This window comes from Crinia signifera, chromosome 7 (genome assembly GCF_055691185.1).
Source record: "Crinia signifera chromosome 7, ASM5569118v1, whole genome shotgun sequence".
Classification (NCBI taxonomy): domain Eukaryota; kingdom Metazoa; phylum Chordata; class Amphibia; order Anura; family Myobatrachidae; genus Crinia; species Crinia signifera.
In genome coordinates, this window is record NC_139223.1 from 127,909,327 (window position 1) to 128,197,684 (window position 288,358).

At 44.8% G+C, this 288,358-nt stretch overlaps 2 protein-coding genes across 3 annotated transcripts; one reads left to right on the plus strand and one right to left on the minus strand.

Moving 5' to 3' along the window:
* Nucleotides 1–236: 236 nt before the first annotated feature.
* SPEG (striated muscle enriched protein kinase) lies at nucleotides 237–187,341 on the minus strand. 2 transcript variants are annotated; one of them, XM_083153761.1, is made up of 43 exons: nucleotides 186,945–187,341; nucleotides 157,926–157,968; nucleotides 151,167–151,196; nucleotides 146,834–146,923; nucleotides 141,896–142,031; nucleotides 134,710–136,145; nucleotides 132,061–132,204; nucleotides 121,220–121,402; nucleotides 111,034–111,218; nucleotides 110,098–110,186; nucleotides 109,624–109,799; nucleotides 84,218–84,478; nucleotides 81,931–82,089; nucleotides 80,336–80,525; nucleotides 75,239–75,468; nucleotides 71,805–71,924; nucleotides 71,357–71,461; nucleotides 68,972–69,178; nucleotides 67,660–67,783; nucleotides 65,214–65,386; nucleotides 64,928–65,040; nucleotides 64,664–64,832; nucleotides 63,477–63,570; nucleotides 61,750–61,950; nucleotides 61,217–61,277; nucleotides 56,724–56,801; nucleotides 54,069–54,241; nucleotides 53,924–53,950; nucleotides 51,009–51,161; nucleotides 47,735–47,777; nucleotides 46,405–46,473; nucleotides 41,952–44,925; nucleotides 38,804–38,944; nucleotides 24,194–24,310; nucleotides 21,766–21,933; nucleotides 19,240–19,362; nucleotides 16,319–16,480; nucleotides 11,928–13,035; nucleotides 9,683–9,922; nucleotides 7,245–7,468; nucleotides 7,064–7,139; nucleotides 3,228–3,377; nucleotides 237–2,383 (listed from the first exon to the last, which is right to left on the minus strand). In XM_083153761.1, exons 1-43 carry the CDS (start codon nucleotides 186,975–186,977, stop codon nucleotides 2,170–2,172), a joined length of 10,992 nt encoding a protein of 3,663 aa, XP_083009887.1. In that variant the 5' UTR covers nucleotides 186,978–187,341; the 3' UTR covers nucleotides 237–2,169. The 2 variants fall into 2 exon arrangements, with proteins under 2 accessions (XP_083009887.1, XP_083009886.1); XM_083153760.1 differs by having other exon boundaries at nucleotides 141,719–142,031.
* Nucleotides 29,377–32,881, plus strand: LOC146020556 (tubulin alpha-1A chain-like). The gene is made up of 4 exons (XM_083153767.1): nucleotides 29,377–29,532; nucleotides 30,361–30,583; nucleotides 30,685–30,833; nucleotides 31,746–32,881. The coding sequence occupies exons 1-4, from the start codon at nucleotides 29,530–29,532 to the stop codon at nucleotides 32,724–32,726; spliced, it is 1,356 nt and encodes a 451-aa protein (XP_083009893.1). The 5' UTR covers nucleotides 29,377–29,529; the 3' UTR covers nucleotides 32,727–32,881.
* Nucleotides 187,342–288,358: the final 101,017 nt, after the last annotated feature.

A 288,358-nucleotide genomic window follows, 5' to 3' on the forward strand; every position in this document is an offset into this window, starting at 1 on the left:
TATCAACTCTTTTGCGTACATTTGTAATGCATGTCTGTATCCGCATTGTGACTCTGTGTGCTTACACATGCATGGTGTGACTAAGAAGCATGCACTGCAGACAAACATTGGCCCACTGAGTCCTTCATCCAACATCAGCAGTGGGGGCCGTTCATAATCAGCCTCTTTGATTCTATAAGTGTGACAAATATATAGTGTAATATAAGTACAGTAGTAAAAGAAGTAGGCACAGAAAATGACTTTATCAATAAGGATTACACGTGAGGGTCCGTGCCATCCATACATTTTATTTTCTCAACTTCTCCACACATAAAAGGGGGAACCTTACAAACTCAAGGAAAGCAACACAAATTCTATTAAATTAAAGGTAAATATATTTATATTTAGTGAATAAATAAGAAGCTCAAGAGCAGCTTGGGGGGCATCTCATGCCCCATCAACAAATGTACAAACTGAAGTGAGTGGCATCATTAAGATAACTGGAGACCCATTAGCCCCATACTCCTGGATCAGCAGAATCAATTCCTCCTTCGGGCGGAGCCCCTCCTCTCTCTTCACCTCTTTGTCTTTCACTCTTTAGCAGCCAAGGTTTGTAGGACCCAGATCATGGGATGGATAGCAACCAGGACTTGCATGACTAAGAATATCACAGTTTAACATTCTCTTTCCAGCTGAAACAAAAGCAGTGTCCAACATGCAGGTTTCCCTTCACAGTTTAGACATTTCTTCCTTTTTGCTAGGTACCGCCAGTAATCCCACTCGGGAAATATTAAAATGGCAGTAATACTTTCTTGAGTGAGTGACACAGATCTTCTGGAGCAGAACACTATTTGTTGAGTACATACAGAGAGAGCTGAACAAACACATGGTCTAACAGGTGTCACAATGGGTAAAAGGAGCAGGACAGAGAACCAGAGAGCAGGCACAGAGTGAGAATGGAAAAAAATCTAATAAATAAGAGCAGAAACAAAACAATGTGTATATACTGTAGAATGAAAAAACAGCAAAAGTGCAACAATATTCCTGGATTCCAAGAATAAATGATTCCAGAATAACATAAAGCAGGAGAGTACAGAGAGATCGTTATCAACAGGGTACTAGAAAATAGAGGAATGGTAAGCATCCTCACAAAAAGATCCTGCAGGTCATACAGTGCTACACATTCTATGACTACATTGCCTAGTTCATATAAATGATGTCTAAAGACATCCAATCCAAGGCTAGATCAGTTCTCTTAGCTACCTGCTCTGTTGTACCAGTATTGCAGTGCAAACGTATTAGCTCTGAATTCTCCGGCCCTCTCCCAATAGACCTCTGCATCCTTTCTACCCCCCCCCCCCCCCCCATCACTGTGTGCCCCTCATGGTAATCCTTACTGCTTGTCCAGGTGTCACATGACCATGTATTGCAGCTTCTCTTCCTTCAGGAAATGAGAACATTCTGTCCACGGATGTTCGGAGATTCTTTAAAAGTGTTCTGAAGAATATATAGTTTTGTAAACAAACACCTTAGATTTCATGACTTCCATTAAGGACACATCTACAGCCAAGTAATAAATAATTGCCTATATTCCCCCGTTAATAGAAACTTATGGCAGCCCATATAATAATGTTCTTCTTGTTAGCAAACTAGGGAAAATGAATTACTCTAAATTAATAAAATTAAATAACACTTAAATTCAACCCAGTTTGAATTGTTAAGACCACTCGTCAGGAAGCAATGCTAACCAGTTCCTGGAAATACATATGTAAACCAAGGGCATTATAAAACGATCCAGGTTTTTTAGCCCTAAAGCATTTTCCAGCAGAAAGATTTTTGCCAATTGTCTCTTTGGACTGAGGTCAAGAGTGGAGGATACAAGCCAGCTGGTGATGGAAATGGGGGTTTTGTTACATGCATCATGCACCCACTTCTCTTGTGTTTCCTCTTCCTCAGTCTCACTGGATTCTTCTATTCCTGTTATCGACTTATGTTGCCCACCAGTGTGCCCAGGACTCCCTTGTCCCATGGGGCAGGGATGTGGGGTCCACTATATTTACACTCAGAGTATAAACTTTTGTCTCCGCTGAGTACAACTTCTCTGGGACTGCTGGTGTTCCACATCGTCCAGTGGAAAGCACCTTCGGCTTCATGGCCACCTTATTTATTGTCAAAGTCCTTTCACCATGGTCACTGTGTGACAGGAGCTGATGGCTGTGTACCGTGGTAAGAGCGGAGAAGGACTTTGTGCTTGGTAGCGCTGTCTGAGCGTCTTCTTTGCTGCTCGACCAGGAACTCCTTGAGGCGGTTAGTGGTGAAGGTGAGGGTCTGTCGTCGAAGCTTCATTAGATAAGCATCCTGAACCCATGGGTTTGAGAAACATTCTTGTAAGGAGGGGCGGCTCCTGTGAATAAATAGTAAATGTATAAACATGCTGTTTACTTTCAATAAGGCTGGAAAGAGCATAAGTAAGTAATAGAGCTTAAATTGAACCTCTCTATAAGTCCAATTTATATACTGTAGGAGCCAATCACCTTGCCAGGGGCTGGGAGTGTGACAAATGCATTGTGCCAACCATTAATCCTGCCTCTACCAACTAGTCTCTGGTGGGTATATTAGTGGCATTGTATTAGGGATAATTACAGTATATTAAAATCATTACTATTCTGAATAATGTGTCACTGTCCATTAATACTCTAGTATTAATGGGCATATTGGTGGCATACCACCACTAATAGAGATATAGGGGTTGATGTATCAAGCAATAATAGACCAGGAAGCATTTATTAAATACTTTACTGTACATTATATACAGTGTGGGGGGGGGGGGGTTACTATGGGAAACTTCTCCACTCTTTTCACAGCTTGATGCATCAGCCCCACAGTGTAAGTACATTAATACTTCTGTTATTTTCAAATCATTTTGGGCCAGATGCACGAAGCTTCAAAACTGGGGAGTGATAAACAGCGAGCCAATCAGCTCCTACCTGCCATGTCACAGTGTTTGGAAAATGTCAGACAGGAGCTGATTGGTTGTTTGTTTATCACTCTCCACTCACAGTGCAGTACCTGGCTCCTGCCATGCCACAGTAGAAACCGATGTTTTGGTGTCACTGCTCAGCAGGTGACAACCATGTGTAGTATGCAACCCCCCTCACACCCCCCTTTGCGATGTCAATGATACAACATGATATAACTGAATAGCCTGTGCTGAATCCTTGTTGTACTGAGTATGTGCAGCCACTCACCAGGGATAAATGGACAGCAGCTTTCGGATGAATAGAGAAGCACTTTGAGATGCATTGGAATACAGCTTAAAAATGTCAAAACGTCCTGCTATGATCTTATTTTCTGTTTCCATAGGGTCCAATTCAAAGAAAGGAGATCGTCCACTGAGCCTGTGCAAGTGGTACAAATACATGAGTTACATTGGAGGAAATTTCTTTACACTTTTATCATCGACTTACAACATACACATAGGACACAGTACAGAAGCATCCTGGGTATAGTATTTAAGATACAGATGGAGCAAGCTCCATCTTTGCAGGTGCTGGCAATAGAATCGCCAGCACCGCCAGTGGCTGGCTACCACCAGGGGCGCGCGCGCACGAGACGCTCGTGCGCCCCTTTGCAAACGGAGCCTGCCGCCGGTCCCTACCGCCTCCCCCGCTGGTCCCCCTCGCTTCACCGACCCCCCCCCCCCCCCCCAAACTGGGCAGCATCTCCCTGAAGCAGGGACGGCCAGGGAGACGCTGCCCAGCCGCCGTGATACTGGGACGCACGTGCTTGTGAGACGCACGCGCGTCTCAGTCTCTATCGCCGGCGCTCGCCAGTGCAAGGGATCTGGCGAGCGCCGGCCAAGGATGATGCCCGCTCCATCTGTACATCAAATATATTTTTTATGGCAATACGAATAGAAAATGTAAAAGGCCTTTCAAACCGCTTGAGGTCTTATCTAAATCAAGCTACTCCAGTAAAGTTACCCCCCCTCCCCCACCCATCCAGGTAATAAAGGTATCGTCAAGGTTTAATAATGAACAGGACACAAACCTAACACACCGGTTAAATGCAGGTGGTACAGATGATAGAGCCAAAGCGTCTATAAAGAATTGGCAGCTGGGATATAACACTGTATGTGTATGCGCTGGAGAACTCAGACAGCAGGCAGATTGTACACATCATGGATTATTTTTACTAAAGTGAGGGTTTTTAGAAGTGGAGATGTTGCCCATAGCAACCAAACATATTGCAGCTATTTTCTTCTAGAAGGTGCTAGATAACTAATTCTGAGAATCGAGTTGCTACAGGCAACATCTCCACTTCTAAAAACCTGCACTTAAGTAAATCTATCCCCAGTCCCAATATGCCATGCATCGCAAGAGTGAGTCGACAGGTCCCATGCAACTCCGCTAGCACTGGTGGGCCTCCCCCCCCCCCCCCCAAAAAAAAATATGCCTTAGTAGCAACGCAATGTCTCTAGAGCCCACTGGAAGACTGTGCTGATTAAATTGATATTTGCCACTTGTATATATAAGCGTATGAAGAACAACTGATCTTGAACAGAAGCTGTGTCCACTGCATCGTATTACTTCATATACAGATTCACAGTCACACACAGATATACAAGTATCATATATCTACATATAAATGCATGCTAGCTGTTGTCCCTGACATTGACACACTCATGTATGGATATCTATACCAGGTTGAACTAGATGGACGCAAGTCTTTTTTCAGCCTTACCTACTATGTAACTATGTATGTCCCTACGATGCCCTGAGCCGGTGCCAGGGGGTCTGCGCATGTGCATTTATTGTTGCCCCCCTGCTGTCTGTCGGTCTGTAGCTGATAGGCTACCATGGGCTTCTGCCAACTCAGAATGGCGTTAGCCCAGGGACCCGATGTATTGCTACCTGTCATTGATACATCGGGCAGCATCCATCCCCCATAGAAACCTATGGGTGATGCAGCTTCGGGTGGAGCAGGAGGGACCGCAGCAGAAATGATAAATGGGGCCCCTATATCTCCTCCTGTGTATCTGTTTTCTCCTCTTTTCAGCCCTTCCCCTTTTTTGTCCTGCAACTTTTCATTTAAATTCCCAGGGATAATCCTGGAAAAGAAATGTACTATTTCCCCTTTTCGGCTAATATTTTTATTCACCCTTTTCTTTCTCTTCTACTACTGTGTTGCTATATACTGTACTCTGTGTCTCCCTTTTCTCTCTATCTTATCTTGTTAAGTTAGCTGTCAATCATTTGTGTTACTACCTGTAGCTCACAGGACTAGTATAAAAGCAATTGGATGATATCTTAATCTCCTGAAAGACTTAAGGTGCGTACACACAGATAGATTTGGCCAACGGTTCTATCTAGTTAACAATTTCCTCTGAACTCCTGCACAAACAATTTGGTGTCAAATGATGAACGATTGTACAAACCATTGCACATGAACAATTGATCTTTAACGATGGTGGAGGGAGAGGGAGCCAGTCAATAAGCCTTACCAAATCGTTCATCGTGCATACACATGAAACGATTGGTACACATTGCTAACGATTGGGCTATGATCTTTCTGCATGCAGGAAAGATCATCGACCTCTACCAACGACCGGCGGGTATTCGCATTGTCCGTTATATCGCTCATACACGGAACAATTTGAGCGATTGGTCGTTTCAATGGGTCGGGAACACCCAGATCTTTTGCCAAATCTATCCATGTGTACGCACCTTTAACCCCTTCCCGACATATGACGTACATTTACGTCATATGTCGGGTGCGGGGGAATCAAGCCAGCTCACGGAGTTCGCCGATCGTGGCCGTTTAACCCTTTAAGCACCGCGGGCAAAGCGACCGCAGTGCTTAAATAGCTGATCGGAGGGGGGGCGCCCCCCTCCGGCGCCGATCGGGGCCCCCCGCAGCGAGATCGGAGGGTGCCGATCGGTTGCCATGGTAGCCAGGGGTCTAATGTAGACCCCTGTGCTGGCCGTGTATGCATACCTATTACATCCTGCCTCAGGCAGGATGTAATAGGAAGTGCATAAAATCACTACGTTCAGCCATAGAGCTCTATGGCTGAACCTAGTACAGGCGATCGCGCCCCCTAGTGGTCAAGTACACTAGGGGGTCTTGTAGTAAAAGTAAAAAAAAAAAAAAAATAAAGTTTAAAAATAAAAAAAAAATAAAAAAATATTAAAAGTTCAAATCACCCCCCTTTCCCCATTTCACAAATAAAAATAAATAAAAAAAAAAAAAAAAAAACATATTTGGTATCGCCGCGTTCCTAAAAGTCCGATCTATTAAAATATAACATTAGTTATCCCGCACGGTTAAAGGCGTAAACGGAAAATAATTCCAAACGCCAAAACTACGTTTTTTGGTCGCATCGCGTACCCAAAAAAAAATAACTAAAAGAGATCAGAAAGTCGCCCATATCCCATAATTAAATTAATTAAAAAGTACACTTCAGCCCGCAAAAAATGAGCCCTCACCCAGGTCCGTAGGTGGAAAAATAAAAAAGTTATAAGCCGCAGAACATGGCGACGCAACGCAAATTAGAAAAACCGTAAAAGTTGCGATTTTTTTTTTTAGTGGTAAAACATAACGAAAACTATATAAGTTTGGTATCACCAGAATCGTAACGACCCATAGAATAAAGATAACCCATCATTTTAAACGAACTATGAACTCCAAAAAAACCGTAACCAGCGCAAAATTGTGGAATGGCGGTTTTTTTTTTTTTTTACCCCACATTGAATTATTTCCTGATTCCCCAGAATATTATACGGTATAGTAAATGGTACCATTACAAAGTACAACTTGTCCCGCAAAAAAAAAGCCCTCATGTGTCTATATAGCCGGAAAATTAAAAAAGTTACGCTTATTTGAACGCAAGGAGGAAAAAAAAAAAAAAAATTAGCATAAAAGGCAATGTCGGGAAGGGGTTAAGAGAAGAGATCGACTGCATCAGTGAATGTATAAACTAGTGTATGTGTGTACATAATAGTTATCTCCCTGCCTTTGCCTATGAAACTGAGAATGCTGCAGTTGAATGCATAGCTCCCGCTCAATCACACACATTACTTACATGATATATGACAATACTCCTAATCCCCATACATCAGCAGCTGGTCCAACAGGATCTCCTTTTATCACCTCTGGAGCTACAGGAAAGCATAAGGCCATCACATAAATGAAATACTACAATATAACAGCAGGCATAAGTAATGCAGAGTAAGTGGTTACAATATTTACAGAATCCTACATACACATGTATTCCAGGCTCCCCACGCGTTTCCCCAGCTGACGTGGGATGAGAGGATTGAATGTCTGAGCACTCCCAAAGTCAATGATCTTGACAGTGTTCATGTAGGACACCATAATGTTCTCTGGTTTAATGTCAAGATGCAGGATCTTCTGTTCATGGAGATATTCCAAACCCTGCAGGATCTGTAGAATGTAAGTAACCACATCATCCTCAGAGTAACGGAACCTGCAGATACAGAGAAAATGTATCAAACCTAGAACCATAGTAAAAAGTGGTAAATATACTTAATAAGGGGAGAAAAGTCATGTAGAAATCTATAAAAAGAGGTGTAAATATTCATATTCTATGTTCTATGTCTTGTGGTACGTCTTCTGCTCATTAATCTCAAGAGCAAATGATTAGGTATGTGTTACATTAAATGTGTGCTATAGTGTGCGTGTGTGCTTGTATAAATATACATATTATCTATAAGGTTAGAACCATCGTCTTGAAAGGAATGATCAGATGTGTATCCTGAGATTTTAACAAAGAATTTTTAATAAAAATACAATTTGTACTGTTATCAGTTGTGCATATTTCTCTGTATTTGTCCAAACCACTGGTGAAAAATCATGTGGTGTATAGCATTAGCGCTCACTATATATTCTATTTCTACCCTTTTCTTATCTCACACTAACAGGGGGTATCTATAGAGTAGCTGCTTAACCATTTGCGGCACACTTGGGGTCATTCTTTGTTATATATATATATATATATATATATATATACACATACATACACTTCGTGTGGCTGGCACTCCCTGGCCTATACAGTTTAACTTGCCCGGTGCCCTCCAATACCTTTCCCCGTCAGTCTGGCAGGTACAAACAAATATTTCCAAGACAGGCAGCACTCTCGGACGATAATAAAGGCAATAGACAATGCTCTGGTGTTCAACGTTTCAGTGCCCTGTGCACTTTTATCAAGAACAGTGGAACTGTTACACTGTTCTTGATAAAAGTGCACAGGGCAAGAACATCAGAGCATTGTCTATTGCCTTTATTATCGTCCGAGAGTGCCGCCTCTCTTGGATATATATATATATTTCCACTTCTGCGGCACTCACGGATATAAAGTACAGATCACTCAGCTGTAGTTACCAACGTTTCGAAATTTTATTCATTTCGTCATCAGGGTATATGCCCTGATGACGAAATGAATAAAATTTCGAAACGTTGGTAACTACAGCTGAGTGATCTGTACTTTATATCTGTGAGTGCCGCAGAAGTGGAAATATATTGTGTGACCCCATGCTGGAGGTTACTTTGAGGGCACCGGAGCCAACTTCTTCTCTACATACGTGAGTGCCGATTGGACTGAGTTAATATATATATATATATATATATATATATATATATATATATATATATATATATATATATAATTTGTTTCTATATTCTGCTTTTCACATGTTACCAGTCGTCTTCTGGAACTCTATGAATATGCATGAGAAATAATGAGAGTGTGGAAATCCCATGTACTGATAGGAGCATGAGAAATGGCCTGCGACAATGGGCAGTATTCAATGAGAAAAATTCACTGTGTTTTATGGCGAGTTTGTGCTTTTCTCGCGTTGGATGGAGAATTTTGGTCTCAAAAAGCGAGCAACCCTATTCAACGTGCACTTCTCGCCGTCTTTCTGAGTGATTTTCGCCGTGTCTCTCCGTGTACCAATTCTCCATCTTTTCATGGAGAAGTGGAATGTGAACTTTTAAAATAAAAGTTTTTTTTGTTTTCATTTTGGTGTAAAAAAATCAGGAATTTTATTCTGTGAAAGGGCATGCTATTTTTATTCATGTGCTTATAGCACATGAATATATATTTAATTTAAAAAAAATTTTTTTTTTTTACACAGAGCAGCCAGCAGGGGGCCGAGAGCCGCTCATTAGATATTCATATATTCACTGCACCCGATCATTACATATGCACGATCGGGTACAGTGAATACCCGGTCCCCTGTTGGCTCTCCCGGGGGGCAGCCTGTGCTGCCTGGCTCCCGGGGAGGCCACCTCCCCCCCACATACGTTCTGGGGCAGGCAGGGAGACTTCCATCTCCCTGCCTGCCACCGTCCCACGGCTCCCTGCAGCGGACGCTCGTCAGCTGCAGGGGTTAAGATTCGCCGCGAGGGGCAATGAGCCCCTCCGACATTGAATACTGGGAGAGCGAGTGGCAGCCAGCCCTCCGGAACACAGCGAGCGTGCAGCGAATCCTAAACAGGATTCGCTGCACATGGCGATATTTCACATTGAACACTGCCCACTACATTGGCTCTTAATGATCATATGACCTTCTTCCTACAACAGCCACGCTACCACTTAGAATACATTTTTCAGATCTAATTATTGTAATGCCACCTTTAATATGTAAATGTGCACTGACACTTCATCCATGTACCCTACCTTTCTACCAGGCAGTAAAGGATTTCCCTCCCAGTGCACTGCTCTGAGATCAATACGAGATAGCGCGGTGTGATGTACGCCTCGTGCAGGCTCAGGATACGCTGGTGGTGTAGGCACTTCAGGACCTCATACTCTTGCAGGACACTCTGCTTATTTTCTTGCTCATAGGGGACGATTTTTGCCATGAAGTGCTTTCCTGTTGCATTCTCCTTACACTCCCGAATCACCCCAAAGCGACCCCTGCAGAGAGTGTTATACTATGTTATATACAATATTTCTATAATAGAGACACAAATCTAATAATAGCACAATCATATAAATACACATATAAAAAGTAGCAAGAATTTACCACTAAACTTTTTATATGAGAATAGATTCACAAATCCTACTGTATATAAGCTAAGGAGGCCTCGAGTTATCAATTTGTAAAAAAATCTGTTTTAAAATATATATTAATACTAACTGAATACCCCTGATTCGTGAAAATGTGCAGAATAAGTTTCAGCTACGCGTTTCAGGGAATCAAGCTCCTTCCTCAGGCAGCCTATTTTGCAAATTTTCATCAAGCACTTTGGATGCACTTGGACACTTTATTTATTTGGAACAGATGCACCAGCACTTTGTCCAAGACTTCGCCCTAAGCAATCTGTGGTGGTGCCGCGGACTTTGCCTAAAGTATAGCCCACCGAAGCATCAGGATGGTGTGCTTGGCAGAGAAGGAGCTGAGCGCACCATTACAAACATGGCAGCGCACAGTGCTGAAGCTAGTGGCGGTGAGCTGCCCTGTGGGTGATGCTGGACAGTTCCGCGCCCTTAGAGCATATGCATTGCATATATGCAAGGCACTGCTGGCCCTACCCTATTTATGACCCTGCTTTGGATACAGGCTTGCTGGCCCAAGCAGTGTGATTTCTATTGCCACACATCCTGTAGGTTACTCAGCTGTGTTTGGTCACAGAAGCCTGCAGTAAACATGTCGGTACTAAAGACGGCTTCTGCTGCTTTTGCATATATCTTGCTGTCCCGTTACCAAGGAGAACTCAGTAAAAATGCTGATTAGACCTGTAGAGCAGAAACCTAGTTTTGTTGTTATGTAGGTGCAACACAAGTGCATCAGTGAGGACCTCCCTGATCAGCTCAGCCCGTTCACAAGGCACACAGCCCAATCAGATAGTTTGGCTATTAATGACAAATGACAACAGGTAGGTAAATTAGAAAACTAAGGGCCTGATTCAGGCCTGTTCGCTAGGCTGCATATACCCGCTTACCACGCCACCCGCATCCCCTTGCTAGCATGCCAGGGGATATGTACGAGGAAACATCCCCTTGCACGTGACCTAAGGGGAGAAAAATCATTCAATGTTCGCCGACCATCAAATGATTTTTCTCCCCTTCTGAAATAAAAGTCAGTCTGAACTGACCTTTATTTCCTCTAGAGATGTCAGAAAAGGGGGCTGGCCCTGACTTCATGTGACGTCAGCCCTCCACCCCGAGCAGGCACTGACCCACCTGCATACCCAGGGAAATGCCCAGAGTTTTCATGGGGATGCCCATAAAATGATGGCCGTTCCCCTGCACCAGCCCCCTCTGCGCCCTGGACCTTCCCTTACTGTGCGGCAACTTGGGAGTGTGAAACCTCACAGGAGGTTTGCGCATGCGCATATTCAAGCATGCGTATATCCCCCTCCATCCAAAATGGGGCCGAATTCATACTCCTATGAATGGATGTCTAAATTGGCCCCTAAATCTGGTGCACACATTGCAGGTTACAGAGCTGTTTACATACAATAAATATATCAAGTTCAATTAAACTAGATAATTATATGAATATATTACTAACAATCAATTTATAACTGAAGAAAAAAAGTTGTTCTATTGGCCAAGTAGAGCTGGGACAATGACATCCAACAATTATCATATCAAAATATTGTTTAGCCTGAGGGCCAGATGTACTAAGCTTCAAAAATGATAAAATGGAGAGTGATAAACCACCAACCAATCAGCTCCTGTCTGACATTTCTCAAACCCAGCCTGTGACATGGCAGGTAGGAGCTGATTGGCTGGCTGTTTTTCACTCTCCATTTTATCACTTTTGAAGCTTAGTGCATCTGGCCCTGAATCACTAACATACTTATTTATTCCTGCTTTACCACTGATTTTTGGGGGGGCCTTTCGCAACTGTTTATTTAATGTTCTGCACATAAAAATAATATAAAATAATAAATTACAGGCTGTGAACACTCACCTTGCTTTCTCATCCAGAAATGTGTAAGGTTTCTGAGGTACCCCTTGACGCAGAGTGGTGCTTTCTCTTCCTGAGGGAGTTACTCTTCCCCCTGGTGTATACCTGGCATCTTTGGAAGGGGTTACACTCCTTACCAGAACTCGCGTAGGAACTGTCTGTGCAACTGGTGCTGGAGGAGGCGACTTTGGAGTCTCTTTGGTTGGTGAGGATGGTGGCATTGATATAAACGAGGTGACCATGTAAGTTGGGTATGTAGGGGTGGACGGCTTAGATACTGGACTGGTGGGAGGGGATGGGAAAGAAGGTATAGAATTGGAAGTTGGACTTACAGGTGTAGCAAGAGATGAGGATTTAAAGGGGGGAATGTGTAACATGATTGGAACAGAGGGCATAGCAGCAGTTGGTTTAGGAGCAACTGGTGGTGGAACCCGTTGCTCTGTGGATATTGGATGTGGTAGGCTAGATGGTCCTTCAGATACAGTAGATTTAGCAAAATGTGGGGTGGGGAGAATTTTCACTGGGGGCACAAAAGTTACTGAGGGAGTATACTGTAACTCAGTAGGTGATTTTGCTTGCTGCACAGATGTGACTGGTGTAATTTTTGCAGCAGGTTCAGGGGCAGGTTTCACTTGTTGTACTGGTGCAGCAGGGGGAACTCTTAATCGGGAGACAGAATTTCCAGTAGTCACCGCCACTGTTACTGTAGAAACATGGGTATTGACACCTCCACCTAGTGGAGGTTCCGGTGACTGCAGCCTATTAACTAAAGGACCTTGACTTGGTGTCTCAACCCTAGCAGTGGTTTGTGGTAAGGGCCTGTGTACGGTGGGTGGAGTTGGAACAAGTCCTCTTTGACGTCTTGGAGGAGTTGGAGGAGGAGGTCCTTTCCAAACTGACTGTATAGTAGAAGTAGGAGCAGCATTTGTAGCAGGAGCCATAATAGCAGGAGGAGATCCGGCTGATGACACCTTGGAAGTGGTGACAACTGCAGGAGACACTGATGCTGCAGAAGTGACACGAGGAGAAAGTGGTCCAAAAGCAGATATTGTTGGCGCTACTGGTCGTGTTTTGTGGGCAGCATGAGTCAAAGAAGGTGATGGTTTGTGGTCTGCAAACAGAAGAAAAACCATGAGAGGGATACTGTACATATCAGAGCACACAGAGCTGAACCAAAATAGTGCCTAAGCTATGGTATAACACATATGTGAAAACAACTGATTGTGTCAGACCAGCCTTCAAAGATCACAAGAAATATGGTGTCCCAAAGAAACACACAAAAAGATCATGAGACAGTAGTGCAGCTCTACCGTGTTTTATGAAATTTTTGGATTATTCTTACTTTTATTCATATATAATATGCAATTTTTTATTTTTTTTTACAAATGCCACTAATTTGTGCTACATTTTTGGATTTCTTACTTTGGATCAGAAAAGCATGTCCCATTTTTAACACTCTGTAAATGACTGCTTTACTATTTTCCTACTTAATTCATGCTTATTAGTCTCCTTTGTGTATTTCATAACTCATGAAGGTAAGTATGGGTGCTCTGAAATTGCATTTATTGAAACTGACACAGGAAGGAACCCCCTTCTGCTGTGATACATTGTTACATTACACAAAGGTTGTCCATTTGAAAAATAAAGATCATGATGCCTCCAAAGTAGTGCAACTATACAAATGCTCCTGAAGAAGCCAGAATACCACATCCGGGGAAATGCGTTGAGCCTTTCTAACCACCCCCAACTGGCATTAGCACCCACTGGCTGTGTAGTTGAGAACCCACCATCTGAATACTGGATATTGCATTTGGGATATTTGCTTTGACCCTAATTAACCAGTGAACCTAACCAGTGAACCAAGCTGCAGTTCTCTCAAGGACCCTGCAATTGCTCACAACCTCAAGTGCACTTTTCAGGAGGATAAAGGGGACACGTCTGAGGACGTAGAACAATCCAATTTCGCCTCTCCAACCTCTCACAATCCATTCATCATCATGGAATGAGCCTATCAGCCTATACTTATCATCTTGGAGTGGTAATATAACATTTTAATAACATTTCCAGTTGGAATTGTGTGATTCCTTCACATTTTTACAGACAATACAGCTCTAGAGATACTGTGGCATCTCTTTCTTAATCCTTTTATTTTTCATAATATGTTTTGTGATGTTCATTGTGATATACTGTATTATTAACAAAGTCTTTTTATTAGAAATTAAAATATTTTGTTTTTAAACAAACCATATTGTTTATTATTCAGCCAGCGCTGGCACACCTTTTCCTTTTCCAAATTAACATTGTGGGGGAGTGACTACCCCCGTGCCAGCTGCTGCTAATTGCGCAACAGACTATTCTTTTGTTGTTTCAACTACAAATGTTGTTTGGACAAGCAAAATGGCAAAGTCTCTATATTTAAAAGTTCTCCATTCCGTCAAGCCCTACCCTGCTACTTTACTGTGTGTGTATGTTTGGTTCCGGTGGATAGACCTACAGTGTCTACTCTAGATAAACAGTCGATACATCAACACCAGAAACTCAACTTGCACTAGGTTGTCATTGACAAAAGGTCAACATGCAAATAGGTCAACATGGCCAAAAGATCGACACAAGCAAACTGTCGACATGACCAAAGATCAACACAAGCAAAAGGTTGACATGAAAAATGGCGACACAAGAAAAAAGGTCAACAAGAGTTATTCACAACAACGTTAAATTGTTCTGACATTATTGGAGCCTGTTTATAATGTAATATTTGTGGCTAGTTCCCTGAAAATGGGTTAGCTGCAATTATTAAGTACCACCGGCATGTAACTAGAAGGGACCGCAGCAGGAATCTCCAATACCTGCTGTAATCCTTCTTGTCCCAACCACAGCCACATCCCCATAGGTTTCTATGGGGGATATGATGCTGCCCGATTTACCAATATCCAGAATGCTGTGAATATCCTGCAGCTGCCGCCATTTAGAGATGGTGGTAGCCCATTGTCGCCTATGGGTCAGCTCGGGGTCAGATCCCCCCCAGCTGAGCGAATCACAGGGATGGGCTCCTTTCGAAGCCCCTGTCCCTGCATGTGCAGGAGGAAACACCCTGTTGATAGGATGGCATAATGCAATGCTATCCTGGTTGGTAAGGATTTTCCGAGATCGCATTGTACTGTATATCAGAGTTGCCTACCCTCCTGGAATGGCCACGAGGCTCCTGAAAATCGGAGGGGGGAAAGTCCCCAGCATTGCTGCCAGTCTCCAGCGACCCCTCCTCGGTGGGACCAAATGACACAGATGGTGTCATTGTAGCCTCGCCCACCGCTGTGCAATGCCATAGCTCTGCTGGGAGGGGAAGGGGGGGTGGGGGGCAGAAAGTAGGCATCCCTATTGTATATGCAAAGACTGTGGGATTGTGCATATTTAGCACACACACTGAGCATTGTAGGCCTGAATTGTGTGTACCCAGTTTAAGGGGTTTGTTTACTATTTAATTATGTCATTACTCTTTATGGATTAATATATTGGTATATTGTATAATTCTGATTGGTTGTTATTGGCAAACTAACTGCAACACTTCTAGCGCTGTCTAAATATGTGTTTCAGTTCTTACTTTGGCCCATTGGGATTGAGTAATCCCATTTATACTGCAGCTGTAGTGATTGTCCTTTTAGCACTTAGAAAAATATTTCTCTTTGTTTTTATTTACTAAATGTCTGGTTCTAAAATACAGCATTTCCCATCAAGTTTATGCTGAAAACTTAAAAGGGCAAAGCTTTTCTTAGCAATACAGAGCTAGCAAAAGCAATGCAGTTTAACATTTTAGGAATAAAATACTATTGGAACTAGTACCGGGTTTTAAGGTGCATACACATGGGCTATAATCGCTGCCAATATGGTCGCTGAGCGACCATATTGCCAGCGATTGGAGTGTGCACCTGGCGATGGGTGCGCGCTCCCGTTTTTAGCCCCCTTATGATCGCTGGTCGCAGGAGCTTGCTGATTCCCTCTGCGGACCCGCCCGGCAGAGGTTCCCTTTCATCAGCGACTATCTCTGGTCGCTGATGAAAAGGAGACACTGAGCAATATATTGCCCCCGTGTGTACACAGCTTATGCATCAGGCACTTAGTAAATAAACCCCTAAGACTGAACGAGCACAAATAATAAACTATTCTTGCTCTGCATTTACTATATGCATTTGTTTCAGATTTGTAAATGTGCACATAAAAGACCACAAAAGAGAATGTATCCCTATAGTCAGATACTACACAAGACAGATATGGAGGAGGGAGCAGATAGTGACTGGGGGTCGGGTGGAGAGAGTTTGTTATCTAAAAACTGTCACAGCACAAAGTAAAAGTACACTGCAGAAGCCGTCACTCGCCCCCTCCTTCCTGGTTTGGCTTACCACTGCCATCTATAACAACAGTCTTGGACAAATTGCTGTAGGGACCTTGACCCGCCTTGTTCGCACATGCCACACGGAACCTCACCGAGCTGGCAGGCAACTCGGTGACATTGAAATAGCAGTCTTTAATATTGGGGCTGACCACCTTCCACTCTTGTTTCCCTACAGAAGTATAGAAGATGAACAAAGATTAGTAATATACTATAGAATGTAGTACAAAATCAAGCTGGTTCATTTACAAACTGCAATAAACAAATGCGGATTTTACTAAGTGTATCACGATCTCTCAGATCTTTGCTAAGAAAATTGCTTTGTGCCCTCTTGGGAAACTGCGAATGCCTTCCCTAAATTGCATCAGCCACCCTGCCAGATCATTTAGCCATTTATTTGTAAACCTTTATGGGCTGTGCCGAAACTATACTTAGCGAGACACACCCTCATCCACCCTTCTGCAGAATCAAAGTACAGTATGATCTTTTGCACCATCTATAATGGCCCCTTTTTTCACACAATTCCAAATTAATATTTGTAAAATCTACCACAAAAGTAGATCAGGGTTGCCGACCCTCCCGGAATTTGCGGCAGTCTCCCGAAAATCGGGTCCCCCTCCCGACCCCCACTGAGCCCCCCCCGATCGCGGCATTTAAATGCCGCAATCCGCGGGATTTCAGAGGAGTGTCATGGCACAATCGTCTCATTTTAGCCCCGTCCCCTCCATGGAGATTAGTTATTTCGGCTACTTGTCGTAATGGGGGCGGGGCTTAATGATGTCACCATTAAGCCACGCCCCCAAACTCGTAATGAAAGCTTCCTCTCCGGGCTTCTCCCGGAGAGGATTTTTTGCAAGTCGGCAACCCTGAAGTAGATGTGTGACTAAAGCAATGCAGAGATCCATTTTTGCCACAACCTCCTATATTAACTGCTGTGGATCAAAGGGATGCGTTCATTTGGTCTACAGCATTATGGTCGACAGTCATTAGGTTGACACCATAAGGATGACATGGGAAAAGGTCGACATGGGTCTAGGTCGACATGTAATATCTGCCCCACCTGCAGCGCACATGGTTTTGCCCATTTTCCAAACAAATTTGTACTGCAATCAGATCTGAATAGGGGCCTATGTGTGGGCATAGTTTGGTACCTGGCACTGTCCTCAGTGCCCCACCCTTGGTGCAAAAGATACACCTGACAACATTTAAATTTCCAGCCAACCTTCATGTGCTTAGTTCCAGAGCATGCACAGGTGAAAACTTGCTACTGTACATATGCTTGAAAAAGTGCACAATGCACCAGCCCCTAAATATTTAAACAGTGTTCCCAGTTTGCAGAGGATTGAATAATACTATAAGTAGGAATCACTAGAAAAATATAGTGAATATATTTAAAAATCCTCCTTGCTGGTATATTCTTCTTTAGCCACATTTCCAAGTCAGATGCATGATAATAGCTTTGAAATTAAAACCTCAGGCTTTGTTACATTGCAATAGATTTATAAAATCAAATGTAGCCCAGTGTAATAACAGCAACTAAGAAATAAGGTGATGCCCAGTGCCAGATTAAGCCTTCGGGGGGCCCGGGGCACTTTAGACAGGGGGGCCCCCTTGCACTTGTCATTACTGGCCGCAAACTGCATGGGGGAATATTACACTGTCAAAACACAGAGTAAAGGCAGTATAAACTTGGTCAATGGGTAACTTCAGGGAATATATATATATATATAAATATATAGAAAGCAGGGAATAGAGAGCGCTTTAGCCACCAACTAGAATTTCCACCAATTACAGTCAAATATAATACAGTACAATATGTAATCATAAAACCAGAGTGCTTTTATTAAAGTTTCAACGCATGCATTGGAGCGTAATTTCTTCAATGGTAAGGAGGGCTGGGATAACCTTCCCCTCAAATGTGGAACACTCCTTGTATCAGATTGTCCCTATATAGGGTCTAAGGGTACGATGTGTATCAGTGACCGGTACTCTTTACCTAGAAGGGCGCCAGCGATTGAAATCGCGGTCGTCGTGGGTAAAAATCGCGGTCATCGCGGTCATCGCGGTCATCGCGGGTAAATCGGGATGGCCGCGATGCCCGCGATGACCGCGATTTTTCCATAGGGAACAATGTTAAAAAGGCTGATTGACCGCGATTTTACTGTTAAATGGCTCAATGGACCCGATTTGGCCATAGGAATCAATGTTAAATGGGCCACAGAGCCCATTAACCCTTAAATGTCCCCCCCAATTTTTAACGCCACCCCACGATCCACGTGAACCCGAAGCGTGGCGAGCGCAGCGAGCCCGCGAGGGGCGGCGGTACGCGTCCTCCGACCTTTTCATGCCCTACTATCCACTAGGGCGTGGAGTGAGAATATAATAGTGTGGCGAGCGCAGCGAGCCACCGAGCCCGAAGCGTGGCGAGCGCAGCGAGCCCCGCGAGGGGACGCGGATACCTTCACAGGTAGACGCGTCCCCTCGCGGGCTTCACAGGTGTCGGCGTCGCCACGGACACCTGTGAAGCCCGCGAGGGGACGCGTATAACTGTGAAGGTATCCGATGGACCCGATATCCCATGCATAAAACCTTTAGCTAAAAAAAACAATATTTTTAAAAATACATGCCAACCAAAGGGGGCCCCTAGCTAGAGGGGGGCCCAGGGGCACTGACCCCTTGTGCCCCCATTATAATCCGGCCCTTGTGATGCCCATAGCAACCAATCACATTCTGTCATTTTTCTGGTGAAGGTTAGCAAAAAGAGATAGACATCTGATTGGTTGCTAAGGGCCACACCTTCTTTCCTGCACCCTTGCCTGTATAGCAGCTTTCCTCATTGTCTGCCAGTGTTCTATACTCTGTCTGTTTTAGTAACAGTGACTCCAAGGAGATGTTAAGACACTACACCACAAGTTCTAGACCCCATCTTACCATTCATTTGACACTCCAGGATATAGGTGCAGGGGCAACTGTGCTCCAAAGATTTCCACAGAACCAGCACTGTGTCCTTATACTTCTGTGGGATCTCCGGTGTGCCAGGAGCTTGGGGAATCCCTGTCCATATAAAAGGGATAATCAAAATATATTTCATACATGATCAAGAGATGTAAAAAAAAAATCTTTTTTGATATATGATGGCAACAAATGTACCATTTTCCAGTACAGTGATTACCAGCAGAAACACATGGGGTCATATGTAACGGCTTGAATTGCAAGAGCAGACTTCAGCAATTAAGCCCATAGATATAAAATGGCAATGATTTACAAGGTATTACCAGGAAAATCACCGGAGTCATGGCAGATTCTGCAGCCCGCATATGGGCCAAGTACTTTTAAAAGACTAGTTAACAAAAGTAATTTTAAGTAAATATGCAGTTATGACACTTCATACATTATTATTATAGAAATGGGTGTGGTTATGTTGATAAAAACAATTAAGCAGTGTTCTGATTGAGGCGTTTAAAGCTGTGTACACACACGGGGGCGATAGGGGCTGAAATAGCTGGAAATACGGTCGCTGGCGACCATATTGCCAGTTTGCCAGTGATGGGAGTGTTCCCCGGCGATAAATCGCTGAGTGCGTGCTCCCATTTTCAGCCCCATTCTAATCGCTGGCACCAGCTGATTACCACTGCCCGGCTCCCCCCGGCAGAGGTTCCCTTTCATCAGCGACCATCTCTGGTCGCTGATGAAAAGGAGACACTGAGCAATATATTGCTCAGCATTGAATTGCTAGCAATATATTGCTGAGCAATATACTGTATCTCCCCCCGTGTGTACGCACCTTAAGACCCTTGTTCATATCTCATTTTCTCAATAATTTGTGAAGTTTGGTGAAGTCAGAAGTGTATGTCATTTTACAGCTCCATTATATTATACAGTATATCATTATTGAGCGGATTCTGAGTTGGGAGCAAAACGAAACAAGCAAGTAACTTTTATCTGGACAAAAAATATTATAATGCAAGGGGAGGAAATACATTATTTATTATGATTCGCATGCAGGGTAAATACTGGCTGCTTTTTCATGTAGCCCACAAATGAGGTACAGCTTTATATCACAATAATTTAGTTTTGTGTTTGGGCACGCCCCTTCCATAGCTAAATCTCTGCACATACTGACTGGGACACAAAGTAGCTGTAATTGCAGGAGAGCGCAATAGCTAAACTTACTAGCTTAAGTTAAAGCAAGTACCCATATGACTAATGCAAGTATCCGTAGTCCTAATGCAATTATCTGTATGGCTAATGCCAGTATCCAAAGGGTAATGCAAGTATCTCTATGGTTAATACAAAGATCCATAAAGCTTATGTGAGAATCTGTGCGGATAATGCGAGTATCCATGTGACTAATGCTAGTACTGTATATGTAGGGCTAATGTGATTATTCACTGGGCTAATGCTAGTATCTGTAGGGATAATGCCAGACAGTATCCTTATTGCTATTATAAATATATCCATACGGCTAATGCAAGTATCCATTGGGGAAATGTGAGTATCAATATGGGTAATGTGATTATCTGTATGGCTAATACAAGTATATGTGCAACGTATGTGAATATCTATACAGCTAATGCTAGTATCCGTAAGGCTAATGCAAGTGTCTGTATGGCTAATGTATCCATATGACTACTGAGAGTATCTGTACGGCAAAAGTGAGTATCCATAAGTTTACTATTACAAGTATCCATCAGGCCGATGCAAATATCCATATACTGTAGGTTATGTGAATATCCACAGCCTAATGTGATTATCCAGTGGCGTAGTAGTAAGAATGGGAGGTGGCATAGCAGAGGTGGCATAGTAGTGAGAGTAAGAGGTGGCATAGTAATGAGAGTGAGAGTAGTACAGAGAATAAGAGGTGGTGTAGTAGAGGTGGCATAGTAGTGAGAGCAAGAGGTGGCCAGGCCTAGTAGTGAAAATACATGGTGGCATAGTAGAGCTGGGATAGTAGTGAGAGTGAGAAGTGGCACAGTAGAGATGGCATAATAGGGAGAATAAGAGGTGGCATAGTAGAGGTGGCATAGTAGCGAGAGTCAGAGGTGGCATAGTAGTGAGATTGTGAGTAGTAGTGAGAGTAACAGGTAGAGATGGCATAGTAGTGGGATCAAGAGGTGGCGTAGTAGTGAGAGCAAGAGGTGGCGTAGTAGTGAGAGCAAGAGGTGGCATAGTAGAGGTGGCATAGAAGTGAGAGCAAGAGGTGGCGTAGTAGTGAAAAGAAGAGGTGGCATAGTAGGAGAGGAGCGCATCTAGTAGCAGAGGCAATGACACTGCAGATGCTGTTCAAAACATCCTCATATGCCATCTTGTAGTACAAGTGCCAAGGGTTGCTGATCCCTGATGCCTTTTATTATACATATTATAGTAACTGACATATCACTTAGTACTTAATGTAACTGAGGAATAAGACTGCTGGTAATATGCAGTAAGCTGTACAGTGATATATAGGATACATACGGGCAACAGACAATGAACAGGAACTAGTTGCATTGCCCAGGGCATTCGCTGCCACACATTCATACAGTCCGGCCTCCCTCTGTCCAGCATTCACGATAGTGAGGAGCTGTCGCCCATCCGGACTGGATTTTATATTCAGCTGTCCTTCTGACCCTATGACCATCTTATCTGGAAAAAAAAAGTATATTGCTGAATTATATCATTACAACACTATAGTCTTACATATATGTATGTGATCATGGAACCAGCACATCCCTGTGATTGGTGAACACAATGTTAATCATAGGCGCATTAGATACTAGAAGCTCTATACAGCCATAAGCACCAGAACACAGCTGCAGTATGTACTGCTTATATACACTAGGCCTAAATGTGCATGGGAAGAAGTCCTGAAAGCAGCCTAGCGGGGTTACAGTATGTAATATTTCTAGAGATCATGGAACTAATATATATATATATATATATATATATATATATATATATATATTTGATGAAGTCTCAATAGACAAACCGTGTTGGGTATTGCTCCATCACCTCCCTCCAAAACAGTTAGCTACTGTACCTCCTGACTGTCTTTTTATACCATACCTTATTAAATATACCTTGTGAAATGTTAACTGATGTCACCGACTATAGCATGATGTGGAACCTGCACGCAGATCTAAGGTTGTTCAGAGCAACATTAGATCTGTGTGCACATTCTGAGGGAAGTGTGCAGGCAGCTGACATCCTGTGATGTCAGCTGGCCGCCCCCCAAACCCGTGTCATCTTTACATTAGCATAGAACTCCCATGAAACGCTGGGTGTTTCCATATGCTAATGGCTGCCCCGCCGCCCAAAGCCCTCCCCCCGACCTCCGCTCAGAAGGATGAGTGCGTGCACTCAACGAACAGCAGAAATGCGCATGAACAAAGCTAAAACATCGGCCAGGTTCAAACGCACACGGCTGTGCGAATGGACCTGAATAAGGGCTCTAGGGGGTTATTCAGGTTGATTCGCAAGGCTGCGAATTCGCAGCCTTGCGACTCCACCAAACCCCGCCCGGCGAATGCACGCCCCTCCAGCAAAGTGCGGCTTCGCCCGCACAGCAGCGAATGGATGTTTTGCATAAATATCCATTCGCTTTGCTGGGGTGTCCGCCCACATCATTCGATGGTCACCGACCATCGAATGATGTTTAGCGTGCACGCATATATAAGTGACTTTTCAGTTGCGTATATATGCGTTCACGCTGGCGTGGATACGGCCGGGCAGCTGACATCCGGTGATGTCAGCCACCCGCCCCCCACACCCGTGTCACTGCCTCATTTCCATGAGAACGCCCAGCGTTCTCATGGGAACGCCCATGGAATGCTGGGCGTTCCCATATGGTGATGGGGCAGCCCGGCGCTCCCCGCCCATCTCCGCCCCCCCCCCCCCTCGCTGCCATGGGTGCGTGCACCCGGGGACCCGAAAGGTCCCTGTGGGTGCACGCACCATATGCCCGCACATGCGCAGATACCCGTCTGCGCATGCGCAGATGGGCAACATCGGAACTGCGTGCGAATGCACGCAAATCTGAATAAGGCCCCTAGTGTGTTCAATCATGACTGATTTCTGACATTGTAACACACCATTTTATACATGAATAAATAAATACTTTTTTTTATTACAAAATGGAATGTGGTCTTCTTATGACATTTTGCATATTTCTAATAATTCGAATTGTTTCCTAGGTGTGTGATCACATTGAGCAGTTAGATCTCTTAGCTGCCCAAAAAACTGAATTAACATATTAATGGTGAATACCTATTGTTTAACAGTGGATGAGAGTAATGCAGGCCAGACAATCTTTCAGCTGATCTTGGACAGTGGCTATATCTGGCTGGAACTACAAATTCCAGCATGCTGTAGAGCACATAGCTATACTGTAATTGTACTATTGCTGTTTATTGAAAACTTAGGAGAACATTTAGTAAAGCTTCTATAACAGACAAGTGGTGATGTTTCCCACAGCAACCAGATTCTACCATTATTTTAGACTGCAATACAGAAATTAAGAAACGATAGCTAGGGGTTAATTTACGAAGATGGGAGTTCTATTGAAGATGGGATGTTGCCCATAGCAACCAATCAGAATCTCCTTTATATATATATATATATATATATATATATATATATATATAACCCTCTAGAAGAGAATTGAAAGAATCTGATGGTTGTCCATAGCGACATCCTATCTTCAGTAGAACTCCCCATCTTAGTAAATATAAACCCCATAAACTCCCATTGATTTCTATGAACAACACCAGCAATTGTCTGTTGCATAAGCTTTAGTAAATCTGCCCCCCCTCCATCCCCCCCCCCAATCATTTACATGATGGCAGCAGTATAATGTGCTTTGTAAGAATGGACGCTCTACTCTGCTTCAGTGTCAGATCAAAGTTACCTTTCTTCCATAAGATTCGTGGTGCCGGGCTGCCAGCAGGTAGACAGGAAAGGGACACCGACTCCCCCTCTAGTATAACAATGTCCTTCAGTTTGATGTGGAAAACTGGGGGGAAATCTGAGGAAACAGAACAAAACTGTATTTTTTAACATAGTTTGGTAAAAGTCAGTTGATAATTGAAATGAAACTGGCAACATAGGACATATTCCTGGACTTCACAGCAAAGTGACTAAGTAGGTCATGATGAGGGACGTCACAGCAAACTGTCATCATAAGGGGGGTTATTATGGTCTATTTGCATCCCATCCCCTGTGCGTTCACACAGGGGAGCGATGTTGTGCACATGTGCAGACGCAGGGTGCGCGTGGCCATAGAGAACAGGGTGTTCGCCAGGTGCACGCACCCAACACGGGTGGGGCGGTGGTGGGTAGTCCATAGGATTGCCCAGTGTTTTATGGGCGTTCCCATGAAAATGCTGGGCGTTCCCATGGAAGTCACTTTGTGACGTGGGTGCTGGGGGCAAGCAGCTGACACCACCGAATGTCAGCTGCCCATCCACTTCCTATTACCTGAGAGTAATCTTAGATATGTGTGCACCTTCCACATCATTCCATGGTCGTTGACCATCAAATTATGTGGGTGTTCCCCATAGCCTGTGAATGGAAGATTATGGTAAACCTCCTCCTCACACGACTTGTGAGGGGGGGTGGGCGTACTGGCATTCGGCGGCCGGTGTCTGGGGGACTCGTAAGGCTGCATGCAAATCCACCAGAATATCCCCCCAGGGACTTTACAGCTTGCACAACCTTTGCTAGGAGGACACAGCGAGCAGCTCACCATCAAATGATTTCTGATTTCTCCTGCCTTCGCTAAAAAAAGTCGGTACTTGTGTATTATCACGGCGCCCATCACATCGCATACCACTAATCAAGGTATGCGATGGCATGCGATGGGACCCGATTTCAGCCTTTCCCCGGGCTGAGTATACAATTTATATAGTGTGGCGAGCGCAGCAAGCCACCGAGCCCGAAGCGTGTCGAGCGCAGCGAGCCCCGCGAGGGGACGCGTAATATATGTGAAGTCATCCGCGTCCCCTCGCTGCGCTCGCCACGCTTCGGGCTCGGTGGCTCGATACGCTCGCCACACTATATAATATCAACTCCACGCCGACGTGGATAGTGGTGGTATGAAAATGTCGGAGGACGCATACCGCTGCCCCTCGTGGGCTCGCTGCGCTCGCCACACTTCGGATTGGCGTTGATAGTGGGGTGGCGTTAACAATGGGGGGGCATTTAACATAGTCATTACCCATCAGGGTGGGTGTACAATCAAAAATCGGATAAACAAATAGAATATATATAAATATATATATATATATATATATATATATATATATATATATATATATATATATATAATAATGTCCAAGGGTCTGGCACTCTCAATGTTACTGTACAACTTGTTCTGGTGCCCATCCAATGTAAAGATGTATACGTGTAGAAAGGGATGTCACTCAGAAACTTTCAATGCAACAAAAGCAATACGCTGACTGCAATGGGTTAAAGATCAACGTTTCAGGGTTGTACCCCTTCAGGTCTTGATAAAAGGGGTACAACCCTGAAACGTTGATCTTTAACCCATTGCAGTCAGCGTATTGCTTTTGTTGCATTGAAAGTTTCTGAGTGACATCCCTTTCTACACGTGTATATATATATATATATATATATATATATAAAGAGAGTGCAAGGGACACTGAAAAATATGACTGTATAAAAATACTATTTTATTTAAGCTTCCTTAAACACAGACATTATATTTAATAAAAGAAGATCTTCTGAGGAAACCGTCAGATTAGTACGACGGAGAAACACGTCAAGAGCTCTCCCTGCCCGTGGTGCCCTTGTCCTTGCCTGCCTGTGTCTCACTGCGCCAAAGGAACCCTCTCTAAAGTGACAGAGACTGCAGAGACTGCAAGCCGCACATACGCTACAAAGCGGAGCACGGCACAAGCCGCCAATCACCTGCTTGAAGCTGAGGTAGCTATACCCTCTAACTGCCGCATCATCCATTCCCCTGCAGCGTCCGTCATCCGGGGGTCAGCTCCCTGACACAGTGAGCAGGTCTCTATGCTGTGGTCAGGTTGAGGAACTATACGGCATACCAAATCCAGGAAGGTAACTGTGAAAGTGCGTGTTTGCCTGTCTCTACACTACCTGTACTGACAGTGTAAAAACCAAAGGCTAAAAGTGAGAATAATACATGTTCCTCCTTATTTCAACCACAATACTGACTACTGACATTATCTATGTGTATGCCAGAATTACGGTCCAATTGACCCTCAAAACATCTGGTTATATCTGGACTTGCTCCATCTCCAGCTATTCAAACAGTATCATTTGGAAACATTTGAACTCTGTGGATATGATCATCTGAAATAACACGATTAATCTGGCTATTGAAATCCACATTGTCAGTTTTCCTTGGAAAATAAATATTGGCAGAAATTGGCAAAGGGACACAGTCATTTTATATATTTTTATTAATTTATTTGTGGGTTTAATGTGCAATGTATTTTTTTATTAAATATAATATCTGTGTTTAAGGAATACAGTCATATTTTTCAGTGTCTCTTGCGCTCTCTTTATATATATATATATATATATATATATATATATATATATATATATATTCTATTTGTTTATTTGGTTTAACTTTATTAAGGATTACAGAGAGCCTTAATTGAGAGCAGCAAGTCACACTTCTTTGCAAACCACACCAGTTGATTGCTAAATTCAAACTAGCTGTGCGCCCGATTATTTGGCCTCCTTTTCTACCCCCCTCAAGTTTGTTCCTGGGACCGTGTGTCTAAACTTATCACAGGTGCCCCAGAGACTACTGGGGAGGGTGATTAGAGGACCAGAGTTTTGTTGTGATTGAATCAAAAAGGTCTGGGGGGGCCATTTAACCAAGGAATAAGGCATCTGGGTGCCTACACAATTAAAAATCAAGTCCAATCACATGCGATGCCATTTTTGGTCGTACAATGCCCTGCGATGTAAATCGAGGGGGCGCCGTGATAATACACAAGTACCGAAAATTCAGTCTGGACTGATTTTTTTTAGCGCAGCTGTTCTCCAAATTTGGGGTGGGCTTTGATGTCATGTGACCTCAGCCACCTGCCCCAAGCAGGCATCGCCGCACCTGCGTCTGCTGGGAAGTGCCCTGCTCCAGCCCCCTTCCCTCCCACTATGGAGTAAATGGCTCGGTGAGTGTGAAACTCGCAGATGCCGTTCGCTCCCAGGGTTTTGGGCATGCACTAACCCTGACCATCGAGGTTGGGGACGAATTTGGCCCATAACAACAGGTCTGAGTCGGCACCAAAGTTGGAATAAGGCAATAAATTCTGTCTCCACTATTGGAGGCCCTGCCCCCTCTCAGTGGCTGCTAGATTTATATATGATCCTGGCCAAGCAGGGAAGACCCATACACTGCTGCAAATTACTCCATTAACTGCTCGGGAGCTTCTCGGGCATCAGGATGCATGCGAAATATCGCATGTGATAAATCCCATGTGATCGCATTCCTCACTGTTGGGAGACTGTCCGAGTTGGAGGTCTGACCTGCAAGCAGGCACGATCTCCGATGCCGATCTGATGCGCACAGGACCGCACATCGGATCAGATGTCAAACAACTGTGATTTGGCCACTTTTCACCCGATTTCTCTGCCCAATCCGTCATACTCAGAAAAAAAAAGTGTCCAAATCGGACAAGTGTATGGCCAGCTTTTGACTTCATCATAACATAGTTGGGATACGGTCATTAGGTCGACAAGCATTAGGTCGACATGCAGAAAGGTTGACATGGGTCTAGGTCGACAGGCCTATTAGGTCGACATGAACAATGTCGACCGTCAAAATGTCGACATGGGGTTTTTCATAGTTTTTTGAGTCGACGTGTGCGGACACGCAGTATTTCATACCCTACCATCCACTAGGGTGTGGTGGGAGAATAAAATAGTGTGCCGAGCGTAGTGAGGCACCGTGCCCGAAGCATGATGAGCAAAGCGAGCCATGCAAGGGGGTGCAGTGCTACGCCTCGGTGTCCATGTCGACTGTGTCGACATTTGGGTTAAAAAACAATGAAAAACCCTATTTCGACCTTGCCCATGTCAACCTAATTCTTGTGTCAACCTAATGACCTGTCGACCTGGACCCATGTCGAAATTTTTACATGTCGACCTAATGGTGTCAACCCAATGCTTGTTGACCAACTTCTTGTAGACCTAATGATCCATACCCCCCACAGTTATAGAGCTAAGATTATACAGCCACCTCCATTGACTAAGACTTCATCATTATACAGTATATTCGTTATAATTTTTTGTTTATTTACTCCATGTAGATTTTTTTTACTACCATATTAAGGGTACAGTATATAACTTTGTAATATTAAAATTCATATAAAATTATATGCCAGCTTTATATAATAAGAGTGTGTGCGATTACATTTTGTTTATCTGTATATACAGTATTTCCAACTTTTTATTAGATAAATACATCTATTATATGAATAGTAAATATAGAGTCATTTTATATTTACAGTTGTTGTGTTGTTTCTACATACCCATTTCTATGAAGCGCAGAATAATAATAATAATTTTATTTATATAGCGCTCTTTCTTCAGTAGGATTCAAGGCGCTTTACAGATATATATAATATATAAAATTATTTTTGTATTTTTATTTTTATAATAGATGTATTTATCTGCAGCTCATATTATTGTTAACCACTATTATGTGTGTATGTGTGTGTGTATACACACACACACACACACACACACACACACTGTATTTTAGCACCTAGTAATTTCTTACTTATTTTTATTTACAACTGGTAAACTCTTTATATAACTCTTAAATAGTTAAATAATCTTTATAGTCTCCTCTCTAGGCCTTTACACATTTCCCTCTATTTCTCAACTTTCCCTCACTTTTCTCCTCATTATTCCCCTCCCTGTCTCCCTCCATTCTGTGAATGTTTTGACTCCCAGCCCTGGGGTTACATTGATCCCATTGTCCTAGCAACACCTTCTGTTGTGTTTTGTGAAGCTATGCACAGGTTGACTTGTGGTTACATACAGGACAGGGGTTGCTAGCGCTGAGTCCTGGAGACAGGGGGGGTGTCACCTGCCCAGGGCTCCCTCCTACCTCCCTCCTGTTACTAAGGACTCTTTGAAACTGGCTCTTATATATTGTGGAGAAAACAGATAGGAGGCATTAACAACTCCACATTCGCTTACTTTACTAACGAACCCAGGAGTTCTACATCCAACAACATGGTGAGTGTGTCACTGTACTATCCTTTCATTTATATACTCTATGATGATATATACTCTGCAACTGCATGTAATGTACTACTGTATGTACCCAGTGTGTGTCTTCATACTCTGCTTTTTCTGTATATGACAGTATATTTTCTGCTGTCTACTGTACATTGCAGTTTGTAAGTCTGCGGTCCTATGTGCTTTGTCTAGACAGAACATTGGACTTAAGCTGGGTCCAATCAGTATCTACTTCTTATTTATTTAGCACCTTCTAGAACATAATAGATAGTAGATAGTATCTGTTTGGTTACCCATAGCAACATCCCATGTGAAATAGAACTCCCATCTTAGTAAATTTCTCCAATTGTGTTTCACTACAGTATATCCCGTCTTTTGTGTTTTGCTGGTAACTGTGTGTCATTTTATCCAGTACCATTTAGTCTGTCTTTGAGGGCGAGATGTACTAAGCATACAAAGTGATAAAATGGAGCCAATCAGCTCCTACCTGCCATGTCACAGACTGGGTTTAAAAAATGACAGGTAGGAGCTGATTGGTTGGTGGTTTATAACTCTCCATTTTATCACTTTTCAAGATTTAGTACAGTACATTTCGCCATTAGAATGGGAAATGTTGCTCATATCTATTACATTTACAAAAGTGTTATAAGTGAGAGATGTTGCCCGTAGCAACCAAACAAATTCTACTTACCATTTATCTACCACCTTCTAAAGGATAATAGCTAGAATCTCATTGGTTGCTATGGGAAACATCTCTCACTTTTACAAACTCACACTTTAGTGAATTTGCTCCTAATTCTTTATCTCACTATCTACCCCACACAGAGGGAATGCATATCAGTCCACGTTGGCCAGGCCGGAGTACAGATTGGCAATGCATGCTGGGAGCTATACTGCCTGGAACATGGGATTCAGCCAGATGGACAGATGCCCAGTGACAAAACCATCGGTGGTGGAGATGATTCCTTCAACACCTTCTTTAGTGAGACTGGGGCTGGCAAACATGTTCCCCGCGCCGTCTTTGTGGACCTGGAACCCACTGTGATCGGTGAGTACATCCGCTCATACTTAATGTGACCACTAGTCATAGGTGATTCATCGAGGGTAAAGTTCTGGATCTCAGATCATAACCATTATTCACTCCTACAGATGAGGTGAGGACAGGAACCTACAGACAGCTTTTCCACCCTGAACAACTCATCACTGGCAAGGAAGATGCTGCCAATAACTATGCCCGTGGTCATTACACCATTGGAAAGGAGGTCATTGACCTAGTGCTTGACAGAATCCGTAAGCTGGTGAGTTTGCGATCTTATTTTTTGCACAATAGTCCCAATACCAGTTTCCTGTACCAAAAGAAGATATATAGGAACATAAGATACTAAAAGGAGTGGTGATTGTGAGCTGCTGCTTTTTCTGGCGGTGGCCTGTCTGACACAAAGGGGGAAATTTACTAAAGGAAATTTGTAAAAAATAGGTGTATTTGTATCCAGAAATACACTTATTTTTGACATTTACTATCCCGAAAAAACGGTAATTCGTATTCGTATTGATAGCACATCAATACGAATACGAATTGCCATATTTTCGGGATAGTAAATGTCAAAAATAAGTGTATTTCTGAATACAAATACACCTATTTTTACACCTATTTTTTACAAATTTCCTTTAGTAAATGTCCCCCTTTATGTATTCATATACCCCTACAAAGTCCTTCCCGTGTACACGTGTGCCTCTGAAAGCATCAGTACATGCTGTTATACTGATTTGTGCATATTAGATGCACCATTGCTACTGTGGAACTACACATCCCAGATTGCCCTGCCTCAGTTGTTAGAGGGCATGCTGGAATGTACTAAAATGTGGCTGGCATGCTGGGATGTGTAGTTCAACAGCAACTGGAGGAGAGATTATTGCCCATCCATAACCTAAGGGGACAAGGATTAATACAAGAAAGTATGGCCATTATTGATATGTGACAGAATGATTGGGAGTCTCTTTCAAACACCCAAATGTACAAATAGAATGTCTCCATTAAACTAGTACACAAGAAATTATTTTATGGTGTTTGTTTGTAGAAAGTAGCCAGTAAGATCCACAGGTCTCAGATATTTATAATTTATACAGTATTAAGCCAAACATCTAATGCACAGTTTTATAAGGACCTCTGTGACTATATATTTTCTGACCCCCTCCTCATATCTTTTCAGGCTGATCAGTGCACAGGTCTCCAGGGCTTCCTCATCTTCCACAGTTTTGGTGGTGGCACTGGATCCGGTTTTACTTCCCTCTTGATGGAACGGCTCTCTGTTGACTATGGCAAGAAGTCCAAACTGGAATTCGCCATCTACCCAGCTCCTCAGATTTCCACAGCTGTTGTTGAACCATACAATGCCATCCTCACCACACATACAACACTAGAGCACTCAGATTGTGCCTTCATGGTGGACAATGAAGCCATTTATGACATCTGCCGGAGAAACCTGGACATTGAACGGCCAACCTACACTAATCTAAATCGTCTGATTGGTCAGATCGTGTCTTCAATCACAGCCTCCCTCAGGTTTGATGGAGCTCTGAATGTAGACTTGACAGAATTCCAGACCAACCTGGTGCCCTACCCCCGTATTCACTTCCCCCTGGCCACCTATGCCCCTGTTATCTCTGCAGAGAAAGCTTACCATGAGCAGCTCTCTGTGTCAGAGATCACCAATGCTTGCTTTGAGCCAGCTAACCAGATGGTGAAATGTGACCCCAGACATGGTAAATACATGGCTTGCTGCCTGCTGTACCGTGGGGATGTGGTGCCCAAGGATGTCAATGCTGCCATTGCCACTATTAAAACCAAGCGTACCATTCAGTTTGTAGACTGGTGCCCAACAGGTTTTAAAGTTGGTATCAATTACCAACCACCAACTGTGGTTCCTGGTGGAGACCTGGCCAAAGTGCAGCGCGCGGTGTGCATGTTGAGTAATACCACCGCCATTGCCGAGGCCTGGGCTCGTCTGGACCACAAGTTTGACCTGATGTATGCCAAGCGTGCCTTTGTGCACTGGTATGTGGGGGAGGGCATGGAGGAGGGAGAGTTCTCTGAGGCTCGGGAGGACATGGCTGCCCTGGAAAAGGATTATGAAGAGGTTGGCACAGACAGCGTGGAAGGGGAGGGAGAAGAAGAGGGAGAAGAGTATTAAAGAACTCATATACTAGCTCCTATGCATCTTAATAAAAATGTAAGTTATTCCTAAAACATGTACAGTATGTATGGATAAAACTCATCTATTTTGGTTTACAAAACCAAAATGTGAAAATGATTAATCTTCTTTTCTAAAGAAGGCGTTATGCTGATATGTGATAATTGGCAATTTTCAAATTAAAATTACAATGCCCACTATATTGTCAGTTCATTTTTCTTTCATTGTACAGTATATATATATATACACAAGTAAAGGGACAATTATCAGAGTACAATAGACTTCACTAGTATCCATTCTACACACATTTTACTTCTTATAAATGTTTCACATCCTTTGTTGCCTTTGTCAGTGCTAAATACTATATGTACTCGCTGTCAGCTATTCAGTTTTACCTGACCTACTCTTATATATATATTCTAACCATGGATTAAATATATGATGTTAAAATACTTTTTACATTAACAAACCCAGGGCCGATTCAGAGTCAGATGTAAATTATCGGAAATGCGACCACAGTTTAAGGGCTGGCAGAGGACGGTGAAGCAATGTTGTGGGGTGTCGATGCGGTGTTGCTGGGGCACAGTCCAGACAACGAAGGCCTGTCCGGACTTGCTGTGGGGTGGGGCAGGCGGGATGCTACCCTTGAGAAGCGTGCACTGCGCAGTATAGCAAAGCTCTTGTATCTGTGCGATGCAATAGCAAAATTTAGCAATTCCATCCCGGGGAGGAACCCGGCATATGGGGCAGCCTTGCCCTGTACTGGGAACCCCTGTCCACATACTAGTGTTAACAATGGTTTACGAACTTTCACAAAACTACAATTGCTGCTGAATTAGGCCCCCAGTCATACAGGATAAACCAGTTAGAAAATGACAATGGATAATGGTGGTAGAGCACTGAGCATACGCTGAAACAGCCTCTACATATTCAGACAACAAACAGGAGCGCTGCTATCTTCTTATATTTATGGTAATCATTGTTTCTGGTTCGCCAAGTGGTCATAAAATAAAAGTGCAGGCTGGCACTGCTGGTAATTGTAGTCACTAATGGTGACTTTTACCAGCTCAATGAAATCAGTATCTGTATACAAAGGCATTAACCTTTAAAATGTCATACACTGGTATGGGTCATTACGTTGACCCACATTATGTCGACATGCATTGGGTCGACCATTAAAGCTCAACATGGCTTATTTCACACATGAAATAGGTTGACATGGCTGGAAGGTCGACACATGCATTAGGTCAACAATGGCAAGGTCAACAATCAAAAAGTTGATATGAGTTTTTCACGCCCCCCCCCCCCCCCCCCAATGTCAACATGGACGCCATCAAAGTGTACTGCGTCCCCTTGCATGGCTTGCCATGCTTCAGGCACGGTGCCTTGCTTCCCTCAGCACACTTCTCTATTCTCCCTTCACGCTCTAGTGGATGGTAGGGCATGAAATACCACCTGCGGCACATGTAAGCTTAAAAAAACATTTAGACCGTTGACCTTGCCATTGTCGACCTAATCCTTGTATTGGCCTTCCAACCCTGTCGACCTTAGCCATGTTGACATATTTCATGTGTCGATCTAAGCCATTCAGTGGCCAACACAATGCATATCGACCTAATATGGGTTGATGTAATGACCGTATACCATCTACAACAGTGGTCGAAGTGGGCCGGGATACAACGGTATAGCATACCGGCACTTTTTTTGAGCACTGCTTTTTTTTTTTACAGTGGTACAGAACTCCCCTACTCACTGGGGGTGTGGTACGGGACTCCGACAGTCGGGATCCCGACAGTCATGATCCCGACTGCCCGGAGTCAGACAGCATGGCGAGTGCAAAAAAGCCCCTTGCGGGCTCGCTGTGCTCGCCACGCTGCAAGCCACCTATTCTATTCTCCCTCTATGGGGGTCGTGGACCCCCACGAGGGAAAATAGCGAGTGGCCGTCGGGCACCCGGCTGTCTGCGTTTTGACAGTCGGGATCCCGACGTTGGGTAAACGACTGTCGGGATCCCGACTGTCGGGAACCCGTCCGGCACCCCTCACTGGCTCCCGGCTCTGTTATATAGTACTATGCCCCGCTTCACAGGGAGCTCTTCCTCCACCGTATCTTCCTTAAGTTTATTTATTAATTCTTTTTTTACCCCAATCAGCGGGTGTGTGCTCCTGTCCACATGACCTTTCCTGCTGCTGCCGACAGTGACACACAGAGGATCAGGAGACATGGCCGCCCGCGCAGGGATGCAGGAGAAGTTGAACTGCCCACGCTGGGGAGCAGGAGACAGGGCCGCGCCGGGGAGCAGGAGACAGGGCCGCGCCGGGGAGCAGGAGACAGGGCCGTGCCGGGGAGCAGGAGACAGGGCCGCGCCGGGGAGCAGGAGACAGGACCGCGCCGGGGAGCAGGAGACAGGGCCGCGTCGGGGAGCAGGAGACAGGGCCGCGCCGGGGAGCAGGAGACAGGGCCGCGCCGGGGAGCAGGAGACAGGACCGCGCCGGGGAGCAGGAGACAGGGCCGCGTCGGGGAGCAGGAGACAGGGCCGCGCCGGGGAGCAGGAGACAGGACCGCGCCGGGGAGCAGGAGACAGGGCCGCGTCGGGGAGCAGGAGATAGGGCCGCGCCGGGGAGCAGGAGACAGGGCGCGTCGGGGAGCAGGCGACAGGGCCGCGCAGGGCACCAGCAAACCACATTGCCGGGGAGCAGGAGACTGCAGACTGGGCATTGCAGATTAGAAGGAGACCTGGTCGCGACGGGGATCAGGAGACTGGGTGGTGGTGGAGACCTGAGGAGTTGGAGTCCCAGTGGCAGCGTTGAACAGGGGAGCAGGAATCCAGCTGGTGACAATGACGGTACACAACATTTACTGTTACGCAGAGTGGAGGGGACAGACTGAGGGGGGAGAGGGGGCTGGATTGCACGTAGGGGGTTAATTAGATGCCTGTCACATGCCGGCTCTCTTTCTCTCCTCTTTTTCTCTCTCCCTCTCCTGGCCTGTATCCCCCATCTCTCTCTCCCTAACAGCCCCCCTCTTTTTCTCTCTCTCCCCTTGCCTTTTTTTTCTCCCTTCCTCCACCCCAATCTCTTGCTTCCTCCTCTTCCCTCCCCTCCCCTAATCTATCATTCTCTTGCTCTTCCTCTTTCCCTGACACCCTCTCTTACTCCGTTTCACCTCCTTTCTCTAGCAGACACCCTCATACCCCCTGTCTATACCCCTTTCTCTCCCTGTCACCCTGTGGGCTGTTTCACATGCTCCGGCTGATGCCGGGCAGCAAAACTCTGCCCGGCCAAAAGCCGTATACAGTAGTTAACTACGGGCAGCATTGTGTCCTTTCACATGGGACGGTCACGACCCAGTCGGAGCTGGATGTCACCACTGGAATGGACGACTGCCGGGCATCCTGTCCATTGTAAACTTTTGTGTATGGCACGGCTTTTGGCCGGAGCATGTGAAATAGCCCTGTCTCTTCCCCTTTCTCTTCCCTGACACCCTTTCTCTTCCCTGACACCCCCTCTCTACTTTTTGCCTGTCTCTCTCCCTTTCTCTCAATGGTACCCTCATCCACGTGGGGTGTGCCCGGCTCTGATCCTCACCACTGCTGGACCCATGGTAGGCTTGCAAACAAAAATCCTTCTATAGTGCTTCATCCCAAAACCGGTCTCTGCCCTGCATCCCTGCTGTCACATAATGTGAATTTTGGCTCATTCCATGTGAATTTTGACGCATTCCATGTGGCATCATGTGTAAGGTGCACTAGTACTAGATAGTATAAGGGGTTATACTACTGGATTGTGTAATGTGTATAAATGGTAAATGGTGTGGTACACTACACTTAAGGACATGCCCCTTTTGCGTGACCACACCCCTTTTGCCCAGAGCACGCGTGCCTTCGGGACACACAGAACCACAGCCTACATTTTCCATACCCCCACTTCAAAATTTCCACTTCGACCACTGATCTACACTAATCTGGTCCATATATAACTCATTTGAGTTCAGTCCTAAACTTCCTCAGATCATCCTCCTTAATAATAACATCAACCAGATGCAGATCAGTCGGGATGCCAACATCGGTATAGTAAACGCTGGCATCCAGACCACTGCGATGATGATTTGACCATTACACTATTAATTTATATATAAGTTTTCTCCTTATACGCAGTGTCACAGCAAGAGACGTTTTGTATTCAGCACCCCATGGTATTCCAGTGTCCCCACAGTGGATTCCCGAGAAACCTGGAATCCAGCTGTAAAGTACATCCACAGAATGGCATCAATCTAGTGCATTTTTATAATAGCAAAATACTTAATAGTAATGAGTCATAATTGTTTAATTATTATTTACGTGTTATGGTTCATCACTGCAAGCCACATATATGAATTGATTAGATATGCCTTACACATTTTTGCACTTCCTATCTCACTGCTCTTCTTAAGTAGATACTTGTTGTTTCCTTCAATTTCCTCCTAAGTTGTACCTGCTGCGCTTAGTTGATGAATTCTAAATGTCAAAAGCCGGTAAACACTTCTTAAAAAGTGTTGAAAGAAATGATTAATGATTAATGATGAGCCAGGCCTTATAACAAAGAGTAGGGTGTGGGACGCTGCTGAAGGTTTTACTTAGTAGCTGTAGAATACTTGGATCAAATGTCCAATTGAGAAGTAGGCAGTTCTTGGCATACAGTAGCGAAGCAAAGTGTGAATGTGTGTAAAAGCTTGGCCTGGGGAAGTTGTCTATTAATATTTTACAACACAAAAATAAAAACATAAAATATATACACATAACAGATAAATTATACCCCTTTCACATTGCACCTAATTACTGGGTTCATGCCGGTTTCTTGCCAGTTGAACCCGGTAATTGGTGCGATGTGAAAGGGGTTACTGGTTACAGCTAACCAGTAGCAACACGGCAATATGAACCGGATAAACAGAAGAGTTCTTACTGGTTTGTTGCCATGTTGCTGTGCAGTGTGAATTGGTTAATTGGATCGAGCTATGGAGGAGGCAGCGCTTGGAGCAGCACCAGTTCTCTGATGCGATCTGAACAGAGCGCACACAGGGCAGCCGAGAGGAATGCCGGGCCCCGGTAAAATTGTGGTGGCGTGGCCTAAGTGTGTGTTGTGGGAACCGCCCACACTTAGGCCACGCCCCCAAAATGTTTAGAGGGGGTGAAAGAAAACTCTAAAAACTGTAATCTCAGAAGCAGCACACACCTACAGCATGTGCTGTGCTGACTGCAGGCTCAGCATGACCTCTCACGCTGTCAGTGAGACCCTGCTGTCAGCACAGCACATGCTGTAGAAGTGTGTGCTACTGTTGCTACCCGGGAGGGATGGAGGGGGAAGGGAGGGGTCAGACCTGCGGGGCCCCTTCAGCAAGTGTGGGCCCGGGTAATTAGTACCCGCTCCCCCCCTCTCTCGGCTCCCCTGAGCGCACATACAGGGTCGCTGATGCGTTCTGAACAGAGCGCACATGCAGGATCGCACCGGGACTGAATCGTTTAAGGGGAGTATTCAATCACCCGCAGCCATCTCCCAACGGGGCAGATGGCTGCGGGGCCCTATTCAATGCTGTCTTCCCTGACAGCATTGAACAGGGTATCTCGGCAGAACGAGCAGTCAGGCTTGTTCTGCCGAGAACGGCCGGGAAGTGATGAGCTCGCGGCCATGACCCCTTCTCGTCCCGCTGCAGACAGGTCATTGAATCCCGTCTGCTTGTTCTAGGTCAAGCAGACCGAGAATGGGACAGGGTCATGGCTGTCGGGCCAGCTCAACAGCCGTGATCCCAGATCAAATATCCCCTCAAAGTCCCGGTGCGACCCTGCATTTGCGGTCTGGAAGCAGTATTAAAACATTTAACCATTTGATACGGGCCCCTTAACTCAGCCACGCTGGGGGGGGGGGTTGGTAATCCTCAATTAGCAATGTGCTTTGCAAATGCCGAGATTTATATAACAATGGATTTATTTGTTTATAAAGAATGGTATAGCTTCATAAATGTTACAGTTTCGATATTCTACAACTACAGTATTGATCAGACTCAAAGCATTTACAGTATATCCTGGAATATGTCTCTCCTACCTGACTCATTGCGGATATATTGCCTTCCCACTATGATTCCATCTTCGTTCATCAGGCTGGCTGGAATACTTGGCTGGGAGACCATTTTGTCCTTCTTACTGCGTGACAGACCCCAGCGGTCCCACCTGGACCGCCTGTCATCTATACAGATAAAAAAAAAGATTAGGATTCTTTGAAAAAGCTCAATAGTTTTGTAAACGAGGTGTGAACAGGATTTTATTCTGTTATTTAAAGAAATTCCACATAACCAGATTATACTGGGCAGATGAGATGATATTGCATGATACGCTGTCAGTGCACCATAATGTCCTTTCAGAAGTTTGCCCAGATAAATATATTACTTAAAACTCTTCAGAATAATGAGACCTAGAGAATTGGCTTACACAGTGGTAACAGGGGATACATTGTGAAATATAGCTGGTAATAAATAAATAAAATATATGGGAACGTTACTATTATGCTACTTGGGCAGAATGTTTTTCTGTCACAAGGAATATTTATCATTTGTAAATCAATTCTATACAATACCAAAGAATACTTATAAACACATTTGTGGAATTGTTAAAACAAATTCAATTTTTATTTTGTAATGTGTTTTAAACCAAACAATTATCTGTAGCAATTGTACTGTTAGAATGACAGTAGGATGTTGTCCTACTGTATATAAAATACTGTGTAGAATATTTAGGCATGCATTTAACCTTTTCAGTGCCAACATCTGTAAGAGATGTTCAAAATATCAGTTAAAAATGCCAGCGTCGCTCATATTTTTATTATAAATCATATAAATATTTTGTGTGATCACTCTTTGCTTTTAAAACAGCATCAATTTTTCTAGGTACACTAATGGTGTTTACACACGGTACAATTCAGCATACAATTTTGACTATATAGTCAAAATCGCATTGGGATCTCATGCAGATCGCACAGGTTTTTTTTACCTTTGCAATCCTGATGCACAGCACAAATCGAAGCCAGATAGACAGGGTTGCATTGACTATATAGTACAGATCTGTGCTATATAGTCAAAAGTGCATGCATGTCTCATGGCTTGCTGTGCGATTCGATCCCGATACACACCATTACACAAAGTCAAGGATTTTGTAGCAATATAGTCAGGTGTATGATTAACCAATCTTACCAAACATGACGTCTGAATGGCTCCAAATTTATTTTGCAGCAGGACAACAACCCCAAACAAAGCGTCATCAAGTCTGTTTGGGGTTACTGTTCATGAAGAGACAGAAGATTGGAGAAAGCCTACAGTACATCCACAGAAGATCTGGTTAGTTCTCCAAAATGTTTGGAGCGACCTCCCTGCTGAGGTCCTTCAAAAACTGTGTGCAAGCATACCTAGAAGAATTGATGCTGTTCTGAATGCATAAGGGGGTATTCTATACCGGCAAATATTTCCAATCCTCAGAAATATCTGCCATTTTCGAGTTAAATAAATTGAATTTGCATTTGATCTATTCAATGCTAATTTTTTCTGACTTTTGGAAACATTCAGAAGGTCAGAAAACATATGAATAGGTGTATACACGTCTTTTTCCGTGGAAATGGCTGCTAATTTGCAAATTAAGAGTCCTTATCCACAAATACAGAATCAGATTTTCAAAGAGTCTAATCTGCAGCTGCGGGTTGAAAATGGCTGGGATTGAATAGGCCCTGGACACATATGCCAGCGTTGAGAACCCCCCATACTGTAGGGTAATCACACCAAATAATGATTTCAATTTAGATTTCTGATCTGTTTATTCACTCTGTATTTATAAATAATTGTTAAAAAATAAACTCATAACACTTCCATTTTTAAAGCATTCTTACTTTGCAGTATTTTTCTACACCTATCTAAAATGTTTGCAAAACACTGATTGGCCCTCATTCTGATCGCTTCTCTCGGACCCGTGCATGGGCCGAAACAAATGTACCAAATCCCGCATAGCCCATTCACACGCCAAATTCGGCATGCGAACAGATATTTTATGTGAACATCCATTCGAATGCATGTGGGAACCCCCCCATCTTTTGATGGTCAGCGACCATTGAATGATGTGGAAAGCACTCGCCTATGCAGAGTGGCATAACTTGAAATATTGTGCCCCCCCGCCAAAAGTTTCTGGTGCCCCCTCCCCCCCTGCCACATATATACTTACATACTTGCAGGAGCTGGGCTGTCAGCGCTTCGAGTAGGAGCCGGGCAGGATGTCCGTGCGCTGCGGGCAGGAGCCAGGCTGCCTGTCAGCGATGCGGGTGGGAGCCGCGTGGGATGTCAGTGCTGCGAGCGGGAGGCAGGATGTCAGTGCTGCGGGTGGGAGCTGGGATGTATGTCAGCGCTGCGGGTGAGATGTCAGTGCTGCCGCCGGGTTCCGGGATGTCCCATGCCCCCCTCCCCATCCCCCGCAGCTTTACCTGTATTCGCTGCGGTGGTCCCGGCTCCCCTCCTGGCTTCATTCTGATGCTATGAAGAACGGACCATCACAAAATGTCCACCCTCATACAGCAGACAGTTTAAGAGAACTGTTTGCTATATGGGGGTGGACATTTTATGATGGTCCATCTCCATAGCATCAGAATGAAGCAGGAGGGGAGCCGGGACCACTGCAGTGAATACAGGTAAAGCTGCGGGGGATGGGGGGGCATTACAATTGCCTTGAAACACCCCTCCCTCCCCGGCGCCTGCACCTACATAGCGCCTCCCCGTGACCCGCGGGGGCTGTGGTGCTATTGTTACATCACTGCCTATGCACGAGTGAAAAGTGAAGAAGAGCAGGGATATGGGCGGGCAGCTGACATCCGGTTAAATCAGCTCTCCATCCCCCACGCGCACATAACAACTGCATTTTCATACGCACGTCCTGCGTTTTCATGGGAACTCCCATGAAACTAAGGGCATGCGGATATGGTAATGACCCTGATCAAGCCACAACACCCCTCTCCACCCGCTGCTCGGAAGGCCAGGAGCGAGCACACGGCGACCGGACTTCTCGCTGAGTTCGCTTGCTCCCCGCACAAATGGTTCTGCACATGCGTATACGCCCAGCAACGGTACACTGGCCGAATTTGGATCCTTACGAAGTGATCAGAATAAGGGCCTATGTGTATGTGATCCATCAATGTGATAGCACCTTAGAAAGACATACAGTACCTTTTTCCACCATTTCGGATTTGATGCTAAGTCCAGAGTTTACAGACTCCTTAGAAGGTGCGGATTCAGACTGAGATGCAAGTTGGTTCTGGGGAATTCCCAATTTGCGTAAATTCTCCCCTTCAGAGTTAGACCTCCTAAGCAGCGACATCATTGGCGTTCTTCTCTCTGGTCTGTCCTCTTTCCTCTCATTACTCTCTATCTCCTTCCTTTCTTCTGATTGACTTCTCAATTTCAGGGAAAGGCGATCCATGGTGTTACCAATCTTTTTTCTCATTGCAAGCACTGGTGAATCACTGGACTTCTTCTGGTCTTTGGATATGCTCTCTGAGATTGTTTCAATTGACCCTGTCTCTGATTTCAAACTTTCATTGTCTTTTCTTTCTTTGGACACTCCCCTGCCTAAGGTCCAGGAAAGACGTCTTGTCAGTGAACTGGAACCTTCACCATCTTCTACTGTCTTCTGTTTAGGGTCAGTCTGCACTTTCTTAAAACGTTGGGATAGCCTTCTCATGAAGCTTGGATCTCTTTCTGCATCTGGTAGGTCCTGTACAGATCTAGACCTATCATCCAGTCCTAGTGCTGCAGGGACTAAGAACTCAAGTGGGACACCTACAGGACTAGGTCGATACATTTCCTCTTCCTGTGATGCATGAGCAGCTGCTAAATTCTTCTCTTCTGACCAAGACCTTGTCAGCATCTTCAGACCCCGAGTCAGAGAAGACTCACGGTTTCTCTTGAACTTAGCTTCAAACACTTCTTCTGAATCTAAGTTGCTGATGAAATTAACATTTTCTGTGCTTGCAGCTCTGGATGACTTTTTCAACTTTGAAAATGCTGGTGGCTCTGCTAGTTCCTCTTCCTTAGTCGATTTTTTATCCACATTGGAAGGTAAGGATGATCTGGGTTTTTCTTCTCGAGGTCTTTCCTGAAGAGTGGATTGACCAGTTAAAGTGTTCCTTGAGCTTTCATTTAGTTCATCTGATATTTGGGACCCTTCCTGTGAACCTGTCTTCTTAAGAGTGTGCATCATTTCTGCATAGGGCGATTGTTTAGGTGTCGCAATATTTCCAGACTGAAGTTTTGGATCAGATATTGGCTCTTTCACTGATGTCAACTGAGGCACAGGAAGCCTTTTGGGCATCTGAGAGGTTTCTTTTCCATGCACAGGTAGAGATGAAGACACAGTGGTAGGTATAATTGGTTGTTGCTTTACATATGTTGGCATAGGAGATGGGACAACAGCTTTCTTTGGTGGGGTTGATGGACTTATCAAATCAGATTGGGCAGAAGCTGGTCTTTGTAAAGTAGATGGGGCAGCATTGGAACTTGCCAAGGTAGCATCAACAATGTCTGGCCTTTTCAATGTTGATGAAACAATTCCTGTACCTTGCAAAGGGGAGTGGTGTGGTGATTGAACAGTGGTTAAAGATGGTAAATGCTCACTTTTCTGGACATCAGAAGTAGATAAACCTTTCCCTGGTGTGAGACTTTTGCTTGGCATTTGTCTTAGTGGTAGTTTTGCATCTGATTTGGTAAACTCCTTTGGAAAATTATTTGGAGGTGGAGAATCCTCTTTACGCTTTGAGTTGGGATCTTCAGCAGACAAATGTGTTGGTACTATTTGTTCTGAAGAAACATTATTTTTAATAGTCTCCAATACATCCATTTCAGATGGCATTGTAGGTGGCCTCCCTGACTGAATACTTGTTATTTCCTTTTTGAATGTTACATCCTCCACAAATGAAACCACTTTTGGCAGTATGATTTCCGAATTTTCCACTGTTTGTGGCTGACTAGGTTCCGGAGTAAGAGATTTAGGGGTAATTTCACGAGGAGTTTGAGGACGGGATTCAAATCGTGACTGATCTGTCAAAGCAGATAGTGATGGAGACTCTTTTAGACGTTGTGCCTCTACTTGAGCAAGAGGAATTTCAAGTGGTGCTCCAGATCTACGATGTAAGACCATTGGCTCTGTGTCTCCATGTGAGAATGAGCTGGTTTTTCTTAAGACTCTTTCTTCTGTTGCTTCACGCCCTGGAGCAGCCTCACTGGAAGCAGCACGAGTAAGTTTAATTGTAGGGACGGGTGAAGGGGGCATGTTCTCTGATCTCTGGGAGCGAGTAGATAACTGTTCAGCTCGTTTTTTATCAATCGTAAGAGTTTCCATCAGAGGCCCTCTAAGACCACTAAGCTTATTATCTGCAGAGCCACCCCTTAGAAGCCTCTGTCGCATTAACTCTAAACGTTGAGCATACTCTTCATCAGCTGATCCCAGTTTTCGACGTCTAATTGGGCTATAGTTACGAGTTGGTAGTTCCATGGAGGCAGCTTTAGTCATTCCTTTGTCAAATTGATCTCTTTCTTCAGCATCTACAGTTGATACATTGAGGAGAAGAGCACTATCGGCAGAGCTTCCCCTCCTCAGTTCTCCTCTCCGTATTATTAGTTCTTCATCAGGAATCTCTGAAGATTCAAGGCTGGATCCTTTTTTAAGAGTCTTCTTTGGGCGTTCTGTCTTTCTCTGGGTTTCTGAGATCTCCTCATCAGAAGAATAGGCACCTTCAGATTCATTCGATTTCTTCCTTGTAAGTGAACCCTTGGGGCGCTTGTTCATTGACTCTGCTGTATCTCTATATTGCAATTCTAGTTCTGTGATTTTGTTGGCAGTGTCTGTTATATCTTTTTCATTAACCGGATCTCCTGAAGTGCTGGTTTCTTCAGGGCATTGAGAAGGCTGATCCTCATCTGTTGGGATTTCATTAAGAGACATTCGAGAACCTGAGAACTGTACTTGAAGGGGCATGGGAACATATGGAAGCTCTTCGAGGTCATCAGAATCCGAAGAGGATGACAAGCTGGATGACTCCTTGGGATGTCTGGGGACTGCAATCGACAAGTGGCTGCTTGTTTCCTGCAGGAGCTCCGGAATAGATCTCATCACCATATTCGATTTAAAGCTGATTAAGGAGCGCTGTGTAAATAAATTCAAAACAATATAAAATTACTACAACTCGCTGCTTCTTTACATTACTTTACTTACTTTTTTTTTAACTAAAATTCTAACATAACAGGAACAGAAAAGGGTTTGTTTAAATAGAAAGTAATCCCTATACAGTATTCCAAGATCAACCATCACTAATATTTCTTCCTAGCAAGTATTAATTTAGTATGCAATGACACTACTAATAATTACTATATACTTATATGCATTATTGACCTAAAAAAACTGATATCAATGTATGTTCAAAGTTAAAGCTATTCAGTTATAAAATAATTAAAAATATATCAGTCTAATTTTTTTAAAGAGGTTTGTCATTTTCATAGGGTCTCTACTTTGTCTGTCTATTGGGAATTAAATCTGGGAGAACAAATCATAGGACATCTGTAGTAGGTCACATGTATTTTTCACCTCCCACAATGGATCCTGCCAGATGCTGAGACACAGCTTAATGAAGTAGGGTATTACAGGTCTTTTATATATTAATATATGTAGCCAAATGTTATAGACAGGGCTGCCACTAGGGGCCCGGGGCTGATTTCCAGTCTGGCGTCGCCCCCCCCCCCCCCCCCCCCTTTTTTTTTTTGCGCCTGCGCAGTAGTCTGACCTTCTCGGGACAGAAGCAGCCATGCCAGGCACCGTGGAGTTGCCCATGGCAGATGAGCTGTCAGTGCGCTCCCATCTTCCCCGATCTCCCCCCTCCCTTCACCTACCGCCCGACTCAGCAGGTCCTGAAACACATGTTTCTTCAATGCCAATTAAAATGCAGCACCGACTGGTGAGCCAATCAGAGCTTGTGTACCGGAAGCAGCTCTGACTGGCTAACGGTCCACGAGCTCTGATTGGCTCAAAAGCCGGTGCATCATTTTAATTGACTGCCGGCATCCTGCATTGAAGAAGCCTGTGCTCCGGGACCTGCTGAGGACCGAGCACAGTGCAGGCAGCACAGCGGAGGGTTGCTGTGGGAAAAATTAGCTGCCCGGGCCCTTTCAGAGGCTGGGCCCGGGACAGCTGTACCCACAGCACCCCCCTGTCGGCGGCCCTGTTAACAGGGTGTGAGAATCAGAAAGATTTTGGGAGAGTTTTCCCATTTTATTTAAAGCAGAAATCAATTGCATGACCAAATCAACCTGAATTTGCAGTGTAAATGATTGCCGCTTTAAAAAAATGAGAAAACTCTCCCAAAAGCTCTCACTTTCTGATTCTCGCACCCTATTACATTTGGCCCATAGTATCTATCAGTAAGTGTCATTTAAATATTCTACATACAGTAGAAAATAAATCTACAGTGAAATAAAGAATAGCTGTCTGTAAAAAGTACTTTACTGAATGACCATATAATGAACCAAAATACTTAATGAATCAGTGTAATCTTACTTTGTACCTATTGTGGTTGATGAATACAGGTTGCTAACAATCCCCACAGTTATAATAATAGTCTTGATAACCTACCTGCCATTTGCGTCGAGACTGAAACAGTTTAATGTGATCTGTGCTGATATTTTTTCCTTTTGCTAAAGTCTGAAAATAGATAAATGGATTCAAATATATTAATCCTGTAAACAGATAAATTAACTACTAGTAGTTACAACAAGCTTCACATGTAAGAGACAATTATATGTATTTACTTATTATGTAAGATAAGCTAGCTTTTCTGTCTGTGTGTATTTACTCATATGAATTAGTGTGTAGGTTAACTGGAACACTAGCTAGATACTCCACGGTAAAGGTGCCAAGATGTCTTTCCCTCTGTCTCCCATATGTGGTTCTTCCCACCCCTCTCCACTTTGTATGTGTGTAAGTATGTTCACATCACTTTTCCCTTTGTGTGCCTGTCTCTATGGGGGAAATGTACTAAGATGGGAGTTCTATTTCACATGGGATGTTGCTATGGGCAACCAATCAGAGCTACTTTTTATTTATTTAGCACCTTCTATAAGGTAATAGGTTGTATCTGATGCCCATAGAAACATACCAGGTGAAATAGAACTTCCATCTTAGTAAATTTCCCCCTATGACTCCCCATATGTGTTTCCTCTTAACCTCTTGTGATTATGTATTTCTGTACCATTCTTACACCCCCTTATGTGTATGTCAGCCTCCTTTTCTCTTCTTAGCCCATCTGTATTCCAGATACACACTTGAAGGAGCTTCCAGATGCCTAGAATCAACCTGCACTCGAATAACGCCGTATTTTTATTGAAAGCAATTGAATTACCTTCATTCATTTGCATACTCTAAAACATCAATGAGCAAATATTTAAGGATTGAGACTAATTGAGTCCTGAGTCCTAATTTTGTTAAAAATATTTTTTTTACATACAGATGGAGCCGGCCTGGTCTTTGCAGGAGATGGCGGCAGAATCGCCAGCCGCCATCCCCCGCCAGCCACAATATGATATGCGAAAGGGGACGCGCGCACACGAGATGCGCGCGCGTCCCCTTCCGACGGTGCTTCCCCCGGGTCCCCGCATCTTCCCCCGGGGTCCCCACCGCCTCCCCGCACCCCCCCCTAACCCTGTCCGTCTCCCTGAAGCGGAGACGGACAGGGTTCCCATAGCCCCACCACCCGGAAACTGAGACGCGTGTGCGACGAACGCGCGTCTCAGTCAGATGGAGCGCCTCGCTGCTGGTGGATCTCCAGCGGAGACAGTCTGGCGATTCACCAGCAAGAGGGAGCCCGGCTCCATCTGTAAGTGCTCCACTATTATGCTACCCATATAACAGAACAGGAACATGCAGAGCAGTAAAATAACTGCAGTTCTTGAGGAAAGCTACTCACCTTAAACCATGGATGGTCCAGACTCTCTTCAGCATTGGGCCGCCTATCCCAAAGGAAACATAAACGGTTAATGACATATTACAGAACATTGACAATTTCCACTATCTATATTCTGCAAGCTTCTCTTTGGACCATAACATCTAGTGGGTATGCAGTCCCTGGGTCAACAAAGTCTAGGTTGACCAATAATGGTCGACGGTGACTAGGTCAACATTTAAGAATGGTCGACATACCCTAGGAATATGGTTGGCAAAAGTTTTTTTAAAGGCGGTTTTTCATACTTTACTATCCAAGTGAGCATAGAGTGAGACTATAAAAGCATGCCCGAAGCATGGCGAGTGTAGAGAGCCATGCCAGGAGACACATTACACTTATACGGTGTCCATGTGGACATATGTCGACATAGACACCAACACCTGAAAAAACTCATGTTGACCTTACTCCTGTCAGCTATGTTCATGTCAACCTTAAGCTTGTGTTGGCCTTCTGTCAATGTCGACCTAGGTTATGTCAGCCATTCTTAGGTGTCAACCTAGTAACTGTCGACCTAGACATTGTCTATCATCTATACCGTAACCGTCTAGTTTGTGACATGCAGTTTTACTTGTGTTTGGGAGGTCACTTCACTGGCCTCAATGCATTCCCAGTGTATTATCTGCATTGACTGGAGCAGGGAACATTTAAAAAAAAAAAAAAAAACAGCATGATGTCCCAATGTGAATTACAGCGGGGTCATTGGAAACAATGTCTTACTGTAATTGAGGCACAAGGTCTAAGGGGCAAATTTACTAAAATGGGAGTTCTATTGAAGATGGGATGTTGTCCATAGCAACCAATCAGAATCTATCTATTATCTTCTAGAAGGTGCTAAATAAATAAGAAGTAAAATATGATTGATCGCTATGCCCCCCCCCCCCCCCGCCGCCGTCCTCCGACAGTACAGGGCACACGCGCGCCCTGTTCTGTCAGAGCCCTCCGTCCGTCTCCCCGCATCTTGCTGCTTTGCCCCCAGCCTGCCCCTTCTCATCTCCCTGAAGCGGAAATGGGCAGGGAAACCTTTTATATCTGCTTCCCACCATTTTGCTGATGGGGATGCACGAGCGAGTAAGGCGCTCACACGTCCCAGTCAGCCAGTCTGTTATATGCCAGCCTGCTCCAGCACATGAAATCTGGCGATCGGGCAGGCTGGCTCCATCTGTATTTGCGGCATTTGCCATCATGCCCGGGAATCCATAGTCCAACTGTAGAAAACAATATTATTCATAATTTTACATTTTAACACCGTACCCAAAGCTAAGTGGGTGCGGAGAAGAGCTCTAGTGCTACATCCCAAGGATAGCTATGCTTCACATACATGGATGGTGCTGATACTGGGCCTTCCTATCTGTTGGGTCTATCTGACTGGCACCTTGCTAATATGTACTAAAAGCTCACATTTGTATTTTGCCTTGACTTTTGTACTTTCTTCTGTCAGTATGTGACACTGTCTTTTCTTTGTATGCAAACTTGTTGGTACTTGTTTCCTAGAACGGCCACAATCGTGAGTGATCGTGGCTCTTAATTAAGGGACACGATCCTCACGATGTGGCCGATTTTTTACAATTTTTTCCCTTTGAATGACAGAAATCGGGTCAATCGGTCGGTCGCGACCAATTAAAATCGGCCGCGATGCGACCGACCGATTCACCCGATTTTTCCATAGACTTCAATGTTAAAAAATCGTTTAACATTGAAATCGGGAGGATTGCGTCGGTCTTGTGCCATTATAATGGCACAAGATTAGATGGACTTGATTAAGTCCATCTCACATAGTGAAAAATGATAAAAAAGGTGAAATGGGCCAATATGACCCATTTCACATTTTTTATGTGCCCGCCATGACCCCACGATAGACGTCAACCCGAAGCGTGGCGAGCGCAGCGAGCCCGCGAGGGGCGGCGGTACGCGTCCTCCGACCTTTTCATTCCCCTACTATCCACGTCGGCGTGGAGTTGAGAATATATAGTGTGGCGAGCGCAGCGAGCCACCGAGCCCGAAGCGTGGCGAGCGCAGCGCGCCCCGCGAGGGGACGCGTATACCTGTGAAGTTATACGCGTCCCCTCGCGGGGCTCGCTGCGCTCGCCACGCTTCGGGCTCGGTGGCTCGCTGCGCTCGCCACACTGTATATTCTCAACTCCACGCCGACGTGGATAGTAGGGGAATGAAAAGGTCGGAGGACGCGCACCGACGCCCCTCGCGGGCTCGCTGCGCTCGCCACGCTTCGGGTTGACGTCTATCGTGGGGTCTAGCCCACTTAGTAACATTTGGGGGGGCAATTGAAAAAAATCGGGTGAAAAAAAAAAAAAATCGGGTGAAAAATCGGTCGGTCGGATCGGTCGCATCGCATGCGACCAAATCGCATGCGATGCGATCGATCCGATTTTTTATCTTCCGACCACAACGATCTAAATCGTTGTGGCCGTGCTAGGAAACAAGTACCAACTTGTTTAGTAAATTATAAAAAGTACTTTAATTGGGCCTAATTTATCTTGACAGTCTCGGAAAAAAAAATTGATGTGGGCAGCATGGCCTGTGTAATGGTTAGTGTTACTGCCTCACAGCACTGATGCCATGGGTTCTATTCCCACCATGGCTCTAACTGTGCAGAGTTTGTATATTCTCCCCGTGCTTGTGTGGGTTTCCTCCAGGTACTCCGGTTTCCACCCACAATCCAAAAATATATTGATATGTTAATTGGCTCCCGTGTATATGTGGTAGGGAATATAGATTGGAAGCTCCACTGGGGCAGGGACTGATGTGAACATTCAAATAGTCTCTGTAAAGTGTTGAGGAATATGTGTGCTCTATTTAAATAACTGTTATTGTTATTATTATTATTATTATTATTATTATTATTATTAATAGTAGTAATAATAATAATAATACTATTAATAATAATATGGCTTTGTTCAGAAAGGCCAAAATAAGCAATATTGGTTATTATATTGTCCAGTGTGTGCGCATCTTAAAAGAGATTTCTATCCATTTAATATAACATTGTGTAAATGGAGTAAATTAATTACTTATTGCATGGGTAAAATCTATTTGGAGTGTGCATTCACCAAAAACCAAGGTAAGGCCTTTTGTTCTTCTAGATAAAGAGAGACAAGGTAGAATGACATTCACTAAATAATGTATAAAGTATATTTCAGAGCACTGGATATTCTTTTACACTTTATCTGCTGGAATCTATGTGATTACTCCTATGTTTGGCATTTACACTGGTATTACTCACAGTGTCTCATTACCCAAGACCTTAATTAGGAATCCTCTGGCCTCCCGTGTGAGATCCGCAAACATCTTTTCTTCAAATGCTACCGTGTAACCTCGGATATTCATCAGGGTGGTATAATCATTTTCTCCCACAAAAGGGGACACTCCGGTGAGGCTGTAAGAGTGCAAAACACATGACACTATTAATGTGCACAAATACCATCCTAGTACTTGCATCATGGCTACTTCTTTCCAGGTTAAAATACAGTTCACACATTAATCGAATATTAAACTTATTTTTGTAATAATAATTAGATCATTATGGTAAATTCCATACAAATTAATTCAATTTAATTGGTACTTATATGTTAGCTGGGCGCCCACTAAGCTATTTGCTTAGTTTTCTGCGTACGCTCGCCACGCTTCGGGCTCGGTGGCTCGCTGCGCTCTATGCCGACATGGATAGTGGGGGTATGAGCGTACTAACTATAGTGGACGCCCAACTAACATATAAGTACCACTTAATTTTGTTTGAAAAATATATAAAAAGAACATGAGTGCAGTGCCACCTTTTGATAAACCAAGGTTATTGCAGGCACTACCAACAGAAGACAGATACTGCTGGCACGCTTACAGAGGTGAAAGCAGAGGATCATGAAGTCGACAGTGTCTAGCTCAGGCATGACTGTGGCCCTCCAGCTGTTGTGAAACTACACATCCCAGATGCCTTGCCATAGTTTTAGCATTCGCTAATAGCAAAACTGTGGCAAGGCATGATGGGACTTGTAGTTTCAAAACAGCTGGAAGGCCATAGTTTGGACATCCCAGGTCTAGGTCAACCCTAAAATGTTGTAGGCACAAGTCTGACATGGAAAAGGTCCACAGGAACAAGGTAGACACATGAAAATGTCAACATGAGCTTTTCAAGGTTTTTTTTTATGTAGATGTCAAAAACACCTGTCGACATGGACCCCCAAGTATTGTGGCGCGTAGGTCGTCGCTTTGCTTGCCATGCTTTGGGCATTTACTGCTCTCAGTTGTTTCTAAGTGGCGAATATGACAGAAGTAAGCGCAGATCAGTGAGATATGTGCATGCTTATGCCTGTGAAAGTAACGAAAGAGCATAGCTGCCTACCCTCCTGCATTCTGCAGGAGACTCCCTGAAATAAAAGCAATCTCCCTCTCTCCCTCATTAGTCTAGAAATCTCCCTCATTTCACCTAGCCCACATTACACTGTTACATGTTTGGGGAAAAAAGGAATGAGTGATAGATACATTTATATTGAATCATCAGCACCATTTCCCAGAACTTTACTAAGTATAGTAAGCCTTACTAACTGCTTTGGGGCTCATTTACATTTGGATATAAGTCATATTAAAAGATACCTCTCAGATGTAGCAATACACACCCCACGCTTCTAGGTGCCACATTCACAATCTCTTTTCAGAATCTCTCCATAAATGGAACTAGACACAACCATTGGTTTGAGCATGACACACCCCCTCAATTGGGTTCTGCACAAATTTCCATTACCATCTATAATCTCCCTGAAACTGGTTTTCAAAAGTAGGCAAGTATGCAAAAGAGTTTAATATAAATGTACAAAAAGTATGTGGGGCCCCCCTCCCCCAACCTAGCCCAGGCTCATTACGTTTTTCCTGGTTGTAGAAATACAGGGGTGGTAGGGTATCCCTACCGCCAGCATGGGCTCTTTGATCGGTTCCAACTTTTTTTTTTTCTGAAAAAGATGTAATGGTCCCCCTATATTTTTGAAAATAACCCTGTAGCCATAACAATACCCCCAACTGGCTGGGGTATCATGGGGGAGTGTGGCTCCTTGTTTGCACATGGATTCCATGGCGGGCCTCTACATGACATTGGTCACTGGTGGACCCACAAGCCAATCAGGGAGATCCACATATTAGCTCTCTCCTGATTCCTATAGTGCTGCTGAGCTGTCACTTAAGAGCAGCCTGTACGCTTCTATGGGGAAAATCCACAAGGTTAATTGAAAGCAACCACAAGATTGATGAGCGGTTATGGTAACGCAGGGAACAGAGTAAACGTGTCCCCCATCTGTGGTATTACCTACCTGGCTAGTGGAGCCCAGTGCTAGTTTTAAAATTACAGGGGGATCCTACAAAATCCCCCCCCTGTGTTTTTACAACCAGGATCATCTTTCTTAACTTTTCCCAACAGATGCACTGCTTTGTGCATGCTTCTGTCACATTACAATGTGGACGTTTCCATTCTAGAAAACAGAATCACAATCGCACACTATAGTAGCCTTAAACTTATTAACTTGCAGGCTACGACATTGGCCGAGTTTTGGAACAAACTTGCACCTTTTAATGTATAAAAAGGTGGGATTCTCTCCTGCACAAAAACAGAGGGCGGCTGGAGGGGAACGTACAGCGTTTTATGGGTGCCCCCATGAAAACGCTAGGCCATGGGAATGCAGGTGCGGCGTTCCCTGTTCGGATTGGGAGGCTGACATCACGTGACATCAGTGCCTGCCCTGCCTTTGGCGGATAGTGGCGTAAATTAAAGTCAGTTTTCACTGACTTTTATTTCCAAAGGGGGAGAAATCATTTAATGGTCGGACAAGTACCTTCGCATGTTACCGTGGGGATGCGGGCGTCGCTGGTGGCGTGTGTTTATGTAGGTGGTGTTTAACCGCTTGCTAAGCATTGAACGAACACTGCTGAGCGAGCAATCCTGAATCAGGCCCTTTGTCCAGATCATCATTTTCCAGAATGTCGACATCATAAACAAATCGCTCCATGGAAAACATACAGACTACACACAGATATGACTTGTAGCTACAGCACTACAAGACAATAATGCTAAGCAATGGAATAAAGGACATACAGTATATTTAATAATAAACTACAATCACTCTAATTATCTAAAATATAGAAAGAGTGACTTCTCACCATAGATATGCAAGAACACCAACCGGCCTGTTAAAAAAGGACAAACAAAAAATTAGATAAAAGATAGGCTATGTAAGAGTATATTTCCCTCAGTGGCCACACATCTTATTAATGTTTCCCATTTTGTTATTTGCCTCCGAAGTACCATATATCGGTAACAGCAGAAACTGGCATCTGGTTCACAATTTCTGGAGCCACAAATTCTGGGGTTCCATATCTGCAGTATTGTGGTTCCCCGGATGTGAGCGTCTGGGCATTACCAAAGTCACATATCCGTATCTGATCACTGATGGTGTCTGCCATGAGAACATTCTCTGGCTGCAAAAAGAAGAAAAAGTAACAGTTTAACATTATCGTTAAACATTTCCCTTTAAAAATTCCATACTGTACAGCATATCATAACCCAGGGTTGCCGACTTTCAGAAAATCCTCTCCGGGAGAAGCCCGGAGAGGAATCTTTCATTTCGATTTTTTTGGGGGCGGGGCTTAACCGTGATGTAATGACCCGCCCCATTCCGGGAAATAGACTAAATAACTGATATCCATGGAGGGGGCGGGGCTAAAACGTCACGATTGTGCCGTTTTAGCTCTGCCCCCTCCCCTGAGACCCGCGGATTGCGGCATATAAATGCCGCGATCGGGGGCTCAGTGGGGGTTCCCCTGATTCCGGGAGGGTTGCCCACCCTTCCGGGGGCCGGGAGGAAGGACCCGATTTTCAGGAGACTCCCGCAAATTCCGGGAGGGTCGGCAACCCTGTCATAACCCAGGGAGGGCAGTACGGATGGTGTAATGGTTAGCATTGCTGCCTGACAGCACTGAGGTCATGGGTTCTATTCCCACCATGGCCCTAATGGAGTTTGTATATTCTCCCCGTTTTTGCGTGGGTTTCCCCCGGGTACTTTGGCTTCCTCCCACAATCCAAGAATATACTGGTAGGTTAATTGGCTCCCAACAAATTAACCCTAGAATGTCTGAGTGTGTGTACATATGGTAGGGAATATAGATTGTAAGCTCCACTGGGGCAGGGACTGATGTGAATGCTCAAATACTCTCTGTAAAGCGCTGCAGAATATGTGTGCGCTATATAAGGAACTGTTAATAAATAAATGATAAACTTAATTAAAATGAGCTTTTGTCCTTGCGCTCTCCTGTCACTTACTGACCCTGATTCCGACATATGTCAGTAAATGCTCTGCAGAAAGTAAGTGGTGACTGCAAATGCTGCACACACATATGGAGATTAAGGGGGGAATTCTATCCCTGCTGCTTTATTCGATGGGGGACATAGCAGTGGGCAGTGGGCACGTTTTCCGATAGCGGACGTTTCTTTATCTATTACTATTTTCTGTATATATCTTTACTACCATCTTTTTATCCCTTTTTTCGTTCTTGTTTTTCTTTTTCTCATGCCCCTCTCTAACCATTTGGGTGCCCTGGGAATTTTTCAAAATAGGTGGGAAAATTGCCAAGCAAACCCTCTTTATTAACCTTTTGAGTGCCAATGTTGCTGTGAGAGATCCTCAACATATCCATTAAATAGTGACAGTGCCGCTCACAGCGGCCGTTCCTTTATTAGGTGCAGTATTTATGAAATTATGAAACTTCAGGTCACTGACGGCTGTACGGTGTTTGCATTTATTTATACTAAAAGCAGGGCCGAAACTAGGTGTTTCGGCGCCCGGGTCGGCAGTCATTTGGTCGCCCCCACCCCCCACAAAAAAAAATAAAAAAAAAATCACTGCCTTGGGGTCAGGCAGCGGGGGTCCGGGGGACTGGAGAAGGTTAACTCCGGCTCTTAACGCTGCCGGGCGGTGGGCGCTATCTGCCTGGCGGCGGGAAGCGCTGATGACTTTGAAAAGACTTGCCGGACGCTGATTGGCTGAATTCAGCCAATCAGCGTCCGGCAAGTCTTTTCAAAACCTGCCTCCCGCCCACCGTCCGGCAGCGCTAGGAGCTGGAGTTAACCCACCAGTCCCCGGGACCCCGCTAGGACCTGGCGTTAACCCACCAGTCCCCGGACCCCCGCTGCTCATCCCAGGGACCACGCTGCCGGGACACCAAACTAGCACCCCCACCCTCCAGCGCCCGGTGCGCGTGACCCCCTAGCCCCCCCCCCTAGTTACGGCCCTGCTAAAAGAACAGCGGTGCCGGCATTTTTAGCAGATATTTTGAGGATCACTCACAGCAACTTTGGCACTCAAAGGGTTAATATACTGCTTCTCTCTTCCCTGCTGAGCCTTGCTGTATTTTCCTGCCTCCCTCCTGCTCCTCTGTGTGCCACAAACCCTTACCCTGTTTCTTATTTGCCCCTGTGACCCTTTATCTCTTGTCCCCTTTGTTGAGCTATGGGGGTGGGGGGTTACCGGTTGGTATCCAGTGCACACGCAAGACAGCAGTGATTGGTAAGTAGCAGTGGCTACTGTATTCCTCATGTGTGCATGCTGTGTTAAATTATATGCTTTAGATATAGAAACTGATGCCTCTAAACATGTTGCTATTCCTATAGTGCACTCCCTCGGGACTATGTAAAATCCGGACCCGGACTAGACCCTGGACCGCCAGACCGGACATCAAAATCTGCAGTCCGGAGCTTGTAGTGTCTTGTCCGAGGGGGGGAGGTGGGGGGGGGGGACGACACGCTACAAGTTTTAAAATGCAGAGTTTGATGTCTGGTCCGGCGGTCCGGGGTCTTGTCCTGGTCCGGTTTTTACCCATACCCCACTCCCTCCAAGATCAGAATTATAATCAAAAGGTCAGTAGTTAGTAGTCAGTAGTAAGTAAAAAGAAATGACTACTTCACCTTAATGTCCAGATGCAGAATGCTCTTATGGTGCAAATAATCTAAGCCTTCCAGGATCTGGCGCACAAAAGATCGGATCTGGAAAAAAACAGATTATGAAACTTGCATAGGAATAGACATTTAATAAAAATGTAAACCCCAGCGTGCACTGTCAACAATATCAATATTTTAAAAATATAATATATAGCTGTCACAAATATCCAATGCTAGAACCTGTTTAAAGGTTAACCTATGCGGATTATGTACAATTTAGAAATATTGGGCCTTATTCAGCACATTTTTTCTCAAATGGACGAAATCATGTGCACTGTGGGTGGGGCAAATTTACAGAGATTGATTGGTGTGGGTGAGTTCAATTTATTTTTTCTGTGCAGGGTAAATTCTGTCTGCTTAAACTTTTACTGCAACACCACACCCAAAACTAACTCTGCACATGTTACAGTGACACACCTGTAGTGCACATGGTTTTGTCCATTTGAGAAAAAAATGTGCTTTGCAATTAAGTTGGTGTAAAGGTGCATACACATGGGGGTTACTCAGATTCAATTGTTCCCCCGCACATTTGCACAGGGGACCAACTGTTTGCAACTGCGCATGCGCATAGGTTTTTATGCGCATGTGGAAGCAGCGCTGTATTACAATTATGTATACATATGCGGGACTTGTCTGTGAATTAATAATTATTTATTTAATAAAAATAAAAAACACATTAAACACAATTAATATGTCTGACAAGGAATTGGTATTGCAATTAAGTCTGATTCAATTGCAATACCAATTCCTTCTCAGACATATTAATTGATTTTAATGTGTTTTTTAAATGTGTTTTTTCTTTTTTAAATAAATAATTATTAATTCACAGTCCTGCATATCTCTTATATATTTAGCCAGATCTGTCACTCATCCCCTGTGTGTATAACGTTCCTGTCCAGCGTTCTACACAAACCCGCCCCCCTAGGGAAAAGACACTCATCCCCTGTGTGTTTAACGTTCCCGCCCAGCGTTCTACACAAACCCGCCCCCCCTAGGGAAAAGACACTCAGGGGTAGATTTATTATTGGACGATAAGGGGCATATGCGCTATCCCCATGCGCTAAAGCAGGGGATAGCGCTTCCCCTTATCTATGACACCCGCTGAGCAGGTGTTTTTCGTGCGGCGGTGCGGGGCAGGAGGCGTAGCGCAGCTATGATATTTCGTGCTGCGCGCCTGCCTCCTGCCTAATTTATGAACGGTCAGCATCGCTGACCGTTCCGCCGCCTGCAGCTGTCGAGTTCGACAGCTGCAAACGGCGATGCCCTATACCTACAGCAGGGACAGCGCTGTCCCTGCTGCTGGCTCTGAGCTGCGCTGGGATCTCGCGTGAGTAGCGAGATCCCGCGCATGCGCAGTGAGCCAGCCGGGGGAGAAGCAGGCAGCGCGTCAGTGTTAACTGATGCACTGTCAGCTGGAGGGGACATCACCGGAGGGGGGAGTTAGCGCTCCCCTGCTTTGGCCGGCAAGATGTTGATACATCTTGTCGGTGTCTCCTCCTGCTTCGCCTCGCTAATGAGGCGAAGCAGGAACTGTTATAGCGGCGCTCTTAGCGCCGCTATAATAAATCTACCCCTCATCCCCTGTGTGTTTAACGTTCCCGCCCAGCGTTCTACACAAACCCGCCCCCCTAGGGAAAAGACACTCATCCCCTGTGTGTTTAACGTTCCCACCCAGCGTTCTACACAAACCCGCCCCCCCTAGGGAAAAGACCAGTGTGATACACACCACCACCCCCTTGACATCACCTCCCCCCGCCCAGCCAGGGCTACAGTACACGCCCACCATCCACCATTACTCCACAGCCACCAGGTGACACACACACACACCCCCCGTGACCCTCCCTCCTGCGATTCGCAGGTTTCCCCACTGGCAGAAGCCAGAAGTATCCCCACGGTCCTCTGCACCTGCACCAGCAACTTTTATCAATGTCTTGCCCACATACCACTATTATACAGCCTCCTGCTCTCATGCACCCTCACTCCCTCCCAGTGGGAGGAGACGCTCACCCACTGCCGGGAGCTGCATACTGTCCCCCACCCTTCTCCAATTCTAGGGATGCCCATCAACCATCAATGATTTCAAATCATCGATGGTTTATGGCCGATGTTGAATACTTTTGCCATTGATGTGGGAGGACCAGATAGTTTCCCTACATTGATGGCAAAGGAGAACCGATCAGGTTTCAATTTTTTTTAAGGTGCCGGGACACGCCCCCCCCCCCCCCACACCCGGAAGACCCGCCACCGAGTTCTGATTGACCCACAGCCTATTCAGTCAGATATATTGGATGACAATCGATAGCTACAACAATCGATGGTTATCCAAGTAATATTTTACTACTATCGATGGCAGGGTGCAAAATCGCCATCAATGCCAACCATCGATGGCGCCTGCAGCAATGGCCATCCCTACTCTGCAACAGCCAAAAACCTTTACTACTCCTCATGCCCACACAAACCTATCACTGCCTTGCCTCCTGTTCTCCTGCCCCGTAACTTCCGCTAGTGGGGACCCGCTCACCCTGTGTTGCCCACATTCCCCTATCATGCTTTACCACCCAGCCACCTGCTCTCATGCACCGTAACTCCCACCCAGTAAGAGGAGACACTGACTCACTGCCACTCTGGACCCTCACCCACTGGCAGAAGCTGCACAGTGTCTCCTACCCTCCTCTTTAGTCCCCCTTATGCCCACACACCCCTATCACTACCCAGCCTCCTGTTTTCCTGTGTCGTGACCTCCGCCAGTGGGGAGCCGCTGACTCAAAAACACCCTACTATACTATTGCGCTGCTTCCACATCCCAATTTTTCTGTACATTCCCTGAGGTGTTTGACTATACAGCTCAACAAAGCAGCAGCTTATTAGAAAAAACACTCTTAAAGGCGCCTGGACACCTTTTTGTAAACTGTATTGCTTTTATGCGCATGTGCAGCCTCTGTGTGCGAGTGCCCACAGCTCTCACACACAGAAGTCCGGGCATGGAGGGGTGTGGGGGGGCGGCCTGATGAATTAGCAGGTGAGGGGCATATAGTCCATGGCAGGTCCAACTAGATCACCAACGCTTTCACTGTTACTAAAGGACAGCTTGGAAAAAGCTGTCCTTTAGTAACAGTGAAACGCGTTGGTGATCTAGTTGGACCTGCCATGGACTATATGCCCCTCACCTGCTAATTCATCTGGACTTTATTGCCTCCTTCCAGCACTTGGAGCACTTTCAACAGGATCCCCCACAACAACACAAGTCCACACTGGACTGGGATACCTATAGTGAGACCACCCGGGATTACAAATTAGAGCAACTTTCCCACAAGCATAACGCACTTTAGAGAGGATCCCCACAAGCTGCTAAGTCCATAATAGGACTGGGACACCTCCAGCGATAAGTGGAATAATTGGACTCCAGCTATCCCCCAACTTCACTTCTCCAAATGTGCTGAGAATGACCAGAGCAGGTTATATTCCTTATAGACAGGTCCTTATTTTTCCATTTACTGTTTTCTATATTTCATGTATTTTTTAAATATGCTTTAATAATTGGTTTAATCATTAAAATATATGAGCACTGCAAAATCTCTTTCTTTCCATTTTGCACTACCCAGGGGTCTGACTACCCACTCTTTGCAGCTGCTCTACCTGAGTAACCAACTCTGACAAGCTCTTTAAAAAGTTTCTGTTTTCTCCTTTTTTGCCAGTTACAGATGTCCCCAGTTGTGCTTTTCACTTTCTGAAATGTATGGTTTTCGGAATAATTTGGATAATGGATATTTGGATAAGAGATACTCAAGCTGTATCAATATTATATCTCATTTCAACCAATTCCATTTATTATATTCAGTGATTTAATCTATTACATGACTATTTATCGCTTTTACACTGTATACTTTATTGCTTTTCTTTTTACTATATTGAATAACACACACACTCATTTAGGGGAGTATGCAATCCCGGATCACAACTGTCGGTCGGTCCGACAGCTGTGATCCTTTGCATTTTATCCGACAGCAAATCAGCAGGCGGGAAGGGGGCGTGTCCGCGGCGTAAACGGCCATGGATTGTCAAAATACGTCCGGGATCACAACAATCCACGGCTTTTATCGACAGAACAGGCCTGACAGCTTTTAAAGTCGGGCTCATTCTGCCGTGATGCCTCTTCAATGCTGTCGGTAATGACAACATTGAATAGGCATCCGCCTCTATTTCACCTGTCCGAAATAGCGACGGAGGATTGCATAACCCCATAGGATTTTAAGTGGTGATATCATTATTTTAATTTGTTATTCATTATATTAGTAATTATGACTATATCTAGCATGCTGACCCTGAATTCATATAATTCACCCTCACAGTTTTCTGCAACACCGCTCTCTGAGTCTTGACATACGGTTTGAGGAAACCCAATCCTGCTTTTACATTACCCCTCCTCTCATACATCAGTACCCTGCATATACTGTACTCACCTCTGACTCACTGACTGTAGGTTTACGGACCACTCTGTCCAACAGCTCCTCTTTGGAACAGCTGCAGTCAGTTAAGGATAACAAGAGGCTGCTGTATACAGTGATACCCCAAGCAATGTTATGTCTCCTATCATTTCTTTGTACTCACACACCCACCACTTATAGGGCAAGTATCTAACCTCACTGGTGCTATTCTATTAGCCTCAAAAGTTAGCACTTATCAGAGGCAGGTGAAACTAAATCCCCGATAAGAGTACTTAAAAGCCATGATACGTGCCTCAAAAAATACATAGTTTTGCGTAAAAACAAACAAACATTAAAACATTTTTTTTAGGAGGAGCATCATCAGGACTAATAGGATACCTACTTTTAAGACCAGGAACCTAGTGTATTGCCCTAGTAACATAGTAATTAAGGTTGAAAAAAGATGTTAGTCCATCGAGTTCAACCTCGACGAGAAACACAAAAACACATCTTTAACACAGTCTGCCCAATAACTGTTTAGATTTTTGGCCCAAGTGGATAATGGATACAGCTCCATGATGATTATCAGTGCACTCCGCTTCTCAAATGCCTCCTGGAAGTATACGATCCTCTCATGACTAATCTGGGACAGGATACTCAGCTCCCTCTGTGCACTCTCCCTCGAAGCTCCTCGAGAAGATATAAACTTTGCAGCAAAGTCAAGCCCGCTGTTTTTCTCCACTACGTGTCGGACATAGGAAAACGTACCTCTGAGAATACAAAAAGCTGCTTAAGTCCCTGTGCTGTTTAAGACAATATTTTATGTATAACCAAAACTAAAAGTGATAATGATCAATAACATCCGTGTTCAGTGGCGGAACTTTAGAGGGAGCAGGGGGTGCAACTGCTATAGTGCCCAGACCTTTGGGGGGCCCAAGAGTTAAGCAGGCATCCCCTGCACCCTGTAGATTTTTTTTACATTTATTAGTGCCTAGGCAGCACCGCCATACCATCCCTCCTTTCTTCCCCTGCCCCTGCCGCCCCGTGCCTCCTACTCCTTTCCCTCTATGGTTTGGCCAACGAATGTCACTAAAATGGAACATCATTTGATTATTTTCCAAATAGTTTCAAACTGAGCCCCCCCCCCCCGACACATCTCTGTTCTCTCTCCTCTCTTTTGTCTTGCACTCTGTCCCTCCCCAGCCCCCTCTCTTTCCTGTTTTCTCTCTCCTCTTTAAGGGGCCCATTTATTAAGGATCGCATATACAGTACCATGCGATCTGGGCAGAATATTACCACCCAGGAGAGCATTGTAATATGCAATCCTATCTTGGGGGTATATCATCCTGCACATGCAGGGATAAGGCCAAACCACATGCTCTCGGCCTCTGTGGCAGCTGGTCATACCACCTTTGAAAACTGGCCACACTCCTAAACAAGGGTGCCTATCTCTGCATTTCCCGGCGGGGCCTTCATACCCCTGTCTGAAATTGTCCATGTTTGATTTCGATCAGACACAGGTGTAATAGAAATCTTAGTGAATTTCCCTAAAAATGGTGGGCTTAGATAGTATTTACCTAACAGTACTGTTGTACAGCATAATGGTTGACAGTCATTAGGTCGACATGGGAAAATGTCGACATGGGTCTAGGTCGACATGGGTCTAGGTTGACATGGTTCTAGGTCAAAAGGTCATTAGTTTGACAGGTCATTAGTTCAACAGTGTCTAGGTCAACAGTCAAAAGGTCGACATGGGTTTTTTCACTGTTTTTTGAGCCGACATGTGCCGACAGGCGGTATTTCATGCCCTACCATCCTCTAGGGCGTGGTGGGAGAATAAAATAGTGTTCCGAGCATAGCGAGGCACTGTGCCCGAAGCATTGCGAGCGCAGCAAGCGATGCGAGGGGTTGCAATGCACTTTAAACTGTGTCCATGTCGACTGTGTTGACATTCAGGTAAAAAAACAGTGAAAAACCCTAAGTCGACCTTTTGACCGTCGACCTAGACGTGGTCAAACTAATGACCTGTCAAACGAATGACTTTTCCACCTTTTCCCATGTCGACCTTTTACCATGTCGACATAATGACTGTCGACCATCATGCTGTAGACGAAATGATCCCAACCCGTACCATGTCTTCCTTGTTAGTATTATGTGTTTATGTGAGCTTGTTTTGCGATTCGGTGGTACATGTTGCCCTTACAAATGCTATGGGCTCCACAAATGACTAGTCACTTGTACATGCAGCTCTTAAAACTTTAATAATACATGGACATTTACACAGAAACAAGTTTACCTTCCAATCTCCTTGTGAATGGTGTAGTAATCGGTAAGTCTGCGAGATTTTACCCCATCTGATTCCTCCAATGCTGCCCTGGCCCCTGGCTCATCTGTTAAAAAACATGATATAAAATTTGCAGTCACTGTATGATGGTGCCTCATAATCTCAAAGTGTAGAGTCCTCTGTGCCTTTATGACGGTCCCTCAGAATCCCAGTATGAAGCTACATATGTCCCTGTATGATGGTGCCTCATAATCTTAGTGTATAAAGTCCTCTGTGCAGAGGCCTAACTCTGGGAGGCAATGGAGTCATCTGTCACCAGGCTCCTGCTCCCAAGGGGGCACCACTACTCCCCTGCTTGATATTGCTCCTGTGGCTAACTCCCCATCCTAGGAAGGCAACAGACATTACACTCACTTTTCTTGACAGAAGAGCGATATCCAAAATGTCGAATAGACGTTCTGGGATCATACATACATATAAGGTGGTGTGTGTGTGTGTGTGTGTGTGTGTGTGTGGGGGGGGGGGGGGGCACCAATATTTATCTTGCCTCCAGGCAACTGGGGCAAATTTACGCTACTGCCTCTGTCCCTGTGTGATGGTGCCTCATTATCTCAGTGTGTAGAGTCATCTGTGCCTGGATGACGATGCCTCAGAATCCCAGTATGTAGCATCATATGTCCTGTTTGATGGTGCCTCATAATCTTAGTAGAACAGTTATTGCTCTGTCCTTCCTTAACATTGTGCCAGTGTGTACTGGCAATCCACACTGACGGGGATTTATACCAATGTCTGAATGAGCACCGTCGCACCAGTGTGTTCCCAGCTGAACACTCAGCTAAGTAAGGTGGGTGTGAGTGCGGGCCGGTTGGATACACTGGTAGCGAGGGAGGAGGCAATAAGTGCTGGGAATAAAGGAATACTGTAGGTTCATTCTTGTTTATTTTATTAAACTAGAGCTTTTCCAGGTCTGCTGTAGAATATGGATTTGCTGCATGTCATTTTTGAATGGAGTCAATGGTAATTACTGAGATTATTTGATGGCACGTGCATGTTAGAGGTTTGGCATGAACTTGCTTTGTGGTGTTTTAGATCAGGGAATATTTTATTATTTATAATATTATTTATTTTTATGGATGTGTTATAAAACTGTGCTCCCTCATTTTTAATACATGAGAATGCTACATTGCAGTCTATCTTACCTGTGCACACCTGTAGTTCAGCCTTGCAAGAAAGCTCGCCTGCCACATTGCGGGCAGTGCAGGTATAGACCCCTGAGTCCTCTGGGGAGGTGTTCAGAATAACCAGAGAGCACTCAGCATCATCATACACAAAGTTAAAGTGGCCACTTTCAACCAACAGTCGACCATCCTGTAGAAATGATAGAATGAGGAATTACAAGGAGGAAACCTAGAACATGGAAAATGATGATGATAATGGCGGAGACCGGGGAACTGGTAACACACCTTGTACCACATGATGTCTGGCACAGGTTTTCCTTCCACCACCACTACAAAGCGGGCAGTATCTCCAGCCCCAATCTCTATGTCTTCCATGATAGACTCAAACCGAGGACTCTCTACGAAAACACATGACAACTGTAATTGGATAGACCGTATTGGCACCACCCTATGTACCCCATTCATTGGTCATCATAGCAGTGTATAAGGCTGTTCTGTCACACATATTTCCTACCAGAGACAGCTGACTATAAGTATAATGCTGTAGACATCCTAGCTCTGCCATTGGTACCTGCCATCTCTATGCTGATGGTGCAGCGGTCGGCTCCATACTGGTTTCTGGCTTCAAATACAAGCTTTCCGAGATCAGACTTCTTGGGACTGACGATTGTGAGTGAGTGCTGGTCATCGTCTGGCATACTCATCTCACACACACCTTCCATGTGGCGCAGAATCGTGCCTGCTCTAGGGAGAAGTACTTGTGTTTATAATTATGCACAGGCTTTACTTGGGGAATGTTTATTTGTAAAACAAAGAACTCGGTACTTGTTTCCTAGCACGGCCACCACGATTTCTATCGTGGTGGTCGTGTCGGAAAAAATCGTGTCGGTTGCGTCGGGTGCATACCAAAACGCACACGACGCGACCGACGCGATGTACCCGATTTCTCCATAGGCTTCAATGTTAAAATAATTTAACATTGAAGTCTATGGAGAAATTGGGTCCATCGTGTCCATAGGCTTCAATGTTAAATTATTTTAACATTGAAGCCTATGGAGAAATCGGGTCCATCATGTCCATAGGCTTCAATGTTAAATTATTTTAACATTGAAACTGAGTCCATTTAACATAGGAAAAAATGGTAAAAGGGCCAATATGGGCCATTTCCCATTGGGTATGGCCCCGTCATGTGTGTAAAAAATAATGGCCCCCCATTGTGGGCGCCACCCCCACGATCGACGCGAACCCGAAGCGTGGCGAGCGCAGCGAGCCCGCGAGGGGCGGCGGTGCGCGTCCTCCGACCTTTTCATTCCCCTACTATCCACGTCGGCGTGGAGTTGAGAATAGATTAGTGTGGCGAGCAGACGCTGATACCATCACAGATCCCTGCGTCCCCTCGCGTGCTTCACAGGTATCAGCGTCCCCTCGCGGGGCACGCTGCGCTCGCCACGCTTCGGGCTCGGTGGCTCGCTGCGCTCGCCACACTAATCTATTCTCAACTCCACGCCAACGTGGATAGTAGGGGAATGAAAAGGTCGGAGGACGCGCACCGGTTCGCGGCGATTGTGGGGGTGGCGGCCACAATGGGGGACCATTATTTTTTACACACATTACGGGGCCATACCCAATGAGAAATGGCCCTTATTTGGCCTTTTCCCATTTTTTCCTATGTTAAATGGACTCAGTTTCAATGTTAAAATAATTTAACATTGAAGCCTATGGACAAATCGGGTCCATCGCATAGGCTTCAATGTTAAATATTTTAACATTGAAGCCTATGGAGAAATTGGGGGCATCGCGTCGGGTGCGCATAGGCTTCAATGTTAAAATATTTTAACATTGAAGCCTATGGGGAAATCGTGGGCATCGCGTCGGTCGCGTCGTGTGCCTTCTTAAGGCACACGACCAACGCGATGTACCCGAGTACTGCTTTTTTCAAAGGAAATCGCGGGCATCGTGTGCCTTAAAGTTAAGGCACACGATGCCCGCGATTGTGGCCGTGATAGGAAACAAGTACCAAAAACTCAAATGCTGCCATTATATATACAGTAAAGTGCCCAAATGAAAAGGAGACTTGTGCTGTAGCGGTGTTGTATGTAATTGCAGTGGGTTAATGTGTTTGCCGATAGATGGCGTGGTGTTGCACATGTGTTATCTCATCATACATCCGACCGCATACATCTTTCCAGGAATGAAGAAACTGAGGCGAAGCCGTTCTTACACATGCGCAACTGGGAAAAATGCTACGCCATCTATCGGCAAACACAATGACCCACTCCGATCTTCATGCCTGAGAACACCTTATTACTCCCTTAAGTGTAGCTCTGACTGACATGATTGTGATTTTGAACTGTCTGTATTTATATGTGCTCACTTTCAGAAACTAGCACTGTGTAAAAAGAAATGGTCACCGATGGGAGCCACAGGCCTGGGTACTGAGGGATCATGGGAAAATCAAGGGAAAATGACCCCCTTACAAAAACTCCCTCCAAAAATATGAAATGCCAGCCAGCACACAGCACAGGAGGTAGGGAAGTGGGGTCCGGTGGATACACACCGGAACATTTGGTGTACCCACTATCGCACTCTCCTGCAGGTCTTAAGCCGGATCATCGACAGCATGCATTGTCATTGGACAGTGAAAGATATATTGGAGGTTATTCAGATTTGATCGCTTCCCCGCACGTTCGCACAGGGGAGCGATGTTTAGCAGCTGCGCAGGTGCATAAACTTTTATGCGCATGTGCAGCCACTTTGTGCAAGCAGGCACAGCTAATTGCTTGTTCGCCAGCCCGTTCGCACCTAGCAGTGCGCGTGGGGGGGGGGCGCTCGCGAGTTTATGCTAAACATCCATTTGCATGTGTGCAGGGAAATCGGCATGTAAGGGGCCATTCATGGGGGCAGCGAGTGGCTTTTAGATGACTCGCAGCTTTGCTGGTCAACCAGTATGGTGTGTAAGGCTACATGGTTGGTGTCATGTCACTAACAACTGGGCCAGTGGGAAATTTGGTTGTTACCTCTGCCAGGTGCCCCTGGCCTCAACATGGTTCAGCATCACTGTGATGCACAAGAGTTGATTCTCTACCATATAGAGGAGCTCAGGGCGATCTTGGATGACTGGTGCCACTCTCTGGTAAGGACCTATAATAACAGCATTGAAAATGTATCGCTTTATGAAACACGACTGAAATATCACTATAGACATGCAGTTATTATATATATATATAATGTCATATTATTTTTATTTATACGGTGCAACAAGGGTTCAGTAGCGCTGTACAAGGATATAAAACTCAGCAAGAAATGTCAGTGCATGCAGTATATGCATTTACATAGATCAATACAGTAAGCATATAGCATAATTGTACAAAGGCGCTTACCAACCCTTCAGTACGATGTGAGGGGATGTGTTCGCTAACGCATCTCCTCGCATGCATCTGCTAGCAGGAGAGATCATTGGACGGTCACCGACCATTGAATGATTTCTCCTGCCTTTGCAAATAAAAGTCAGTCTTAACTGACTTTTATTTCCTTTGGTGTCCGCCGAAGAGGGGGCGGGCTCTGGCATCCTGGGATGTCAGCCGTCCTTCCCGGAAGGCATTGATCTGCCAGCATTCCCAGAGGAATGCCCAACGTTTTCATGGTGATGCCCATAAAACGCTGGGTGTTCCCCTGCTCCAGCGCCGTTTCCGTCCCCGTCAGCCGCCAGCCCTCCCTCCCCGCAACAAACGGCCCGGTCAGTGTGTACCTCACTGAAGCCGTCCAGTCCCAGGGTTTGCACATGCACAGAAATGCGCGTGCGCAAACCCCGACCATCGGGGCTTGGGCCAGATTCGGATCACACCAAGTGATCCTGAATTGGTCCCTTAGTACATTCTGTCCCTTAGTAGCAAGTTAGAATTACATTCTAAATGTCTTTTAAATTATTTTTAAAGGCTCCGCGTGAAAGTTGGGATGCTGGTAGATAGTCTAATAGAGATAGGTTGGGTATTCCAGGGGTATGAGCAACCCAGGAAATATCCTGAATATGAGAGTTAAATGGTGAATAAACACCCACAAATGGTTAATTCGCAAAGCAAATTCTCTCTCTAATGGACAAAACCATGCTGCACTGCAGATGGGGCAGATGTAACATGTGCTTATTTTCACTTTTAGGGGCCTATTTATAATTAAGTATTTGCAGCTTTTCCCATGATTTTGTGTGGGATACCATGAAATGGTGTATGACTAGGTGGAATTGTGTGGAACTCCTGACCCTTCATTTCCTATTCCTTTTAGAGTTTTGTTTTGCATACATGTAGTCTTTTCAGCCTTCACACTGGCACTCACCTCGGTCTAGAAGTCTGATGCACTCACTGGCTGGAGAAGGTTTACTGTGTGAGGTTGCAGTGTATGTGACCACGCGGAACTGGTACTGGTGCTCTTTGGTCACACCTCGGACACAGAAGTTGGTGTCCCTCAGGTTGCTAGCAATGATGGTCCATTGGGGAGAGCCCACCGCCTGCTGCTGCACTGAGTATGTCAGCTGAGTCGGATCTTTGGAATGAAAGTGCATAAAGAATTATTATTAGACCCTGTGAAGTATTCAGAACTAATTTAATTTTAGTATTACTAATTAAACTCTGCTCTTTTCCAAAGGATGCCCCCCCATGCGACAGTCCTGAAGCTAAATCCAGGAGCTTATTATTTCATTTGGTCACACATATGGGTGGAGGAAATTGACAGTGTTTGGCAAATCAGATCTGAGTCCAAAAATCTCTATCACATGTGGTGTAACCAGTGTACTGTACATACAAACTGATAGCATCATCTAAAACCATGTTAATAATGATATTCATTTTCTGATGGCATTCATTGGTATTGCATCTTCATATTGGACTAAATGCTGCATTACAGAGTCAATTTCAGACTGATATTTCAGTGTATGTGAATAGATTTATATATTTCTCATACTTACCTCTTCTATAGAGTGAAACTCACTCTGACTGTCCCCTTCCCCTCCCTATTATTCACCTCGCCTATAATGCAACTCTCTGGCCTTCATTTATCCCTTATACCCCTTTCTGATCTTGGTTCCAGGTCTGACCCGGTACAAACCTGGGTCCAATGTTTTCATATCGTAACTCGAGTTATAAGAAGGGTAAAACCCAGGTCACCCTCTGTATAACGGGCAATCCGGGTTTGCGACCCTTCTTATAACCTGGGTTGAATTGCCAGGTTGATCAACCCGGGTTAGAGGTTTAAGTGCATTCTCACCGCACCTCGACCTGGGTCGAGCTTTTGTCTGCCTAGGAGCAGCATGCGCGGTCAGCACGGACCCCCCCCCCCCCCCCATCTTTTTTGGCGATTTAGACACAAAAGATAAATGGGCCCTAAGCATGGGAAATGCAATCTGCTTACTAAAAAATGCGAATTGAAGAGTTTGGAGCACTTTTTTATGAAAACTGCTCCAAAAGCCCTTTAGCTCGACCCAGGTCGAGGTGCGGTGAGAATGCACTTAAACCTCTAACCCGGGTTGATCAACCTGGCAATTCAACCCAGGTTACTAGATTGTAAGCTCCTCCGAGTAGGGCCCTCTTCCCTCCTGTTGTCAAAGCCCACTTCTCTTCACATTTCACTCACAGCTCTCCTTTAATCCAACACTCAGTGACCATCTTCATACTCATCTCCATCTTGGCCTCAAGCCTCTAGTTGTATGTTGATTGGGTCCTCACTACTTACATTTAAGCTGTAATGTGTATTGAAACTGTGGTGCTCTTTATTTGTACTGTATTTTTGTTATTTATTCAATGTTATGCCAAGTTTTGTCTCCCTGTATTGTTCCTTTGTACGGCGCTGCGAAACACTTGTGGCGCCTTATAAATAAAATTATAATAAATTATAATAATAGTACATTCTGCTGAAATTAAAATGACATGAAAAGGGTGGGAAAACATTTTTGTAAAAATAATGTAATTAAATGGGCCCCTAAGGGTGGAATATATGTAACAATATAATGCAGGCAAGAATCAGGAAATGCCGTTTTGGCCGCATCCCCATATTTTCCAAGCAACGGAATGCAATACATTTAACAGCTTGGATAGTTATATGGTTTTGAGTCAAATATTATTGACCAATAAAAGCCTACAGTATGGTCTTCTCACATTCCATCTGAGAGGGATCCAACAGAATAACCTTCTGCATGCACCGAAGGACTGCCGGGTTATAGATGTGGATGTCATATCGCAAAGGAGTGTTCTTATTGGGAGAGTGTTCTTATTGGGAGAGTTGTGTTTTTATTGCATGTTATTAATATAGGTATGTACCTGAGAAGTGGCGGGATACAGTATAACGCATCCACAATGTGATGCATACAGTAGAGTATTTAATATAGGTGCAGTGTGCACAGTGCACCCTGTCCCCTGAGTCCCAGGGGGGCCCACACTGCAAACACTTCACCCATTTTTGTAATACTTACCCTCCGAAGTCCAGTGGAGGCAGCAGAAACGTTACCTACATAGCTGGAAAAATGGCTCATAGGCCATTTTTCTAGGGATTTGTGCATGTGCAGTAGGGTCCGAGCTCTCTAGTGCTCAGACCCTACTACACACTGCGCTGCTCCCGGTGGAGAGGAGGGGGAGTGGTCAGAGAAGCTGCACACGGGCCTCCTCCTCTCTTAAAACACACCTGGGTGACTAGTACATCCCACCCTATCTTACAGACAAACATTTATACCTATAGCCGGATCCAGCCATTTGGGGGGATTCCATCTAAGCTTGATTATTTTTCCGGTTACAGCAGTAACAACAGGGGGACCATCTGGAGGGGTAGGTACCATATCTGGAAAAATAATACACGCGTAAAATGTAGATTAAAGGAGATGAAACAATGAAAGAATCCACAAAGCAGTAGTACCCAAATGTGACAGGGTTAATATTAGCATAGAGAAAACTATTGCAGCCATAATTATCCCAGACAGGTGGGAGGCTCAGGCTACCAGATTGATGGATCACATGTGCACAAGAGCTGTTCTCTTCTCAGTAACACACACCAAAGGACATGAGCTACTGTAACCCTACTTTCACAGATGTTATTGCTAGAAGAAAATCATGGAAAATGGAACAAACTGGAAAGGAAGATTTTTGTAGGGGCAGGTTCTCTAACCAAAGCATACACTCCTTACCTGTAACATACAGATGAGCATAGCAAGCGGCTTTTCCCACCTTGTTGGAAATCACGCTCTTGTAAACTCCAGCATGACAATGGCTTACAGATGGGAACACTAGACGATGGATGTCTCTGTCTGTTAAAAAGATAAATAAGAGTCAGAATAGTTCTGTGTTGTTATCTCTCATTAGATAATCAGGGAGCTGTGTGGGTTTGTCAACATGGAATAAAGGGGCAGATGTATTAAGCCTGGTAAAGTGATAAAGTGGAGATAAATTGGAAGGTTATAATGCACCACCAGCCAATCAAATCCTGGCATTTTGCAAACATTGATTGGCTGGCATATCTACATATGACCCCATATATTTAGAGTCTTCTCTCTATTACCCTATGATCCCGTCGAGACGATAACAATTATTACATTACTTTAGCCAGATACATTTAGAGGTGGATTCAGAATCTAATGACAGACTTACACAATCACACACTGTGATTGGGGGGAGTGTGGTTGTTGAGTGTGGTAAAGGAAGATGGAAGAGGGTGATGGGGATGGAATGGGGAGGCAGTGGGTATTAACTTAACATGTTTTCCCCTGTCCTCCTCTCCACAGACACATACCATAGGGTCTATGTTCAGTGCTCCCCTCTCATGCTCCCCTGCTGCTGCTTTACGGAACCGTCCATCCTGGTGCCCATGGAATACACCCCCCCACCACCACCACTCCTCTCATGCTGCATGTACTTACGAGTCTGTCTCCTGCTTATTGAGAGCTGGCTCTTCTGAGTCTGACTCTGCCTGTTTTACCTATAAGTTTCCAACAGCTCAGATGCCCAGGAGTATTGTCACTGCCAAGCATGTGCCCCCTGTGGATATCTGAATGTAAATTAGTTTCCAGGGGTGCAGCCTGCTTGTGTCAACAGCAGCTTCTGGGCATAACAGGAGAGCAGAGCGCTGGAGTTGGGGCAGAGCTGCCATCTGGAAGCCAGTGATTCAAGGGGCGAAATGTAATAGGGTGTGATTTTTGGACGAGTTCCAAACTCGCCAGAAATCGCACCTTTAAAAATGCGATTTGCCGCGATTTCGGGCGATTTTTAGTCATGAAAATGTGCGCATTTTCAGTCATGAAAATGTGCGCATTTTCATAAATGCGATTTTGTGCAAAAAAAAAAGTTTAAAAAAAAACGGCGTGGGGTCCCCCCTCCTAAGCATAACCAGCCCCGGGCTCATTGAGCCGGACCTGGTTCCAAAAATACGGGGGGACAAAAAGCATAGGGGTCCCCCGTATTTCTGAAACCAGCCCCGGACTCTTGGACCGGTCCTGGTTCCAAAAATACGGGGGACAAAAAATCTGGGGGTCCCCCGTATTTTGAAACCAGCACCGGGCTCCAACAGCCCGCGGTGTCATGCCACAGCCGGGGGACACTTTTTATACAAGGTCCCCCGGCCAAAACATGAGCACCGTGGCTGGTCAGCCTTGGACGGGGTACTTGGAGGAGTGGGGACCCCCCCAATAAAGGGGTCCCCCCCCCCCCAGGCTTCACCCGTCCAGGGCTGAAGCCCGGGGCTGTCACCGGCGTCCGTGGCCAGTGGACGCCGGCCTTATAGGGTTAAATCGATCATACGTTACATTGCTTTATACCGGAGAACTACAAGTGCCAGCAGACCTCCCCCGCATGCTGGGACTTGGAGAACCACAAGTCCCAGCATGCGGGGCATTAATGGGCCCGCTGGGACTTGTAGTCCACCTGTAAAAAGAATGTTTATAAAAAACACACACAGAGAGAAGTAAAAGTTTATTACACACACACACCTCACTTTTACACCAGCGTTACTTACCATTCCTGGATCCAGCGCTGGTCTGGCTGCTTCACAGCCGGCTCCCCCCGCACTGACAGGCAGCGGGGAGAACCGGCTTTCTCCGTTGCCTCTAACAGCTTCTGTAGCGCTGTTCCAGCGCTACAGAGGCTGAGAGCGCGATTGGCCGATACGTCTCCATGGAGACGCATAGCTCAGTCCTGATTGGCTGAGCTATGCGTCTCCATGGAGACGCATAGCTCAGCCAATCGCGCTCTCAGCCTCTGTAGCACTGGGACAGCGCTACAGAAGCTGTTAGAGGCAACGGAGAAAGCCGGTTCTCCCCGCTGCCTGTCAGTGCGGGGGGAGCCGGCTGTGAAGCAGCCAGACCAGCGCTGGATCCAGGAATGGTAAGTAACGCTGGTGTAAAAGTGAGGTGTGTGTGTGTAATAAACTTTTACTTCTCTCTGTGTGTGTTTTTTATAAATATTCTTTTTACAGGTGGACTACAAGTCCCAGCGGGCCCATTAATGCCCCGCATGCTGGGACTTGTGGTTCTCAAAGTCCCAGCATGCGGGGGAGGTCTGCTGGCACTTGTAGTTCTCCGGTATAAAGCAATGTAACGTATGATCGATTTAACCCTATCAGGCCGGCGTCCACTGGCCACGGACGCCGGTGACAGCCCCGGGCTTCAGCCCTGGACGGGTGAAGCCTGGGGGGGGACCCCTTTATTGGGGGGGTCCCCACTCCTCCAGGTACCCCGTCCAAGGCTGACCAGCCACGGTGCTCATGTTTTGGCCGGGGGACCTTGTATAAAAAGTGTCCCCCGGCTGTGGCATGACACCGTGGGCTGTTGGAGCCCGGTGCTGGTTTCAAAATACGGGGGACCCCCAGATTTTTTGTCCCCCGTATTTTTGGAACCAGGACCGGTCCAAGAGTCCGGGGCTGGTTTCAGAAATACGGGGGACCCCTATGCTTTTTGTCCCCCCGTATTTTTGGAACCAGGTCCGGCTCAATGAGCCCGGGGCTGGTTATGCTTAGGAGGGGGGACCCTACGCCGTTTTTTTTTTTATAAAAACACTTTTACACATTTTTATTAACAGGACCATGCACAGATCTCAATGATCTGTGCATGGTTCTGTCAAATTCGCCTGTCAGAACCTGGTCTATTTTTTTTGCTTTTTTCGGTAACATTTACCAAAAATCACACCCTATTACATTTGCGAGTTGTATACTTTATAATGGGAAAACATCTGGCTGCAAATTGAAATGTGACTAAAAATCGCACTTCTAAAAGTGCGATTTTCAACCTATTAAATGTGCGATTTTCGGAAAATGTGCGATTTCGGCCGTTTTTGACCCAAAATCGCACATGTCCAAAAATCACACCCTATTACATTTCGCCCAAGGAGTCTAAACTAAGTAACATACAATTCAGCTGATGTCTCAGACTCCTTGGATCACTGGCTAAGAGATTAGAGGAGTCATTAGCCTTACAGTCAGCAACATGGAGTCGCGACTCCATGCTGAGGTGGTTGGGGCATTAGGGTCGGGATCCACAGTTTGAGAACTGCTGCTTTAGAAAAGCTGTTCATTTATTACCTCATTCTACATTTATGTTCCTTTATAAGGCATTTTTATAAGACTATTGCTCACATTGGGTCATCCTGCGGTCCTCCGTGCTCTGGATCTTCTGCCCATTGTGGTACCAGGTGATAGTGGGATATGGCAAACCAGTGACTTGGCACTCTAGTTGAACCTCGCGAGAATCCACTACATCTAGGTCCTGTAGTGGGCGCAAGAAATCTGGCATGAGTACCCCCTCTACCTCGCTATCCTGTACCTCAGGCTCTTCTGGTATGGAGGGCATCTTTTCAAGCTTGGATCTAAAAGAAGCACATAATTCAGATATTAATGTTATTAGTGAGACATAGGACTGGTTTTTGCAAACTTAAAAGGTAAAATGACAATAATATTAAATCAAAGTCGAAGTGTTGACCCGCAAGGTGCTCTTTTAACTTTTGGAAGAGGGTTGCGTTGCAGTGCCTGCAGTTCAAGGAGGTTCTGCCACACCAGTCATACAGCTCCGACCTTGCACCCTGTGACTTTTACCTCTTCCCAAAGATGAAAGAGCACCTTAAGGTTCAACACTTCAACTCTGAGGTTAAAGCTGCCATTCTGTCCTGGTGTCAACAACAACCATCAGCTTTCTTCTCTGATGGGTTTGCCTGACTCATCAAGCATTGAATAGTGCATTACATTATAATTTATGAAATAGGGTTTTATATGTGTATACTTGCTGATGAGCACACATGCACCTAGACTAAGGAGCAACCCTAAAAATACTTCCTCTTTTTGAAAAACTTGTTAGAGGACAAGCTTACCATTGAGAATTTGAGGATACACAGGATACTCAGGTTTCATATTTAATCGTGATTTGATGGCTGAACCTTATGTGGGATATCGCCTAACTGAATAGGGGGCGCCACTAACCACTTCATAAAGGGTCCCCTACTAGATGTCAGTAGCATGAAGGATATGCACACAGAAACATTACCCTGATTTTAGATCAACTACAGGCATTCACCAAAACTGGTGACCCGCATAATACAGAGGGAACTATATCTTCACAATTGGAAGAATTTAAGTTAAAACCTTTTGAAGATTCGTTTAAATCATTTTGTACCCCTGATGAAGTCTCACAACGAGACGAAACGCGTTGGGTCTTTGTTTCATCCATAATCTTAAAAAAAATACCTCTGACAAGAATCTGACACGGAAAAATTGTTTTAATAAATGTTTTATGTATAGAGACATATTTTGTGTATGAATTATAAAGTGAATAGAGACAGGAATCCCCATTTAACTACATAGGGCGCCGAGTAACACTATTGTGGGTATATATATATATATACACACACATGTATACATATATAGTATTTGTGGAGGATATCAGGCTGACCACAGCCTGGCTGACCATTGAAAGCTATCTAATGATATTTGTCAGATTTTAAAGTAGGAAGATTTTTAAGTAGGGAGAAAGCAGTTACATAGCTCAAGCCTGGACTTAGCCTGGACCAACTGTGATGTAACGCCTGTCTTCTTATTCATCTCATTACAGGTATTTAAACTTTACATGCCATTGCCAGTACCGAGTCTGCATCATTCTGCCTTGCATACTAAATTATCATAGGTATTTAAACTTTACATGCCATTGCCAGTATTGAATCTGCATCATTCTGCCTTGCATACTACATTATCATAGGTATTTAATCTTTACATGCCATTGGCAGTATTGAATCTGCATCATTCTGCCTTGCATACTGCATTATCATAGCGACACAGAAAGAAAACAACAGCAACTCAGAAAACAAAGGGACTGTTTTGAGTGAGCTTACTTCATACTCACAACATACTACTCCTGGCTGCTTTATCTGGCTATTCATCCGTGATATCACCATCTCTACAACTGCTAAAACTTTGAATATCACTCTTTATACTTGTATTTGCACTGTCTTTTTGAAAATGCACAGCTCTAATGCTAATGACTTCACCTCACCTGCTCTTCCATTTCTAGTAGGTGTCCCCCAAAATTTTATTCTTGGCCCTCTTCTTTTCTATCTTTATACGTCCTCTCTGGGTGAGCTTATTTGCTCACTCGACTTCCACTATCACGTCTATGCTGATAATACTAAAATCTACCGATCCTTTCCTGATCTCTCTCCCTCTATCCTCACTCATATCTCCAACTTTCTCTCTGCTGTCTACTCTTGGATGACCCAGCGCTTTTTTAGACTTAACATTTCAAAGACTAAGCTGACCTCTTCCCACCCTCAAGCATAAAACCTGACCATCTCTCATCCTAACCTGTTTATGCTCACTTCTTCCCCTTCTGTGTCACCCCAGTCTGTCTAACCCTACCCTTTAGAATGTAAGCTCTCATGAGCAGGGCCCTCTCTCCTTATGTGCCATTCTTAGAATATATAAACCTCTGCCACCCTGATAATTGCTTCAGTGTCCTGTCCTCTGTTGCAACTATCAATATTTACCATGTACTTGTCATAAACTGTCTTGTACTGTAATTCGGTATGTGTTTTTGCGCATAACTATGCTCTGTAAAGCTCTGCGGAATTTGTGTGCGCTATATAAAAACCTGTTAATAAACAAGGTTATTATTTATTTCACTGTAGGAACCTGCTGTTTGGCCCATGCTGTGCTCTGTTTGGTCAGATGTAAGTGATGCTAATCTCCTGATGAAGGTCCATAACGGACAGAAACGTTGAGTATATCTTTATCCGTGATGTTTTTGAAGTACTAAATATACAGCTTTTTAATTGTATTTGCAAAAAACTGGAGAGTGCGTCCTTTTGTTCTATATACATGGACTCTTTTGTGTTCTGGATGTCACCCTAGGAGATGATCTTGAGTTGGATGGAGTGCGATCCTATGCTATACATATATATATATATATATATATGCACTGTAGTAAATACTGCTAATGCATGCACTGTAGAAAATACACCTTAGTCTTGTGCACTGTAAGGTAATACAGAATATTTATAATGTATATGCACAGTCTGGATCCTAATTCAGGCTTGCCTACCCTCCCGGAATGGCCGCGAGCCTCCCGGAAATCGGTCCTTCTCCCGGCCCCCCGGGAAGGTGGGCAAGTCTCCCGCATTCTGCTAATTACCCCTGATCCCCCCTTGCCCCCTGGTTTAATTACCAGCAATCGCGGGTCCGTGGAGAGGGGGCGGGGCTAAAATGCCGCGATCGCTGCATTTCGCGGCATTTAAGCCCCACCCCTCTCCGCGGCCAAATCACTGTGTTTTCTGACTAGCTGAAAATGATCAAGGGCCTTTTATGAACAAAAATAGGGGTTGTAGCCAGCACCTAATAATGTGTGGGGCGTGACCAGTGTTCTGGTTGGGTGGTCTGCTCATGGGTGTGTCTCTATTTGTGTAAACACTTTCAACTAATTATATATTACAAATCCAACACTCACAGGATGCAGGGAGATATATTACCGGGTGCCTTCCAAAGGTACACCCACAGGACGCCAATGTCCTAAGATACTTACGGGGTGAGATGGCATTCCAGTCATAAAAAAAATACTGAAAGCCAAAACTTGGTAGACAACATTTCAGCACCTTTTATGTGGTCACCTAAGTTTACCACACCATATATAAATCAGGCAACACAAGAGTAACCCCCTTATACTGTACTTGCCTCTTACACATTATGCCACATGGATTGAGCCAAAATACACACTATACCAAACGGACTGAGCCAAGCAGGGACATTGTGCGCCAAAAGCGCGCATTAAGAATTTACACCATAATGCCCATTACATGTTAAACCACATACCATAATTTCCGTTATGTATTATGCCAAACACCACAATGTCTATTCAAAATTATGCTACATAAGTGCTGCTTACCTACGTGTGCATTGCCAGGTGTTCCATGCTCATTGCCAGGGGTTCCATGCTCGTTGCCATGTGGGATTACATGCTCATTGCCAAGGGGGAATACGTGCTTGCGGTAACTGGGGGACAACCGCCGCCAAGCAGAAATTACAGCCATTGACAGCCGGGCAGAAAGCGGGAGGCTGCCCGGCTGTATTGAGAGCACTGCAGGTCCCACACCGGAAAATGCAGCTTTTTACACCAGCCTAGTCCCTGCATTTTCTGGTGCAGAAAAAGCCCCCTTAACCGGCTATATTGTTTTACCAGCTATACTGTATCTGAACCAACGGACCCATTTATATGAGACCGGTATCAAATTGGAGAACTTTTAAGTGGGCTTCAAATGATTTTGATCCCATCAAACTGGGCCATTTGGTTCCTGAGAAATCTGCCCTCAAAGAACATGAACAGCCATTAAATTACATTTAAAATATCGGTTTACCTGCAATATCTCTAGAACCAATTAACCCATATGAACCACCCTGGTATCAGATTGAAGGCCCAGCGATTTGGGTTCGAGCTTCTGTGATGCCAGGGAGGGAACTGGCAGCCGTTGGAACTGGGTGGGGGTCGTAATTAGCGGGTCCCATGTTATCCTATGGGGAAAACGTTCCCGCTTTGCCCGGCAGTATCTCCGGTTCCCGGGGGGCTAGTGACATGGGCTAGGCTCGTTGGAAAGCCCCAGTCCTCATCTACAAAGTGGGCCTGGAGCTGTAGCTCCATCAGGCCCATTGCTAATCCGGCCCTGCCCACACTGCCCATTGTACTCTATATAAACCACAGGGTGCATTGTATATAAACCACACTGCGCACTGTATATAAACCACACTGCACATATATGTAAACCCATGTTTCCTGCCCTCCTGGAAGGGCTGGGAGGCTCCTGAAAATCAGATCCCCCTCCCGGCCCCCCGGAAAGGTAGGCAACCCTCCCAGATATAGCTTCTCCCCCTTCCCCGCATCTCCCGCACGGCATCGTTAATTTCCTACAATTTGTGGCTTTTCGTGGGGAGGAGCAGGGCTAAAGATGCAAATCGCGTCATTTAGCCCTGCCCACTCCTCGAAGACCTGCAAATTGTAGGATTTGCAGTACTGGGGGGGCAGGGCTTGATGACATCTACATGTGCCCCGATGTGCTGCAGACAGTCTCCTCTCTGGGCTTCTCCAGTGGGTGTCTCAATACAAATCCTGGCTGTGACATATGCGTATTTTTACACAGCCTCTGCATACAGAATGGCAGATTCAACAGCATATATGTCAGTGCATCTCCAAATCAGAGTCCTTACATGTGTGATGAGGCAGCAAGCCTTGGCTCCTCTACATAGAGTTCTGCAGAACATTCGGCTTCCCCATGTTGGTTGCGAGCCGTGACAGTGTACTGGCCCTCATCTTCACTTGCCACGTGGGTGATCAGCAGAGTGTAGTGCCCCCGCTCCCGCTCAATATAAACCATCTCACTTTCTTCCACTTGGTTGCCTGTTAGCATTGCAAAACACAAACACAAAAATAAATTAGCTATGATCTTCTAATGACCATTAACAAGAAAAACAACAAAGTTTGCACAAGGCAACATTGGGATTTCGCATAGAGTTGGACTACTGTACTGAAAATACTTTAAACTTGAGTTAGAAAAATATATAAAAATTTGCCACACTCTACACAGGTCATGTATGGGGGAAATTTTACTAAGAAGGCCAATTACAGTCAAAAGGTTGAGTTTTTCACGTTTTTTATACCCAAATTGTGCCGGTATATTTCCTACTCTACCATCCACTAGGGCGTGGAGGGAGAATATAATAGTGTGCCGAGCGCAGCAAGGCACAGTGCCTGAAGCATGGCGAGTGCAGCACTGAAACATGAAAAACTCATGTCGACCTTTGACTGTTGACCTTCCCATTGTTGACCCAATGCTTGGGTCGACAACAACAAAAATCTGGAATTGACGTGATCTGGTGGCGCAGTAAAAATGCAATATAAATTGTGAAAGTCAACTGTTCCCACTAAAGAATTATTTGTGAAAACTGGTATTAGAACAATCAAATACGTCCCTTCAAGTCCAAAGTGAATGATTCCTCTGTTGTGAGGTGAAGAGTGTGTGAGTGTCCCACAGTGTGGTGAAGAGGAGGTAGACAATAGGAAGGTCAACATTAAAGAGGCCAATATGCGGTTTTCACTTTTTTTGTCCCGAATTTTGACCAAAGTTTTGAGAGGTCTACAGGCAGCATTGCAACCAAATTTTTTATCACTATGGCCCCGATGTACTAAGCTTGAAAAGTGATAAAATGGAGAGTGATAAACCACAAGCCAATCAGCTCCTACCTGCCATGTCACAAGCTGTGTTTGAAAAATGATAGGTAGGAGCTGATTGGTTGGTGGTTGATCACTCTCCATTTTATCACTTTTCAAGACCTATTTCAGGTGTCCTGTCGACCTTTAGTGGTTGACCTAATGTATGTCGACCTTCATAATGTGGACCCTATGACCCATACCCAATAATAATATAGTTTATTCTAGAAACTTTCTTCTGAAATAAAAGATCTGCAGCCCATCACTGGGCATCATCACAGAATAGTTCTATAACTAATAAGAAGATGTAGATATACTGGTAAAACAATATTGGTACTGCTTTAGTTTAATGTTGCACCAAGGGCCAGATGCACTAAGCTTCAAAAGTGATAATATGGAGAGTGATAAACAACCAACCAATCAGCTCCTGCCTGACATTTTTCAAACACAGCCTGTGACATGGCAGGTAGGAGCTGATTGGCTGGCTTTTTATCACTCTCCATTTTATCACTTTTGAAGCTCAGTGCATCTGGCCCCAAGTCACCAAGTTAACATTATGAACAATGATGGGCAAGTTGTAGATGACAGCACTAACCAAAATGAGTCCATGTGACAACAGGAGGTGGTGTGCCACTGATCTTACAATCCAGGCGGGCTGTGCGGCCTTCTACCACATCCCGATCCGACATCTTCCTGGTGAAGAGAGGAGCCAGTGAGGGGTGCACTGTCAGCACGGCACTGCATGTCAGCTCATCTGGCAAGAGAACATGAAGGATAGAGGGAAAATGTGAATTCAATATAGAAAGAAGTAAAACTAACGTACAACCGTGACAACCATGCTGGCAGGCCAGGAGCTAAAGAGACTAAAATCCGCTATTACAGTACCTTGTAATATACAGACATGTCACTGCCAATAACAGATCATTTACTGCTAGTGACTGATGGTCTGTATGGTTATTCCTGCACAGAGCACAATAAACAGATATGAAGGGGTACATTTACTAAGGGAGGTTTATTGAATATGGGATGTTGCCGATAGCAACCAATCTGATTCTACCTCTTTTAGAAGGTGCTAAATAATTATGTAGAATCTGATTGGTTTCTATGTGCCACATTCTATCTTTAATAGAACTCCCATCTTAGTAAATTTAACTTGAAGTGTAGGGAATGTAGGGCCAGAAGCACTGCATGAGGATCTGATGACTCCTCAGTTGTTCTTAGTGGTCCTTACACAAATGGGACTCAATGTTTCATATAGTTATACATGACCTCTAAAGGCCCATACACAATGGGAGACGACCATTGAATTATTGTGATTGGTGTGCGAGGGGGGGGGGGGGGCAGCCAGTTGTGCGGGCGGTGATTAATCCACACGCAAAGCTGCGAAATTCCCAGCTTTGAGTTGCCAGAAGAGTTCCATGGAAATCAGGTCCTACTTGTGCCTCAGACACGTCCGACTAGTGCATGGAGGCTTTTACATGTATATTGGAGATCGGCACATTCACATGGTGGCTTCCGGCACTGCACGAGCCTGGACACAATAATATAACATGTATAGTGCAGTACTGCATCCCAACAGGAGATGTCAGCCTTGTAAATTTGGGGACATTTCTATGTATGGCTTTAACATACAGTTCCCATCTGACCCCGAACCATCAGATGGACTATAATTATATTTCCTAATAAAGTGTGATACCGCCACTAATTGGATTCATACACTTTACAAATTGGCTATATTTGTCCCCTCTTGACATCTAAAAGGCTTTATGGACTTTATGTTATTATTAATATTTTTTTGCATATGTTAAAAAGGATTCCATTTATATTGCATAGTATACTGTATGCTTTGCAGTTTGATAATGAATATTGAATCATCGTTTCTGCATATTGGGGGTTGTTCTGGTTGATTTGCAATGGGGCTGCATTCATACTGTTTTTTGTATGCGCATTTCTGCACATGTGCATATGCAGGGTGTGTGCTTCCATGGCGAACAGACTGTTTGCCGGCTGCATGCAACCAGGACAGCGGGCAGGAGGAAGAGACACGCTTGGGGCAGCGTTTGGCCCCATTAGCATATGGGAATGCCCAGCGTTTCATGTGTGCTTCCATGAGAATGCTGGGCTTTGTCATGCTAATGAGGCCATGACACAAGGGCGGGGGGCGGGCAGCTGCCATCACAGGAGCCTGCCAACTCTGCCAACTAGATGCATCTCTAAATGTGGCTTGGAGTTATACCTGGATGGCAACTGGATACGTGCGCCATGGGAGTGTCATGCCAGCATTAGTATAGACCTATAGGCAGACTGTCCGTATGCAATGACCCATCTGATTTCAGGATGAGCAGGGCGGTGCAAGTCCAACTGAGTGTTGATGACTAGTTTTGCAAGAGGATGTATGGGAGTGACACAGCTGTAGAGATGGGTCCACCTCTGTATACATGCAGATTTGCATTCATATTCAAGATTCATGCAGGCTTCTCCCATCCACAGCAGTACGGCTCTGTGCAGCTTGATGAGGTCAGAGGTCACGCTGCGCAGTCCACACAGCCGCACAGCCTACCTCGTCCTGGGCATCTCCATAAGCCCTCCCACCCTCCCAGCCACTCAACATAGCTCCCGGCCACACCGCACCGCACATGTAAGTAAATATGCAGGGCGGCCTGGGTGGGTTTTTTTTATTAGGGAAGCCAATTGTGCATTTTTCAATCCCTAATTCCAGAATTGAAAAAATGCCCCTGGATTGGCATCCCTAGTTATCACAAGGTCAAAGCAAGTAGATACAGTACAAAGTAAAAGAAAGGATTCAGGGTAGCAGTTAAGAATATTTAGAAGAATAAAAAACAGAAGGGTGCAAAAGAATAATAATTTAATAAGAAAATTACCTCTTGCTGTGCTCAGTTTACAGGTGTAGACCCCGCTGTCATCTTCATGCACAGAGTTGAGGAGCAGCAGGCACTGCTTGCCATTGAAACGCATCTTACAATCCAACAGGGCCGGCTGCAGCAACTTCCCCTGGAACATCCAGTCCACATCCAGATCCGGGGGTCCCGACACCACACACTCAAACACAGCTGCCTCTCCAGCGCATACACTCACATCCTGCAAGGGGGTCACCACCTCCAAGCTGGCACTGCCAGAAGAAGCTTTGTTTGCACACGCAAAGACACAACACCAAGACACCACAACATGACACGACACGATGACCAACAAAAGGACAACACAAAGAGAGGGAAGATAAATGTTACACCCGGAAATGTTCGGAAGAAGGGGAGATGGAAGGATGAAAGGGGATGAAGGAGGAGCAGAAAGAAAACATTGAGGTTTTTACTTTAACAAGTAAAATAACTTCAAGAACATTACAATTCTCAATGCTCCAAGAATCAGTTAAACACACAGCTGGGGTAAAAATCAAATGATAAAGCAGAACATACAGACATTAAACAAATGAGGATCATGGATAACAGGACATCGCAATACTTAATTTCCAATCATTGTAACAATGGACTTTATACAGAGTGATCGCAAAACAGCAGATTCTCACTGCTAGCTGCCTGTATTTTCATGTGATTGCTTTATAATTCTACATTAAAATGAATGACAGGGAGTTTGTCAACTCTGATCCTCAGGGATAAATATACAAGTATACTTGGGCTAGATTAATCATGCTTAGCATGTAAGTGTTAAACTGCGGCTTGGGCTACGGTAAATTAGTCACATATGCTGCAATGTGCAGATGTGTGACACTTGGAATATGCATGGAAGTATGCTATTTTTCTGTGCATTTGCATTTTGAGTCATTTTAACAACTTAACTAACAACCCTGCCCCTAAGTATGTTTGAATGTGGTGAAATACACAGTGGAAACTTTATCCTAATTATTAAATCCAGAATGGCAGATGCTTATATCCTAACTTTATTAAGATAGTATAAGTAACATTTTATTTATATGTGCATAACATGTATGGCTGAACGTTTATACAGTATATCCTAGCATACAGGTTCTCAAACTCAGTCCTCAGTACCCCCCACAGTGCGTGTTTTGCAGGTCTCCTCACAGAATCACAAGTGAAATAATTAGCTCCACCTGTGGATCTTTTCAAATGTGTCAATGAGTAATAAATGCACCTGTGCACCTGCTGGGTGACCTGGGAAATGTGAGCTGTGCGGGGTCCTGAGGACCAGGTTTGAGAATCCCTACCCTTCCATATGCAATTATTTTAATATAAATATTGCATAGTTTTTTTTTTTTTTATTTCTGCATACAGCATACATTAGAATTCTGGATGCCAATTCCCAACTTTCGTAATTATTTATGTAAAAGCACCTAGAAGTTAAGGTGCCCATACACGTTACAATAATTGCATGCGTTTTGGACTACATCGCACCGCATGTAATTTGCATGGGATTTGCGTGCAATTTTGCATGCGATGCGGTGCTAGTTCAAAAAGTATGTGGGATTTGCGTGGGAGCACCCATTGCATCACACCAACAAAACTCACTGTGTATATCACCTTTATTGTGATATTAAGGTATTTAGGAAAAGGGATTACGATGTAACAATGGATTTTTTTTTTCCTATGCTCAATAGATATCTGATCGTTATGGGGTAGATGTATGAAGCAGTGATAAGGGTGGAGAAGTGATAAAGTGCTTGGCATAGGTGCCGAGTCGCGCTGCTGGGCCGCTATATTAACTTGCTAATTTGCAGCTGCAGCACCCGCATCGCCAGCCCTGCCGACTGGCAAACAGTATGCCGGGAAGAGTGTATTCCATCCGCTCTTTAGTGACCCAGTGGCTGCCACATAAAAGATGCTGCCCAGCGCCATTAACAGAGCTGACAGAAGCATCTGTGCATGGGAGTACGTACGGTTATCATAGAGAAACAGCTGCAGGTCCACAAGTTATGTGTAAAAAGGGGAACACTGTTGCCGTAATTTGAATATTGGGGACAACTGTGCTGCGTACTGGTATTATTTTGTGGCCACGCCCCTTCCCCTTGAAGCCACTCCCCTATATTTTTGGCTTGAGCACCCACCAGCAAAAACATAAATCGGCACCTATGGTGCTTGGTACTTTATCACCGGCCAATCAGCTTCTGACTTTTAAGTTACATGCTGGGTTTAAAAAGGGACAGTTAGAAGCTGATTGGCCGGTGATAAAGTACCAGGCACTGTATCACTTCTCCTCCCTTATTACTGCTTCATACATCTACCCCCACAGTCTATTGATAGATAAAGCAAGTGGACATCTCCAAGTCCCATTCAGGTGATAAATATACCAGTCTTTTGACTTTACAGCATACTATTAGGAGGGGATTCTGTTTAGTTTGCAAATGCAAACTCCTTCTTTAATAGACAAATCCATGCTGCATTGCAGGTGGGGCAGAAGTAACCTGTGCAGAGAGAGTTACACTGCAATGCTTTGGTCAGGGGCCCATAATGATGCTAAGGCGGCCCTGAAGGTATGGAAACTACTACATGTTGCATATACTGTATTTGTGCATGTTATCAATAGCATTTTATATAACACTACTTCTATTTTAGATTTAAAGAACTTTTTTTTTTTTAGTCTCCTGTGTTGTCTGAGTGACAGAGTTGACAAATACAGACACTGGTAACTTTCAGTGAACTGGTTGTACGGTAAATGGATACAATCTAACACCGGAATGACACAATGGGGACATATGGAGATAGCTTAAAAAGCAGAAGAGCTACCATATCACTTTATGTAAGACTAAATGGAATGACCAACTAATGACTGAGTATGTTAGCTACAATAGGCAATGGCCACTCAAATAAAAATATATTTTAAAATACTCTATAGCCGGATCGTTCTGAATGTGAATCTATCTGCGGTTTATACATACAGTATATCCATCATTATACATTGCTAGAAAGCCAGTCCTCCCTCCCAAGCAATATTTGATAATAATGCATCATTACAACATTATTTTACACTGTACGTATATCTTTGAGAGTTAAATATTTAATAATAATAATCCACATCAAATGTCCTGCAAATTAGGATCTGTTGAATAAGTAGAATAAATGAAGACTAACTTTTTAAGAAAAAATAAACGGTACTTGTATAATATTACGGTTTATATTTCTTTATCACAAGTGGTGTTAACTAGCTTCCCCACTTTTGGTGTTAATTAGCCAAAGACGTTGCCCCATCTATACAGCTATCGGGGAGGCCCCAGCATCCACAACCCTCCCACACATGTAACACTGCTAGCAATAACTGCATGGAAAAGGATCTCATTGCCCGTACTGCAATATGAAGGAGCTACAGTATGGATCGGCCAAGGGAAAGGGAAACCAACCAGACATACTTTATCTATAGAGTTGCATCAGTTGCTATATAAGCAACACTTAGTTCGCCCCCATTTAGAAGATTTGCTAAATCTCCCTCTTAAGCTGTGTACATACGGTACACTTATCGCTGGCAATATGGTCGCTGAGCAACCATATTGCCAGCAATTGGAGTGTACACCAGCGATAAATCGCCGGGTGCGCGCTCCCGTTTCCCGTTTTCGGAAGGGCATGCTTCTCCGACCAGCGACTTCCACTGCCTCTTCTCCCGGCAGTGTGACATTTTCATGTGCGACCATCTCTGGTTGCAGATGAAAACGGGACACTGAACAATATATTGCCAGCGATCATATTGCCCCGTGTGTACGCACCTTTAGGCACAAACAGTATTCAGGTGGCATATAGCGAGACCAGCAATGTTGCACGTGCTGCTGGCATAGCTCTAGTCACTGAGAAACATCTAAAATAGTGGGACCCTCTGTGGCGCCTTCTAAATAAAAGCTAATAGTAATATATTATTTCCGTCCTGTGCAGGTAACTTGTCCATTTTAAGGACTGTTTATAAAAAAATCCAGAAACGTGAATCCCAGAATGCAATACATAATAGGACCGGTGTTCTCTGCTAATGATGACATTTAATTGGACAACTGGGAAAAAGCCATAATGATTAATGACCACATTACAAAGGGCTGTAAAGCAGGGGTCAGGGACCTTTTATACCTTTTACCCTAAAATATATTTAGATATGCAGATGTTACCCCCTTGATTTGAAAGGAAGGAAATCATATACTGTAATTGCAATACACACTGTACCCCCACAAATTGATGATATATCCTGCTAGTACTGTACACAGCCTGGCAGCCATTGATGATGATGATTACCATGTATGTATGTACAAAATTTGTACCACACACAGCCATACATGGCAATCCTCATCATCATCATCATCATCAATGGCTGCCAGGCTGTGTGTGGTATAGCCACTGATATTGTGATGTCCAGGGAACTATTAGGGGGAAATTTACTAAAGGAAATTTGTAAAAAATAGGTGTATTTGTATCCAGAAATACACTTATTTTTGACATTTACTATCCCAAAAAGACGGCAATTCGTATTCGTATTGATAGCACATCAATACGTATACGAATTGCCGTATTTTCGGGATAGTAAATGTCAAAAATGAGTGCATTTCTGAATACAAATACACCTATTTTTTTACAAATTTCCTTTAGTAAATTTCCCCCTTAGTGTCAGTATTACAAGATGATATAGTGACAGTCTGTGTAATGTTTTTCCCTAGACTAGAGATGGGTATACCTTAACAGGAGCCTATAACCAGCAAAGAAACTTAGTGGTGCAGCGGCAGTACCGAGGTGCAGCAACTAGTCGACTCTACTGAAGATGTGGAGGTACTGGGAGGCAGGGCCTGGGGCATCACGCAGGGAGGCATGTTATACACAGGGGCCTGATGCACTGTGTCAGATCCTTGTACACTACAGTACTGTAACACACACAGCCGGGCATGCATATAGACTCTATGTATAGATTCTATATGAAATTAAATTCCTTGGGGTAATGGACGGTCGCACTGTGCGACTGTTCATTACCCACAGGAGTTTAATTTTTACCCCATTTAGGGTAATTTACCCCTGTTCCCTGGCCACTGCTCTAAAGTATAAGGTAACCTATTGTTAAATTAACAATGTCTAATACCATCATAAAAAATTACATCTGTCAGTGAAATCCAGAAATCCATAATGATATCACAATGGTTGTGTGACAAGAGACAAAAAGGGACAAGTCACAAAATCACAAGGATAATGAGACACGATCTCGTAACACTGACCAGAGACAAATACCTTGTAGGTTATAGAGGAGTAATGACTGCAAACACATAGCTGTTCCAAAACAACATTTTATTGGGCTACAAATAAAAATAAAGTATTGAGTTTAAACAAAGTCTGTTTTCTTCTTATCTGAAAAGAAATCGTAGTTTGTGAGGTACAGAATACAGCCGCTAAATTACCCTACTTCCTGTCTAGTGATTTATTCAAAATGGGTTCCTGCCTTTATTGTGGATACCTGTCAGTAACATCATTTATTTGAAGATCGGAAACAGGAAGAAAATACGTTTTTGTATGACACCCTGTATTTAGATTTAGTGACGTGGAAACACACAATGGAATCAAACTATTCAATTATTTACTACCAGTGTGTTGTGTTGGAAACAAGTACAGGTCTCCAAAATCCTATGAGATAGTAACACTAAGGATAACCTCATAGAGAGTTCCTATGCAATTACTGTACCTCCTACTATTAGGATTCTCTCAGTCCTGGTGAAGCCCAATGGAACTGTAAAATCAGCACTTTCAAAGCTAATTAGGCACCCGGACACCCTCACATCCCAACAACCCCAAATACAGTAAGTAGATTGTCTAGATTACCAAATATAGGCAGAAAACATAGCGACTACTATTATACTGTACAAATATGATGGGAATCCTGCAATGACCTGCACTGCAGTTAGACTTCGTCTCTGCCTAGTTTTAAAGGAGATTTTCACCCCAAAAATGTCACAGATGAACTGCCCTTACTTCCCCCTATTGTGCAGAATTGTGGGGCCCCATGTCTGAACTAGTCACATCAATTAGAATGTATATACAGCTCAGTGCAATATGTCAATGAAGACAACTGGATGACTGCTATGGTTCTAGTTGGGGGTACATTTGAATGAATATTTTTAATGTGACTTCTGCCGTCCTTCCTAACTTGTACACCCCAAGGCACAACTACCCGACAGACACAAGTATTGCATTTTGAAGCTATGTAGCTGACTACCTACTAACGTAATGGGCAGGGGCGTCATAAGGGCCCCTTATTTTGCAACTGACGGTGTTAAATGTGTGTAAAACATTACTTAAACAGTAGAGATGGGCCCCCTTCAGCTCTGGGCCCCATAGCAGCTGCCCCCTTGCACCTTTGGTAGTTAGGCCCTTGTAATGGAGTTTCCACAAGATGGATATAGCCATATAATGTATGTAAATGATGCAAACCTGCAATGTTTCTTATTTATGTGAATAAATGTGCACCATCTATGTTTGCCTTGTGTTTTCCAAGTGGCATGCTAACTCTTTGGTAGGATTTCCTGCCCCATGTTTTTTACAGGATGGCAGGTAGCCAGAATAAATAAGATTAAAACACTAATAATGTGGCATCATAGCCAAACCTATAACAACAGCAGAACCACTGACTGCTCTTTACTAAATTACATATTTTTCCTCCTAAACTACCACTCAATTTAGCATAATTTACAGTACACCTTAAACCAGCCATGAGAATGGTGGAACTGTCTTTATTACATGTGGTCTCATAGGAAGTACATTAGCACAACCCTTAGTTTGCTGCCTTGCAGCATTGAGGTCTTGGATTTGATTCCTACCAAGTCCAAATGGTGGAGTGTGTATGTTCTCCCGTGGGTTTTCTTTGGAGGCTTCAGTTTCCTTCTACTGTACAATCCAAAAACATACTGCACTGATAGGACCTAATGTATATGTGTGTGCGTGTGTATAAATGTGAAAGGTAATATACTGTAGATTGTAAGCTCCACTAGGGCAGGGACAGATATGAATGGGATACAGTTATAATCCCTATGGTTGTGATGCTGATGGAATCCCAGCACTGGAATTCCTATTGCCACGAGAACACCAGCGCTAGAACTCCCGGGGACGAAGAACAGGGTTGCATGCCATGATACATTGCATGTGAAAGGACTGCATGCGATGTATTGCGATCCTGCCGCCCGGAAAGGTCCTGGGTGACTCAAAGGGGGTCCGATGCAGGGCCGTCTTTCCCATTGGGCTGAATGGGCAGTTGCCCAGGGGCCCTTTGACCTAAGGGCCCACCCCAATGGGGAAGACAGCACTGCACGAACACCCACACCAGCTGGAGGTGGCAGCTAGGGGCAGTCCTGTCAGTCATCCGCCTGCTCTCCATCAAGCCCGGTGCAGCCTCCAGCAGTGCCCACCCGCACACCCCCTCTCCGCTGGATAGGCTGCATCAGCTGACGGATGCGCGCTCCGGCCAATCACAGCATTGCAGCCTCCCGGGTACCTGGGGGAAGTGGTGCTCCGGCTAGCTGGGATATGGGGGGGGCATCCTGTGCGCAGGCTGCCTGACAAACGGGCGTAGCGGAGTGGTGTACTGTGCTCCATCTGCCTGCCTGACAGCAGCTGGACAGTGTCCCGCTATTTGCCAGGTCGGTGGGACACTGAAACTGGCCGGATGCAGTGTCCAGTGGACACTGATTGGATAAATTCTCTCACCCAATCAGCATCCGGGCCAGTCTTTTCAAAATCAGCAGCGCTTCCCACCGACCCAGCAAATAGCGCTACAACTCCCAGACGCCGCTGCTCAGACCCTACTGCCCATAGGTATGTGGGGGGTTGTATGTGAGGGGTGCCGTATGTGAGGGGGGCCCACACTACTGTTCTGCCCAGGGGCCCCTGACAATGTTAAGACGGCCCTGGTCCGATGGCCATACACTGATGTGATACATCGCAGTAGTGTATGGCCAACCTAAGTATGCCGGTACGGGTTAAGGTTAGACGAGGGAGGGGAGTGTTTACTGTTTAGGCACAAGGTGGGATTTAGGATTAACCGGCTGCAGGGAGGGGGGTTAGGTTTAGGCTGCAGAGCAGGGGTGGTAAGGTTTAGGCAGGGGGGTATGAGGTTCCAAGTTACGGCACTGGGGGTGGGGGGGGGATTAGGGTTACGCTGCAGGGAGAGGAGGGTTAAGGTTAGACTGTAAGCAGGGAGGGTGAGGGTAAGGTGCCTAGGGCTAAAGGGCTAGGGCACTGATGGAGCCCCTGTCAGGATACTTTGTATCAGGATGCTGGTGTCACTGTTTTTACTGCTGGCATCCCCACCCCTGGGATCGCGTATGTATCCCATGTGAATGACTAGTCTCTACAGAGTGCTGTGGAATGTGTGTGAGCTACATAAATAACTGTAAGATAATAATCAGCAGCACTGTGTCACCGTGTGGCCGTACAAACCCAGCTTACCATAACAGTCAGTTACAATAAGTGAAAGCATGTGTGGTGCACCTGCAGGGAAGGGAACACTGCAGTAAATGACCGCCTCTAACCCTAAATATTCTATCCCATAATAACGTCATTGTGAAACTAACTGCAAAGCACGCTTAGCAGGGAGTTTACGTTTTGCCCAGTTCTGCCCATCCACAGATATAAGTGTTTGTACCCCCACAGATAACTCTATCTTGGCCAGCTAATGTAAAGCTAGTTGGCCTTGTACAGAACTAGACACCACTAAAGCGCATCCCCCCCCCCCCTTAATTTCAACTGTTGCAATACATTACTTACAATATTGACCATATAGACAATATTGTAGCTTGGGTATAATGTGCTAGTGTTGTGTAGTAGTTAGTGCCAATTATTAAAGACAAATTAAATAAAATAAAAAAAAAACCATAAAATATTCTGGGACTGTGTATATGGAAATCTACAGAAAATGTAAAGAAAACATGTTGGAGGACTTTATAGAAATGAGACAGACACTGCAGTGTAAATTTACTAAGATGGGAGGTCTATTGAAGATGAGATGGTGCTATGGGCAACCAATATTGTATCTAATATATTCTAGAAGCTGCAAAATAAATAAGAATATGCTGACTGGTTGCTATGGGTAACAGCTCATCTGCAATAGAACTCCCATCTTAGTAAATTTACCCTGGCATGTCTGCAATAGTTCCTACACTGACTAGAAATGTGATATTTGTATTTAATAAAGCACAAGGATGTGTGGCAGCTAGACAAACATTATAAATACCGTGTATGTTTTAGTAATCTGGCCACTGGGTGGCACTATACCAACACTGTCTGGATACTACAGGATTTAGACCCCGATTCGTAGTTGTACACTAAGGGCGGGATGTATCAACATACATCTCCGCCCTTCGCACGGCAGCCGCCGCGATGCTACCGCATATGTACTAACATATGCGGCCAGCATCGGGCTGCGGTAACGGAGACCCCCGCGATACCTGTGATGTTGGCTGCGGGGGTCTCCGTCACCTACCGGCGGCTGCCAGCGTCCCCCTGTGTCTCCTCCTCCCCCCTGAAGCCGGATGTCCTGCCGGCTGTCACACCAGGGGGAGGAGATGATCACAGGAGGACGGGAGGGGGTGGGCGCGCGGACGGCGTACGGCGGGCGGCGAAAGAAGCCCATAGGCTTCTATAGGGTATCGCCACCCAGAGGGTGGCGATACCCTGCAAAGCGAAAACGCTGCGGACGTATATTGATACATAGGAAAATGCCGTAAAACGGGGGTTTTACGGCATTTTCCCTTTAGTAAATCTCGCCCTAATGCTGCCATGTTCTATTTTTGATGATGGGCGAAGATGTGCTAATTGAGCAGCCACCGTAATTTGTATAGAGACGCCCACCAGAGGCTTCCCCAGAGGCTGCCACAACTACATACACATTTGCAGCACTGGCTTAGATCTTAAAAGCATTGTTTCCCTGAGTGACTCTATGGTCACTCAGAATTACTGCCACAAATGAGACGACACTAACGTGATACCTGCGTACAGGATTGCAGTTGGCGGCTGATACACGACCCAAAAATGGTCCCAACGTGCCAGAATGTTTGACACCGCTCTGCGTTACCTCTTGCAATGTGACCACTTCCTGTAAAATACTGGCAAATTAACCCTCACTGCAAGTGTAGTAGCTAACCAATGCACAAGAAGTGACGCATGCGCAGTTTACCGATAATGGCTCAACTGCAAAATCATCGGTATAGCGTTGGTCTAGGAAAAGATGATTGAGATCGGCCACTCATACTGGAAAATGCAGACATGCAGAAAAACATCTTCATATCTTACATAGCAATAGAAAAAAAGATATTATATATTGTACCTCATTATACCTCAACAGAGGCGCAAAAAGTGCAAATATGTCATTAAGGGCTCAATCTGCTGTGCACACAATCCAGGAATGGGCTGCAGAAAAATGATATTTCATAGGGCTATATGCAATATGTTGGTATGATGATGGTATGATAAACTTATCTAGAAATGAGGCGTGCTCTGTGCTGAAGGGTTGTCCACAGAATTTGCTGTTCAGTAAAACCCTATGAGCCAGGTTTTTTTCTGTAATGTTTGTGCACTTTCTTCATGTGAAACCACAATCTCTGCTTTTGACAGGAATAGCATAAGGAGATTTCAGTGATGGAGTGGTTGGCATTTGAAAGGTTCCGAGGTACAGCCACAAGTCACTTGCCTCTACAGCAGTGGTTCTCAAACTGTGGGTCCTGACCCCAAAGTGGGTCGCGACCTATTCAGCATAGGGTCGCGACTCCATGTTGCTGACTATCAGGATGACGACTTTTGTAATCTCATTCAGTGATTTAAGATGTCTGAAAAGTCTATTTAGTTGTCGGTTATGTTAGACTCCTCCCATCACTTTGTGCCCCTACAATGCTGCCATGTATGTGCTATCTGCTGACCACACATGTGATGTGATGACATTCTGCAGTAACTTGCTGGGGTCCTGTAACTATTTTTTTTGTCTGATGGGGTCCCAGGGCAAAATAGTTTGAGGACCCCTGCTCTACAGTATATACTTCTCAGCACGTCAAATGCCACCCACTCTGGTACTGAACTCCACGATTATAAATATTTCTGTCCAAAGTAGAAATCTAAATAATACAAATGTTTCGAATAAATGCTAATTTAAACTTGTTTTGGTACTTGTGTATTTGCAGGGCACCCAATTTACATACGTATGGCACCGTAGGAAAATCGCATTGTATCGCACTTTAAAAGCACCCATGCACACCCCCACTATCCACTTCACCCCGAAGCGTGGCGAGCGGACGCGGTTACGCTTCCTCCCGACCTTTTCATACCCCCACTATCCATGTCGGTGTGGAGTTGATTTTATAAAGTGTGGCGAGCGGACGCGGAATACATGTAAAGTAATCCGCGTGCGGTCGCCACACTTTGGGCTCACCACACTTTATAACATCAACTCCACGCCGACATGGATAGTGGGGTATGAAAAGGTCAGGAGGACACGTAACCGCTTCGGAGTGACTTGGATAGTGCGGGTGGGCATGGGTGCTTTTAAAATGAAGTACCATCACATCTCATCACATGGGTGCTTATACAATGAAAAATCGCTCCGCAAATAGAATGCGATGCGATCCGCGGGCAGGGGTGCACTAAAAATTAACTAAGGAAAATTGCATCGCATAGCACCGCAAAATTGCACGCGATGCGATTTCACTACGCAGAATAGCCCACTAAGCAAATAGCTTAGTGGACGCCCTGCAAATACACCTTTTTTATCACAGTTATAATAATTCTGTTTATGTGGTAAGGCAGACATTTCTGATCTTAAGGCCTATTTTCATCCAGACCAGGAAGTTGCAGAAAGTCAAGTAGCACCTGCCAGAGTAGTGGCAAGCTGTAGACTCCGTTCCTATACTGTAATGTGACACAGACCAAAACAAAAACCCAAATCCCTGATTTATTTTACTGCTTTCTGCTAGGGAGTGTCTTTAGCCCCACTATCCATTGCAAGCTGGGGATTGTAGTTATACAATAATTTGAAGTGACTGTAATGGAACTTAAATGTAAATTTTGAAGCAACTGTAATGGAACATTATCCAAGTACAAAAAGCCAGAGGTGTCGGAGCAGAGAAAGACATGTGTCATTAGTGGCTGGAGATATGGCATATAGTGCAGTCTGTCAGTCAGTAGCCTCCCAGGGTGAGTATCAGTGATACATGGAGACCTCCATTGTTTTCCTGTTCCGTCATATCTGTAAGAGGAGGTCTATCTTGCTCCTCTGCCTCCCCCTGGTGCTGATGGGCCTCTCCTCTCAGTACAGTCCGATTTTCTGGGCCAGCAGCTTGGCTCCTGTGTTAGTTTGTTAGTGACAGGAGATTATCTGACTCGCCCTGTATACAGACAGAAACTGCAGTCAGCGTGCGGGCAAGCGAGCCATTCACAGCAAAGGGAAAACAGCGAGCAATGCGGGGGGGAAAGCCAGGGAGCAGCATGAGGCATGTCAACTTTTAAATGGTAAATTAGAAAAGAGATATACTAGTGGGGCAGATGTATGAAGCAGTGATAAGGGAGGAGAGGTGAGCCAGTAAAGAAGCTTTCTATTATCAGCACTGAAGGAACATCTATAATTTGCATACTATAACATTATACAGAGCAGCTGATTGGTTGCCATGGGCAACCTCCAATGGCTCATTTCTCATCCATTATCACTGCTTCACACATCTGCCCACTGTTCCTCAATGTGACAATACTTTGTAATACAGTTTTTTATACAAAAAGACAAGTACTAAATGTATCAAAAGTTACAAAACAAAATAGAATTCAAAATAGAATTTTAAAGGAATGTATGACATGATGTCAGATAATAATTGTATGGACTGAAACATGGCTTAGTAAGGCAATGTCTCCCAATTTCCATTTTCTTTTACACTTTATTGAATATTGTCACAGGGAACCAAGTAAAATAATAGTAAAAGTTGACACATCTTTTGTGCATACATACAGTATAACACAAGCCAATATGAAAGAAAACAGAAGTCAAAACTCAGTAAATATTATGCACACTCACAAAGTTAGGCATACAACACAGCAAAGCCAAAAAGCAAGGCATGCCCACTTCATCAGCAAGAGGCCAACATTGCATTGGAATTAGGAAATGATAGGCAATACATTGATAGGCAAATAATCATAAATACAGCACATATTAGTTCTCACAGCCAATACAGTTTAATTCTTTAAAAACATTCATTACAGCGGCATCAACCGAATTATGCACAATGTTATAGATAGCTGGTGTCTATGTTAAACAATGTGTCAGCATGTTATATACAGTAGGTAGGTATGAAGGAAGTTTGAGGTGTATTATTATATTTATAGGGACATATTATTATATTTATAGGGACATATACACTTGTTTTTTTTTAAACCAGCAATCATTTACAATGCAAAACCAGTTTGATTTTGCAGTGTAAATGATTGCTGCTTTTAAAAAAAAAATTGGAGATTTCTTACCAAATCTCTCACTTTCTGAATCTCTCATCCTATTAAATGTCCCCCTTTAAGTCTTGGAAATACGAAATAAGTACCTTAGGGGTGTATCCAATTAGCTGCAGCCGGCACCATCAATACCCAGCAATTGTCTCCCACTGATGGTGCTTATCGCGGATTGGTTACTCCCAAATCCGCAATAATTTTTTTCAGCGATAAGTCCCGCAAAAGCACATAGGTCTGCAGGTTTTCACTGTATTTTGGACGGTATAAAAGGATAGGGTTGTTTCTTGAAAAAAAACAAAAAAACCAGGAAGCCGCAGCATGATCCCAGCTAATTGGATACCTCTGTAATCCATAAAAAAATACTACTGGTGTAAAAACGACTTCTACTTTATACCATCTCCATTTATAACAGTAGCTTCAACTGACAATAATGCAACTCTCACTAAAACATCAGCTCTGGGTTGTGTTTTAAGCTTTTGGTATAAAGATTATATTATGGTTTATCCTGAAATAAGCAGGTGCCTGCACTGACTTGCTATTGTGGTGGTAGTAGTTAAGTAACTAGGAGGCCTATTCATTGTAAAGAAAGCTTGCCCTGTAAACACTACATTCAAACTCAACACAATATTCAGAAGTTGACAGTAATGAACTGGAACATCTCAGTATTACTCCTGTGTCATTACAGTCAGCTGCCCCATTATCTGTAACAAGGGCCCTTATTCTGGTCGGTGCGGATATATCCGCGTGCGTTCGGCCCGCCAATGTTTTGTGTCTGCGCATGTGCAGAGGCGTCTCTGCGCATGTGCGAGCGGGGCGTACGGCCAAATCCCGCATGATATGTGAACACTCCGAACAGGGGGTGGAGAGGGGCGTGAAGGGCTATTTGGGCTCATTACCATATGCATACGCCCCGCGTTTCATGGGCTTCCCATGCAAACGCTGGGCGTACGTATGGTAATGCGGCCGTGACGCACGTGTAGGGGGCGGACATATGACATCGCCGGATGTCAGCTGCCCGCCCAGATCCCTGCCTTTGCACAGAGAAATGTCCGTGTGGTCTGAGGTTGCGGGAGCTGGTGGAGCACTCGGTCCTGCATTCGATGGTCTGCGACCATCGAATGATGGGGGAGGTTCCCTTAGATGGAGGAGGCGTATTCCGTGTAAAATACACGTGCGGTCCGTTCGACCAGCTTCTTACCGCGTACGGACGGAGTTGGCGATCCATATGGAAGGCGGGGTTTCGCACGCACAGTCCTGGCCGCATAATCGGATCCGGCCGCACCGACCAGAATAAGGCCCAATGTCACTTGCAGTAATGAATAGTAGCAAGTAAAGTATTGGGGATACGGTCACTAGGTCTCCAGTAACTAGGTCGACAAGCATTAGGTTGACACCACTAGGTCAACATGCATGAAGGTCAACATGACTGAAGGTTGAAATGCATGAAGGTCGACATGACTGAAGGTCAACAGGTCATTGGGTCGATACAAGCATTAGGTCCACATGGGGAAGGTCGACGACAGTCAAAGGGTCGACATGGGGTTTTTCACTTTCTTTTTGAGCCGACACGTGCCGACAGGCGGTATTTCATGCCCTACCATCCACTAGGGCGTGGTGGGAGAATAAAATAGTGTGCCGAGCGCAGTGACTCCGGTTTCTTCTCACAACCCAAAAATATACTGGTAGGTTAATAGGCTCCCAACAAGTTAACCCTAGAATGTCTGTGTATGCGTGTACATGTGGTAGGGAATATAGATTGTAAGCTCCACTGTGGCAGAAACTGATGTGAATGTTCACATATACTCTGTAAAGCGAAGGGGGTAGTCAGGTAGGGTCTCATACATTGTTATTTGGACTGGAAAGATCTGCTCACTGGCGCATACCTTTGCCTGAAATTATTTGAGTTCACGCACCATCACTATGTATGCTTAGCCCAAGAATCAGACTTGAGTTATGGGCCAAAGTGGAACCTAGTTGTAAAAAACAGTCCCTGAAGTATTGTATATAGGATCATTATTGACTGACCATCAATTTTACTCCTGATGAAGTCCTAAGGATAAAACGCATAGGGTTTTTGTTCATCCACTTAACTGTATATTCGATTTTATCTCATGGAAGAACATATATTGTGAAAGAATATCTGTGAAATATATGGAAATTATGTTTTAACGGTACTTATATGTTAGTTGGGCGCCCACTATAGTTAGTACGCTCATACCCCCAATATCCATGTTGGCATAGGGTTGATTTTATATAGTGTGGTGAGCGCAGCGAGCCACCGAGCCCCACGAGGGGATGCGGAAAACTAAGCAAATAGCTTAGTGGGCGCCCAACTAACATATAAGTACCGTTTTAACTGCATTTTTTTTTTACATTTTAATGTAAAAATATATTTTAAGAAACAGTTTTATTTATATATATATATATATATATATATATTCCAAATCCCCAGGTGTAGGGACAATGACGGCACTCAGGAGACTTTTTAAACAGCACAATGTGTATTCACATAGGCAGGTAACAGGTGAGTCTCCTAAGTGCCGTCACTTGTACCTACACCTGGGGATTTGGATTCTACAAATTGTTGTTCTGGCACCTGAGCATATTGTAACATTGGAACCTGAGTGCCGGCAGTTCTGGATCACTATATATATATATATATATACTGTATACTGTATATAGTTAGCTGGAGTACCCGCCATTGCTCGGGATTTTAAGAATTTTGGTTTACAAAAATCAATTTAAATATTAAACACACAGTATAAACAACATTAGTTGTTTTTGATTTATGTTGGTGTGCAGCACATTATGCATCTCCTGATATACACTGTGCTGCTGGGGAACCCTGCTACTGCCACTATATAACTCTCAGTGTGTGGGTTCCTGCTATCTCCGTTCCCCTCCTCACATCATGTCACTGTCCCTGTCACATGCAGCCCTGTCATCACTGACATATCAGGCATGTCCTGGTATAGTCAGGGATATATATAGGGAATGAAATTTGTGCGTCTGCCCTTGGCAACATATTAAGAGCTGGAGAGAGATAAAGTTAAGGGGAGGGATTCTCTAAAATGCGCAGCCGCACATCACCGGCTACCACAGACATAATTATCGCATATGCATTAACATATGCGATAATTATAGCAAAGGACAGCTCTTGCGTTAAGAGCTGTCCTTTGCAATCTGGCTGGCGATGTGCAGCAGTTCCCGGCGGCTCCTCCCTCCCTTACCTGGCCGGGTGCTGCTGTGGGTGGGCGGGCTCTCCTCCTGCCGTCCCGCACACACCCCTGCCGATCCCCCTCACTCGGACCAGTGACCTCCTCCTCCCCGCACTGTAAATCCTCTTTGGGGTGCAGGATGGAGGAGGTCATTGATCCGGGGGAGGGGGGTCTGCATGGGGTGCATGCGGGATGGCAGGGGTCTGTTCGGGGCAGTGGTGGATTGTGATAGAAGCCCATAGGCTTTTGCTGGTGATGCCCCCCACTGCGATAACCCGGCAGGGGGTCCTTAGTGCATCTCGATAACGGAGTTTTCACCGCATTTTTCGTTTAGAGAATCCCGCCCAAGTACTGTAGTTACCCTGAAACATCAACCAAATTCTAAAGTCCCCCCATACAATATACGACTTCTCTGAGGGCAGAAGTCACATATGATCCCCCTTGAACCTACCCAGATGGCAGGATTGCATACAATATATTGTATGTGGTCCTTTCGCATACAATGTATCGTATGCGATCTCAGCAAGGCCTACAAGATCCAACATATCTATAGTGCAAAGAGAAGGGGGTTATAGGAACTGGCTACCTGTTGGCGCTATTGCGGCCTTGAGTCTGTACTAACCCACGGCTATCACCTAATAGCAATTTACAAGATCATACAATACAAAAATTTGGGATTCCAGGCTTCTAAGGCGCAAAGATCGGTGGTGAGGTTATCAGACGGCGATGTTTCTCTTGGACTTATCACTCTCTTCAATATTCACACTCGATGAGATATGGAAAAAGAACCAAAATGGAGAGAAAGCCAACTGTTATGTACTGTTCCTCATTTAAACTAAAGGCAGTTATGAGAGAGAAAAGTTGATGGGCGTACCCCACTCACGGTATTGGCGGAGGGGTACAGGCACGTAGCGTTATCTTTAGGGACCCTCTGGTTCTTTATGTCAATCTTTCGTTCTCCCCGTGTACGTGTATACAAGTGAACAAAATAAACGAGATATTCGTATTAGTGTATATCCTTTGTCTAGTTCCTAGAACAAAAGTTTCCAAGGGACAGGACAAAGTTTTTTCCTTTTTTGTGGGCGTACCTCACTCACCAAATGCACGGTGGGGGTACACCTATAAAGGTTTCTTTGTGAGAAAAAATCAAAGTGTTAAGACAGGATGGGCGTACCCCACTCACGGTGTTTCAGGTGGTAAGCAGGCCCGTAGCAGGTTCTTTGTTCGACGTCCTCTGTCTACTCAGTAGATCGTGGGGATTTCCATCCAGTCGACATAAATAAAAGTGAAATACATATACAATGTGTAAAATATCATTCAGTATTATGGGTATAAGTGATGATCTCTGAAAGGGGAATGTGTACAGAGAGCGTACCCAGACTCACACTATAAAGTGCTGTTTTAAGTGTATAAAGGTATCTTTATCCACAGGAACCATAAACCTTCACCATGTGAGACAGAAAAGGCAGTGTATACCAGGGGATTTCTTCTCATAAAGAAGGAGATGAGGGGGTATTTTGCGTACCCGACTTACGATTTAGTAAGCCTTGAAACTCTCATAACGGTTTCTTTGATCTTGTGTTTCTTATACTAGTTTCACCATTGGGTCCAATGAGGGGACGTGTGCCCAGAGAAAAATGATGAATATAATTAGCCGTGAAAAGTCCACTTCAAATATTGAAAAATACTCCTAGCCAGGTGTTTTTTATAAAAGTAGAAAAATTCTCTTTATTCCAAAAACCACATCCTCTGTCCCCATGACAATCGGATGGATCGTAAAAACAGGGGGGTACAACAAGAAGACCACACACGGTCACAATACAAGCAAAAAGAAGGACTTCCAAGGAAATCCAAAAAACATCCGGATAAAAAATTCTTAAAAACAATAAAAATACTTGAAAAATACGTACATCCAATGTTGGGTTTCTTTGGTATAAAAGGTGATGGCTGCTCACACTCCACACTGGCAGTCGACGCGTTTCGGTGTGTCAACACCATTTTCAAGACATGCCTGTGGAGAGTGTGAGGCCGTCCATTTATACCCTGAGCAGCCTGTTAACCTTGACAGGAAGTGATGTCACTACTGTTGTGTGTCCATCACCTCCCGTTTACCAAAACATATATTTATTAGTAACCACAATATACCAGATGATTGCAGGCTTTTCAACAATACAAAACAATTAAAGAACGATTTCTAAATCAGCATAAAGTCCAGTGCAATAATAATGTCCTCTTAGAATGAGTTCCGAGGCAGACGGTTGCCATGACAACCTTCTTGGCATCGTCCACCTAGCAGCCCATTCTGAGTATTTTTCAATATTTGAAGTGGACTTTTCACGGCTAATTATATTCATCATTTTTCTCTGGGCACACGTCCCCTCATTGGACCCAATGGTGAAACTAGTATAAGAAACACAAGATCAAAGAAACCGTTATGAGAGTTTCAAGGCTTACTAAATCGTAAGTTGGGTACGCAAAATACCCCCTCATCTCCTTCTTTATGAGAAGAAATCCCCTGGTATACACTGCCTTTTCTGTCTCACATGGTGAAGGTTTATGGTTCCTGTGGATAAAGATACCTTTATACACTTAAAACAGCACTTTATAGTGTGAGTTTGGGTACGCTCTCTGTACACATTCCCCTTTCAGAGATCATCACTTATACCCATAATACTGAATGATATTTTACACATTGTATATGTATTTCACTTTTATTTATGTCGACTGGATGGAAATCCCCACGATCTACTGAGTAGACAGAGGACGTCGAACAAAGAACCTGCTACGGGCCTGCTTACCACCTGAAACACCGTGAGTGGGGTACGCCCATCCTGTCTTAACACTTTGATTTTTTCTCACAAAGAAACCTTTATAGGTGTACCCCCACCGTGCATTTGGTGAGTGAGGTACGCCCACAAAAAAGGAAAAACTTTGTCCTGTCCCTTGGAAACTTTTGTTCTAGGAACTAGACAAAGGATATACACTAATACGAATATCTCGTTTATTTTTATCACTTGTATACACGTACACGGGGAGAACGAAAGATTGACATAAAGAACCAGAGGGTCCCTAAAGATAACGCTACGTGCCTGTACCCCTCCGCCAATACCGTGAGTGGGGTACGCCCATCAACTTTTCTCTCTCATAACTGCCTTTAGTTTAAATGAGGAACAGTACATAACAGTTGGATATCTATAGTGCAGCCCTTGTGATCTCCAGCTCCAATCCGATGCTCACAGGACCGCACATCGATTGGAATCGGATATGACATACATGCGATTTGGCACCTTTCATTTAATTTGTCGGACCAGTCCATTGAAATTGGATGAAAAGTGCCCAAATCGCACGAGTGTATGGGCACCTTTACTGACATTTCAAAGAATGTGTTACATGACAAAAGCAGATCAGGTAACTTCTCCACTTTATATCTCTCCGTGGCTTGATACAGATCACCCTATGGCCCTTATTCAGATATGATCGCAGTACAAATTTGTTTGAAAAACCATGGGCGGAGCAGGTGTAACATGTATAGAGAAAGAGTTAGATTTGTGTGCGACGTGCGTTATTTTGTTTCTGTGCAGGGTAAATACTGGCTGCATTATTTTTACACTGCAATTAAGATTTCAGTTTCAACACACCTCATCCAAATTTAACTCTCTCTGCCCCACCTGCAGTGCACATGGTATTTTCCCATTTTCCAAACAAATTTGTGCTGCGATCAGATCTGAATAAGGGCCTATGTGTTACAATAATCCAAAAAGTTTTACGCAAAGATATTTGTTTCCTGGAATTGCAGCCCTTCTTTTTGCCTGAAAATGGCTCATAACATAAAACTATAGCTAGGTCAACATTTATAGTTTATAAGGCAGCTTGTGTTTATTACTGTATGTAGTGGACCTTTAAGTTCAATTTTATTTTTCTTTACAGTCTTTAAACTTTTAATTTCTGGTTCCAAAGTGTAAGAGCAATCAGTTACTTATGCCTGGTACTACATCTGCGATATAAAAAAAACAAAAAACAGTCATGCGTATCATTTCACAGCGGTTACCAAGGCTAGTGATAAATTGTTCTGCTAGTCAGGTTTCAGCACAAATTACAATGAACTCAGCTAAGGCCTCTGCCTTCCCTAAAGAATGTCAAACCTAGAGTTGGAAGTTACTCATGCAGCCGGTTGCTCTCAGTAGGTGGTGCCATGCAGAGATCAGGCTGGGACTCAGCTTAGGGAAACATGCAGTAATTTTATATGCAGAGGAGAGTGTGACAGAATGTGACCGTCACCAGAACACTCAAGAGCCTTGCGATGTACAAAATATGAAACCAGGCAATGCTAGAAAAGCTGCATCTTGGGACAGAATAAATATATATATAACTCATGGTTCACCCCGCACCCCCTTGTTTATATATAACTGGACCGTAGCATAGTATTCCAATCAGCAGTACTCCTGGTAAACTTCACAGCACAACCAGGATATCATCTAACATGTGGCCATGCAGTTTGTTACCAGGAGTGCTGCTATAATCGGTATAACATATACATATATATATATATATATATATATATATATATAATACCGATTATAGCAGCACTCCTGTATATAGCTCACCAATACCCGCACTGGGTATGGATGCAATAGTCACTAAAAGTCCACAGGTAGGACTGCTGCTCCTTTGCACAAGTAACCTCAAATCCAAAAGGGTGAAGAATTATCTGTTAAAATTAGAGATGTGCAGGTTCGGATTTACTCGGATTTACTCAGATTTACCTGGAACTCAAAACGGGATCTTATTGGCTATCGGTTGTCACATGATTTGGAGTCAAAACATGCGACAGCCGATAGCCAATAAGATCCCATTTTGAGTTCTGGGTAAATCCGAACATGCACATCTCTAGTTAAAATATAAGATGCAAAAGGCGATCCATAGTGCAGATAAAACAAAGTTTATTTAACAAACATATATACACCACAATTGTGACAAAAATGCTTGTACCAAACTTATACATGCTGTGGACTGGGAACCACAAGGTTTTTTAAACAGAAATACCCAGCAAACTCCTTCACAGGTCCGGAGCATAAATACTGGGCAAACTCCTCCACAGGTCTGAAGCACCACCTGGAATCTCAAACCCCCACCGCCGCACCTGGACCAATGCTTGCGGCGTGACAGATAGCAGAAGCGGGAGCAGACCGAGCAGGGAGCTGCCAGGCAGACACAAGCGAACGTCACCAAGGGATTGATGAAGTAATAACACGTATAGTCAAGGACTTCGTCACCCTCTCTGAAGAACCTGTGGAGGAGTTTGTCTGGAATTTGTGTTTATAAAACCTTGAGGTCCCCAGCCCACAGCATGTATAATTTTGGTACGAGCACGTACGTGGTGTACATATGTGTGTTAAATATATGTTGTTTTATCTGCCCTATGGAGTGCCTTTGAATTTAGATTTTAACACACACACATATATATATATTACTGTATATTATCTTAATGTTCACCAATTGTGGTAAATTATATTCCAACATTTCGACGGTCTTTACCGAGGGGAAGCCAGGAACGCTAGGGTCCGGAGGTTGAAAACTCCCCCTGCTGTTTCCTGCTAGACCCCCCCCCCCCCCCACAGCGTATTTACCTAATGCTGATGCGCTGTGCCCCATTACACTATACTACATTGACTGTCAGTGGGGCAATGACACCTGTGCTGTTAAAATCAACAGTTGCAGATGTCAGAGGGGTCAGTGTAACTAACAATTCTTACACTGTCCTGCACATTGGCATACTATCTTAAAGATAGCATTGCTGATAATAACAGGGGTACACATCTACCCCAGGCTTTCCTACCCTCCCAGAATTGCCAAAATTTGTTGATGCTGGGGAATTTCCAAATTTCGAGTCCCCCTCCCGGCCGCCTGGGACGGTGAGCAAGTCTCCCGCATGAGCCATGCAGCTCCTCACCCCCACACCCCTCTCCTCCACTGCAATGAATCCAGTTTTTTCCTGGGTCCGCAGCGAGGGGCAGGGCTAAATGATGCAAATCGCGTCATTTTGCACCATTTTTGCACCTTCCTCAATCCGCGGACCCATGTCTTGCCTTGTTTGACTGCGATGGGGGGTGGGGCTTGGTGACGTCCGCCTCATCCCGCCCCCCCCCCCCTGTCTGTCAGGTCTGTCAAAGCCTGTTAGGGGAGAGTGTGTGACATCAGCTTCAGCCTCAATCAGGCTGATTTCATTGCAGTCTCTGGCTACTCCGAGGCTGAGTGGTGACCAGTGAAAAAAATCATTTGATAGTGAGTGTCTTACAAATGGATTTAGTCATTTTTTCACAGATGCAAAGTCTTTGCTAGCCATACACATCCATTCGCATGGCGTACACATTAATTCACAAGGCAAGATTTCACAATGGGGGGGTGACGTCTATCTAATTGCAGGCCACTGCACATTCGTGGCCATGCGATCAGGTGGAAAATTGGCTACAGTATCCCGGGTTGTTGCGCATCAAATAAAATAACATGGGATATTGATGGCAGTGTGAAAGGAGTATTAGATCAACAGTTCACTAGTAGATTAAATTTCCTGCAAATGTCAGAAACCGGCCCAAACATAAGAAAGCACTATATATATATATATATATATATATACTGCAATCTGTGTCCCCGGCTTCTGGTGGGGCCCAGGGGAAAGAAGGTGGCATCAGGATGTGCTTAAAGTGCAAATAGTGCCAGTGCACTCACTCACTGGCACTATTTGCACTTTAAGCGCATCCTGATGAGAAGGCTGTCGAGCCTTGAAATGTCGATGACGATGCTTACACTTTGAAATCATAAACTATTTTTTTCTAAAAAATCTGTGAGTGCCGCCTTCTTTCCCCTGGGCCCCACCAGAAGCCGGGGGACACAGAATGCAGTATCTTTATTGGGGAAGGCACCACAGTTACAAAAGAATCGTCCGGAGTGCCGAACAACCAAGACGGTATATATATATATATATATATATATATATATATAAATATATATATATATATGTGTGTGTGTGTGTGTGTGTGTGTGTGTGTATATAATAATGTAATCTGCATGTACAGTATGACTGTGCATGTATATATTGTTGACAATATCACCTAGTGTGTACACGTGCATCTTTGACAACCACCTGCCTCATCTTGTGTGTGAATCAGGGAGGTCCTCTTTAACAATGGCCATCGCTCCACACCCCCCCTCCCCCTCAGCCATCGCTCCCATCCGAGCCAGCAAGTGTATATGCAATTTCAGCATTGGTGGGGATCGGCCAGTGTGTAGGGAGCTTATGGCTACAAACACTGATATAACTAAACCTAACACTCAGAAATTTTGGGTCTCACCACAAAATAACAAGATACTTATTTAGTTCTGTAATTTATCAAAATTGTTACCATTTCCAAAACACTTAACCCTATAAGTATTTTTCTCCTTCTGCTCTCATATCGCATATTTGAGTCATTTCGTACTTCGCATATGTCTATGTCTTTTGCTGACCATACATTAGAGTGATTTCAGGGACAATTGGACGATTTCGATGGCTAGTGCAATGTACGATTACGATCCAATGCGTGGGCGTGAGATGGATCCTATGATCTTACATGCTCCACATATGATCTGTGAAGAGTGTGTGCGGATCATAAGTCCATCTTTCGTACATCGTTTGTCAAAATGCACCAAATGCGGAGTCTGGGACTGCCAGGGAAATTGTGGGACAATTCGGATCAGATGCTGGTCATCCCAATGTATGGCCAGCGTTAGGTATATTGTCATGAGATCTGGTTTAAGGCTCTGATGTCACCTTCAAAACGTTTGGCCTACATAGAAATCGAATCCTCTAAGTTAAAGAAATCAGTGTGGTCTAGTGCCCGTGGTCGCTGTTCAGGAGTCCAGACGTTATACTGACACTTCCAACTAATCTTAATTCCCAGGCTACTGGTGTTTATTCCTTTCCTAGCCTGCTATGATGCTGCCCAGCCCCTTGGCACAGATACGGTCTTCCCATCCTTTACTTCCCTTCATTGCCATTTCTTGTCTTATAGATTATCTTTGGCTTTGACTACATGTGGTCTGATGGACTTTACCTGCGGCCTATTGTTGCCCTTCCTGCCTTTTTTTTTATTTTATATCTGACACTATGAAAAGACATACATTTGGCTCTTTGTCATCCTGTATATCCCATGGTCCTTTTGCAATAAACACATATTCCACAAAATAAATAAATAAAACCAATGCTCAGTTAGAAAATGGGCAATGTAACTATTAAAGTTTAAAAGCAAAGCTCTGGCATAAAATAAATGATCATTTGTAATTTTGAGGATATATAAGACACAATATAAAAAGATAGTCCAATAAGACATCTTACACTCACTGCATTGTATTCCACCAAAATAGCCGGCTGATGGACCCATCTTTATTGATATCCTAGCAGTTGATATCCTAGCAGGGGTGTTATTATTTGCCAGGATGATACTATACACACATCAGAATCAGGTTTGTTGGCCATGTATACTCATGCTGTTTAACAAGACACTGGCTACTCTGTAACTTCTCTCCCTGTCAATCATACGATACACTGATTTACTTGTTCTAGTCTATAATCTTTACTCCAGTCAATTAGCGCTATAAGACCTGAATACTTATCAGTGTATCAGCACTCACCTCGGACGTCTACCTTGGCTTCACACTGTTTAGTCCCATACTCATTTATTGCTTTGCAGGTGTAGAATCCGGAATCTCGTTTTTCAACGCCCACAATATGAAGTGAAAAAATGCTCCCTTCCTCCTCTGTCATGCGGTATTTTCCACCAGGCTTCACCTGTTGCTTGTTTTTGAGCCTGTGCAGTGTGAGTAAGCAGATTATTTCTCAAAAGAAAGACAACAATGAAAAGCCATAGGGGGCAGTGAATGAAACCAATATGTACCAGTCAGCTGCAGTGGAGGCAGCCAAACATTTAATTAGGAGCAACTGACATGACATAACATTAGTTCCTTGTGGCCTTCTGTTTGTGACAGTTTACATTCTCCTCTTGCTGGAAATGCCAACAAGGTTTTGAAGCCTCTTTATGGTTGACAGATGAGTCACCAAAAGCATTAACTAGATTGAACTTATTTTACCATCTATCTGAAACTCACCAGTTGATCATAGGCTTGGGTTCTCCTTGCACATGTACATTGAGAACAACCTCCTGGCCTTCAAATACCATCTGGTCCGACAGAGCCACCTATGAAGTTAGAGTAGGCAGAGAAGCAATAAAATATAAGAAGCATTTAGAGGTTTATTTACTAAGGTGGTAGTTCTATTGAAGATGGGATGTTCCTATGGGCAACAAATTAGATTCGATCTATTATCTTCTAGGACAGTGGTTCCCAAACTTTCTTGACCAGGGCACCCTAGAATATCAGCATGTATTCAAGGCACGGCTAGTCAAAAAGTTCTTGTGGATAAATAAAAAATAAAGTAAATTGTGCTTAACTGTCACCCTCAGGTTCAGTTATGTGGTGGGGAACATACAGTAGCTGTGGTTCTAATTGTCCATACATTTTATGATTGGCAGCTACCCACATTGGTTTTGCCTATCACTTTGATCAGAAATAATTTGTTTTGGTAGTAGACTCCCAACCTGGGGCCCCCTTGGAAACATCCAGAGGCACCCACAGGGTGCCTAGGCACACAGTTTGGGAACCACTGTTCTAGGAGATGATAAATAAATAAGAAGTTGATTCTGATTGGTTGCAATGTGCAACATCCCATCTTCAATAGAACTCCAATCTCAGGGGCAGATTTATTAAACTCGGTTAATTGAAAAAGTGCCTGGTTTTTATCACCGGCCAATCAGCTCCTAACTGTGAAGTTACACGCTTGGTTTGAAACATGACAGGTAGGAACGGATTGGCCGGTGATAAAAACTTTATCACTTCATTGAGCTTAATAAATCTACCCCTTAGTAACTTGTTGACAGAGGTTACGGAGCGCACACACTCATATTACCAGAACTACTGTTTGACAACCACAGCCCACAAAGACATTATCCACCATGTCAAATTCATAAAATTCCTTTTGGATCTCACCTTGAATGAGGGAGGGGCTTTGAAGGACACGCTGTGTTGGATGGTGGCTTTGCTAGACATCCCGTGCTGGGGTGTGGTAGGCTCACTTAAATCTTCCTGAGGGCTCAGATACTCATCATCAGATGTAATAGGGCTGAGAAGATCTCGTGGGGTGCCACGATGGGCAGGAGATTCTGTCACAGGTGCTGAAGAGATAGAGAGTGAACAGAAGCCTTGAGCTGGGTATACACTATACAATGTAACAAACAATCTGATGGTTGGTACAATTTCACTGAATCCCAGAACACAGGATATAGAGCTTAAACAAAATCTTCCAGAGGATGGCACGATATATGTGAGGTATGTGCGGTTGTGTATACGCAATGGGCCTGATTCTGGTTTACTTGCAAAAGCAAACACATTCTTTAATGTACAAAACCCTGTGCACTGCAGGTGGGGCTGATGTCACATATGCAGAGAGAGTTAGATTTGGGTGAGTTATTTTGTTTCAGTGCAGGGTAAATACTAACTGCTTTATTTTTACACTGCAATATAGATATCAGTTTGAACTAGAGATGTGCAGGTTCGGATTTACTCGGATTTACCCGGAAGTCAAAACAGGATCTTATTGGCTATGGCTGTCACATGATTTGGAGTCAAATCATGTGACAGCCGATAGCCAATAAGAGAATCCAGGTAAATCCGAATCTGCACATCTCTAGTTTGAACATACCCCACCCAAATCTAACTCTCTCTGCACATGTTACATCTGCCCCACCTGCAGTGCACATGGTTTTGTATATTAAAGAATGAGTTTGCTTTTGCGAGTGAACCAGAATCAATCCAAATATAAAACATGTTCATTCCATCATTTTATCTGACGTTCAGCACATCAGGTGTGAAGATGTGATAAACAACTGTCGATTCACCCATTGTTTCACACACAATATAAGGAGGTTTTCTTAATCTACCTTAGGACCATATATTGGATGAGAGATCTTATAGATTTCTGAAAAGCGCTGCGGAATATGAATGCGCTATTTGAATAACTGTTAATAAATAAATAAATGAGTGTGTACCCAGCTTTAGAGATTTCTCTTTGAGTTTCATTATATATTATAACTTTTTTCTCCATATACAAAAGTAAAATAATAATATAGAAATAATCCTTTTAATACTTTTTTTTTATTTAAGCATGTGTCTAGAGAGCACAGAAACCTTAAATGTACAAAACATTACACTATGCACATACTGTATTTGCAAAAAGAAAAAATACATTCGACACCATTATATACAGTAGACATTAGTGTATAGCATTCCGATGGTGAGGAATCTGGACTGGTTAGAAACATCTAACTATGACGTTATAGAGGTTATTGCTTTATTTAGTCATAATGTTCTTGGAATAGACACTTTGTTACCGTTAGTGACACAGTATTGTCTCCTGTCAGTTTATTAATAAACCTTTTATACCGTTGTCATCTTTTTTGCAAGATTAGAAGAAGTTGCAGTTGAAGATTCATTAATACCTAAAATGGCCCCCTACAATAGCCCCCACCTCCCACCCTCTCCACACGCAAAGCACTGGCATCTTTCCTAAGTGCCAAAAAAAGACTAAGCAGAGCCTCTGCTCCATACACAGTGGCTGAGACATGCAATGACACAGACAGACACATAAGGACTCACCAGTTTAGAACTACAGACCCCCAGAAGCACCCTTACTATCCTAGAACATCAGGTACAGAAATGGACTGAAACTTCCAATGGGGTGAAGCAGGGGTGCACAAGAGAATGGGGGAGAGCACAGCAAGGGTGTGTGTGAAGAGGGCAAGTAAGTTAGCAACAGACACAGGAGGTTGAAAGAAAAAGAGTGAAAGAAGAAGAGCGCAGAGGAAGAAATAAGATGCACATAAAAAGGGAAAAGCAGAGAGGGGAGAGAAGGAAGGGAGAAGGGTGGAGAGACTGAACATGACGAGGTCACCTCCAGTACAATCTGTTGCTGTATTTAGACTCTCACCCTCCTCGCTCCCTCCCACATACAAACTCACCAGCACACAGGGAGAAGGAAAGACAGTAAGCAGGACAGAGAGGTACAGATGATGGGGCAGTGAGGGAAAGCAGCCAGGACAGGAGAGGATAACAGTCCGGAAAATGGTCAGGAGCACCGAGCGGCCTCTGCACTGCTGCCTGCATACCGTAAGCCAACACTGCCCTTTACCAACGTACAGCTGATCACAATAAATACTAGTCCCAAAGACACAAGGTGCTCATGTTTCTGAGCTGCTGTGCCACCAAAGCAGCAAGTGATATATTACCGTCTGGCAATGACGGGGAACTTGACGTGCAATGATTCCTCTGAGAGTTAAATTCCAGCATAGAGCATATGCTGCGCTAATAAGAATATACTTATCACACTCGCCAAAAATAACCGCCTTTCTCATTCATCAGCTTTGCATAGCAGGAATGATTGATGATTATTCCATGAGTAAAAGCACAATCATGGTTTATAGAGATCACATGTAAAGCTAGCATTAGTGAAATGTGGACTGATGGAGAATGGAGAACACAATACTATGGGGGAAATGTAATAGGATAAAGGTGCGTACAAACGGAGCAATGTGATCGCTGGCAATATATTGCTCAGTGTCCCGTTTTCATCAGCGACCAGAGATGGTCACTCATGAAATGACACACTGCCGGGAGAAGACGCAGGGGAAGTCGCTGGTCAGAGGAGCATGGTCCTCCGACCAGCGACCATTAGGGGGCTGAAAACGGGAGCGCGCACCTGGTGATTTATTGCCGGTGAACACACATCAACCATATTGCCAGCAATTTTTGACCGTGTGTACACAGCTTAAGAGATTCAGAAAGTTAAAGATTTGGTAAGAAACCTCCAGTTTTTTAAAGCAGCAATCATTTACACTGCAAAACCATTTAAATTTTGCAGTGTAAATGATTGCCGCTTTAAAAAAACTGGAGGTTTCTTACCAAATCTCTCACTTTCTGAATCTCTTTCACCCCAAATTTTAGACCTATTTTTAGATTATATACAAATAATGTAAGAATTGGGAAGAAAGAATATAAGGATGTGGGCATGATTACATGGGCTAATCAGTTCAATCCAATGGCTAATATCCCATACATACTAGGCGATCCTAAGCCAACCTGGCCGTGGCTGATATAATTAACAATATAAGCTGCAGGCAGCCAATATTGTACATACACACTGAATGATATCAGACACCGATATCATCCAGTGACATCACCGGGACACGCTGAACACGCAGGTCATTTGGCTATACAGCCAAATCGACACGCAAGTTCAGTAGACATCAGGGGCTGGCTGGCAAATTTTAGCCTGGGGGCCAAGGTCAGAGCACTGGCCCATAATAATAGTCAGATCTTTTAATTAATAGCAGACAGTCCAGCATGGCCGCTGCCACTGCACAGTAAACATAGTGGCAGGTGAGCCTACCGATATGCGAAACATGATAAGACAAAAAAGTGCGCTTATTGTTTTTAAAGAAACATCTGCATTATTTCCTTAACCATATAATATGCTTGTAAAATCACTAGATGTTTGCAAATATCATAAAATGATCTTCTATATGTTATCTGCTATTACGCACAGATATTCAATGTAAGTGTAAAATAGTGCTTGTTATGGTGCCTTTGACACTTAGGGCAAGATGTACTAAGTATAGGAAAGTGATAAAATGGAGAGTGATAAATCCCCAACCAATCAGCAACTAACTTATTTTTCAAACACAGCCTGTAGCATGGCAGTTAGGAGCTGATTGGCTGGTGGTTTATCGCTTTCAATTTTTCTCAGGGGCGAAAGCGGACCAGCAGGTGCGGCTATTAAATAGTAAAATAGTATTAAATAGTAAAACAAAAGCAAGTAGTATACCTTTCTGAGCAGTACAGTAGCTTTCCCTATATCCTCTGATGTGTAATGGGCTTAAGTTTGGCAATGATGTGTGCTTAATGGCCAGCATGATAAGTACTTGATACACTCTGTTTAGAGAAGGTATCTTAAAAAACGTGGGTCTGATTCAGTTGTATACAATGTCAGGGGGAAATTTACAAAGATGTTTTTCGCAGTGAAGCTTTTGCCATTGCGCAGTAGTCACACTGTGCCAAAAAGGATTTATGTGCTAAGTGAATGACAGCGCATGCGCGGTAGTGTCTAGTCGCCGGAACATGGAGGATGCCATGTTTCTGGAGACTTGCGCATGCATATAAAGCCAATATTTATGGCACCGTAGAGAGGAGGGGGCTCATTAAGGGCGAGATTTACTAAAGGGAAAATGCTGTAAAACCCCCGTTTTACGGCATTTTCCTATGTATCAATCCCCGTCCGCCCCGTTTTCGCAAGGCTGGGTATCGCCACCCCCTGGGTGGCGATACCCTATAGAAGCCTATGGGCTTCTTTCGCCTCCCGCCGTACGACGTCCGCGCCCCCCCCCCCCCCCTCCCGTCCTCCAAAATCTCCTCCTCCCCTGTTGTGACAGCCGGGAGGACATCCGGCTTCAGGGGGGAGGAGGAGACGCAGGGGGACGCTGCCAGCCGCCGGGAGGTGACGGAGACCCCCGCAGACCACATCACAGGTATCGCGGGGGTCTCCGTTACCGCAACCTGATGCTGGCCGCATATGTTAGTACATATGCGGCAGCATCGCGGCGGCTGCAGTGCGAAGGGCGGCGATGTATGTTAATATATCCCGCCCTAAGGGAATCTAAGTGCTATCAAAATGAGTCTGCACATGGGCCCCCTCCTCTGTTATTCCACCTGCTCAGAAGGTCAATATTTGTCTGATGTGCCTCAGATGGTTTGAAGCCATGGTCCAGAGACACATGCCTTTAGTGGGTAACTCATTACGGATCCCAGTCGCAGCATCATTAGTATATGTTTGCACTGCCGATGCCACCAAATAACAGCTGCAAGGGCATTTACGCATTTCTCTGAATTAGTCCCTAGTGAGCAATAGGATAGCAGCTACATTTGTTAAAGGAGATCCATTAGGATTTGAAGGAAGGAGACGAAGGATGACACTATGGTCACTCATAATTATCATTAGCATCAGTAAAGAATGATTTTGATTTATTACATTGGGATTCATTAAGGGTCAGTAGCATGGGTAGATATGATCATAAGATCACAAGAAGGGGAAGCAGAGATTACGAGAACCAAACAAATTTAAATCCATCTTCAGTTCCAGCGGGTTTCGGAAATTCTGAAAATGCACCATGAGCCATCTTTTGTAAGGAAATGTCATTTGTAACTCGGAACATATCAAAGATGTATCCAGAAAAAGTGAGTTTCTGAATTTATATAGAGCCAATCACATGTCAAGGTTTGTTTGGCTCTAAAACAGTAATATTTCCACTAGTCTGAATACTTAAGTCCTCCTATAAAGATACTTATATAGTATAGTATAGTATATAGTATAAAATATGCAATGTGCAATGATCGCAGCTGATTTTGTACACACCATACTGTGCACTTTACCATTTTTGTTGCGTATGCGTAGTACATAAGTTTATATTTACAACAGTGGTGTGCGGTGGGGTGAGGCAGGTGAAACCTTGGGCTCATATAATGTCCATCACAAAATGGCCGCCTCCTTAGAGCAGACCGTTTTTTAAGATGCTAGAGGAGGCAGCTACGGCCTCCTCTAGCATCCTTACAAACGGTCTGCTGTAAGGAGGCGGCCATTTTGTAATGGACATTTGACTCAAGAAGCCAGGCGCCGGGACGCAGATTAGTAGATATGCGGTCCCGACTCCCAGCGGAATACAGACACGGCGGGGGAGGCATGGTAAGAACGGGGGGCAGCGCTAAATTTAGGGAGGGGGGTGCCGAAATAATCCACCGGGGGGCACAAATATTGGCGCTACACCCCTGATATTGAGTAAAGGTCGGGAGCAAGAATATATATTAGAGGTGGATACAGATCTGCCAGGAGACCGACATAGGGTCCAGTCCATCCTACAGTTTTTATCATTTTCCGTTTTAAACGAGACAATATAGTTTGGATATAACTACATGCTTGTAAATTGGGAAATACCGCGAGTCATTCGCCATGCAAGTGTGATGTAATAATACATTGTCAATGACTGTTTGGGGTAGTGACCTTTGGGGGGTATGCAATAATGCAACCAAATTCTGATCATTTTTCAATGAGTAGGCATTGGAGCCTGAAATCCAATCTAGTGCAATTCTGTAATTAGCAGATTGAGAGTAAGTACGTAGACATGGGAGGTTAACCCTACATATATATCTCTAGTCTGTTGCAGTTTAAACAGGGACATGCGTGGTTGCTTACCTGCCCAAATAAATAGTTAAAGCTTTGTTAAGTCTGCTTACCGTCTGTTTTGAAGGAATTATGGGAAGCATTTGCAGTACACAAAGAAATCGTGGAAAGCATATAATCTTATATAGATAGCACCTACCCATGTAAGTTAATGGGAGATGTGACCATTTTGTCAGTTCTGCTAGGGTTCTGGTCGTTAAAGGACCATAATTCAAATCATATAATTGGGACTGATGAGAGGGGATCCTGATGCCTAAATAAGTGAAGCAGTTATGATTGGCCCAATTAAAGGGGAACGAAGTACCCCATTCCATCTTTGCTTGTGGAAAAAAGGTCAGAGCCTCAGTTTTTGTATAATTAATTTTAAAACCCGCCACTTGTGCAAATTTGTACGAAAGCTGAGAGCTTAACCTATGCAGAGGCCAATCTAATACGTGCCCAATCCTCCTCCTCAAAAAATCGTCGGAGAAGAGGATCCAATGCCAGGTTGAACAATAGTGGGGATAGAGGGCAGCCCTGACTTGTACCTCTATATAGACTAAATGGACGTGTATTTAATGAATTGAAAGTCATGAAAGCTTTTGGGTGGTATGGTTTGCATAAACGCCATCTTTCTGTCAATCAACCTGCGTACTGCCAGCGATCCAAAAGTTTCCAAATTTCTTCTCAGGAAGGCCTCGCATATACGTACTGTGAGCCGGACGCATGCACAGTTTATCGATAATTGCCTGACCTGCAAATTTGCTGCTGTGCGATCAGGTCTGAATAACCCCTATACTGTTTACGATGCATGCTCCTGCAGGTCGTTATTAACCCCCATTGTTGTCTGTGCATGCAGTAACATCCACACTATATCATCAATGACAGCTATGCTCCTGGATGTGATTTTAGTAGCTTCCCTGTGTAACTGTTTAGCTCTCTGAACATACACAGAAAGGGTTGTTTATTGTTCTCACCAGAAAGATCTGCTCTGCTATTTATATTATTGTATACAGAGAAATTTCTGTCATACTGTATCTCAGGACAGTGAACCTTAACAACTCCGTCTCATTGTGCGGATACTGCACATGGCCAAGGGGCCTACACTTTATCGGCGGCAGACAGTGGCGCAAAGAGGGAGGGGGAGCAGAACGCTTTACCCGGGCCTGCTGGACAGTTTCCCACAGTTGCCCCTCCACCTCTCCATTACAGACCGTTGGAGTTTGGGTAAGAAAGAAGACTGACTGCAGCTGCAGCGACCTCTCTCTTCAGCCCGACACATGCTACTGTGTGCTGACCGTGAAAAGAGGGAGGGGGGTTTAGATGGGACAGTCATTTCGAGGGGGGGGGGGGGGTTTAGATGGGACAGTTATTTCAAGCCCCCAAATTACTGCAAATATTACCCTGAACTTGCTGTCTCCCAGAAGTGTATTAAATTACAGTAGCCAGTTCCAATTCCCAGCAGCATTACAGATATCATGTAATATGCTGCTGCTCTGACAGCCAGTGCAGGTGGCATGGGACATATCAATAATGACCAGCAGCAGACTCTGGATGTAATGCCATCTGAATATGGTGGGATTTCTTATTACAAGCAAACATTGAAAACTCTCAATTATCTGTGTTTGCCAAATACTAGGTGCCCTTATCGGATGCCTAATAATGATTGGCATCATTGCATAAAACATGCAGAAGCTAGTGTTCCACATGTGTAACGGCCCCCTAAGTGAACATAAATATGCCCCTTTTAAACTATATCAGGCAGCTGTCATGGCCATTCCCATTATGCTGATGCCTGGGACAGGAGGGTAAAATGTTGGATAACCTCAATATGCTGATTCAAACCACAAAATGATCAGGATAGGCAAACTGGGGATTATTTAACTGCTGTACATAAATGTGCACTAATCTGCAGATCAGCAACAGCAGAATGGGGTATCACGGCTCAGATGTATAATAATGGGGCCCACATAATGGGGCCCATACATCTATGGACTGATTCCCCATTCTGCCCGATCTAATAATCACCAATAACAAAACAATGATCTGTGGACATTAGCAGTCGGTCTGGGAATCAGTCAAATTTGCATTGTAAAAATCCCTGACTCAATGATCGTCTGACATGTTGGAATTTCATGATCATCTAATTTACAGTAGGAATCAGCAGAATGGGGAATTGCACAGATGAAGATGCCCTATAAATCAGAAGATTATTGCCTATTCCAATTGAGTTGAAGCCTACCATCTTATTCTGTTCCTCAAAGGTAGAGAGTAAAATGCTGTAGTAACCCTTTCTGTTCAGGATGCCAGTCACTCTGCAAGTCCAACTTGGGCTTCCACAAAAGAGCTCTATACCATCATGTTTCCTCCTCCATGTTTGATGTTGGTGTCACAGGAGTAGCAACCATTTTGAGCCCACAATTTAAAAGGCCAATGATTTTATAGCAAAACACTGCCCTTTACATGTTAAACACACTGGTAAGTAGAGTATATTACAAGACACCATTTTGCAAATAGACCATGCTTGGTGAGGAATTATTATTTTGCCTGCTCATTGGCGTATAAAAACAAACTTTAACATTTTGAATAATCATCATCTTATTAATCCATAAGAGATAGCATTTCCCTCCCCAGGTCAGCATAATTTATTATAAACTACTTGTCCCTTCGTCACTCTCTCAATATACTCTTCACACACCTACAGATAGAGCCATCCTCATCTAGCCCTTTAACAGGATTAAAGTGAGGCAGAGCTGTTGGACTTAATCCTCTGCTAATTCCCTACTGCAGGCATTCCCAACCACGGTCCTCAAGGCACACCAACAGTGCAGGTTTTAGTGATATCCAGGCTTGAGCACAGGTGACTTAATTAGTACCTGAGGGATTCTGATTAAACCATCTGTGCTGAAGCCTGGATATCACTAAAACCTGCACTGTTGGTGTGCCTTGAGGACCGTGGTTGGGAATGCCTGCCCTACTGTATTGTTCTATGTATTGTGTATTGTATTGCAGCTGAGAACAATAGGCCTTGGTGAGCCATGGATAACCAGAGAAAGCTAGTTGAAAAAGGCTCCATCTGTTGCTACTGCAGAATTACTGTGAGTTCCAGAGACATACACTGCCTCTCCAGACTGCTCTATATCAAAGCCATATGTACTACCTCAGAGGAGCTGAGCGATGCTGCTGCAGCCCCCCCTGCTGTACATGCAGCCAGGAGCCAGCTTCTCCCTGCCATTGTAAGGAGCCATTTACAGGTACCTCAGCCATTTACAGATGGCCATTTACAGAATACCCTGCCATTTACAGATACCTCAGCTCCTCATTGTAAAATTAAAAAAAGTCAGCTGGGGCGATAGATCAGCAGCCAAGGGGGGGGGGGGACACCTCCTAGGTACGCAGACCCCTCTGTATGCACATATGGGGTGCCCCCCATGCTACCTCCACGGACGCACAAGGCCTTATTCAGCTTGGGTTGTAATTTTGCAAGGTTTTACAAAACTACATTCCAAGCTGAATTAGGCCGTTATGTGCAGTTTCCTGTTAGCCACAATATTTTATAATGGCTAATGGATTTGCCCAGTTATTGCATTAGCTTACTCTGGCGCGAGGGATTTTTTTTCACTTGCCTCGGACAGGCAAAATAAAATCCCGGAAACAACCCCATTTTCATGCAAACATGGATCTGCAACCATTCAACCTGTGTGGTATATGTGAGTTTTTTTTTTTTCAGGACTACCTGGAAAAAAAAATATTGTCGAAAAAGTCTTCAAAAAATTGCAAAAAAGGCTTCCATTTATCGCTCCCAGTAACTATCAGCTCCTAATTGGATACCCCACTAATTGGATACCCCCTATATGTGCTACATTTATTAACATTTATTAACGTAATAATCACTATTTAATTTGAAATTACCTGGCTTGACAGTCAGAGCTCCACAACTGCTGGCTTCACCCACTTCATTGCGCGCCGTCACTGTATAAATACCAGAATCCGCTGGCAATGCCCAGCGCAGCAGAAGCGTGTGTCTCTCACCCTCAGTACGGATCTGGTGGGTGGGGCTGTTCTTGAGTATAATGCGGTCCTTTCTCCATATAACTGCCGGGACACAGAGTAGCATATTTACAGCTGTACATTTACTGTAAGTCTCTGCTGTGTAAAGTGCACACAGGTCTAGATTAACTCTTAGATCGTGACCTTATATGAGCAGGAATCTTAGTACATTTCAGTGTCTGCTCAATGCGTGTAGAATTTTACAGCCTCTCCTCCTATGCAGTGCTGCAGAATTTGTTGCCGTTTTACAAGTAATCGGAGGGAAATATGCAGTTAAACAATAGTGTGATGCTGTTCGTCAAATCAAAGCTACAGTACATTTAATATTGTAATCAAAAAGATATGTTGTTATACAGACAGTAAGCAATATGCAGTATTGAATGCTCCAATAAATATAATTTATGGAATTGTTCAGATGCTTTTTTTTAAAAAAAATTTCATATAGGTCAACCTGGTGAAATGAGATTTTGGTAACTCTATTAAAAACTGCTGTGGACAGGTTTATTACCAAAAAGCAAAACCCCTAACATTTGTGGTGAAATGTAATAGCCTGCAATTAAGCTACAAGTGACAAGACTTCATCAATTCAGAAACACGGTTTAAAGCAGCGATTTGTGTAAACGAAAAAGCAACCTGATTACAAGAGGTGCTGCTTGGGGGGGGGGGGGGGAGGGGGGTTTAGAGGGTGTGGAGTTAGTTATATGTGTATTTATTGAGAGACAGGCATGAGGGACTACAATTTAATTTTAATTTACTATAATATTAGAGGAAGTATATCAGCATGAGGGGCCATAATATGATAGGTAAAATATAAACACGAGGGACTATAATATGAGAGAAAGGATATCAGCACAAGGGGCCATAATATTATAGGTAAGATATAAACATGAGGGACTGTAATATGAGTGGAAGGATATCAGCATGAGGGGCCATAATATGATAGGTAAGATATAAACATGAGGGACTATAATATGAGTGGAAGGATATCAGCATGAGGGGCCATAATATTATAGGTAGGATATAAACATGAGGGACTATAATATGAGAGGAAGTATATCAGCATGAGGGGCCATAATATGATAGGTAAGATATAAACATGAGGGACTGTAATATGAGAGGAAGTATATCAGCATGAGGGGCATAGGTGTGCGCACATTGAGTGTTAGGGGTGCACAGGCACCCCCTAATGCTGTGCCCACCCTTATGAACACCTCCCTGCCGCTAGCAATACCTTTTACCAAATACTTTTGCTTTTTAGAACTGTATTCCAGAAGCGCCCATAAATCAATCATTTGTGTTTTGCAATGTTACTTGTACTAGACCATTGTCATATCACTACATACCTTCATCATCCATATATGTTTTTGAGTTTTTTTGCATGTATCGTTACACAGAATAATTAGATGTCTAAAACTGAAATAGGCAGGAGATTATGGTGTGGCTGAGAGACGTTTTATATTGTAGCGAGTGCCAATAGATAATGGTAGACACGCCTAATTGGTGGTGTTAGACACACCTTAGGGGTGGTGTTAGACATGCCCAATAAGTTGTACTTGACACCCCCCTTTGATGGTGCACCCCCTAATAAAATGTGCTGCGCACGCCTATGATGAGGGGCCATAATATGATAGGTAAGATATAAACATGAGGGACTATAATATGAGAGGAAGGCTATCAGCATGAGGGGCCATAATATTATAGGTAAGATATAAACATGAGGGACTATAATTGAGAGGATGGATATTAGCATGAGGGGCCTTAATGTGGTAGGAAGATAGCAGCATAAGGACCATAATATGAGAGGAAGGATGTAGTCCAATGTGAGAATAGAACAAAACACAGATGAATATGCATTTCTTTGCTATGAACACCACCAGCTGAATTGATGTGTTATGTAGTCACAGTCACTAAAAGAACTACTAGTAATTCAACTATTCATATATATAGCATTGTACTATGCCGGCTGCTTGTGAATGGCTAGCAGCCAATGTCAATTGAGATCACAGTTACTGAGTCAGTGGTTGGCATTCTGAGAAGTCAACTTTTCTACTCACACTGAAATAACCAGAATAGAAAAACCTCACCTTTAGTTACAAAGAATGTATAATTATATTATGATGGGCATTGCCAATATAAATAAACCTATTCACTGAAATACTAAAAATAACTTGAGTTGAATTCCAGTACTTAAAAGCTGTGCCTATATATTGCTGCTAAAGCTTCTGCTATCAAACAAGGTATACTATTCTTTTAGGGTGAAATGTAATAGGATGAGAGATTCAGAAAGTGAGAGATTTGGTAAGAAATCTCCAATTTTTTTAAATGCAAAACCAGTTTGATTTTGCAGTGTAGATGATTCCCACTCTCTCACTTTCTGAATCTCTCATCATATTCAACTTCATCCCCACTAATACCCTTTTCACCCTGCCAAAATAACCAGGGTCAAGGTCTGGGGTTATGGTATGCTAATACGACCATGTCTAGGTCGACATTCATTAGGTTGACAATGGGTGTAATGGTCGACACAAGCTTTAGGTTGACAATGGGAAGGTCGAGTCAAAAGGTCAACATGAGTCAAAAGGTCAACAGGGTGTAACGGTCGACACAAGCTTTAGGTTTGCAATGGGAAGGTGGAGTCAAATGGTCGACATGAGTTTTTCACATTTATTTGTTCCAAATGTCAACACAGTCGACATGGACACTAAAAAAGTGCACCACACCCCATCGTATGGCTCGCTATGCTCGCCATGCTTCAGGCACGGTGCCTTGCTACACTCGGCACACTTTTATACTCCTGCCACACCGTAGTAGATGGTAGGGCATGAATACCGCTTGTCGGCACATGTCGGACCAAAAAAACGTGAAAAACATTTTTGGACTGTTGACCATCCCATTGTCGACCTAACGCTTGTGTCGACCTTTAGATCCTGTCGACCATGAGTTTGTCAACCATTCATTGCTGTCCACCTACTGTCTGTTAACCATAGTGTGTCGACCTAATGATTGTCGACCTAGACATGGTGGACCTAGGGTCTGGATACCAAGATGCAGAGGGTAAGCACCTTATAACCAGGGTCAAGCAACCCAGCATTTCAACCCTCTGTATAATGGATGACCCAGGTTTAATGTGAAGGTGCCGGACCAGGGTCTGACCCGTGTTTGCAATGAGAAAGGAGTATGAGTGTAATTTTATTGTAAAATGCAAGCAGCGTGGCTTATTGTTATTGTTGTAGAAGATTAATCTCACATGGGGGCAGATGTATCATAGCAGCGCTTATCGCGCCGCTATGATACTTCCTGCTTCGCCTCAATAGCGAGGCGAGGCAGGAAGGGACATCGACAAGATGTATTAACATCTTGTCTGCCGAAGCGGGGGAGCGTTAACTCCCCCCTTCGGCGATGTCCCTTTCTGGAGATAGCGCATCAGTTAATACTGATGCGCTATCTCCTGTCCCCCGGCCGGCCGCACTGGGCATGCGCGGGATCTCGCAAAAACCGCGAGATCTCCAGCGCAGCCCAAGCCAGATGCAGGGCTAGCGTTGTCCCCATAGTGGGGGATAGGACAACGCTAGCCCTGAGCTGGCGAAGCGGCCGGGGTGAATTAACGCCTTGAAGGCTGTTAATACATCACCCCGGCCGTTAATCCCTGGGGGGGATTGCAGGGACAGCCCTGCCGAGCGTAACTCGGCGGGCTGTCACTAGCGCATGTTAGGTGCGCTAGTAATACATTAAGGACAGACGTAATCCCCCCCAGTTAACCAGCGTTAAGTGCATTTTTGCACTTAACGCTGGTTAATACATCTGCCCCAATGTGAGTTAAAGATATGCTCTTATCTATCGTTGACCGCGATTCACCTGCGGTGGCACAAAGTGAGCTAGTGGGAAGCGAGCATACACATGCTAACACTACCCATAGATTTAGATGGGGGTGTCAGTGGCAGCAGGAGGCTGCACTGTGTCACAGCAGAAACATATAAGGACGCACATAGTGTTGGTTCATGCTTAAATGTTTAACGCTGGCTATACATGTATGATTATCATTTCAACTGGTCAGCTGGTATATAAGAAGAAATCAGGTTTAGACAGCAATTAGGGTTAGGTCAAATTGATGCTGCTTTCCCACTGCAGACCAGTTTAAAGTACTGGTAATCTTAAATGGTATTTAAAACGGTATTAGCATTCCCACTGCAGCAGATTACCGTTTTAAATACAATTTAAGTACCATTCCCATTGCCGTGAACCGTGTAAAATGTAGAGTGCCTAACCCCCCCCCAGTGTAAAGAGTGCCTAATCCCTCCCCCCCCCAAGTGTAAAGAGTGCCTAACCCCCCGTACCTGCCCTGTGCCCCCACCTCCCCTCCCCTTGTAGTAGTAGTAGTAGTACGTTTATTTATAAGGCGCCGCAAAGTGTCCGCAGCGCCGTACATAGCAAACAAAAAACAAATGACAAGGTAACGTACAGGGTGTGTTGAAAAATACAGTATAAATAGGGGTATAGCTGGTAGAAATAAAATCAGCATCAGTTCTGAAGTAGGTGTCAAAATTGTCGAGGAGACTGAAGATGAAGTAGAGGAAGGGAAGAACAGGACAGGAGCACAGGTGAGGTAAAGAGGTAGGGTGAGTACGTGAGGAAGGAGGACCCTACTCATAAGAGTTAACATACTAAAAATAGGTGGGTGGACGAACGAAAAACAACAGGATAAGTAGGAACGGAGGGGAATGGAGGCAGGATAGGAGGATCAAAAGAGGTTAGGAGGAGGGATAGGCTAGTCGAAAAAAGTGGGTTTTGAGGGAGCGCTTGAAGGAGGTAAGGGAATCAGAAAGCCTGATGGGTGGCGGGAGGTTGTTCCAGTGCAGGGGGGCAGCGCGAGAGAAGTCTTGGACACGGGAGTGGGAGGAGGTGATTAGGTGAGAGGTCAGTCGGCGGTCAGCGATGGAGCGAAGAGGATGGGAGGGAGTGTGGATAGAGATCAGTGAAGAGAAGTAAAGAGCGGTGGAGGAGGAGAGAGCCTTGTAGGTGGTGGTGAGTAGTTTAAAGAGAACTCGTAAAGGAATGGGGAGCCAGTGAAGAGATAGACAGAGGGGGGAGGCGGAGGTAGAGCGGCGGGAGAGGAAGATGAGCCTAGCAGCAGCGTTAAGAATGGTTTGGAGAGGTGCGAGGCGGGTGAGAGGTAGCCCAGAGAGAAGGATGTTGCAGTAGTCAAGGCGGGAGATGACAAGAGAGTGAATGAGAATTTTGGTCGCGTCAGTGGAGAGGAATGGTCTGATGCGTGAGATGTTGCGTAGGTGAAAGCGGCAAGACTGTGAGAGAGCACAAATGTGGGAGGTGAAAGAGAGGGAGGAGTCAATGATGACACCGAGGCAGCGCGTTTGGTCGGTGGAGGTGATCTCGGTTTCACCAATGCTGATGGAGATAGTGGGAGAAGAGGGGATGTTCGGGGGATGGAAGATTAGAAGTTCAGTTTTAGCCATGTTTAGTTTCAGGAAGCGTTGGGTCATCCAGGCTGAGATGGCCGTGAGGCATTCGGAGACCTTGGACAGGAGTGATGGGGATAGGTCGGGGGAGGAGAGATAGATTAGGGTATCATCAGCATAAAGGTGGTAATGAAAACCATAGGAGCTGATGAGGGTGCCCAGAGAGGTGGTGTAGAGGGAGAAGAGGAGAGGGCCAAGGACTGACCCTTGGGGAAAACCGACTGGCTGCGGGGTAGTAGGAGAGGAGGAGCTCAGAGTGGAGACGGAGAAGGAGCGATCGGAGAGGTATGAGGTGAACCAGGAGAAGACCGTGCCAGTGATGCCAAAGGAGCGGAGGGTGTTGAGCAGGAGAGGGTGGTCAACAGTGTCAAAGGCTGCCGACAGATCAAGCTGGATGAGGATAGAGAAGAGGCCTTTGGATTTAGCCGATAGTAAATCATTAGTTAATTTGGTCAGGGCAGTTTCAGTGGAATGTAAAGGGCGGAACCCGGATTGGAGGGGGTCTAGAATGGAGTTAGCAGTACTTACCTGCATGGGGATGCAGGGCAGTGGGGAGGCAGTGGGGGTCCCTGCAGGGTACAGGCAGTCCCAGTGCCTGTTGAGAACTAGTAGTTCTCACTTTGCGCATATGTAGTGAGTGCACGTGCATAATAATGAGCCGCTCATTACATATGTGCATATGTAATGAGCGGCTCTTTATTATGCACGTGCACTCATTACACATGCTCAAAGTGAGAACTACTAGGTCTCATCAGGCACTGGGACTGCCTGGAGGCTAAATAACGTTTAAGAGGCATTCCCACTGCCTCTTAAACGTTATTTTAACGTGTAGGACTCTGCTTTAAAAACGGGTTGAAATACCATTTAGCTTTAAACGGTATTTCAACTCTGGCACTTTCCCACTGCAGCCTTAAAACGGTAAATTGCGCTGAAAATCTGCAATTTACAGTTTTTTAGCTGCAGTGGGAAAGGGGCATTACATTCAAAATAACATTGTTGACATACTTATTGTCGCCATTATGTCAGTATCAACATTATGAATCTCAACATTATGAACATGTCTACATTATGCTGTCAACCCTGTATACTGCACCCTCCAAGCTAGACCACAAATACAACAATAATCACGCAGTGTATGGTACTACACAATTATCAGCTGTTAGCATGAAAACACTAGACAACATCATCTGAAAAGTAGGCAGACACAAGTAGGCAGACCATGAGCCTGATTCAGAGATGTACACAAAGAAGATGGTTTGTGTTCATCTCTGATGTTTGCAAATCTGCGCATGCACAGAGCCTGTACTACACTGACACCAATGCCCCGTAAGATGCAGCACGATTGACATACTGCAGCAATTTGGGGGCAGGGAAGGGGCCCCCATAGTCAGTGTACTAAAAATCATGGTGTGTAAACCAAGAACAAATGAAACAATACGAAAATAGAATCACAAATGCTAAGAAAACCAGACAAATCAAGAGGGGATCACAGCGTCCCCCAGATGGACTCTGAGGAAGGGATCTTATGGTAAGTAAAAGGTACAGTTTCCTCATTCATCCATCTGGGGCATGCGGCGTCATTACTTCTGGAAATTAGACACTGACTAACTACCTTCATTCTACCTTTGGTTAAAAGCTAGAAAATAAAAACAAATCTTCCTTTTCAAGGCACAAAAACTAGATTGAAGTACAGCTGGTAAGGGGAGTTGTTAGAGGGGGAGAAGTTCGATTTTTATCTGAATCTAGTGCCAAGCTTCAGCCCACACTCTAACAATATGTTAATGATTCAACATCCCCCAGATCTATGAAAGAGGAATGTTGGTAGTCTGATGAAAAAGTTGCACAGTCTAGGCAGTTAGAGTTCATGATCATTTAGTTGGTAAGATAATTGTCCAATTGGTTAGTTGTATGAAAAGTTGGATAGTGTATCCAGGAGGTGTGGTAGGTATATTGCTGTCCCAATCCTTCACATACTCAGTTCTACCACCAGTTCCTTCACTCATATTCACATAATTTGAAGTACACTCTATTAGGATTTTTCCCCCTTTCTCTCGGCGTGTTGCTGCTATCTATCGCCCACCTGGGCTTCCAAAATCTCAATTTCTGAAAGATTTCTCTGCCTTGCTCCCCCACTTCTTATCATCTGACATCTCCACCATCATCCTGGGTGACTTCAATATTGCTATTGACAGTCCACAATCTCTGCAGGCTTCCAAACTCCTCTCTCTAACCTCCGCTCTCGGCCTTTCCCAGTGGTCCGACTCCTCTACTCATGAGGAAGGCCACTGCCTTGACCTTGTTTTCACCAGGCTGTGCTCAGTCTCTGATTTTACTAACACTCTCTTCCCTCTCTCTGACCACAATCTCATTACCCTCTCGCTCTCCTCCATTATCCCACGCTCACTGACGCTGAAATCACGCAAGCCTACTCTAACCCGCAGAAATACTAATGCTATTAATTTTCCACAATTTTCCGGCTCCCTGCAACAACAGCTCTCACTAATTTCTACATTTACCTCTCCTGACTCTGCTGTTTCCCACCTGTACCACACTCTTGAAACAGCCCTTGATGAAGTGGCTCCAGCTTCCCATTACACCCCACGTAGGCTTAGATGCCAACCGTGGCACTCCAAAACAACAAGACAACTACGAAATTAGTCACGTAAAATAGAACGCCAATGGCATAAATCTTGTAATATGACTGATTTTCTCACATATACAACTAGCTACAACTCCTACAGCAATGCTTTGGACACTGCCAAACAAACATACTACCAATCTCTAATCTCTTCTCATGCGACCAACCCTAAGCGACTTTTTAACACATTTAAGTCTCTTCTCTACCCTCCCCCTCCTTCCCCTCCGGATACTATCAGTGCACAAGAACTTTCCTGCTACTTTAAGGACAAGATTGATAACATCCGAGATGAAATGGTCTCTAACCCACTTTTTTCCCCTGCTGAACCCTCTGGCACTTTCTCTTCATTTGAGCTCACAAATGAAAAGGAAGTTTCCACACTCTTGTTATCCTCCTACTCTACTATCTCTCCTCTTGATCCGATAGTTGCACAAGTCATTAAAACTCTATCTCTTGTGCTTATTCCATCCTTAACTAAAATCTGCAATCTCTCTCTTGCTACTGGTACTTTTCCTTCTCTGTTCAAACATGCAGTGATAAATCCCATTCTGAAAAAACACAATTCTGACCCTAACTCTCTCTCTAACTACCGTCCTATCTCTCAGCTCCCATGCCTCTTCTCGCCTCACACTTTCTTAACTCTCACACCCTAATAGACCCACTTTAGTCAGGTTTTCGTTCCCAACACTCCACTGAGACAGCACTGACTAAAGTGGTGAATGATCTGTTAACTGCTAAGTCTAAAGGCCATTACTCGCTACTTATTCTTCTACATCTTTCTGCTGCATTTGACACTGAGGATCACACTCTTCTCTTAAAAACACTACACTCCCTAGGTCTAAATGGTACAGCCCTTTCCTGGTTCTCATCTTAGATATCTGATCGCTCTTTCAGTGTTCGCTTCTCTGACTCTACTTCCTGTTCACTACCTCTGTCAGTTGGAGTTCCGCAAGGCTCAGTCTTAGGTCCTCTGCTTTTCTCAATCTACACTTCCTCTCTTGGCAAACAAATCAGCTCTTTCGGATTTCAGTATCACTTATATGTGGATGATACTCAAATCTATCTATCAACCTCAGAGTTGTCACCAGTGGTCTTGGGCCAGGAATCAGTATGAAATACCGACGCCGGAATCCCAACTGCCGCAATGCCGACAAGGGGGGCCGTTGATCGCCCCCCCCTTGTGGGCTCGCTGCACTTGCCACGCAGCGGGCCCGATGCCTCACTACGGTCAGCACACTATTTTATTCTCCCTCGGGATTCCATCCCCCGGGATTTTGACAGCATCCCTTGGGCAGAGTCTCTGAATGTCTCTCTGCCATCTCATCTTGGATGTCTTCTCCCCAACTCAAACTCAATATTTCCAAAAGGGAGTTACTTATATTCCCACCAACAAGGAACAGTTACCATCTTGATATCACCATAACTGTTGACAACTCGACAATCTACCCTACCCCACAAGCTCGTTGCCTAGGGGCCCTCCTCGACTCTGAACTGTCTTTTCTTCCCCACATTCAATCTGTCTTCTAATCATGTTACATGCATCTAAAAAACATATCTAAAATACGACCACATCTCACAAAAGACACTACTAAATCTCATATCCGAACATTCATTATATTCCGCATTGATTACTGCAATAGTCTTTAACTGGTCTTCCCAAGAACAGAATCTCGCCACTGCAATCCATTTTAAATGCTGCTGCTAGGCTGATATTCCTTACAAGACGCTCATCGTCTGCTGATCCGCTCTGCCAGTCCCTCCATTGGTTGCCTGTATCTTACCGTATTTAATATAAAACACTTCTACTTGCATATAAAGCTATTAACCATACAGCACCAGCATATATCTCTTTACTTATCATAAAATATCTCCCATCTTGACCACTATGCTCTGCACAAGATCTGCGTCTCTCTTCTGCACGGATCACTAGCTCCCATTCACTATTACAGGACATTCATCGGTCTGCTCCCATCCTATGGAATGCCCATCCACTCACAATAAGACTCTCCACTAGCCTCCAGACTTTCAAGCGTTCCCTGAAAACTTATCTCTTCAGGCAAGCCTATCATATTTAAGTACCATATGCATAACCCTCTGAGGCACTTATGTATTATATAGCTTCCCTTCTGGACTTGTAACTTGGTGAGACTGCTGTACTATTACTGGTGGCTGTCCTTGTGTTTCCCTTCTATAGCCCTATAGATTGTAAGCTTGCAGCAGGGCTCTCCTACCTCCAAGTCTGTCTGTTGTTACCCAGTTTGTTTTATCACTGTCTACTATTGTAAATCGCAACGGAATCTGCTGCGCTAAATATAAGAAACTGTAAATAAATAAATAGTGTAGGCCAGCTTAATAGTGGTTGTGACAATTAATTGGCCCATGTTAATCTATAGCAATGGATCCTCCAAAGTGGATGGAGCAGCAGATTAACCATTATAGCTGTTCCCATCTCACTGCCAAATCCTACAACAGCCACATGGATCGCTCCACTGGAGGGCTGAGTAAATGACACAGTTTAATAATACTCATAGTGAATTGATGCAGATATACACTGCATATAACCTGAATTATACAGCATGTTATGCACTTACCTTCTGGGCTCGGATTTGCTGATATAATGCATTTTAGCAAGACCTCTGAGCCTGCATTCACCAGTGCACTCTGTAGGGGAATTTCAAACACAGGGGCCTCTCGAGGATCTTCCTCCGCTGATACATAGGAATCATCTGAGGATTCTAAAAAGCCACATTAAGTAAATGTTAATATTAGAGAAGAAAAAAAAATACAGTATATATACACAGGGCCACATAACCTCTGGCATAAAATGATATCATTCAAGTACAGGGTTGTGGAGTGTGTAAAAATATGTCAATACCGATTCCAGAGTCTAACAGAAGTAGTAACTGCCAGGGCTACCAGCTCACTGAGCGGTGTGTACCATAGCAGCATGGATTGTACCGCTATAGTGATTCCTGCTTCACCTCTTTACCGGGCAAAGCAGGAAGCACTAGGATGAGATGTATTAACATATCGTCTGCCAGATTGGGGAGTGAAAACTTTCCTTTATGGTGATCCCTGTCTGATTCCTCATCGGCTAGTGTTGCATCCAAGATCTCCTATGTAAGTGGGAGCCAACAACAGCCACAGGTAGTAGCTTTGAATGGGACCACAACACCTGCAGCTGTCGAAATTGTTAGCTGCAGGTGTAGGAACAGTCAGTGTCTCTGTCCATTCATACACTGCCGAGAAAGCAGCGTCGATATTGACAGGGGCACACATGCACTGATACCACTTCTCCCCCAGAGCACAACTTACCATTAGGCACTTGAAGCACGTACCTAGGGGTGGCACTTGGATGCTTATGATAATACCGTCAGCCTGAAATGTACCAGTAACTGCAAAATATCTACTGTACTGTACCATATTCCATCTTGAATAGAGCACTGGTTTTAAACCTAAAACGATGCATGTAATCAGATCTGATAATGATGCCCATTGTTTTCTAAATCGGCCTAATTGTGTCCTGGTGGTCGGGATGCTGGCAGTGTTGGTCTGCTGCACCGTGGGAATGTACTAGTAGGAGCCAATATGTAGGGGTGTGAGCAGTCTCCAGATGGGTGTTACCAGCAGCCACAGAGGCTTGGCTAACCATTAAGTGCATGGACTGGGCCACTTGTTAAACATATAGTAAATACTGCTGGTGCATAAACGATAATTAGGGATGCCAATCCCAGGGCATTTTTTCAATCCCGGAATTCAGGATTGAAAAATACACAATCCTGGAATAGCCTCCTTAATAAAAAAGTAAAAAACACCCCCCCCCCCCCCGAACTCCCATAAAACTGGCCATCCCCGCACATTTACTCATGTAGCCAGGAGCGAGGATGGCGGGAGCAGCTGTGCAGTCGGGAGTGGCGGTGCGGTTGGGAGTGTGATGGTGAGCCCGGGGGTGGTGTGGCCGTGAGCAGTTCAGCTGTGTGGAAGACCAGCAGTGCGACAGGTGGGCTGTGCAGCGTGACCTCTGACCACATCATGCACAGAGCCAACTCAGCTGGAGACAGGAGCATGCACAGTTTAATGCAGACATCTCGGGATTGTAAACTCCACTCCCGGGGTTGAAATCCCAGCAATTTTAGGGCCAAATCTTGAGATCCTGCCATTCCCGAATCTGGGATTGGCCACCCTAATGATAATTTACCAGATTGATATATGCATGAATGCACGCTAGAGAATACATCATGGTCCTGTGCAGTATAATGTAAGATATGTATAGTGTATATATGTCTGGCGCACAGTCTAAAACCTGATCGCTAAAGAAGGAGGTGGGTTCCAAGATAGGGATTGTTATGTGGTAAGGCCATAAAGCCGGGATATACATTATAGTGTAAGAAAACAGAAATTGTACTCTGGTTTCCTCCCACAATACAAAAATATACTGGTAGGTTAACTGGCTCATAACAAAAAACAAAAGTGTTAATATGTGTGCATGTATATGTGGTAGGGAATATAGATTGTAAGCTCCACTGGGGCAGGGACTGATGTGAATGTCAAATATTCTCTGTAAAGCCCTGCAGGATATGTGTGTATAATATTGATGTGGATATTTATTTTTTTCTTTTATTTCGGTATAACTATACCACTGGTACGGAAAAGTTGGTTGCCCAATCACCACAACCGCTACAGCATGTTAGTGGTAGCCTCTGGGAGATGGGAGCAAGCTCTTCCTCAGGGTGGTGTCCACAATTGTAATCTCCTAATTCTTTTTTAAATCAAGTATTTTTGGGGGTTTTAGAACATTTATAAAAACTAACATTAAAAAATCCAACAAACAAAGGGGATAATTCAGTATTGATCAAACCGATTCGGACCATTCCGATGGTGGTGGGGGGTCTGCAAATGCGCATGGTTATATTTGCACATGCGCATACCACAGGAAAGAATGGCTTCAGCGACTTTCACACTTTCCGAGCCATTCCCTCCAGATGGGCGAGCGGGGGCGGACACCAGGCCGGAGAGGGAGAATCATTTCAATAATTTCCCTCACCTTCAGTCACATGCGAAGGGATGTGTTCGTGTACATCCCCTTACATGCTGCCGAGGGGATTTGGCGGCAACAGGGGGAGAGGCATCCGGAGCGGCGGGTTGCATTAAAACGCTTGCTAAGCACTGACCACTTAGGACCCTATCAGTTCCCAACATTTGACTTCATATTGTCCATGCCCATTCACATCAGAGCTTACCTATTTCTGGTGACAAGGCCCTGTGTCGCCGACTCTTTCCTTTGCTTTTGGTTGTTTTGTTGCTCTTGCCACTAGTATGTGTTTCACTGTGCTTTTTGCTTTGCCCCCCACCCTTCCCTTGTGGAGCTTGACTTCTCTGGGTGGTTTTTGCTGGTGTAGCCCACGGAAGATATCTTGTCTCCCCTTTTGTGTCTCTGCCCAAAGATCCCTTTTCCCGTCCAATCCCTCTCTGTGCTATCTCCAGTGCTGGTGGGGCTTGTGTGCTAGTTGGTGGGGGCTCACGTCCATGATCAAGATCTTTTCTCAACTGAGACTCTTTGACCTCCTGTTTTGGTGTTAGCACTTGGGGACTCAAAGACTTTGGAGTATTGATATTTGCTTTTGAAGGTGGGTGTGATGTTAGCCGTGTGTCTGATTGCTTAACTACTTCATGGTGAACAATTGAACCATTTGCTGATTTTTCTTGCATTGGTATCAACTGTACTGTGACTCCATGAGGTTCCTTATCTTGAGATATTTGGTTGACAGTGGCGCAACTCCTGATAAGAGGCTTCCGGGCAGTGATCATATTTGCTGGCTTTTGTTCCTGAAATTCAGGTGGCTTAGAGTCTGTAAGCACTTGGGTTGAAATAGTATCCAATGGAGCAGACTGATTAGTGCAAGAACTATCTGGAGATGTTGATTTGCGAGATAAGTCTTGTGATGAACGGATTAATTGTTGCTGGGATACAGTTCTTTTGATGCGTGAAAGCTCTTGGGAAAAACGTGCTTCAATGTCACTTACACGCCCAGAGATTGCTCCTCTATCATCCAGTGAACCTGCTTTGTATCTCCATGAGGGACACCTCAAGGTATACCCTCCCATCTCTGATCTTACACCATCTCTTAGGTCATCCCTTAGCTCCTCACTGGAGGACTCTAAGCCACCAACTAGCCCATCTGCTCCTGGCTGATCAAATGACCTTGCCTTGCGCAGTGGTAACCAGGACTGCACAGGGAAAGGGCTGTCAGTTTGATCCAGGCTTTTTCTTCGCTCTTCAAGACAACGTAGCTTATCAAATATCTTGGAGCCTGAACGGACCAACTTTGGAGATGCACGTAGGATGGACACTCGTCCTGATGTTTCACTTACTGGTGTTACAGGACGTGAGTCTTGACCACTGACCTGAGAGCCAGCTGAAGACTTTGGCCTCTTAACCTTCTCTTCAAACTCTTCAGCCACTGTGTCCTGATACTGAGAAGGCATTAGAGTTTTCTTTCGGGGTGTAAGTATCGTGGATGGGCCACGGCCACTAGGCATAAGATTGGCAGCTGGACGTTGCCCAGGACGTGGAGAAGGAGGAGGTAGAACTGGTCTGGGATTCTGAAGTGGTCGAGGAGAATCTGGAATGGAACCATTGATGCTGCCTCTCCGCAACCCTCCCTCTGGTAAAAAGCTGAAAAGGAAAGAAAATGTGAGAACACTTTTTTTGAAATGTGCTTAAAAATTTGTAGTTCTTTGCTTTTTCAGATTTTCTTAGCTATAATCGGTTACATTCCTAATGTTATCTAGGCAAAATGTACTGTTTGTTTAATCTATATATACGTATGTTGTGTTTGATGTATTAAACAGCCATGTCTTTGATAACTTCCTATGTTCTTAATATCTTTGTACTTAGTTTATGTATAACATGAACATCAATTATGAAAGCTAATACTTGTTTAATGTTTCACACATTAGAATAGTGGTCCGCCTCCACACTCTGCACCTTTTGCCAGCAGAGCCATATGCTCACTGCGTCAAGGAATAACAATTGGATTACTGTGGTGGTAATACACAGCAGAGCTCTTGTGTTGTGCTGTGTGTTAGATTAGTGTGGTACAAAGGGGCCGATTCAGGTTGGCTAGGTAAGCTGCGAAGATCTCAGCTTACTGAGTGCCTGAGATGCCCTTCATCCGAACGGCCGCCGTTGTTAACCAGGGGATGTGTTTTTATTGCCTCTTCCGCAGCATGCGCTGTCCCCAAAACACAGTATGACTATCATAGGCGTGTGCACATTGAGTGTTAGGGGTGCACAGGCACCCCATAATGCTGTGCCCACCCTTATGAATACCTCCCTGTCTCTAGCAATACCAGCAATATCTTTTACCAAAGACTTTTTTAGAACTGTGTTCCATTAAAAGAAGCGCCCATCAATCAATTATGTGCGTCTTGCATTGTTAACTGTACGTAACCATTCTATCACTACATACCTGCGTCATCCATATATGTTTTTTACTTTATTAGAGTAATTAGAAGATTAAAACTGAAATAGGCCGAAAGACGTTTTATATTGTAGCGAGTGCCGATAGATGATGGTAGAAACGCCTGATTGGCACCACCCTATGAAGGTGCTCCCCCTTATAAGATGTGCTGCGCATGCCTATGATGACTATAATATTTGTTGAACTTACTATCAGTTTCCTTTAAGCAACATAACTTGGGTTGCATGGTGGCCCAGCACTGGGTCCATCCATGGGTTCTCTGCAAGTTACTCCAAGGCTGTGTTTTCCTTGCACACGCCAAAGGCATAGTTGGTCTCTGATTGAAATGAACCCTAACGGGAATTTGGTTTCTCTATGACAAAGAATGTGGATTGTAAGCTTCACTGGGGTAAGGAGTGATGTGAATGTTTAAATATTCTCTACGAGATAATAATATGGAGGCACACTATAAACATCATGATTAAATGATAATTAATAAATGATAGGGGCAGAACATGAGGTACAGTGTGTTGTGTGGGGCCTACACACGTAACAATTAAGGGGTATTTAAAATGCCCCTACAGTACATCGATCTTGGTGTAGGGATAGCGATGAGTGGCCCTGCGTTTTGCTATCGCCCTGGAGATTAATATCCAGCACACTGGATAAATCTAGTTAATCGCCGGGGTCAGGGACAATGTTCTCATGGAGAACACTGGCCCTGACAGATCGTTCAGCAGTACATCACCGCTGTGTGCTGAGCTATCTGAGTGAACTATCATTGCGCAGAACGCTTATCGCGTACATTGCGCAGAACGCTTATCGCGTATCATTGCTCAGAACGCTTACCGCGCATGATTGTTTAGACCGCTTATTGCGTATCATTGCTTAGAACGTTTATCACGTACTGTAGGTACAGTAATGGGGCCTACACAGGTAGCGATGAGTGTTCTGAGCGATGCTAGATTGCTCAGAATGCACAGATCGCTCAGCGCACAGTACTGCATAGTGATGGGCTGCTGATCGATCTGTGAGATTGCAAAGAAAATGCCTGGGGATCGCTACGTGTGTAGGCCCCATTGGGTTTAAGCAGAAGATGTATGCTATCTTGTGACAGATTTTTTAACTATGAATGGTTTGTGGTACTTGAGGTAAATGCAAAAATCATTTGGTGTGTCATTCACTGCTATAAATGTACTGCGCTACACACAGTACACAGTAAACAGTGAGATGTAAAGTGAATGACCCTAGTTGTCATCCTTCTCCTTGTGTAGAGTGCCTGACAGATAAAAGATACATTAAAGTATTCCACACTTGGGCATTCATCTATTATACATAATACATGAAACTGGCATTCTTTCCCACACGCCACTTGTTGAGCGTGAAGAAAGGAAATGGTACAGGTGAAGAATTACAAACACAGATGGGTTTTATGCAGAAAGCGATAAGGAGAAGGAACAATTAAACAAAGGCAGCAGATGGGAGTGAGAAATGGTCAGCCTGGGATTCCAAAAAAAAAGGAATAAAACGAATGGTAAAATAAAAAAAAAATCGAAATGGGGAGAGCACATCAAGCTTAGTATACGGCCACTGCAAATCCAGCAATCTCCTTATGCTATTACAGTACTGACTTAGAAAGCAGAGATACTCGTTTATTGGAATCATTAAAAACCAGGGTATTGTAGAGAAATCTAGAAGTTTCTGCAGTAAAATAGTACTATGGGCCTAATTCAGACCTGATCGCAAAGCACCTTTGTGTGTACAGTAGAAGGACCCCTGCTAGAATCTAGTGTGGGGTAAATTGTATTGGTTGTAGAATTCTCTATCCCTAAACTTAGATTAAAAAAAAAAAACACCTTTAAAGAACAAACACTAATTTTAGCATATACTGTATGATATGTATTACTGAGATGAATAATATATATGAAATAATGGGAGTGTTGATACTTTTCTAAATATGTCTACTCTGATCTATTTCACTCCACTATAGCAGGCTTCCATATTAGGAAGGAAGCAGTTCTTTCAGTAAATAGGCTGTATTATAGTGACAACTTTGCAGACTGTGGGTGTTAGAGTAACTGGGAAGGCTGCAGAATCAGCTTTTTGACGTGAGTGAAGTCCCATGAGGACACTGTCCTAAAAACTGCAAGTAGGAGGCACTTCAGCTGTCTGTAGTGGTATAGGAGGTTAAACTTTGCATTTGAACATAGCTGCACTTGAATGCCAAAGAAATACCCCTTTCAGACCTGCAACTCGGCAATTACCCAACATTTTGAGTCTGAGACATTTTGCTCGGTGCAGCCTGACCCCCTTTCACACTGAGCAGCAAATTACTGGGTGAAAAATGTCAACCTGGTTATTTGCTGAATTACACAGGTATTTCTTCAGTGCTAAAGGGTCGTAAACCCGGGTAGCTGTCCCTGGTAAAGAGCAGGGTTGGCGACCCAGGATTTAAGACCCAGGTTGACCCTTTCACACTGAACAAACTAACGAGTAGTATCGAGAGGGAAGGGGGATGGAGGGAGACCCGCGCACAAGTTTTAACCACTGAGATAGACAGTCATATACTTTAAATATAGGTGTTCAGTATAATGTCCACAATTTGAAAAATTGGAAAATGATTTTTTTGAAAATAGCTCTTGTGGAGGTGCACCCCTGAGAGTAAAAAGCGTACAGATTAAGGAAAGAGAAAGAAAAGTACTCTCCTTTGTTTGGGGGCACGCTTGATCAAAATTTGAAAAAAAAGGAAAAGAACTTTTATATGTAATGATTGTTGAATTTTAAAAAATAGCTTTTAATGTTCAAAATTTAAAAGGCTGTTGATGGACATAGACATAGACAGACTACATGTAACATGAAATAGTGGAAAACTCCACTAAATGGATTTCAAGGAATTCTTCCAGCAGTAAATGGCTGGTGTGAATTTCTGTGTCAATTCCTCAATACCTGTGGTATAAATCCACAAAAAATAAGTTTGGTACACTTTATTTGTTAAACACTGATAGCGAAATGGAGAGATATAATAAATACAATTGGTAGTATAATTACTTATAATTTAGTCTGGTCACATCCAATAAATTGTATAATGTGTATTGCTCTATACAATCACAAGAACAAATCTTAAATGGATCTTAATTTTCCTGTGAGCATAAATTTATGACATATACAGACATGAAGGAAAAGCAGTGGTAGCCACTAATAATGATATAAATGTGCCTTATGTATAGATAAGTGCAAATAAACTCCTCAATCAAAAACACCATTAAGTCACTGTGTCAACTTGTTAGTATTATGTCGACCACCTGAAAACAATGGAGTGAAAAAATCTTTTTGCACTACTACTTTTGCACTCTCCAAATCTATTTCTTTCCAACAGTACTCTCATCTCTACCCTAAAGGATCTCGGCTAGACCCTGCACTGATATAATTATCAACAGGGCACCTTATCCCGGGGAAAGAGACAGCAGATGCTGAACTTTCCTATCAAATCTCTGCAAAAAGATTTTTTCACTCCATTGTTTTCAGGTGGTCGACATAATACTAACAAGAGTTGACACAGTGACTTAATGGTGTTTTTGATTGAGGAGTTTATTTGCACTTATCTATACATAAGGCACATTTATATCATTATTAGTGGCTACCACTGCTTTTCCTTCATGTCTGTATATGTCATAAATTTATGCTCACAGGAAAATTAAGATCCATTTAAGATTTGTTCTTGTGATTGTATAGAGCAATACACATTATACAATTTATTGGATGTGACCAGACTAAATTATAAGTAATTATACTACCAATTGTATTTATTATATCTCTCCATTTCGCTATCAGTGTTTAACAAATAAAGTGTACCAAACTTATTTTTTGTGGATTTATACCACAGGTATTGAGGAATTGACACAGAAATTCACACCAGCCATTTACTGCTGGAAGAATTCCTTGAAATCCATTTAGTGGAGTTTTCCACTATTTCATGTTACATGTAGTCTGTCTATGTCTATGTCCATCAACAGCCTTTTAAATTTTGAACATTAAAAGCTATTTTTTAAAATTCAACAATCATTACATATAAAAGTTCTTTTCCTTTTTTTTTCAAATTTTGATCAAGCGTGCCCCCAAACAAAGGAGAGTACTTTTCTTTCTCTTTCCTTAATCCAAACTAACGGGTAGAACTGCTTCACCCGGTAATTTGATGGTCGGTGTGAAAGGGGTATTACTGCATCATTGAACTTTTTCCAATGATTATATATATTCAAAATTGCTACTGTTTTGTTTATTGGTCCTTTATATGTGTAGACTATTCTGCTTACTCAGCTAAGCAATAATTACATTTCCCAGCATGCACTGCTGAAAATTCTTATGATTAGGTAGGGTAAATTTACTAAAGCTTAATAAAATGAAAAGTGGAGATATTGCAACCAATCACATTCTGTCTGTTATTTTCTCAGAAGCTATTGAGAAATTATAGATATGATCTGATTAGTTGCCATGGGCAACATTACCTATGCTTTAATATAATAATTATATAGACAGTAAGGGTAAAGATAAATATGAATCAGAAATAAGGAGATTGATGGTTGTGGCTTGAGCCGTATAGAAAACACAGATATGAATTGTACTAAGCTTGTTGACTCATCATCCCATCAGTAAATCATAATAAATCAAAATGTATAAGAAAAATAATCAGGATGGAAAATGGATACTCCAAAAAAAGAGGCTCTGCAGATGATCATCATGGCACTGTAGTGGGTGATGACGCTCCCAGAGAGGTCATTGGGTTACTTACACCCGGATGGTACAAGATCTGCCCCGGTAGAGGCTGAAGGCGCTGCTATACAGGTCGCTGAACCCTGACAGGCTGACCTCTGACCCCCAGACACTGCTCGGAGGATTGTTGCTGGATGCTGGGATGAGGGGCTCCACCCCCAGGTGGCGTGCAACTCCCCCCTGAGTGATGCCTTGCCTTGCATTTCTGGAGTCTCTCTCTACTACCGTCTGTTGGCTGCCTGACCAGTCTGAGAATTCATCCGTCTGCGAGAGTCCAGTCAGAGTGCTAGGAGTGGTGTGCAGGGAACTGGCCAGCAGAGTGTCAGAGTCCCCTAGGAGAGAGAAGACGTTCCAGACAATATTTAACATGCAAAGGTGTAGTATTATTACATGAAGCACATCTCTGGTAAAGTTCAGGACAATGCCCATTGTTTTTGGGGCCTACACAAGGAGCGATTTTGGCTTAGTTTCTAAGCGATCTGACTAGATATGACTAGATCACTTAGAAATTAAGCACAAATCGCTGTGTGTGTGATGCCCATAGCGATAGGGATGCGTGGTCCCGCGCGTTGCTATTGCAGGACTAGATATTTCATGCATGCTTGAAATATCTAGTCAGATTGCTTAGCAAGAGACTGCAGTTCTCCCGTGTTTTGTGAAGCGAGCAATAGTGATCAGCAATCTACGTCACCAGCACACTCCCTCCCTCTCCCTTTTTGGCAGTATTCAATGCCTTTTTGCAAGCTGTGACAGCGAGCAGAACTGACTGCTCACCACAGCACAGAACTGACTGCTCACCACAGCACGCAGGTCAGTATTCAACTGACCCCCCTGCACATGCCATTTTCACCTTGCTGGGTTTTTACAGCGAAATGGAAACGGCGTGTGCAGCCGCCAAAACAGCGAGGCTCACGGCTAAAAGCAGCGGGCTTCCTGCATTAGCAGCGAACCTTGCCGTTTGGGGGAATCCTCGCCTTCCTCTGACAGTGAGGATTCCCCCAGAACTTTGAGTGGGTTTGTGGCCAGTGCAGGGGTTAAACGGGTCATTTGTTTTCCTCGCCGTTCAACCCCCTCGCCGGCCGCATTGAATACGGTCCATAGACTTAGTGGAACCGCTGCTAACCAAATTAAGCTCTCTAATTTAATATTGTTACTAAAGGTACTTCAAAATGGTATAACTCTCTCTCTCTCTCTCTCTCTCTTATATATATATATATATATATATATATATATATATATATATATATATGGCTAACTACTCCTTACCTCTATATGGTGACTACTGCCAGAGACAACTCAATGGACCAAATTACCATATATACTCGAGTATATGTCGACCCGATTATAAGCCGAGGCACCTAATTTTACAACAAAAAACTGGGAAAACGTATTGACTCAAGTGGGACCCTCACTCGAGTATAAGCCGAGGGGGGCTTTTTCAGCATAAAAAATGGCTCCTTTAAATGACCTCTATATATAGTGCGTGAGAATAAATTTGTGGTTAAGGGAATAGCGCCCCTCTTATCTTCCTTGATGAGGATCCTGTTCCTATTGGGCTCAGATGGAATACAGGGTGAAGCTGGATGAGGACAGTTTGAGACACCCACGTGTGGTGGGGTATTTTTGCTGTAGGCTTGCAGCAGATGGAATCGTCCCCTTGTAGGAGTGTAGCGATGATCATGTCCTTATTGTAAAGGCTTCAGTCCAGCCCAGGTAGGGCAGAGTCCAACTTTGAGTCCTGGTTCAGGTATCCAAAAAGGTGGAAATGATACTTTGTAATCCACAATGTAATTGGAGGAAGGCCTGAAGAGGGGTGCCGGGCACCTGACGCGTTTCGCTGAGGGTCTCTCGGCTTTATCAAAGCTGCCCAGTGTGTATGGCCTGGCGATGATTGCTGCTGCGCGCTCCCGCAACATCGCCGGGAAAGCCGTTCTTATACCAGCAGATGAGCGGGTTTCAGGGCGGCTTTGCATAGCGCTCCGCTATGCAAAGCCGTCCGCCCCCCTCCACCGGTGCCGGGCAGGGAGAAAGCCACTCAGTGTGTATGCACTGAGCGGCTTTCCCCGCAGCGATGATAGTGATCATCGCTGTCCATACACGCTGGGCATAGTCACCCAGTGTGTATGGATCTTAACACAGCATAATGGGACAGGGTATTACTTCTGGCACTTGGATCTATCACATGAATCACATCTGTCCTCACTGAGACTGGCAGCAGCCATATCCCATTAAACCTGAAAATAATTGACATTATTCAGTTTGGACCATTGTCATTTTAGAGCTTGTTTTGGGCTAAACATTTGGTGATAATTTTGTTAATTTGCCAAAGTTGTTACAAATCTCGTAGCATCTCTCATAAATTTCATGCACCATTTAAGCTTAACGTCTTTGGACTTGGGCATTTATCAACAACAATTAAAGCAATTAATGCGAGCAACGTATATCAGTTTTCTGGCATCAGAAATGACAGCAGTAGTCAGGAGGATGTACGTTATACAAGATAGTCTACATTAATGGGAAATACTGCAAATTCCTTCCATTTGCCTCTGCAGTATGCAGGTTCTATATTCGGTCTACATCAACTCTTCCTACCGTTTTACCAACATTAAAATACAATATAGCTTGTGATGCATTATTTGTACCAAGTATTACAATAATATACAGTATTTTCAATAATTTTACGAAAAAGAATATAGTGAAAAGTAGTGAATATCATTATTTCAATATTTAAATAGCAATGATAAAGTATTTAGTACAACCTCACACACAGTATTCAACTGAGGTTATGAATGAACCCTGGAGCCTTTATACTGCACTGATCAGCTCTCAGGAAGGTGATAGTTGGTGTCTGTAATACATATTTCTCTATTCTAGAAAACCTGGGACACCTCTAAATCTTGGATTGGCTTTACCATATACCAGGAAAATTGGACGTCTCCCAGAGGCCAGTCATGTCCGTTCGCTGTCTTCTAATTCCACAGTGAAGTGGGTCCTTCCGGGTAGCTTGCTGACATTGTTCGCCCTATTTTTTGTCATTGCGTCCCCAGCCATTTCTTCACATTGCCAGTGTAGGGTGAGTCATGCTCCTTGTATCATCTACTAGGTACTTATGTATTATCTGGGCTCCCATGTTAAATGCACCCCATTTTTTCATACCCCTACTATCCAACTACGCATGGAGTTGATTTTATATAGTGTGGCGAGCGCAGCGAGCCCCGCGAGGGGACGCGGTCTCATAAGAAAAACAGGAGCCCAGATATTACATAAGTACCGTATTGTGTGCTGCAATGCAGCTTTAACAGCAGAGCATTCAAATTCTGCAGACCAAATGTACTAGTGAAGATTTAGGCAGGCTTACCTACTCCACCAGATATAATGGGAAACTCACATATTTAATTTTTTTCCCACACTACCTGAAGAGTAGACTGTCTGGTAGCTCTATTTATGACCAATGGTAATTAGAAAATGTACCCATTATTGGGGATTATTCAGAGTTAATGCTGCAACACTTCAGAGTTCTTCATTCAGGTAATTGCCACCCAGCCAGAGTGAAATCCTGCCCCATGTAAACCTGTAAATTGCTTAGCATTGCCTGCGAAAATTAGCTGGATTGCTGAATAGCTACAAATCCATTCACAATCTAATTATTGTCCCAGAGTGTGCAGTCTGTGCGCAGCCCTGGACTTATTCAGTGGCTGTGATAGTCGGATCGGAGGCCGGAGCTGATGTCACACATCCTCTCCTCAAACAACTAGGCATGCCTGCGTATTCCATGACACTCCCAGAAAACAGCTGGTTACCCCACCCACAAATGCTGATTTTCTGTCAGTCAACTTGCGTATGGCCAGTAGTCAAAAAAGTAGCAGGATTTTATGCAGTATGGCCTCGTACATGTGCGCTATGATATGTACACTTATGCAGTCTATCAATAATTGCCCGGCCTGCAAATTCACAGTCGTGCAATCAGGTCTGAACAAGCCCCATTGTGCGATAAGACATTGGATCCAGGCTGATTATTGCAGATTATACTTTAAAGCATAATCCCCAATAAGTACAGCAAAACTGGGCTAATTGGATAGGCCCTACCAAATCTATTAGATTATGTCAACCGCAGCTAATGTAGGGTACACACCAGAAGGATTTGGCCTCAATTCCCACAATTTCACTACAATCTCAACTGATTGTATGTAAATTGGGCAAGTTTTGGCATGTTTTACATCCGATTCAGATCCGATGCGCGTCCCCGCTGGTTGTTTTGCAGATCCTACCTGCTGCAGGTAGGATTTGAAAACGACCCCATCAACTGGGTACAGATCGGGATCAGATCAGAATCGGATCGGAAGCATATCGTGAGCAGATCGTGCGACCATCATGATCGTTCTGGTGTGTACCCAGTATTAATGAATACTGGCCTGAAGGTGCCCATACACGTGCCGATTCTGGAGTGCGTTTTGGGCTAAAATAGCATTGCATCGCATTGCATGCGTTGTGCATGCCATGTGCATGCAATGCGATGCGATAAAAAGACAGTACAAGAAGTATGTGCAGCACATACTTTTTGTACTGGATGCCATGGGAACACGCACCTCATAGCGCACATCGCACCGCCAGAATCGGCACGTGAATGGGCACCTTATGTGTTAACAGCAAGTCCAGCTGAAGGATGCTAATTTGCACCTGGACAAACCATGAGCAACATGGACTGCAAATGAAATATTTTTGATAACTTGCAGTAATTATACTGACTGCTTGGCCCATGAATTGGATTTCCCCCTAGCAATCTGCATATTTTAAATTTTAATTCTAGCCAGCACAATACGGATTAACTTTAAATGGTGCTCTGAAAATCATTAATAACTTCATTTGAACGCCCATCTTCTGCAATGGCTGAGTTATCAGGGTAAAACAGATATGTTTATTTGACATGTGACTCTGAATGGAGTCTTGTGGAGTCAGCAAATAGAAAGGGAGATGTATCAAGCCTTGGAGATAGTAGTTGCCATAAGCATCATGTCCACTTCTGTACTTTCATAGACTGCACTAAATAAATGACAGGAGCTGATTGGTAGTTTAGGGCAACTTCTTCACTTTTTCTCTCTTGAAAAGCTTGATACATCTCCCCACATGGTCTTACCTGAGGGTGTTCCCAGTGGTGTGTTGTTAGGGGCCCGTATTGTGCGCTGTAGTTGAGGTCCTCCAGTGTCCTCCTCCCCTGGCTCAGAGTCTGTGTGAAAAGAAAATGCAATTTAATTCCTCTATCTGATAGTACATGGAAAAACACTGGCATTTTCTATCCTATATGGCATATCCAAATCCTCTATACTACATTGTACATGTAATCTTTTACCCTATACATTACAACAAAATCCTGTGTCCTACATTGCATGGCTTAATCCTATTATCTACATAGTGTGATCAACTTTTCTATCCTATACGGCAGTGGTTCCCAACCTGGGGAATTTAAAAATAATATTGGTAATGGCAGAAGAGAAGGAAGAAATCTCCTGATGCTGGAAGAAGTCTCCTGAAGATGAACCACGTTGTGTCACTTTCCGGTTCGTGGATCGCACCAGAGCCTACGAGTCGCACCGGCTGCCGAAGCAATCTGTTGGATTGGCCGGGATTGCATGCAATATGATATATTGCATCCAATCATGACTCCCAAAACGGTCCTGGGCGGCTCATTTGAGGATCATGAGCAACTTCCCAGAGTGTATGCCCAGCTTAACAGAGAATCATCAATTAGATGTCATTCTCCTGGTCCCAACCCCTACTCCTTACCTGATATCTTGGATCCCTGCCTGAGGCCTCCATTTTACTCACAAAAAAACAGAGCAGAGGGCCACATCAGTCTGGCACATGCACATTGGCTGTAAGTTCTGGGTTATGCATGGTCAAAAGAGCCCTTAGCTCTGTTATTTTGAGAGCAGAATAGGGGGCCAGACAGTGACATCACCAGGCCTGTACCCACATTTTACTGTGGGCCCTGGAGATGCACTGTTCTGCTCTGCAGAGCAGTCTCTTTGCTAACCAGTGACTTCTATGTTGATGACTGTAAAAATAAATGGGCAGTATACACTGTCTAGTCTACGTTGTATTGGAAACTGCTCTGATTGTCTTTTTTGTGCATTGACAACTCTTAAAGGCAGAATAAAATGTCTGCTGACCCATGCAGTGCCACAACAGGGCAGATTATTTATTGATCCAAGTCAGAAATATGTCAAATGATGGCAGTACTCAGCGAGCAGCTAAAGATTTTAAAGTAAAGATCTCTCTTGGAAATGTAAGACAGAACAGTTAATCCTTCATTACAAAAATGAAATATTCCCCGGCTTCCCTGTCATGCAATACATATTGGTTTATCCTAATTATAATAAATACATATTAATGTTAACAAGAACCAGTTTTAATTAACTGCCATTTAGTATACATCTTCACCCATTTAACAAAAATTGAAAGTGAAACAACAAACATGTAAAAATCTCTAAATAACAATAAAACAACATTTTTTTTACAGATATTCAGTAGTACAAAACACAATACTTAATGCAAAATACCAAAACGCAGTGTTAGCACTAAAGGGCCCTCTAAATGCACACTTCTTTAAAATGTCTTTGTGGCATAAAAAGCCCACCGAGGAATGCAGTGGTAGGGTTCCCAATTAAGGAATGCAGCCAACCACCACAGAGGAACTTGGTCAACCATTAGAGAGACATACAAAGACCAGGTCCATTTTCCCAGCAATTTCAGCAGCACTCCTGCCGAATGGAGTTTTTGCAAAATGGGCGCACACTGCACCCATTAAAGATACGCCACTGCGAGTTGGATCTGGCTTCAGATGGCATTTCCACTGCATCTGGTTATCCCTGGGTCAGCCCAGTTTCCACTGAATCTGGGTTATCCCTGTAAACCGTATGTATGTCATTAAAACATTTTCTTTTCTAAGCGCACAGAGATGAGGTCACAAAGAGAGGTGGGGACTGTTCACAACATTGCAGCAATGATGCAGGTCCAGCTGTGGTACAGGTTCTGGGTCAGGCGAACAAGCTGCAGTATAGAGTATGGGCCAGTCTGTGGCTGTGTTTTTGTCATGTCTTTAGTTGCTGCTGGTCAGACTGCAGGTTGAACTGATGATGGTTGTAAATGCATGCCGTGCATCCTGGGAAATGTTGTTATGATGACGGGACTCACTTCCTGTTTGTCTCCTGTTACTTTTACTTTGTGTCTAGCTCATGCTGAGTAAAGACCTGTAACATTTATGCTGCACGTCTCGTCCTACAATGGTCCTCGTGCATCTCTCTTCACTCTCTGTGGGCACTTACAGATGACATCAACTGCCAATACCCCATAAGCTCCATTCACCATGTTTCAGTGTTGTCCAAGTTGACTAAACCAGGTAGAGTCTGTTTCCACTGCACTACATTACCCGGGTTCAACTCGCGTTCACCCCGTCGAGATCCAGAGTGGAAAACTGTGTAAATCATCCTGAATCATTTTGTGGGGAGACATTTCCACTACGACCCAGCCCGGGTGGACCTGGCAATAACCTGAATTATTTAGGAATTGGAAAAGGGTGGGTTTTAAAAATGATAAAAATCGATGGAAACTGACTTGTAGTAAATATATTTACTAAAGATACCCCAATTTCTGGTATATATTTTTTGGTACTCTTTACCTAGCACGGCGCCCACGATCTTGATCGTGGGCATCGTGAGGTAAAAAATCGTGTCGGTCGCGTCGTATGCGGGCTAAAGATGCCCGCACGCGACGCGATGCCCACGATTTCCCATTGAAAACCATGTTAAACATGGACATCGTGTCGGTCGCGTCGCGGCCGGCTATAAATGTGCACACGATGGCCCCGACGCGATGCCCACGATTTGCCATAGGAATTAATGTTAAAAGACCCGATGGACACGATTTTCAGGTTAAATGGCTCAATGGACCCGATTTTAGCATAGGAAACAATGTTAAATGGGCCTTAGAGCCCAAATACTTACCCTGAACTCTGAAATGGCCCCCCCCAATTTTTTACGCCACCCCACGATCAACGTGAACCCGAAGCGTGGCGAGCGCAGCGAGCCCGCGAGGGGCGGTGGTACGCGTCCTCCGACCTTTTCATACCCCCACTATCCACGTCGGCGTGGAGTTGAGAATAGAATAGTGTGACGAGCGCAGCGAGCCACCGAGCCCGAAGCGTGGCGAGCGTAGCGAGCCCCGCGAGATGACGCGGATACCTTCACAGCTAGACGCGTCCCCTTGCGGGCTTCACAGGTGTCCGCTTCGCCACGGACACCTGTGAAGCCCGCGAGGGGACGCGTTTACCTGTGAAGGTATCCGCGTCCCCTCGCGGGGCTCGCTGCGCTCGCCACGCTTCGGGCACGGTGGCTCGCTGCGCTCGCCACACTATTCTATTCTCAACTCCACGCCGACGTGGATAGTGGGGGTATGAAAAGGTCGGAGGACGCGTACCGCCGCCCCTCGCTGGCTCGCTGCGCTCGCCACACTTCGGGTTCACGTTGATCGTGGGGTGGCGTAAAAAATTGGGGGGGCCATTTCAGAGTTCAGGGTAAGTATTTGGGCTGTAAAGCCCATTTAACATTGTTTCCTATGCTAAAATCGGGTCCATTGAGCCATTTAACATGAAAATCGTGTCCATCGGGCCTTTTAACATTAATTCCTATGGCAAATCGTGGGCATCGCGTCGCGGCCATCGTGTGCACATTTATGGCCGGCCGCGACGCGATTTCCATGTTTAACATGGGTTTCAATGGGAAACCGTGGGCATCGCGTCGGTCGCGTCGCGGGCAGACATAAATGTACCCGCGATGCCCGCGATGGGCGCCGTGATAGGTAAAGAGTACCTATTTTTTTTCATAAAATTTAAATGATGGATTTTTACTAAACAAGAGATTTTTCTTTTCACGCATCAAATTAACTGACATTAATGATCATCTATATACACATATATGTCTAGTGTCCGTGAGTCTCCGAAACACTGGCATCTGCTGGCAGAGAATGAAACAACATCTCTTTCTCACACATGCACAAACACAAAAGGTAGCAGACTAGCTTTCGAAGGTTTTACTCCGAGCGGTCTTACTAGCAACTTATAACTTTTTGTTAATGCAGCCACCACTATAATGTAATTATTATTATTATTATTATTATATTACCATAATACATTTTCCTTGTTATGTTCTAACTAGTACATGGATGAGACAGAGTGACAGTCTGTGGAATCACACAGTAGTAGGCTAGAGGTAGAGTACTTGGAGTTACAGGTTTAGCATGCTGGCACCACAGCACTGGAGGACATACTGTATAGCAGTGTTCTTGTGGTTATTGTATAAAGGTTTGACAGTGTCTAGGTTAACAGACCATCAGGTCAATAGCAAAAGGTCAACATACAGAAGGTCGACATGGAAATGAGAGACATAAAATAATACTTGAGCAAGTTTTCTTACCATAGCTGTGTTTCCTGCAGGAGCGGAATACTTCGCTTCCATAGGGGCAGCGAGAGAAAGAGATATATCACAAACTGTTAGTAACGGCACAAGGATTATTATTATACAACATGCAGTCATACTCATGCAAACTGTACTGCTGCATGCAAACACTAGATGTCACTATACGCCACAAACGTCATGCATTTTAGAGATGACTGAGCTGTAATTGATACTCATTTCTCCTTGATGCCGTGGGACTGCTATTCTGAGTTTTGACCTCTAGAGGTCAGCAGCAATTGCAAATGTCTCCAAAATCACAAGAATAAATCTATGTTTACCATGTAATATATTGGGGGATTTTTTTTTTCTTGTTACAGGTCACAATGTGGTAGGGTACAGCTGTGTCTCTATTTCTGGCTTTTTGGTTTTGTTTCAGGTGGTCTTGCAATATGGTTTTTTATACTGAACATAAATTATAGTTGCCTAAAGTGAGGAGAATAAGCATTGTAATGAATATTCTCAATGGCTAGTAGGCTCTGTTAGCTTGCCTTTTGAGACAAGATGACAGTTATTTGTATGCAGTAAAAGCAGCATAATGTTCCATTTGGAACTGAATATCTATGAACTATTCCAAGTTATAAAGACCTACAGTAGATCAACACCAAGGGTGTGCCTAACCCTCCAGCTGCATGGGGCTGGCACCACCATGGGGCTTGTCTTTCTATACTGTATCATATAAAAGCAGACATTGCTATTTTTATATTTAACATTAAGGCAATAATTAAATTTCTATTATTACATAATTTGACATTAACTGATTTAAAAAAAACTCAGATATTCTAATGGTCGCTTAATATGCCTAATGTATCAGGGAGTATTAAAGGACCGTTTTGTCCTGCACTCTGGGTGCTAGTGTAAATAGTGCGATGAAAGCATCCATGACATTTTTCCCTATTACTCACAAAAAGTTTTCAATGTAACAAAGCCATTAAAGCAAATGGATCCCTTGGGATACCTAGTGGTCAACATTCCCATAACTATGCATCTTAGTACCGTAAATGCAATGATTATATTCAGAAAATAACTTATGATACCCTGCATGAAAGCAGCATTTTACTTTTCATACAGCTTCAGAATATTGTTCATATTCATTAACAGTTGAAAAAAACTTTAAAAAAAAAACCCTTCAGTTGAAAAAAATAAAAAATGTCATCAGAGTTTTAAGTTCAACTTTTTGGTTTCATATGTAAAGTCTAGCCCAAATCTAAAGAATACGGATATTTTACTTGAACAAAACATATCCCCAAAAAATGCTATTTCTGATCTGAGTTTGTAGATAAGATCAACTAGTACTCAGTCAGCGAGTAGTTGCCATGGTGATTTCTGCCCTTATTTTGGATGCCAATTATTCGTTTTTGATTTTGGTAGAAGTCGTCCCCATACCCAACGTCTAAGAGTGACAGTGAGTGTAGACAAAACTAATTTCCATAATTTTCATGTCATGGTTTAATGCGTGTGTAAAAAATATGCAGTTTGGCCCAAGGGATGTTCTCGGACTAAATTATGTCTAAATGGGAATTATTTCTCTATAGAAACACACCTTGTAACATTCACAAATACACTGGCAATGATTTTAGTTCCAAGACTGAGCTTTCTGAGGATAATTGTTCTTGTTTACTGGATACTCCTAGCTGCTGATAGGCTGAATATGTTACAAACATATTTTATTGAAGATTAATAAATGTTTTTTTGTTTTTTTTGCAAATGTACAGCAGATATGACACAAAAATTATATATCAATAATTAATCAAGGTTGCCGACTATTTAATCTCCTCTCCGGGAGAAGCCAGGAAAGGAGACTTGCAGCAGAAGGTCGGTGGCGGGGCTTGAGCGCAACGTCATTAAGCCCTGCCCCCATTATGGAAATTACCCGGTTTGCCAATCACCACGGAGGGGGCGGGGCTAAAATGACACTTTAGACCCGCCCCCTCATCGGAGATCGGCATATCCCATTATGTAAATGGCGTGGGGAAGGTAGCCGCAAACAGGGGGGTCCCCCAGAAACCTGGAGGGTTGCCCACCTTTCCGGGAGGCCGGGAGGGGGACCCGATTTTCCGGCCATTCTGGGAGGGTCGGCAACCCTAATATATATATATATATATATATATATATATATATATACATATATATATATATACTCAAGTAATTTAGGCCCTTATTCTGATTGATGCGGACTTTACCGCGTTCTTACGGATTGCGTCTTTACGGCGTCTGCGCATGCGTAGAGAACGCTACGCGCATGTGCCACGCCTTGACTCGGTACCAGTTCGGACAAAGCCCGTCCAAAACTGGCCACCGCAATCAGTCGGGAAATAGGGGCGTATTATGGGCGTCATGCGGAATGACACATGGGCGTAGTTTCAAAGTGGGCAAAACGGGGCGGAAACATGGGCGGACACGGGGGGAGTACACTTATGTTGGGGGGCGTACATTCGGAAACCACTCCGAATGCACGCGAGCAAAAAGGGCTGAAATGTGCGGTGTCCACAAGTGTACTATTGCTTTGCGGACACCACTCGTTCATGCGGTAGGCGAACGTACGCCTAATGACTACAACCATTAACACCTGAACCCAATACAATCTACTCCTTTACTCATTACTCACTAATAGGACGCTTGTCAGTGCTTTAATTGAAACCATTGCTGCTTCAATTGCTGTAAGGGTTAATGTGTGCTATGCATGTGTTAGGCATGCTTGTAAGGATATATTGGAATCTAATTGATTCCAATTCCAAATAAGCAGTTTTTTATGAGGATAGGTAATTGAATAAGTGGGTCATGTGATGTCTTGCAGAAGATACTTCATAGTGGGTTGTTTGGCGTTAATCCTCCGCTTACGTGCGGTAGCACCGCTTGGCTCCCGTTCGGATGCGGTATTCCCGAGCATACTCTGTAATACTCTGTAATACCGTGCCGAATCGGAGTGTTTCGCCCGCACACGCATGATTTGTATGTCGTCCGTAAACACGCCCTGTTCTTAAAGAGTGAGTCCGTCCGAATGCGGAGGACACGTGGGCGTTTCTACGGACGATGGCCGCATGCGGCAAAACACCGTGGCGTGCGGACCGCTCCGTAAGAATGCGGGAATTTCCGCACAGATCAGAATAAAGGCCTTAGTGATATCACTCAGGTGCTTAAAAGGGAGGCATAATCTTAAGCAAGAAAAGGCACACTGGGCCTACACATGTAGCGATAATTGCTCAGATCGCTCAGCACACAGCGCTGCACAGGCGACCTCGTCGATTAAATATATGTATCTAGTGTGCTGGATAATAATCACTGGGGCCGCACATCGCTATGGCCCCTACACATGGAGCACCTCTCATTTAGTGCCAGCCCTCGCCCGATCCACTCCACAGGCGAGAGCTGGCGGAGAGGTGCTCCATCTAACGGGGACGCGTGAGTGTCTCACATGCACACTCGTCCCCGTCTCTTGGCAGCGGGGAGTAGATCCCTGCCCGTCTCCACTTCAGGGAGAAGGGAAGGGTTAGGGAGGGTGTGGGGGGCTACGCGCACCAACGGGGGAGCGGCGGGAAGGCGGCAAAAGCAGCTGTGGGGTCCGACGGAACAGGGCGTGAACGTCTCGTGCGCACGCGCCTATTCTGTCTGATAGCGGGTCCTGGCGATTGGCAATAAAATTGCCAGGACATGGCCAATAACCAGATTTAAATCTACATGATAATAGAATTCAGAGAGGGACAGGTTTAGGCTGTGGGGATGGAAAGTTATTGTTATACTGTAGGGAGGGAGGGTTAATGTCAGGCAGGCACTTAAAAGAGGGGATTGGGAATAGACTGCAGGGAGGTTCGGCTTAGAAGCTGGGGTTATGGATAGCCACTAGTCAGGGTTAGCCTCCGGCGAGGGGGGGGGGGGATTTATGGTTATGCTGCGGCCGGGAGGGGGGTTAGAGTTACATTACAGAATATGATTACCATATATTGTAATAGAATCTGTATAGATTTTATAGCTTGTAAGCCCCATCACAGAGACTGAATAATAATGTATTCTATGTAAAGTACTCTGCAATACGTAGGTTCTACAAATAACTGCTAATAAACAAGAAGTCTGGATGCTGTTCAGAAGATCTGAATAATATAAACATAGAGCTGCCAATGCTTATAATTATTCTGTGTATTAAAATGACTAGCATCTGACAGATTCTACATGATATTTGTCTTTAAACTTTTAGGAATTTCTGATTTTTGATCCAATATTATTATTATAATTGATCTGTAAGGAGCCACAGTGCTCTGCAGTACCAATTATACATTTACTGCATTTGTATCTTAAAATACATGTTATTGTTACTGTAACGGGTGGTATTCAATCTCAGCAGGTATTTACTCCGTCTGTCGCCTATTCAGTTCAGCTGTTTCCGACAGCATTGAAAGCAGTTTTAAACAAAACAGATCCAACTTTAAAATAAGTCGGATCTGTTATGTCGGAAATTTCCAGGGATTCCAGGCTGTGGTGTGCGAGCTGGGGTGCGGTGGCGCAGCATGACCTCTGACCGTCACACTGCACAGAGCCGCATACCGAGTCGGGAGCAGCCGGACAGCGTCTGAGCTGGTGCTCAGATGCTACATGGCATTAGACTGCGCATGCACAGTCTAATGATGAATTCCCAGGATTGAAAACTCCAATCCCATGATTGAAATGCCAGCCATTTTGATGCCAAATCCCAGGATTATCCCGATCCCGGGATTGGCCACCCTAGTTGCAACATCTCATCTTTAATAGATACTTCAAGTATACTTGGAAAATGTCAAATTATATATTTTTCAGGAAATGGTTTCAAGGTTGAGGGCTAAGGAAAGTGCAGTTATTTTTGTTATATTTTATGGCAGTGGACCCAGGTTGGAGGCGGGAATAACCCTGATTGCAGAGAGTGCAAAACCCAGGTTGACCTTTTCACACAGAGCTGGGACAAACAATAGGTTGCTCCAGCTTGCCCCGCTAATAACCCAGGCTTCTCATCTAGGTTAAAATATACTTTTGGCCTAGGGATGCCGCAAAAAACAACCTGATCTTTAGGCCCACCTGATTTAAGAATGTATATGTTGGGCTTATATTATGTGTAAGCTGTTGTCCCATAAATATAGATATTATTTTTTGGTACTTGTTTAGTTTCACGGCGGCAGTATGGCCGCCGTGAACTTCTGGCTGCTGTGCTCACTAAACTATTAAAAATAAGGTAAATGAACTCTATGCCAATGAAGATAGTTCATACCCCTAATATCCACGTTGGCACAGAGTTAATTTTAGATAGCGTGGCGAGCGCAGCGAGCCACCGAGCCCGCAGCGTGGGCGAGCGAATCGAGCCATGCTAGGGGACTCAAGACGCGCGGCCGCTGCCGCCGTGAAACTAAACAATTACCTATTTTTTTCTTTATCTTGGAATTGCAGAATAATATTGACATAAACTCTGGATTTGCAGGAAGTGATATCAGGGAAGTAATAGAAAGAAAGATTAGTCATTAATTAATATAAAGTGAGAATAAGTGGGCAAGAAATGTGTCAAGACAGATCTGCAATGACATAACCAGCATAAGATAAAATAACAACATCCCTAAGAGAGCACCAGTCGCCTACACATAGACACATATATATATATATACCGAGCAGATTGGAATGAGAAATCGCTGGGCGTTCTCATGCTAATGAGGCCGAAACGTGGGTGCGGGCAGCTGATGTCAGCGGATGTCATCTGTCTGCCCTGTCCTCGGACAGGGCGCACGCAGTTTAGAGACACTATCGGTGACCATCGAATGATTTCTCCCCGTCTGCGAATGGATGATTATGTAAATCATCCATTCGCAGGAGTGCGGGGGCACGTGTGTGCAGGGGGGGGGGGCACTGCGGGCTGCGGGTGGTGTCTGATGGACTCGCAAGGCTGTGATTTTGCAGCCTTGCTACTCAATCAGAATAAGGTCCTAAGTGTAAAGTCGAGAAGGCAATACACTTAGGGGGTATCAATGCTGATGGGGACAAGGGGACGGGAATGGGATGGGACGTGGCATTAATGGGATTTTCGCAGCCTTGCGCATCAATCAGAATAAGGTCCTAAGTCCAGAAAACAGTACAATTAGGGGGTATCAAAGCTGATAGGGACAGAGGGATGGGGGGGGGGGGTTGTTAAATCTTCAGACAAGGGAGGAGGTCCTTGATGATGTTAAGTGTACACACTAGACGAGATTGTGAAGGATATCGCTCAGAAAGGCCCTTCGAGCGGTATATGTTTGACTTTCTCATATAGGGACAGATTCTCTAAGCTTCAAAATTGATAAAATGGAGAGTGATAAACAGCCAGCCAATCAGCTCCTACCTGCCATGTCACAGACTGTGTTTGAAAAATGTCAGGCAGGAGCTGATTGGCTGGCTGTTTATCACTCTCTATTTTATAACTTTTGAAGTTCAGAGAATCCGGCCCATAGTGTGAATGCTGCTGCAATTGCTCTAGTGCCTAATAATATTTGATGTAGTAAAACCTTTATCCAATATTGTTAGGCTTGTTTAGCTCTTGGAACTTTTATCACATATACAGTACATTTGTGACTGTTATAAGCTACTATCTGGTATAAATCGCTAACTATTAAGTTTAGTGGGTTTTTTTAAATTAATAAAATCTTATTACTTTACTATTTAGAAATGTAACTATGTGAAAAAAAAACCATACAAATGATGGGTGTCAAAGTACATGATGGTAAAGCAACGCACCATGAGTAAAACGTCCAAAGACCCTCCGTGAGTGTCCTGATTTCTACAGAGGAGAAAGAGAAGCAATTGAGTTAAAGGCCAAATAACTATCTGCATTGCTTGTGTGGACAACCCTTCATTGATCCCAGCTACGCTTCTCAATCTAATCTATTGTAGAAGATCCAGTTGGTATGAGATTTATATTGCATCAATTAATAATGAATCCAGGGGGAATTCTAGTACCATCGTCATGGCAATGGCCGCTGGCCCTGTCACCATAACTTAGCTCTTTCAAGCTCTATACAATAATGTGCAGAAACAAGAAATAATAACCCCCTATAAAAGGGTGGGTGTAGCCATATTCTGTAAGTGTTTCCATTACTAGCAGGTTCATTATTGGTCTCCAGGGTGCTGATGGTTACAGGCCTGGTCATTAATAGAATGTTAATATGCTGATCTTTAGCAGGACATGAATGCCATAAGGAATGTGCAGCGGGAGGCTTGTAATTGCACAAGTGTCATCAGAAAACCGTAATATGCAAGTACGTCATGCTGTAAAATGAAACTGTAACCTTGTATTGATGTTGTCCCCCAATATGAGCTGGAAAACGCTTTCCTGCGCATTTTACATGCACTAACTCTGGTCCCAACGGCCGACAAATAGTCCGACACAAATGCTGACAAAGCTGCATCAATATCAGCTGCATTTGAAGGGAATGCAGAAAGTGAAGAATGACTGTTTTTATAGTTTCTTGTTATTTGATATTATTGAACATTGTTCATTGTTTTCTTTTTTCTTGATTGTTCACGAAAATTCAGTTGCCAGTTAACACATGCCGTCATTACTGTTTCAGATGTATGATATGCCAGGTGTGAATGTTTTCTTTAAACACCCCACTATCCACTATCCATGCCAGCCCGAAGCGTTACGCGCCCTCCCGACCTGTTTATACCCACACTATCTACGTCGGCGTGGAGTTGATTCTATAAAGTATGGCAAGCGCAGCGAGCCCCGCGAGTAATCCGTGTCCCCTCGCGGTGTTCGCTGCGCTCACCACGCTTTGGGCTCGGAGGCTCGCTGCGCTCACCACACTTTATAAGTTCAACTACACCCCAACGTGGATAGTGGGGGTATGAACAGGTCAGGAGGACGCTTAACGCGTACCCTTGTGGGGCTTGCTGCGCTCACCATGCTTCGGGCTGACGTGGATAGTGGGGGTTAGAAAAGAATATTTTCCTGTATGTAACATGGCACTGGCAAATGCGTCCTTTATTGTGCATGAGACGTCTCCCTGAAGCGGACACAGGCAGGGTTGCCATACCCTGCCGCAATAATTACTGAGACGCACAAGCGTCTCAGGCAGATGGAGCGCCTCTCTGCTGGGGAACTTTTGGACTGTGGATGTGCCAGACCACCCTGTCTTCTATATATTTATTTATGTATATATATATATATATATATATATATATATATACAGTATATAATATCATATGCACAATACATTCTTGCATTACTGAACGAGATGAGTTTACATAACGATGTATGAACATAGAGGATTTTCTAATATATTTGTCTTTGGATTAGATCATGTCTATATACAGTATATTAGTTTTTAAGCACGCTTTGTCACACACCTTCAACTCAATCATACACTTACATTTTCCAAATATATCTTGCACTTACTATACAGTACAGATGGGGCAGGCCTTATGCTTGCTGGCGAATCGCCAGCAGCATGCCGCTGGCGATCCGCCAGCAGCACGGCGCGCCATCTGACTGAGACGCGCGTGCGTCCCCCACGCACGTGCGTCTCAGTATCCGGGCGGCCGGCGGGCGAGGCGGACGCAATACTGTCCGCCTCCCGCTCGAGGGGGGCTGGGGGGACCCGAAGCGGCTGTGGGGGGGTGCGGGCGCCCGGTTTGGGCACCGGGCGCCCGTCGGACGAGGACGGCAGCACCGTCGGAAGGGGACGCGCGCACACCTCGTGCGCGCGCGTCCCCTTCCGACACACAGATGGCGCCGGAGCAGGGAATGGCGAATGGCGTCGCCATCGCCATCCCCTGGAAAGATGAGCCCGGCGCCATCTGTAAATCACAGACTTCTAATATACAGCAATACCTTATACTGTACCTTCCTTTCAACTCAATATTACACACTTATTTATGCAGCCCGTCCTCAAGGTGCAAACTCGGCTGCCTGCACTGCTCTCCTTCTACACCGGTGTTCCCAAACTCGGTCCACAGCATGGATAATGAGTTTGTAGCTCAGGGCCAGGGCTTTCCAACGAGCCCAGCTCAACATCTCTAGCCCCCTGGGAACCAGAGATACCGCCAGGCAAAGCTGGAATGTTTTCCCCATAGGATAACATGGGACCAGCTTATTCCGACCCCCACCCGGTTCCAACGGGACCTGCAGTGCTCTGAATGCAGCCGGGCATCCCCCTGCTCTCTGCCTGGCTGTCTCTTCCATTTACCGCGAGCATGTATTTCCCCTTGGCAATGAGCATGTAATCCCACATGGCAATAAGCATGGAACCCCTGGCAATGAGCATGTAGTTAAGCAGCACTTATGTAGCATAATTTTTAATAGGCATTATGGTGTTTGGCATAATATGTAATGGGCATTATGGTGTGTGGATTAACATGTAATGGTCATTATGGTGTAAATTCTTAATGCGCACCTTTGGTGCACAATGCCCCTGTTTATGAAGCATATTGTGAATTTTTACTCAATCCGTTTGGTATAGTGTGTATTTTGCCTTAATCTGTGTGGCATAACGTGAATTTTAGTTCAATTCGTGTGCCATAATTTGAAATTGTGAATTTTGGCTCAGTTGGTGTGAATTTTGGGTCATTTCATGTGGCATGTGTAAGACGCAAGTACAGTATAAGGGGGTTACTATTGTGTTGCATGATTTGTATAAAGGGTACAGTATATGGTGTAGTAAATTTAGGTGACCACATAAAAGGTGCTGAAATGTTGTCTACCAAGTCTTGGCTTTCAGTATTTTTTTTTATGACTGGAGTGCCACCTCACCCCGCAAGTATCTTAGGACATCGGCGTCCTGCATCCTGTGAGTGTTGGAATTTGTAATATACAGTATGTATATTGTGCATTAACCTGCACCAGCACTCTTCTTAATAAGTTTGGAACCTTTTGTGTGCTGCCTACTTTCCTGCGACCATATAGAATGGACTCACCCCTAAGAAGGTAACCCAGATTTGGGACAACGGCGCACCGGGGAAGATATTGCGAGTGTATATGTATGTATATGTGTATATATATATATATATATATATATATATATATAGTGACTTGAAACTGTTAATAAACTGAAACATCGTCAGATGGAGTAGTCATCTCCATTATTCGACATGTTTTGATAGTCTGAGTGCCGCACCTCTACCTTGTCTATATGGTGTATATATATGCCATTGCACTCTTTGGCTGGATGGAGTGTGCATATATATAGTCCAATGCTCTCAGTGCTGGTGATACATGGTCGGCACTGCAGCCCAAAGTCTGCAGCCGCCGCTGGAAGGTAAGTATATCTGCAGCTTCTATTTTCTGTGCCAGTCCCTTGCATATGCCAACCTCTTTGCCATTTTCCACCCTATGCTAAACCCTTTGCATTTTTCCTAGGCCAGCCCCTGCCTTTTCCAGGCATATATAATTAGTTGAAAGTATTTACACAAATAGAGACACACCCATAAGCAGACCCAACCAGAACACTGGTCACGCCCCCCACATTATAGGTGCTGGCCACAACCCCTATTATTGCGCATAATAGGCCCTTGATCATTTTCAGCTCCAGGCCCATTTAGACCTTAATCTGGCATTGGTCTACAGGTGATTTGGAAAACATAAATTGTCTGGATTTAGATTTGGTCCCAAGCATTTTGGATATACCACGTGAAACTGTATTTCTGTTAAATTAAGGGAATGTTTTTTCAAAATATAGCAAAAATGTCTTCCTTCTGGACGGTCCCTAAATGGACAAAATCATGAGAATTGCTCTATATCCTGTGTCATCCGGTATCACATACACTTTATACACAATCTATGCTTTTGTCATGGCTTTAGGTCTGCTAGCTCAAAGGCTTATGCTTAGCATACACTATACAATTATCTGGCAGACCAGCTGTCCAATCTGATGTTTGGGAGCAAATGACAATCGACCATTTGCTCCCAAAGGGCCAGGTACCACCCCCTCCCCCAGCTACTGCAGTGATACTAATTGCATATGCTCTAACACAGCAGTTCTCAAACTGTGGGTCCTGACCCCAAAGTGGGTCCCGACCCCCTCAGCATGGGGTCACGACTCCATGTTGATGACCATCATATTAAGGTGTCTGTGGAGGGGGGGTCAGGGGATAACTCATTAAATAAACACCCTCTGCTTCCCTCTTCCATCCACCTTTCCCCCTTTTACACCCCCTCATTACCCACTGCCTCCCTATTGCAATAACAGTCACTTCACTTCAATGACCACACATGTGATGGCCATTCTGTGGTAACTTGCTGGGGTCCTGTAATAATTTTTATTGTCTGACGGGGTCCCCGAGCAAAATAGTTTGAGAACCCCTGCTCTAACATATGCGATTAGTATAGCTCTTGTGATAAGAGTTGCCCATATCTCAGCAGCTGGCCGAGGGTGAGCAGGTCTCCAGCAGCTTCCCCTCCCTCCCTTCCAACTGCACCACCACACTGACGGCCCGGGGCGGAAGGGCGGGACCGCCCAAAAATACCTGGATGGTCCCACGAAAAACGGGATAGTTGGGAGTTATATGTAATCTGTTTTTAGATCATTACTAGCCATAAATCACACAATCACATTTTAAGTCGAAAACAGCTAAAACGGACACGTGCCTCTCTCTTCCTCGCATAAGAACATGTTCTAGCATCTACCAAAAGATCACAGTTTCTTCTGTGCACTTATACTGCGGGCAGGACTAGTAAAGGCTTTGGACATATTAGAGCATTGAATATTTTATGAGTAGCCTGCAGTGCATCACTGCACAGGAAGACACAGCACAACTTCCTATAGCTGAGAGATGCTCTCTAGTTGTGCAGCACATATTACACATGTATCCGCATTGTGCTGCTTATAAATAAAATAGTAGGTTAGAGGCCAGGCAGGTGCTGTACAGATGTATATACAAAATGATGCACTAAGTATTCTAACAGTTCCAGCACAAGCTATTGTATACAAGTATTATGTCTGCAGGCTGTACTGTCCTGGGATAAACTGTCTGGCTATAAGGTGCTCAGCCTTGTGGTGGTGCTGCTCTAAATATTATTATTAACATTTATTTCCATAGTGCTGGCAAGGCCATATCAATAATGGGTGCAGAGTGTTCTGTGCACATAGGCCCTGGGGTCCAGAAGGGCCAACACCATTTACCCATATTATTCAAAGGTTGGGTTTATCTCAGGTGCTTCAAGGGTAGCAGCTCCGGGTGTACTAAATAAGTCTAACATCTAAGACTTTCAAAATTTAAATACAAACAAAAGAGGTATAGAGCACCCCCCAACTTAGCGCTCACCCTGTAAGGACACCACAGTGTTATAAATGAAAAGATAATACTTCCTTCTAAATAAATCTGGTATGCTTTTTTTCTCTTTTGCTCAAAAACAGACCCTGCTGGTAGACCATTTACCCATAGCCTATACTTACCTTTCAGCTAGGGGCACAGAAATCTCCAGAAAAATACGGTAGGTGCCATTTTTCTGGAGAAGCGGAATACATGTAAAGTAATCCGCGTCCGCTCGTCATGCTTCGGGCTCGGTGGCTCGCTGCGCTCGCCACACTATCTAAAATCAACTCCACGTCGACGTGGATAGTGGGGGTATGAAAAGGTCGGAGGAAGCATACCGCCGCCCCTCACGGGCTCGCTGCGCTCGCCACGCTTCGGGTTGGCATTGATAGTGGTGGTCACGTTGACAATGGGGGTGCATTTAACATTGCAAGCACCCATCAGGGTGCTTGTACAATTCAAAATTGCATCGCATCGCATGGCATTTGCTGGCATGCAATGCTATTTGATATTTAATTGTACATTCCGGGTCATTTAACGCGAATATCGCATTGCATACCATCGCATACCTTATTTACTGGTATGCGATGTTATGCGATGGGCGCAATGATAATACACAAGTACCTTTTGGCTTGTCGGATGGCATATTGGCTGGAAACACATCTCTCTGATGTATACGGCCTTAAAAGCTGATTAGTTGGAACCCCATTTAACATACAGTACATAACAATGAATAACACGAGTATCACTCATTAATTCTGCCCCTGAGACTGCACAAGGGCCCCCTCCTGTTGCAAACTTTTGATTGGCCCCTGTTATGCACAATGATGACAAATATAGATTCTCACATGGGAATTATTAGGGCATGGCATACAGAACTGCAGCAATTATTATTCGCAAACCACATTGTAACATTTTCATTATGTATGAAAATATGCATGCTATGCACTAATGTAAACTCACAGGAACAGAATTAGCCATAGACGTGAGAATATTATTTTGCGCATGTGCACAGTTACAGTTTCTGCCATTGAATGGAAACTGCAAGAGAGACATCGGAAGATCTCTCTTAGGCGTTTAAAGCAGTGGCAGCCTGTACCTGTTCAGGGGAGGGGGGCTGCCTCTGGCCGCAGCTGCCGCTGTGGTACCGCGATGCAGGCACCCCTCTGTCGCCGCTGCTCCCGGTCCCTGCAGAGAGTTCCCGGTGCTTGTGTAATGATGACAGGCAGCGGGACTGGCGCATGCAGCTTCTATGTGGCCAGCTTCTATGGTCCGCTTCGGGGGGGGGGGGGGGCCCATATGTAAAAACGGCCACTGATGTAAAGCATCTATAGGCTTTCATTGGTTTGCACAAAGGGCCTTATTCAGATCTGATCACTGTACAAATTTGTTCTCAAAATGGGCAAAGCCATGAGAGAGTTAGATTTGGGTAGGTTGAAACTGAAATATAAATTGCAGCGTAAAAATAATGCAGCCAGTATTTACCCTGCACAGAAACAAAAGAACTCACACAAATTTAACTCTCTCTGCACCATCTAAAATGCACATGGTTTTGCGAACAAGTTTGTACTGCGATCAGATCTGAATAAGGGCCAATGTGAAGATCCTGTAACCCAGTGGTTCCTAGGGTACTTCAGGACACTTGCAGGGGTGCCTTGGTTTGGTGGCTCAGGACTAATTAAAATAATTTATGGTCAATGTAATAGTCAAAACCAGTGCTGGTGGCTGCCAATCATAAGGCATGTGCACAAACAGTCCCTCACTCCATAACTGACCCTAAGGGCGGTTTCACACACTCTGGCTCCTGCCGGGCAGCGAAAACTCGCATGGTCAGGAAGCCGTGCTGCACACAGTAGTTTATCATGGAGGGGATGGCCATAGCCCGGCAGCCGTCCCTTCCAGGATCAGGATTAATCTGCAACCGGACAGCCGGGCCGTGGCCGTTCCGTCTGAATGGACACAATAGTGTCCATTCACAACTACTGTGCACAGCACAGCTTCCTGGCCATGCGGGATTTTGCCATCCGGCAGGAGCCGGACAGTGTGAAATAGCCCTAAGGATGACATAAAAACATAATCTACTTACCTTATATTTTATTCTAAATGTCTTTTGGCCTAGGTGTGGTGTAAACAAATTCCAATACTCTTGGGCGCCATAATTCAAAAATGTTTAGGAACCACTAAAACTATCGGAGCCAAACTCTGAAATGCTTTTGGTTTTCGGAGTTTGTTATAGAGGAGTCAGATTGCGGGCACCATAGATAATAATGGGGACTGCAATATGCAGCTCTAATTAGCATTTTGAAGGAGATTTCTGTAAAATTTCCTGCATTAGGTTTTTATTACACAACAGGAATTCATAAAATTATGTAGAACCTGCAGTCGCTACATAATTGTATGAAATACAGGCTCAATAAATAGGCCTCTTGTTATGGATCTGGCTTTTTATATGGATATTAACCCTTTGAGTGCCAACATCTTTGTGAGCGATGTTCAGAATATCAGCTAAAAATACCAGTGTCGCTCACATTGGTTATATAAATTCAAATAAAAAATGTTGTGGAAAAAAGATTATATCGCCTGTATTAGGTAAACATTACAGGTCATTTTGATGAATAATAAAGTTTTCTTGGCAATTTTGACACCTATTTTGACAAATTTCATTTGGCACTAAAAGGGTTGAATATTGGTTCGGACTTTGCCCACAGCCGGACAGTTACACATTTTCAGGCTAAAATCGGTACTTGTTTCCTAGCACAGCGCCCAACGCATCGTATAACAATGGCATACGATGCGATCGTATACGATTTTTGCTTGTACAAGCACCCTGATGGGTCCTCACAATGTTAAATGGCCCCCCATAGTCAAAGCCACCCCCAGGATCAACGCCAATACGAAGTGTGGCGAGCACGCGAGGGGCGTCGGTACCCGTCCTCCGACCTTTTCATACCCCCACTATCCACGTCGGCGTGGAGTTGATTTTAGATAGTGTGGTGAGCGCAGCGAGCCACCGATCCCGAAGTTTTGGGAGCACAGCGAGCCCCGCGAGGGGACACGGAATACGAGCCCGAAGCATGGTGAGCGAAGCGAGCCCCATGAGGGGACGCGCAATACATGTAAAGTAATCTGTGTCCCCTCGCGAGGCTCTAAAATCAATTCCGCGCCAACATGGATAGTGGGGGTATGAAAAGGTCAGAGGACGCGTACCGCCGCCTCTCTCAGGCTTGCTGCGCTCGCCACGCTTCGGGTTGTGGGGGTGGCGTTGCCAATGGGGGTGCATTTAACATTAAAAGCACCCATCAGGGTGCTTGTACAATTAAAAATCGGATTGCATCGATGCGATTGTGTAAGATGTAATACAATCAAAATCGGGGGCGCCGTGCTAGGAAACAAGTACCCTAAAATCTGTTGTGAACTGATGACGGCCCCTACTAAGAACATACAAATTATTCTCTTGCAGCATGAACCCTATTTAAGGGATAAAAAAATCTGATATGCAATACACCTGAAATATGTATGCTGGCTGCAGCCTACAGTACAACTCTTGCTAGTTCACACTTTAGCATAGTAAGAATGAGAGAGAAAAGTTGCGCCGGCAGGTGAATGATGAAATTGCCCCATGGCAACGGAGCCTGCCGGGGGTCCCCGCCACCTCCCCCGGCCGTCACCGCCGGTCCCCCTCACTGCCCCTACCCCCCCCCTCGAACTGGGCAGCGTGTCCCTGAAGTGGAGACCGACAGGGAGACGCTTCCGCCGCCGTGATACTGGGATGCGTGTGCACGTGAGATGCACACGCATCCCTGTCCCTATCACCGGCGCTCGCCAGTGAAAGGGATATGGCGGGCGCCCGGCAAAGAAGATAGGCGCTACATCTGTAATGTCAAGAAATGTATGAGCAAATTTCAGCTTAAAATGAGAATTGTTTGTATACTGACATAATAAATATAACGATCATAATATATAAAAAAAATATAATAATAAAGCACAACATAAAATCACTATAAGATTATTACAGAAAAAGAATCACCATAATACTGTATGATACGGCACACTTCAGGTAAAACAAATATGCAGCTTACAGTGGACCTTGTTCAGGATCGTTCACTCCCCCGGAGCGATGTTTGGCGTATTTCTTTCTGTGCATGTGCAGAGGCCGGGTGCGTAAGGACACAGCAAACCGTACCATTCGCACCCACCAGTGTGGGCAGGGGGCATGGGGCAGTGGTGGGTGCAAATGAAAACGCTGGGCATTCCCATGGAGATGAGGCAGGGACATGGTTGCTGGGTGTGGGCAGCTGACATCACTGAATCTCAGCTGCCCGCCCTGTCCTTGTCCTTGACACCTGAGAGTGTCTTCGTTTTGGTCGAATACCATCGAATGATGTAGTCCTCGCCCACAAGGCTGTGAATGAATGTTCATGCAAAACATCCATTAGCAGCCGTGCAGGAGAATTCGGTGAGCGAGGGGGGTGGGCACCTGGACGAGCGGCAGCCGGCGTTTAAATCACACACAGCACTGCGAACTTTGCGAACAGTTCCTTACAGAATAACCTCCCATATGCGGTCACAATCTCTTTGCGGCGTGCTGCTGTGGATGTCCAGCTGTGGTAAAAAAGTATATATAAATGGTCGGAATTACCAACCTGTAGAATTGAAAAGGTGTTCAAGGTGCTGAAATTTGCTCATATATTTCTTGCCTTTATATGTTATTGGATCACTCCCATTATTAATGAACCCTATTCATTAAAATGCTGTAAGCTGTATTTTTGAACCATGATAGCAGGAACGGATTAGGAACTAAAAGTGGCCCTGGAAAAAATACTAGACGTGGCTTCCAGTGTGCAGCACTTTATCAAATAAAGGCGGAACCAACACCAAAATAGGCAGGATCAATACATCACTACACCTGTGTTGAATTAATTGGTATCAATGCTCTTGGCAATCTAGTGGCCCCCAGATCTTGAAGCTGCAATGACAATCCTCCCCCTTTTTACATATTACCTGCCCAACCCCCACTGATACAAAACATTGACCCCATAAGCTCCATCAAACAGACAATCAACTCATTACCATAGTCCCCTAAATATTACATTTGTATATCCATGTCCCTCCCACAATGGAGTCCAGATACACAATAGACATTATTGCACCAGATAGCACCCACTATAACAGATGGATATAGATGGGCGCCTTAGAAGGGTGTTTACAGTGCCATGGACAGGACCACTACTATGAGCAAGGGCACATCTTATCAAAGAAAAAGTCACTGAATGACAGGTGGCCTCACAGATGCATCGGCCTAACAGGACTTTTTCCTGTAAGGTCTATGGGCAATTAACCCCTGCATGATAGAGTGTTCTTACTGCAATGACCGTGTATCTCTATTCGGGGAACAAAAGCAATTCATAATCAATGAAAGTAAATGGAAATACTGTACACATGAAAAAGTATCAACAACATACAGTAATACTGATGTGTTGGAGGTGAATTCTTTATTGGAAGTCCTCACATCTGCAATCCTTTCTAGCATCTGCTGGTTGTATGTCTATAATGCAGGTTGTTTTATGATATGCAAACATTTATAGTGGCATAACATTTAATTGGTTTTCTCATCTTAAATGTATTTTTATTGGCCATATTAGCAATCTTTAATATTGGCAGCTTGGGGATATACTGTATATTTACTAAAGGTTGATCTTTATTGATGTACAGATATGTCTCAGCTTGCCTGTTGCGTGCGTATACACTGTCCTATATACTGTGTGAGCGTATTCAGAGCACCCACGCAGCTGCGGGCAAAATTGCAGGTCGCCTCAGCTAGTGGTAAAGATGAGCTATTATAGAAATCATCTGGAATCAATTTTAAATCGTCAAAAATCGATCTAAAACGATGTTATATTCCAGGGGCTAGAACACACATTTAATGCCAGATGATTATGGGGGTTATTCTGATTGACTCGCTAAGCAGCGAAAATTCGCTCTGAACATCCCCGTCGCTTTGAGAATGGATGTTTTGCATTAACATCCATCCGAAGGGTAGCATACGGGGGCAAAATCATTCGATGGTCGCCAACCATCTAAGTCACTCTGGACTGACCTAGACTTGTGGAGTCCGGGTCTGTAAACAAGGCTGGCGGCTGGCGTCATGTGTGACACCAGCCGCCTGCCCCCAGAAGGCAGGTTCCCGGCTGCATTCGCATGAGGAAGCCCAGCATTTTTGTGGATACGCCCAGGAAACGCAGGGTGTTCACATGGTAACTATGCAAGTTGCTGAAGGTGCCCGCACAGCAGCCCTGCACATGCGCCTATGTACATGCACAGCGCAAAAACATCAGTCCCCAGTGTGAACACGCTAGGGACCGAATTAATCAAAATGACCCCCTATGTGTTTTAGCCACGGAAACACAACATTGAGTTATTATGATTTTCAAAAACTGTGGGTTTGTGTCCCTGAGCATAGAATAAAAGCATAGATAAAATATGTGGCAGTGACGTTCTAGGAACATTAGACATGTGTGTATTTCACAGGTACAAGCTGCTGTTTCCTATTTTCATCCATGTTTAATATTACTAACTCATGCAACTAAAAGTTTTTCAGTTATTAGATTCTATAATGCTGATTTTAAGTTGATTTTTTTTCTTCTTTCCGTCAGATGACTATAGTGGGGCAATATCAGAAAATTGCCAACACTTTTTATGACATACGAAAGTTCCCACATATTGATAATAATCAGATCAAGCAATCATATTTATTATTAAAAGATGGGCACTATTGGTCTGAAAGTCTTCTGCCAACCACAATAATATACCCAGTATATTCCGAAGTGGTCTACTGTAGCTCCATGGCCACTGCTCCAAACAGCACAATCTGAATGTTGTCTTGCGTGTTGTTGTCACACAGGACTTTATGTGGCACTTGGGACCTGCAGGGGTGAATTAAGGGGTCAGGCTGCCCCTAGGCACAACATCATCACCTGTCCTCCATCTTGTATCTACCATTTGGATTGCCAAAACAGTACTAATCTCCCTTTCCCTCCACCACCACAGTTAATTGACCATTGCACCATCCTCCCTCAAAAAGAAAAACAGTTAAATAAGATCTAATGCTATGATGACCACTGAATGATTGTGCTGAGCTTTTGGAAATCGACAGCTGAATCTGGCAATCATCTCTATGTATATTACTGGTTAAGATACTAAATGTATTTGGTTAACCAAATTGTGTGGGCATTGCAGCTAAGCTTAGTACGTTTTACTATACCCTAGAGTGCACAGCACTTCCTCCAGTTATATACAGTACAATGCTCACACAGAAATGCTACCTCCACTGATTCCCCCCAAGGATTTGACAATCACAGTTTCTCTGTATCTCTACATGTTGCCTGCAATCTGTGTACACACACTGCTGTGTATTTCAGGCCAGGAAGAGAAACTGAGCATTAAGCACACGGAGAGTGCAGATTGTTCCTGCACAGTTGGGAGAACTGAGAGTTAACACATTCTAATTGATCAGGTAGCAGAAGCTTATAAGCAGTAAGGAGGGTCTGCATGCTGCTGCTGCACATCTGTCAACCTCACAAGTCACTGCAAGTGCAGTGCCATGTCTAATGCATGCCAAGTGCTAAAAGCCATGCAAGGCTTCATGATCCAGACGGTACCCTTAAAGAAAAAGTGTTCCATCTTTTAATGCTTGAGAAAACCTTAAGGCTTAAGGTCCAATAAATACCATTAGCCAGTACGGATGGTGTAATGGTTAGCATTACTGCCTCACAGCACTGAGGTCATGGGTTCGATTCCCACCATGGCCCTAACTGTGCGGAGTTTGTATATTCTCCCTGTATTTGTGTGGTTTTCCTCCAGGTACTCCAGTTTCCTCCCACAATCCCAAAATATACTGGTAGGTTAATTGGCTCCCAACAAATTAACCCTAGAATGTCTGTGTGTCTGTGTGTGTGTGTACATGTGGTAGGGAACATAGATGGTAAGCTCCACTGGGGCAGGGACTGATGTGAATGTTCAACTATACTCTGTAAAGCGCTGCGGAATATGTGTGCGCTATATAAGAAACTGTTACTAAATAAATAAATAAATTAGTCATGGGATGAAGTTCGGCAAACAGTATCTTTGGTCCAGAATATTACATTTTCTATTTCAAATGTATTAATAATATATATATTGAGTTGACCTATATTTGTCTGCATTATTGTAGCAGGGCATTTTATGTAAGTGAAGGATAGTAACTTCAGCAGGGGAAGGGGACATGGCTGATTCAGGGGGAAGGGGGATACATGGCTCTCACAGGGGGTGAAGAAATAGATATGGCTCATAGACATGGCTCACACAGGGGCCAGAGGAGGAAACAACACATGGGCCCCTACTTATAATAAAAGAGAGACACGCCCAGTAGCCACAGCCTGAGGCACCATGTTATCATTAACCCCTTCAGTGGCAATCCCGAGAATTTTCCGGGCTGTGCCTCAGTGCCTAGTCTGGCAAGCCCGGAAAATTCTCGGGATTGCCACTGTTTGGAGCCGGGCAGCGCTGCTGAGTTCACTCACTGACCTCATGCAGCTTTGCGCTGCCCGGCTCCCTCCTCTGCGGTGCAGCCTCCTCCTCCCCCCTCCCCTCCAGGTTTCTTATTGAAGTCCCCGGCGCCGGCTTATGACACGCCGGCTGCCAGGGACAGGGACGCGGTGTGGGGAGTGCAGGTCTGGGCAGCCGCTGATTGACAGTGCAGCGGCACTGCCCGGACCCAAGGAGGTAGTGGTGTTTTTTTTTTAAGGGAGCGCTCCCCATAAAAAAACCACCACTGAAGGGGTTAATCTTGCAAGTGACATTAACGTGCGGGGGGTCCAAGTTCATAGGACAACTCTCACAGCCTGCCCCTGATCTATCTCACTGTTGTTGTTTTTTTTTTAAATATTGTTCCATTTGGACCCCACTATGTATAAAATGGTCTGTTCTATTGGGATATTGGACCCGATCAGACACGTTCGTATATGCGATTATCAAATGACCGCATATGTGTTCTGTACGCAGTATGCATGCACAAGCCGTGTGTGTGATGGGCACAATAGGGAGGGGGGCCTGCCTATTTTGTCAGTCCCGGGCCCCATAATTTCTGATGGCAGCCCTGTTCCTTATATCCCTTTCATACCACATTCACCTTAATCCATGTTATTGCCAGGTTGATGATGTACTGTATAAACCCGGGTCAAGGTGCAGTGTAAAGGCACCATTTTATATTTCCCAGGTTCGGCACCCCAGCATTCTGACCCTGATTGCTATGCCGTGTGAACAGGTTCCCCAGATCGAGCGACCCGGGTTCCATTCACAGTATGGAGGAGGCAGCACTTGGAGACAGCATCAGGTCCACACACTGCCTCCTCCCCCACCCCAATCTGAAGTCAACGAGCCTGCATAGTTCACTGTGGGGTGATAAACATTGCAAATGCCATGTCGATCCCTGGAAAGACCACAAATGCTGGGTTGCTCCCAGGAAAGACCCATGTCCATATCCCAGGTGTGACCCGGCATTTGCAATGTGAAAGGTGTATTAGTGTTGTGGCTGGCAGTGAGGATTTATTTACGAAGTGATTGAAAGATTGGGGCATTTGGGGAAGTGGTGGCAAAAAATGGAATTTCAGTCTGCAACCACGAACCAGTATGCAGAAAACACGGCATCTGATTTTAAGTGTATGCGGCCATATGCGTGACCATAGAGCTGCTGAAATAATGGAATATTGAAGCATCTTCGATTGATAGTGCATCTCCAGGCATGAGCAGATTTTCAGGGTATGGGTAAAAACCGGACCAGGACAAAACCCCCGGACCGCCGGATCAGACATCAAACTCTCCATTTTGGAGCGTGTAGCGTCCGGTCCGGGGGTGTCCTGTCCTAGGGGGCTGCCTATGACACCTGTCACCAGGTAGAGGAGGAGGGGTAGAATAAAGTCTCCCTGTATGGTCCGGGCATGTAGCAAAAAGCGGACGGTCCGGACCACACGGGGGGCTGTAACCTCCCCTTCCCCATGTCCCTGGTGATAGCTATCACAGGGACCCCCTTGGACAAGACACCCCCGTACAGGACACCCCCCGAACCGGACCCTACAACCTCCGGACTGCAGATTTTGATGTCCAGGGGTCCGGAGTCTAGTCCGGGTCCGGTTTTTATAGTCCCAATTTTCACACAGTAGCTGCGATTCCTGATTGTTCATGGGAGCTGATTGTTTCCTCAATAAGATTTGGTGCTAATTCTAGGCATACACTGTGATATACAATGTCTTCCCAAGAGAAGTTGTATTTGACAAGCTGACACATCAGCTACTGTGGCCATACACTGTAAGATATGTCACCTGTGTATGGCCATTTTATCTGCCTTCCTCCTTTGGGGACAAAGCATTTCCTCATTCTTACCCTTCCAACAGGCAGTCGGCTACGGCACCACATACTGTACTAGATGCTGCCGACAAATTATTGGATGGATTTAGTATTCTGTTGATAATTACTGCTCAATCACTGTAATATACTGTGCAATTATCAGCCTGATGAGCTGATTATCGTCTGATCGGTTGATGATTGAACAGTGTTTGCAGGGCATAAGCAACTGGGTACAAGCTCTTCTGCTCTCCAAATGACAAACAAACCCAACAAGGTATCGCTGATACTGTAGGTTTGATAAGATGACTACTGCACAAACAAGCTCTTAGTATAGTAAGTATCGTTTTAAAACCCTTTATTGTTGTATCTGTAGAACATTTGTATTTGTTGGAGAGAGGCTCTCAGGCAGAAATAAGTATAATCAAGGCTTTGCTGTGGCTTTCTGCACCTCTAGTGTTTAGCACAGGAATGATTTGGATTAGGAGATGTAGAGCAGAGCGGGAAGTGTGTGTGTGTGGGGGGGGGGGGGGGGAGCGAACATCCTTAGGCTGTGCTTGCTGCTGAGTCACACTGTCTACGGGTATTGCATTTGAACAGATCCCATAGGATTTTGTCTGTGACGCTGGGATGTGACGTGCTGTCTGTGACATCCGTTCTTGTTTCTTTAACCTCTTTTTTTGTACGGCAGGACGTGATGCTTATGTGGCTGCTTTTCTGCATGTACCGCAGAAAGCTTGTAGGTTTAAAATCCTGCCCAAGCTAAACAGCATAGATTTTCAATAGTGATTTAATTAGTAATTAATGAACTAGCCAAGTAAGCTAGCTTCCACTATAATTAAAACAACTAGCTTTACACATTTGGGGCGGGATTCTCTAAAATCCGCAGCCCAGTATCGCCGGCATTCGCATTTCTAATGACCGCATATTCTCTAAAATATGCGGTCATTAACGCAAGGGACAGCTCTTGCGGTAAGAGCTGTCCCTTGCTATGCGGCGTCGTTGCTGGACTTCCGGGTCTATGACCCGGGAGTCCGTCTGCGCATGCGCAGATTGACGCGCCGGCCGCAGGGCATGCTGGGAGGGATCCATGACGGATCCCTCACACAGCGCTGCGGTAAGAAGCCCATAGGCCTCTGCAGGGGATCGCCAGCTTTTTCTGGCGATTCCCTCCGCAGCGCTGACACTGCTAAGGGGGGTTAGAGAATACAGAAATGCGGTAAAAACCCGATAGAGAATCTCGCCCTTGGTAAATGTGTGGTGGTGTCCCTGTGAAGAGTAAGATATCATTATGTACTGCTGTGCACATCGGCCCTTATTCTGGTTCACTTCCAAAGGCAAATTCCTTCTCAAATGGACAAAACCATGTGCACTGCAGGGGGACAGATGTAACATGTGCAGAGAGAATTAGATTTGGGTGGGGGTTTACTGCAAAGTGAGATCTATATTGCAGTGTAAAAATAAAGCAGTCAGTATTTTCCCTGCACAGAAACAAAATAGCTCACCAAAATCTTAATCTCTCTGCACATGTTACATCTGTTCCCCTGCAGTGCACATGGTTTTGTCACAATACAGAAACAATAGGGCAATATGTACTTGATATACCAACAAAATGTACTAGATTTAATATTTCTTCCCACATTCAAAACCAATTGTAGTTATCATCAAATGATGTGTGCTGCAGGGAGACATGCATTTCTGGATGTGTTAATAATATATTCGTGGCGAGCGCAGCGAGCCCGCGAGGGGTGGCGGTACGCGTCCTCCGACCTTTTCAATTCCCACTATCCACATCGCTGTGGAGTTGATTTGATATAGTGTGCGAGCCACCGAGCCCGAAGTGTGGTGAGCGCAGCGAGCCCCGTGAGGGGATGCGTAATACGAGCCCGAAGCGTGGCGAGCGCAGCAAGCCCCGCAAGGGGACACGGAATACATGTTAAATAATCCGCGTCCCCTCGCGGGGCTCGCCACGCTATATAACATCAACTCCACGCCGACGTGGATAGTGGGGGTATGAAAAGGTCGGAGCATGCGTACCTCGCTGCGTTAGCTACGCTTCGGGTTGGCGTTGCTCATGGGGTGGCGTTAACAATGGGGGGCATTTGCCATAATAATTAACCATCAGGGTGGGTATACAATGAAAAATCGGGTCTGGGGGGCATTTAACATTGGATCTGATGTAAAATCGGGTCTGAGGTACAATTTAACATTGGGTCCAATGGCAAAATTGGGTCGGTCACATCGCATGCCATTATAATGGCATGCAATGCGACCGATTTTTTAATTGTACAGGAACGTCTTAAAAACCATGAAAATCAGGTCCCATCGGGATCCCATCGCATGCCTTAAGTTAAGGCATGCGATAAAAAAATAGGGCGCCCAGATATTACACAAGTACCCAATGAGTTAGCACAGATCGCCCATACACGTGTGTGTATAGGTGATCGAGCCATCAGGAAGCTCAAGGGGATTTGCCTAGCCTACATTGCTCAGCATGTAGGCTAGGCAGAAATCACACCATGTGTAGGCCCCTTAACCTCCCCTGCCACAGCCTAAACCTAACCTCCCTTCCAGCACCCTAACCTCCCCTCTCCAGCAGCCTAACCATTACCTCCTCTCCCACAGCCTATTCTTAACCTCCCTACTCAAAGCTTAATCTTCTCTTCCATACACCACCGCTGTTGTGGGGGATGGACAAGGCTAGGATTTCTGTCAGAAGACACAGATTTCATACTCGCTTTGCTGTATTTGCCGTGCGTGACCCCATGGGTCAAACATCTGACTGATGTTGTTGCAGATCATCTGATGTTGCATCCTAGAATGCAGATCAGATCACAAATGCATGCAGGAGGCATGACGCCTCCTGTTGCATTATCATGCTAGTGTTATTGCTGCTGCTCCCATGTACGCAGCAGTGATAGTAAGCTCCGTCCACATCTGATTCAGGCTTCTTGCCTCTAATTGAATACCTCCCCACAAATGAAAGTAGAACAGTAATGAAATAAATATCTAAATATAACGGGTGAAATTTACTAAGATGTGAAATACACTTCACAGGTCATGTTGCTATGGGCAACCAATCACATTCTGTCTACTATCTTCTAGAGCAGGGCTGGGCAACACCGGCCCTCCAGATGTTGATGAACTACACATCCCAGCATGCCTTGCATCAGTTTCAGCATGGCCACAAAGCAAAACTAATGCAAAGCATCCTGGGATGTGTAGTTCATTAACATCTGGAGGGCCGGTGTTGCCCAGCCCTGTTCTAGAGGGTGGTAAATAAATAAAAAGTAGCTTCTGATTGGTTACCCATAGCAACATGACCTGTAAAGTGTATTTCAAATCTTAGTAAATTTCACCCAACATTAAATACGTCAACTGTCATGCTTAGCTAGCACACACACACACACACACACTCATCTTAACATTTTTACTTTTAGACTTATTATTTTGGCCTAAAACTGGCATTCAATATACTGTAACAAAACAAATCTGATTTTGTTAAGCTGGGTACACACCTAAAGATTTCTCTGTCCAATCTGTCAGGTGGAAAACAAAAATCTGGTAATGTATGGGAGCTTATGACAATCAGCCATTGAAAATAGACCAAGGTTGTTCGGCCACATTGGTTACATCCTTTTTATATAACAAATTTATCCAAATAATGTTTTTGTCCTTTTCCAGAATCTGAGAGCAAATTGTTGATTGTCCTTTGCTCCCATACATTACCAGTCATTGCCTCTGTCTGCGTTGTTAAGTTTTTACAGTCGGTTTTCTAATGGTCAGTTTTTGGTATAATGTTATATACCGTAAAGCTGGGTACACATTATATGAAACCGCAAAAGATGCGATTCTGCCAACGATTTCCCTGGAGCTCCCAGACAAACTATATAATGCATACACACTATGCAATCTTACAAATGATATTGTTCAGTGGCCATATCCAGGAGTATGCTGTCGTTAACAATATAGTCAGGACTGAGCTGCACGCACAGACGACAGAGGAGGCTGCTACCAACCTGTAGAGAACACATTGCTAATGATATAGGGGGTTATTCAGACCTGATCGCATCCTCGAATAACTGGGCATGCGTAGTTTGTAGCACGCATGCGGGAGGCCATTCACCCAAAAAAGCCAGCATCTTTTCTGATCACTAGCCGTTCACAAGTTTATTACCAGAAGCCAGTGTTTGGGGGTGGTAACTAGACTTTTTCTAGGAGTGTCAGAGAAAAAGCAGGTGTGCCCAAGTGATATCAGGGAGGGTGTGTGACGTTGTCAGCTCCGGCTCCGATCCGCCTGTTTCTATCACACAGGTTAAGTAGGTCCTGGGTTAAACACAGACTGCACACACTGGGAAAATCATTCAATGGCGAGCGATTTATGAATGGATTTGCAGCTATATGCCAATCGGCGTGATTTTCCCAAGCCATTTGCAGCCTTGCACAGAGCAGGATTGCACTCTTGCAGGGCGTTAGCTATCTGATCACAGGGCTGTGCAATTTCGCAGAGCAGCTGCCAGGTCTAAATAACCCTCTTATACCCCTTTCAGACTTCAGTAAACAAAATTACAGAGTGAAGCAGTTCTACCCGGTAATTTCGTGAATAACAATAAATTTCTGTGTGAAAGGGCACACCCGTGTCGTAAATCCAGAGTCTCCGACCCTGGAATTGACCAGGGTCGGGGACACGGGATTTATGACCTGTGTTGACCCTTTCACACAGAAGAAATACCCGTGTTATTCAGAAAAATACCGGGTAGAAATTTTTAACCCGGTAACTTGTTCTTCTGTGTGAAGTGGGGTCAGGCTGCTCCCGGCAAAATGACCTGGCATTTGAAATGCCGTGTATTTGCCGGGATTTTCTGTCTGAAAGGGGTATGTACAATTATCATTAAGGAAGGTCATTATCGTGCATATCATTTATTTTATCATCTAAGACTGACCTCTTAGATTGTAGATCTGGAGACACAACTGTAATTGGTGTGAATATTACACTAATGCGTCTCTGATTCCCACTGTACTCCCGGGTGAGTGACATAGTGTATACACACCGAAAGATATCAGCAGTGTGTATACACTATGTCATTAGAAGCTGGTTGGTTGTTATGAGCAACTTCCCTACTTTATCTCCAAAATTTGATAAACCTCCCCCTCGGTGCCAATCTTATTAACTATTGTGTTGGGAATACAAGATGGTTCTGCTTCTTTCACAATCACTGCCCCGGTGGGTATGAGTTTCAGTCTCGCACATAGTAGCTGGCAGTAATCCTCCACTTGCGCACTGAAGTAGGTTAATTAGTTAATTAAAAGATAACTAGAGCATCACGGAAAACTTTCCCTCTTAGTCGCACAAGAGAACTGAACTTGGGAAATGTATTTATGTGCCGGTTTAACTCTATGTGCAGAAGGCTAACTACTATGGGGATCATTAGACTATTATAGAAGACAATGAAAGGATTTATTTATTTATTACCAGTATTTATATGGCGCACACATATTCCGCAGCACTTTACAGAGAATATTTAAACACACACATCAGTCCCTGCCCAGTGGAGCTAACACTCTATATTCCTACCACATGTACATGCACACACAGACATCCTAGGGTTAATTTTGTTGTCAGCCAATTAACCTACCTGTATATTTTTGGATTGTGGGAGGAGACCTGAGTACCCGAAGGAAACCCACGCAAGTCCGGGGAGAATATACAAACTCCACACAGTTAGGGCCATGGTGGGAATCGAACCCATGACCTCAGTGCTGTGACCATTACACAATCCGTACTGCCCCATATACAGTATACAAAGTTCATATACTGAGATATATATCCATGTAAAGCTATAAATATGTCCAGGTTTGATAGCTAAAAATAGATCAATATATTATTGTAGTAATGTAAGAATAACTTTCCAGAATGCACACTACAGATATAGGGGTCAATTCTGGTTCACATGTATTAAACCGAATTTGGCCCCTGCCCTGACGGTCGGTATTTGCGCATTTCCGGTCATGTGCAAACCCCAACTGCGAATGGCCACAGCGAGTTGCTCACTAACTTCACAGTGGGGAGGAAGGGACGTGGGCGGTGGTGGCGCTGGACCATGGGCACGTTCAGCGTTTCATGGGCATCCCCATGAAAACACTGGGCTTTCCATGGCTACGCAGGCAGGCCGATGCCTGCCGGGAGCTGGCGGCTGACATTACATGACATCAGCCGCCTGCCCTGTCTTCGTCCCGGTGGCTGCAGTCTCAACTGACTTATATTTGCGATGGCAGGGGAAATTAGATGGCCGCCGATCATCAAATGGTTTCTCTTGCTACAGGCACATGCGAGGGGATGTGCCTTCCTAACAAGTCCCCTCGCATGGTTGTGAGGGGATACGGCGGCTGGGTGGCATCGCCGGGAATCAGTAAGCTGCGAGCTTCACCGTTTCCCTACGGGCTCAAGGTAGGTAAGTATCAGTGTGTGTGTGTTTTGTATGTATTAAACTTTTATTTTACAGTGTGTCAGTGTGATTTTGTTAACTATTTTTTGTACTGCAGAACTACAAGTGCCAGCGGGCCCTTTAATGCCCCGCATGCTGGGACTTGTGGTTCTCCAAGTCCCAGCATGCGGGGTAGGCTTGCTGGGACTCATAGTTCGCCAGTATAAAACAATAGTTTTACTTCTTTTTTTACACAAGCCATCAGCCCGATGCCCACCACCCAGGGGCATCGGGGACAGCCCTGGACTATCAGCATGGGCTGGTAAGTCCTGGAGGGGGGGGGGGACCCCTTCATTGGGGGGTCTCCACTTCCCCAGGACCCCTGCCCATGCTGACCAGCCAGGGGGTTAATGCTTTGGCCGTGGGAGCTTATATAATAAGTTTCCCCCGGCTGTGGCATTACCCTGCTGGCTGGTTGTGTCCGGTGCTGGTTCTTAAAATACGGGGGACCCCTAGTCACTTTGTCCCCCGTATTTTGGGAACCAGCGCCGGACCTTGAGCCTGGTGCTGGTTTCATGAAATCAAGGGGACCCCTATTTGTCGGGGACCCTGATTTTATGTCACCAGCACCGGCTCAGTGAGCCCGGGGCTGGTTATGCTCGGGCGGGGGACCCCGCGCTCGGTTTTTTTTTTTTAACTTTGCGCTGTCCTGCAAATGTGCGATTTTCAGACATGAAAATCGCACATTTTCAGGACTAAATAGAGTGCACCACTTCGCCGCAAATCGCCCCTCTTCGCACTTTTCAGCCTCCAATGCGCATCACATTAAATAATCGAATTTTGGCTGAAAAGTGCGAATTAGAAAAAGGCGATTTGCGGCGATGTGGTGCGCGAATAAAACATGCGCATTTAGCGCATCCCATAAAATCTCACCCAAAATAACTAACAAATCTAACTCTCTATACATGTTACATCTGCCCTGCCTGCAGTGCACATGGTTTTGCCCATTTTGAGAACAAATTTGTACTACGATCAGATCTGAATAAGGGTCTATGTGATAAGTCCTTGCACTCCAAATATTGTGGTCATAAACAGAATATCTAGCCTCATCTGAGTCAAATCTCCTCGTGCTCTTTTTATAGCCTTCTCCAGGCATGTCCAAACTGCGGCCCTCCAGCTGTGAAACTACACATCCCAGCATGCCTTGCAATCGTTTTAGCATTCCCTAATAGCAAACTGTGGCAAGGCATGATGGGACTTGTAGTTTTAGAACATCTGGAGGGCCATAGTTTGGACATGCCTGTTCTAGACTATAACCTAGCCTAAAATCTAACCTGAGACAACATTCATCCTTCTCCACATACAGGGGTTATTCTGGGCGGACTCGCAGCCTTGTGAGTCCCCCAGACACTGCCCTGCAAATGCCGGTACGCCCGCCCCTCCCCCTTCTCCCGGCATGCAAATGGATGTTTAACATACTGCCCCATGTTTAACATACTGCCCCATGGCCCCGTCCTCGCAAACCCAGGGGAAGGAACATGCGCAGAAATGTGACTGCACATGCGCAGAAATGTGACTGCACATGCGCAGAAATGTGACTGCACATGCGCATATGCACACCATCGGTCCCCGTGTGAACGAACGGACCTGAATAAGATCCGCAGTACCATGCTTATAACCTTATTGATTACTGTTCTCAAGTGAGACAGCACTCATCCTGCTCCACATATCATGCTTATAAACTTCTGTATAACTCTTCTCACCTGAGGCAGTACTTATCCTACTCCACTTCTCCTGCCTAGGACCTTCTGTATAACTCTTCTCACCTGTGGCAGTACTCATCCTACTCCACTTCTCCTGCCTATGACCTTCTGTATAACTCTTCTCACCTGCGGCAGTACTCATCCTACTCCACTTCTCCTGCCTATGACCTTCTGTATAACTCTTCTCACCTGAGGCAGTACTTATCCTACTCCACTTCTCCTGCCTAGGACCTTCTGTATAACTCTTCTCACCTGCGGCAGTACTTATCCTAATCCACTTCTCCTGCCTAGGACCTTCTGTATAACTCTTCTCACCTGAGGCAGTACTTATCCTACTCCACTTCTCCTGCCTAAGACCTTCTGTATAACTCTTCTCACCTGCGGCAGTACGCATCCTACTCCACTTCTCCTGCCTATGACCTTCTGTATAATGCTTCTCACCTGAGGCAATACTCATCCTACTCCACTTCTCCTGCCTATGACCTTCTGTATAACGCTTCTCACCTGAGGCAGTACTCATCCTACTCCACTTCTCCTGCCTAGGACCTTCTGTATAACTCTTCTCACCTGAGGCAGTACTCATCCTACTCCACTTCTCCTGCCTAGGACCTTCTGTATAACTCTTCTCACCTGCGGCAGTACTTATCCTACTCCACTTCTCCTGCCTATGACCTTCTGTATAACTCTTCTCACCTGCTGCAGTACTTATCCTACTCCACTTCTCCTGCCTATGACCTTCTGTATAACGCTTCTCACCTGAGGCAATACTCATCCTACTCCACTTCTCCTGCCTAGGACCTTCTGTAAACGCTTCTCACCTGAGGCAGTACTTATCCTACTCCACTTCTTCTGCCTATGACCTTCTGTATAACTCTTCTCACCTGAGGCAGTACTTATCCTACTCCACTTCTTCTGCCTATGACCTTCTGTATAACTCTTCTCACCTGCTGCAGTACTTATCCTACTCCACTTCTCCTGCCTATGACCTTCTGTATAACTCTTCTCACCTGAGGCAGTACTTATCCTACTCCACTTCTCCTGCCTATGACCTTCTGTATAACTCTTCTCACCTGAGGCAGTACTTATCCTACTTCACTTCTCCTGCCTATGACCTTCTGTATAACTCTTCACACCTGCGGCAGTACTTATCCTACTCCACTTCTCCAGCCTAGGACCTTCTGTATAACTCTTCACACCTGCGGCAGTACTTATCCTACTCCACTTCTCCTGCCTAGGACCTTCTGTATAACTCTTCTCACCTGAAGCTGCACTCATTATGCTTGACATATTCTGTTTATATCTGAAATAGCAAGCCTGCTTGAAGCTTAATGCTTCGAAAGCTAGTCTGCTAATTGTGATTGCCTCTGTGTTTGTGAATGTGCGAGAGAGAAACATATGTAATTTCACTCACTGCCAACAGATAAACATGTTTCGGGGACACACAAATGGACACTAAATATATGTATAGATGATAATTGTTCTCCTGACCCACATTTCCTTCTTATACCATACCATATAACTTAATCACATCTAGGCAGTGCTCATCATGCTGTGCCTATAACATTCTAGATAACTCTTATAAGGCAACACTAATGCTTCCCATATCGGTTTTATATCTTTCAAGATTACTGTTCTCAGGAAAAACAGTGCCCATCTTGCTCCACAAATCCTGCTAATTACCTTCTAGATATCTTGTCTCACCTGGATCAACACTCACCCTGTTTCTCATATCATGCTTATGGCCTTGTAGATAACTCTTCTCACCTGAGGCAGCACTCATCCTGCTCCATATATTCAATGGGCAGATGTATTAAGCCTGACGAAGAGATAAACTGGAGATAAAGTAGAAGGAGATAATGCACCAGCCAATCAGCTGTGTTTGAAATATGACAGTTAGGAGTTGATTGGCTGGTGCATTATCTCCTTACACTTTATCTCAACTTTATCTCCAGTGTATCTCTTCGCCAGGCTTAATACATCTGCCCCATTGGGCTTATAGTCTTCAAAATAGTTGTTCTCAACTCTTATCTCTCTCTTGAGATATCCAGCTTATAAACTTCAGTGTTCTGGTCTGAAACAGGACTCACTCCTTTCCAGATCTTCTGCTAATAAACTTCTAGATATCTTTTCTCAGTTGACTTTTTATGTATCTCTTTCCACATTACCTGCTTATGAACGGGTTGGGATCGTTTGGTCGAATGCATTATGGTCGAATGTCATTACATCGAATCCATTAGGTCGAATTGCTAAAAGGTCGACATGATTCTATGTCGACATGGGAAAAGGTCGAAAAGATTCTAGGTCGAAAGGTCATTAGTTCGACAGGTCATTAGGTCGACAAGGTCATTAGGTCGACATTGTCTAGGTCGACATTCACAAAGTCGACATGGGGTTTTTCACTGTTTTTTTACCTGAATGTCAACACAGTCGACATGGACACAGTTTAAAGTGCACTGCATCCCCTCGCATCGCTCGCTGCGCTCGCAATGCGTCGGGCACGGTGCCTCGCTACGCTCGGCACACTATTTTATTCTCCCACCACGCCCTAGTGGATGGTAGGGCATGAAATACCGCCTGTCAGCACATGTCGGCTCAAAAAACAGTGAAAAACCCCATGTCGACTTTGTGAATGTCGACCTAGACAATGTCGACCTAATGACCTTGTCGACCTAATGACCTGTCGAACTAATGACCTTTCGACCTAGAATCATTTCGACCTTTTCCCATGTCGACCTAGAATCATGTCGACCTTTTAGCAATTCGACCTAATGGATTCGATGTAATGACATTCGACCATAATGCATTCGACCAAATGACCGCATCCCTTATGAACATATGGATAACTGCTAGTACCTTAGACAGCTCCGTTACTACTTATGAGCTTCTAGATACATCTTATTTGTTTTAACATTCAAAATGGTAAACTATTAGAAAGCTGTCCTCAGCTAAAATAGTTCTCTCTCTCTCTCTCTCTCTCTCTCTCTCTCTCTCTCCCCACATATGGTAATAATACACTTCACTTGAGACAAGACCAATTCCACTATACTTTTTCAGATTATCCATTTCTAGATACTGTACCTGTTTTAAGCTTAAAGCCCCCATATACTATGCGATTTTGGCCCGATTTCACCCGATTCTGGTGGATCGGCCAATACATCGGGAAAAATCAGCCCAAATCGCATGTGTATGACATCCGATCCGCAGTCCCATGTGCATCGGACTGAAGTCGGAGTTTGGACGTGCTGCACATATGAGCTTCGAGTCGGACCCCCTCTTGGTGGAAGGGAACAAGATCACATGAGATACATCACATGCAGAAGGGCCGCATGCGATGTACTGTATCACATGTGATCCTACCGCCCGGTATCTTTAAGGCGGATCAGATGTGACTTGTCCTCTCGGAGAAATCCCATAGTGTATGGGGCCTTTACAGGCCTATTATTCAACTCCATATATTGTGCTTAAAAAATTCTAGATAAATGCTCTCAAATAAAACAACTCTCATCATATTGCCTACAAGGCATGATTGGTAGACATCACCATGACCATAGCATAGTAATGGAACGCCTTGATTGATACAAACTCTCTAAATTTGGGTAGTTATATCTCATATGTAAAGTACTGGTTATCTGTCATTTGAAAGATAACTGATCCCAGTCAAAACATTTTGTCTTGAAAGCACCTGATGGGTGCTTTCAATGTTAAAAAATTTGCCATTTGCTGGCATGCAATGCTATGCGATATTTCATTATACAAGCGCTCCTGTTAATTTAACATGAATATCACATCGCACACCACTAAGTATGGTATGCGATGGGCGCCGTGCTAGGAAACAAGTACCTTTGTATCTTCTAGATACCTACAAAATAAATGCACATCTTTGTCTAAACAAAAAGAGCAAGGGCATCAGGTGGCTCAATATGCCCATTAGTGGCTAGGAATGATCAGTAATCAATTAGAGAATTGGGGATTTTAAACTGCCCAATTTGCCAATCACGACATGTTAAATATTCCCGATTCCCCTACCCGGCCGTTGAGGGATCAGAACATTGCCCCAATACATATGTGTTGCAGGGGGCCATACTGTAACTAAAAACTACAAGAAAATAATGTTATGATTCTTCTTATTACAGGTATGATCAAATAACATGCAGTAAATGATAAGAAATCCCTTGTAGAGATGCATTTTATCCACTCCTGTTCTACCTAGATAAGAGGTGCACATGTCACAGCGAGGGAGCAATGGGAGAAGAAGTTTGCGTGTTTTGTGCATGCTGCTGATTGCGAGGGACCTGCAGCATGCTGGCACTAAGGTACCAGGAGACCTGTGAAGTTTGAAGAGTTATGAGGGGTCACAAGGAAAAAATGTGCATGTGATACAGTATATTTCTTTTCTGCTACTCAACTATAAATATAGCAGATATACTGTATTTGGTCTATTTTTGCCTTGGGTGTTATTAGGTGTAGGCATACTGCATTAATTTCATTAATAGAACCAGTTTAAACAGATTGCCGGGGATAAGAGTATTGCCATCATTAAAGTGATGCTACAGATAGTGTACAGTTTCTGCATATATCGATTACTAGTGTCAGTATATCAGGTAAGAACAGTATGACAGGTGGATATTAGGGTTAACAACCAAAATAGTTTTGTTAAGAGGTTTTGTTCTTTGTATGGATGTGATTGAGAGATGATGGGTGGCTGAGGTGTAAGTGTGCATTGAAGTGATAGATTTGTGTGTGCAGGGGGAAATGTATATTATTGCATAGTATTTGAGCTGTGTTATCCATATTATTCACCGATTTCTGCACAATATGCATTTACTTGGCCTGACAATGCCTGTATATACCCTACCTTAATAAAGCCACGCTTATTCCATCACTGCCAGTCCCCTCCTCTATCCATTCATCCTCCCTCCCCTCTCTCCTCCTCTTACCTGAGAGCGTCTTTTGATCCAACTCTTCTTCATGTCTGAGAACGGCGGTGAAAAGAAGTGAGGACCCCGGGCAAGGCTTGGCTACACTTCGTTGGCTTCCGTTGCAGCCCTTTAAGAGCAGGTTCTGTGCTATCAGAATCCTCAGGATGAAGCCACACGAGGCGGATGTGAGGATCCAGGCAGTCAGGTGGATGGATGTCAAATCTCAGTAACCACTAATTGTATCCCTGCCGCTCCCAAAGCAGGAGCCAAGTCAGGAATACAATGCATTGAGAGCCAGGGGGAGGGATGGGGGATGGAGAGAGAAGGGGAGGGTACACAGATGGGAGCGTGCAAGGGAGGAGAGATTGAAAGAAGTGCATGGCTTAGGTTTGTGAGCAAATGCTGCCTTTCACTGGAGCACTGACAAGCATTTCCGAGAGGCTATGACAAAAACCTGAACTTTAGTATTCAGGTCTCTTTGTGATGTCCATACCCAGTGCATGGAGTGCTGCTGACACAAGAGAGAAGACAGAGAGACAGTGCTAACATCATCAGGGTCTTAAGACCCAGTATGTCATGTATCGCATGGTAGCAATGATAAGGTTACCATCACGTTTTAGTTATTGTGTTTTTGGTATTTTACATTGTTTTGCAATACTGATAGAGTCAAGTAGCATATAGACAGATGGAACATCAGTATGTACTGTGCGTGTAAATGGACACAACAGAACAGTAATAACAGTGTATTATCAAATAACACATTGAGGAAAAATCTGTCTATGGCTGCATATCCTCTGTTTTTTTTTTTTATTATATAAATGGGTTTAAAACAAGAGATTACAATAAAAAACACTGTACTCAGTCAATCTATAGCCATTGATGTTTCACTAACATTGCAATAGCATTTTTTTTTAATTTAATTTGCCCATTTCTATGTTTCCTGCTTTTAAACCATAAAGTGATATCAGAATGCTAATGGAAATGATAATGGAATATCCCTTTTCTCTACAATGTAGATCAGTGGTATTAAATGTTTGGTACCCATTTAATACCAATGCTAGAGAAAATGCAGTGAACATCAAGATGTAGCCTCGGATGTGGTGATTGGTCTGATCGTGTTTGTTTGGCACACCAAATTTGCACACGCAGCCCGGAATCGCCACGCTGCAATATTTCTGGTCATTTTCTATGAGCCATGGGAGAGAATTAGACGCATGCGCACGGCTTCGAGATCGCGCCAATAGCCACGGGAGTTGCACGTGCATGAGCATGTAATAAAACTAAGAGCTGTAATAAAACTAAGGGCCTAATTCAGCATGGATCGCTTATTAGAGAATTTGCAGTGTGGCCGATTATGGAACGACATTCGTATTGCGCATGTGCATACACATATTGCGAATAAATATCCGTATGCATAGCAATCACAATTTGATTGACAGGAAGCCAGCATTTAGGGGTGGAAACGTGGCATTTTCTGAATGTGTGTGAAAACGCAGGCATGCCAAGCCATGTTTGGGTGGTTCTCTGACACTTCCAGCCTGTTTCTTTAGCAGATTAGTGTAAGCCTTATGGTCCATACACACTAGGCAACTTTGGCCATCGTGTATGGGGGAAATGCTACTCAGTGCATACACACTCAGCGGCTTTCCCCCTGCCCGGCGCCGTCAGCGGGGGGAAGCCGCCCACAAAGCCGGCGATGATGTGGGCGTGCACATCACCACTGACAGCTCATTGCTGGGCAGTACACACTGGGCGGCTTTCATGCTGAAAGCCGCTGAAATGAGAAAACTGAGCGGCTTTCTGGTTAAAGTCGCCCAGTGTATATGGGCCTTTAGACTTAGATGGAAAAAACTCTTTGTGATTTAGTTTTTTGTGAATGGATCTGTGAATGCATCACCTCTCTGGTGTCTTACATCTGCACGTGCCTGTATGGGAAGCAGGCGGGCAGCTGACATCTGCTGACATCAGCTGCCCGCACCCTGCACCCACTTCAATGCCGCATTAGCATGGGAACGCTCCCCTGTGCGGACGTGCTGGGGAGCGAAGCGCCTAGAATCAGGGCCTATAGGCGATGCATTCGCAATCTTGCAATAAGAGTTTATTCTTTCTTTCTGGGCAGCGACTTTTTGATCGCAGGCAACTGCTTTTCTCTAATTAGAGATCCATGCTGAATTAGGCCCTATATTAATATCAATGCACGTACCTGCAAAGGCTGTGCCCTATCCGGGGGTATGTGTGACAGCTGTCACATACACACTAATTAGCTCTCTTAGGGGGTTATTCTAGTTCACTCTTTCTGACAAAATCCTTCTTAGATGGACAAAACCATGTGCACTGCAGGGGGGCAGATGTAAAATGTGCAGAGAGAATTAGATTTGGGTGAGTTATTTTGTTTCTGTGCAGGGTAAATAAGGACTGCTTTATTTTTACACTGCAATATAGATCTCACTTTGAAGTAAAACCCCACCCAAATCTAATTCTCTCTGCACAAGTAACATCTGCCCCCCTGCAGTGCACATGGTTTTGTCCATCTAAGAAGGATTTTGTCAGAAAGAATGAACTAGAATAAGGCCCTTAGTATTAAAACCCATGGTAGTAAGTATAATTCCATGTACGTTAGGGATGCCACCAGTATGATGCCCTGTAGGGCATACAGTCGCTGGGTCGACATACATTAGGTCAACAGGGCTTATAGGTCAACACATGAAATAGGTTGACAGGGTCTAAATGTCGATACAACTCTCTTACCGATGTTCTGTACAAAAAAAGTGAAAAACTCAGGTCGACCTTCCCAATGTCCACCTAATACTCGTGTCAACCTTCCGACCCTGTTCACCTTAGGCCTGTCGACCATATGACCCATACTCCCCAGTAGTGTTGTAATTGTAGCGGGTTTATTTACTAAAGGTTTTTCTATTTATAAATAATGCCAAAATGATTGGCAGATCCCTATTGTTATCACCCTCAGCTAGTTTAGTAATGTTGCACTTGGATATGACACCGGCCATCTCTACATTGGATACAGTTTTTCCAATGATCAGTTCTGAGTCTAGTTCCGATGCTTTTAGCTGCATTATATACATAAAAAATTATAGGGAAAAATATACAGTTACATCAGTGTATATGTAGAAGTGAATCTAGGGCCTGATTCCAGGGTGGGCACTATTTGCAGCATCTTTGTATGCTAATGCCACAGGATGTGTCTGGAGAAAAAAATATGCCTCCTGCCGGCAATGCAAATCTGTGTGCTGCGAAGGTTGCAGCTATCAAGCCCCCTGCTAGGGCCAGGAAATCTCCATTGGGAAACTCGGAACCTGTCTTGGCAACCCTATAAAATGGGGGTGACACACCCCTATTTAGTACAACTGTCCACATTGTCACCCCTGTCCCAACCCAAAACATCAGTCGCACGGACACACACTACATACAGTTTTGCACACAGACATCTCCACAGGCATCTGTGTATGAGGAGATCTCTCAACATCGAAGTTGTACACAAACCATCTCTGAATCAGGCCCTTAGTGTGGTAAATGTGAATATACCATGCTACCATTTACCTAGTTTGAGGCATGTACTCATAATTATTGCTGTCTAATGGCCCCCATACACTATGTGACTTCTTCAAGGGGAAGAGTTGCATCCAATTCCCCTGTGAGCGGCCCGGCATCTTCCCGAAAGGCTCACATGCAAATTTAGCATACGATTATCGCATGCGATTTATAACCTGTAAAGAGTCTTGGGAAGCTGCAGCTGTGAGGGGCAGGAGTATTAAAAAAAAACCTTAACAAATGAATGCACAGCATCAGCGGCCGCCCATTCTTTTGTAAGTTTTTTTTTTTTAAATCTCCTTCCCCCTGCCCACTGCCCAATGATTGGAGGTCAGACCTGTAGATAGGTATGTGCCAGCGGTGCACACATCTACAGACAGAATCGCTATACATTGTGGGATGCTAAAACCAAAGACAATTCTGATTTTTCTTATCTTGTTTTGCAGTTCCGACCTCCGAATCCGACCTGATGCACCCCAGTCAGCGCATTGGATCGGATGTCATACACATGCAATTTGGGATTATTTTATCCGTGAAATCTGGCCCAAATTGCATAGGCATAGGCACTGTGACTTAGTACACACATTTATTTATTTTATATATTACCATATATAGTGTACACATAGGTCCATCTTCTGGTTGACTCACGAAGCTGGCAGCTCACGGGCACACCTCGCCACCCTGCCGAATCACCAGCGCCCCCCAAACATGCGAGGGGATGTGTCATGAAGAAACATCAGCCCTTGCCCCAGTGGAGCTTACAATCTGTATTCCCTACCACATGAGTCCAGAATACGTGCAGTCAGATACAGTGCAGTGCTTTTTCCATTGTTCACGTACCACAACTACACTGCACATGTACAGTGAATGATGAGCAATTCTGATCACTGAGAACTTATTCACTAAGTAATACCGTGTTCTCACTGCTAATGAGAAATACACGGCTTTTCCCCGGCATTGAAATGCCGGGGACTGCCGCGCTGGACCCCCGTTCTCACTGCAAGGCAAATTCCCGGGTGAAGAAGTTCTACCCGTGAATTTGCCTTTTAACACGGGCTTTTCGGCAGTGTGAACGGGTCAACCCGTGTCTGCATACCCAGATCTCAGACACGGGTAAAAAGAAGAGTTTTACCCATGTCTGAGATTCGGGTATGGGACCCGTTCACACTGCCAAAAATCCCGTGTTAAAAGGAAAATTCCCGGGTCTACATGTTAGACCCGGGAATTTGGCTGCAGTGAGAACGGGGTATAAGTGACAAGTAGTTTTGGGGGGAGGTAATGGGGGTACTGTAGCTATAAAATGTAAGCCCATCATGACGTTTCTCTGGGGTTTTCATATTCATACACGGCAGATCTGTTTGCAGTTGGAGAGGCCCCGGCACCTTATGAGAGCTGCATAGTCTACTCTAATGCATATTGTTGCTCCAAGATGCGATGATTTGATTGATGTACATCCAGTGTTTCCACTTATGTACATGAGCAGCGGGTTGGGATCATTGGGTCTACAGCATGATGGTCGACAGTCATTAGGTCGACATGGGAAAATGTTGACATGGGTCTAGGTTGACATGGGAAAAAGGATGCCATGGTTATAGGTCGAAAGGTCATTAGTTCGACAGGTCGTTAGTTCGATAGGTCATTAGTTCGACAATGTGTAGGTCGACAGTCAAAAGGTCGACATAGGGTTTTTCACAATGTTTTTACCTGAATGTCAACACAGTCGACATGGACACTGTTTAACGTGCACCGCATCCCCTCGCATCGCTCGCTATTTTATTCTCCCACCACGCCCTAGTGGATGGTAAGGCATGAAATACCGCCTGTCGGCACATGTCGGCTAAAATAAAGTGAAAAACCCCATGTTGACCTTTTGACTGCCGACCTAGACACTGTCTAACTAATGACCTGTCGACCTAGAACCATGTCGACCTAATGGTGTCGACCTAATGACTGTCGACCATCATACTGTAGACCAAATTACTGCATCCCCTGTAAAGAAAGTACTGCTCATGCAACTCCATGCACCTCAGCATCAGCCCCTCAATCACATGTCCACTGGCGACCAGAAATGGGTAACTGCATGGTAAGGGGGCATATGAATGTTTAGTGAGGGCTGATCTCTTGTACCAATGTAATTGCGGCAGACACAAAGGTCTGGGGCCACAACAACACTCGGGCATTTACTGTTCACAAGTGTGAATATTGTAATCAGCACCACAGAACCAGCTTTGCTGCACTTGTATCTATCGTGGGGCACAGACAGGGCTGGCTCTACCATTAGGCAGCTTTAGGCAGCTGCCTAGGGTGCTGGGATTTGGGGGGCTCCACGAGTCTGCCTATCAAAAAATCAAGGATGTCTATGAGGATCTTTGTTGTACTTAATGCAGGTGGCGGCTGTGGAACCTCTAACACCTCACCTTTATTGTTTCCCTTGAATATACTTCCCTACTTTGCTGCCCCCTCCTCCTGGCACTCTGCCATGGGCTTCAAAGGGATGCCTCCAGGGAAAGCAGGGGATTTTCCCACCTTCCTGGGGGGCTGGGAGGACCACCCAATTATTGGGAGCCTCCCTGCCATTCCAGAATTAAGGGATTAGAAAGTAGGTATTGGTGGCAGTATGGGGGCAGTGGGTTTAAGTTTTGCCTAGGATGCTGAGAAGCCTTACACCAGCCCTGGGCACAGGGATTCACCCTATTTCTATACAAAGACATAAAGTCTCATCTGTGGAACTGTGCGATCTCCTCATGACACCACCTTACACCCTGCTGACACTGGAATTTCTTTATTCTTATCTATCACACACAGCTGTCAATACAGAAATTGATTTCCCGTCTGCCGCTAAGAGAGTTTACGTCTCCTGGGTGTTAAGTGAATGTACCCAGCAAGACTCTTGCTGTCTGGACATTAATTAGCACCTATATCAGCTCTGCCCCATCTCTCATGTTGGAAGTTTCCCTCAGCGAGACTTGCTGCAATTAAGCCCCATCCCCATTCCTGAAAATGCTGCGATTCGCGGTTCTTCGTAGAGGGGGTGGTACTAAATGATAAGATTTGTATAATTCTCGCCCTGCCCCCTCTTCGGAGAGCCATGAGTGCCAGTATTTGACTGGCAGATGGAGGGACTGCGGGGGCTCGCTAAATGTGGGAGTCTTGCCCAGCCTTCCTGGCTATTCCGTGAGGGTAGGTAAGTATGGTGCAGTATAGGTCCACGAATGACCAAAATACTACAATCAAGCCCATAATCACTAAGACCATTTATTATTTGATTGGACAGTTGAGAGTGACCTTAAGGGCCCCATACATCAGCAATTAATTGTGACAATTTTCAGATATGGAGATGATTGCCACAATTAATTTTAGATGTGTGGGCTCCCCCTTTTGGCAATCCCAATCAAAATCGCCAATCGATTGCTTAATCAGGTTTTTAAACATGTTTAATAATCTGGTATTATCTGCAGATCTTTTTTATATGTGTGGGCATTCCCAATTCGTCTTCTTCATCTATTTACATTATGAACAGCAATCGATTGGGCAATTTCCAGATATGAAGATGCAATCTTTAGATGGAAAAATCTGCCGATCACTGAAATAAATCTGTAATGTGTGGGCAAAGTCAGATAGATTGTAAAATCCATTTATCTGGCCAAAACATCCCTGTATCTGGAAATCCATAAATTGTGATTGCTGATGTATGGGGCCCATTACTTTATGATACAGCGTAAGCAATGCAAGCAATACAAGGCATCCCACACAGTATGTTCAACAGCCCAGGGTGGTCCAAATTATTCACTGCCTTAATTTAACTGGGTTATTAACAACCTGACCATTAAATTCACTTTGGGCTACATTGTATATATGTAGCAAAACTGCATCTGATTCCTTCTAACTGCATAAAGTTTGAACTTTCAGTGCACCACACTCTGGCTTTATAATTATCCCTAATGTACTGCATCGTCAAGGGCACTGCATCTATTGACACAACTAGATCAGATAATGTCATACAGTATATCAGCAGCATTAATATTTAACACTGAAATGCAGTCATTCACTGATTTATTTGTAATTAGTATACTGCGCCTTCCTTTCAGGAGAGAGCAGAAAGGACATACAAAGCACACACACACACACACACACACACACACTGTCCCGCCAGTCGAATCTATTTATACATTCACCGTCCATGCACACATTCCCCACAGGCATGCTCCTGACAAGCTCCATACTAACCTTGTAGACTACACGTTCAGCACACACTGCCTTCCATCATTATGGACCGACCCACCAGTGACACTGGGCAGTCTCCAGATGGGGTGCAACAAGATGGCTTCCGATACCCTTCCTACTTGGAAAAAGTGCTTTTGTACCAAAATGATTGTAGACATATTTGGAAAGGATCTGTGCCATGCATAGATACCAGTCATGTAGGCAATATTTGGCAGAATATGAGCACCCCAATAAAATGGGGACATTGGAATTGTGCTATTGATCCAACTTTGATAATAAAAAGTTTTCAGAGCTTAACTCGATAGATAAGGCATTCTCATTTAGATTAGTTCAAATGGTTACATATCCGCAGTAACACAGCTGTCTGTTGAAGCAGCTGTTCCTATTGGAGGCCATTGGTAAACAGCCCTAAAACATGGAGTGGTGTAAAGAGAAGGGACAGTAGTTTTCATGGGCTGTATGTCTAGTTTAAAAATAGTCCCTTTTGGGTTTGAAACTAAAAGGCTTGTAATAGATGAAATGAACCATGTTAAGAACAGGGATGTCCTACTGTAGTTAGCGCTGCTCCTTTTCAACTATGTGGTCAGGAGTGTGAGTCCTATGCCCCGCCCCCATCTGTGTGGAGCTTGTATGTTCTTCCCTTAATAATGTCGATTTACAGGCAATAAAACCAATCCATTGTAACAGGGGATGATATTATCTCTGCAGTGCTGCATCAATTAAGCAACAGTAACAGTATTAAGATGGAAGTGGTTCTGTGACAAGAAAATTACTAACAGTTTTGACACAGACCTGTCCTCTTCATAGGTGGTTCAGTGGAATGTCAGCATGTTAAAGACTTTACTGACAGACAATACTGTAAATGGTAGAAGAAATATTGTAAGTGGTATCTAACAAGAAGATGCTAGAACTAGGAGGCAGCAATAGACAGGGAATGATTAAATAGTATTACATTACCACAGTAGCTGAATGACCTCACAGTTTATTCTTTCAGGCTGCACTAAGGCTGCAGTAAAGCAACTTGCAACTTCCTATCTGTAATGTCTGTGACTGTTACATACCTCCAACTGTCTTGATTACAGCGGGACAGTGCCGTTATATGGAGCAAACTTGCCTACTTTTTATCTCCTCTCCAGGAGAAGCCCTGAAAGGTGACCAGATGGAACGGAGGGGCGGAAGTTGGGCTGACGTCACCAAGCCATTTAACCAAGGCCCTGCCTGTTTAGCACTTAGCTCTGCCCCCTTTTGGGCCCAGACTCAACTTCGGTGCGGCAGGTCCCACACTGGGGATTAGCAAAGTTGGGAGGTATGCTTTTACACACACAGGATAAAACACACGCAAAGTGTTGTAATGCACAGACACGCACACTGATATACAAACACATGCATACAACACTCTTGCCCCTTCCATGCCAATACAAATGTGGTGGGTACAATATACAGTATAGCTGGTAATTGACAACTACGTGTCTGATTCTAAAGCTGGCTATACACTTATGCGATTTTTCCCAAGGATCAGGCCGAGAGATCTTTTGAAACCATGCAAATTGCATTTGTTTTAGATCCACTCTGATCCGATATATGGTCCCTTGCGCATCGGATCAGAGCCCTTAGATCGCAAGTGCTGCACGTAGGATCTGTTTGATCGCATAGCACTTGCTGGGATCGCATTTGATATGTATCGCATGCAAAAGGACTGCATGCAATATATTGTATATAATTCTGCCGCCCAGAGAGCTCCCAGGTGGTTCAAGGGGGATCGGCTGCGACTTCTAACCTTGTTTCTTTGCCATATACATGCTTTGGAAGATTAGGTAACTCTGACTACACGCCCACATCACTGCCACAAAATGGTTCTCTTACTTGCACACACAACTAACTACCCAACTGACAAGAGCCTGTTTTACCCATGCAGACACTTTATCAGTGTGCATACGTCTGCTGTTGCACATGCACAAATAATTACTAGGTGAATTGTCTTTTTGACTTGTGTGCCAGTTATAGCTTACAGTGAGGGAGGGGGGGGGGGGTTGCCCTGATGATGTGACTTGTAGTATTTATCAGGCTACAATCACTTTTGCTGAATGATGGGGATAGTGTCCAGGATGGTGGGTTTTCCAACAGGAAGGACACCAAGTGAATTTGCGGTCATATTGTAGGAGTACGGGTCCAATGCATGATTTTTTCCCAGTTGAACAATTATCGGCCATCTGCACATGTATCTAATGCCCCTTTCCCACTGCAGGCTTTACACGGTAAAATGCCATTTTTTTAGCCTTTTTAAACGGCTAGAGCTGCAGTGGGAAAGCTCCAGGTTGCTTTACACGGGTAACAAATACCGGTATTTGTTAACCGGGTAAAAAGCAGTGTTTTTACCGTGTAAGAGCCGTTTTTTTGGCAATGGGAAAGGGTTTTAAACGGTATTTAGAAATAATAATAAAGGTTAAGAACATGATTGGTGCATGTGATGTTTTTAATGACAGGCAAGGTTTACTAGAGAGTTTAAACGTGTTGCTTTGTGGTTTACATGGGTAAGTGTGAATAGGACAAAAACTGCTTTTAAACGTTATTTTAACGTTTAAAAGCTGCAGTGGGAAAGGGTCTTTGTGGCTATTACCCGGGTAAAGACCCGTTTAAAAAAAACGGGTCTTTACCCGGGTAGGCAGTGGGAAAGCAGCATAAGTGCATGTGCTGAGATGATCTTGCAGTGGTCGCAGTGAGGATTGTTCATCTGAGTGATTGATAAGCTGTTTAGGGGCGGATACGAGGAGTGGCAGCAAAATCACAGGAATATCGAGACCACTTTTGGGGTGTTTCTCAGTCTTTGACTATGATCCTGTATGCGGCTAAAATGGTTCCTCTGGCATCTTACTTCCTGCATGGTCGTGCGACTACTCAGACGTTTGATAACCGGCTGATATGCAACTGACGCTACTTATTTATATGCAGCTGCTGGGACTCAGAAAGCCGCTGATGAGTGCCTCAGTATAAATTCAGGTGGTTGCGGTATTTCCTGCATACACATTGGCAGCTGCAGCAGCATTAGGAAGCATCTCTGAAGCAGTGCTTGTCCATCTGTATAGTGCTGACTATTTGAAATAATAAGATTTCCTTGATTATTTATTGGCAAAATTAAAAGTACATTATTAACATTATTACATTATGTCAGATTAAAAGAGTCCCAATAATTGACAACATAAATTAAGTTATTTTTTAGTCAGTAATAAAATGTAAAAAAAAAAAAAATAATAATAATAATAATTAAACTGCTAGAGCACATATATTATACAGTATGAGTTTCTCCATTTTTTCACTGATTACACCATTAACAACATTATAAAGTAATATGTAAGAGCATCTTGCTACTGGGCATTTGCATCTAACTCCATCACATTTATTAATGTTAGTGCCCAGAGCAAATTATATTTTGTGATATAATAAGATTATTTTTGTATGAATGTAATTTTGGGCTGCAGAATTGCGTATGTTCTTAATGGCTTAAGAAGAAATGTTGAACTAAGCATGTGTTAGAAAAGCTACTGCCCCTTATTTTAAGGCCACATTGCCACTATACGCATTTACTCTATACAGGTTGAGTATCCCGTATCCGAGTATCCGTTATCCGAATTATTCCGAAAACCATACATTCCAGAAAGTGAAAAAAAAATTTTTTTTTGCTAAAAACTCACTGGGGACATTTGTAACAGCACTACTGAGGACATGATATGTAACAGCACTACTGAGGACATGATATGTAACTGGCACTATATATGTGCAAGAAAATGATTGCTTGGCATTCAAATTCAATATCTGAGATAGTACACAAATTTTGTTTCATGTTTTGAAACCTTGTTTTTTGAACAAATAAAATATATTTGTGTGTATTTTATGTGGTAATAAAATTTATTTGTGTGTATTTTATGTGTTTATACAGCATACATGCAAGATACTTCAAAATACATAATTGAAATATTAAAATATTCCGAAATACGGAATAATCCGTTATCCAAAATTCTCCTGGTCCCGAGCATTTTGGATACGGGATACTCAACCTGTAGTATATAGTGGTTTTCAGTGGAAACCATTATATGGATGAAATTACTCCTAGTCAGGGCCTGATTAAAAGTTCCTGGTGCCCTAGACTAATACACATGTAACTCCCCCCCAGTAATGCTGCTGAACAGGTGTACGGTTGCTCAGGAACTTGCCAGTCATACTGCCCATGTGCATGTAACAAAGGTTATACAACTATCATGTAGGATCTAATGTTTGTGGCTTGTGAAGGAGACTTTGGCTTTAGGCTGCCCAGCTGGCGCTGTAGCACAATGTACATAAAGTAAAGTAATGGTTCCATCAGTAAGTTACATTGGCACAGCCATCTGGCAATCACCTAAAGAAATCCCCCCCCCCCCAAAGTACATTGGGATGATGATAGCTGAGAAACATGGAATAAATTAGGCCTTAATGTTATTCCTTAGCTATCACCTGCCTATTGGTTGGTGAGGCACTGCTTTTAGTCCTTCATTTTAGTAGTTGTACAGATGTGTCTGTGGTCAAGATAGCCACGGAAAAGTGTCCATGAACAGGACCGCACATAGGTCCATAAGCTTAGCACAGGTGTGGGGGTATTCTTACATGTGATGCAGATGCTTACACATGGCATGGAAGATGATTGGGCACACATCTGTATGAGAAATCGAATAATTAATTAAGCAAAGAGGTGTTTTAAACCTCTAGGATGGGGGCTGGCAAGGGTGCTGATCACAACATTGCTAGTAGCTTATGGTAGTGTAGAGGGGCTTAGTTCTTTTAGCTGCTTATTTAAGTGGTTCTATGGAAGGCCAACGCCTCTCTGCTTCCAGGCTTCCAACCCACCCTCCCCTTTTTTCAGAAGTTTGTGGTTTGGACGTTGGCTATTTTGCTGCGGGAAAGAACAGCAGGTCACAGTACAGAAGCTGATTGGTGCTTCCTTCGGTGACTGGTAGTAACCTGTACCATCTCAATTGGGGGGGGGGGCAGTATCATCACTCAATTGGGGCAGTCAAGTCAGGGAATGGTTACCTTTTGTGTTTTACAAAGGCTTTATATTTTTGGTTTGTGTGCTACAAGCAGTCCTACCTGCAATGCCTGTTGTTGGTTGTATTTGGTCAGAATGGCTGATTCCTGTCCGTCCTTTCTTTGTCACCATACATTATGAATAATAATCAGGTGCATTTTTATAAATAGCTTAGGAGTTTCGGTACTTATGTATTATCTGGGCTCCCATGTTAAATGCACCCCATTTTTTCATACCCCTACTATCCAACTACGCATGGAGTTGATTTTATATAGTCTGGCGAGCGCAGCGAGCCACCGTGCCCGAAGCGTGGCGAGCGCAGCGAGCCCCGCGCGGGGGCGCGGTCTCATAAGAAAAACGGGAGCCCAGATATTACATAAGTACCGGGGTTTCTACATCTCTGTGTCTTTATTTTATTGACATTGTAAGGGTAAGTGATCTGTACCCATTGCACTCCTCATCCCACACACACAAAATTAGAAGAGGTGAAAGTAGGCCTAATGGGGCAGGATGCTAGAGTAGAATTGCCAGCCCCTTACATGGTTTTTGCAGTAGGGCCTGACAATGCAGTTATCTGTCTGCGTAGCTGCAATGTGTACTTGGCCTTTCTATTGGCCTTAAAAAAAAATCAATGGTAAATGGTGGGTTTTTTTTTATGATTATTTCAGGTTACACAGAATTTTATGAACAAGAACTTAAACGTCTTCCTCTTGTGCATCTTCAGTGACAGCCAATTTTGACCGCAACTCTTGCAGGACATGTTTGTCAGCTGCATAAGCATCATTGCTCTGTGTCTTTAAATGTAAGGCGAGACTCAGCCTGCTGACTCTTAAGAAAGAGCATCCGTCTAACGTCATTGCCAGCTGTCTCTGTCCTTTCTCTCTCACATCCCCCTTCTATTGCTGCACTCTGTCACTCTTCATTTTCTGCCTCTTCTCTGACTTCTTTTCATTTCTTTCTCAGTTCCTCCTCACCACAGATCATCTGCTTGGTTGCCCACTTGCTCCTAATCCCTTCTCTTCTGCTAATCTATGAGTCACTCTCTGCTTCTCTGTCCTACCTACCCACAACGTGTAGACATTGTGCCAGCTCTCCTGTGTGGTTTTTGTGTCATTGCTGGAAGGACACTTCTGTTTTGGGAAGGCTGCTTACTGTTTAAATTCTAGAAGTTCTACTACTTTCTCTGTATGCAGTATTATGTGACATCAGGGGTTCTTCCTAGACTGCATATTAGTAAAAAACGATGGCTAAAAATCATGCTTCGTATTTTAGCATACTCAATCAGCACTGGGGAGTAGGGCCTGATATTCACATGTACAACTTGGTACAAATAAGGGTAAGAGCCCTCTTTACCCAGACACCTACTACAGCTCTGGATTATGAGCTACATGGGTGTGGAGCTGAGAAGGGGAGGAGCTGTGACCAGTGCTTTGTGGGTGTGGCCAAAGCCGTGAGCGTTTGCACCACCTTCCTACACTATCAGCCTCACTGTCTCCATAAATATATAAAAATATGAGGGTTGTTTGATAAGTAAGGTAGATCTCTATGCCCCAACCCCGGGCCAATGGCAGCCAGAAGTGAAGAGTTGTTCACTTGCGGTAGTCATTTGATGTGAGCGGTTTAGCAGTTGCCATTAAAACTAACTGAAAAAAATAATTCCGTACAAAATTACATGAATTGAGCTTTGAATTGGGAAAACAGGTAGAAGAAAACCACACCATAGGGGCTAAAAAGCAGCTCAGATTAATAATATCACTTGAAGGTTTCACTTAACTTCAAAGACTATATTAAAATAAAACAAAGTAGTGATAAATGAATACAAGAGCTAACATATGATATTCACTTCCCTAGTAGCTGAATGATCACATGGTTTTGGAATCATACTATAGAGTGTTCTTCTTAATGTTGTTTCCAGACATCAAACATGGAAGACAATAAAACGTACAAGGGGGTGATTCTGGTTGGTTTGCAAAAGCAAACTCCTTCTTTAATGGACAAAACCATGTGCACTGGCTGCTTTATTCTCACACTGTAATTTAGATTTCAGTTTGAACACACCACCCAAATGTAACTTTCTCTGCACATGGTACATCCACTTCCCCTGCAGTGCACTTGGTTTTGTACATTAAAGAAGGAGTTTGCTTTTTCAAACTAACCAGAAGCACCCCAGTATTCCAATTTTACTAAAAAGTCCCCAGTGTTTTCTTTAAAGTGGAAAAGGTCTTGACTGATGAGCCTTCATTTTCTTTTATAATTACAGGAATAAATTCCTCACTGCAGAAGATATTCTTTGGCCTACCAGACTCACAATCAAAGATATGTAGACATACACATCAAGGTATCTTTAAAACGTGAAGTCTCTATAGGCGTACGCGTACCCGCGCTCACAGATATAGAGATAGTAGGAAGCATATAATGGTGGCTTTATTCTCCATCACCGTAGGAGTATGGAAAGATTTTTACTTCGTATGGTATATGGTGAACCACTACTCATGATAGACAATGTTAGTAAACACATGTAAAGGTATCTTTTCCTTGGTAAGTAAGAAGTAGTGGACACCAGGATCTCAACAAGAAAAATGTATTCCTAAATGACATCATATAAATATATATATATATAAAAAAATCTCAGTCAAGTAAAAATAGTATTGGATAAAATACAAAAAGGGACAATAAACCATATATGATAAGGAAAGTGTAAAAACCCTGATGTAAAGGTCCAGAACTTCCTATCATATACCCTCGATTGACTATACTGATAATCCAATGGTAATGTAGATGGTAGTTGAACAAAAAGTGTGCTCCACTTTGTGGTCAATGTATTTCGATCCTACTGGATCTTCCTCAGGGTAACTGAATTAATTCTCTAACCATTCACCTACATTATGCAGAGCAGCAGAGAGACTTCACCATTACAGCGCTGGACAGTTCTGTTCCAATCAGGAAGGCAGGACATATAATCTTAGATCAGAACTGTCCTGCATAAATTGTCACAGTTGGGAGCTATAAGAAAGGGTTCATTTTTAAAGTTCCGGTACTTGTTTCCTAGCACGGCCACCACGATTTCTGTCGTGGTGGTCGTGTCGGAAAAAATCGTGTCGGTCGCGTCGGGTGCATACCAAAATGCACACGACGCGACCGACGCGATGTACCCGATTTCTCCATAGGCTTCAATGTTAAATTATTTTAACATTGAAGCCTATGGAGAAATCGGGTCCATCGTGTCCATAGGCTTCAATGTTAAATTTTTTTAACATTAAAACTGAGTCCATTTAACATAGTAAAAAATGGTAAAAGGGCCAATATGGCCCATTTCTCATTGGGTATGGCCCCGTCATGTGTGTAAAAAATAATGGCCCCCCATTGTGTCCGCCACCCCCACGATTGACGCGAACCCGAAGCGCGGCGAGCGCAGCGAGCCCGCGAGGGGCGGCGGTGCGCGTCCTCCGACCTTTTCATTCCCCTACTATGCACGTCGGCGTGGAGTTGAGAATAGATTAGTGTGGCGAGCGCAGCGAGCCACCGAGCCCGAAGCGTGGCGAGCGGACGCTGATACCTTCACAGATCCCTGCGTCCTGTCGCGGGCTTCACAGGTATCAGCGTCCCCTCGCGGGGCTCGCTGCGCTTGCCACGCTTCGGGCTGGGTGGCTCGCTGCGCTCGCCACACTAATCTATTCTCAACTCCACGCCGACGTGGATAGTAGGGGAATGAAAAGGTCGGAGGACGCGCACCGCCGCCCCTCGCGGGCTCGTTGCGCTCGCCACGCTTCGGGTTCGCGTTTATCGTGGGGGTGGCGGACACAATGGGGGGCCATTATTTTTTACACACATGACGGGGCCATAGCCAATGAGAAATGGCCCTTATTCGGCCTTTTCCCATTTTTTACTATGTTAAATGGACTCAGTTTCAATGTTAAAATAATTTAACATTGAAGCCTATGGACAAATCGGGTCCATCGCATAGGCTTCAATGTTAAATATTTTAACATTGAAGCCTATGGGGAAATCGTGGGCATCGCGGGCATCGTGTGCCTTAACTTTAAGGCACACGATGCAACGCGATGCCCACGATTTCCCCATAGGCTTCAATGTTAAAATATTTTAACATTGAAGCCTATGGGGAAATCGTGGCCATCGCGTCGCATCGTGTGCCTTAAAGTTAAGGCACATGATGCCCGCGATTGTGGCCGTGATAAGAAACAAGTACAAAAGTTTTTAACATGGAGCACCACATTATAGAGAAACGCCTTATAATAGGTTTAATATCTATTATGTGAGATTCTTGGCACTTATGAATTTATATGAATACCTCTAATTTACATCTTAGTAAATACTATCTACTGTACATTTACTGTACTTCAATAATATACTGGCATCACTTCCTATTGCATATGATTATTATATTATTTTACAGTCAAACATATGTAGACATTGAAAACACTATTGCTTGCCAGATGTCCTTTCTTAGGAGTAGTCTGAATCTCTATAATAGAGTAGGGTGTGTTGTGCACATTAATGGTTAAAATGTTTCTGTTTGTTCTTAAATTGGGGCCGGAGAGGTGCAATTTAATAGAGATTCTCATAGACATCCTCACGTCCAGTGGCCCCGAGGCTCACAGTGAGTCAGTAACCACGTTCTCTCTCTCTCATCATGTGAATCAGTGTATTATCCTCTCTCTGAGACGGAGGGAGAGCACATCTGTCAGTTTCCATGGCAACCCAAACTGCTCCCGTCATCGGCGCCCTTGAAAAGTCAGATTTTAAAAAAAAGAGAGAGCGTGGAAGACGATGGTGGCTTTCCGAATAGTGCTGGGAATCCCCAAATTTTCCTAAATCTGTTTGTGGGAGCAACAGTGTGCTCCCTTGGGGATTTATAATGAAGTTCCCATACTATACACTATGACTGAAATGGATTTGACTGGCACCTGTCACCATACTGCCAAAATCATCAGGGCCTTGTGTATTTTACTCTTTTTACTACAGCTTTACAGCAATTAACTTGTCATATGAAGTCTGTAATACAGTACATTAAATACTGATTTGTCAACATGCATGTATAAAACCAGTAATTATGTCATTAAATGATGTATTACCAGAAATAGTGCCATGGCACAGGGTGACTTTTTATTTTTTATTTTTTAGCATTCTAGAGTTATATTATACCCCTTTCACACCAGAAAATGCAGGGACTTACCCGGGAATACTGTCCCGGGATCATGCAGGGACAGGTTGACCCCTTTCACACCAGCGCTAGTCCTGGGTCTTTCCGAAGGGCTTTTTTACGGCTTCTCATTTGCATACTGTAGCCACTGGCATTGGAAAGGAAATTGATAGAGCAAGTGTCGGATTAAGGGCCTAATGGGCCTGGAGCTGGAAATGTTCTGGAAATGTTCAAGGGCCTATTATGAGAAGTGGAGGAGGTGATGGCAATGCCATGTAGACATGTAGAACCCATACACTATAAGCCCCAATGTCTCCCTAGATATATAAATGTACAAAAATTGCATAAATGTGTAAAATAGTATATGCAATTTGAATACTTATATTTATGGACAACCATATAGTAAGCTGGTGTCTGTCTGTCTGTGGTGATTATTTTGTGATGATGATCGGCCTATTTTTATGTGGAAGCCTGGAGCTGCAGCTCTGTCTGCACCATTGCTAACCTGGCCTCGAATAGAGCATATATAGGGACCTATTAGGGACCTATTTGTCATTAGATCCCTCAATAGGAATTATTCCAAAGATGCATTCACACATGTCAATTTGCTCCATGAGCAATATCGTCAGTGTTGTCCATGGACCTCCCGGGCAAACGATATTAAGCGCACACACTGTTATTGGTAATATAGTCAAAATTGACCGGTATGTACAGTCAATAATGGGAGGTGTCGTTACGTCAAGCAGGAGTGCACGTCATTTGTTAACATACATCAGGGTTGGGCAATTATTTTGGCTGGGGGGCCACTTAACAATTCCAGTAAATATTTGTGGGCCGCACACAAAATTCATATTACGCCACACGGTATGAACTCAAATTCTATATATAGAGAAACAGGCTTGCTTGTTTTGTAGTAAGCAGCCAGCCCATAGCACAGTGCCTGTGGCTGAGCCAATCACTGAACCTCCGGCATCTACCTAGCACACTACGGGACAGCTGAGCCACTCACTTGAGTCAGGACAGCGGGGAGCCGGGTGATGCAGCGCAACTGAGGAAATCCCAGCCGGCTGCCCCCGCTTGGAGAGCAAAACATGTCCTCAGTGGCACCACGGGCCAGTCAAGATCAGGTCACGGGCCGCATCTGGCATGCGGGCCGTAGTTTGCCCACCCCTGACATACACAGTGGTCGATATTAGGAATGATGATATTGCTCAAAAGGGATAAAATAAGCGATAAAGTTCAATATAGCTTTGCAAGTTAATATCAAAATCAAAAAATTATATTAAAATATATTTTTTAAGGTTTTGATTATTTTAACAGTTAAAAGGTGCAATCAGGATAACACATTTAACCATGAATCGCATCATCCAGCCTGACTGGGGAAGAGAAATGGAATTGAGAGGCTTGTCTACTCTCCTGAGAATCCTGGAGAGATTACCAATGTTCAGGATTAGGTAAGTACGCTTCAGACTATTTTGCCTCGCTAACCTTAACTCATATTACATTTAATGTGTAAGTATTAAGTTAAACATATTGAAAGCAAACTAGAAGAGGCTGCCTTTTAAACACTTAACACATAAGATGTGTTTTTGAATATCTATATACAGTGGCGTAACTACAGAGGGTGCAGGGGATGCAACTGCTCTGGGGGCCGACGGGGGACCACGAAACATGACTGAACTTGGCAGCTCCCTGTCCCCTGGCGCTGATTGTGATATACAGCGACTCCCCCATCCTCCCCCCGCCCTTGCTGGCTCCAGCACTGACCGAGAGACCTGGAAGGGGGAGATTGGAATTGGCAGCTCCCCCTTACCTGGTGCTGATCGTTGTGCCTCCCCTGTGCTGGTTCCCGCACTGATCGAGAGAACTGGAAGGGGGAGACTGCCATTGGAGTCTCCCCAGCGCTGTTCGCGGAACCCATCGGTTCCTCCTTCCTCCCCCGGTGCCGGCTCCCGCACTATTGGAGGATCCTCCGGCGCAGTTTGTGAAACCCAGTGGCCCCCCTTCCTTACTCCCCCAGTGCCAAGGCTCCACCTCCCTTGGTGCTCTTCATGGAACCCAGCAGCTCCCCCTTCCTCCCCCGGTGCCGGGGCTCCTGCTCCCCCGGTACTCTTCATGGAATCCAGCGGCTCCTGCATCCTCCCCAGATGTTGGCTCCAGCACCCGGTGCCAGCCCCAGCACTGATCCTATCCTGAGACCCAGCAGGGGAACAACTTGGTGGCCCCACTTCCCCGACAGGAGCACTCATCATGAGCCGGACCTCACTGACTTCTTCAAGTAGCAGCAGCCAGAGCTGAGGTGCTGCAATGTGCAATGCATGGGCTGACAAGCAATCCAAAGGTCAGTGCTGCCATACCCTGTCCCCAGCCCAGTGCCCCCCATCTACCCAACAATCACCCGTCCCCAGCCCAGTGTCCACCTTCTGCCCAAACATCCCCTGTGCCCAGCTCAGTGCCTCCCATCTAGCTAACCATTCCCTATACCAAGCCCATCCCTACAGGGGTCCAGTAAGTATACTTAGATTCCCGTAAGCCCCCCACTCCCGTAACCTTAACCAGTCTCCAGCCTGTCTGGTCCAGCCTTCTACTTTGTTATACCCCTCTACATCTACTATTCTGACACCAGCCCATCCCCCTCATTCAGGAGGAGTGCTGGGGGGGGGGGCTTTAAAAATCTTGCTATGGGGCCCAGACAGGTCTAGTTATGCCCCTGTCTATATATGCAAGGATTAGTTAGCCTTTTATATATAGACAGGGGCATAACTAGACCTGTCTAGGCCCCATAGCAAGATTTTAATAAGGTAAAGTACTGTCAGTACTTCAGAAAGTGAAAGCAATTTTTGCACGGACACATATCTGTTTCAAACTTGCTGGATATGACGAGAGGGAGCTGTGAAGAAAGATTGGAGGTAGGAGCAGAGAGGGCCTGGGGGTGGGGTGGAGAGTTTTGTCACAGCTCAAAGTGAATAATAAAAACTGTCACAGCTCAAAGTAAAAGTATATGGCAGAAGCTGTCATTTTGACAGGCTTTTAAATAGTTAAATATATATGAATAAGTAGTTTTAAATATATTTATACTTTATATTTATACTTTACATGGGCACTGGGATAAAGTGGTACAGAAGTTCAGTGGCCGGAGCCCATAGGCAATTGCCTAAAGCTGCCTAGTGGTGGCGCTGGCCCTGGTTTCAGTATATGATTAACATTTACTCTCATAAAGCTATACACAATATTATAAAATGTTTATTAAAGGCTCCTATATATCAGGAACTCAATTTCCCTGATCCATGCTACCATCGATGATTGGTAATCAGATCAGAGAATTATTAATTTAAAAAATCTCAGATTTGAAAAAGGGGGAATGAACTTTTTTAAACATGTGCAATATTCCTTATTCTCCAACCCGGCTGTAGAGGAATCGTACAATTGTGGCAATAGCAATAATTCTGGCATAGAGGTACAGAGAAAGAACTACAGGTGCTTGCCGCTGCACCTTATATCTAATTGATTAATTCTAAATATTCACGTTTTTTTTCAATCCCTGTCAGTGTCCGGGTTTCCATGTGGGCAGCACCAGCAATTCCTCAAGGTGCCCCTAAATGATGCTGCTACTTTAGAGAAATTGAGCAGATGAAACAGACTATAATACAAAACACAAAATGAGTCCACGTTTAGAACAAGCAGCCTTAAGGCACAGCGAAGAGTTTTCCAGTCATCACCACAGATTAGTTGCTAAGCAATGTGGAATTGTGATTTAGATCTACACAAGGATCCTATACTGCCATCTCCTGGAATGTAACATGGCCTCTTCCAGGACTGGTTAATACAAAAGCAGGAGTATTGTAATATACTCTATGTAATGTTTAAGCTTTGGAGAAAGACATTTCCTTCTTTGCAATGAAATGATAGAAATATAATTTACATCCTTGTATGCAGGACTGGAGTCAGTACACCAAACCTGTGACTGTCATCCTTTTCACTTAGCACCTTGGACCCGGGTTATTGCTAGGTTGGTGACGTATGGATCCAGTACGAGGTGCAGTGTGAAAGCACCACAGTTTGTAACCCGGTTCAACCAACTGGGCAGTTCTAAGGTTATAAGAAGGGTTAATCCGGGGTCACCCTCTGTATAATGGGCAACTCAGGTTCAATGTGAAAGCGCCGGACCCGGGCTTATAAAAGAGGTATCTGACTGCTAGTGTCCTACTCCGACTGTTGATAAAGTATGGGGGGGCAGACTTTTTGGGCAGGTGGGCGCACAATTTCTAGTTAAGCCACTGGCCTAGGCCTCACCCATAAATCTGCTTTGGCTGTTGGTCAATTATTATATAAAATGTAATAGTTTACAGTATTTAATTAAACAACATGTTCTTAAAGCTTGTGCTGGACTTTTGCAGAAGGGGAGCCTAGATTCCAGACTGACACCAGATATATACAGCCTCCAATTTCTCGTAATGTTACAGGTAACATGACTAATGTGCAATTAAAACTCGCTGTGTTTGCTATACAGATCAATAGCTTGTGCAGGGATTTGTAATGATTGTCTTTACAAATAATTTGCTCACCTTTTCTAACTCACTAAGGGGCTGAATAATCAATGGGAAAATACTCCCGCCGCTTTTACCAATAGAAGAAAGGGTTATTACCACCCACAGATGCTATGATTTGCACGCAGAAGCCTCTTTGTACTGTACTTTCATTTCATGGTACCTGTTTTTTATTGACATCCCAGGACTGTGGTAGAAGGTTAGAAACCCTTATTAAATATTCTTTGTTCTTTGAGAAAAATGCTTTTTGGTGACATTTTTAACTTTGCTGAAGATCTAGCAGAAGTTGTTACAGAAAAACAAAGGGTATGGGTAAAACCCGGAACTGGGCAGGACCCAGAATGGTCTGGGGGGTGCCTGTCATTTGTTGTCACGTCCAGTGGGGCTGCCTGAGACACCTGTCACCAGGGAGAGTAAAAGGGTGAGAATAAAGCCTCCCTGTATGGTCCGGGATATACTGTAGTAAAACCATAATGGTTGGAGGCTGTAGTCTCCACGTCCCCATGACCCTGGTGAAAGCTATCATAGGCACCCCCCAAACAGGACACCCCCCGAATGGAAAACCCCAGACCGGACACTACAAGTTTCCGGAATGCAGAGTTTGTTGCCTGGTCCGGCGTTCCAGGGGTCCGGTTCCAGTTTTTATTTACACACCAAAATAAAACCACGTATTCTTTGGCTATGTAAGGAGGGCTGTCCAGCCAGTGGCGTAACTCCCGGAGGCAATGGAGACTTTTGCCGCCGGGCGTTAGCCATCAGGGGGGGGGGGGCACAGAGAGCAGGTGCAAGCAAGACTACCCGGCCCCCGCTGCAGCAAGAAACCCGCCGCTGACACAGCCCCCCCCGCCCCCCGCGCCGCTGCTCTAATATGGTCCACTACAGCTGCAGCTTGCCACAGATCGGATCTCTACAACGGATCCGATCCGCAGCGCAGCTACCCTCTATTGCAGTGCACACTGACAGCTCATACGTCAGGTGCCTGCTGCCGAGTTATCCAGGACAGCTGAGCGACGGCTCAGCTGTCCAATGCTATGTGAATCTGCAGCCTGCCGGACCCTGATTGGGTGGTGTGCAGGCTGCCTGGAGGAAGGAGGCGGGATCTCTAAAGCAGCAGGGGACCCGCTCTCAGTATTCAGCAGCACAAGTAAGATTGACTTTTACATTAAGCATTACATATAAGTGTGTGTATGTATCATATATATATATATATATATATATATATATACACGTGTGTGTGTGTGTGTATATATATATATATATATATATGTATATACAGTATGTGTGTGTATATATATATATATATATATATATATATATATATTAATTATATATACATATATATGTATATATATATATATATATATATATATATATATATATATATATATATATATATATATACACACACACAGTATATATCAAATATAATATAATAGTTTATATTTTTAGGTTGGTATACACAGTATGATATCTACAAATGCGGTGGGGGTTGGGGGGCACCACTATCTTTACCGCCTCCGGGCAACTCATATGAACTTACGCCACTGTGTCCAGCCACATAGTGTGCCAATCAAAAATGCTAAACAGATACAATAGCATTAGAAAAAGTGCACAGATATTAATTTGGGGCCCTACATTGGCATAGAGCAACAGCAAGCACAGCCCAGATTGAAGGGCAAACCTCTCAGGAGGTAAAGCTTTGTTATCCTAGTCAAAGGTCTGACAGTGTGCCCCTGGGTGCTCTGTTTTATGTACTACAAATATATATTTTTTAGTAGTACAGAACTTATTTTCAGCTTTCTGCTTCTCAATGCCCTGGGGATAAATATTACAGTGTATTACATACAGAAGGCAAGCTACTGTTTGTCCAGTTTTATTAGAGAATATAACACAGTAAAAAGAGGAATTATGCTATAATATGTCCAGCGTTTCTATAAACCTGAATTATATACCTGATTTCTGTAGTTAGATCAGGCTTGCCTACCCTCCCGGATGTTCCAGGTCCGCCTCCTGGCCCCTTATAGCAGCATTTCGTTACATTTTTAGTGATGTCAGCCTAGTCCCCTTTTAGACTTGTTGACTAAAAGTAGGCAAGTATGACTCCCGCCAGTGTTACTGAGCTGTAGCATGACACCGCATGACACCGCATGACACCCGGTGCTGTAGCATGACACCCGTGCTGGGTCCAAAATACAGGGTAACCCCAGTTGTTTTCTCCCCCGTATTTTTGGAACTAGGACCTGTCCAAGAGCCTGGGACTGGTTTCAGAAATATGGGGGACCTCTACGCTTTTTTGTCCCCCATAATTTTGGAACCAGGAATGGCTCAATGAATCCAGGGCTGGTTTGGCTCAGGAGGGAGAACCTCACGCTGTTTTGTTTTTTTCCTTTAACACGTATTTTTTGTCAGAACCATGCACAAATCTGATTGATCTGTGCATGGTTCTGTCAAATTCGCCAATCTGACCCTGGTCTATTTTGTATTTTTGTAACGTTTACCAAAAATCACACCCCGTTACATTTGCGTTGTGTGTACTTTCTAATAGGAAAACATTTGAATGCGATTTGATATATGCGAATTATCTGACAGGCCAAAATATGCAATTTCACTGTCAAAGAGTGCGAATTATACCGCAATTTACACCCTATTTCATGTGCGAATTACACAAAACAGGCGAATTCGGACATTTTTTGACCAAAGTCAGAAAATTTTACTATACTACATATCTCCCCCGGTGTAATACTGGTACAGTAGTTTTAAAGACGGAGGTACCGCATGTGGTACCTAGCATGAGATATCCTGCCAACTCCCATGGCGGTTCCCAGGTGGCTGGATTGCATACGATACATCGTATGTGGTCCTTTTGCATACGATGTATTGTAAATATTCATTGCAGCTCATCTGATCTGTAATTTCGATTTGCAGTGCCAGGAAATAAACCTGCGGTATTACACTTTTCATGCAATCTGTTGCAACATTGCATCGGAATCGCATGAAAGGATCGCACTAGAGGATGGCGACCATATCGCAAGAGAGGATGGCAGCCTTTACAGATCTGTAGAAATTGTATAGTTTTCTGCGGCAAAATATAAGGAAGTAAATAACGCTGAGTTTGCCATTCAGTTGACAATATCTTGAAATACTTATGATTACAATCCACACAAGTGGATACAATGCTATCAGACTTCTATTAATGCATTTACATTGTTACTTAGTATTTCCGTCTAAGGAAATTCCCAGGGTGCTTTGTGTGCACAGTCAGATAGGCGAATGAGACTACTGAAGTGTGCATTTACAGCCGTATATCAGCTTCCTACAGGAACGTGTGGGAAGTGGTGTAATTGCTTAAATAAAAGGATTTTGCATGCAGATTTCTGCACACGTCTGAAGCCCATTATACGGTGATACATATGAATCACTGTACAGAGATATTGATCTAGTATTCGTTTTTATCCCAATCTACATTCATTCTCTTTATCCCCTGGTTTAATAGGGAGTCAATGATATTTTCCATTCATCATTGATCTGCATACTGCAACATACTATCGCAAGATTCAAAGAAAGCTTTATCTTCCAATGATTATATTTCCCAATAAAGCAACATATTATCTTTAGACTGATGTTTTTTTTTTAGAAATTCAGAAGAAAAAAATGCAACACCAGTGATTAACAGTGTGATCTATGTGTGGTCTATAAATGTGTTTATTCGGACCCTAGAAAATATCATATGCGGCAACTAGGATGTTATTGTAGAAATACCAGGAAATGCTTTTGTATTTTAAATATAATTTCTTATATATACTTTGTATATACTTAAGGCTTGAGTTCCCCTCCGATGAGTAGGTACAGGCAATTGTGAGTTGGATATCGCTTGGTGTACAGGAAATGAACAGTTCTGGGATGCAAAGCACAGAACTGTCACTTGACATAGGGTTGATGTAATTGGCGATGATAGTGATTAATATTGCGCGTGCAGACGAAGCTGCGGGTGTTGCATACACAAAGATTCATGCTGCGGTAGAATCATATTTGCCCTCTGATGGCAGGACAATACAGATGCCTATTTCTTATGTGCGACTCAGAATCAAGTCTACTGTATATATTATATTTTTCAGTAAGCAGAAATGTATCAGGTATAAAAGGGTATGGGTAAAACCCGGAACCAGACTGTACCCCGGAACGCTGGACCGGACAGGCTCCATTCATCAATTTCTGTAATTCCAGAGCTTGTAGGTTGCATTGCACTTATGCTGGGTACACACCAGGACGACTAGGGCCCGATCCCCTCAATCTAGATCCAATTCCAACCAATTAGATGTAGATTGTGTGCCGATTGGGCCCTTTTCTGTCCTGGTGTGGACCGATACCGATCCGATGCGCGGTCCTGCGGGTCGGTCGTTATTGAGATCCTACCTGCTGCAGGTAGGATATCAATGGCGACCATACAGCCGGGTGCGGGTCGCCATTGGATCGGACCCGCTCACGGTGCACATCGTGAGCGGGTCGTGCCCCCCCCGCATCACCGTGAGCGGGTCGGACGAGACACTGACGACCCGCTCACGATGTGCATCGTGAGCGGGTCGTCCTGGTGTGTACCCTACATTACTTTGGATATCTCCTGCTGTGGAACAGATTATACAATGTTTCATACACACTCTAAGCAGTTCCCAGACTTGGTTTTACAGAAAGAGTTGAACTTTTATACCGGGACTAAAAAAAAGTAAAAGCCGGACAAGACCCCCCCACCCATTCCGGGGTCTTGTCCAGTCCAGTTTTTACTTAGTCCCGGTATAACATTTCAACTCTTTCTGTAAAACCAAGTCTGGGAACTGCTTAGAGCAGGGGTGGCCAACCGGTCAGAGGTAAAGAGCCGAAAAATATCTGTAGTCAAGCTTAAGAGCCGGCATCACGCCACCAAAAAAGGGGCGTGGTCTATTTTTACCCCTTGGGTGGGTGTGATACAAATATGCCTCCAATAGTGCAGTGCCATATATACATATGCCCCCTATAGTTCCAGATACACAGATGGCCCCCACGGTGCCAGAAAGCTGGTATGCCCCCACAGTGCCAAAAAGCTGGTATGCCCCCACAGTGCCACAAACTGCTATGCCCCCACAGTGCAAAATTCCCAGCAGCAGCATTTACTTGCAGCACTCACTGGCTGCTGCTCCTGGGCGGGGAGAGGACAGTCTGTCACCGAGGGGAGGAGAGCACAGCACAGGACACAGCGCGTCTCCTTCCCCCCTCACTTCCCTGTGACTGGGCCGTCCACTAATCAAAGCTTGCGGGCCGGCTCCTGATTGGCTGCCGGCCCACGAGCTCTAATGCACAGTAAGGGGTAGGAGAGATGCGCAATGCATGCTCTCCTCCCCTCAGAAGAAATATGGATTCGGGGAACTGGCAGCGGGCGGGGGGGGGGGGGGGGGGCAGGGATGGGTGGCGGCCAGCAGTGGGAGCAGGAGCCACACCTTACAAGGGGGAGAGCCGCATGGTTGGCCACCCGTGGCTTAGAGTGTGTATGAAACATTGTATAATCTGTTCCACAGCAGAATATATAGAAAGTAAGTGCAGTGCAACCTGTCTGCAATGTCACACAGACCTAATAAAATGCTGCTGTTAAACCACAAATCAGGGCTGTAAGTAGACCTTAAAAACACATGGAGTTTTGGCAGGGGAAGCAGACCCCATCTGTGGGACAGTGGGACCCATACTAGCTGTGGCTACTTCGTATGTGATAGTTACTGTTATTTACTGTTATTTAATGCAAACTGAGTGGAAGTTGGTTGATCAGATACCCAGAGATGTACCATCTTATACGTGTGTTATGAGAGTGCACACTCAGACCATTCACATTAGAGAATATACTCTGACTTAGAATTTGCATGGCTTTGGTGCTAGATTTGATGGTATTGTATTTCAAAGTAAACATCTCAGTCCCTGCATTCAGATGCAGTATTAGCATACAAAGACGCATGTCAGGGATGTACCCGGGGCTGTCTTAACAGCAATGTGGGCCCTAGGCAAAGCTATGCACTGGGGCCCCTACTTAATTTTTAAAAACAGCCATGACTGCAGTGTCTCTCCACATGCTATTAGCCAACCAGCAATTAGCATTAGCTTACAGCCATTATCTGTTTGGCTGCAGACCGGTAGAGAATGTTTCCCAGTAGCTCTGATTTTCTGTAATTCACAACCCAATCAGCTGGTGAGCAATCTCTACTGGCCTCGAGAAACTCCATAGGCACCAGCAAACCCCTGCTCGAAGGCACCTAGAATTGTGGGTCCCTAGGGCAGATGCCCAGATGGCCCAGGATGTAACCAGAAATGATGTGCTGTCAGAGGCGTAGCTAGGGTGGAGCCGGCGGAGAACCAGCTCCAGGCGCCAACATGTCACCTGGCGCCGGAGCTCTGCCGCCGGCTCCCCCGCCCTGCTCGTCCGTGCCCGGCATCAGTCTGCGCGGCGAAGTTAGCTCCCTGCTCTGTCTTCCTTCTCCCTGCTGCTGCGGCTGCCTAAGGTAGAGATACAGCGGCTGGCAGGCAGGGGGAGCACCTCTCAGGCTGATGTTGAAAGTGAAACTACAGCCTGAGAGGGGAGAGAGACCGAGGAGCACAACAGCAGCGCCGTGGACGGGCTTTCTGAAGTGAGTGGGGGCTGGGGCAGCCAGCACTGGTCTGGCACTCTGTGTACCTGGACATAATTATTGATCCATACACTGGCAGGTGTGGGGGAGTAAATTTCACTGCATGTTTGACTAGGCTGTGCTGGAGGGGATCTGTGAATATGTGACACATGCCTGCTTATGGGGAGGGGGGGGGGGGGGGGGGGGGGGCTGTGACTGTTACTGCTACTGCATGTCTGCATTAGACTCACAGACTCACTGTTATAAGTCAGATCCACTTCCAGCTCAACCCCCCCATAAGCAGACATGTCACATATTCAGATCCCCCAACCCCCCCTCAGATTCTGAATATGTTTGCCTAGGGGGATGGGGGGGGGTCCCACCTACTACAAATTGGGGGGCGCGAAACATTCTCTTGCTCCGGGCACCGTGGAACCTAGCTACACCACTGTGTGCTGTAAATGTCTGCATAGTACATAGTTGCCTGCCCTCCTACATTCTGCAGGAGCTCCCTGACATAGCAACAATCTCCCTCTCTCCCTCTTTAGTCTACCAATCTCCTGCGTGTCACCTATCCCACATTACACTGTTACATTTTTAGGGAAAAAAGAAATGTGAAATAGATACATTTACATTGAATCATCAGCACCATTTCCCAGCACTTTACCAAGTATAGTAACTCTTACTAACTGCTTTGGGGCTCATCTACATTTGGATATATAGTAAAGCTGGGTACACACGGATAGATTTGAAGCCCAATGTGGGTGTTCCCGATCGATGAGAACGACCAATCGTTCAAATCGTTACGTGCATCGGTAAAGATCTATGACAAATCTTTTGTCAAGTGTATCCAATCGTTCCATGTGTACGCATGATGAACGATTTGATACACTCGTTAACGATGTCGGAACGCTTCCGACATCGTTCCGTGTGTACCCACCTTTAGTCATATTAAAAGATTCCTCTCAGATATAGCAGTACACTCCCCACGCTTCTAGGTGCCACGTTCACAATCTCTTTTTACAATCTCTCCATGTGTGGAACTATAAACGTCATTTGGGTGGTCCCCTCAATGGGGCGCTGTGCAAAATTCTACTACCAACTATAATCTACCAGAAACTAGTTTTCAAAAGTAGGCAAGTATGGCATAGCATTTGTAGTATAGAGCATGCAGTAAGACCTGTTTTGCTGTTAGTAGCTTTCCTGCAAGATGCCGTACCATTTGTGGCTGTAGCTATGTCAGTGTCCCTGTCACTATCAGAGCTTTAGTACAGTATATCTGCATTAAGTGGAGCTCTTAGTGAGGATAAAGTGCAGGGCGCAGAAGAGGGGGGTGGTGTGTAAAGCTGCTGCTGAGACTCCTTGAAGACACTTCCCCGGAAAAGTCAGTTCTGTGGACATGGACTATATTTAGAAACAGGGTGTTGGTTATCGGTAATATAAAACCTTGTTGCCCTGTAAAATCTGAGGGACTGACACATTCCGGAGGGGAAAATAAAACAGTGCAAGAACAGAGTGGGAGCAGCATACTCAGTCTTACAATGAGGAAGGCCATCCTATCCTTGTTGCCACCTCTACACTGAGGCATTTCCATTCATTCACCTACAATACTTAGTTAAATCTAGCAAACCTGTTTTTAAAACAGTACAGAATAGATGTAAAAACACATGTTTTAAAGAGTGAGAGCAGCAGTATATATGGGACCCAAGTTACCCAACAAATATAAGTTACAGATAACCTTTCTGTAATATCGTCTTTTCTCACACATTGGTGCTAATTCGGGCTGGATGGCATAAAACATCCAATCTGCAGTTTCTCCAATGATCGTAAACTGCACATGCAGAACGGGTCCTGCAATTGCATTGCAGAAAAGGGATGGGGAGGTCAGCTTTTTTGGAAATGGTGACATATCGCCCCCCTTTTCAATGGTTTCAGTTTCTTTGTCCTTGTAAGCTGCCCTGCAACAGGCAGCCTGATCAGGCTCCATAGGAGCAACTAGTGTCAGACAGGGATGTCAAGGGCCCACCAGGGGTGTAGGCAGTGGGTCCAGCATGTGATGTCAAGATGCAATGTGATGTCATGACACAACGTATTCTCCTATTCTCCCACCCGCCTGCACAGAGCAGAGCCCAAATCAGCCTCCCAGCCTGCAGCTGCCACCAGTCAGGAGATTACAGCATGTAGAATATTGTGTTGTGGGCATTGCAGTGTGCAGCATTTTGAGTCAGGGGCATTGTGGTGTGTGGCATATTGGGTCAGGGGTATTGCGGTGTGGCATATTGTGTCAGGAGCATTGCGGTGTGTGGCATAATGTGTAAGAGGCATTTTCGGGTTATTAGCCAGATATTATTTTATTTAATTGTTTTAGTAGCTCTTTGGTAGGTTTATTTTGTCTCAAATAGCTCACGCCTAATTAAGGTTGGACACCACTGAGCTAGACAGTATATCACATAGACATCAATATGTTTTAGTAGCACACAATCTGCTTGTACAGAGCACTACTGCTGACCAAAAAAAACTTGATACATTGTGTAATGCAAGCAACTTGTAATGCAGAAAAAATACTCATTTTTTTTATATGTTATGCACTTAGGACCTGTATGTGTAGGACATATTAAAACAGACTGTGTCTGCGCCCTAATGCTAGGTACATACTGTACTGATAATGATATGTACTATATTGATATCATTAATGATATATAATGAAAATAGTTTATTGTGTACAATAAATGCCAGATACTCTGGCACTTGGTAAACTGCCATGTTCGCAGATTACTGAGTACACCAGTATCATCCCATATATGTAAAAGGAACACATGCATTGTATCACCCGAGAAGCTGCAAGGCAGTTCTAGGGAAATTGTAAGTGACTTTTACCTAAGAGAAGTTGCATAAGTGTATGGGGGCCTTTGCTCTCTCTCTCTCTCTCTCTCTCTCTCTCTCTCTCTCTCTGCATATGTTACATAGAGCCCACCGTTTTTGCTTTGCTAAGCAGAATCAGGCCTTACTGTATATCAGCCCTTGCATGTTTTGTATGTAGAGCTTGGTAGTCTTGGTTGACACAAACAGTGTTTGTTTCATTGATCCAGTGACTATGCATGATTAAACACATACTGATCGATTATATATGTTTACAATGGTTTATTGTCCGCGAACCGGCTGGGATGTGCGATGAAACACCCACCAATCAATATAAACAACTGCATCAGGGTTTCTTTGTCTCCTAGAAAGAGTGCACTGATGTTCAGAACTGTTTCAATGTTTCAGTTGCCTTCGGACCTGATTTCAGACCCACAGTGCCCATGGGATGTGGTAGAAGGTGGATACCTTTAGGCAGAAGAGATAGCTTTTTCTTTCTGACTACTTGGGTAATGTATACTGGATTAAGGACATTTGGGGTAAAATGTAGTGAGGAGCAATTTTCTGATATGTGTGATTTGTAGGCAAAATCCGGCCACTTTCACATGTTTTCCAAAAATCGCACATGTCATAAGGTGCGATTTGCAGTAAAAATTGTGTTTCGGGGTAGAAATCGAACATTTTGGCCTGTCTAAAAAGAAAACACAAATAAAATTGCACATTACAATATCTAAAGAGGCATACACACAGGGCGATTTTAGTCCCATTTCTAAGATATCTAAACCAGATCTCTTAGGGAGCACGGATCGCTCAGTGTGTATAGCCCCCAGCCATTGCAATGCGTGGTCCCGTAGTGCTTACACTGTCTTTCCTACTAATATTGCGGGGTTTTGCCTATAAACATATCGCTCAATACACATCATGGTAGCAACGCATGTGTGCTTAAGCTTATCGCTCAGCACCTCCGGCTCCCATCGTCTCGTGTGTATGGGGCTTAATTCTGTTACAAGGGAGTTTAACAACATCCTTTTACCAAGTCAGCTTAAGGGCATTTTTGTTTTGATATTTTTACATTTTAGATTTATTTTATAGTGTAAAGCACCACACAAACATTCCCCCCAATGAAATACAATCCAGTAAAGGGCTTCTCTTATATAACCACAAAGGCCTTAAGCAGTCGTATGTCAAATGTGTCATCCTGCAAATGATTCCAAGCGGGCGCTCTTCACACGTCGTAAAAATTTTTACATTTATAAATATATTTTAATGTGAATTATGTTTGTTATTTGTGGATGAATGTGTTTAATTTTGGGTGGGGCGGATGGTGTTGGCAGGAAGGGGTGTGTTGGGTTAGGGATTTTGGTGGTGTGTCTGCGTGTTGACCTGGGAAGTGTGTCAGTGAGTAATGAGTACACCTGTGTGTCTGCGTGTTGACCTGGGAAGTGTGTCAGTGAGTAATGAGTACACCTGTGTGTCTGCACTGTGACCTGGGAAGTGGGTCAGTGAGTAATGAGTACACTTGTGTGTCTGCGCTGTGACCTGGGTAGTATATTAGTGAGTAATGAGTACAACTGTGTGTTTGCCCGGTTACCTGGGAAGTGTGTCAGTGAGTAATGAGTACACCTGTGTGTTTGCCTGGTGACTTGGGAAGTGTGTCAGTGAGTAATGAGTACACCTGTGTGTGTCTGCCCGGTGACCTTGCTGCTGTGTGCAGGCGGGGATGTGTGTGTGTGCCAGGGGTGGGTGTGCAGGACGGTGGGGTGTGTAGGCCAGGGGGGGAGCGGGTTGCTGCTGCCTTGTGCAACCCCCCCCCCCCCCCAAGTTATTATAGACAACCTCCTCCTCTCCCCCTCCTTCCCCAGACTTGCTGGCATCCCCCTCCCACATGTGACATACCTGTGGCGCCTGACACTCACAGGGCAGTCTTGCTTCACCCGGTCAGCGGCAGATTGGAAATGCCTGAGAGGAGCTACAGCCAGGCCAGAGCTTTACTATAAAGGAGGAGGCAGCTCTGCCGAGTCACAGCTGCATCATGCTTCTCTCCTGTCACACTCAGCCGCGGCGGTGCGCGGCGGGCATATTACTCACCCGTCCGCGCCCGCCGTCGGCTAGCGTGTAGTGGTCTCCGGGTCAGCGGCAGCAGGCAGCGGCAGTCTGGTGGGCAGCAGGCAGCGTGGGACGCCGACAGGTGTAGCAGTGTGTGCTGTAATGGCGCCGGAAGGCCGGCGCCGCCATCTTGGTTAAGGGCAAAATATCAGATTGGCCCAGGTCTGAGGTTTCCTCCCATACTGACCTGACAGCCAATGGCAGCCGCCCTCTTGGGATATAGGGGATCTGCCTAGGGCTGTTCAGCGTCAGTGCAAAGAGTCTCCAGAGGCGTTCACAGCTCCCAGCTGATTCCGGCTCTCTGACTCACCTCTCCTGACCTTGGTGCCTTGCTCGTGCTCTGTGTTGGTCTAGGTTACTACTTAACCCCATCGCTGCCAGTTCTCTCCACAGTCTGGTCTCTGCCTGTATCCCTGAGCTTCCTAGCCTAGCCCTTCAAGTCTCCTGCTTCCAAGCAATTCTCCAATCTTCATTCATCATTCATCTTCTTCCAGTCTTCAAGGATCCTTCATTTACCATCAAGTACATTCTCTTTCCGGATCCTCTTATTCTTCAAGACCCCAGCCTGCCGTCCTATGCTATTTGAACTGTCATTATTCAAATGAACTTTCTCCTTCTAAAGTGCCTTGCTGGCTCAAGTATTGTTTATCACTAACTGCCACTTTAAGAAAGTATTCAAGTGTGTATTGTTTCCATTTATGAATTCTATTATTAAACCTGCACGATTTAATCCGTCATCCTCTGGTCCGTCTCCAGTTGCTACACACCACACGACTTCATCCAGCCCTTCAGTTGTGACATCTCCTCTCAGGCTGTGACCATGTGACTCTGTGGTCAGCCTGAGAGGAGGCAGAGGCAGAGCTGCTCCCCCTGGCTGCCAGAGGCTGCTATGTCAGCACTACAGATCTGCAGCTGCACAGACTTAATTTATTCACTGCACTCCCTTCCGCCCTCATCGACACTGGCTGAGCTACATGTGTCTGTGAGTATTATAGGTGTGTGGTATTGCGGGGGCCAATATGTGTGTATTACTGTATCTCTTATATATTAGGCTACATGTGTGTGTGTATTATGTGTGGTGTGTGTGTATAAGGCTGGGTGGAGGGTGGAGTTTCATGTGTGACCCTGTCCAGCATTATACACACACTCTCAGGATGATTGACACATGTAGCCAAATATATATATATATATATATATATATATATATATATATATATACACACACACATCTATCTATTTATGTATCTATATCTATCCTGTATAAGGATTGATATAAGGTTCTGTGGCCAATATGAGTTGTGCACAACTGAGCTTCATCTTCACTTTTGGCTACATGGGGGTCACTGTTTGCACATGGGGTCTAAATCAGGTTGGTATGAAAATGCCTACACAGCTGTGGTATTCTAGTTTATGTAACTACTAATCATCGCAATCGAAGCTGCAACGAAGAATGAAGACAGCCGCCCACTGGCCCCTATAACACCTTCAATAGAAGGAAATGGCAATTTCCATGCTCTCTACAATTACATTGAATAGAGGCAGACGCCACAAGTGGTATGGGCCCCTTCTCCATGGTATCCGGATGGCTGACAGACAACATCTGGGTTGGCAGTCAATAAGTCAACACTAGAAGGTTGACATGCACAAGGCCGACATTGACAAAAATTCAACATAGAAAAGGTTGATGCATGGAAAGTCAACAGGATTTTTTTTTGGTTTTCTTCAGTTTTTTCTTTTACTTTTTATACTTTACCAACCATGATTGGGAACGGTACAGTGGCCCGATTGCAGCAAGGTTGCTGGCCCAAAGCGTGCAAGGGTAAGCGGTACACTAATTGGGTGTCCATGTGCTCAGGTGTGGGAATTGACACAAGAAATCCCAAAAAACCTCATATTGAACTTTTCGAAAAATAATTTGTTTTCCAAAATAAAGTAAATACATTAGCAACTGATTTCAAGGGATATATTCAGTGCCACCGGCGAGGGGTTTTTTATGGTGAGGATAGCTTGTTTTCACCAAAAACAAGCCATCCTCGCCATAAAAAAACCCCTCCGTGGCCACTCACCCTCTTCTATGTTCTGGGGAAAGCCTCGTAATCAGAGGACAGCGAGGATTCCCCCGAACTTCGAGGTTTGCTGCAAATGCAGCGAGCTTGCTGCATATAGCCGCGAGCTTCACCATTTTGACGGCCGCACTTGCCGATTCCACCTTGCTTTTTAGAAACATTGAGGTAGGAACCAGGAGTGCAGGGGGGGTGGGTTGAATACTGAGGGCGGGCTGAGGTAATGCTGGCCTTCATAACTTGCCTGTTTGGCATCGAATATACCCTGTGTGTCTGTTCATACATACACACCTAAATCAGTTTATGGATACTTGTGCACGACAAGCCATCATTTCATGTCCTAAAAATGAAAAGGTAAAGAATGGATTCTGCGCTTAAATCAGGTACACATGAGGCTGAACTCAAAATAGTAATTTATACAGTTATAATATTTCTTTTAAAATAGAAGTATCAATCTCAGGTGGTCACCTATCAACAATGTACAATTTACAGAGTGGGCATGAGTGCTGCCTGTATTTTAATGTGTATTGGGAGCAGTGGCGTAACTAGGAAATATTCTCATCCCTGCCACAAATCTTTTTTGCCCCCTTACCCCCCCCCCTCCAACCCCCTTACCCCTCCACATAGTGCCGCTGGGTCTGCCCCGGGACCTTCCGCTGGCGAATCAGTCTGCCGTCCGGCTCTCCCGGCTCCTGCTGCCATAAAAAATGTGTCACTCAGAAAATGGCTGCCCCATACAGCAGACCGTTTTTAAGGATGCTAGAGGAGGCCTCAGACGCAGCATGTAAAAATAGCCCAGCAGCCCCCCCCCCCCCCCCCCCCCCGTCGGCGCCCTCACCTTCTAAGTGCCTCCCCGCCACCGTGGGGGCTGCAGGGCGATAGTTACACCACTGATTGGGAGTGTGGAGTGGTCTCCCTCAGCTCCCTTGGGAATCTCCCTACAGTGACACTTGAGGCCCACAATCATACCTTATCGAGTCTCTACTGTAAAATAATAGACCATATTCCAGAACTGATACAGGGTGGGGATCGCCAGAAGTTGCATTGCAGATTGGGCCGATATTATCACAGCATATCTGCATCCTCGAAGGCGGACGGTGGTAAATTGGCCTCAGAGTCTTTTACAAATCCAACAGCTTTGCTGATCCAAGTGGGATTCGGACTATGGGTCAATAGGTTGACCACTATTGGTCGACATGCACTTGTTTAGGAGGTCGACACAATTAAAAGGTTGACATAGAATGGATCGACACATGGAAAGGTCAACATGAGTTTTTTCACATTTTTTTTTTTATCTTTATCATAGTTTACCATCCACGTGGATTATGATTGGGAATAGTAAAGTGGACCAAAGCAAAAGGATACAGTATTCTCATTGGGGTTAAATGTGCCCAAGTGTTGACAATAATGTGAAAAACTCACGTCGACCTTTATTGTTTTGACCTTTTCCTTGTGTGGAGCTTTTCAAATGGCGACCGTGTGCATAGCAACCTTTGGGGATGACCTAGTCACTGTCGACCCAATTATGAACAACCCTAAGTTCCATACCCATTCCAAGTATAGGTAACCGTATTACCAGTTGGCAACAATAGGTTACACTTAAAGCTATATATGTTATGTACACAGATAAAGATGCAGATGGATTTCATAATCAGCGCTTTGATGTTAATAATAGTTAATTAGCAGCAATGTGAGGACAGTCTGTACTGTGTAAACCACCAGGAGGAGTGCAGGGAGATCTTGGTATCTGCATTATGCACATGTATACTGCGGTCACACACACACTCATGCACACACTCACACAACAGTCACATACACAGTATACACCGCGCTGCATGAGTCCAGATGCGGATGCTGGGCGAGAAGAAACTACGGTACTTATATGTTAGTTGGGCGCCCACTATAGTAAGTACGCTCATACCCCCCACTATCCATGTTGGCATGGAGTTGATTTTATATAGTGTGGTGAACACAGCGAGCCCCGCAAGGCAAATAGCTTAGTGGGCGGCCAACTAACATATAAGTACCGAAATTACTTCTGAAGGTGAGTAATTACTGACTAATTAAGCTAATTGGAAACTTCCAATTGTTTAATTAGTCCATTCCATCTGAATGAGAATTCCATAACATTCATAATTTATTGTACATTGCTGCATGATGTGACTGAGTAACTTTGTATCTAAGTGCAAAAGTACATAATCTCATCTACTGATGGTGCGTCAATGGTGCAGTGAGAAACCACCAGTGCACATAGGAATGCTCAGATCAGGTGAGTGTATTGCTGTGTACACACGGGGGCGATAGGGGCTGAAATCGCTGGGAATGTGGTCGCTGAGCGACCATATTACCAGTGATTGGAGTGTGCACCAGCGATAAATCGCCGGGTGCGCGCTCCTGTTTTCAGCCCCTGAATGGTCGCTGGTCGGAGGAGCATGCTCCTCTGACCAGCGACATCCCCTGCCTCTTCACCCAGCAGTGTTTAAATTTTCATCTGCGACCATCTCTGGTCGCAGATGAAAACAGGACACGGGGCAATATGATTGCTGAGCAATATATTGCTAGCAATATATTGCCAGCGATCATATTGTCCCGTGTGTACGCACCTTAAGATGCAGGATTGCTCATTCCATTGCACAGAAGTGCACAAGAGTAAGCCTACACTGGCATCTGCATATTTTCAAACATGAGTCCATGGGTAATCGCAGCTACGCATGAGTTGTGTGCAGCTCTGAATCAGGCCCTATATGTGGCATCAGTGGGAAAACTATGGGGGAAGGGGGTTGGGGGGGGGGGGGTGTTGTGAAAAGTAGCTGCTGTGACCTTCTATAAAATAACAAGGCAATAAATGAAGACTCAATTATATGAGCTGTAGCTCCTTTGGGTGGTCTCCCAGTATCTAATATTCCCTGTAAATACATCCTGGCATTTCTAGATACATCTCTTCCTGATATCGGTAGTGTATCAGGTAGCTCATTGGTAAGATTTCTGTGACCCTCTTTGCTGATGAAGGAGACAGCTGTACACTGATCTAAATCTAGGTACAGTACATGTGTGTGCTAGAGACACGTCTGCTGCTTGTCCCGGGAAAAGGCCACACACTCCATACCATATATACAGTATAATACAGAGCAGGGTGCATGTAGCTGGTGCATTGGCTGTTGCTGCACCTTCATCTAACAACATAGAAGGCCTGATTCTAAGCTGCACGCATCTTTAGGAGTTTTCTGTTCGGCCACAGCAGCATACTTACTATGTGAGACTCTGCCTGTGTACTGAATGTGGAGTATTCTTGTGTCTGCGTGTAAAAGGCCGTCTTGCTCAAAGTCACTAGTGTCTGTTCTTGCCCTCACTCCATTGTGTGCAAAATATCCATCTAAAACAAGCATCCCATCTCCATTTGATGCTGCAAATGGCATGCTGTTTGCCTAATACTCCCATGATGCTACCACAAGACAGAATGGTTCTGAGCAATTGCATGGTCACCATGCAGAAACGCCCGTTTCACAGAAAGAGTGGTCCATCAGAGGAAAGATCAGTATCTCAGTACGAAGCACTGCAGCTTTCATCGCGGTACTCCAGAGGGTCAAGCATTAAGAAATGCCAGAATATTGTGATCTGTCCAATGTATCATTTTACTGGTTCCCTTTATTTCAAGAGTTCTCTGTTTATGGCCTGGTTAAATAGCAGGGCAACAAGTTGAAATGACATCGGTATGCAATTCTCTACAATGAACCGTACAAACTGCATAGTCTCTAATGTCCATTTTCACTATACAGTGGTATTGCCACAATCTTGACCACTCCTCTAGCTCAGCTTAATCATCATTCAATTTGTTTTTACCATGCTGTATCTACTATGTGACATACCCCAGAGGTGCCAACATTTCAGCCAGGCCCCGGTAAAATGAGAGTCCCTGGCCAAATGGAGGGGGTGGGGTCAACTCAAAAATATATACTTTCACAAAAAGTATATCAGGCGCAATAGTATTGGTTTCTTAATATAAGTAACCACAGCTATATATGTTTAATATTAAATGCTGCTCCCAAATGAAAATTAATTCAATAGAAAAACTAAAAAGGAAATGAAGAGAGCGCACTGTGTTGAACTAACAATTTATTATATATAAAAATAATATAAATATGAATATAAAAAGAAACAATTAATGGTACACTAAACCATACATAAATACACAATTAAAAACAATAGAACATTACGATATCCAGCATTAATGGTGGGAAATATAGTAGAACCAATTTGTAACGTCCCATCAATTGATGTAAACAGCTCTGCATAAGTGTCTATACTGTAAATTAGACTTATGCGCCCTTGCTCCTTAAGTCAAATAGCCTTTAATACAATGAATCAGATTCCATGAGATGTATAGTTACCAGTCCCGCTAGGCTCTGTGAGGTCTCAGATAGGAGATGAAATAGCCGGGGGGATTTCCTCTGTTATCTGCTAACAACTGGCGGGGCTCAGTTGTACTGAGAGCCACTGTCGGGAGCAGATTGTCGGGGTCAGATGTTAATGACGATTGGATTCCTCCGTCGTCCGCTTCAACCGGCGGGGCTCAGTGGTTCTGAGAGCCACCGTCGGGAGCAGACCGCCCGTCCTCCGTCTCCCTTTACCCTCTAGATGTTAGGTGAGGGAAGAGAATCTCCACTGAGTAGATCTACTGCTGTAACACTTCTAAAGCATTGGATGTAGTTTTCAGAGTTTCCAGGTTGGAAGTTGAATACTCTCAATGCAGTTTGTACTGTAAACCTCTAACCTGCATGTTATTCAGAGAAAACTGCATGGTAAAAACATAAGAGCCTAGGACTACTCAGTATCATGTCTTCTAGGGAAGTAGCGTCAGCCCCTTCTGGTACAGCTGGATGGAGCAGCAGATAAGAACAATATGACCCATCCAGTCCGCCCATTAAGGTTAGGGTATGGGTGGTAGATTTATTAAACTCGGTTAAGTGATAAACTGTCTGTTTTTTTTTTTTTATCACCGGCCAATTAGCTCTTACCTGTCATTTTACAAACCAAGCCTGTTGCTTCACAGGTAGGAGCTGATTGGCCGGTGATAAAAACCAGACAGTTTATCACTTTAATTGAGCTTAATAAATCTACCCCTTAGTGTGTTAAATATCAGGGTTAATTGTAGTAAACTACAAGTGTGTCAGCATGACATCACAGCCTATGATTGTTCTCGCATTCTGGCACATCTATAACTATAAGTGCCAATGTTCACATGGGTACTAACTAGTGCATAATAGCGCTAGTAATGTTACAGTGTTGTGCTTCATTGTGAGCTACTAATTATTATACAGTTTTCTGTACACAGAAGTAATGTACTTATACTGCCTTTCTTAACTGTAGATGGCACATACACTGCCCTCCTTGACCCAGTACTTTGAATGGCACCTCTCAATACTTTTAGGTGGGGCAAGCCGTAGACTGGGGTAGAAGAGGGATGGAATTAACCACTGATTGCAAAATGAAATAAGGATGGATAGAATGTTAAGTCGCAATAAAAATAGAATCCATGCAATACGTCAGGTACAGCTTTAAGGCGCTCAGTAGTTATAATGATCAAAATGGAAAGTATGTAATGAGTTGGAGGACACAACATCTAAGGTTTCCCCCTGTTTTGCATCACAACCAAACAAGTCTTGGAGTGGCAGAAGGATGTTTACTAGGAGACGTGGATGTCTGGGCTTAGAGTCTAAAGCCGGGAGAACCCCTGTAACAAGCATGAACAAGCTGCCAGCCTTCACAAAATACACAGACATAGAACATCAAATATTACTTTCATGTCTGACCATTCTCATTGGTGTCTAATCTGTAGGTAATTTGAGAGGACATGAGCAAAACAAGATGACACTGTTGTTTGTCTGCTAATCCGGAATGGAGTTTCTTGGCCAAATCCATCATTTTATCCTAGTTGAAGGTGTTTGAGGCTCTGATATCTGAGAAATTACAACTTTTCAGTAATTTATACAATGTTATTGATTCCCATGTACTTTTGTTCTTAGTCATTAATATATGCAGGGCAGCCGAGAGGAATGCCGGGCCCCAGTAAAATTTTGGGGATGTGGCCTAAGTGTGGGGGTGTGGGCACCTCCCGCACTTAGGCCACGCCCCCAAAATGTTTAGAGTAGGGTGAAAGAAAACTCTAAAAATTGTAATCTCAGCAGTAGCACATACCTACAGCATGTGCTGTGCTGACAGCAGGCCCAGCATGACCTCTCATGCTGTCAGTGAGACACTCATGCTGAGCCTGCTGTGAACACAGCACATGCTGTAGAAGTGTGTGCTGCTGGTACTGCCCGGGGTAAAGGGAGGGGTCCCCCCCCCCCATCTCGGCTGCCCTGAATATATGATTAATTTCCCAGCCTATCCTCAACCTTCCCAGGGACAAATATGAGGCAAGCTCATATTCCAGGGTGCTTGGATGGTTTATCCTTGCATCTATGCTTCACAACGCTGGGAAATAAATAACTGCATGAAAATATTTAGCACCAACACAAAAATGTTAGTGGCCCCATTGTAACATTTTGAAAATTCCACTGTTCTATCCCCCTCACTTCCCTTGCTGGGTATGTTCGGCGAACTAATGTGCCCCTGCGCACTTCCTCCGCAAAGAGAAAAAGATGGGAAGAGCACAAAAACTTCACACAGATAGGGCCCTGGTTGGAATCGAAACCCATGACCCTAGAGACACAAGGAAGCAATGCTAAACCTCGTACCACTATATCGGCCCAAATTGTTTGTTGCTGGCTCCAGGATACCTATTAACAATTAATTTATATGTTGCATGCACGCACCAGGTCATTAATCTGAGATACTGTCGATCATTTCACTTGATGAGCAGAACAGCTGGTCATTAATCTGAAAGTATTATCACATATTGATAAGTCTTGGAACACTGTTTATGAAACCAATAAACAAACGGTGCTATTAATGATTTCAGAATGCAGTCTTATTACTGTGGATTTTACTTGTTACAGTATATTTCGACTCTGTCACCACCTTTCTTCCTGCCCTCTGGTTCACCCGGTTTGCACAGTCTTCGGTCGTGTCACATGTATGAGTCAGGGTTATTTTTAGCCTCTCATTTTTAGATTTCATAACATTTAATTTTTACTGCTTGGTTGTTTTGCGGGCTAATTTTCCTACAGATGGATACAGCATTTATGTTGCAGAATCCAAATACACATGAGCAGTATCTACTACATCTAACATTTAAAAAAAAGAAAATGTCATCTTAAACTAGTCCCAATGACTCTGAATATTCCAGCGTTTCCTGCTACCAGTAGATTGTAAGCTCCGGTGCCGGAACTTGTGTGCAGTTGGCCCAGGTGCAAAAATATAAACACCCCCCCCCCCCCCCCCCATCTCCAATCAATCCCAAGCTTGCAATATGTCACAAAGCAGTGGGTGGCAGCAGTGGGGCCCTGCAATGCACCTGCTGCACCAATGGTAGTTCTGCCTCCGGCAGTGGCGCTGGAACGTTTTTAGGTTGGGGGGGGCAAGATATAATCTCATTTTGGCGCCCCCTAAATTGCTATATGTTACCCCCTGATAGTTAATGAAATATGTTTTCATCAATAGTAATAGAGTAACAGAAAAACACTATAGTTTTATTAGTAACAAAATAACATTTGTCCAGCACATGTCCCCACATCCCTCATATGTCCAGCACATGCCCCCACATCCCTCATATGTCCAGCACATCCCTCATATGTCCAGCACATGTCCCTATAACCCTCATATGTCCAGCACATGCCCCCACATCCCTCATATGTCCAGCACATGTCCCTATAACCCTCATATGTCCAGCACATGCCCCCACATCCCTCATATGTCCCTATAACCCTCATATGTCCAGCACATGCCCCCACATCCCTCATATGTCCAGCACATGTCCCTATAACCCTCATATGTCCAGCACATGCCCCCACATCCCTCATATGTCCAGCACATGTCCCCACACCACTCATTTGTCCAGCACATGTCCCTATAACCCTCATATGTCCAGCACATGTCCCTATAACCCTCATATGTCCAGCACATGTCCCTATAACCCTCATATGTCCAGCACATGCCCTCACATCCCTTATATGTCCAGCACATGCCCCCACATCCCTCATATGCCCAGCACATGCCCCCACATCCCTCATATGTCCAGCACATGCCCCCACATCCCTCATATGTCCAGCACATGCCCCCACATCCCTCATATGCCCAGCACATGCCCCTACATCCCTCATATGTCCAGCACATGCTCCCACATCCCTCATATGTTCAGCACATGTCCCTATAACCCTCATTTGCCCAGAACATGTCCCCACACCACTCATATGCCCAGAACATCAATTGTTCACACACTCCCCATAACTTAATACATCCCCAATGTACATTAACTCAAATTGTGAGCAAGTTTAGAGATCTCCTCAACTTACTTTTTTTGTTTTGCTGCCTGGATCCCTCCCATACACAGCAGGGCAGACACGCTGGCCGCAGCAGGATGGGGTTGGAGCGCGCTGGGGACCTGGATGCTGGATGCCATGCCCATGCGACGCTCGTCGCTGAAGCAGCAGGGGGCGGGCGGCCGCGGCGTCGGACACTGTAAGTGTCAATCAAACACCGCTGGGCAGAAGGCCGGCAGGGAGGGGACTGAGTCTGACAGGGAGGACGGATGGAGAGACCCGGCTCAGCGGCGCCAGCGCGCATAGCACTGCAGGATATGTGAGTGTAGAAAAAACCTCACACATACATCAAGACACAGACGGGCCCCGGCCGGGCTCTGGGGCCCTTCAGATCGCCGGGGCCCGTCACACATGTCCCCCTTGACCCCCCCTGTCGCCGGCCCTGACAGCGCCCCCAGACAACGGTACTTTAGCGCCTCAGTAATTTTGGGGGGGGGGCAAGCTGCCCCCTCGCCCCCCCCCCCCCCGTTCCGGCGCCCATGGCCTCCGGTAAGCTTTTCTAAGCATAGTATTCCCCGTTGCAGCATCTCACATCTACACCTCTTTCATCAACCTCATACTGTATATAGTTATTGTGTCATTAAGCATGTTTTTGTTTTGTTTTTTTAATGTAGAATTTTTTATTTGTAATTAATGCTATCATGGCAGCTTTTAATTAAGGCTATAAAAGGCCTAGTTGAATGGCTTGCAAGCCAGACCTGTATACTGTAGATATCTAGTGTAGGGACTTGCAGAAAATTGGGGTCCCTTGATGATGGGCTGCAAGCCTAAATAGTTTGAGCAAAATATTACAAAATCCAACTTATTTGCTACATTAACACAGATTTGCAGTATATTGTTGTTAGCGCCAATAGCTAATGTATTTATTTATATATATATATTTATATATAGACCTGCTTTACATGTATCCTGATTGATTTCTTGAGATAAAAAGTATTTCTGCATCAAGTCCCCTGGAGTGACGCTCATCATTATTTACCTGTTTTACACCAGTGATGGCACCCGGGGCATTTGCCTATTATTTGTGAGAGTGCCGATTCTTTTACTTCTCCTATATATATATTTATATATATTTCAAATAATAAGCGGCACTCAGAGACTTCTTTCCAAATCAAAATGGATTAATCCATGTAAATGGTGCAGTCACAAAGAAACCAACGTTTCGGGGGTCCACAGCCCCTGTTATCAAGGTGCAGAACAAGTACAGTATATATGTATATATATATATATATATATATATATATATGTCCAGTAGAGGGATGGCACTCAGAAATAATTCAACATAAGTCAGATGATGATAGACCATCATCTGACTTATGTTGAATTATTTCTGAGTGCCATCCCTCTACTGGACTTATATTATTCTTTCTTGGAAAGGCACCAGGACAGTTGCATTTGAGCGGCGAGTGCCGGTCCTCCTGGACAAATATATATATATATATATATATATATATATATATATACACACACACATATATTTAGCATTAATATTGCAGTTCAGCTGGTACCATGGTACAATACATGGTTACATATTACTTAGACAGTAAAGATGGGCCCCCTTCAGCTCTGGGCCCCATAGCAGTTGCACCCCTTGCACCTATGGTAGTGACACCCTTCACCAGAGCGCAGACATATTTATTTTCTAGTTTTTTTTCTATAATTTATAACAAACCAGGTCTACAAATAACGGTCAAATCAGACTGAGCCCATGGGTTAATAAGAGGTTGTATATGATCAGCTCATGGGTAGAGGAATGTATGGGTACCTTCACAGTGAACAAACACACAATATCTAAATAAAGACCTCTGCCTGTTGTCCAAGCCAGCAGACATGGAACCTGCCAGAGAAGTCATGCTTTGGCTATGTGCCTGGACTTTTTGACCTCTAACTACAGCAAACCTGCTCCAAACCTGACTGCTCATTAGATAGAGGGTGAGAGTAGGGGAGTAACGTTCTGTGAACTAAACGTTCTGTTCTAGAAGTCTTGTCCCAATGCAGCAAGGTAGTTAATTAATAGTAAAAACCATCTGGCAGCTGCCAGACTACTGGCGGTGATGTGATGAGTGTTGCACTTAATGTATCCAAGGGTAAGAACTACAGTTCATATTATTTTACATGACAACATATTCAGACAAAAATGAAAAATTATGCTAAACACATTTTGAAGTGTACCTTAATGCTGCTTACAAAAATGCTAATTAAGTTTACATATATGCTATGGTTGATGTTTAAAATAGGCTTGCTCATCATGTTCGTGGTGTCACCTGTGGTCAGTGTCACCTGGTGTGTGGTATAAACCACCTGAAAATTGGGTGTGGCATCTGGTGAAGGAGGCGAGCCTTAGGTCAGGATGTGCTAAGACGAAAATGCGGTAAAACCCCTGTACTAATACCTTGCCGCCGCGTCATCGCAAGGCAGGGTATCGCCACCTTGAGGTGGTGATGCCCTATACAAGCCTATGGGCTTCTATTGACGCCCGCTGCCCGCTGTCCACCGCAGACTCCTACCCCACTCCCCGTCCACCGGCTCCTCCTCCTCCCCCAGCAGCATGTCACAGCCTGGGATGTATTTCCGGCTGCAGGGGGGAGAAGGAGTCACCGGGTACCATTGCAGAGTCCAGAAGGTGACGGAGACCACATCACAGGTATCACGGGGGGCCTCCGTCACGCAACGCGATGCTAGCCACAAATGTTAGTACATATGCGCTAGCATCGTGGTGGGGGCGTGGCAAGGGGCGGCGATGTATGTTAATACATCCCGCCCTTAATGAGAAATGTTGGGTATGAAGAGGTTTAGAAGCAAGTTATGTGTGGGATTCATTATAAGGTGCAGAAAAAATGAATGGATAAAGCCACGACCCCCATGTTTGTCAATTTGGGGGCGTACCTCTACTGTCTGTCAGAGGAGCACAGCACACCTAGCACTACCCTGAAGTGCGGATAACGGGAAAGCTGGCATGCAGTTTGGAATTAACCCCCTGGGCAATGAACATGTAAAACCCCCCTGGCAACAAGTATGTAACCCCCTAGCAACAAGCATATAATGCCCCCAGGCAATGAGCATGTAAACCCCCTGGCACCGAGCATGTAACCCCGCCTAGCAACGAGTATGTAACCCCCATAGCAATGAGCATGTAACACCCCTGACAATGAGCATGAAACTTTCCCACTGGCAATGTGGCAATGTAACTCCAGCTAGCAACCAGCATGTAACTCCAGCTATATGGGGTAGAAGCCTTACTGTTGGGCATCATTTGTAAAAGGCAATTTTGTGTGTGGGCCATAAAATGGTGTCAGCGGCATAACTGTGTGTGGCATAATATGTAATGGGCATCACATTTTGTGTGGCACATTGTGTAATGATCATTACAGTTTGTGTGGCATAATGTGTTATAAGTATTATGGTTTGTGTGGCATAATGTGAAACGGGCATTATGGTTTGTGTAAGGGGCATTACTATAAGAAGGAAAAATGGCTAATGGGGGGGGGGGGGGGGGGGGGGGGCTACGACATTCCCCTGCTCCAGGCACCATGTTACCAAGCTACACCTCTGACTGCAAGGGTAAACATATTACAATGGCTGCAAGTGGATTCACAAACCTTAGGTTATCTGACACCACAACAATCTCCAAATATCACATTTTAACTATACCTGGGTCAAATAATTGCACAACATCTGTGTATGACTGAATCTGAATGAATCTCTGAATGTGTATATGAAGTGCTATGATGCAGCAGCCATGGTTTTCTCCCAAGCCAAGTTCTGTTGTACTTCAGATAGAGACCCAGTCGCACACATACTGCTTTCACATCGCAAAATGCAGGTTCACACCGGGACATTGAAACAGTTCAGTCCCGGCGCAAACCTGCATTTTGGGATGTTCACATCCCCACAGTGAACCGGCATTATTGCCGGTTTGCTGACGTCATCCAGGGGCGCGACGGGTAGTCCGAGTGTCATCGGGGCAGGGCAGGAGGCAGCGCTTAGAGCTGGCGCTGTTCCAAGTACTGCCTCCTCCATAGTGTGAAAGGGAAATGGGTCGCTCGACCCGTTTAACCCATTTACACCGCCAAGCAACACGGCAACAAACCAGTAAGAACTGTGCTTTCTTACCGGTTCTTATTGCCGTGTTACTACCCGTTTACGGGACACGGTAACCCTTTCGCATCGCACTAATTACCGCCTTGTACCCGGTAAATAGTTGCAATGTGAAAGGGGTATTATACAAGCGTCCCATATCAAAATAATCAGTCTTCTAGTGCAGTGGTTCCCAACCCTTTTTTCTCTCCCATACCCCTTGCTTAGGCTTTTCATTGATGAGTACCCCCTACACTCAATTCAAAATATAGACAGTCCTTATGAGTGGAGTGGAAGTGAGCGGTACGCCTATCCTTAGGCATGTCCTTATATTAAGGAGTAGCGGACAGGAATCGTGCCCTTCTGTGTCTGGCCGCTGGTTGTGTATTGTCTCCAGGGTTCCCACTTACACCTGTAGGATTAATGCCGCTGCTTCTTTCACCTGTGTCAGTGCAGGGCAGATGATCGCTGATGTCTGAGGGCAGTGCGGGTAGCTCCCATTGGATTGCTGGTCAGGCAAAAGCACAATGAGATGCTGATGACGCTGAAGACAGAACCATAAGTGACACAACATGGTTCTTCTCCATAGCAATAAGTCTTCTTCTGCCATCAAAATACTTTTTTTCATTGTCCGCCATTACCAATATTATTTTCATGTACCCCCAACTGGTCTGCAGAGTACCCCCAGGGGTACTAGTACCCCAGGTTGAGAACCACTGTTCTAGTGCATCATAGTCATATTGTGTTGGGACTAATACTGCTTTCAGTTCACAAAACCAGGTCGTAACCATCTGCACCCTTTCGCGTTAAACCTGGGTCGCCCATTATACAAACGACCAGGGTTTACCCCTTCTTATAAACCAGATTGTTCTTATTAAATAAGAAATGCAAATAGATGGCCCACCTTTATAGCAGCCATCCCAGTGATTCATATAGAGGGAGGTGTCCAGATACATCAAACCAATCAGAGGCGCTATCATTTCTGATCAGTGTGTATTTTGCACCACAGGACCAGCAAGAGATAATGCTTCTGAAAGACATCACTATCTTTATATATTTCTTTCACTTTTATGTGAACAGTTCCTTCCTGTGCTCAGCATTGGCTTCCACGCTACCTTCCTTCCCCTCTCTGCCTCGCTGATGCTGGGCACACACCAGAACGATTTGGCCTCAATTCCCCCAATTTCGATACAATCTGGAACAATTGTATGTAAATTGGGCATGTTTTAGATCCGATGAGCGTCCCTGCTGGTCGTTTGGTTGTTTTGCAGATTCTACCTGCTGCAGTCAGGATTTGAAAACGATCCCTTCAACTTGGTACATATCGTGATCGGATCGTATACAGATCGTCTCACCATCTGCTTATGATCATGATCTTTCTGGTGTGTACCCTACATAAGATTTGACAGACTCTGCATATCAAGGAAGGTGTGACACTTGTTGTGCTCATGCATGGCCAATTCTACACCAGGCCCTCATTAGCAATACATGGCACTATTATGTGTCATAGCTTCAATAAATATATTGACAATTGATTAAGCTTTAATAACACCTCCTGTTGCATTTGAATCCAACCCTAAATTACTTGTGGTATCGCTCTACCCAGCAGCACTTCCATTAGCAGAGAATTCCACAAGTTGCAACCCTCTACCATGATGTCATTTGACAACTTGCAAACACAGTGAAACTAGATAGAAAATCAGTTGAGGTCAATTACCTTTAAAGTGCACTTGCCTCTTACATAAAGGAGGTAGCCATTTTGAAGACTTGCAAAGCAACCCTTCAGCTGTTGTCACAAAATAAGGAGCATTTGTTTTAGAATTTGGTGCCTAGGGTATTTCATTCATTGTGGTAAATTCATATCGTAGAACACTATTTCTGAAAAAATATGTAATGCACACGATAAGGGTGATTCAAGGCAGGTTGTATGTGCGCTATCATGCACAAAGTACTGATGTCCGGCACTTTGCACGTGATCCATTCTGCACATGCCGAAACATCTCCTGCGAGGTTGTAAGCTGAACGGCAGCAGACTGACAACGGTGCTTTAGGTCGATAGGTACAAAAGGACAGTTTCAAATGGTCAACACAAGCCTTTTTTTTCCCAACTCTTTTATACTACGATTGGGAATAGAACCTGTGCTGGGCACAGTGGTAGCAGAGCTAGTCTCCATGCCCGCAGCCGGTACACTATTGTTGTCATGAAAAAGGTGGACATGGTCAAAAGTTTGGCATGAAAAAAGCTGGACATACAATAGGTCAACATGGCCTAAAGGTCTACACGAGAAAGGTCAAAACACGAAAAGGATGACATGAGTTCTTCACTTTTTTTGTGTCAATGACAAGACCTACCGACTTGTATCCACAATTAGTGTAGCGCGTACCCCACATGGCTCACTTCGCTCGCCATGCTTCGGGCCTGGTTCCTTGCTCCATTTCACTTGGCAAACTTTTCCAATGTCAGTTGTAGTCCATGTGGATGGTAAAGTATGAAAAAGTCCCAAAAATTGTGAAGACCTATGTCGACCATTTAATGCGTCAACCTTTCTCATGTTGACCCAGTGTCCATGTCAACCTATTGTACGTTGACCTGTTGCCCATGTTGACCTGTTGCATGTTGACCTTTTGGTGTCGACTATTGTCTGTATTGCTCGATCTATCAACTGGAACCAAAATAAACTATATATTCATTAGTGCAATTTCACAAGTGTAGTACTCAGTTTGCAGCAGGCTATTAATCAACATTGTATTGTACAGAAACAGCCAGGACCAAAGACACTTGAGTCTTCCTCGGATCCCAGGTTTTATCACTGTAAACCTGCCCTGAGCCCCCCTCAAGTATCAAACTGTACTGAAAAAAGGAATAAAAGTAAATTATTTTTAAAAGCCAATGAATAATATTGATAGAGGAAGGAACATGAAAGGAAATCAGAGCAGTCTAACAGAAACTTCATAGCTGCTCTAAGATCCATTCTGGACGAGTTCCCTTGCAACGTGTAACTTGTGCTATGTGCAGTATATACAGTACAAGCTATAAATACAAATGCCACAAAGCAGTGTGCACTGCATGAAGTGCTTGTTGCGTCATCCCATCCTCACACAACTGGGTGTCTGCTTGCCTCTGCACACATATTACTTGCCATATTTTGCACATGATTGGGAAATACAAGATAAAAAATATATTGTGAAGCTGATGAAGTATACAATAAAAGAATATAATGTGAGTTGCAATCATCATTACCTTCTAAATCAATGATGGCCAGCACCGCGCTTGTGGTGGCATCTCCCAATACATTCTGTGCCACACAGGTGTAGATTCCAGCATCCTCCATCTTGCTGTCCCTTATGCACAGTGTCCCGTTTTCTTCTGTACCTTGATGAAGAGGCTCCTGATTTTTGTACCATTTTAGACTTGGCACAGGGTTCCCTAATACGGCCACCTTTAGCCGGATGTCGCAACCTGTGCCTATGGCAGCATTTTTAAGCTTGCGAACAAACTGAGGAGGACAGGGATGGGATAATTCTTGCTCAGGCATCATTTTTGGGTGTTTGGGGTTAAAATCGGGGTTCGGTGGAGCAGCTGCTGTCTTGCCAAAAGTCCGAGCTGAAGAGGCATGTGTGACCTGAGCCTCCTGATCACTCTTGTTTAGGTTCATCCTGATTTGGGCACGGCGCATGGCAAATATGGATGAAGAATTTTATTCCAGGCAATGGCTGTATAGTGTAAGGAAAATAAGGATCTAACAAATTCCGAAGTCTTAAGTCCACAAATGTTGCTGAAATCTAACGTGCCCTCAACTCCAGTTGGCCATCTTTAAAAGGATACACAAAAAAGTTGGGCATAAGAGATGGGGCTGTAAGGTCAGGGAGAGAGAGAGAATATGAGGAGGGGGCACCAGCCCCAGGGTAGTAGGGATAACAGTGCAGCTTTTACCTAAGAAACACAGTCAATCTCTTGCAGTTGGATAACCCAATTCATAGGATTGAAACTCTTGAAGACAGCAGCTTTCCTGTCTCCGTGTACAACTTCTTCTAGGCCGGGCCTGAGGTGTATAGAGGACCTTGCACATATCCCTAGGTCTGAGCCCCCTCTTCTTCTCCCTCTTCTCTACAGCCTGCGTTCTGCGAAAGAGACCCTGCAGACCTGCTGAATACTGACATGAGCCCCCACCTCTCCTCTGCCACCCCCCTCCTCTCTACCATTTCCAAATGTGGCACTGACAGCTGCCTCCCGTCATGATATGTGACATAAATTGGCTGAAGTTTTTTATCCCCCACCCTTCATCTTCCTCCCTCCTCTGTCCACTGTCCACCCCCAGTCCTCTCATCTCCTTGTGCAAAGAATAGAAACTAGCCAGGAACTTGCCATATTCAGATAACAGGAGCTGGAGCCAGACACACACAGAGCAGGTGGCTTTAAGAAGGCAAAATTACATTATAATAATGATATTTCATCTGATGAAACGTGTTTGTGTGTGACAGTCGTAGGCTAGGTGCCGTGTTACCCATTGTACCTGGGAGGTGAGGGCATCACTGCACATCAGATGTGTGTGGGCATACTTTGTACTTTATAAACTTGCAGATTGGCTACAAACTTAAATGCTTTGAGCAAAATATTAATAAAATCCCCATGTTTTCTTTTGCTAGCCACACACACAGATCTGTACTGTAATATATTGTTAGTGCCAATAACAACATTATTTTCTGTTTTATTTATACTGTATATAGGAATAAAGCCCATAAATAATACTGTATTACACAGATAGTGGCATTGACGTTTGAAGTACAGATATGTCCTTATACATTTGTCCTTTTAGGATAATATGGTGTGAGACGCCATGTGGTTACTGTGCTTTACACTTTCTGTTACTACTTTTCCTCAATTTTGCATCTGAGTTTGTATAGGGCATAATTCAGAGGTGCATACTCTCCAACATGACCCATTCCATTAGGTACAAAATGCTCTGCTCCTGGACTTCGCTGCCAGTGACAGTTAATGAGGTTAGACTCCAGCATAGTCCAAAATTCAAAGAGGGGGGGGGGGGGGGTCACATCAACTGCCAGTGAGTCCAGGACAGTGATGTTTGGAGTGGCAGTAGGTGTGGCTCCCCTTTTTGAATATTGGACTGTTCTGCAGCCCCACCTCTGCCACTGGTAAGGAAGTCCAAAAACAGAGACTTTTGTACCTAATGGAATGGATCATGTTGGAGGGTATGGAAGTGGCTATAACTGCGTCTTTTTTCAAAACAGCGTCTGTATATTTATGCAAATGCTGCGACTGGTTCTCAGCCTGCTGCGATACCAACTAGTAGTGGTGCTATTCTGTCATGGTGTATAATAAGAGACTCGATCATTGCATCATTGCACATGTTCACTTTACTTGTCTTAACATGGCTTCCTGTGTCAGCAGCACAACTGCATCTTTAGAAGCAGCTACATTCTCATGACACACCCACCATCTGACTAACCACACCCCACAGGTACCACCCAAAAACGCCCACTTAAAATGCAAGAATCTGTGTACAATTTCAATCTGTGTCTAAAAGCAGTAACCATCAGGACAGATGTGCAGTGCGAGTTGGAGGAATATGCAGATGAAAAATAATGGCCACTGATATCGGCATTCAGCATACTTGCCGACTTTGGCATACTCCTTTCCGGGAGAAGCCCGGAGAGGAGTGAAAGGGGGCGGGTAGAGGCTTCGTTTTGGGGGCGGGGCATGGGTAATGTCATCAAGCCCCACCCCCATGCTGGGCTGAAGCCTCAATTTGCGGGTCCGTGGGTGGGGGGAGGGGCTAAAAATGACGCGAATTGCCGCGAATTGCGTCATTTAGCCCCGCCCCCTCCCCGCGGACCCGCGAAAGTCATAGTTTTTAGACCGCGGGGAGAGGGGGAGCCGGGGCTGTAGGGAAATGCGGGAGACTTGCCCTCCTTCCCGGGGGACCGGGAGGGGGACCCGATTTGCGGGACCCTCCCGGCCATTCCGGGAGGGTAGGCAAGTATGGCATTCGGTCACTGTGACAGGTCCATACAGGGCCGGCGCCACCACTAGGCAGCCTTAGGCATTTGCCTAGGGCGCCGGCCACTGGAGGGCGGGAGTTGCTGGAAAGAACAAACTAAAGCCGGCCACCGCTGTGAGGAGCAGGAAAGCAACTGGCAGTGCAGGTGCTAGTCACTGTTATTGCTCGCGCCGCGCCTGTCAACCTGAATGACAGCGCAGCGCACACTGCAGCTTGAATAGCGGCCTCCCCTCTCCCTCTCCACCGGGGTCTACAGTCCCATGAGCAGAAGCCTCTCTCTCCTATATAGCGCCGTGTGGCTGCGGTCAGTAACTTTCCCCGCAGCGCAGCTCAGCACTGCGCTATTGGAGTTTGGAATTTGAGCTGAGCCAGAGAAGAGAAAGTGGCTCTGCATGTCAGCGCGGAGGACTGGTGATATGAGACACATCGGGATAAGCATATCGGCTGTACGGTAAAGGCTCAGGCTCCTGCTCACCATGTACCAGGTGCAGTTGCAGGCAGGGCTGGGGTATTTATTTGATTGGCAGACAAATAAATGTGTACCTGCCGGTTGTGGTGAACAGGTTACTCCAGCGTGAACCTCTGTAAGTGGTTTTACTGCTGCAGCAGCAGTGTTAGAAGGATGTTTCTTGGGGGTGGGGGGGTGGTATCGTGTACCTTTGCCTAGGGCGTCAAGATGCCTTGCACCGGCCCTGGGTCCATAGTGTACCAGTTGTTTTGTCACAAAGAAAGTAGTAGAAAGACAGAGCAGGTCACTCATATCGTACCTATGAAGGGGTGCCGGATGACTGTCCGACAATCAGGATCCCGACAGTCGGTATACCGACTTTGGAATCCCAACTGCCGGTGCCATGACAGGGGGGACCCCGACTGACAGGGGCTATTCTCCCTTGAGGGGGTCCAGTGCAGGGCAGCTCTGTGCTCGCCCCCCTGTTGAAGCACCGGCAGTCGGGATTCCGATGTCGGTATACTGACTGTCATACCACACACCCTGTGAAGATGGTATCTGTTTAAGGTATGACACTTACATATTAGGGATATTTTATTCAGTTAGGAATTATAGGTTTGACAGTGTCTATGGGAAAAGGTCAACACAAGCAAAGGGCCAGGACGGATATAGACGGCACATGAAAAGGTCGATTCATCCACCTTGCAGGTTACCTATAGCACATACCAAGGCAGGGCAAATCCTGCGAGGCTGGTGAGCCTATCAGTTACGCTTGAATAATTTCGGAGAGTCTGCTATATTAATTTCAATGTACTGTATATTCTTAAATGATCAACTAGCCTAAATTCAACATTATTATGCCTACTTCAGTATAAAGCCATGGCACCCGGAGCAAGCTCATGTCAAGGTGTGCCCACCCCCCACCACATATATACACAAAAACTGTCACAATGGCCCTTATTCTGATCGGTGCGGCCGGAGCCGATTATGCGGCCAGGACCGTGCGTGCGAAACCTCGCCAACTCCGTCCGTATGCGGTAAGAAGCTGTCCGAACGGACCGCACGTGTATTTTTCACGGAATACGCCTCCTCCATCTAAGGGAACCTCCCCCATCATTCGATGGTCGCAGACCATCGAATGCAGGACCGAGTGCTCCACCAGCTCCCGCAACCTCAGACCACACGGACATTTCTCCGTGCAAAAGCAGAGATCTGGGCGGGCAGCTGACATCCGTCGAAGTCATATGTCCGCCCCCTACACGTGCGTCACGGCCGCATTACCATACGTACGCCCAGCGTTTTCATGGGAACTCCCATGAAACGCGGGGCGTATGCATATGGTAATGACCCCAAATAGCCCTTCACGCCCCTCTCCACCCCCTGTTCGGAGTGTTCACATATCATGCGGAATTTGGCCGTACGCCCCGCTCGCACATGCGCAGACGCCTCTGCACATGCACAGACACAAAACGCGGGCCGAACGCACGCGGATATATCCGCACGATCAGAATAAGGGCCATTGTCTGTGACAGGGGAAAAAACAGGGTTGGGATCGTTGGGTCTACAGCAAGTTGGTCCACAAGCTTTAGGTCAACACCATTAGGTCGACATGGGGAAATGTTGACGTGGGTCTAGGTCGACATGGGTTTAGGTCAACAGGACATTAGGTCGACACAAGCATTATGTCGACAGGGTCTAGGTGGACAAGGGTTTTTCACTGTTTTTTTTACCTGAATGTCGACACAGTCATCATGGACACAGTTTCCAGTGCACCGCATCCCCTCACATCACTCGCTTGGCACACTATTTTATTCTCCCACCACACCCTATGGTAGGGCATGAAATACCGCCTGTTGGCACATGTCGGCTCAGAAAACAGCGCAAAACCCCTGTCGACCTAATGCTTGTGTCGACCTAATGATCTGTCGACCTAAACCCATGTTGACCTAAACCCATGTCGACCTAGACCCATGTTGACCTTGACCCATGTCGACCTAGAACCATGTCGACCTATCCTCATGTCGACCTAATGGTGTCAACCAACTTGCTGTAGACCCAATGACCGTATCCCAAAAAACATTGCCCCCCACGGGCTGCCATGGGAAAATAAATTGTTACCACATTGATTCTTTGCCCCAACAGCCAGAAAAAAAATATTTATTCCACCAGTCCCCTACAGAAAACTGACCTCACCTGGTGGGCTGACAGAGATAGCTGTTGTGGTAATCGCAGGAGACCATCCTCGTGTCGCTCCAGAAAGGCCAGACTACCGTGTTTCTCCCTCCAGAGTCCAGACCAAGCCAGAGGGTTGAAACTTAGAACCTTATTCAGGTCCACTCGCTTCCCTGCGTGTTCGGGCAGGGGATCGGTGGTGAGAGACTGCACATGCGCATATATATACATTTCTGTGCATGTGCAGCCGCTTGGACCATAGGAATGCCCAGCATGGTGTTTCCATGCCGGTGATGCACATGCAGAAGGGGGGGGGGGGGCAGCTGACATCAGCGGATGTCAGCTGCCCACCCACTTCCCGTACAGGGCGCCAGCAGATCTAAGACACCACAGAGGTGTCTTAGGTCTGCGAGTGCTTGAAAAATCATTTGATGCTCAGCAACCATTGAATGATTTTGTCTGTTGAATTGATGTATATGCAAAACATCCATTCGCATGCATGCAGGGATAGTCGGCATGCGTTGGGGGGGCAGGCAGCCATGCGGGCACAGGCGGCATTTCAATGTCCAATGCTCTAGCTTCCCCAGGCCCTCAGCATCTCATCACCGTCTTAAGCACTCATCACCTCAGCATCTCTTCACCTTTCTCATCTCCTCAACACTATCCTCCGTCCCTCAATACCTTCCTCAGTCACTCATCATCTTCCTCAACCACAGCCCTCATCACTACAGTATATTCAGCCACTGATGTGAATGTTCAACTATACTCTGTAAAGTGCTGTGGAATATGTGTGTGCTATATGAGAAACTGTTAATAAATAAAAATAATAAACAGTCACAGCCTCTATTACCTTCCTCAACCACAGTCCGCATCAAATTCCTCAGCCATAGCCCCATCAGTTTCTACAACTACAGCCCGATTACATTCCTCAGTCCCGTCTTCAGCCCCCAGCCACAACACCATTCTCTGCCCTTAACCCCTCACCTTCCTCAACCACAGCCCCACTGTCACCGACCATGGGTTTTGTGGATCCGGCTCGGCAACTCTGCTCTCTGACAAGTCCTCGGAGGGTGGTTTGAAGGTAGCTGGACGGATATACTTCCTACTCATGCAGCCTTGTCAAGGCTGTAAACTTGAAATTGGAAATCCGGTCATAACCGGGAGGCAATAGGGACGTGGCTGGACTGAAGACTGGACCACATATGGCGGGGTGATTGCACAGAAGGCGCAACCGGATTTTGGGACCGGAGCTGGCGGAATAGTTGCTGAGGACAAGAAGTAACCAGAAGTCTGGACCGGAACTGATGGGACAGCAAAGGAACGCACCAGAGGAATAACCAAGGATCTGGATCAGACTGGCGGGATAACTGCAGAGTGCACTGGAGAAGTAACCAGGAATTTGGACCGGACTGGCGGAATAAATGCAGAGTGCACTGGAGGAGTAACCAGGGATCTGGACCGGACTGACGGAATAACTGCAGAGTACACTGGAGAAGTAACCAGGGATCTGGACCGGACTGGCAGGATAACTGCAGAGTGCAACTGAGGAGTAAACAGGGATCTGAACTGGCGGAATAACTGCAGAGTGCACCGGAGGAGTATCCAGGAATCTGGATCGGACTGGAAGAATAACTGTCAGTGACTTGCTCCTGAGGAAGCCGGACAGTAAACATCCGGGGAAACGCGTTGAGCCACCTGAATGACCACCTTCCATCTGTGACGAAGTGATGTCCCCTCTCCCACAGACGTCCATAATCTCCTGATCTGATTGGATTACAAATCTTATGGGATTCAAGCTATATTCCTAATTTCCAGCCTAAATGAGAAGGCCAAATAGGGAGAACAACCCTATCCCAGCAAGGGAACTTGATTTGGGACCCCATCATCACTCCCCCTTTTGGTGTATAAAGCCACAACACCAGACAACATCAGATGGTAATATAACCTCATTATCATTCATAAAGAAAGCCACACACGTGGAGCTCCGTATTGCAAGACTAAAGTCTTTCTGTGCTCATTAGCATTTATTTTAGGTAATGTGCTTTTCATGATTGTTTTTATGTGCTTAAAAATAAAATGTTTAATTTTTTATTGAGAAAACCGTCTGGTCTTCATAATTGTTAAGCCAGCACTGGCACACCTCCTTTTTCTTAGAGGAGGTGCGGCAAGGCGGCGAGGGGCAACTGTCGGTGAGGCTGCTGGGACCGGGGGAGCCCTGTTGTAAGGGGACACGCTAGCATCTCGTGCGGGCTCGTCCCCTTACGGCGGCTGGCGGGGGATGGCGGATGGCGACTCTTCCGCCATCCCCTGCAAAGATGTCTCCCGCTCCATCTGTATGTCTGTAATAAAGTCAATCCATATATGAGACCAGGGACGTTTAGGTATAGACAAAGGTTGCAGGAAGCCCAATGGTTTTTTACGAGAAGATTTGTGCTGTGCACATTTAGTACAGGAGGTGACAAAATCTTTGACATCCGATTTCATGGCTGGCCACCAATATGCCCGTCTGATGAATTCTAGCGTTTTGTGAATACCAGCATGCCCAGCGAATCTAGAAGCATGAGCCCACTGCAGCAACCGGGATCGAAGATGAAGTGCCACAAAAGTCTTTCCATACGGAATAGCCACTACCTTCGTTTCAGCGAATACAGCTGGGTTAAGTACTGGACGTTGTACTGGATCATCTAAAGTTGGAGCAAAGGAGCGGGATAAAGCGTCTGCCTTCCCATTTTGAGAACCTGGGTGGAAGGACAAGATGAAATCGAATCTAGTGAAGAAGAGTGACCAACGAGCAAGTCTTGGGTTCATGCACTGAGCCGTTTGCAGATAAAGGAGATTTTTATGGTCAGTAAGAATATAAATCAGAAATTTTGCTCCCTCCAGAAGATACCTCCACTCTTCTAGGGAAAGCTTAATGTCAAGCAGTTCTTGTTCTCCGATTGGATAGTTTTTCTCTGCAGGAAGACATTTTTAGAAAAATAACCACAGGGGTTCAGTCGCCCGTCTGAGGCTTTTTGAGAAAGAACAGCCCCTACTCCAACGGAGGATGCGTCCACCTCCAAGATGAAAGGTCTGGAGACATCAGGTTGATTGAGAATCTGAGCAGAAATGAAGGCTTGCGTTAGTTGCTGGAAGCCAGACAAGGCCTCAAGCGACCACTTGGTTGAATTTGCAGAGTGCACCGGAGGAGTAACCAGGGATCTGAACCGGACTGGCGGGATAACTGCAGAGTGCACCGAAGAAGTAATCAGGGATCTGGACCGGACTGGTGGAATAACTGCAGAGGGCACCGAAGGAGTAACCAGGGATCTAGACTGGACTGGCGGAATAACTGTAGAGTGCACCGGGGGGAGTATCCAGGAATCTGGACTGGACTGGCGGAATCAGAAGAGAAGATACAGGTAGCAATAACAAGTGCTAACTGAAAATGGCAAGGAGCTCAGGACGCAGATCCTCACAGAAGGATCACTAGCGTTGTTCTGGCACCAGTTTGAAGAACTTGGGTAGATTTGTATTTCCCGGGCTGCCCTGATTGACTGGAGGACTGGGCAGCACCTGGGAACTGTTACAAAATGGCGCCTGGAGTGCAGACCTGTAACTACACTGCAATTCACTCCGGCGCGCCTACACAGGGAAGCAGGGAGGAAGCGCAGTAACCGCCAGCAGCATGAGACCCGGCTCGTCGGACCGCCAGGAGGAAGGACTGCAACCCTTGCTGCACAGTCCAGACCGCGGCCGGGCCGTGACACCCACTACCTTCCACAACCACATCCCCATATACCTTCCCAGGCGACAGACCTATCTCCTTCCATCACAGGCTACCTCAGCAGAGATTGGAAAAAGTGTGGCAATGTGTTTTGTGACATCACTCCACCATGCCACCAAATGAGGGTGTGTGCCCAGCCCAGGTCACATCTGGGAAGAGGCCAGTGATGGACAGGCCAGGCTACCATGGAGATGTAAGGGTCCAGGCAGGAGCCTTCACAGCGCCCTTTGAAGTTTTCAACGCCTGGAGCTCATGCACCACTGAAGCTGCCCTTTCTACACCTCTGCTCAATCGCCCCCCTTGGAAAGCTGCCTGGGCTCAGTCTACACAGAGATGAGTCAGTTACACTGGAAATATAGGGTCTGATTCAGAGATGGATGCTAATGCAGTTCTATGGCTACGTAAACTGGACACGGCAGCAGTCACGCAGGTGCCAAGTTTTTGTGCACTCACAGCACTCACAGACTCACAGCTGAGATGAGAAACGTGCCTCGAAAATTACCATGACACGGCTGCATTTGTATAACCACTCCCCACTACCCCAAATGGTCACTTCACGGATTCATCCTCATTGTATGCAGGTATGCAGCAGTACCTGGACGTGTGCGTATTGCAAACTCTGCACATGCAGAGTCTGCCAATAATCCCTCAGTTCCATGGATCATCGGCTTTGAAATATTTGAAGGCAAAAGGACTGAGAGATTGTCCAACATTTTGAATACATGTTTTACTTTATGCAGAGAGAGAGAGAGAGAGAGAGAGTAGCGCAACCAAATGAGAAATCATAAAAGTAGTTTACTTGTAAAATCAAAAGCTCACATACATGATAAAATGCAGCAATCACCTTGCCCAACATATGGAGTCCATAGACGCAGGACGGAGGAAGCCGGGACTCAGTTCCCCACCGTCGGTGTCACGGCTAAAGGGCTGGATGGAGTCGTGCGGTGCACAGGAACCGGAGACGGACCAGGAGGAGTAGGATTGAAACGTGCAGGTTTAATAACTGATTTCATAAATGATAAACTTCACTCAAATACTTCTTTAAGTGACAGTTGGAATAAATTAAATAGAGTCCAGCACAATACTAATAACGGGCAGGGAAATCTGGAAACGTATACTTGGTGAGCCAGAGTACATAGATGAGGATCCGGAAGGAGGTTGATTTGATGACAGAAGAAATGGATCCGGATGACTGAAAGATGATGGAATGAAGGAGTTGAATGAAGGAGGACAGCGGGAAGCTGTGCAGGGTAATTCTGGGACACAAGCAGGAACAAGCACTAGGTAGGACTTGCAGCATTGGTGTCAGGAGAAAACTTCCTTGTAGCAAGATGCAGGGAGCAAGGCACCAGAGTCAGGAGAGAAAGAGCCAGGATCCGGGAATCAGCTAGGAGTTGTGAATGACTCCAAAGACTCATTGCACTGACACTGAACAGCCTAGGCAGATCCCCTATATCCCCAGGGGATGGCTGCCATTGGCTGTCAGCACAGGATGAGGAGGGAACCTCCACTCTGGGCCAATCTGTCTCCTGCCCTCAACCAAGATGGCGACGCCGGCCTCCCGGCACCACTACTGCTGCCATCCCTACCCAGAGCTGCTGCTACCCGCACACCGCAGACCGGAGCCTGCACACGCTAGCCGGCGGCGGGCGCGGACGGGTGAGTACTGTACCCGCCGCGCTCCGTCGCGGCTACGTGTGACAGTACCCCCCCTTTTCAGGGTGACCCCAGGGCGCCTATGGGCCTTGTGCGGATTTCTCTGGAGAAATTGCTTTACCAGTTTTGGAGCGTGCAAATCAATGGAATCCACCCAAGAGTTCTCTTCGGGACCAAACCCAACCCATTCCACCAGATACTGGGTACGAGAATTGCGGCAACGAGAGTCTATAATGCGTCTTACCTCGAATTCAGACCCACTTTCGGAGTTAATCTTGGGCGGTTTGGGAATCTTCTTTTGATAAGAGTTCAACCTTAAAGGCTTGAGGAGGGACACATGGAAGGAATTCGAAATCCTTAGGGAAGGAGGAAGTTGAAGTCTATAAGCGACAGGATTAATGACTTGGATGATAGGGTATGGCCCAATGAACCGGGGAGCCAGCTTCATAGAGGGCAGACGGAGGCGTATATGGCGGGTAGACAGCCATACCCGGTCTCCGACTTTCAATCTGGGCGCTGCCCTTCTTTTCCTGTCTGCCATCCTCTTGTATCGGGCGGAAGATTTAAGAAGAGCGGTGTGGACATCCGACCAGATTTTAGCAAAGCGTTGTAATGAAGTGGTTGCTGCAGGAACTTCGGAAGAGGATAATTCTGAGAAATCCGGAGATCGTGGATGTTTGCCGAATACTGTAAAGAAGGGGGTGGTTCCGGAGGAAGAGTGATAGGAGTTGTTATGCATATATTCTGCCCACGGGAGAAGATCCACCCAGTCATCTTGGGACGACGAGACAAACAGTCGGATAAAGGCCTCCAAGTCTTGATTCACCCGTTCTGTCTGGCCATTGGTCTGGGGATGAAAGGCAGTGGAAAACTTGAGTTTGACCTGTACCGCGGCACAGAGAGCTCTCCAGAACTTTGCAACGAACTGTACTCCGCGGTCGGATACAATCTCTTTGGGCAGTCCGTGAAGTTTAAAAATGGTTGAGATAAATAGCTGAGCCAGTACTGGAGCAGAGGGGAGACCTTTTAGTGGGAAAAAATGGACCATTTTCGAGAATCGGTCGACCACTACCCAGATTGCGGTATGACCTTTTGAGGGAGGTAGTTCGCAAATGAAGTCCATTGACAGATGGGTCCATGGTTCTGTGGGAATGGTTAGAGGGCGGAGAGGACCAGCGGGAGTTGTTCTGGGCACCTTATGCTGAGCACATCTTACACAAGACGCGACGAAGTTGGTTACGTCGTGGCGGATGGTTGGCCACCAATAAGAACGTGACAGGAACATCAAGGTCTTTTGTGCTCCTGCGTGCCCTGCGAAGCGGGAAGAATGTGCCCATGACAATATTTTCTTGCGGAGTTCGGGGGGAACGAACGTTTTACCTGGAGGAGGAGATGGCTGTACGGTTACTTGGGCGAAGACCAGCGGATCGAGGATTGGACGAGGAGGTGTCTCTAGGTCAGAGGTCGTCTCAAAGGAGCGGGATAGAGCGTCTGCCTTAGTATTCGTGGTTCCAGGTCGGAATTTAATTTGGAAGTCAAAGCGTTCAAAAAACATGGCCCAACGGGCTTGGCGGGCAGTAAGGCACTGAGCCTGTTTAAGAAAGGACAGATTTTTGTGGTCTGAATACACGGTGATCTTATGCCGTGCCCCCTCCAGAAGGTATCGCCACTCCTCTAACGCAGTTTTGACTGCAAGCAACTCCTGTTCCCCGATGGGGTAATTCTTCTCTGCCGGGAGGAATTTTTTGGAGAGGAAGGCACAAGGGTGTAATTCTTGATCCTCACCTTTTTGTGACAAGATGGCCCCGATCCCTTCCGAGGATGCGTCCACCTCGAGAATGAAGGGCCTGTCGAGGTCTGGTTGGAGGAGGATTGGTGCCGTTATGAATGCTCTCTTTAACTGCTGGAAGGCAGAGGATGCTTCTGGCGACCATCGGCTTGGATCAGCTCCCTTGCAAGTGAGAGCAGTGAGGGGAGCAGCGATAGTAGAGAAGTTCCGGATAAATCGCCGGTAATAGTTTGAGAACCCTAGGAATCTCTGAATTCCTTTGAGTGTTGTGGGGGCTGCCCAGTCTTGGATGGCTCTCACCTTTTCTGGGTCCATTTCTATCCCAGTGGCGGAGAGAATGTGACCCAAGAATGGAATGGACGTGACCTCAAAAACGCACTTCTCCAACTTGCAGAACAGTTGATTTTGGCGAAGACGTCGTAGGACTTCGGACACTGTCTGTCTGTGAAGTTGAAGATTTGGAGAGAAGATGAGTATATCGTCTAGATAGACTACGATGGAGTGGTACAGCAAGTCCCGAAAGATATCATTTACAAACTGTTGGAAGACGGCGGGGGCGTTACAAAGGCCGAAGGGCATCACCAGGTATTCATAGTGGCCGTCGCGCGTGTTAAAAGCCGTCTTCCACTCGTCACCTGGACGGATCCGGATCAAATTGTAGGCCCCTCGCAAGTCCAATTTAGTAAAGATTGCTGCCCCTCTGATCTTGTCGAATAGTTCTGCGATAAGGGGTAAGGGATAGCGGTTTTTAATGGTGATGTCGTTCAGGCCCCTATAGTCGATACATGGCCGAAGACCGCCATCCTTCTTTTTCACAAAGAAAAACCCGGCCCCGGCCGGAGAAGTAGATGGTCGAATGAAACCTTTGTTTAAGTTCTCTTGAATGTACGAGGACATGGCCTCAGTCTCAGGTAGCGACAGGGGATAGATGCGGCCACGAGGAGGGAATTTCCCGGCCACCAGCTCTATCGGGCAGTCCCAAGGACGGTGAGGAGGCAGGGTGTCGGCACCACCTTTACTGAATACATCTGTAAATGAACGATATGGTGCGGGTATCGACAAGGGTGGAGCTGAAGAGGATGAAGGATAGTTACCCTCACGTTGTGGATGGGTCTGGTAGACCGGAAGGATCTGAGGAATGCAAGTAGACTGGCAATCTGTTCCCCAGGCCTTGACCTCCATATTGGTCCAATCGATGTGTGGGTTATGTTTGGAGAGCCAGGGAAGGCCCAGGACCATTTGGTGTGAGGACTGTGGAAGAATGAAGAATTCGAGGGTCTCTTGATGTAGAGCTCCTATGAGCAGTGTCACCGGGGTGGTCTGATGGGTGATTTGTCCACTACGAATTCGACTCCCATCCACTGCAGTGAGGACCAGCGAGTGATCCAGGGGTTGCACAGGCAGGGCATGTTGGGTGACAAAAGAAGAAGAAAGGAAGTTTCCCGCTGCTCCAGAGTCCAATAGGGCCTGAACTCTTTTTCTCCCTTGGGGACACACAAGGGTAACCGGAATGGTGGAATCAGAAGAAGAGGGAGATGGAAGCAAGACTCCTAATCGGACCTCCCTCGGGGAGATTAGGAGCGGTCGTTTCCCGGCCGCAGCGGGCAGGAAGCCAATAAGTGAGCTGAGGAGCCACAGTACATGCATAGATTCTCTCGCCGTCTTCGGGACTTCTCTTCGAGAGAGAGACGGGAGCGGTTGATTTGCATGGGCTCATCTGTTGACACCGCAGGAGGCGGGGTTGGTTTGGAGGCTGGTGCGACATTGGAAGGAAATCGAGGGCGAAGGCGATCAGAGCGATTCCTCTCAAGTTGGCGTTCTTGGAGTCGCAGATCGACTTTGTTACATAATGAAATGAGTTCAGCCAGGGTGGAAGGAGAATCGCGAGTTGCTAACTCGTCCTTGATGCGCCCGGCTAGGCCGTTCCAGAAGGCAGAAACGAGAGCCTCTTCGTTCCATCTGAGTTCGGAAGCCAGGGTTTGAAATTGTACGACATATTGTCCCACTGGGCGACTGCCCTGACGAATCCTCAGGATCTCTGTGGCTGCGGAGGACACTCTGCCAGGCTCGTCGAAGATGCGACGGAAGGAGGCCACAAACTCTTCATAGTTATTGAGGATGGGATCCGCACGCTCCCAAAGGGGGGACACCCACTCCAGGGCTGGACCCGCCAGTAGGGACACGATGTAAGCCACCCGAGTCTTGGGAGAGGGGAAATTGGAAGGCTGAAGGGTAAAATGGACGTCACATTGATTCAGGAATCCTCGACACCCCCTCGGGGACCCGTCATATTTACTGGGGGTTGACAGGTGTAGATGGTGAGGAGCAGCTGGCCCAGGGGGAGCAGCAGAGGCCGAAGCTCCGGAGGTTGGTGCTGCTGAAACTGAGGGAGCCACCTGAGGTGATGACAGGGTCTGGAGAAATTGAGCCACTTGACGCTGGGTAGTCTCTACTTGTTCCAATCGAGCCATGATGCCTTGAAGAACATCCGTCATGGAGGCCTGTGCTTCACCCGATTCCATCGGGTCAGTGCAAACTGTCACGGCTAAAGGGCTGGATGGAGTCGTGCGGTGCACAGGAACCGGAGACGGACCAGGAGGAGTAGGATTGAAACGTGCAGGTTTAATAACTGATTTCATAAATGATAAACTTCACTCAAATACTTCTTTAAGTGACAGTTGGAATAAATTAAATAGAGTCCAGCACAATACTAATAACGGGCAGGGAAATCTGGAAACGTATACTTGGTGAGCCAGAGTACATAGATGAGGATCCGGAAGGAGGTTGATTTGATGACAGAAGAAATGGATCCGGATGACTGAAAGATGATGGAATGAAGGAGTTGAATGAAGGAGGACAGCGGGAAGCTGTGCAGGGTAATTCTGGGACACAAGCAGGAACAAGCACTAGGTAGGACTTGCAGCATTGGTGTCAGGAGAAAACTTCCTTGTAGCAAGATGCAGGGAGCAAGGCACCAGAGTCAGGAGAGAAAGAGCCAGGATCCGGGAATCAGCTAGGAGTTGTGAATGACTCCAAAGACTCATTGCACTGACACTGAACAGCCTAGGCAGATCCCCTATATCCCCAGGGGATGGCTGCCATTGGCTGTCAGCACAGGATGAGGAGGGAACCTCCACTCTGGGCCAATCTGTCTCCTGCCCTCAACCAAGATGGCGACGCCGGCCTCCCGGCACCACTACTGCTGCCATCCCTACCCAGAGCTGCTGCTACCCGCACACCGCAGACCGGAGCCTGCACACGCTAGCCGGCGGCGGGCGCGGACGGGTGAGTACTGTACCCGCCGCGCTCCGTCGCGGCTACGTGTGACAGTCGGTGCTTCTCTATTCGGACCAGGAGACCGGACAGGTCTATGCACGATTCTGTATGAAGATAACCACACCTCTACGCGTTTCGTCACGTGATGGACTTCGTAAGGAGGGGTTTTACTTTAGTTCACATATTTCAGGTTTTGTGAGTAACATAGTACCGGTTGTGGATTATTAGATAAACAGTGTCTAGATAGACAGTCAAAAGGTCTACCCCAAAAGGTCACCATGCAATAGGCTGACAGGGTCAAAATGTTGACATTTGGGTGTCAATGTTGACAATTGTTGACATAGACCCCCCAATTACTGTAAAGCGTAGCCTCACTACGCTGGGCACAGTATTATGTTCTCCTTCTGTGCCGACATGTACGGTGAAGCACAAACAAGCCTGATTAAAAAAAAAATCACAAAAAACTCATGTCTACCTTTTCATATGTCTAGCTTTTTCATTTCGACATTTTGACCCTGTCGACCTATTGCATGTCGCCCTTTTAGAGTATACCTACTGACTGTCTATCTAGACCAGGGTTCGCCATCCCGTCGCTCGCGAGCGACGGGTAGCTCGCCGGGACTTTTCCAGTAGCTCGAGGCTGTTTTAGTGACCTCCTGCCGCGTAGCGGTTCCTTGCTTGACGGCAGGAGGTCAGAAAGTGATTTAATGCCGCTTTAGTGGTCCTGACCTGGCGGCAGTGACCTCCTGCCGCGTAGCGTTTCCATCCTCACTTGGCGGCAGGAGGTCTGAAAGTGACTTCATGCCGCGTGACCTCCTGACGTCCCCAGTGCACTTTCTTATCGACGCCACAGCCTCTGCTCAGCGTGATTGTTGTTGCAGCCTCTGCTCAGGTCCTGCGCCACAGCCTCTGCTCAACTCTTACATTAGGTAAAAAAAAAAGGAAAACTGTGTGTGCGCAAAGTACATACATTAGGTGACTCCAGCCTGCATTCCTTTTCACTACTTGAGGTATAATGGGTGTCATGTGTGTGGCATATGTTTAATGAGTCATTAAACATATGCCACACACATTATGCCCATTAAACATATGCCCCACACCTTGATGCTCATTAATTAATAATCATCAAGGTGTGTGGGGCATATGCCACACACATGATGCCACACAGGGCCGTTTCTAGAGGCGGACAAGCCGTGCAGCAGCCCGGGGTGCCGCACGGCTTATCCGCCTCTGTTTGACAACCGGGGCGCCCTGCAGCTCCCCCAACGCCGCGGCCGCCGCAGCCTCCTCCCCTGCGTCCACACACAAGAAGCAGAGGGAGGGGAACGCAACGCGCGTCTCTTCTTCCCCCTCGCTCATTGTGTCACTGGGCTGTCAGCCTATCAGAGCTCGCGGGCTGGCAGCCAATAAGGAGCCAGCCCGCGGGGTATGAATGGCTGATGGGCGACGGCTCAGGGCAGACAGGTACATACACACTACACAGTGAAGGGGAAGGAAAGAAGCGCGATGCGCTCCGCTCCCCTCCCCAAGGAAGCAGCACTGCAGCAGCACTCCCCAAGGAAGCAGCAGCAGAGGCGATGGCACAGGGGGAGACACAGACACAGTGAGTTTGGCACTGTGGGGGCATAGATCTATGGCACTGTGGGAGCATATTTTTAGCACTGTAGGGGCAAATGTTTGGCACTATGGGGGCATAAGTGTGGCACTGTGGGGGCATATGTGGCGCTGTGGGGGCATATATGGCACTGTGGGGGCATATGTGGCGCTGTGGGGGCATATCTGGCACTGTGGGGGCATACATCTGTGGCACTGTGGGGGCATATTTGGCACTGTGGGGGCATATATCTGTGGCACTGTGGGGGCATATGTTTGGCACTGTGGGGGCATATGTTTGGCACTATGGGGGCATAAGTGTGGCACTGTGGGGGCATATGTGGCACTGTGGGGGCATATGTGGCACTGTGGGGGCATATGTGGCGCTGTGGGGGCATATGTGGCACTGTGGGGGCATATGAGGCGCTGTGGGGGCATATCTGGGACTGTGGGGGCATATATCTGTGGCACTGTGGGGGCATATGTGTGGCACTGTGGGGGTATATATTTGTGGCGCTGTGGGGGCATATCTGGCACTGTGGGGGCATATTTGGCACTAATGGCATATGTGTGGCACTGTGGGGGCATAGCTGTCACTGTGGGGGCATATATGTGTGGCGCTGTGGGGGCATATCTGGCACTGTGGGGGCATATTAGTAAACGGCATCAGTTGTGCGTCAGCGGCGCGTGGGGCATAATTTGTAATGGCCATTACGGTGTGGGGTCTAATGGGCATCACGGTGTGCGACATAATGTGTAATTGTCATCACGGTGTGTGCGACATAATGTGTAATTGTCATCACGGTGTGCGGCGTAATGTGTAATTGTCATCATGGATAAATAGTGTATAATGATTTAAGTAGCCTGTCATTGTTTGGCCTTGATCTGTGAGGTGTACTAAGTCCCTGTGTGGCCTTCAGCTGGCCAACTTAAGTGCGGGAGGACAATGACAATTCCTGCGGTAACCAATGTCTGGTCATGCAGGATGCAAATGTGTGATGTAAGGTAATTGTTTTCCTGCTAGACCACGCCCTTATATTAAGCCACACCCTTTTTAAAATTAAGCCACATCCCCTATTTCGGCTTGATGATACCTTGATGATTATTAATTAATGAGCATCAAGGTGTGGGGCATATGTTTAATGGGCATCATTTGTGTGGCATATGTTTAATGAGCATCAAGGTGTGGGGCATATATATAAAGGAGCATCACGTTGTGGGTCATAGGCAAAATCGGCATCACGGTGTGTGGCATATGATTAATGGAGCATCACGGTGTGGGGCATTTGTATAATGGAGTATCATGCTGTGTCGGGCATATGTATAATGGAGCATCACGCTGTGGGGCATTTGTATAATGGAGCTTCACATTGTGGGGCATATGTATAATGGAGCATCACGGTGGGGCATATGTATAATGGAGCATCATGTGTGGGGCATATGTACAATGGACATCATGTGTGTGGCATATGTTTAATGGAGCATCACGTTGTGGGGCATATGTATAATGGTCATCATGTGTGTGGCATACAGTATGTTTAATTCAGCGTCACGCTGTGGGACGTTTGCATAATGGAGCGTCACGTTGTGGGGCATATGTACTGTATAATGGGCATATGTATAATGGGCATCATGTGTGTGGCATATGTATAATGAGCATCCAGGTGTGGGGCATATGTATAATGGAGCATCACGGTGCAGGGTATATTTATAATGGGCATCACAGTATGCGGCATAGGTATAATGGGCATCACGGACTGCACTATTGGGGTCATGTGTATCTGGCACTGTACTATTGGGGACATATGTGTATCACACCCAGGGGCGCTGGAACGTTTTTAGGTTGGGGGGGGCAAGATATAATCTCATTTTGGCGCCCCCTAAATTGCTATATGTTACCCCCGGGCACTATACACACTGGCAGCGGCATATACACGTGGGCATTATACACAGGGCAGCGGCATATATGCATGGGCATTATACACAGGGCAATACGGGCACAATGCTGGCAATACGGGGACACTGCTGGCAATACGGGGACACTGCTGGCAATACAGGCACAATGCTGGCAATAAGGGCACACTGCTGGCAATACGGGGACACTGCTGGCAATACGGGGACACTGCTGGCAATACGGGGACACTGCTGGCAATACGGGCAATACAGGCACAATGCTGGCAATACGGGCACAATACTGGCAATACGGGCACAATGCTGGCAATACGGGGACACTGCTGGCAATACAGGGACAATGCTGACAATACGGGGACAATGCTGCCAATACAGGGACAATGCTGCCAATACAGGGACAATGCTGGCAATACAGGGACAATGCTGCCAATACGGGGACAATGCTGCCAATACAGGGACAATGCTGCCAATACGGGGACAATGCTGCCAATACAGGGACAATGCTGCCAATACAGGGACAATGCTGGCAATACAGGGTCAATGCTGGCAATACAGGGACAATGCTGGCAATACAGGCCAGCATTGTCCCTGTATTGCCAGCATTGTCCCTGATTTGGCAGCATTGTCCCTGTAATGAATACAGGGACAATGCTGATAATACAGGGCCAATGAAGGCTGGGCAGCTCCTTAATTTTGCTCACCTCTTTGGTGGGTGGTCGGGCGGCTCCTTGATTCTGCGGGCTGGAGGGCGGCTGGGCAGCGCCGGGCGGGAGGGAGGGCAGCGCCGGGCAGGAGGGAGGGCAGCCGGGCAGCGCCGGGCGGGAGGGATGGCGGCCGGGCAGCAGAGAGGACGGCCGGGCAGCGCCTGGCGGGAGGGAGGGCGGACGGGCTTGGCGCGCGCTGGCCGCATCGTCAGCCTCCGCCCACGTGAGCCGCGATGGGACGGTCACTAGTCAGGGGAAGGAGACGTCACGTCTCCTTCCCCTGGCTTCCGCACTGGCGTCTGCTTTGGCGCCTCATGAATTTTGGGGGGGGCAAGCTGCCCCCTCGCCCCCCCCGTTCCGGCGCCACTGATCACACCTCCATTTTCCATGGACATGTGGCTACAGCTCTTAGAGAGCTGACCATGCCCTCATATTGGAAAAAATGGGGGATGTAGCCTCACAGGAGTTCCACGGTAGTAGCTGAACCCTCTAATTTTTTTTTTTTACAGCTACACGCCCTGATGAAAAGACTTAGGTCTTGAAACGTAGGCAATGGCTATTTGAAAATAAAAAAATTGCATTTTTGTAACCTTCTGCCGTTGGAGTGCCGCCTCCTTATTGAAGCTGATTCGCCAGCCACAATAGGACTTTGTATATATATATATATATATATATATATATAACAAGCAGTGAAACTGGCACTCAATGGCAATAGATAGTCCAATAAAAAGATATACAGTTCTGGCCAGGTACATCGTGGTTTACAACGCGCTTTTGAGGGCTCTGACTCGCGAGTTGCAGATCGCGTTATGTCCTGCGTTATGTACCACGCCATGCAATACATAGTTTAACCACTGGGTGACTAATGCTCCACGTTAAGACTTTACGCTACGGATTTTTGCTAACCAGCCACTTTTCACTAGGGATTTTGTCCTTACTTTACGGACAGAGTATTTTGTATTTATTCGCAGACGCAGCTACGTACGGTCATTTATGTAATTGGTACAGAAGCCATGCTAACCTTTGCTATTGCTAGATGACTACTTAAATTATTGGAGGACCTACAGTATCATACAGTACTTTACACTACGGATTTTGTCCTTACTTTACGGACAGAGTTATTTTCTTTTATTCGCAGCCGCAGTGACGTACTGTATGGTCATGAACTGTATGTGATTGGTGCAGAAGCCATGCTAACCATCTGCCAGCAGTAAAATCACAGGCAATAGTGGCCTAGCGGGTAGAGGCACGGCTTCACTATCTCAGTATCAGTAGTTCGATCCTCAGTTGGTTACATTATATTTTTATTTTTGAAACGTTCTTTTTTTTTTTTTTTAAACCAATACAGGTACTGTACTGTAGTTACAGTAGTTGGTGCTTATCAAATTCTTTCGGACTTTTCCACAAACAAAAATTCACAATGGCAGGCATCCATGTACACGATAATTAATACCCATACTGTACATACTGTACGGCGCTACAGAGAACGGTTTTTTTTCGCAAAATAGATTTAGCTTTTCAGGTAAAACTCCTTGCCTTGAGGACCGTGTTTCGGGATAAAATTCGCTAACCTTTGCTAACCAGTCACTTTTCACTACGGATCTTGTCCTTAGTTTACGGACAGTTTGTACAGTATTTATTTGCAGAAGCAGCTACGTACGGTCATTTATATAATTGGTACAGAAGCCATGCTAACCTTTGCTATTGCTGGATGACTACTTAAAACATTATTTGAGGACCTACAGTATCATACTGTACTTTACACTACGGATTTTGTCCTTACTTTACGGACAGAGTTATTTTCTTTTATTCGCAGCCGCAGTGACGTACAGTACTGGATGGTCATAAACTGTATTTGATTGGTGCAGAAGCCATGCTAACCATCTGCCTGCAGTCAAATCACAGGCAATAGTGGCCTAGCGGGTAAAGGCATGGCTTCTCTATCTCAGTATTAGTAGATCGATCCTCAGTTTGTTACATTACTGTATATTTTTATTTTTTAAACGTTCTTTTTTTTTTTTTTAAACCAATACAGGTACTGTAGTTACAGTAGTTGGTGCTTATCAAATTCTTTCGGACTTTTCCACAAACAAAAATTCACAATGGCAGGCCTCCATGTACACGATAGTTAATACCCATACTGTACATACTGCGCTACAGAGAACGGTTTTTTTCGCAAAATAAATTTAGCTTTTCAGGTAAAACTCCTTGCCTTGAGGACCGTGTTTCGGGATAAAATTCGCTAACCTTTGCTAACCAGTCACTTTTCACTACGGATCTTGTCCTTAGTTTACGGACAGTTTGTACAGTATTTATTCGCAGAAGCAGCTACGTACGGTCATTTATGTAATTGGTACAGAAGCCATGCTATCCTTTGCTATTGCTGGATGACTACTTAAAACATTATTTGAGGACCTACAGCATCATACTTTACACTACGGATTTTGTCCTTACTTTACGGACAGAGTTATTTTCTTTTATTCGCAGCCGCAGTGACGTACTGTATGGTCATGAACTGTATGTGATTGGTGCAGAAGCCATGCTAACCATCTGCCAGCAGTAAAATCACAGGCAATAGTGGCCTAGCGGGTAGAGGCACGGCTTCACTATCTCAGTATCAGTAGTTCGATCCTCAGTTGGTTACATTATATTTTTATTTTTGAAACGTTCTTTTTTTTTTTTTTAAACCAATACAGGTACTGTACTGTAGTTACAGTAGTTGGTGCTTACTGTATCAAATTCTTTTTCGGACTTTTCCACAAACAAAAATTCACAATGGCAGGCATCCATGTACACGATAGTTAATACCCATACTGTACTGCGCTACAGAGAACGTTTTTTTTTCGCAACAATAGATTTCTCCAAACTCAGACACAGACCGACACCTCAGACAATAAGATGTTGATTGCAGTCATATGTTAATTGCAGTCTGCCTTTTTGTTATGCTGGTAATTGTACATAATTCAAATGCACCTATCAGCTTCATGAAGGATTTCCTTTGTCTCTGCCAGCATAAATTCAGCTACAGATATTAAAATTGTCAAACAATCCAGTTTGTTTTTCTGCATCTAAACCGTGTAGAATTGCTACGGATCGTCTCTTCATCTCTTGCCTGTATACAAGCACGAGATTGTACCTGTACACCTGGACTATTCATTCTGCTGAATCCAAAGTCAAGTTGTTGCTGCGTTCCTGTTCTACCAAGCGTTACCATCATACTGCCTTCCTTCCGCAAGAAGAGTACAGTACTGTACAGTATCTTCTCGCTGGAGCAGTAAGTACACTATACAGTAGTACAGTCATTTGTACATTTCACTGATTGCTGCATTACAGTATACAGTAAGCAGCACTACAAAACGGTCCCTGCGCGGAAGCGCTCGGTTCCCACCCTTCCCTGAATGAAGCTATTTCCCTTCTTTTCCTACTGTTCAAATGCACCCGGTGCAGAATACTGTATACAATCGCCTGCTGTGTACAGTATAGTGTACTGTATTCAGATACTGCAGGCTGCCGCTATGAGTATTGGGGCAGATGTACTGTATTAAGCCTTAACAAGAGATTCAATCCAAGGGTGATAAGGAGAGATAAACGTCCAGCCAATCATCTCCTTTCTGACTTTTTTCAAACACAGCCTGTAACATGGCAGTTAGGAGGTGATTGGCTGGATGTTTATCTCTCCTTATCACCCTTGGATTTACCTCTTGTTAAAACTTAATACTGTACATCTGCCCCACTGTCCGTAAATACTAGAGTCTGTTTCGCAGACTTACTGTATACAGTATCGAGTAGTGATATCGTGATTTTTGATGCCTTACACGTTCAGTGCAGTGCAGTAGAGATAGCGCCATGTGGAATATTGTACAATGTGTTAAAATTGCCTGGTGTGTATGGGCCGCAGATCCCCGACTAGCGATGACAGTACTCTATTAGGGTGGGCTACTTTAGGCTGCTAAATACTAGTTCTCTCCGTAATACCATTGGTGTAATACTGTAAATAACGTATTTTTCCCTCAAACGAGGGGACCGGTGTTTTTCTCATGTTTACGGACTGTTTCGCAGGCTCAGTCAGTAATAGCAGCACATGTGATACTGTATCGTGATTTTCAGCCATGTTGGGAATCGACATTGCTGCACAGTGCTGTAGAGATAGCGCCATGTGGAATACAGTATTGTACAATGTGTTAAAATTGCCTGGTGTGTATGGGCCGCAGATCCCCGACTAGCGATGACAGTACTCTATTAGGGTGGGCTACTTTAGGCTGCTAAATACTAGTTCTCTCCGTAATACCATTGGTGTAATACCGTAAATAACGTATTTTTTCCTCAAACGAGGGGACCGGTGTTTTTCTCATGTTTACGGACTGTTTCGCAGGCTCAGTCAGTAATAGGAGCACATGTAATATCGTGATTTTCAGCCATGTTGGGAATCGACATGGCTGCACAGTGCAGTAGAGATACTGTAGCGCCATTGAGAATACTGTATGCTATTTAGAATAGAATAGAATAGAATTGTATGCTATTGTATTGCATACGATGCGATTTGATGCGATTTTAATACTGTACAGTTGTATGTACAGATGTACCCAGATGCCTGTTTCATACTGTATGTGAAATGGCCCCCAAGACCCCATTTTTAATTGTATTCCCACCCTGATGGCTAAATGCCCCCATTGTTAACGCCACCCCACTATCAACGCCAACCCGAAGCGTGGCGAGCGGCGGCGTTACGCGTCCTTCGACCTTTTCATACCCCCACAATCCACGTCGGCGTGGAGTTGATTTTACAGTATATACTGTACTGTAGTGTGGCGAGCACAACGAGCCACCGAGCCCGAAGCGTGGCGAGCGGACGTGGATACCTTCACAGCTATACGCGTCCCCTCGCGGGCTTCACAGGTATCCGGGTCCCCTCGCGGGGCTCGCCACGCTTCGGCCTCGGTGGCTCGCTGCGCTCGATATAGGGATAGGAGCACATGTGATACTGTATCGTGATTTTCATCCATGTTGGGAATCGACATGCACAGTGCAGTAGAGATACAGGTACTGTAGCGCCATTGAGAATATTGTACAATGTGTTAAAATTGCCTGGTGTGTATGGGCCGCAGATCCCCGACTAGCGATGACAATACTCTATTAGGGTGGGCTACTGTAGGCTGCTAAATACTAGTTCTCTCCGTAATACAATTGGTGTAATACTGTAAATAACGTATTTTTTCGCTATTTTGCACTCAGTCATACTGTATTTGTGTGAAAAAAATCCCCTAGCTGTGTACAAAATCCCCTAGCTGTGGGTGTTCGTATTGTAAGTACGAGGGGCGGCAGTACGCATCCTCTGACCTTTTCATACCCACACTATCCACGTCGGCGTGAAGTTGATCTTACTGTACAGTATACCGTATACTGTAGCGTGGCGTGCGCAGCGAGCCCTGCGAGGGCACGCGCATTACTGTACTTCACAAGTATTACGCGTCCCCTCACGGGTCTTGCTGCGCTCGTCACGCTTCAGGTTCGGTGGCTCGCTGCGCTCTATACAGTATACTGTACTGTAAAATCAACTCCAAACTCCACGCCGACGTGTGTAGTGGGGGCTGCCTGCGCTCGCCACGCTTCGGGTTGGTGTTGATAATGGGGTCTCGTTAACAATGGTGGTGCATTTAAAATAGTCATTACCCATCAGGGTACTCATCTGGTTGCCTGTACAATTAAAAATCGTTCCTATCGCTTCATATCACATGCGATGCGATTTTTGGTTGTACAATGCCCTGCGATGGAAATCGGGGGCGCCTTGATAATACACAAGTACGTAACCCATTTTTTTTTAATCATGCTACTTTTTGCCAATTTTCCGATCTACAGTAAATCTCCAAGTGTGTATAGTGTAGGCCACCAATGGGAGACACAACACTAGCAAAGTCTCCCGTCTGCTGATTTGACCAGCATGCCAGCGATGATGGATAATTTTTCATCCATCATCGCTGTGTGTGTGTGTGTGTGTGTGTACACCGCGCGTGCTTTCAACTTGCGGACCGCCTCTGCGCCTCCCCTTCTCCTGCCCCTGCTCCTTCCCCCTGCTCTGTGTTGTTATGAGCAGGGAGAAGCCACACATTACCGGCCGCTAGGGTTGCCACCTCATCCCTTTAATCCTGGAGACTGTACTGTATTTGGTACTTTATAACAGAAAAAATGGGAAAGGTCACTTATCGGGCGCTTGAAGGAGTTTGTTCTGCGGTGTAATCTCCAAAGTCAAATCTTATGGGAACTGAGTTCTCACCAGTCCCATATGCGTTTAAAGATGTAGTCTCTCCAGGGCACATCAGCTGGGCTTTAGTACTGCCAAAGGTCCTGGTCCAACGATTCCTTTCTCTGTCCCATACACAGTCCACCAACGCGTTTCTTCCTCCGCAGAGGACTTTTTCAAGGTGTCCTGCATTACTGCGTATGAGCCCTTTATACAGTATACAGTACCTGGTCTATTCCCGCTTCCTGGCCGGACTCTAATTAATTGTGTAGAACTACGTGTCCCATAGTCCTTTGCGAGGAACAGCGGGACTTCCTGTTTGCCGCTGCCGGCTTACAGGGTAGTCTTGGCAACCCTGACGCTCAGACGCAGCAGAGCACAGGGTGCGTGTTCACGTCACTCCCGATCCGGCACTCTTATACTGTAGATCCTTTATATCGTGGGCTGTTTGTAGACGTTTGTGTAATGTCGTAACGTCACTTCCGGTTTCGTCTGAAGTGACTACAGCTCACAGGATTCCTCTCACAAAGTGCCGTGATTCCGGGCAGTGTATTTGGTACAGTACTTGTCTATTATCACGGCGCCCATCGCATCGCATACCACTAATTAAGGGAAGGCAACCCTACCGGCTGCACGTCCGGCCCCAACTTCACTCCTGCCTGCCCGGCTGCCAGCCAGTCGACTTGTTGCCGAAGTACCAAAATTTCCATTACTGGTCAGTATTTACGGTACATTACTGTATCTTGTCTCCACAGTTCCTGGGATTAAACATGCCGCCAAAAATCACCAAAGAAATGAGCCAGATCATCGTCAAGATGAAGCAAGATAACAAGACAACACGAGAGATCCAGGCTTGGCTGAAAGAAAGTGGTACTGAAGTTCATTTACAGACTGTGCGCAATCATGCTTCTATGAGGATGCGCCCCAGATACAGAACTCCTTCTCACTGCACATTGTAAGTACAGTACTCTATACAGTATTAGCAGATTCTATAATTACTGTACTGTACTGTACATTACTACTGTATACTGTACTGTACCAGGCGGCTTCAAGCTGTGGCCCTCCAGCCGTTGTGAAACTACTGTACAATTGCCATCATGCTGTGCCATCGATTTGCTATTAGAGAAAGATACTGTAAAGTACAATTACAGTGTGGCAAGGCATGCCTGGATGTGTAGTTTCACAACAGCTGGAGGTCCACAGTTTGAACATGCCTGCTGTACTGTACAGTATGCTGTACAATCATTTTTGTCTGTGTTATACTGTACTATAGGAAAGTCCAAAAGATTATAGAAGAATTATCTTGTGGTGATGATGAGCGTACTGCTGGAAAAATAAAAAACATTCTTCATTCGGACTATGATATGGACGTTTCAGTTTCCAGTGTGAAACGGATGCGAAGAACAATTGGATGGAGATATTGTCGCACAAGGTAATGTAAAATACTGTACTGTACAGTACATCAACCTTAATTTTACAATACTGTATACTGCAAGTCATAAGCATTTAATGTCTCAATGGTCCTAATTTTTTTTTACTTACTGTACCTGTAGGCTGCATCCCATGATAAGAGATGTCAATAAAGAAAAGAGAGTGATACAAGCTCAACAGTGGATTGACAGTGCCGAAAAATTTAATGATGTACTTTTCACAGATGAAACTTCTGTTTCTATGGAGAGGTTCTCAAGAATGTCCTTCCGCAAACCTACCTTTATCTCATTGAAACCACGAGCAAAGTTTCCATTAAAAGTCCACGTATGGGGAGGTATATCTCGCAGGGGTGCTGGACCTATGTTAGTTTTTGAAGGTACTGTACTGTACATTTCTACTGTACTGTAGTTTTAAACAACTCAGAACCCTGAAATGTGTACATGTTAATGGCATCTTACTGTATCTCTGTAGGGATTATGGATAAGATCTTCTTCCAAGAACAAATAGTCGATCGTGTTTTGGTGCCATTTATCAGAAAATACTATCCATCTGGACACAGAGTATTCCAAGATAATGACCCAAAACATTCTGCTTCTGCAAAATACATGGAAGAGAGAGGAATAATTTGGCAACGCACACCACCAGAGTGAGTATTATTCGAACAGCATTTACTGAACTACAGTACACTACTTATTGTACAGTCGTGATTTTAATACTACTGTACTGTACAGTATGTTAATACAGTAGTACGTACTTAACTTTTGTATGTACTGTACTACGTATACTTTAGGTCACCGGACATGAACCCAATTGAAATGGTCTGGGCACAAATGAAGAAGTTCATCAGGAATGAAGTGAAACCGAAAAATAAACAAGAACTTTTGGATGGGATCAGGACTTTTTGGGAAAAAAAACTGACACGTGTCCAGTGTATTAAGTACATAAACCATCTGGACACCGTCTTGCCTGTCGTCATTGAGCGAAATGGGCATGCAACTGCTATGTAGATTCTCCAGTACTGTATAATACAGTATAAAGTACTGTACCTGTAAAACTGAACCCCTCGCAGCAGTCTCTTACAGTACAGTATACTGTACTGTACAGTACAGTACCTCTCCTTTTACTCGCTGTCCACCTCACAACTTACTGTACAGTATTTCCCTCCCTTCAATGTTTACTTGACATGTACTACACATTGCAGTTTGCTTGGGTCAGAGAACAAGGAAGAACCACTGGCCTGAAAAAAGTAAGTTTATGATCTTACTGTACAACACTCTTACAGATTGTCATGTGTACTGTATCTCTCCCTCGCTATTATTTTTTCTACTCTACCATGAGCAAAATCAAGCGTGTTTGGGCCAGAGAACAAAGGACAGGCAATGAAATGGAAAAAAAGTAAGTTTATGATCTTACTGTACATTATCTCTCTCCCTCTCTCCCATCCCCTTCCCCTGCCAACATGTCCCCCCCCCCCCCCCCCCCCCGAAACCCTTGTGACCATTAAGTACTAACGCTATTCTTTTTTCTTCTCCCCTTACTGTATCCACCACATGCCACTCTACCATGAGCAAAATCAAGCGAGTTTGGGACAGAGAACAAAGGACTGGCAATGAAATGGAAAAAAAGTACGTTTATGATCTTACTGTACATTACTGTATCTCTCTCCCTCTCTCCCATCCCCTTCCCCTGCCAACATGTGTCTCCCCCCCCCCGAAACCCTTGTGACCATTCAGTACTAACGCTATTCTTTTTTCTTCTCCCCTTACTGTATCCACCACATGCCACTCTACCATGAGCAAAATCAAGCGAGTTTGGGACAGAGAACAAAGGACTGGCAATGAAATGGAAAAAAAGTACGTTTATGATCTTACTGTACATTACTGTATCTCTCTCCCTCTCTCCCATCCCCTTCCCCTGCCAACATACTGTATGTCTCTCTCCCCCCCCCCCTGAAATCCTTGTGACCATTCAGTACTAACGCTATTCTCTTTTCTTCTCTCCCCATGCCACTCTACCATGAGCAAAATCGAACGTGTTTGGGACAGAGAACAAAGGACTGGCAATGAAATGGAAAAAAAGTACGTTTATGATCTTACTGTACATTACAGTATCTCTCTCCCTCTCTCCCATCCCCTTCCCCTGCCAACATACTGTACAGTATGTCTCTCTCCCCTCCCCTGAAATCCTTGTGACCATTCAGTACTAACGCTATTCTCTTTTCTTCTCTCCCCATGCCACTCTACCATGAGCAAAATCAAGCGTGTTTGGGACAGAGAACAAAGGACTGGCAATGAAATGGAAAAAAAGTACGTTTATGATCTTACTGTACATTACTGTATCTCTCTCCCTCTCTCCCATCCCCTTCCCCTGCCAACATACTGTATGTCTCTCTCCCCCCCCCTGACATCCTTGTGACCATTCAGTACTAACGCTATTCTCTTTTCTTCTCTCCCCATGCCACTTTACCATGAGCAAAATCAAGCGTGTTTGGGACAGAGAACAAAGGACTGGCAATGAAATGGAAAAAAAGTACGTTTATGATCTTACTGTACATTACTGTATCTCTCTCCCTCTCTCCCATCCCCTTCCCCTGCTGGGGTGCCTTCCTGGATTAACCCCAACGGATCAGCATGGTACAGGAACAGAGATAGGCGGCATTCGACAGACTGCAATTAAAACGGTCCTTTATATATATATATATATATATATATATATATATATATATATATATATATAAGAAAATACAGAGGGACCGCTTCATAGTGCATGTATATTATTTTATATAAAGGACAAATAAATCCAGGTAGCTACTTTTAAACCACTGACCTATGCCCTTTCATCCCACACTGCAGGCTAAATTCACATGGCATATATGCCACAATTTGCACTGGTACCGGAGTAGATGGAGTTTTTCACTGCACTGCTTCTAGATATACCATGTGGTCTTAGCCCACAATGTGGGATGATAGGATACTGGTCCATGTTTTAAAAAATAAATATGCCTGCACCATTTGATCATATATATATATTATATATATATAGAGAGAGATAGATAGATATTGATGGAGCGCGCTCTATCTTTGTAGGGGCTGCCCCCAGCAGCAGCCAGCTTCCGTGCGCGCCCCGTGGTGACAGAGCTCCCCGCCGCCAGAGCAGGTCCAAAGCACCACTCCGACCTCCCCCCCTAACCCTGCCCGTCTCCCTGACCCGCTGCCCAGCCTCCGAGAGACTGGGATGCGGGTGTGCATGAGCCGCATGCGTGTCCCAATTTAATGGAGTCCCTCTCCGCCGGCGCTCGCCAGAGGGGACGTTCTGGTGGGCACTGGGCTTCAATGAGAGGGGCTCTATCTGTGTGTGTGTGTGTATATATATATATATATATATATATACATAAATATATATACACATACATATACATATAGATTTAGTTATTTAAAAATAGTGCATAGTGCGTACTACCTCCTCTCCTCTGTGTTCTTAGCTGTTGTAACTCGCAGCTGTCCAGCTTGTAACTCAGCCTAGCAAACTATTTATTGGCACCAAGAACATGTCAGTGGCTACAGAAGATTAATTCATATTAGGGCTTCCAAGCTGTAAACTCTTACATCCAGATTCTGTGATATACTTTTTCCTGATTTTTTTATGTTAAATTCCAAATCTTCTTTAAAAATAAATATGTTCAACTTATACTTATATAGCAAAAATAAAGCTTTCAAATGCCTATAAGTTTGTTTTCAAAATGTTTCAGTAACTAAGGAGAGACTAGAGGAGAGAAGATTCTGTACTCTCAAGGTGCCTACACCTGATGTGCTCCATACTTTTTGTACTAGATCGCATTGCATCTAGTACAAAAAGCAAGTAATGTGCTACAGCAGTGTGCTTTTTCTACTAGATGAGACGAGAGCTAGTACAAGAAGTACGGGCTGCACATACTTTTTGTGCTGTGCAATGCGATCATCGCTGTCCATACACGCTGGGCATAGTCGTGCAGTGTGTATGGACCTTAAGCAGGAGCATCGATATTTTCAGTTCTCCCGCTGGACCACAAGCCAATAGGAGCTCACGGTCTGGCAGCCAATCAGGAACGGCTACCGATGCCACCAATGCCGCTCCTGATTGGCTGCCAGCGGTCCAGAGGGAGAACTGAAAATATTGATGCTCCTGCTTAGAATACAGCTGGGCAGCTCACAGCTCTCTCTGCCCGGCTGTCAGTTCTTTAAATTAGGTGCGTCCAGTGGCTGTCTCACAGTCACTCCCCCTTGGCAATGAGCAATTCCCTTACTATACAGCCAGGCACAGCTCTTTCTGCCGGCTGTCATTTCTTTATATTTTATGCGGCTGGCAGTCAAATGGGTGGTCCGGTGCACCCCCGGACCACCCCTTAGATTCGCTTATGGTCGGCTACCATTATCAGTCTGCTTTAAGCATTAAAGATATTAAAGTTCTCCAAAAAGAGCAATTTAAGCTACAGAACTGATCTCTTTCCAGCACATTACACAATCAATGTCCAGTATGTGGAGTAGGAAAGCTGAAGGCAGTCACAGGCTGAGTTTCACTTTGTAGTAAGTGACACGCTACCCCCTCCTCAGACTATCATGTAAGCCCCTTTTTCCATGGTAATACATTTGGCAGGTTATGAGATGACCTCTTACTCTGCAGGACGAGCTTCTAGAATATTTCTGTCTCAGATTTCAGCTCTGTAACTGCAGATACACAGCACCCTCTCGTGTGCATCAGAAATACACCAGAAAGATCATGGATCACTTTATTCGTAGCATACACTCCTTCCGTAGCATAATAAATGAAGGAGAATGGCATCCAAATAAAACTGATGTTTTCTTTACAGGCTATGTGACTATTTTAGCAATTTGCCCTTTAATGTATATTGAGAGCTTACAGCCAGAAGTACTGCTCATTTAGGCCTAGACCAGGGATGGGCATACTTGCCTACTTTTGAAAACTAGTTTCAGGGAGATTATAGTTGGTAGTAGAATTTTGCACAGCGCCCCATTGAGGGGGCGTGTCATGCTCCACCCAAAGGGTGTGTCTAGTTCCATATATGGAGAGAATGGGAAAAAAGATTGTGCCGGTGGCAACTAGAAGCGTGGGTGTGTACTGCTACATCTGAGAGGGATCTTTAAAAATGATTTATATCCAAATGTAGATGAGCCCCAAAGCAGCTACTATACTTGGTGAAGTGCTAGGAAATTTTGCTGATGATTCAATGTAAATGTATCTGTCTCTCATCCCTTTTCCCAAAAACATTTAACAGTGTAAAGTGGGCTAGGTGAAATTAGGGAGATTGGTAGACTAATGAGGGAGAGAGGGAGATTGCTGCTGTTTCAGGGAGTCTCCTGCAGAATGCAGGAGGCTAGGCAACTATGGGGATGGGGAATCTTCAGCTCTCCAGCTGTTGTTGAACTACACATCCCAGCATTAAAAAAAGGAAGGGGTGTGAAAATTCCCAAGGCGCTATAATATCCTTGCTGCCACTGGACCAAAAGGGAGACCCACTGTAGTAGTCCCGCTGGTAGATGCTTCAGGAAAAAAGAAGGTCTGGTGGCGCTGAATATTGTATAGTCCACAGGATGATGTTGACTCGTGAAGTGGAGAAGCCAAAAATAAATGAGAAATTGTGTTAGAGTAACAAACACAATGGGAGTGTAAAAAGTGAAACACCCATATAAGGGGGGATCCGTACCCAGACTCACAGGTAAAGGTGTGTGGACAAGTGTATCAAGGTATCTTTTAGGGGACCACCGGTGTGTGTATTCTAAAGACAAATACCAAGTGTGATGTGCTGGTATCCAGAGATTCGTACCGTACTCACTGTATATACAGGAGCTTGACACATATAAAGGTATCTTTCACTGACACAATAATCGTGTATCCAGGTGAAGTATTTCAAAGGCCAAGGTGGGTGCCTACCATACTCACTGTGGGAGTAGATGTAATACACACGTAGCGGTATCTTTGTGAATAAGGACAGGTCCCTCTATTCTCATCACCTCGTAGCAGAGGCGTGTATGCGAAAAGAGGAAGAGGACCAGTCTCAGTAAAAGATTATTTAATAAAAGTACCAACTGAAATGTGGCTTATGGCCAATAACCACAAACAGGAGTACAAATAGAACAATGCATAAAAAAGTAATAAATAAAAAAGAACTCACTCTTCTGCCCTTTTGGTTCCAAAAATACGGGGGACAAAAAATCTGGAGGTCCCCCGTATTTTGAAACCAGCACCGGGCTCCAACAGCCCGCGGTGTCATGCCACAGCCGGGGGACACTTTTTATACAAGGTCCCCCGGCCAAAACATGAGCACCGTGGCTGGTCAGCCTTGGACGGGGTACCTGGAGGAGTGGGGACCCCCCCAATAAAGGGGTCCCCCCATCCAGGCTTCACCCGTCCAGGGCTGAAGCTCGGGGCTGTCACCGGCGTCCGTGGCCAGTGGACGCCGGCCTGATAGGGTTAAATCGATCATACTACATTGCTTTATACCAGAGAACTACAAGTGCCAGCAGACCTCCCCCGCATGCTGGGACTTGGAGAACCACAAGTCCCAGCATGCGGGGCATTAATGGGCCCGCTGGGACTTGTAGTCCACCTGTAAAAAGAATGTTTATAAAAAACACACACACAGAGAAGTAAAAGTTTATTACACACACACCTCACTTTTACACAAGCGTTACTTACCATTCCTGGATCCAGCGCTGGTCTGGCTGCTTCACAGCCGGCTCCCCCCGCACTGACAGGCAGCAGGGAGAACCGGCTTTCTCCGTTGCCTCTAACAGCTTCTGTAGCACTGTTCCAGCGCTACAGAGGCTGAGAGCGCGATTGGACGATACGTCTCCATGGAGACGCATAGCTCAGCCAATCGCGCTCTCAGCCTCTGTAGCACTGAGTCCCCCAGACCGGGACTTAGCCCCGCCTACCAGCCAATGATGGTCCAGCATGAGGGTTTTCCCGGACCATCATTGGCTGGTAGGCGGGGCTAAGTCCCGGTCTGGAGGCGGAGCCCCAGATGTAAACAGAACACCGGAGGATGGTGAGCGTGGGAAAAATGCTGCAGGGCTCCCGGGGAAGCGCTGAAGACGTCTATGGTGAGTATGATTTCTCTCCACAGCCTCCCCTCTGGATTTTACTGGACAAGGGGACCGAAGCTTTGTGTCAACATAGGTGAGTATTGGATGAATGGGCTTGGTGTGTATTAAAGTTGTACTGTCTGTGTGTGTGTGTTTTTATTTAACTATTTGTAGTACTGTGGGACTACTAGTCCCAGCGGGCCCTTTATTACCCCACATGCTGGGACTTGTGGTTCTCCAAGTCCCTGCATGTGGTGCAGGCTTGCTGGGACTCATAGTTCCACAGCAATATACAATAGGATTTTATCTATTTTTTTACACTATTAATCAGCTCGATGCCCACAGCCCAGGGGCATCGAGGACAGCCCCGGGCTTCAGCATGGGCTGGTAAGTTCTGGAGGGGGGGGACCCCTTCTTTGAGGGGGTCCCCACTCCCCCAGGGCCCCTGCCCATGCTGACCAGTCAGAGGGCTGAATGCTTTGGCCCCCCCGGCCTGTCTCTCTCTTGGTCTCTCTCTTGTGACAATTGTGTATGTTTGTGGCAGGGGGCCCTTCCAAAATTTTTGCTATGGGGCCCACAGACATCTAGTTACGCCTCTGCAGGTGTCCTTAAGTGCTTACACCTGTGGTGAGTTTTCTTTTGGGTATACACTCCGCTTCTATATTAAGCTGGCTGCTCCACTCGTTTTCCCGAATCCAGCGGGTCAATGTATCTATAAGTAAAAGATGTGGGCGCTCCAATAGTGTATTACCACTTTAAAAAAAAAAGTTATTTTATTAGATGAAAATCAGAACAAACAGATAGGGTCACGTACCGCAAGCTGTGGCTGTTACCTGCCGCTGGTGTGTATAGCACAGAATGAGTGATCATGTGCCTTTGGGGCTGTGAGAAGAGTGTAACCTCTCCAAGTGTTTCTGGTTACATGTGTACTCGTTCTGTGCTGTACATTCTAGCGGCAGGTAACAGCCGCAGCGTGCGGTACGTGACCCTATCTGTTTGTTCTGATTTTCATCTAATAAAATAACTTTTTTTTAAAAAGGTAATACACTATTGGAGCACCGACATCTTTTACACATATATATATATATATATATATATATCTCTATCAGCAGCCACTATGGAAGAGGTACGCCTGCCTCTAAACAAAGAGAGATGAACACAGACCATGTGGAGCTTAATAATACATAAAACACAAGTAATATAATATTTATTACCACAATATAACTCCAGGAGGTAATAAAATTATCAATAAGTGCATATATTCAATAAATGCCACAATAAATACAAAGTACGTCTCCAATTTATAACTAGCTATAGGCTAGTATGCAACATTACCAAAGGAGCATTGCGCGACTACCTCATTATATCACATGGACCTGCCACACTCCCAAATTGTTTGATGTTCTTCAGTAGGATACAATGTATCAGGACACAAAAAATGGTTTCATCCACTGTATGTGTATTAAGCCTACTTTCAAAAGACCCAGAGCGTGATTCAGATTTGTATGCAATGCCGATGTTCATGCAGCTGAGAATTTATTGGTAGAGTCTGCAAGCGCCAAGGTACTATATCGATGCCTGCTGCAATCGGAAGCAAAAATATACTGCTATGGATTGTTTGAGGAGGGCCCCTAACAACACAAATCTAAAGAGCTAAAAGGATGGATCCCACATCTATGTTTGTTTATGACCAAATTTGACAGAGATCCAGATGATCAACCAGAGCAAACATTGTATGACCAACTACATTTTTGGTCAGCTGAGTCTGGCATTAAAACATTAATGCTTTTACTGAAATTGAAGATCAGTGCTTATTCCTTTCATTTATTTCTTTTCTGGCAGAGAGAGAGAGAAGAAAAAGTAATTTGTTTACTTGGTGAGCTTAGCCAATCTTACATTTATGAAGCAACTTCTTGATTAATTAAATTGGCAACAATTAATGATTTTTCCAGTTAATTTATCAAACTGAGAAGATTTTTTATAAAGTTTTTTTTTTTTTTATATCATTCACTTGGGAGAGGTAACGGCAAATAAGCATAAAACATTCATTTTGATTAAGCACTAGACTTACGTTTTTTTTTTTAAACTGTATTTATTTTAAGTTAGATTAAACACAAGAAATAAAATGACAGACTAAATGCTTTTAAAAATAAAACCTAAAAATAGCGACAATGGGCCTTATTCTGGTTGAGGCGGTCCGTTCCGAATTCTTTCGGAGGGCGCTTTTTAGCTATCTGCGCATGCGTAGGCAACGCAATGCACATGTGCAACGTACTGTCTGCGCACTCGTTCTCACCAATACCGTCTACAAATGTGCACCGAACTGCCTCGGGACAGATGGGCGTAATATGGGCGTCATGTGGGCGTACACAAGGGCGCGGTTTCAAAGTGGGCAAAACTGGGCGTAAATCTGGGGGTACAGGTGGGAGTGCATGAACAGCGGTAGGCGTGCATTCAGACTGGACACCGAGTGCAAGCAAACCAACACGGCAGAAATCTGCGGAGCCCTTAAGCAAGTTTCAGTTCTCGGAGAGCACTGGTTCATGCGCTAGGCATTTGGATCCCCCAATTAGTACGGCCGCACCTTAAACACTCACAGATGACCACAATACAATCCACTCCTCAAATCATTAGTGATTAATTACACTCTTTTCACAGGTTCAATTGGAACCACTAAGACAGGTAAAGGTGCAACAATGAAGTAATAAAACTTAACATGATGTAAGGGTAAATTTAAAGTGCAAGTAATGTGTTTAATTATCAATTAGGAAGTAATTGATTACATTTAAAAATAATCTATATGTTATGATGTAGGCTAATTGGATAAGTGTGTCATGTTGCAGAAGCATGACTTCCGAATAGATTAGTGAGGTTTGCGGAAATACACCAACTCGGTGCGTACGGTCAGCTTCCCGTCCGTTCGGACGCAGTAAGACCGTGCAGAATCTTTGAGTTCCCACCGCACACGCACTTTTGGATGCAGTCTGAAGACACTCCCTCTTCTTAGCGAATCCGTCCGAACGGATGCGGACGTCCTGTGGGCGTGTGTTCTTACAATGTCCACCGTGCGTGGTGTTCGGTCATTTCCGAAAGAAGTCGGAATGGACCGCACCAAGCAGAATAAGGCCCACAGTGAGGAAGTTGACAGCGATCCGCAAAAGAATTGGCGTTTGCATATCCCACAATGAGATCATTATTGGTTTTAAATTCTTACTTTATTTTTGTTTTAATTTCTTTTTATCTATGTTATTTTATAATTCAGTTACTTTTTATGATATTGTAATATTATTTATAATATTATACAGTGAAGATTTTAATGACTGATTTGTCCATTACAGGAAAACTTTTCTCCAAAATCGATTATTTATTCTTTTATTGTTTATTTATTAACAGGTTCTTATATAGCACAGCAAATTCCCTTGCACAAATGGAAATCTGTTAGGGGTCAATCCAATCAGATGTAAGATGTTTCATGAAATTTGCATTCGCATGAATACGCGCACCTGAGAAATCTCCAATCCAATTAATAATGCCTGTTTGTGGTGGGGGGAAAAATTGTCAGCCATATGCGATGTTAGAGTAGTGCATTAAAATTTGTAACTTTCCTGAATCCAAGAGTGACAATTTAATTAGCAGAATCAAATAGAATGATGTTAGTGGGCAATAGGAAAATAACAGATGCATTTAAAGGTGTTAACTGGCTGATTTATGTTTTTTTTAGACACATGAATTAATTTAAAATGTATATGATTTAATTAGAAAGGACATCAACAAAATTTGGAGGAAAAAAATATAGAAAAAAGATCCTTACAGGGTACCATTTTAAAGTAAATAAAACAAATAAAATAAATAATTAATCAAAAGCAAAATGTGGGGTGCATAATCTAATGAAAATGTTGAATTTGGGGTAAAATTAGGCCATTTACTTTTTTACTATCCAAAAATACATTTAATAAAGATCATTAAAGATGCTAAATGCCTAATTAATCATTAGCAAATTGCTCAATTGGGTTCTGCAGTGTCCCAGCATTTTTAACCTTAAAATAAAGAATTTCCTTACCATTTTCAGTGTGAGAAAAGTGGATTGGATTTCAAAATGAATTTGCCATGAAAATGACAATTCACACCTAACTTATAGTATATTGTTTACAATTTGTTCATTTTAAACAGAGAAGCAGTTAATGATACTGTGTGCACTTATATTAATACTCAAGGTCAAAGACATTAAAATATAGTAATTTAATAAAGATCATTTTAACACCTCTAAAGGACATGCAATGGTTGGGACACATCTCCTTCACCCCGGACCATGTAAAATAGCCAATACACTACACACAATGTAATAAACAAAATAATGATACCATCCATCATCCTTCATTATACTGCATAGACATACACATAATATCGTTTGATATCAAGCCACATCATATGTTGAGCAGGCAATTGAGGGTAACCATCCGATGAACAGTGGGATTTATCGTTCCAATCTGACAGATCGTGCTGATGTCATTCTGGCCTTACTTGCAATAATAACCATTTATTTTATCTCATGATATTATCTGAGGAAACTGATGCTCCGGATTGGGTTTGAGATTTACCATTTTTTAGGGTTTAGACAGAACTGGGGAAAATGTTATTTGCAGCTGGATTCAATGACAGTACCACAGCTATTGGATTGGGTAATCAATGACTCCCTGGCACATATTATATATATATACGCTTTACACTGAAAGTCCATATTTGGCAGAAGAAGGATAGATCTGGATGTAGAGGGAGTTGGAGTGGAGCGCTTTTTGTGGTGTTGAAATAATGGGCACAACTTTACTTATACAGGTCGAGTCTCCCGTTTCCAAAATGCTAGGGACCAGGGGAATTTTGGATAACGGATTATTCTGTATTTCAGTAATTCCAACCCCCTCGCTGTATTCAATATAAGGACCGAATCCTCGCCCCCTGAGAGGCCCGCGAGGATCCTCTTAAACAGTGAGATTTGATGCAAATGCTGCAAGACCGCTGCATTTTGTGGCAAGCCTTCGCCGTTTTATTGGCCACACTCACTGTTTACACCTCGCCTCAGGGAATAGGCAAGGAGGCAAATGGCGAGTGAACCAGATTTGTTGAGTACCCTGACGGCGAGCTATAGGCACTTCTTTGTGATGATATCTCGCTGTCAGGGCATTGAATACCGCTTACAGCGAGCTATCATCACAAAGAAGTGCCAATAGCTCGCCGTCAGGGTACTCAACAAATCAGAAAATGTGGAGCATTTAAGTTATTGATATAATACAGAGAGTGGATTGTAAAGGCTGATGTACAATAGGTCATTTTACTGACCAATATATAATACAGAGAACCTTCTGGTAACCAATAGGACATATTACTTACTATGATAAAACATAGATCTCAATTTTCTGGTTGCTGTAAAACTTGATTTCCTACTTTCCCGCACATTGCGTGAGAATCCCAATTTTACCTGCACCCAAGGAAGGGTGGCCAAGTCTCCTGCCTTCCTCCTACTGCCTAGTGAAGCAGACAGAATGAGGAGATTAAACCTTGGATTTATGGCTCTGTTTAGATGGGATGGGGCTAAATTATGCAAATTTACATAATTTAGCCTGCTGACAAGTAAATTGAGCCATTATGAGGGGCAGGGCTTAGCTACTTGAGACCCCTGCCTCCTTTCCAGCAGTGTCTCCTCTCCAGGTTCCTCCCTGAGAGGAGATCATAATAGTAGGTAAGTATGCTTTAAGATGCATATATCTCAGTGGCATGCGGTGGGGTGAGGCAGGTGAGGCACAGCCTTTCCTGTCATACTAGCGCATATGTCTTGTTTTAAGTAATAGTGCATATGCCGGCATTTTGAATTGATAAAGTATGTTGAAAATATAAATAATTTATAAAAAAAATCTTATTTTTATTATTCAAATCATTTTTATAGTCAAAACGCTGGAGTAAAAAGTCTATGGCCCTTGGCTACCTTTTCTGCACATCTCTTATCAAAACTCAGTGAATCTCCAGCAGTATATACTTCTGCACTTGTACCCCATGGCCCATATATTGTGTGCATATCTGGCTCTGGTACTTGCCAGGAACTCTTGAGCCATTTAGCTCACCGCACGTCCATGATATCTCCACATACTGTATTGTCAGTCTCTGATTTCTCTGGATTCGGAGCTGAGGTCCGAGGTTCGTATGATGAAAACTTGGATGTTAAATACGGTTTTTCATATAGAACATAATTTATTTAACACATATATAAAACAATCTAGGTAACAAGGTACAGGCTCTAGGGTTGGAAATATTAACAAGTGCCCAACACAGCATACTTGAAATACATACAGATACTTTGCTGTATTGGTTATTGTAGATTACATAAATGAGCAAGTAATGCACCAACAGAGTCACTGTAAATTGGCAAGCATTTGTTTAAAATAGAGCAGAAACAGATACTGAGGATAATGCAGATTACTTGGAAATGACAAACAGTCATAGAGATGAATGCAGAACACTTGCAATGGAATGGAATAACTGTAAGAGTAGGTGCTGAAAAGCCTGGTGCCAGAAGACAGGATAATCTTTAGTCTGGGAGTGTAGACATTGAGAATACAGATACCTAGGTGCACACAGGAGATTGAAGGATGCTAGCAGTATGGTATGATACTTAGAAGCATACAGCAATCACTCAGGAGTCTGTGGATAGTACACGAATAGAACAAAGCAGGACTGATTGGAACATGGAGTATGCAGCAATACACAGGAGACTGGTTGTAGTACTCAGTAAGTCTGGCTAGTACTAGAAGAATACATTGTTTTGAGTCCTGGATGATGTTCAGTAGAACTGTCTGGAACTTGAACCATGCAGCAATGGAGCAGAACTGTCTGGTGCTGAAACAAACTCGCGACTAGACTAGAACTAGCAGGCAGGATACAGCAGACATTGTTCTGGCAGAGAGTAGTAGCCACACAGAGACTTATATAGGCTGCCCCTGATATTAATAGGTCTCTAGAGTCATGTGCAGGAGAACTGGACTGGAATTGGATCCTGACATATCCAAATGAAGCAAAAAATTATTATTTTACTTGGAACATGGCCTGACAGTCTAGGTGAGGGAAGCACTGACATGAAGGGATGCGCCTGGTGCAGAAATGGGCTTTACCAGTCCAACATGTGACATGGTAGTGATGCAGTGCAGACAATACATTTTAGGTGATGACCAGGGCCGGATTTAAGTCTCAGCCCACCCCTAGGCACCACATTATTTGCGCCCCTCCCCACACCTATTATAGGGAGGGAGATAAAGGGGGGAGCAGCGCATGTACCTTCAGCAGCACAGGCTCCCGATCCCTGGCAGTGCAAAGCTCCCTCTTCTCAGCATCACAGGGCGGCTCCAGCACCGGCTCTTTTCAGCAGCAGTCAAACCCTAAACAACACGCATCACAAGGCTGCCTCTCTCTGGCACCGGGGATCGGGTGCTGAACATCTGGAGAGAGTCAGCCCTGTAATGTTAGTGACAGGAGTTTGTGCTTCAGGCACCAGGGCTCAAGTACCCAGTGTCGGAAGTGAAAACTCCGGTCACTGGCATTACAGGTGACCTTTCCCCCGGAGCCGGCTCACAGACGCTGAGTGCCAGCGCAACAGTATTTTGAAAATAAAAAAATCTCACCACTGCTTGCTGTTGCCGCCCCCAGCAGGTGCCGCCCATAGGCCCGTGCCTCACGGGCCTAGTGGGAAACCAGTTCTGGTGATGACTGGTTCTTACATTTTCTTTTATTCTTTTTTAAATAAAGAGAAGCACATAGGGGTGATTCAGACCTGATCGCTCATGTCCAAAAAAGAAAGTTGTCTGTTCTTTTTACAGAACAGACAAAAGGGCGCCTGTTATATGTGGTGTTCCTCCAAAAGCTGCTGCTGGGGTACAGGGGTAGTCAATCCCTGTGGGTACTTCAGAAGAAGAAAACGATATAGCAACAAAGAAGCAGTGCTGTGTTACAATGAATAAACAATAATTTGATTCAATATTTCTTTATGTAAAATCACTGTATTAAAAAAATACACATACATACATACATACATACAACATTGCATATTAGGTGATAACGGTAAAATTCTCACTGGTGGGATGGATCATGAAACCACTGGTCTTAACTTTGGAGATCTTAGTCCAAATGCTAAGTGCACTTGACCACAATTGTATAACAGATGCCTCTGTTTGGGGGGGGGGGGGGTAATGGGGGATGATGTGAAAATGGGAAAGTTCGCTGGTTCTCTCTTTTGGTACGGTATCCTAATTGGTGCCGCTGGAGGATTCAGTGAAGACTCAGTCTGATTGAGCCCCAATGATCGCTCATGTATAGGATTTTCACATGTGCGCATGTGTGAATACCCCCAGAGCAAATGCATTCACCAACTTGTTGCGGCTCAAATGCTAAGGGCTTTGGTAAATCATCTTCCATAGAGAACTTGGATATTTGTATCTAGGACCCGGAGTGGGGCCACAATGCTTGCTCTCTTGAAGTATAATGTGTGGAATATTATTCTCATTATTGTAAATGATATGAGTAAACGAGGGTATCTGAGATGATGTATATTAACCTCTGTAGTGTAATCACTTATTGGGTGCACTATACACAGGTTTCCTATTCACTGGAATGGTTAGATTATTAGGAGAGTATAGTGTTAAGGCAAAAGGTATAAAAAGCAGTGGTGATGGGAGTGTGCTCTCTGGATTGCAGTAGTGTCGCCGCTTATCAGTACCTGATGCATTTTCACCAAATAGCTTTATTCAAAGATACATTTAAAAAATCAAAAGAAAATTCCTAATGGTGTTTCTAAGGGGCAATAAATATTGATATTATAGTTTAGCAACACTTATGGGCGTTGGAGCTAATTCAGATTATAACTGCTGCTTCCTTGGTCCCATCCGTGCATTAGTGATGGCCATCAGTGGGTTCACCATTTTTGTTTGGCATCTTTGGCATAACTGAGTGACATCGATGGTCACCAACTATGTAATTGGATGATTTTAACCATCGATGGTCAACTCTGTTTTTTTTTTTTCAGTGAATGGCCTGTGAGCCAATCAAAGCCTGGGGGTGGGGCTTTGCCGGTGTTTGGGGCAGGATATGCTTCTGTGTAGCCACACCTTGCAAAAAAAAGGATTTTTTTGTTGTTTATTCTGTGCTATCGATGGAGGAAAACCATCTGATTCTCTCCCATCGATGATTAAAGCATATAACATCGTTCATGAACAATCAATGATTGTGAATCATCAATGACCTAGGGCCATCCCTACGGTGCATGCGGAACCGCCTTTGCTGTCCTGGAATAGTTAGATAGAACTGTAAATATGTTTGATTATTTTCTGGTAAGGAATGCCTGGATTTGTCTCATGGGAAAGTTCGCTGGTTCTCTCTTTTGGTACGGTATCCTAATTGGTGCCGCTGGAGGATTCAGTGAAGACTCAGTCTGATTGAGCCCCAATGATCGCTCATGTATAGGATTTTCACATGTGCGCATGTGTGAATACCCCCAGAGCAAATGCATTCACCTACTTGTTGCGGCTCAAATGCTAAGGGCTTTGGTAAATCATCTTCCATAGAGAACTTGGATATTTGTATCTAGGACCCGGAGTGGGGCCACAATGCTTGCTCTCTTGAAGTATAATGTGTGGAATATTATTCTCATTATTGTAAATGATATGAGTAAACGAGGGTATCTGAGATGATGTATATTAACCTCTGTAGTGTAATGACTTATTGGGTGCACTATACACAGGTTTCCTATTCACTGGAATGGTTAGATTATTAGGAGAGTATAGTGTTAAGGCAAAAGGTATAAAAAGCAGTGGTGATGGGAGTGTGCTCTCTGGATTGCAGTAGTGTCGCCGCTTATCAGTACCTGATGCATTTTCACCAAATAGCTTTATTCAAAGATACATTTAAAAAATCAAAAGAAAATTCCTAATGGTGTTTCTAAGGGGCAATAAATATTGATATTATAGTTTAGCAACACTTATGGGCATTGGAGCTAATTCAGATTATAACTGCTGCTTCCTTGGTCCCATCCGTGCATTAGTGATGGCCATCAGTGGGTTCACCATTTTTGTTTGGCATCTTTGGCATAACTGAGTGACATCGATGGTCACCAACTATGTAATTGGATGATTTTAACCATCGATGGTCAACTCTGTTTTTTTTTTTTCAGTGAATGGCCTGTGAGCCAATCAAAGCCTGGGGGTGGGGCTTTGCCGGTGTTTGGGGCAGGATATGCTTCTGTGTAGCCACACCTTGCAAAAAAAAGGATTTTTTTGTTGTTTATTCTGTGCTATCGATGGAGGAAAACCATCTGATTCTCTCCCATCGATGATTAAAGCATATAACATCGTTCATGAACAATCAATGATTGTGAATCATCAATGACCTAGGGCCATCCCTACGGTGCATGCGGAACCGCCTTTGCTGTCCTGGAATAGTTAGATAGAACTGTAAATATGTTTGATTATTTTCTGGTAAGGAATGCCTGGATTTGTCTCAGGGATAAGGTCATGAAGGACAGCGCCAGGAAGTTTGTGTAGGTTAATATAGTCCAGTATTTACTTCTGATGTGTGGATGCAATTATAAGTTGTGATAATATTAATGGAATCGATAAATGAGCTTTACCAGGCAGTCTGCTGCAGCTGGCGTCTTATCACTGTGTTTGATCACTTCTTAAAGCTAGATAATATGGAAATTGCTCCTGAAATAGCCTGGACAAGACAGGAAAGACTCACCTTGCCCAATGTCACATCACTTCTGTATTTATAGCCGTGTTTTTCATGATATACAGTAAAATAAACGCAAATAAATCTTTTTGATATGCCCACGTTCCTTTCATTTATGTTTTCTCTTTTAATATTGAAATTAAGTAATTACCATCAAAGTGGACCATTCACGTGCACACCACAGAGGCAGTGATGTGGGATGACCTATTATACCAGTGGCATCACTCAAAGGGATGCGAGCCGGACCTGGGAGTCACCCACAAGGGGTGATGCCAAAATGCCAACCCCTCCTTAGTATCAGGAGCCAGGTTCAGCACTGTAACGTTACTTGTAGCACCAAGCTCCTATCACAGTGTAGGAGCCAGCACTGCATACACAGCAGTTACCAGGGGAAGCCTGCACCATGGAAAATGGGGGGTGCAGGAAGTTAAACTACATGCCACATGGACCATCCTCTACTGCAGGCATTCCCAACCACGGTCCTCAAGGCACACCAACAGTGCAGGTTTTAGTGATATCCAGGCTTGAGCCCAGGTGACTTAATTAGTATCTGAGGGATTCTGATTAAACCATCTGTGCTGAAGCCTGGATATCACTAAAACCTGCGCTGTTGGTGTGCCTTGAGGACCATGGTTGGGAATGCCTGCTCTACTGCAACAGGTGTCAAGGAATGCCGCTGCATTATACAGCCTATTATCTAACTTGTATCTTGATAACATATGATGGAGGCCTGAGACCACAGTGCTAGGGAGACATTGTACAGGGTTGCATTGTTAGCGGAAGTGGCGCTGCTTACAATGCAGCCTGGGTTCCATTGCAGAGAGCCGAGCACAAAGAGGGCCAGATGCACTAACCTTCAAAAGTGATAAAATGGACAGTGATAAACAACCAACCAACCAGCTCCTACCTGAGATTTTTCAAACACAGTCTGCGACATGGCAGGTTGGAGCTGATTGGCTGGCTGTTTATCACTCTCTATTTTATCACTTTTGAAGCTTAGTGCATCTGGCCCAGTGAGAGAGAACTCTGGTTAAGTGGCTAGTTAAGACCCCATGGGACCATAATCAAGATACTGGTTTAGGCCTGTTTAACCAATAGACTGATTAGGCTGCAGCCTGGTGCGGTGGGACCTGGGGGCACAGTGTCTGCAGAATAGATTGTGCTGGGGTGGGAGGGCTTCCTGGTGTCACTGGAGTTGGGGCTGAGCAAGGTCTCATGAGACCTCCTCCAGGAACTGTGGGAACAGCGGTGCCTGCTGGGATTGCCAGCATCACCGAGGCAGGGATGCCAGGAATAGGAGAGATCATGTGAGAGCTGAGGCTGGTTCTGCCGTCAAGGCTGTGATTGGTGCCAGTGCTGCTGTCGCCAGTACTGCTAGGGCGGGAAGGCAATATAAATGTTTAGCTGAATATGAGAAAGAAATTAGTGGTGGGGAAGGGGGGGGGGGCAGGAACCCTTAATCAGGCCCTGTATTTGGGGGAAGGAAATATCCTGTCCCTATGGCAACAAGTTTGCCTGTTTTTGTAAAGCAACAATAATTTTAAAGGAAAAACAAATGTATCAGATCTGGGTCATGTTTCATGAGCAATTTCTAAGATTACCAGAGATTTTTTTTTATTGGGATAATCACTTCACCTTATACTTGTATTACAGTATCTTGTGACTAGACTAGTCTGTCGCACAGGATTAGGTGTGTCAATTGGACAATAGATTGGGTAGCCCCCTGCTTATACTGATGATGAGTGATAATAATATTACCTCTCAGGGTTGTGCTACCACCGACACAGTTGTAATGGAATAATCAGAAGGACAAAAAATGTGTGTCTTGGTGTGTTGCACCTTACAAAATAAGTCACAAAAAATAAAATGTAGCTTTTATTCAGATATATTTTAAAACTGTGAAATATTAAACAACATACAAATAATGACAAACACAGTGAAAGTAGTGCGTGTTTAAAAACCGGACGTGCGGGGGGTTCCGTGTGTGATTCAAGAGCCTCTGTTTTATCAATAATATTTTACTGCAGTGCTTCAAAATTGCTCTGTTATAAACGTAGAAAAGAAGTCAGGATGCCCAGGCCTGCAATCGCTTTGTCTGTTACAATTGTGCAACAGTGTCCACATGTGTAAATTGATATTTAAACACTGTTGCAATTTCTACAGAGACTAAGTAGTCTATGTTTTGCCAGTGTATTGCAGAATACGTGTCACTTAGATTTTAATAACTTTTTAAAGCCAGTTTCCCTAGAGATTTGTTAAGCTGGGTACACATATATACAATTGTCGGGCCAGTCTTCCATTCTAGTATCTCTTTAACCCCTTCCCGACATTTGACGTACATATACGTCATGGCCGGGATGTACTTCCCGACACATGCGCGGTGACAGAGGGACGATGTCTGCTGTCCCTGACAGCAGACATGTCCCCGCATGCCCAGGGGGGGCGGCGATGCCTCCCCCCCATCGGCGATCGCTGCGATTGGCTGTTCAATGTGAACAACCAATCGCAGCGTTTTCCTGTGTTACCGGCGAATCAGACGCGAATCAGACGCTCGGTAACACAGGGATCAATCACCGCCGGGTGTGAGGGGGTCACCGGTGATGACCACACCTCACCCCACCTGCCCCCAAGGCTGTGATTGGTCCGTCGGACCGACGGACCAATCACAGCCATGGCGCGTGATTTAAACTAACGGTGACTGCGCTGCAGACGCCATTCCGGTCTGGAATTGCGTGCAGAGCGGTCACCGGCCACTCTGTCGTGCTATACATACCTGAACCTTGCCTGATACTTACCTGATCACCGCTGATCACCGCTGGTAGCGTGCTGCCAGCAGCTGGATGCTTCCTGGATCTTGTGACTTCCTGTGTCCTGCTGCTGCAGTGTCATAGAGTCACAGATCGTGAGAGATAGTGACAGAGAGTGACAGAGAGTGACAGAGAGTGATAGAGAGTGATAGAGAGAGCTATATTTTGTGTCTGCTGCACCCCTTTTGTGCTGATCAGTATATCTGTGCTGATCAGCAACTTCTTGTTTTTTTTTTTTTATATATATACCTGTCAGTTGCACCAAAGGTTGTGCTGCCTGTGCAACTGACTGTTGCCCCCCCTTTTGTGCTGATCAGTATAAATTAACTGATCAGCAACTTTTTGGGGGTGCAGGTTTTTTTTTTATATATATACCCTGGGGTCTTGCTAATGCCACATAGCACCCACCATTCATTCCACCAGAATCTGAGCTGCAAAATCCAAAAATCACTCCTTCCCTTCTGAGTCCTGCCATGCACCCAACTGGTATTTTTTGGTCACATATGAGGCATTGCCATACTCGGGAGAAATTGGGGCACAGATTTTGGGGTGCTTTTTCTCCTTCATACCTTATGAAAATGAAAAATTTTGAGCCAGAACTGCATTTTTGTGTAAAAAATTTAATTTTTCATTTTCACTGCCCAGTTGTACCACAATTGGTGAAACCCCTGGGGGTTTGAAATGTACACTATACCCCTAGTTGAATTCCCTGAGGGGTGTAGTTTGCAAAATGGGGTCACTTGTGGGGGGGTTCCACTGTATTGGTGCTTCGGGGGTCTTGCTAATGCGACATAGCACCCACCAACATTCCACCAGAATCTGTGCTGCAAAATCCAAATATCACTCCTTCCCTTCTGAGTCCTGCCATTTTTTGGTCACACATGAGGCATTGCCGTACTCGGGAGAAATTGGGGCACAGATTTTGGGGTGCTTTGTCTCCTTCATTCCTTGTGAAAATGAAAAAATTTTGAGCCAGAACTGCATTTTTGTGTAAAAAATTTAATTTTTCATTTTCACTGCCCAGTTGTACCACAAT

Bases quoted from the DNA above. Each gene is read 5' to 3' on its own strand.
- LOC146020556 (XM_083153767.1), top strand. The intron at 30,584-30,684 runs GTGAGTACATCC...TCACTCCTACAG, and splicing joins CCTGGAACCCACTGTGATCG to ATGAGGTGAGGACAGGAACC. The intron at 30,834-31,745 runs GTGAGTTTGCGA...ATATCTTTTCAG, and splicing joins TTGACAGAATCCGTAAGCTG to GCTGATCAGTGCACAGGTCT.
- SPEG (XM_083153760.1), bottom strand. From the start codon at position 186,977: ATGAAGAAGAGTTGGATCAAAAGACGCTCTCAG. The intron at 38,945-41,951 runs GTACTGTATGTC...TTATCTGTATAG, and splicing joins ATCCGAAATGGTGGAAAAAG to ATGACAGGCGGTCCAGGTGG. The intron at 16,481-19,239 runs GTAAGATGGGGT...ATACTTCTGTAG, and splicing joins CCTGGAGTGTCAAATGAATG to GGAAACAAGAGTGGAAGGTG.